General features: G+C 42.8%; 8 protein-coding genes and 6 pseudogenes across 16 annotated transcripts; 9 read left to right on the top strand and 5 right to left on the bottom strand.

Annotated features, from left to right (window-relative positions):
- The first annotated feature begins 17394 nt into the window (after positions 1–17394).
- LOC146606811 (uncharacterized) lies at positions 17395–29337 on the top strand. The gene is made up of 14 exons (XM_085349382.1): positions 17395–17498; positions 17596–17706; positions 17836–17961; positions 19322–19536; positions 19674–19767; positions 20083–20682; positions 20784–20835; positions 24078–24252; positions 24346–24569; positions 24665–24736; positions 26579–26784; positions 26895–27020; positions 27743–27850; positions 29263–29337. The coding sequence occupies exons 1-14, from the start codon at positions 17430–17432 to the stop codon at positions 29335–29337; spliced, it is 2253 nt and encodes a 750-aa protein (XP_085205508.1). The 5' UTR covers positions 17395–17429.
- Positions 29338–29915: 578 nt separating this feature from the next.
- On the top strand, positions 29916–34737 carry LOC146606810 (uncharacterized; annotated as a pseudogene).
- Positions 34738–52172: 17435 nt separating this feature from the next.
- On the top strand, positions 52173–59207 carry LOC146606809 (uncharacterized). Its single transcript, XM_085349388.1, has 10 exons — positions 52173–52247; positions 52377–52502; positions 53004–53218; positions 53367–53460; positions 53819–54526; positions 54627–54678; positions 58050–58202; positions 58357–58455; positions 58544–58645; positions 58829–59207. The coding sequence occupies exons 2-10, from the start codon at positions 52377–52379 to the stop codon at positions 59149–59151; spliced, it is 1872 nt and encodes a 623-aa protein (XP_085205514.1). The 5' UTR covers positions 52173–52247; the 3' UTR covers positions 59152–59207.
- Positions 59208–70563: 11356 nt separating this feature from the next.
- LOC146606806 (uncharacterized) lies at positions 70564–88484 on the bottom strand. 3 transcript variants are annotated; one of them, XM_085349395.1, is made up of 5 exons: positions 88283–88484; positions 88004–88156; positions 80316–80419; positions 79404–79570; positions 70564–72336 (listed from the first exon to the last, which is right to left on the bottom strand). In XM_085349395.1, the coding sequence occupies exons 1-4, from the start codon at positions 88296–88298 to the stop codon at positions 79406–79408; spliced, it is 438 nt and encodes a 145-aa protein (XP_085205521.1). In that variant the 5' UTR covers positions 88299–88484; the 3' UTR covers positions 70564–72336; positions 79404–79405. The 3 variants fall into 3 exon arrangements, with proteins under 3 accessions (XP_085205521.1, XP_085205520.1, XP_085205522.1); XM_085349394.1 differs by lacking the exon at positions 70564–72336 and having other exon boundaries at positions 78337–79570; XM_085349396.1 differs by lacking the exon at positions 70564–72336 and having other exon boundaries at positions 78337–79570; positions 88004–88153.
- LOC146606808 (uncharacterized) lies at positions 80558–82926 on the top strand. The gene is made up of 2 exons (XM_085349375.1): positions 80558–80606; positions 81683–82926. The coding sequence occupies exons 1-2, from the start codon at positions 80558–80560 to the stop codon at positions 82924–82926; spliced, it is 1293 nt and encodes a 430-aa protein (XP_085205501.1).
- Positions 84574–86637, top strand: LOC146606807 (uncharacterized; annotated as a pseudogene).
- Positions 88485–89287: 803 nt separating the features above from the next.
- LOC146606805 (EOLA-like protein) lies at positions 89288–90771 on the top strand (annotated as a pseudogene).
- A 1662-nt stretch (positions 90772–92433) lies between these two features.
- On the bottom strand, positions 92434–98109 carry LOC146606804 (uncharacterized). Of its 4 annotated transcripts, none has more exons than XM_085349390.1 (9): positions 98063–98109; positions 96523–96591; positions 96315–96425; positions 95600–95753; positions 95469–95524; positions 95243–95311; positions 93854–93971; positions 93474–93581; positions 92434–93026 (listed from the first exon to the last, which is right to left on the bottom strand). In XM_085349390.1, the coding sequence occupies exons 1-9, from the start codon at positions 98066–98068 to the stop codon at positions 92677–92679; spliced, it is 1041 nt and encodes a 346-aa protein (XP_085205516.1). In that variant the 5' UTR covers positions 98069–98109; the 3' UTR covers positions 92434–92676. The 4 variants fall into 4 exon arrangements, with proteins under 4 accessions (XP_085205516.1, XP_085205515.1, XP_085205517.1 ...); XM_085349389.1 differs by having other exon boundaries at positions 97974–98091; XM_085349391.1 differs by lacking the exons at positions 96315–96425; positions 96523–96591 and having other exon boundaries at positions 97974–98091.
- A 167-nt stretch (positions 98110–98276) lies between these two features.
- Positions 98277–110901, top strand: LOC146606803 (uncharacterized; annotated as a pseudogene).
- A 7647-nt stretch (positions 110902–118548) lies between these two features.
- LOC146606802 (UDP-sugar transporter protein SLC35A5-like) lies at positions 118549–136694 on the top strand. Of its 2 annotated transcripts, XM_085349398.1 has the most exons (4): positions 118549–118658; positions 118812–134894; positions 134979–135247; positions 135871–136694. In XM_085349398.1, the coding sequence occupies exons 3-4, from the start codon at positions 135026–135028 to the stop codon at positions 135937–135939; spliced, it is 291 nt and encodes a 96-aa protein (XP_085205524.1). In that variant the 5' UTR covers positions 118549–118658; positions 118812–134894; positions 134979–135025; the 3' UTR covers positions 135940–136694. The 2 variants fall into 2 exon arrangements, with proteins under 2 accessions (XP_085205524.1, XP_085205523.1); XM_085349397.1 differs by having other exon boundaries at positions 118812–135247.
- Positions 136695–142606: 5912 nt separating this feature from the next.
- LOC146606801 (piwi-like protein 1) lies at positions 142607–152321 on the bottom strand. 2 transcript variants are annotated; one of them, XM_085349383.1, is made up of 12 exons: positions 152288–152321; positions 149012–149129; positions 148531–148645; positions 148264–148451; positions 148031–148103; positions 147591–147791; positions 147136–147239; positions 146847–146917; positions 146609–146762; positions 146196–146321; positions 145924–146071; positions 142607–143541 (listed from the first exon to the last, which is right to left on the bottom strand). In XM_085349383.1, the coding sequence occupies exons 2-12, from the start codon at positions 149113–149115 to the stop codon at positions 143425–143427; spliced, it is 1401 nt and encodes a 466-aa protein (XP_085205509.1). In that variant the 5' UTR covers positions 149116–149129; positions 152288–152321; the 3' UTR covers positions 142607–143424. The 2 variants fall into 2 exon arrangements, with proteins under 2 accessions (XP_085205509.1, XP_085205510.1); XM_085349384.1 differs by lacking the exon at positions 152288–152321 and adding an exon at positions 151622–151671 and having other exon boundaries at positions 149012–149132.
- Positions 152322–155202: 2881 nt separating this feature from the next.
- Positions 155203–157266, bottom strand: LOC146606800 (uncharacterized; annotated as a pseudogene).
- An 8822-nt stretch (positions 157267–166088) lies between these two features.
- Positions 166089–207618, top strand: LOC146606799 (UDP-N-acetylglucosamine transferase subunit ALG13-like; annotated as a pseudogene). The gene is made up of 22 exons (XR_014905387.1): positions 166089–166118; positions 166261–166306; positions 169263–169331; positions 169447–169557; positions 169687–169812; positions 195080–195197; positions 195332–195396; positions 196487–196587; positions 196670–196755; positions 196855–197125; positions 197345–197452; positions 197694–197841; positions 198339–198510; positions 198709–198744; positions 198820–198875; positions 199033–199101; positions 204562–204682; positions 204907–205026; positions 205137–205177; positions 205683–205800; positions 206073–206180; positions 206628–207618. The product of XR_014905387.1 is annotated as a UDP-N-acetylglucosamine transferase subunit ALG13-like (transcript).
- A 41589-nt stretch (positions 207619–249207) lies between these two features.
- On the bottom strand, positions 249208–250563 carry LOC146606798 (gap junction gamma-1 protein-like). The gene has a single exon (XM_085349401.1). It carries the CDS (start codon positions 250561–250563, stop codon positions 249208–249210), a length of 1356 nt encoding a protein of 451 aa, XP_085205527.1.
- Positions 250564–288358: the final 37795 nt, after the last annotated feature.

Here is a 288358-nt window from a genome sequence, read left to right as displayed (position 1 = left end):
GAGTCTGCTCAACCCACTGCCATCTCAGCAGTTTTATTGAAACAAAACAGCTGCTTCTGTTCCCTAGTTTGGTAAATGGCCGGCACTGTGGACTAGGGCTGCCACGATTAGTCGACTAGTCACGATTACGTCGACTATCAAAATCGTCGACGACAAATTTAATAGTCGACACGTCGTTTGAAGGTTTGTAAGATCGCAAAACACGCAGGAATAAGTAGGATTTAAGAGTGTAATAACGGACTGAAACAGAAGATGGCAGCACTGCATGTACAAGGATGCCAGCTGCCGTTAAACCCCGAAGAAGAAGAAGCTGTGTCCCAGAATTCATAGCGCAGCCCAGCTCAGTCTCCAACAATGGTGGCAGCTAGTTAGTTTTAATATTACTCTTATTATTCTTTCTGGGTCACAAAATAAACGTTTAACATATTTCTAGGCGAGAATGTAGCTGTGTAACCCTCAAATATCTGCTCAGTTTATCAAGACGCATATTTTCAAAAGCGCTCCGACGTTTTCGGAGATGTCTGTTGCCCACTAGCTCGATAGCTAGCTGGGTTGCAAGGCTCGGTAGAGCCGTGAGAACACCGGACTCCCGGCAAATCGTTTTCAAACCCACCGCCGTCTTTCGCTACTCAGGTTAAACATATATATAAGTCACTTAGATAACTTAAACATGTTATTGTTTGGCTTTCAGTATTTTATTTGTTCCTGAGTAAATCGGTTTGGCTGAGATTAAAGTTATAGTTTTTACACAGCTGAATAAACGTCAAGCAGACAGCTGATTATCAGAAGTGTGAGATGCTGGAGAATTTACTCCGGTGTCCTGTTATATTTTAGATAGCAAGGAGTTTATTAAACTTCACCGAAACAATCTGCAAATTTCATTAAAATTTAATAAACTATCATCTTGTCTTTATTTTTAGTTAGCACAGACCTTAAACACTTAAAGCTGTAAGCTAATGATAGTTATATAAGAGCAGATGCTGCTGGTGCAATAAGCTGTACGTTTTACGTCCAATGGATGATGACATGATTAGTTGACTAATCGCAAAAATAATCGGTGACTAGTCGACTATCAAAATAATCGTTTGTGGCAGCCCTACTGTGGACCTTTTTAGATGATCTGGACCACAGCAGTCTTTAATGGCTGCGTCTTCAGAATTAGTATGCACATATGTAAAATTAGTTAAGTCATCTGTCTGGGCTCAGTTAGAGAGGTAAACAAAACGCACATGCCTGGTGTGTAACATGGACAGAACCATGGGTTTTCCATGCGTGGAACGTGCACGCAGCTACAGATCCTGTTTGGATCCGTGCAAGTCGGCAGAGCAAAGAGCTGCGGCTCTGTAGAAACTGTTTTCTTCTAAGCTGACATGCTTGACGATTTGTGTGGTGCATGCACCTGTGTGGGGAGCCTGCCATGAATATTTAAATATGAGTTAAGGAGAGGGTCACTTGCTGTGGGGGGATAGAACTGTGCACCTACAGGATAACTGCTTACAACAACACAGCTGTGGATTTAGGGAGAGAACATACATGTAAATAGAAACTGTTAAAAAAAACCCAGTTTAATCAACTCAGTAAAGTTTATTATTGCTGAGAACTTGTGCTTTTTCAGAAATACAGTATGTATGGCTTTTACTGTGATACCTCTGCATGCATGTATATTTAATGTAATTTTCTCATGTCTAACTGGTACACTATCCAGATTCAAAAAACGTTTGGATCACCTGAGGGATCATCATGAAAAGTGCTCAGAGAAGTACACTAAGTACATCAATGCCCAACAGGTAATGTAAATCTGCTCATGCAACTGTTTTTTGGATGCATTATATTGTGAGCCAAAGACCACATGACCGGTTAGTGTTCTGAATCAACAGAAAATTCGCTTGATCAGTATGTCGTTATTTTTGTGCCACTATTCTGATCGCATGTAAAAACAATTTGAGTGCACGTAAACATTTTTTGCAAGTACAAGTGTTGCATTTTGAGGAGAAATTTTTTGTGAGCAAAGAAAAGCTAAACCAGAGAGAGTAATATTTCAAACTCTGCCACTTTGCGTTCCTCCGCCACTGCCTCATTTGGGTTTTGTTTGCTCGAATTTAGCTTTTCTTCACTCAAAATAAATTTCTCCTCAAAATGCAACACTTGGACTTGCAAGGGTATTTTTATTTTTTATTTTTTTAAATTTCGTGCGCTCAAAATAGTGGCACAAAAATAACGCCATAGATCAGTTGTAGGTTTAGCTTCATGTTTCCTGAGAAAGTGATACAAGCTTATTTTGCACCAGTCTAGTGTAAGTGTAGCTGCAGTTTACATTATTTTATCTTTTGTTCTGTTTGGAGCGGTGCTTGCTGGATTTAAAGCTGATCTCAATCCAGAGGCCTGCATTCTGTTAAGTGAGGCTTTAACATGTGTTCATGTGTGAAGAAAATGCTTTTTTTTTTTTTAATTTTTATTTAAAGCTGCGTACAGTTTTGCATGGCCCTCGCCTCTTTCCCATATTTCCATACACAACTGCTAATTTGCTGCCCAGTGCAGGTCATCAGAGCAGTAGCATGTTTTTGCTCAGGTAGAAGGACATGTAGGTTGTGAGTCAAAGTGTGGGTTTTTAACAAAGTGTTGGTCTCCTGGGCCCTGTTTCAGGAAGCTGGTTTGGAAAACTCAGAGTGAAAAACGATACGCAGGGTTGAGTAACCCCGAACTGTCCAACCCGGAATATTCGGTTTCAGAAAGGCTGATAACAAGTAGTTCAATCAACGCGGAGTTGCTTTAACCCCAAGTCAAGCGCGCGGACGAGGATACATAAAGCCCTGATAAGCGGAGCACAGATTAAGCGAGTCACCATGGAGATGGAGGGAAAGAAGGCGCGGTCAATGTATTTCACAGCGCGTGAGGCCGAAATTCTGATGGCAGCATATGCCGATAACATGCAAATTACGCGGAAAAAAGTAACACAGCCACAGCTGCAAAAGACAGGGAGCATGCATGGCAAAACATAGCCGACAGAGTCAATGCGTGAGTGTTAATTTAAACATTGATCTAGTGATTTCCACCCATTTAACACGTTATTTTATCATATGTTATTTTATTTGTTATTTCATACATTCTATTTTGTGAAGTGATGTGAGCGCAGGTGCAACCCAACAGGCCCCAAACGTGCCTGGCAGCAAGTAAAAATGAAATATAAAAATATAGTCCAAACAGGTAAGGTGTAATTGTATTATGAGCCATAGTGCTTGGTCTGTTTGTCCCATGTAAATCAATTGCAGTTAGAGGCTACATTAATTTCCTTTCTGTAAGCACTTATTGAAATTATCTGAGCACATTACAAGTACATATTTGCTTACTCTGTATGCTCAAATGTGGCCCGTTATAGCCAACAGAAAAAAAGCGGAGGCCCGAAAAACAGGTGGGGGTCCTCCACCACCACCACTCACAGAGGCTGAGCAGTTGGCCCTCAGCCAAAACAGTGGGCGCCCTGTGGCCGAAGGCATCTCTGCGGGGACATCCTCTGAGTCAATAACCCCGCAAGACACAAGTGCCTACATAGGGGGTAAATTCTAAATAATACATGATGTGCATACATCCTTTCTTCACAGTCACCTTCGCAGTGCTACTCATTCATTTGATAAACTCTTTACCATAATGGATTATTTTGTAGTGAAGTTATTTTCCTACTGATTTTGCCTTCCCTCAGTCTTGGTTGTCTTTGAGAGCATAATGACAATGAAGTGTAAGGTGATTGGTATGTTTGTTAATTGCCATTTGGTCCCTTGTAAGTTATAAGTGACCTGTATGAACCTCATATTCTATCAGTTGATGGTGGTGGTGTACTGCATCTGGTGCAGCCTCCTGTTGAGCCAGACCAACATGCAGTTGTGAGTAATACTCCACAGATTATATGAGTTTACAGTAGAACAGCAATGTTGTTTATTTCTTTACTACAGGAAAATAATGAAGAAACATTGACAGCTGTTACAGAGGAGGAAGCAACAGAGACACTTTATGAGGTTTACATCTTTTAATACTTTGTGTACAGGAAATACAGGCGACCAATAAAGCCAGTTGAACAAAAAATCTGTTTATTCTTCTTTCAACATGTTGAGGTGATGGGTCAAAAGAAATGATTGTGACATATGGTGTCTCTGACTGCGCTTCCATCTTGTATGTCCGTGGGAGGGTCAGGATGTTCATGGTTTGGATCACTGCTGATGTTTGGTACAGAAGGACAGTGTTCTCCTCTAATTGTGGCAATGTTGTGAAGAATCACACATGCCACAATAATGTCACATGCCCTTTCTGGGGTGACCCTGAGTCTTTGCAGGCACTGGAACCGGGCCTTAAGCATTCCGATAGTCATTTCAATTCTGGCTCTTGTCCTGCAATGAGCCAGATTATATCGCTGCTGTGGGCCCGGTTCAGGGTCAGGGTAAGGGGTAAGCAAGTAGCCAGTGAACTCTCCTAAGACAGAAGGATACACACTTCAGTTCAAATGTCCCTGAAGCAATTGGTCTTTATATATTTTAAAGTATTCTCAACTCACCATGTCCAAATTTTGTGCTCAGTGTACATTCACGGAATATTTGTGAGTCATGGACAGAGCCTGGCCACTTGGCTTCCACATTTGTGTTAATATATGATCTTCACAGTGCAGAGAACACAAATTAGCATCCATTACTATGATGACATAATTTGTTAGTTTGAAATGCTACAGGGAACTATGTACCTGTACATTAATGCTGTGGAAAGACTTCCTGTTCACATAGTCTCCTTCATTTACTAAAGAAGCAATGATTGGAATGTGTACAGCCAATCACGCCTGGGAACCCTGAATATAAATGTAAAATTTAAGTAGTAGTTCAAGTATCACCACATCATAAATTAAGTTTTGGTCATCCTGCTACCTGCAATTTTGTGGCATCCCTCTTTGATGAATCTTGTGGGTCTGTGACCGGGGAACACCACAAACGTGTACAGGAGACGTTTCAGTGCAACTGTAACATTCCTGACTGCCCGACAGACGGTAGCCTTGGAAACGTGCTCAGCGTCACCAATATTATACAGAAAGCTCCCGTTTGCAAAAAACCGAAGTGCAATACAAATAATATGTAATGAACTGAGAGCATGTCCGCGATGTGTCACATGCGTAATATATGGCCTGAGGATGTTATCCAAATAACTTATAGATTGTGCTGAAAAACGGTAACGTTCGCACAGAAGATCATCAGGAAATGATAAAATGTCCAAACGCGCTCTGATCACTCTCTCCCGGCGGAGAGCTCTGCGGAGAATTTGGGCTTCACGATCTACTGGCTCTTCAAGGAAGAGGCACCCCATGTCCGACACTTCCTACTGTCAGGTTTCCGACAAAGGGGCGGAGACAGTCAGGGTTAGTTGTAGTAAACCTGCTAGGGGGCAGGTTAGCTTCACGGCGTGTGTCGTCATAGTGACTCACTCAGGCTTCAGCTGAACTCGCTTTGTGAAACCGAAAAACCAGAGTTTTCGTTAACTCAGGGTATACTTACTCAGTTTTTCCACTAAACCGGCTTCCTGAAACAGGGCCCTGGCCCTGAGTTAACGAAAACTCTGGGTTTTCGGTTTCACAAAGCGAGTTCAGATGAAGCCTCAGTGAGTCACTATGACGACACACGCCGTGAAGCTAACCTGCCCCTAGCAGGTTTACTACAACCAACCCTGACTGTCTCCGCCCCTTTGTCGGAAACCTGACAGTAGGAAGTGTCGGACATGGCGTGCCTCTTCCTTGAAGAACCAGTAGATCGTGAAGCCCAAATTCTCCGCAGAGCTCTCCGCCGGGAGAGAGTGATCAGAGCGCGTTTGGACATTTTATCATTTCCTGATGATTTTCTGTGTGAACGTTACCGTTTCTCAGCACAATCTATAAGTTATTTGGATAACATCCTCAGGCCATATATTACGCATGTGACACATCGCGGACATGCTCTCAGTTCATTACATATTATTTGTATTGCACTTCGGTTTTTTTCAAATGGGAGCTTTCTGTATAATATTGGTGACGCTGAGCACGTTTCCAAGGCTACCGTCTGTCGGGCAGTCAGGAATGTTACAGTTGCACTGAAACGTTTCCTGTACTCGTCTGTGGTGTTCCCCGGTCACAGACCCACAAGATTTATCAAAGAGGGATTCCACAAAATTGCAGGTATCAGGATGAACAAAACTTAATTCATGATGTGGTGATACTTGAACCACTACTTAAATTTTACATTTATTTTCAGGGTTCCCAGGCGTGATTGGCTGTATAGATGGCACTCACATTCCAATCATTGCTCCTTCAGTAAATGAAGGAGACTATGTGAACAGGAAGTCTTTCCACAGCATTAATGTACAGGTACATAGTTCCCTGTAGCATTTCAAACTAACAAATTATTTCATCATAGTAATGGATGCTAATTTGTGTTCTCTGCACTGTGAAGATCATATATGATGCTGCCAACATTATCACAAATGTGGAAGCCAAGTGGCCAGGCTCTGTCCATGACTCACAAATATTCCGTGAATGTACACTGAACACAAAATTTGGACATGGTGAGTTGAAAATACTTTAAAATATATAAAGACCAATTGCTTCAGGGACATTTGAACTGAAGTGTATCCTTCTGTCTTAGGAGAGTTCACTGGCTACTTGCTTGGTGATAGGGGGTATCAATGTTTACCCTATTTGCTTACCCCTTACCCTGACCCTGAACCGGGCCCACAGCAGCGATATAATCTGGCTAATTGCAGGACAAGAGCCAGAATTGAAATGACTATCGGAATGCTTAAGGCCCGGTTCCAGTGCCTGCAAAGACTCAGGGTCACCCCAGAAAGGGCATGTGACATTATTGTGTGATTCTTCACAACATTGCCACAATTAGAGGAGAACACTGTCCTTCTGAACCAAACATCAGCAGTGATCCAAACCATGAACATCCTGACCCTCCCACGGACATACAAGATGGAAGCGCAGTCAGAGACACCATATGTCACAATCATTTCTTTTGACCCATCACCTCAACATGTTGAAAGAAGAATAAACAGATTTTTTGTTCAACTGGCTTTATTGGTCGCCTGTGTTTCCTGTACACAAAGTATTAAAAGATGTAAACCTCATAAAGTGTCTCTGTTGCTTCCTCCTCTGTAACAGCTGTCAATGTTTCTTCATTATTTTCCTGTAGTAAAGAAATAAACAACATTGCTGTTCTACTGTACACTCATATAATCTGTGGAGTATTACTCACAACTGCATGTTGGTCTGGCTCAACAGGAGGCTGCACCAGATGCAGTACACCACCACCATCAACTGATAGAATATGAGGTTCATACAGGTCACTTATAACTTACAAGGGACCAAATGGCAATTAACAAACATACCAATCACCTTACACTTCATTGTCATTATGCTCTCAAAGACAACCAAGACTGAGGGAAGGCAAAATCAGTAGGAAAATAACTTCACTACAAAATAATCCATTATGGTAAAGAGTTTATGAGTAGCACTGCGAAGGTGACTGTGAAGAAAGGATGTATGCACATCATGTATTATTTAGAATTTACCCCCTATGTAGGCACTTGTGTCTTGCGGGGTTATTGACTCAGAGGATGTCCCCGCAGAGATGCCTTCGGCCACAGGGCGCCCACTGTTTTGGCTGAGGGCCAACTGCTCAGCCTCTGTGAGTGGTGGTGGTGGAGGACCCCCACCTGTTTTTCGGGCCTCTGCTTTTTTTCTGTTGGCTATAACGGGGTCACATTTGAGCATACAGAGTGAGCAAATATGTACTTGTAATGTGCTCAGATAATTTCAATAAGTGCTTACAGAAAGAAAATTAATGTAGCCTCTAACTGCAATTGATTTACATGGGACAAACAGACCAAGCACTATGGCTCATAATACAATTACACCTTACCTGTTTGGACTATATTTTTATATTTCATTTTTACTTGCTGCCAGGCACGTTTGGGGCCTGTTGGGTTGCACCTGCGCTCACATCACATCACAAAATAAAATGTATAAAATAACAAATAAAATAACATATGATAAAATAACGTGTTAAATGGGTGGAAATCCCTCGATCAATGTTTATATTAACACTCACGCATTGACTCTGTCGGCTATGTTTTGCCATGCATGCTCCCTGTCTTTTGCAGCTGAGGCTGTGTTACTTTTTTCCGCGGAATTTGCATGTTATCGGCATATGCTGCCATCAGAATTTTGGCCTCAAGCGCTGTAAAATACATTGACCGCGCCTTCTTTCCCTCTGTCTCCATGGTGACTCGCTTAATCTGTGCTCCGCTTATCAGGGCTTTATGTATCCTCGTCCGCGCGCTTGACTTGGGGTTAAAGCAACTCCGCGTTGATTGAACTACTTGTTATCAGCCTTTCTGAAACCGAATATTCCGAGTTGGACAGTTCGGGGTTACTCAACCCTGCGTATCGTTTTTCACTCTGAGTTTTCTAAACCGGCTTCCTGAAATAGGGCCCAGGTCTTTCTTTTTTATTATTATTATTAAAGCTCACAAGCATCCATTTCTGTGAATGTTTTAATTAAAAATGGTATGCATTTCCAAATTATGCTTGGTTATGGGATTGCAAAGTTAAAGAGTTAAATCCTCTGCAAATGTGGAGATCTGGGGTCATGTTCACAATTATCCATGGGAGAACCATTACAGTAATTCACATCTGATAGTCTGTAAGCTGTGTTTGACTGTAGATGTCAAACTTGAGTCTAGAAATGGTAGAAGCAACAAATATGATGTTGCACTTAAACTCAACTTGTTAAGTAATGCTAGATTAGGGTCTACTCCCCACTTGGATGGTTGTAATTTATGCCTCCTTGCCTTCATGCTGCTGTACCCTTTTTTTTATTTTTTAAGCAGTTTTTCACATTTCACAAGAAGGCATTAAGTGGCATGGGGTTTCATTCATTTTTAGAAGAAGAAAAGTTTTTCTTCTTCAGCTTTCTTGAAACTTAACTCCAGAGAGGAAGCCCTTGATAGATTATAAGGAACCGTTTGCCATAGTTTGAGTTTCAGACAAGACACACTGCGTATTAGTTTTGTGATCAAAGACTTCAAGATATTTGACATGGGTCCACCTTTAGTGCCATTTACCATCACTGTTTTTAACTAATGGTTCGCTGGAAAATAACAATGCAGTAGCTTTCAAGAACAAGGGTTGGACAACACTGTGTAAAGTAAATGTCTTAGAAATAAAACATTTTTTTTACTTGAGTCATTTTTAAACACATTTGATTCAAAAACTTAATTTGTATGGCAGATAAATGAAGTAAGGTTTTGATTATAAATGTAATTGTTAACAAAAAAGAATTGGTCTTTGGTTTTTGTTGTCTCTAAATGAGAAATAACAAAAGAATCAAACACTGGATCTAATCAAAACTGTTACAGAGCCTTAATATTGCAAATCAAACAGTAAGACTGTAGCAGACTTTAAGTAGAAAGTACATTTTTTTTTTCCAACAATATCTTTATTGCGTTTCAAAATTACATACAGAAATTGGAGTACTTCCACAGCAGAGGAGACATCCAGGGCAGCTAAATTATTGTACAACAGTCACTCGCCCTCCCTTGCAAATCAGACACTTATAAGATGTTAGAGAGCAACAGTTAAGTGGAAGTACAAACTATATGACCTGTAAATAATAACTTAGTCAAACAAAGGAAAAAGAAAACACAACCCCCCCCCACCCAAAAAAAAAACAAACACAAAAAAAACCAAAAAAAAAAACCATATAATAATGACAATAATAATAATAATAAGCTTCTCTATTTCCAAGGGTTGCTCAACACCAACTCGGTTACACTATTGTGCATGGTTCAAAGTTACAAACTCAAATGTATAAGTCACACAGCATTAAAGATCAAGTATAAAAGAGATTAATTTAGGAAACTGCAGAGGACCACCAACATTTACACCCCATCTTCCCCATCCACCATACTGCCAAGATCCATATTTCCCATATATTGCATAAAGGGACCCCAGATGTTTTGAAAAAGTGGTAGTTTCCCCTTGATAATGTAAGTAATTTTTTCCATAGGTAAAGTTGTGGACAATTCCTTAATCCAGTTAATGTATTTTGGCTTACTGGTCTTCCTCCATGAGAGTGCTATGACTCTTTTTGCCAGCAGTAGACATAGGTCCAGGGCGGTAATTACCTTTCTAGACATAAGATGTCCATCAGGATACAACCCTAAAATAAAAAGTTTAGGGTCAAGAGCTAGTTGTGTACCCAATATAATATCCAGAGCTTGTTTAATCTCTTTCCAAAACCGTTGTACTTTATTGCATTCCCAGACACAGTGGAAAAACGTCCCTTTCTCCTCACCGCACCTGAAACACAAGTCTGGGATATCACCATTATACTTATTAAGCTTTTCTGGAGTCACATACGTCCTCATTAGCCAATTATATTGCAATACTTTGAGACGAGTACTGGTAGTTTGTGTTTGTGCTTCAGCACATGCCTCCTCCCAGTCTTCGGAGGATAAGTCCTCCCGTAAATCTTCCCTCCAGGCATTAAGTTTTCCTAAAGAAGATTCAGGGGAACCTTCTACTAACATATTATATAATTTGGAGATTATTCCCTTTCCAAAGCAATCTCTTTTCATTTCTGTTTCCAAAGTGGAAAACGGAGGGATTGACAAACACTGATTTTGAGACGATCTAATAAAGTTTCTCACTTGTAGATATTTAAATCTATGTTTGCATGGGATATCATACTTGGAAATCAACTCCTCAAATGACATCAAAGTCTCACCCTCTGATCCCGCGAGATCCCCTATTGTCTTTAAGCCTTTGTCAGCCCACTTCCTAAAACCAGGGTCTGCTCTGCCTGGAGGGAAAAATTGATTACCCCATATTGGGCTAAAGCGTGCGAAGGATGTGGGTTCACCCAGGTATTTTTTAACCTGATACCACATCATAATCATATTTCTGACTATAGGATTTTTTCTTTTTTTTCAACATTTTGACTTTCGCTGAGTATAGGTACTGGGGAAGGGGAAGAGGTACTGAACTGTTTTCCATATTTGTCCAAGGCGGGGGGGATTTATCTGTAAAATAATACATCATAGTCCTCAATTAGGCTGCCCAATAGTACCAAAGTGGATTGGGACATTTGAGGCCTCCTCTGTCATACGGTAAGTACAAGAGTGATAAACGGAGCCTTGGTCGTCTATCATTCCACAAAAAACGAACGAAAATTGTCTTCAGGTGTGAAAATAAGTTAGCAGGGGGTGACAATGGGATGTTCTGGAACAGGTACAAAAGTCTGGGCATTATGTTTAATTTGAGAACATTAATTCTCGCTATAAGTGACAAGGGCAAGGGCTTCCATCTATCTAGGGATGAGGTGATTGAGTCTACCATAGGGGTGTAGTTAACTCCAGCAATATCTCTCAAACATGGCACTATCTTAATCCCCAGATAAGTAAAACAGTCCACCATTTTGAATTGGAAAGGATTTCCAGCACCCTCTCTCTCTCCTGAGTTAAGTATCATTAGTGAAGATTTTTCTTTGTTCACTTTATATCCTGATATCTGTCCAAATATGTGTAGTAGATCCAACAAGGCTGGGATAGACTCCTTCAGCTTTTCCAAGAAGAGAATAACATCATCTGCAAACAAAGCAATTCTGTGTTCCTGTTGGTTTACCGATAGACCAGTTATGCTCTTATGGGACCGCACCGCAATGGCAAACGGTTCAATTGCTAAAATAAACAATAAAGGGGACAAAGGGCACCCTTGCCTACAGCCCCGTTTAATTTCAAACGGTTTAGATATAATTCCATTTGTCAGTATTTCAGCATTTGGCTCATTATATAAAAGTCTAATCCACCGACAGAAATTATCCCCACAGCCAAATCTTTTTAATATTTCAAATAAATAGGGCCACTCAACTCTATCAAAGGCCTTTTCGGCATCTAATGATAGTAGAGCAGTGTCCGGTTTTCCTTCCTGACTATGAAGAATATCCAACACTCTCCTCACATTATGAAATCCCTGTCTGCCTGCAATAAACCCATTCTGATCACAGGTAATTAGGTCAGGTAAAGATTTCTCCAGTCTTCGAGCCAAAATTTTGCAAAGTATCTTTAGATCCACATTAAGTGTGCGTGTGTGTGTGTGGGGGGAGGGGGGGATATGTGTGTATTCACATCATTTATGTTAATGAGAGTGCGGGGAGTGAGTTGGAGGGTGGGGTGGGCTGCTTTTAACTATGTAAAGCACTTTGTGCTACATTTTTTTTGTATGAAAAGTGCTTTATAAATAAAGACTGATTGATTGATTGATTGATTGATATAACGAGCGGTCACGGTCATGTGGCTTTCCGTTGCCCTGGAGGTCCACCCATTTGTAGTTAGAGCAACAGAAGATGCCTGGGACAGTTCAGCCATAACTTTAAACTTTTCCTGCTCATACATGCTTGGAACGATCTTGTCACTGAAGTGGATGCGCAACGAGATATCATAGCGTGGATCAAGCACGTTCATCACAGTTTAAACCCCTTGTTTTGCACAACTGAATACGGCCTCCCGTCTGCAGCTAAACACCCCAGTAGCTTTTGTAATAGCTTTAGCCCGGTCGGACTGGGCAGCAAAAGGCTGCTTAAATGCCGCAAACTCCTCTGCTCCGCTACTTGGACCGCTAGCACTGACCATAACTACCGCTTGACACCACTGTTTGTTTGTGGATATACAACTGAATGACTGAATTATCCATGACTGAATTATCCATGAAATCATCACATTCTCTGTAAGATTATGGTCAACTATATATATATTTAGAAGTAGAGGCTCTAAAGCAGGGGTGTCAAACGTACGGCCCACGGGCTGGATCAGGCCCGCAAACGGGTTTAATCCGGCCCGTGAGATGATTTTGTAAAGTATAAAAATGAGCAGCAATTCTTCAATAAAGAAACTGCTGTTCCAATTGTGTCCCTTGGATGGCGCAATAGCAATTGTGAGCTACTTTGTTTTGCCCACGAAATTTAAACCTGATGTGCTTTGGCACCCTCATTGCCCCAATATGTCTCTGTCAAAAAAGAGAAAAGTGGATGCAGAGTGTTCCAAGAAAAATGGTCATCCTCCTATTTGTTCACGGAAGTGAATGGGAAAGCTGTATGTTTGGTGTGTTCCCAGCATGTTGCAGTGCTAGAATATAGAATATATTATATATATATTATAAGAATATAACCTCCGTTGCCACTATGTGAATCTTCATGCCGACAAATATGACAACTTTCAAGGACAGCGGAGAAGAGAGAAGGTGAATGAACTGTTGGCGGGTCTGAAGAAACCGCAGTCTGTTTACTCACAGCCGAGACATCAGTGACGCTGCAGTGAAAGCTAGCTACCTCGTTGCTAACGACATTGCACTAGCTTCAAAACCATTTAGTGAGGGTGAATTTGTAAAAACATGTATGATGAAGGCATCGGAGATTGTGTGCCCTGAAAAGCGCCAGGCCTTTGCAAATATCAGCCTGACAAGAAACACAGTTGCAGACAGGGTTTCTGATCTTTCAGCGGAATTTGGACAGCCAGTTGAAGCAAAAAGTAAAGTTATTTATTATGTTTTCAGTTGCAATTGATGAAGGCACGGACATTACAGATGTTGCACAACTGGCAATTTTTATTGATGACACATTGACCGTCACCGAGGAGTTCGTGGAGTTGGTACCGATGATAGATACAACGACCGCAGCTGTCGGCGCGCTGGACAGGGTCGGAGTGGACTGGTCCCGTGCTGTCAGCCTGGCTACAGATGGTACACCCTCAATGATCGGGAAGAAAGCAGGCGTTGTAAAAAAGTTCAGAGAAAAGGTGCAATCTGCAAATGGAGGACGTGATTTTTGGACTTTTCACTGTATTTTGCACCAGGAGGCTTTGTGTTGCAAGTCACTGAAAATGGATAACGTCATGAAGGTGGTCATCCAAAATGTTAATTTCATCCAATCCAGAAGCCTCAATCACCGTCAGTTTGACAGTCTTCTCAGAGAGAAAGACCACATCTATGGCCTGCCATACCACACTGAGGTAAGATGGTTGAGCCGAGGTGCTGTGCTGAGGCGTTTCTTTGATTTACGAGGAAGAAATTGAACAGTTTATGGAAGAAAAGGGCAAACCAGTGTTAGAATTTCATTCTGCAGAATGGATGCAGGACCTTGCATTTATGGTGGATGTTACAGAGCACCTGAATAACTTGAACAAACAGCTGCAAGGACGCAACAAAGTTGTCACGCAGTATTATGACAGCATACGTTCTTTCAAGTTGAAGCTGTTATTTGTCGTGTCCAAATTCATGAGCTGCATCCTCCTGAGGCCGCATTTGTAGACCGATTACGTCACAGCGACGCGCCGAAGGCTGTCCAAATTCATATACTGCTCCGAATGCAGCCGACAAACGAGTCCTCCTTTTCCCCGAATTTGAAGGATGGGTCGGGTGTATCCTTCGTGGCCTACCATATCCCAGAATTCATAGCGCGGCCCAGCCAAACTCCAGTTTCCAACAATGGCGGCCGCTACTAAGTTTTAAAATTACTCCTACTAATCTTTCTGGGTCAGAAAATAAACTTTTAACATATTTTCAGGCGAGAAAGTAGTTGTGTAAACATCAAATATCAGCTCGGTTTATCAAGATATCGCATATTTGCAAAAGTGCTTCGACGTTTTCGGAGACGTCTGCTACCCACCAGCTCGACAGCCAGCCGGGAGCTCGAGGTTACTGATGCGGCCGAGAACGGCACAACTCCCGGCACATCATTTTCAGATCACCGCGGACTTTCACTACTCGGGTTAAACGTAAGATATAAGTCACTTAGACAACCTAAAAATGTTATTGTTTGGCTTTTTTCAGTGTTTTGTTTGTTCGTGAGTAAATCGGTTTGGCTGAGATTAAAGTTATTAGATTAGATTAGATAAAATAAAACTTTATTAATCCCCCGGGTGGGTTCCTCCTTGGTTTTTACACAGCTGACTAAACGTCAAACAGAAAACTGATTAAACAGAAGTGTGAGACAGTCGAGAATTTATGCCAGTGTCCTGTTATATTTTAGATAGCAAGGAGCAGACGGCTGAGTTTAATAAACTCCACCGAGACAGCGGTGACGCTAATCAGAAGGCTAGACTGTCCAATTTCACGGCCGTTTACTTCCGGCCTACTCGAACTTCTGAGGACCCGGCCCACGTAGACCGCGAAGGCCAGGTCCTCAGGAGGATGCAGCCCATGAATTTGGACACGACCACTGTGGGAGACGCAGCTCGCTGGTGGTGATCAGTGTTGGGTAAGTTACTTTAAAATAGTAACTTAGTTACATTACTAGTTACTTCTCTCAAAAGTAACTCAGTTACTTCAAGTTACTCGTTACTTTCAAAGTAACTAGTTACTAGGGAAAGTAACTTTGGTTTTACTCAGAATTCTCTTGTTAATGTGTTGCTTCCATAACTTTGCCAGTCTTCTAGCTTGCTTACTTGCCACAAGTGCACTGTGCCACCTACCAATAGAAAGGAAAAGATAATGTGCATATTTCCACGAGAGAAATCCCACGCCAGGACCGTCATTGACTGCTGCCATGATTCTAGCCTACGTCACAGCGTCATGTGCGCCTTTTACATCCAACACAAAAACTGCAGTCGTGGTGCTTTCGATTGTACTCAGAACTCGGAAATTCTGCCTCCTGAATAGGAAGATGTTGGTAACACCAGACTGCAGATGAGCTGCATACAGGGCTGGACTGGGACAGAAAATTGGCCCGGACATTTTGACTAGGAAAAATTATAAAGCCTTTGAATGAAAACAAACGCTGTTGTGACAGTGATGTACACTGTTTTGATGGTATATATGCATCAATCTATCAATCGTTTGTTGTAAGATTCAGATAATTATTTTTTAAAAGCTAGACATTTTAAATGAGAATAAGAAAGAAAAGTATTTCTTTGTGCCCACCTCTCCCTGTTAATGCCCTACCTGGCCCCCCTGGCAAAACTTTGCTAGATCCGCACCTGCACAGTTACCAGCTGTCAGCTACCTAAAAAAGGATCCTGGGGTTATTTGTCTCTCAGAAACAGTTCATAACTTCCCTTCAACTCATTCATGTCACCTAAAGGGTAAACCTGTTTCTCCATCACCTGTTCAGCTCTGATGATCCAGTAAGGACATCTCCTGGTTTCATCTTCATGTTTCCCTCTCACCAGATAACCAAACCGACCAGCAGCTTTTTTGCAGCTGTGGCTCCAGCAAACATCAGCTGATACTAGAAATTAATATTAAATTCTAACAACAGCTGATCAAGCTTAAACGTGCTGCTGTTGTTTAGCGCGACATCTGCTGGTTTCCTCTTTCGGCGCAAAGTGGGCGATAAACAAACAAGAGAGCCGATCAGCTGATCATTGATCAGTTTTCATGATTGAAGTAGAAACGGGAGAGGGAGGGGGGAGAATGAGAGAAGAAGAGGCAGCTGTGCAGCAAAGACACAGAATAACTCCAGCTTTGTGTCTTTTTCATTGTAGCTGAATTACGGGACAAACTGTTCCCTTTCACCTCAATAAGAAACGCGTAATATTTTCTCTGAATACCAGACGGGACGGTTGACAACTCTAATAACTTATGAACAAAATAAAGTTCAACATCATTAACTTCATAGCACCCACCCAGCTGTATAGAAACTCCGTCATGCTAGCTAGACTATTTTTCTAAATCATAGTGTTTCTGTAATGTTCAAGTATTTTTGGCTAAATATATTCTTTTTGTTATCTTATACTATTTCTCCTAAATATCATGATCAGCAAAATTATCCACACCCACCGCCGCGCTATGAATTGTGGGATATATGGGAACACGAAGCGTGCACCGGACCACGCTTGATATTTGGGGAAATCGACGGCGCATTTGAAGTACACTTCGAGTTGGGACAGTTGTCACGTGGCGGTGACGTAATCGCACTCAAAATGCGTACTTCAAGCGTGCGGTCTCTGAATTGGGACACAGCCCCAGTCTCCATTTCAACTTGTGTTGAAAGTGCGGACTTCAAATGATATTCTCTTAATTGTGTTAATAGGCCACGTAAAACCAGAGTTATGATTCGAAACAGTACAAACGGTGTTTTCTGAGGACAGCGCTACCAAACACTCTCCGTTGGCGACCAAAATTTTAAAAACAAAATTAAAAAAAAAAAAAAAAAAAGGATGCATGTCTGCCATTACCTGCCAAAACCGGAAGTAACATAATATTTTGTGGGAAACGTAGTTTTTCCCCTCAGGGCCTTGATGAACCTATACTGGTGGTTTTAAGTTATGTCTGACATATGTCTGTGCAGTTTCTGGGATGCTTAGATCTCAAAATGCACTGTTGGAAATTATTTTATTTTCTATGTTTTGTTTTGTTACTTTTCTAAAAACAGATGGTGATCTTTTCTAAAAGCGATAGGACAGGTGTGGAGGAGAGTGAAGCAAGAGAATGGGTTCCTAAGGTGGGCAAGAAAAATCCAGCTAAGTTTCTGTAAATATGTTGTTTTCACACATCCATGGAAAATGAGCAAAATATATATTTTTCTGCTCTAATAACAGTCTGTGAGCTCATCTGAAGATGATGGGACAGATGACTGGAAACCCACACAGGATGAATCTGAAGGCTATTCAGAAGAGGAGGAAGAACAAGAACGTAAAAGGATTCCTAAGGTAGCCATGAAAAACAAAACTGGGTGTCCTATGCCACAAAGAGATGTGAAATTCATCCTCAGTTTCAGTGCTTCCACAATCTATCTATCAAAAATTAGCCAAACATATTGTTGTCTTCTCTGAAAACAGATGGCGGCAGCATCTGAAGAGGATGGGACACATGATAGCAGACCCACACAGGATGAATCTAAAGATGATTCAAAGGATGAAGCAGAACATTTGGGACAAATGATTCACAAGGTGGCCATGGAAAAGGTAAAATTTGTTCTCAGTTTCAATGCATTCAACAAAATATGTCTTTGTATTCTTCTGCGTCAGATGGTCAGCTCATATGAAATATGCAAGGAGTAAAGGTATTGAAGGTACATGAGTTTAAATAGCTGGAGTCAAGCATCCAAAGCAACAAGCAGTGCAAAAGGCCAGGCAGGGGATGGCAGGGCTCAAGATGCTAAGATTTTGTTTGGGAGTGACCAGAATGGAGAAGATTAGAAATGAGTGCATTAGAGAGACAGCTCATGTTGAGCGGTTTGGACACAAAGTTAGAGAGGCAAAGCTGACATGATTTGGACATATGTAGAAGAGGCATAGTGAATATATTGTTCCATATGGAGCTGCCAGGCAGGAGAGAAAGAGCAAGCCCTTAGAAGAAGTTCGTGGATGTAGTGATGGAGGATATAGATAGGGTTGGTTTGATGGAGGAGGCGGCTATGGATAGAATAAGATGGAGGCAGATGATCCACTGTAGTGACCCCTAAAGGGAGGAGCCAGAAGAAGAAGAAGAACTCAGCTCATTTGAAGAGGATGGAATAGATGATGGGAAACCTCCACCAGATAAATTCAAAGACAATTCAGAAAAGATGAGTTTAAGGAAGAAGTGAGTTAGCTCCAGTCCATTTTTTCAGAATCAGAATACTTTATTGATGCCTGGTGGAAATTATTTTTTTGTTCCAGTACATGAGTCACTTATTAATAAATAGCTGAAAAAGAAACATGTGTAGTTGTAGCAGTAACCAGTGTGTTAAGTGGATGCGTTGTACAGGGAGATGGCCACAGGCAGGAAAGATTTCCTGTGTCGTTCAGTGGTGCTTTTCGGTACTCTCAGTCTCTCACTGAATGTGCTCCTGTGACTGAGCAGCATGTCATGGAGTGGGTGGGAGGTGTTATCCAACATTGTCTTTATTTTGGACAACATCCGCCTCTCCGACACCACCTTGAGAGAGTCCAGCTCCATCCCCACAACATTACTGGCCTTACGGATCAGTTTATCAAGTCTGTTGGCCTCTGCTACCCTCAGCCTGCTCCCCCAGCATGCAACAGCATAGAGGATCGCACTGGCCACAACAGACTCGTATAAAATCCAGAGCATTTTCTGGCAGATGTTGAAGATGTTGTTTAGTGAGGTCATGAGGAGGAGTAGTAGTGGGAAACGTACTCATGATGAATTCAAAGACAGTATATATATTCAAAGAAATATAAAGGTCAAATCAAAAGTAGTCAGAATTACTAACAGTACTGCAGATAATTTATTTTCATTGGCATTTGTAAATATTAAGTAAGAGTAAGACAAAAAATAAAACTTTTTTAGTAGTTGTATGCGTCTTCTTTTTGTGTACAGGGGGCGTTCGTGAGCAGTGAGTTGCCACAGAGGACAGAGGAACGGCAACAGGTTGCTGTCGCCTCAAAGTCTCAAAGGCATCACTATGTCAGAAATGGACACAAGTGTCCCATATGTGGACATGTATATGCTGATATTGTTCAGCACCTAAGAGTCACAGAGAAGGTGGTAAATGAAATTGAGCTGCTTCTTTTGAGCCAATTTTCTCATCGGCAGTAAGTGTCTTAATAAATTCTGAAAGAGACTAAATTTACATGTTTTCGAATCACTGCATTTATTTAATTGCTAACTTTTATATACACCCAATTTCTATTTCATCCTACTCAGCATTTTATTTTGACTATTTTTACAGCTTTTCTACAAATCTGGACTGTCCAGTCCGCTTATGTCAGTCAAAACATCTTAATCGGCTTGATAAGCACCTGGAAAAGGTCCACAAATTACAGGTATGTTATTGACTTTGTGGTGTCTCTGTGTGGTTTTTGTGTGTTGGTGAGGCAGCCCTTGATCTCTGGAATCAGATGTTTATGTTAAAGGGACTTACATTTAGCACCTTGCATTTTACATATTTGTTACTCTGGTGAAATGAAAGTCTTCCAGTTTCCATAGAAGAATACGGTGGTTCTTTCTTTGTCCGTATGCTGTATTTATATAATGTTCCTCGAGCTCTAGAAAGCATGTTGTGTGCATAGATAAAAACATGAAGGATGCCCAATTAATTAAAATCTAATCTTAATCCTTTCTAATGCTAACTTTTTCAGAAACCTATGATTAAACTTTACATGCAAAAGGCCAAGGACAGATGCGTTGCTAAGGAACTTGCACTTCTGAGGGTATCAAATCCCACACCGCAAATGGTCTCACATGTGGGTGAAGTGGATTATACAGTGATTGAGGAGGGCATCTTTAGGGCACTGGAGGCAAGGTCCAAGGTTGCATCCCCTATAGCCTCTTCCAGCAAGGCTCCCAGTGACCATGCTATACTGAACCATCGGCCTGCTCCTCCCTCTGACAGCAAGGCTCTGGGTGACTCTACCAGACCAAACCTACAGCCTCCTCTCTCTGCCAGTGACACTCTCAGTGACCACACCATCCCAATTATGCAGCCTCCTTCTATCTCCAGCAGCAAGGTTACTTGTCATTCAACAGGGGTATCTCCTGATGTTTTAATCCCAAGCAGTGCACCTTACTATGCAGTACAGCAATGGAGGGGACGTCCTCTCCCGAGGACACCTGCTCCTGGTTGCAAAAACTGTCAGATACTGTTCACTGAGCTACAGGTGGTGAAGCAGTTGCTAGAGTGTGAAATTGAAAGGAATCATGAGCTCAAGCAGATACACTCTTCAACCAAGCGTGCAAATGTGAGTATTGTTTACCTCCTGTGATTGTACACCTCATTGTGAAACATTCTTTCATTTACTATTGATAAACAAATCTGGTTAATGATTTTTTTTTATTTCAGGTTAAATATAGCAGACGGAAACGGTTTTCACTCAGCAAAGCCCCTCACTATGGTAAATAATATATCTTATCAAACTTACTACTGTAAATTAGGGGTGGGCGATTGAAACAATATAAATTTGGCCAACGATAGAGATTTTGACTATTCCGCTCTACCGCGATAGTGCATGTTGATGATGTCATAAAGCTGCGCCTGTTTTGGTCGAAAGCATCGTAGCTACAACCATTATCATCTGCAAATTATGCCAGGTAACAGTCATAGCAAAGAGATGAAGCACTTTTGAAATATGGGGAAAGCCAAAAACTGCGCTTCCTCCACTTGCGTAACATTGATTCATTAATGTTGAATTCTCTCGCAGCTGGTCTATTCCCATCTTGTTGCAGTATACAGGGAGTGCAGAATTATTAGGCAAATGAGTATTTTGTCCACATCATCCTCTTCATGCATGTTGTCTTACTCCAAGCTGTATAGGCTCGAAAGCCTACTACCAACTAAGCATATTAGGTGATGTGCATCTCTGTAATGAGAAGGGGATGCAGAGGGATGCAGCAGTCTCAAAATTGCAAAGCTTCTGAAGCGTGATCATCGAACAATCAAGCGTTTCATTCAAAATAATCAACAGGGTCGCAAGAAGCGTGTGGAAAAATAAGCGAGGTCAAGCGTGCAGCTGCCAAGATGCCACTTGCCACCAGTTTGGCCATATTTCAGAGCTGCAACATTACTGGAGTGCCCAAAAGCACAAGGTGTGCAATACTCAGAGACATAGCCAAGGTAAGAAAGGCTGAAAGACGACCACCACTGAACAAGACACACAAGCTGAAACGTCAAGACTGGGCCAAGAAATATCTCAAGACTGATTTTTCTAAGGTTTTATGGACTGATGAAATGAGAGTGAGTCTTGATGGGCCAGATGGATGGGCCCGTGGCTGGATTGGTAAAGGGCAGAGAGCTCCAGTCCGACTCAGACGCCAGCAAGGTGGAGGTGGAGTACTGGTTTGGGCTGGTATCATCAAAGATGAGCTCGTGGGGCCTTTTCGGGTTGAGGATGGAGTCAAGCTCAACTCCCAGTCCTACTGCCAGTTTCTGGAAGACACCTTCTTCAAGCAGTGGTACAGGAAGAAGTCTGCATCCTTCAAGAAAAACATGATTTTCATGCAGGACAATGCTCCATCACACGCGTCCAAGTACTCCACAGCGTGGCTGGCAAGAAAGGGTATAAAAGAAGAAAAACTAATGACATGGCCTCCTTGTTCACCTGATCTGAACCCCATTGAGAACCTGTGGTCCATCATCAAATGTGAGATTTACAAGGAGGGAAAACAGTACACCTCTCTGAACAGTGTCTGGGAGGCTGTGGTTTCTGCTGCACGCAATGTTGATGGTGAACAGATCAAAACACTGACAGAATCCATGGATGGCAGGCTTTTGAGTGTCCTTGCAAAGAAAGGTGGCTATATTGGTCGCTGATTTGTTTTTGTTTTGTTTTTGAATGTCAGAAATGTATATTTGTGAATGTGGAGATGTTATATTGGTTTCACTGGTAAACATAAATAATTGAAATGGGTATATATTTGTTTTTGTTAAGTTGCCTAATAATTATGCACAGTAATAGTCACCTGCACACACAGATATCCCCCTAAAATAGCTAAAACTAAAAACAAACTAAAAACTACTTCCAAAAACATTCAGCTTTGATATTAATGAGTTTTTTGGGTTCATTGAGAACATGGTTGTTGTTCAATAATAAAATTATTCCTCAAAAATACAACTTGCCTAATAATTCTGCACTCCCTGTACTAATAACTAACCTTGTATTGTGGAATAATCTCAGTTGTTCTCTTGACTGAAGTTTGGCCCGTGTATAGCATCTTGCTATGCGATTGCATTTGTCCCTGACCACCAGAATCCCTCACGTTAACTTTTATTGAGTGGAAACAAAAGCTGGTGTTCATCCTCCAGCTTCACTGTGCTAATGTTATGCTAACATTGCTGTGTCGCTGGCAATCACGTAGCACAACATTATATACCAGGTAGTCCAACTTCAGTAACCCTGCAAACGCCACTGCTGTTTAGTTTTCTGTCTTCAGAACGGAGCCCAGCAGGGGACATGGGAGAAAAAAATTAAGACTGACTTTTGTGAGATCTCGCAAAACTAACTCAGGATCTCGCAAAAGTTGAATTCCAACAATGGCGGCAGCTACTTAGTTGTAATGTTACTCTTTCTGGGTCACAAAATACACTTTTAAGATATTTTGAAGCGTGAATGTAGTTGTGTAAACGTCAGATACCTGCTCGGTTTACAAGACATCATATATTTGCAAATGTGCTCAGACGTTTTCGGAGATCTGACACCCACCATCTCGAAGCTAACAGGAGGTCGAGACCTACTACAGCCGGGAGGAACACCGCTCTCCCGGCACATCGTGCCTCGACCTCCCGGTCGGCTTCGAGCTGGCAGCCTTCGAAGAATGCAGCTAAAACTTTTGCGAGATCCCGAGTTTGTTTTGCGAGATCTCGCAAAAGTCAATCTTAATTTTTTTTCTCCCATGTCCCTTGCGGGGCTCCGTAGGAAGTGGTAGCAGAGCTGTACATTTTAATTAGTTTCAAAAATCTCCCAGAACATGGTATGTCATTTTTAGGTGAAAGAATTTAGACCGTTTTTAACTCTGTGTTCGTTTGACTTTGGGACCTGAAACAGACAGAGTTTTGGACCCAGATTACTCCGCGAAGCTCCTCACTACGGCAGCCGTAATGCTCCGACAATCCATCAAGCAGTGCGGCTTACCAAAGTTGTACTAAAACATTTTTTAACAGATTTCTGCACGCCCAAATCGGTTCGAGGTCAGTAAGCACAACCAGAATTCATACATAAGGCACACTCTGGATTTTTGAGAAATTTAAAGGATTTTAAGTGTGCCTTATAGTGTGGAAAATACGTTATACAGAAGAAAATAATATATCGCGATATATATCGTTACCGCATGTGCTTCAAATTATACCCCAATATGGATTTTAGGCCATATCGCCCAGCCCTATGTAAAATGTATTAACTGGAGAGAATCTTACATAGTATGACTGACCATCCTGGAATAGGAATTCTTACTCAGTTAATTTGTGAAGAGTGAGTTCTTCTAGGCTAAGAATTGTTCTTCATTGAGGTTTTCTTTATGCATTGAGAAGCTTGAAAAAATATTTGTTTTGTCAACAAAATCCCCCTGATGTAAAAGACCTGAGGTCTAAATATGAGTGCTATACAAATGTACTTTGATATGATGTCTATTCTTGCCTCATCAGTAAGACTGGTGGAAGAATTTAGGGTCCATGCAGAAGGTGTGAACCCTAGCAGAAAAATATGTGACAATGCAAAGCAGCGGGCCACCCATGTCATCCATTTTCTGGAATTCATGGCAGACCCAGCGATTCCAAACGTTGACCTTCTGTTTCTGAGGAACCATGGAAAAGTCCGTGAGTAAGTGTTAAATTTGAATGATTATTAGTTTCTATATACATGTGTGCATATACAGTTTAACACATGAACTAATTTGTATTTTTGACTTTGGAGTTTTCTAGCACACCTGCAAGCAAAAGGGTTTAAACCAACAACTCAGAGAGCTTATCTCATGGATGCTATTGCTTTCATGAAATATATATTAAACATGTCACCACCACAAGTCAGACTTGGAAAAAAAAGGTTCAACGCCCTTTTGGTCGAACTGAGGGCACGTTACAGAGATGTTGGCCGTGAAGTAGTCGTGCACCAGCTGAATGTGTGGAGATCTAAGTCTAGTACGTCTATAATACATATCTCCACCTCTTTTATTAACATTATGTCATTAAAGTAGGTAAACTGTCTAAGGGATTGTGCTTACATTTGTTTTCAGACAGACTTGTCCAAGCAGAAAAACATGCTTTGTTAATTGAAGAGGCTCCCCAGAAGATTGCTGCCGCACTGGGTATGGATCACTGCAACGCTTAAATCTGTAAATAGATTGTATAATCCCTCTTAAGTAAAATTAACAGACTCCATGTCTGGGTTAAGACATAGCACCTACAGATCTTTACATCACTGTGATCCACACATTGAAATGGATTTCATGTCTTTTCTGTCTGATGACTACGTTTCTCTGATGTCCAGTTTAAATTGAAGAATAATGTGGAGCTTGGTTAAAAACACATCACCATTGCAGTGAAATATGTGCAGCTCTGGATTAAGATGGAGCCCTGCACATTTTGATCTTGTTATTTCTGGAATGATTGGAAAGATTATTTTCAATATTATGGCTAGAGTAAAGTGTAAGAGCTATTTGCACTTATAAAGAATAATACTAAGACTTTTACCTTTATTGTTTCATAAAAGGTGTCCACAATTTAGAGGTTAAGGGCAGGCACATAAGAGGAAAAAAAAAAATCCCAAAAAATAATCAGATTACTTAAACTCTACTTATCCAACTAGGCTGCTCTGAGGTAATGTTGAGTTTGTTCTTTTCTTTGGTGAAGAGAGGTTGGAGGAAGGATGAGCAATCAGCTGGGCATCTACTGGAATTATGATGTAAATTAAAATCCTTCTAAATTAACCCCCTAACACAGCAACAATGAGCAGACGAAAAGGAATGAATTCACAGGTTGGACAGGTTTTCAACTGTGAACCCCTTCGATCCAATCTTTTGGGCTGCTCATCTTGCAGAAGACAAAAATCTTTTCTTTACCTCACTTTTTCACCTTCTCACCCTTTCTCCCCCCTCTCCTACTGGACGTCACATCTTCTCACACCTTATCTATCAATGTATATCTATCTGACAAGATTTGACAAACAGTTAAAAATGTTTAAACTTGTAAAACGCTTCATTACATTTTCATTGTTATTCTTAACATAAAGAATTCACATTGAATCACATCTGGATGTAATCCCCTACATTTCATTCAGTTTATGTGATTCTACTTCAGTTAGATTTGTCTTTAGGACATTTTCACATGAACATTCATTGTAACATAATCCAATTTTCAATTCAAATGCTTTTTAGAATTCAGTTAATTGCCATTTATTTCTTTACTTTTTATCCAACTTGTTTTATGAAAACATACATTTTGTTTGCCAGATATTCTTTGAGATTAGTAGCTCCACTGTGTCACATTATACATCACACACCAAGGTCAGACACTCTGAGGCCTGTTATTAGAATCACTGTTATTCTATTCTCTCATTACACACACACACACACACACACACACACACACACACAAAGAACTCAGTCATTATAACAGCCATTTGTACTACTCAAACACTTTTGCATTTGTTATCAATATATTGATCAGATTTACATTGTGATTTCTCTTAGATTAAGAATAAAACTACTTTATAATTAGGAAAAGAGAGAAAAGCTCTGTTTTAGCACTCTGATCATTTTTTATTACATATGTTTTATATTTTAAGACCTTTGAACCATTGAACTCATCCAAGTGACTTCTTCAGTCTCAGCTGACTGCAGGTTTCCCCAATCTTTTATAAACAGTACATTTGCATAATGACTGAAACCAGCCCACTGAAGGAACAATGGGCTGGGAGGTCAGTTCCTTAATATTAATTATGCAAATTCTCATGACCATTGATTAACAACCACTGACCAAAACTCACTGATCAATGGCCATAAGTAACATTTAGAGTGGCAACATTTATGTGCCATGATGCCATCACAGCCAACAGATTTTACCAAGGTTATTTAAAAAAGCGAAAGTCAAGTTATACATTTATCTATACACTTACATTTACTAATATTTAGTAATATTGCTTTGCACAGCTGAGGACCCTGCAGAGGACACACTCCAGAGCCGAGCACTGACAACAAATGCAATTCCAACATGTGCAGCAAAGAAAAGGAAAAGGAGAGAGGACAGAGGATCTGTGCAGGACGAGGACAGTGAAGGATCTGAAAAGGAAGAGCAGCAGTCATCAGGAACAGAGGAGCTTTTAGACAGAACGCTCTTCCAGTGTAGCAGTAACAAGGTATGTGTGCCCTGATTCCCTTGGTAAGAGTTTTGATTGGTTGCACTTCTTTCATATATAATCATTTACTCCATCATGAACAAAACATATTTAATTTGTACCATAAACAGATGGTGAGCCCAGGTCAGGGTGAGGTTGCCTGTAGTGCTGGAACCACAATAAACGAAACTAAACAGGATTTGAAAGAGGAGGTGGAGCATCTACAAAAAGTGACATACCAGTTGCGCAAGAGAAAAGTATGTAATGTATGTTCTTGTACTTGTTTTAGTGTTTTTTTTGGGTCTGTGTTTCCACAAGCCCCGCTAGTTTAGAGACTTATTCCTCATAAAGAAGACAAGACATAACAGAACATCTTCAACTCGCTAGCTAGGGTCTTTGGTCAAGAACCAGCTCTTGGAGCTCACGCTCCTAGCCTGTGTCCAGCCCAAAGTCCTTCAAAGAGCAGCTCGCTGGCAGCTATTTATTGACAAACTGTTACAATATACATCACAGCAAAAGCACCTCCCTTTGTAAAACCTCCCAATGGTTCTAAGACAAGGCACTATGTGTGTGTATGTGTAAACATCTGTATGCATGTGCAAGAATGTGTGTCTGTATGTATGACTTCCAACTGTTTCTAACAACATCATTAGTCATAAAATTGTAATCTCCCCCACACCCAATATATGGTTCAATTCCTGTATTGGTTCACCATGCACAAAACTGTGAAGCCATACAAAGGGCAGGAAGCTTACCAAACATCAAACAGAATCTTCACAAGGGACGTGTCTACAATAATCCTCCCCCAGCACAGAGTGGCTGGAGAGGTGGGCAGAGACAAAGGAATGTCCTGATCCTATAGATTGAACTCAGACCTTACAAATTTAAGAAACACAATGACAACATCCAACAATTAGACTTAACAGTTTTCACTGATTACTAATCTTTTACCTTTTTATTTTTACTTTTCTAAAATCAGATGGTCATCTTTTACAAAAATGATAGGACAGGTGTGGGGAAACTCACACAGGAAGACAATCCAGAAGAGGAGGAGGAAGAGGATGAAGCGAGAGAATGGGTTCATAAGGTGGGCAAGAAAAATCCAGCAGTTTCTGTTTCCACACATCCATGGAAAATGAGCAAAATATACACAGGGTGGGCCATTTATATGGATACACCGTAATAACATGGAAATGGTTGGTGATATTAAAGTCCTATTTGTGGCACATTAGTATATGTGAGGGGGCAAACTCCTGAAGATGGGTGGTGACCATGGTGGCCATTTAGAAGTCGGCCATCTTGGATACAACTTTTGTTTTGTCAATAGGAAGAGGGCCATGTGACACATTAAACTTATTGGTAATGTCACAAGAAAAACAATGGTGTGCTTGGTTTCAACGTAACTTTATTCTTTCACGAGTTATTTACACGTTTCTCTTTGTTCACAGCCATTGACTTGTCGAATGGCTGGCCTAGCAAAAAAAGTAGTGATGGAGGATATAGATAGGGTTGGTATGACCAAGGAGGTGGCTATGGATAGGATAAGACTGAGGCAGATGATCCACTGTAGTGACCCCTAAAGGGAGGAGCTAGATCAGGGGTGCCCAATCCCGGTCCTCGAGAGCTACCGTCCTGCAGCTTTTAGATGCATCCTTGTTCCCACACACCTGAATCAAATGAATGGCTTGTTATCAGGCCTTTGCCAAACATGATGGCATGCTGAAGAGATCAAACCATTTGATTCAGCTGTGTTGGAGTAGGGATGCATCTAAAAGCTGCAGGATAGTAGCTCTCGAGGACCGGGATTGGGCAGGCCTGAGCTAGATGAAGAAGAACTCAGCTCATTTGAAGAGGATGGAACAGGTGATGGGAAACATACACAAGATCAATTCAAAGACAATTTAGAAAAGATGTGTTTGAGGAAGAGGTGAGTTAGCTGCAGTCCATTTTTAGTGAGGTCATGAGGAGGAGTAGAAAGCTGCAGTAATGATCGTACTGGTGTATGTATAACACCAGCAGTGAGTTCTAAGTACTTGGAATGTCCTAAAAGTATTTGCTAGGAAATCAGCACTTGTAACTTTTACCAAATGCTTTTACTCACAAATAGGGGGCTGAAGTCCATTCCTGGCAGTTTGATTTGTTTCTAAAACCATAAATACCAACATGAAGATGGTTTATAATTTTTTTCTTCTTGCATTTCTGTGTGTTATATGTACAGGACAGGGAAACAGCGATGAGCTCATTACCATTACAACACCAAATACCAGTTGTTATTCTGAATTCAGTCACTCTCAAGACACCCATGGTAAGAACAATTGATAACAAATGTCAACAAAACTGTAAATCACACCTGATGACATTTTCTTTTACAATAAAGATATGTATGTTTTGAAATAAGATCTTTGCCTTTGTGTGAAACTGATTACATTTCAAGTTTTCTTGTACTGAGGTGTGTGATCTCAAAATTGCTTTAACAATTGTTTGACCATTTCTCCACAGATGGACAAGGTCGCAGTGGAGGTCCCTCCTGGTGTAAGAGCACTACAGCATAACAAATCTGAACATTACATCTAGATGAGCTAAAGTAACCTTGTTTTTCTTTGTCAATCATAATTTTTCAGATGCAGCAGGTCTATGTAAGCCAAGACACAGCAATGACTGTGACTCAGAGTTCAGAAAAAAGTGTGATTCACCAAACCAGTTACTTGAAGAGGCTAACTTTTCATCAGTCAACTCTCTTTGACGACACCATACCCAGATCTGGTAACTGGAAACCAGCAGCTGTAGTAAAAATACACAAGTTCAAAGAACTTTAAGGTGGAGTGGTATTTATTTATTTCTCATATGGTCTTAGATAACAACAAGAAAGACCAAAGTGGAATGTCATCTGCAGCAATAATAACCTCAGGTAAATATTAACATTATATTGCACAATATGAACAATGTTAAGTTAATCAGTAAGTAAATGATTATTTTCTTAAAATAAAGAACAACTGGAGGAGAAAGAGATACAAGAAGAGTCTCTGGAGAAGATGAAGAGTGAAGGCAAAGAAGGGAAGAGAAAAGAAAATGTACAGCAGGAGCCTCTGGAGAAGATGAGCGGCAAAAAGAAAAGGAAGGAAGAAAAGATACAGGCAGAGCCTCTGGAGAAGATGAGCGGCAAAAGGCAAAGGAAGGAAGAAAAGATAAAGGCAGAGCCTCAGGAGAAGATGAGCGGCAAAAGGAAAAGGAAGGAAGAAAAGATACAGGCAGAGCCTCTGGAGAAGATGAGCGGCAAAAGGAAAAGGAAGGAAGAAAAGATACAGGCAGAGCCTCAGGAGATGATGAGCGGCAAAAGGCAAAGGAAGGAAGAAAAGATACAGGCAGAGCCTCAGGAGAAGATGAGCGGCAAAAGGAAAAGGAAGGAAGAAAAGATACAGGCAGAGCCTCTGGAGAAGATGAAGAGTGAAGACAAAGTAGGAAAGAGAAAAGAAAAAGTACAACAGGAGCCTCAGGAGAAGATGGGCGGCAAAAAGAAAAGGAAGGAAGAAAAGATACAGGCAGAGCCTCTGGAGAAGATGAGCGGCAAAAGGCAAAGGAAGGAAGAAAAGATACAGGCAGAGCCTCTGGAGAAGATGAAGAGTGAAGCCAAAGTAGGAAAGAGAAAAGAAAAAGTACAGCAGGAGCCTCTGGAGAAGATGAGCGGCAAAAGGCAAAGGAAGGAAGAAAAGATACAGGCAGAGCCTCTGGAGAAGATGAAGAGTCAAGCCAAAGTAGGAAAGAGAAAAGAAAAAGTACAGCAGGAGCCTCTGGAGAAGATGAAGCGTGAAGACAAAGTAGAAAAGAGAAAAAAAAAGTACAGCAGGAGCCTCTGGAGAAGATGAGTGAAGGGGGAAAGGACTCTGAAAATAAGGTGCAATTTATTCCATTGCTCCCAGTAAGCCCAAGAAATGCCTTATTTGAGGGCTTTTGCATTGTATTTGTTTTTGAAGATTCCACTTTTTTATTACATAAAAGAGTTGTTAATAAAAAGTGATCATCTAATACTGTGTCCAATGAGTTACTGTCACGTTTATTTTCTGGAATCACTGGTGCTCTCAGACTTGACATTATATAATTCCACCATATGTGAGATCAGTCAAATTAAGAAAGGAGACATGCTTCTTGAAGAAGTAAAAGTCAAAGCTTAAGATATAATGTCAGTATGTAAATGTTGAAGTTTTGGGGTATGTTGTACTATACAGTCAAACCATTTGATGCCATTTGGTCCTATATCTACACAAGTTTCAGTTGTAAAATCATAAGGCTAATAAGTTCACATAAACTTCATAACTTAATCAGAATGTACATAGAGGTCCTACCACTGGGGGAAAGACCAAGCACCACAATCTACCACATTTTCTGAACCACTTGCTCTCATCCACATAGGGAGCCGCATTGAACTTGTTAATCTAATAAAAGAAAAAGTGACCTCAATTTTGCAGCGGTTTGTTCTCCCCCCTGCCTGACTTTAAATGGTAAATGGCCTGCATTTGTATAGCGCTTTTCTAGTCCTTAAGGACCCCAAAGTGCTTTACACTACATTCAGTCATTCACACACTGGCGATAGCAAGCTACATTGTAGCCACAGCTGCCCTGGGGCGCACTGACAGAAGCGAGGCTGCCGGCCACAGGCGCTACCGGGCCCTCTGACCACCACCAGTAGGCAAACATGGGGTTAGTATCTTGCCTAAGGATATTTGGCATGCAGCCAGGAGGAAGCCTGGGATCGAACCACCGACCTTCTGATTAGTGGCTGACCTGCTCTGCCACCTGAGCTACAGCCACCCCAGAAACTTACTTTGCTTATAGAGTGGTGGTGGTCAGAGGGCCCGGTGGCGCCTGTGTCCGGCAGCCTCGCCTCTGTCAGTGCGCCCCAGGGCAGCTGTGGCTACAATGTAGCTTCCTATCGCCAGTGTGTGAATGGGTGAATGACTGGGGTCCTATGGACTAGAAAAGCGCTATACAAATGCAGGCCATTTACCATTTATAGAGCGCTATTTTGAAACACAGCCTGGGGTGATAATGCACTCATAGCCTGACTCGAGCACAACAGGCAAATTGTTCAGAAGAAAATGGGCAAAATGTTGAAACTGGGAGTGATAGAAGAGTAACACATTGTGTAGTGTTTCCTCATAATTCTTGTAGGGAACAAAGATGCGTCTATATAATCTATAATTGTTAATCAGTTCTTGATAATCCCCTTTCCGAAACACAGACTAATCAGTGATTACTACCACCTGGACTATTGAGTCTTGTACTAAATTAATCTGGATTAAGTTAAAACCACTAGTGCTAGGGTGACTTAACCAAAGTGAGATTGCCTGTAAAACATGGGGTGGAATCAAATTAGCTATACCAATGGCTGCAGAAAAGTGACAGTGGTCAAACAACATCATTGAGCATGACAAAACACTTTTGAAGACAGCAGTCTCCAGATACCTCATCATTGAAGACAAACGACACACATCTATTGTGGAGAAAATTCGGTTCAAATCAATTTTATTTATATAGCGGCAAATCACCACAACATTCGCCTCAAGGCACTTTATATTGTAAGGTAGACCCTACAATAATACATACAGATGTAAACCCAACAATCATATGACCCCCTATGAGCAAGCACTGTGGCGAAAGTGGGAAGGAAAAACTCTTTTGACAGGAAGAAACCTCTGGCTGAACCAGGCTCAGGGAGGGGCGGGGCCATCTTCTGCGACCGGTTGGGCTGAGAGAAGGAAGACAGGATAAAGACAGAAGAGAGAAAGAGATTAATAACAGATATGATTCAATGCAGAGAGGTCTATTAATACATAGTGAGTGAGAAAGGTGACTGAAGAAGAAATGCTCAATGCCTCATTGGAATCCCTCAGCAGCCTACACCTACAGCAGCATGACTAAGGGAGGATTCAGGGTCACCTGATCCAGCCTTAACTATATGCTTTAGCAAAAAGGAAAGTTTTGAGCCTAAACTTTAAAGTAGAGATAGTGTCTGTCTCCAAAATCCAAACTGGTTCCACAGAAGAGGGGCCTGAAAAGTGATGGCTCTTCCATTCTACTTGTAAAATACTCTAGGAGCAACAAGTAAGCCTGCAGTGCGAGAGCAAAGTGCTCTAATAGGGTGATATGGTACTACAAGGTCATTAAGATAAGATGTGGGGATGATTATTTAAGACCTTGTATGTGAGGAGCAGGATTTTGAATTCAATTCTGGATTTAACAGGGAGTCGATGAAGAGAAGTCAGTACTGGAGAAATCTGCTCTCTCTTTCTAGTCCCCGTCAGTACTCTTGCTGCAGCATTTTGGATTAAATGAAGGCTTTTCAGGCAGTTTTTAGAACATCCTGATAATAATGAATTACAGTAGACCAGCCTAGATGTAATGAATTCATGAACTAGGTGCAAGATTTGCATGACAAATTGAGGTATTCAGTACAGTTTCTATTACAACATTTTATTGAGATTGATGCCATATATAGGTTGTTCCCCCAAGGATCGATATAGTCTGTGTAGTTGGAATTACTGGGTGGTCCCATCATGCTGTGTCCACATCAGTCAAATATCTGTTGCAGTCAGCTGGACCACAATTAAATAATTCTGAGCAGCACTTGGCAGACTGCAGCAGCCTGCATGTGTGTGTTCCATGAAAATCAAAAGTAACAAAAACCCTGCCATTCCTCAAGCCTGAATCATTTCAGTCACATTTTCTCCTGGAGATGTCTAAAGACAGGCTGTCTTTTGTTGCCATAGAGACCTGAATCCCCCCCGAACACAGTGTAGAGATCTGGCAGGTTTTTGACCATAATTGCGGGTTGTCACCCTCTGGCAGTAATAGGGGGAATATGTAGCACACAAGCACAAACTCCTTGTCTTGGTACAGAGCTCTCACTGCGGGACCATCAACATCCAGCCATATCCAAACTCCTCCAGGGCACTTTTGGCCACATTTCCAGGTCTGACCACATCAGGAAGGTGGCACGAAAAGTCATGCTGGCATCTGGGGTCATGTCCAGTTATTCCATAATGAATGAAAACTGGCTGATTGTTTCATGGGTCATGGTTCAGTCTGACACAGAAAGGTCCTTGGAGCCCATGTACCAGGGAATGGCCAAGAGGTACAGTGATGCAGGAGTGGAAAAGGCCGGCTACCACTGGGTGGACAGGTAAAAACCGTAATCATCGTTGTCATTCAAACTGCTAATCTGTCTGGAAAAACTGAGTTTTTCTTTTTCAGATCAATTTGATGCACACACATAATATTCCATATACTTACATGTATTTGTATTTCTTACATTTAGGGATTGCTGTGCTCCATTTAAGATCCCAGACTGCATCCCTGTCGAAAATCTATCGTGGGATGCCTGAAAAACCACTCCTGCTGTTGTTGCTGCGGCCACATCTGGACCAGTGGCAAACAGCTGTGCCTCTCGAACCCACTACAACAAGAACATTATTGTAAAACTGGACCTGTTCCACTGCCTGAGGCGATTTTTGCGGGAGTGTACCTCTGAGCATCTTCCTCTGTTCAGCACTTTCTGCCAGCTTCTCTCTGCGGCATTCTCAGTGGTTGATCAGGCAGACCTGAAGAGGCTCCAGGATGCTTATAAGTTCTGTGGCATCCATCCTGCTAATCCCACAAAGCAACACATAAGGGAGCACTGCAGGATCCAAATACCACAACCCACTGAGCTGCTGAACAGAGTGGAAAAGGTCCTGAACCATTTTCACCTGGCCACAGACCCCAACAACGTCCCACTCTTCAAGCCATCCATGCTGAAGACGTGACGCAGTGCACATTCTGCGTGGCTGCCTAAGTGACCCTGAACTCTCAGAGGGTGTAATGTTTAGGTACGGTGGGACTCTTCAGCTTAACCATGTCCCTGGTGAAGGTGCCAAGGTCCCCATCTGGATTCCTGTCCGAGGCACTTCACAGCAGGAGGGTTATCATTTCCGTCTTTAACCCGCCTCCTCCTGCCCTGTCTACACCACTGACACAAGTCTCAATAGAGAAGATTGTGGAGGGCATCTTAGAAAGGCAACAGCAGCAGCAGCCACAGCAGCCACTTGGCAGCTTATTTCTAAATCACTTCATGTAATGATAACAAGCCATCCGTTCTCTAGTGGGGTCTCACAGCTTTTATCTTCATAATCTTTCTGGTTGATTTGTAATATTAGAAACATGACTGCTGTCTTTTATCTGTGTGACTGTACAGCCTGTTTCAGACATGACAACCAGACAGTGTCTGAAGTTATCTTTAATACATGCAACGCAGCTGGAGATAGTCCAGACACTTTCTCACTTCTGATGATAATATTTTTGGTTTAGGTGTTGTTGCTTTCTGGCTTGAAGCTTATCTACAAAAGCAGTTCAATAAGGAGAGATCATGTGGAAAAACTGAGCATGATTTATTGAGGTACAGAAATAAATGTAACTGTTAGGCAGTTAAACTCCAATGACCCATCATAGCAGAAGAAATCTCAGCAGTGACAGGATTTTGCACAAGCCACACCCCAGAGTCAAAATGCTGGTAGTGATGAAGATGGAGGCTGGGACAGGGTTCTGAGTGACCACGGTGAGGAGGAGAAAGGAGAGGAGGCGGGCTGCATAGCTGAGGATCTGAAACGCAGAATGGCAGAAGCAGAAGAGCAACAGATTTAAAGCATGCAGAGTGGAGGCTGGCATGCTCGGTGAAGGCAGGCAAGAGCATAACTGGAATAAAGTAATGATGTCAGTGCTGAGTTTGTGCTGGAAAATGAATAGATATAAACTGGCAGCCACCGGGAAGCAGACAAATGACTTATTACACATCTTCCTTATTGAAATTATGCATAAGCTTCATTTTCTATGCCAACAGAATGTATCTGAATTATAGTTTAAACTTTAATCTTTGTATTAAAAGTTGGATGTCTGGTTTGTGATGATACAGTTTATTCTGAGTTATGTACTTATGTACTGCAGTTGTTGTGAAAGTTTTCCATTAAATAAAGCCAACAGAGCCTTGGGTATAAACACCTCCTACAGAACCAAAAGGCAGTACACAGCTGTTTTCACACCTTTGGTCTTCCCCCAGAGAAAAGTTCACACTCCCTTGCTTCCTCTTACAGTGGAGAAGACAAAAGATGAACTTTTCCCGTGTGAATGCCTGCTTCCAGCTTCCTGAGATACCTTCCGTTAGCAACATGAATGTGTGAGACATTGAGGCATGCTAAAAGCCCGTGGCACCAAAGCATTGTACAATAAAATAATGTGAATAATACATAAATATAAATAAAAGATATTCCTTAACACAGTATAGGTACATAATACTCCACAGGCCAAAACACTATGATATAAATAGAATGATAATCAAATAATAAGAAAAAGCAAAGTGAAAAATACATTTTATCCACATTAACTAAATTAAAAATGGTGTTTATCTTTTGATAATGTAACACAGGCTTTGTCCCAACCAGGACTCGAACCTGCGCTCAGACGGTTCAGTGGAAAAAAAAAAATCATCTTTTACACTGGCTGAAAAGCTGCGATTTGATTGGCTGTTTCTCCGTTACACCGCGATGGGCCAGTCTGTGATTGGCTGGTTTTGTGGGACAAATATAACGGCGTAGAGAAAGAGAGAAAGAGTTGAGCACGCATGGGCAGAAATGTTGAGAGCACGAGCGACACATTGCGAGCGAGCGCAAATGCAAAAACTGAGCGAGAGGGGCTGCCATTGTGTGTGTGTGTGTGTGTGTATGGATAATAGCAAACACTGAAATACATTTTTTGCATGCAGGAATGAGTTTTGTTCGCTCAAAATAAATTTCTCCTCAAAATACATCATTTGCACCTGCAAACTTTTTTACGTGCGCTCAAATTTTTTTTTGCGTGCGCTCAGAATAGTGGCACAAAAATAAGGCCATATATTTTGACCTATTTTGACCCCGAAAATGGCGCATCAGGCCAAAATCCTTTCCACGCCCACCCCCGTGACATCACGCTCCAATGCCCTATGGTAACTAATGTTATAAAAATGTTCCGCCCCTAATGAGCATTTGAGCAGCCAATCAGAATCATCTATGTCATGTGATCATGAGTACAGCAGCGGATTGTTCTAGTGAGAGTTTCGAAGCACCATGGATGATGAATTTGAAGGTAAATGCACCTTTCAATTGTTTGCCAACCGCCAATACGACTGTCAGAAAGAAAGAAAGAAGAAAGAGTTTGAAGGTACCAGCTCTCAGGTATGAAGCTAACTTTCAAAAGTTATATGAGTACAAACAGGTACCTTGTCGGGTTTTTTTCGTTTGCTTGTTTTTGGTTGGGTTTTTTTTTTTTTTTAACCCTGTCCTGTCTGGCTGTTTTTGTGGCACAAATATAACGGTGTAGAGAAAGAGTTGAGCGCGCACGGGCAGAAATGTTGAGAGCGCCAGCAACACGTTGTTAGCGAGCGCAAATGCAAAAACCGAGCGAGAGGGGCTGCTGTTGTGTGTGTGTGTTAGTGATGGGTCGTTCGCGAACGAAATGGCTCTTAGAGCCGTCTCTTTGACGTGAACGACGCGAGCCGGCTCCTTATCGCGAGCCGTCACGTGGGTTTTTTTTCTTTTTCTTTCTCTCACTCTCTCTCTCTCTCGCACGTTTTTTCCGCTTCACTCTGCACGTGGGCAGAGGGGGGGGAGGGGCGGTAGTTACTCTCAGTAGCACAGGAACAGCCAGAGGGAGAGAGAGAGAAAGAGAGCCAGGGATAGAAAGGTATAGTAATCATCCACAACTATTTTCGGTTGCAGATGATAAAGGATTCAGAAAGTTTATTCATGCGGGCCCATATGACAGAGAATATACATGTTCTTTTTGTTTTCATATTATAATTTATATTTAATTGTGTTGTGGTTTGCAGTGTTTTGTGTTGTTTTCACTTTAAATTTGTAAAAGGAAAAAGATGAAAATTTAAATAGTTAAAAGTTGAAATGTGAATAGTTGATTTTTGTATTATATGATTTATTTATTACATTTTATGTGGATTTTGCAGCAAAATTATCCACACCCACCGCCGCGCTATGAATTGTGGGATATATGGGACCACGAAGCGTGCACCGGACCACGCTTGATATTTGGGGAAATCGACGGCGCATTTGAAGTACACTTCGAGTTGGGACAGTCGTCACGTGGCGGTGACGTAATCGCACTCAAAATGCATACTTCAAGTGTGCGGTCTCTGAATTGGGACACAGCCCCAGTCTCCATTTCAACTTGTGTTGAAAGTGCGGACTTCAAATGATATTCTCTTAATTGTGTTAATAGGCCACGTAAAACCAGAGTTATGATTCGAAACAGTACAAACGGTGTTTTCTGAGGACAGCGCTACCAAACACTCTCCGTTGGCGACCAAAATTTTAAAAACAAAATTAAAAAAAAAAAAAAAAAGGATGCATGTCTGCCATTACCTGCCAAAACCGGAAGTAACATAATATTTTGTGGGAAACGTAGTTTTTCCCCTCAGGGCCTTGATGAACCTATACTGGTGGTTTTAAGTTATGTCTGACATATGTCTGTGCAGTTTCTGGGATGCTTAGATCTCAAAATGCACTGTTGGAAATTATTTTATTTTCTATGTTTTGTTTTGTTACTTTTCTAAAAACAGATGGTGATCTTTTCTAAAAGCGATAGGACAGGTGTGGAGGAGAGTGAAGCAAGAGAATGGGTTCCTAAGGTGGGCAAGAAAAATCCAGCTAAGTTTCTTCTCCTGTAGTTAACGATGTAAATATGTTGTTTTCACACATCCATGGAAAATGAGCAAAATATATATTTTTCTGCTCTAATAACAGTCTGTGAGCTCATCTGAAGATGATGGGACAGATGACTGGAAACCCACACGGGATGAATCTGAAGGCTATTCAGAAGAGGAGGAAGAACAAGAACGTAAAAGGATTCCTAAGGTAGCCATGAAAAACAAAACTGGGTGTCCTATGCCACAAAGAGATGTGAAATTCATCCTCAGTTTCACTGCTTCCACAATCTATATATCAAAAATGAGCCAAACATATTGTTGTCTTCTCTTAAAACAGATGGTGGCAGCATCTGAAGAGGATGGGACACATGATAACAGACCCACACAGGATGATTCAAAAGATGAAGCAGAACATTTGGGTCAAATGATTCACAAAGTGGCCATGGAAAAGGTAAAATTTGTTCTCAGTTTCAATGCATTCAACAAAATATGTCTTTGTATTCTTCTACGTCACATGGTCAGCTCATATGTATGGAACACCAGGACTGCCATAATGAATTAATTAAATACACCATTAAATAATTAATTAAATGTGGCAATAATTAATTAAAGAGAAGATTTAGAAGAAGATTAGAAATGAGTGATGATGGGAAACCTCCACCAGATAAATTTAAAGACAATTGAGAAAAGATGAGTTTAAGGAAGAGGTGAGTTAGCTCCAGTCCATTTTTAGTGAGGTCATGAGGAGTGGTGGTAGTGGGTTTCGTACACAAGATGAATTCAAAGACAGTATATATATTCAAAGAAATATAAAGGTCAAATCAAAAGTAGTCAGAATTACTAACAGTACTGCAGATAATTTATTTTCATTGGCATTTGTAAATATTAAGTAAGAGTAAGACAAAAAATAAAACTTTTTTAGTAGTTGCATGCGTCTTCTTTTTGTGTACAGGGGGCGTTCGTGAGCAGTGAGTTGCCACAGAGGACAGAGGAACGGCAACAGGTTGCTGTCGCCTCAAAGTCTCAAAGGCATCACTATGTCAGAAATGGACACAAGTGTCCCATATGTGGACATGTATATGCTGATATTGTTCAGCACCTAAGAGTCACAGAGCAGGTTGTAAATAAAACTGAGCTGACTCTTTTGAGCCAATTTTCTCATCGGCAGTAAGTGTCTTAATAAATTCTGAAAGATAAATTTATATTTACTGTCCCTACACATTTTTTCTAAGCACTGCATTTATTTGATACAATTATCTTACACATCCAATTTCTATTTCATCCTACTCAGCATTTTTTTTTTTACTATTTTTACAGCTTTTCTACAAATCTGGACTGTCCAGTCCGCTTATGTCAGTCAAAACATCTTAATCGGCTTGACAAGCACCTGGAAAAGGTCCACAAATTACAGGTATGTTATTGACTTTGTGGTGTCTCTGTGTGGTTTTTGTGTGTTGGTGAGGCAGCCCTTGATCTCTGGAATCAGATGTTTATGTTAAAGGGACTTACATTTAGCACCTTGCATTTTACATATTTGTTACTCTGGTGAAATGAAAGTCTTCCAGTTTCCATAGAAGAATACGGTGGTTCTTTCTTTGTCCGTATGCTGCATTTATATAATGTTCCTCGAGCTCTAGAAAGCATGTTGTGTGCATAGATAAAAACATGAAGGATGCCCAAATAAGTAAAATACTGACAGTTTTGATATACGGTTACTAGGGGTGCAACGATACACAAAATTCACGGTTCGGTTCGATACTTTGGTGTCACGGTTTGATATTTTTTCGATACAAAAAAATGTTCATGCCTTTTTAATTTGTCATTTATTAAAATTATAAAGTTTTACAGTTTTTAGATTTTATGTTGCTGAAACAAAAAAGTAATAAAAAAAATATATCTCAGGGCTCGCAAAATTTCAAAATCCCTGGTAGCCCTTTGGGCAGGGACTCTTCAGTTTTTGGTAGCCCAAAACAAAATTTAAGTAGCCCGAATAAAAAAGAGAGCAATTTTTGATTTATGTTTTGTTTCCTGTTTTGTTTCCTTTACAATATTATACATTAAAGTATAATATTGTATAATTATATAATATTAACTTCTTTTCTTGTGCGCGTTTCTTATTTTGACAGCGAATGCGCACCTGCGGACCACTTATGTGTAGCCCTGGTTATTTAGCTCATCATATCGCAGCCACAGAAATTATTTTGTCCATGAAACCATAAAGCTGCACTTTCTTTTTGCCTTATAGTCTGATTTGTCATAACTTTTCCGTTTTGTGGTAAGCTTTTCTTTGGCTGTCACTTCTTCACCCTGACCTGTCTTATTTGGCTCAGCAGAACTAAAAATATATCCTGCTGCTTTTACACACGCGCACACACACACACACACACACACACATAACGCTCAGCGATTCTCTGCGCGATCAACCTCTCACATGTTTAAGCTTGCTGCGGGAGATTTCACTTGTCATGTTTGCATAGTAAGCTAACGATTGATAAGACGATGTCAGAGGAATTGGTGCGCAAATTATCGTCACTCACCAATCAGTGCTGTCGCTCTCTATACACAGTTCGTGCGATTGCAAAGTGAAAGCAAAAAACAAGGGCAAATTCAAACGCGATTTCAATATGTCACATATTGACAGTGGCTCACCGATGCCAATGACATACTTACCCAGCTACATTTCCGAAAGAATGCAAAAGCATTGACATATATTTTTCCTTCCTACGATAGCCCGTCGGGCAGGGCAGAGATAGATTTTGGTAGCCCGACTGGAAAAATCGCTAGCCCCGGGACGTCGGGCTAGCGATTTTGTGAGCCCTGTATCTGATTGAGGAATCACTCATCTTTGGAAAAGAGAGTTTATTACAGAGAAATGTCTCTTTCCAAAATAAAAGCTATACAATATGCTTCTTCTGGGCTATATTCTCAGCAGCATATTAAACATATCAGGTCCCCATAAGAAGAATCATGTGCTAACGGCTGTCTAAATGACTCGGGTAAAGTTTGTAGCATGCATGCTTGCTGTTTTTGTCTGCTTCCACTTGTCTTTTGCACTAGGATGATGTCGGAGTAAATGTGCAGTCATATTTGTTGAGTTCCCACTAGTGCTGTCAGCGTTAATCTCGTTGAAATGACCTTAACGCCACAACACGGCAAATCTCCGTTAACGAGCTACCGCGGATCGCCCCGTGCCTGGGGCTGGACGGCCAACACGTTAACGAGCTAACTGCGCTAACACACTAGTTCCCACCCCATGTAATTGAGCATTGTGTGGCACATCCAACATACTGTTTTACTTTAGTCCGTGACGCGCTTACCTTCAGGGTCATACGTCACATGAAAACCAAAAGAGTTCCAAACGCCAGATCTGAATGAGGGTGGGGGAGGTTCAATTTGCCATGTTGCAAGGAGAGCTTAACTTCTGTCTGGCTAGCTTGCCCTGCGCTCAGTGAATCTGCAATCGACTACTCCACCTAGGCTGCACTGTCGAGCGCAGATCCACTGAGCGCTCAACACAGACAGCATCGTCAGAAGGAAAGTTGATAAAATAAATTAAAAATTTTGTATTGTTCGATACATATGCGTACCGAACCGAAAGCACTGTATCGAACGGTTCAATATTGATACGAGTATCGTTGCACCCCTAACGGTTACACAGAAAACTGTTTAAATTTAACCCTAATCACATGTAATACTAACTTTTTCAGAAACCTATGATTAAACTTTACATGCAAAAGGCCAAGGACAGACACATTGCTAAAGAACTGGCACTTCTGAGGGCATCAAATCCCACACCACAAATGGTCTCACACATGGATGAAGTGGATGATGCTGTAATTGAGGAGGGCATCTTTAGGGCACTGGAGGAAGGGTCAAAGGTTGCTTCTGCTATAGCCTCTTCCAGCAAGGCTCACAGTGACCATGCTACACTGATCCACTGGCCTGCTCCTCCCTCTGACAGCGAGGCTCCCAGTGACCATGCTACATTGAACCATCGGCCTGCTCCTCCCTCTGACAGCGAGGCTCACAGTGACCATGCTACATTGAACCATCGGCCTGCTCCTCCCTCTGACAGCGAGGCTCCCAGTGACCATGATACACTGAACCATCGGCCTGCTCCTCCCTCTGACAGCGAGGCTCACAGTGACCATAGTACACTGATCCACCGGCCTGCTTGAGACGATTCCGTTGACTCTGACAGCGAGGCTCACAGTGACCATGCTACATTGAACCATCGGCCTGCTCCTCCCTCTGACAGCGAGGCTCTGGGTGACTCTACCAGACCAAACCTACAGCCTCTCTCTGCCAGTGACACTCTCAGTGACCACACCATCCCAATTATGCAGCCTTCTATCTCCAGCAGCAAGGTTACTTGTCATTCAACAGGGGTATCTCCTGATGTTTTAATCCCAAGCAGTGCACCTTACTATGCAGCAAAGCAAAGGAGGGGACGTCCTCTCCCGAGGACACCTGCTCCTGGTTGCAAACACTGTCAGATACTGTTCACTGAGCTACAGGTGGTGAAGCAGTTGCTAGAGTGTGAACTTGAAAGTAATCATGAGCTCAAGCAGATACACTCTTCAACCAAGCGTGCAAATGTGAGTATTGTTTACCTCCTGTGATTGTACACCTCATTGTGAAACATTCTTTCATTTGCTTTTGATAAACAAATCTGCTTAATGACCCTTTTTATTTCAGGTTAAATATAGCAGACGTAAACGGTTTTCACCCAGCAAAGCCCCTCACTACGGTAAATAATATATCTTATCAAACTTACTACTGTAAAATTTCAAGTTTCATGTTTTATTGTCATGTACAGATAAACATTGTAGCCACCGCTTTACATGAACATATAGAAGTGAGCAGTTATATTAAAGAAGAAAATTTATTTATTAATAATAATAATAAATAATAAATAACAAAATACTAAAGTATTAATATTAAGAGAATTTGTTTGGAATTTACAGTTTCTCATTTACAGTTGTGCAAAAACTTATGCAGTAAGGATTTAAATTGGTTTATAGTGACAGTTTGTAGAGTCCAGTAGTTGTAGTGAGTGTGTAATGGTGTGTGCCGAATGTCTGCAGTTCAGAAGTCTGATAGCTTGTGGGTAGAAACTAGAGCTGGGCGATATATCGAGTTTTTAAAAAATATCGATATATTTTTATACAAGATATAAGATGTGACAATATCCTTTATATCGATATAGTCTATGTTACGTTATAATTATACTTGTGGAGCCGCAGGTTTGCCTCTCTTTCGTCCACTTTCGTCTTTACGCAATGTTACTCGGCCTCGCCTCTCCTTCACTGAACACAACTCCTCGTCCCCCATCGCTTCACCTGCAGGAAGCGACAAGATGGACACGGCAAATCTCCGTTAACGAGTTACTGCGCATCGCCCTGTGCGTGGGGCTGGACGGCGTCAACGTGTTAGCTAGCTAACCACGCTAACGAGCTAACCACGCTAACGCCATGCAGCCCAGAGGGGCTGCACGGACTAAAATCCTTTCATTTTCTCAAAAGTTGACAGCGCGCCTTATGTATGAATTCTGGTTGTGCTTGATGGCTGCGAACCGATTTTATGTGGTACACAGCGCTCAGCAATCTGTCAAAAAATGTTTTAGTACGACTTTAGTAAGCTACGGAGCTGCACCGCTTGATGGATTGTCGGAGCATTACGGCTGAGCCTCGCGGAGTGATACGTACTGTACTTCAACGTAATATTACCCTACTGTGTATAAGGACTATAAATGGCACCTGTTAAGAGACGCGGTTGCGAAGCGGATTTCAAACTCCAGGTTGTCAGTCACGCAGTACAAGTTGGGAACAGAGCAGCTGTGAAATCTGTCTTTGTTATTGTGCTCAGCGTCTTTTAGTTTACATTTTGACTGCACAATTGTGAGCTTTTTGTTATGCACAAAAACAACATTGTTTTCTTTTATTTATGGAGCATTATTATTTAATAAATGCTCATAATTTATTTTTGAGTAAATTTTATGTACATCTGCTCTATGTTAATAAAAGTGCCTGTGTGACATCTGGGACACAGCTTTGACTAAGAACTCTCTTTTTGTTCTTACTTTATGGCTTTAAAAAAAATATATCGAGATATATATCTTATATCGCCATCCAGCTAAAAAATATCGAGATATGAATTTTGGGTCATATCGCCCAGCCCTAGTAGAAACTATCCCTGAATGTTCCTGAACCACCTGCCGGTCTGTGGCTGGGGTGGCTGTGATCAGAGAGGATCTGCTGCATCTTCCTCCTGCATGGCTGGCAGTTCAGTCCTGTTGATGCGCTGTACTTGAGAGAATCTTGCATCGTATGACTGACCATCCTGGGATAGCGATCCCTACTCGGTTCATTTATGAAGAGTCAGTTCCTCTAGGCTAGGGGTAGGCAACCTTTCTGATGACAAGTGCCGTCTAAAATTTCCTCAGAAGTCAATGTGCCATATGATTGCATTAGCAAAAAATTTAATAATGCTCTATGTTAACAGTTACACACTATATAGAGCAACTTTATAGAATTATATTTATTCTCAGATGTTGGCAGCTATCAGTGAATAGTTATCAGCTATTTTGAAACAAAAAAAGACACTTTTTATCCATAACAGCAAATGAACTGTACAACAGAAAATACAAATGCTATTTATGGTCTCCTCACAACAATGATAAGAAAAATAAACTGGGCCAATATGGCATGTTTGTTAATAAAGAGATACACATGCTCACACAGATATGTAGAGACAAATACTGGCAATAAGGCCCCTGCAATGTTCTGAAGAAAGTTAAACTTGTCAGGTAGTGATGTCCAGCAGGTGAAAATGCAGCTCCATGAACACGCACAGCTATGGATTCCAGCTGCTTCGATGTTAACTGGCATTAACTCAGCCAGATAATGCGAGACAAATCTAGCTGCTCATTAAAGTGTTCTGGTTTGATCAGAAAATAAAACATTGGTCCATACACCTGAAAGTCCCAAAAACGCATTGTGAATTCTGTCTCGAGTCTACGGATGTATCCGTGTATTTCCGTGGTGCTGATGCTGCGCTGAGCAAAAAGCTCCTGAAGCTTTTGAAGTGTCGGAATGTGGAAAGCTTAACAACGTCCCTCTCACCGGTAGGGACGTTATTTTTAGCCAATTACAAGTTGAATCTGGTAGTTGAGTTGTTAGCTAAGATACCGTCATTAAGAAGCGGCACAACTAATGTGTCTATGCGAGCTAATTTTTTGATGTGCACCTCTGGCCCGGCCATTTATTTTTTAATGCACCTTCTCAGATTAATTCACTGCGTGTTGTGCCCAGGGCTGGACTGGGACAAAAAATCGGCTCGAGCTGCTGTTGTTTAGCGCGACATCTGCTGGTTTCCTCTTTCTGGCGCAAAGTGAGTGATAAACAAACGAGAGAAAAGCTGATCAACTGATCATTGATCAGTTTCATGATTGAAGTAGCAACAAGAGAGGAAGGGGGAGAGAATGAGAGAAGAAGAGGCAGCTGTGCAGCGTAACGACAGAATAACTCCAGCTTTGTGTCTTTTTCCATTCTAGCTGAAGTCCGGGACAAACTGTTTTCCTTTTCAGCTCAATACGAAACACGTAATATCTTCTCTCAATACGAGACGATTCTGTTTTTTACGGGACGATTGCCAACTCTACTAACTAACCTTATGAATAAAATAAAGTTCACTGTCAGTAACGTCATAGCACCCACCTAGCTGTATAGAAACTCCGTCGTGCTAGCTAGTACGGAGTACGAGTTATTGTAACTGACTGTAAAAAGTCAGCACAATGAAAATAAACTCCACATAAAATTGGTTCATATCTGACCCAGACAGACTGCAGGTCATAACTTCTTACCTGGAGTTCAGTTCACCTGACACTCGGACCAGCGGCCACCTCGGGTCTCTCCTCTTGCCTACCCTTTCCCTCATCCACCTGCTGGCCTCCACCACTTGTTAATGTTACTGAATCTGGGGAAGCTCCGCCATAGCCACCACCGGCCAGCATCTGGCCAATCCACCACCTTTCATTGTTTATACCATTACCAAACAAAAACAAAAAAATCATCGGCCCACCGAGCAAATGCCCAATGGCCAGTCCAGCTATGGTCGTGCCATCAGTTAACCAATACAAATGTACTGATATGATTTGTGTTCTTGCCTCATCAGTAAGACTGGTGGAAGAATTTAGGGCCCATGCAGAAGGTGTGAACCCTAGCAGAAAAATACGTGACAATGCAAAGCAGCGAGCCACCCATGTCATCCATTTTCTGGAATTCATGGCAGACCCAGCGATTCCAAACGTTGACCTTCTGTTTCTGAGGAACCATGGAAAAGTCCGTGAGTAAGTGTTAAATTTGAAGGATTATTAGTTTCTATATACATGTGTGCATATACAGTTTAACACATGAACTAATTTGTATTTTTGACTTTGGAGTTTTCTAGCACACCTGCAAGCAAAAGGGTTTAAACCAACAACTCAGAGAGCTTATCTCATGGATGCTATTGCTTTCATGAAATATATATTAAACATGTCACCACCACAAGTCAGACTTGGAAAAAAAAGGTTCAACGCCCTTTTGGTCGAACTGAGGGCACGTAACAGAGATGTTGGCCGTGAAGTAGTCGTGCACCAGCTGAATGTGCGGAGATCTAAGTCTAGTACGTATATAATACACATCTATACCTCTACCTACTTTAATGACATGATGTTAATAATAAAGTGTCTAAGGGATTGTGCTTAAATTCTTTTTTTAGAAAGACTTGTCAAAGCAGAAAAACATGCTTTGTTCATTGATGAGGCTCCCCAGAAGATTGCTGCCGCACTGGGTATGGATCACTGCAATGATCACAATGACACTGAATGTTCATTTTACTTAAGAGTGATTATACAGACTTCAGATCTGGGTTAAGACAAAGCCCCTACAGATCTTTACATCACAGTGACCCCACACACTGAAACTGAGCTTATGTCTTTTCTGTCTAATGTCCATTTTAAATTGAAGAATAATGTGCAGCTTGGTCAATGTAATGCACATGAAGCCAGAGCTAAAACACATCACCGTTGCAGTGAAATATGTGCAGCTCTGGTTTAAGATGGAGCCCTGCACATTTTGATCTTGTTATTTCTGGGATGATTGTAAAGGTTATTTTCATTATTGTGGCTAGAATAAAGTGTAAGAGGTATTTGCACTTACAAAGAATAAGACTTTTACTTTTATTGTTTAAAAAAGGTGTCCACAATTTAAACTTTAATTGCAGGAAATTTAATTAAATGAGAATAAGGAAAATAAAATAATCACAAAACAATAATCAGATTACTTAAACTCTACTTATCTAACTAAGATGCTCTAAGCTAATGCTGAGTGTGTTCTTTTCTTTGGTGAGGAGAGGTTGGAGGAAGGATGTAAATCAAAATCCTTCTAAATTAACCGCCTAACACAGCAACAATGAGCAGACAAAAAGGAATGAATTCACAGGTTGGACAGGTTTTCAACTGAACCTCTTCGATCCAATCTTTTGGGCTGCTCATCTTGCAGAAGACAAAAAAGAAAAACACAAAATCTCTTCTTCACCTCACCTTTTCACCTGTTCAGCCCCCCCCCCCCCCCCCCCCTCTCCTACTGGACGTCATATCTTCCCACACCTTATCTATCAATGTGTAGCTTTTAAAATTGTGAATGCTTCATTACATTTTCATTGTTATTCTTAACATAGAGAATTCATATTCAATCACATCTGGATGTAAATACCTTCATGTTTCATTCAGTTTATGTGATTCTACTTCAGTTAGATTTGTCTTTAGGACATTTTCACAAGAACATCCATTGTAACTTAATCCCTTTCCAATTCGAATGCTTTAAAACTCAGTTAATTACCATTTATTTCTCTAGTTATTTTATGATTTTATGAAAACATACATTTTGTTTGTCAGATATTCTTTGAGATTATTAGCTCCACTGTGTCACATTATACACAACACACAGAAACACACACACACCAAGGTCAGACACTCTGTGAGGCCTGTTATTAGAATCACTGTTATTCTACAGGGAGTGCAGAATTATTAGGCAAATGAGTATTTTGTCCACATCATCCTCTTCATGCATGTTGTCTTACTCCAAGCTGTATAGGCTCGAAAGCCTACTACCAATTAAGCATATTAGGTGATGTGCATCTCTGTAATGAGAAGGGGTGTGGTCTAATGACATCAACACCCTATATCAGGTGTGCATAATTATTAGGCAACGTCCTTTCCTTTGGCAAAATGGGTCAAAAGAAGGACTTGACAGGCTCAGAAAAGTCAAAAATAGTGAGATATCTTGCAGAGGGATGCAGCAGTCTCAAAATTGCAAAGCTTCTGAAGCGTGATCATCGAACAATCAAGCGTTTCATTCAAAATAGTCAACAGGGTTGCAAGAAGCGTGTGGAAAAACCAAGACGCAACGTAACTGCCCATGAACTGAGAAAAGTCAAGCGTGCAGCTGCCAAGATGCCACTTGCCACCAGTTTGGCCATATTTCAGAGCTGCAACATCACTGGAGTGCCCAAAAGCACAAGGTGTGCAATACTCAGAGACATGGCCAAGGTAAGAAAGGCTGAAAGACGACCACCACTGAACAAGACACACAAGCTGAAACGTCAAGACTGGGCCAAGAAATATCTCAAGACTGATTTTTCTAAGGTTTTATGGACTGATGACATGAGAGTGAGTCTTGATGGGCCAGATGGATGGGCCCGTGGCTGGATTGGTAAAGGGCAGAGAGCTCCAGTCCGACTCAGACGCCAGCAAGGTGGAGGTGGAGTACTGGTTTGGGCTGGTATCATCAAAGATGAGCTTGTGGGGCCTTTTCGGGTTGAGGATGGAGTCAAGCTCAACTCCCAGTCCTACTGCCAGTTTCTGGAAGACACCTTCTTCAAGCAGTGGTACAGGAAGAAGTCTGCATCCTTCAAGAAAAACATGATTGTCATGCAGGACAATGCTCCATCACACGCGTCCAAGTACTCCACAGCGTGGCTGGCAAGAAAGGGTATAAAAGAAGAAAAACTTATGACATTGCCTCCTTGTTCACCTGATCTGAACCCCATTGAGAACCTGTGGTCCATCATCAAATGTGAGATTTACAAGGAGGGAAAACAGTACACCTCTCTGAACAATGTCTGGGAGGCTGTGGTTGCTGCTGCACGCAATGTTGATGGTGAACAGATCAAAACACTGACAGAATCCATGGATGGCAGGCTTTTGAGTGTCCTTGCAAAGAAAGGTGGCTATATTGGTCGCTGATTTGTTTTTGTTTTGTTTTTGAAGGTCAGAAATGTATATTTGCGAATGTGGAGATGTTATATTGGTTTCACTGGTAAAAATAAATAATTGAAATGGGTATATATTTGTTTTTTGTTAAGTTGCCTAATAATTATGCACAGTAATAGTCACCTGCACACACAGATATCCCCCTAAAATAGCTAAAACTAAAAACTACTTCCAAAAACATTCAGCTTTGATATTAATGAGTTTTTTTGGGTTCATTGAGAACATGGTTGTTGTTCAATAATAAAATTATTCCTCAAAAATACAACTTGCCTAATAATTCTGCACTCCCTGTATTCTCAGATTCATTACACTGGTTAACATACACATTTTTTTTCCTTTGTTTCATTTATTTTCAACATGCCAGAAACTGAGCATGACTAACCCTCAGTAAAACAAGTTACAAGTTATGGTATCTGGAACAGATTTACATTCAATATTTAGAGTTATATTTTGGACGCACAGACGCGCACACACACACACACTCAGCCATTATAACAGCCATTTCTACTACTCAAACACGTTTGCATTTGTTATCTATTTGTAGAGGCGGCAAGGGGCGTGAGACTTTTATCTCTTTCTATATTCTATCTTAAGACACATTACAGGGTTTTGTAATTGGAAACTGGGTTTTTTGTATGGTTGGTCTGGAAAATTTGTTTGATACTTTGTGGTGCTTGCATGGTCCTTGAGACATGGTGCTTGTAAAGTTCCTCTATAATCTGCACAAGGGACTGGGCATGTAAATGCAGTGTATGTGTTAGCATAGCATATTAATACATGTAGTGTTCTCTTTGTGTTTTTACAGATGACCTCGAGAAGCAACCCCAGAGCAGAACAATATTGAAATTGTTTTTTGGACTGTTGGGCGGATATATTATTGCCATAACTGGTCACCGAAAGGGAGTGATCATCAACATGACTACTGAGGAGGTTGAAATGGCAGAAAAAACTAAGCAGGGTGCTCGCATCATCCGTGTATGTACTAAAACTATATAAATCTAAGTATACATAAACATTTTTTTTTATTCAGCTGAATAAAAATGTATTTTCATGTATTAGGTTAAACAGCACAAAACTCAAAGATATCATGGGCAAGCAGCTGTCCCCCTGTACAAGAATGAGTATACCTGGTTGCAGCGTTACAATCATATCAGAGAGTATGTTGAAGGCGGTTCGGAGGCACCGACTTTTTTCCACAGTTCTAGTGGAGGTGTTCTTCATAGACTACCGGTATTTTTCAAGGCAGCCTGGGAGATGATGAATCTGGGGATTGCCCCCACCTTCAACATGCTACGTTCCTCCTGTAGCACTTACGTGAGAAAACCTTTCATTTTTATTTTTTGACACACAATGAAGTAGGTTGAAGTGTCATGGGTTTTATTCATGTGGTTTCTTTTTAAAACATTATTCTTTCAGGCCAAGCGACAGTTGGGACGTAAATCTTACGACAGAGTGGCAACATTTATGTGCCATGATGCCATCACAGCCAAAAGATTTTATCAAGGTTATTTAAATAAGCTAAAGTGAAGTCATATATTTATCTATACACTTACATTTATTCATATTTAGTAATATTGCTTTGCACAGCTGAGGACCCTGCAGAGGACACACTCCAGAGCCGAGCACTGACCACCAATGCAATTGCAACATATGCAGCAAATAAAAGGAAAAGGAGAGAGGACAGAGGATCTGTGCAGGACGAGGACAGTGAAGGATCTGAAAAGGAAGAGCAGCAGTCATCAGGAACAGAGGAGCTTTTAGACAGAACGCTGTTCCAGTGTAGCAGTAACAAGGTATGTGTGCCCTGATTCCCTTGGTAAGAGTTTTGATTGGTTGCACTTCTTTCATATATAATCATTTACTCCATCATGAACAAAACATATTTAATTTGTACCATAAACAGATGGTGAGCCCAGGTCAGGGTGAGGGTGCCGGTAGTGCCGGAGCCACAATAAGAGAAACTAAACAGGATTTGAAAAAGGGGGTGGAGCATCTACAAAAAGTGACATACCAGTTGCGCAAGAGAAAAGTATGTAATGTATGTTCTTGTGCTTGTTTTTAGTGTTTTCACTGATTACTAATCTTTTACCTTTTTACTTTTACTTTTCTAAAATCAGATGGTCATCTTTTACAAAAATGATAGGACAGATGTGGGGAAACTCACACAAGAAGACAATCCAGAAGAGGAGGAGGAGGATGAAGCGAGGGAATGGGTTCCTAAGGTGGGCAGGAAAAATCCAGCAGGGTTTCTTCTCCTGCAGTTAAAGATGTAAGTGTTTTGTTTCCAAACATCCATGAAAAATGAGTAAAATATATATTTTTCTGCTCTAAAAGCAGTCTGTTAGCTCATCTGACGATGATGGGACAGATGACTGGAAACCCACACAGGATGAATCTGAAGGCTATTCAGAAGAGGAGGAAGAACAAGAACGTAAAAGGATTCCTAAGGTAGCCATGAAAAACAAAACTGGGTGTCCTATGCCACAAAGAGATGTGAAATTCATCCTCAGTTTCACTGCTTCCACAATCTATATATCAAAAATGAGCCAAACATATTGTTGTCTTCTCTTAAAACAGATGGTGGCAGCATCTGAAGAGGATGGGACACATGATAGCAGACCCACACAGGATGAATCTAAAGACGATTCAAAGGATGAAGCAGAACATTTGGGACAAATGATTCACAAAGTGGCCATGGAAAAGGTAAAATTTGTTCTCAGTTTCAATGCATTCAACAAAATATGTCTTTGTATTCTTCTACGTCACATGGTCAGCTCATATGTATGGAACACCAGGACTGCCATAATGAATTAATTAAATACACCATTAAATAATTAATTAAATGTGGCAATAATTAATTAAAGAGAAGATTTAGAAGAAGATTAGAAATGAGTGATGATGGGAAACCTCCACCAGATAAATTTAAAGACAATTGAGAAAAGATGAGTTTAAGGAAGAGGTGAGTTAGCTCCAGTCCATTTTTAGTGAGGTCATGAGGAGGAGTAGTAGTGGGTTTCGTACACAAGATGAATTCAAAGACAGTATATATATTCAAAGAAATATAAAGGTCAAATCAAAAGTAGTCAGAATTACTAACAGTACTGCAGATAATTTATTTTCATTGGCATTTGTAAATATTAAGTAAGAGTAAGACAAAAAATAAAACTTTTTTAGTAGTTGTATGCATCTTCTTTTTGTGTACAGGGGGCGTTCGTGAGCAGTGAGTTGCCGCAGAGGACAGAGGAACGGCAACAGGTTGCTGTCGCCTCAAAGTCTCAAAGGCATCACTGTGTCAGAAATGGACACAAGTGTCCCATATGTGGACATGTATATGCTGATATTGTTCAGCACCTAAGAGTCACAGAGCAGGTTGTAAATAAAACTGAGCTGACTCTTTTGAGCCAATTTTCTCATCGGCAGTAAGTGTCTTAATAAATTCTGAAAGATAAATTTATATTTACTGTCCCTACACATTTTTTCTAAGCACTGCATTTATTTGATACAATTATCTTACACATCCAATTTCTATTTCATCCTACTCAGCATTTTTTTTTACTATTTTTACAGCTTTTCTACAAATCTGGACTGTCCAGTCCGCTTATGTCAGTCAAAACATCTTAAACGGCTTGACAAGCACCTGGAAAAGGTCCACAAATTACAGGTATGTTATTGACTTTGTGGTGTCTCTGTGTGGTTTTTGTGTGTTGGTGAGGCAGCCCTTGATCTCTGGAATCAGATGTTTATGTTAAAGGGACTTACATTTAGGACCTTGCATTTTACATATTTGTTACTCTGGTGAAATGAAAGTCTTCCAGTTTCTATAGAAGAATACGGTGGTTCTTTCTTTGTCCGTATGCTGTATTTATATAATGTTCCTCGAGCTCTAGAAAGCATGTTGTGTGCATAGATAAAAACGTGAAGGATGCCCAAATAAGTAAAATACTGACAGTTTTGATATATGGTTACACAGAAAACTGTTTAAATTTAACCCTAATCACATCTAATACCAATTTTTTCAGACACCTATGATTAAACTTTACATGCAAAAGGCCAAGGACAGACACGTTGCTAAAGAACTGGCACTTCTGAGGGCATCAAATCCCACACCACAAATGGTCTCACACATGGATGAAGTGGATGATGCTGTAATTGAGGAGGGCATCTTTAGGGCACTGGAGGAAGGGTCAAAGGTTGCTTCTGCTATAGCCTCTTCCAGCAAGGCTCACAGTGACCATGCTACACTGATCCACTGGCCTGCTCCTCCCTCTGACAGCGAGGCTCCCAGTGACCATGCTACATTGAACCATCGGCCTGCTCCTCCCTCTGACAGCGAGGCTCACAGTGACCATGCTACATTGAACCATCGGCCTGCTCCTCCCTCTGACAGCGAGGCTCTGGGTGACTCTACCAGACCAAACCTACAGCCTCTCTCTGCCAGTGACACTCTCAGTGACCACACCATCCCAATTATGCAGCCTTCTATCTCCAGCAGCAAGGTTACTTGTCATTCAACAGGGGTATCTCCTGATGTTTTAATCCCAAGCAGTGCACCTTACTATGCAGCAAAGCAAAGGAGGGGACGTCCTCTCCCGAGGACACCTGCTCCTGGTTGCAAACACTGTCAGATACTGTTCACTGAGCTACAGGTGGTGAAGCAGTTGCTAGAGTGTGAACTTGAAAGTAATCATGAGCTCAAGCAGATACACTCTTCAACCAAGCGTGCAAATGTGAGTATTGTTTACCTCCTGTGATTGTACACCTCATTGTGAAACATTCTTTCATTTGCTTTTGATAAACAAATCTGCTTAATGTTCCTTTTTATTTCAGGTTAAATATAGCAGACGTAAACGGTTTTCACCCAGCAAAGCCCCTCACTACGGTAAATAATATATCTTATCAAACTTACTACTGTAAAATTTCAAGTTTCATGTTTTATTGTCATGTACAGATAAACATTGTAGCCACAGCTTTACATGAACATATAGAAGTGAGCAGTTATATTAAAGAAGAAAATTTATTTATTAATAATAATAATAAATAACAAAATACTAAAGTATTAATATTAAGAGAATTTGTTTGGAATTTACAGTTGTGCAAAAACTTGTGCAGTAAGGATTTAAATTGGTTTATAGTGACAGTTTGTAGAGTCCAGTAGTTGTAGTGAGTGTGTGCCGAATGTCTGCAGTTCAGAAGTCTGATAGCTTGTGGGTAGAAACTATCCCTGAATGTTCCTGAACCACCTGCCGGTCTGTGGCTGGGGTGGCTGTGATCAGAGAGGATCTGCTGCATCTTCCTCCTGCATGGCTGGCAGTTCAGTCCTGTTGATGCGCTGTGCTTGAGAGAATCTTGCATCGTATGACTGACCATCCTGGGATAGCGATCCCTACTCGATTCATTTATGAAGAGTCAGTTCCTCTAGGCTAGGGGTAGGCAACCTTTCTGATGACGAGTGCCGTCTAAAATTTCCTCAGAAGTCAATGTGCCATATGATTGCATTAGCAAAAAATTTAATAATGCTCTATGTTAACAGTTACACACTATATAGAGCAACTTTATAGAATTATATTTATTCTCAGATGTTGGCAGCTATCAGTGAATAGTTATCAGCTATTTTGAAACAAAAAAAGACACTTTTTATCCATAACAGCAAATGAACTGTACAACAGAAAATACAAATGCTATTTATGGTCTCCTCACAACAATGATAAGAAAAATAAACTGGGCCAATATGGCATGTTTGTTAATAAAGAGATACACATGCTCACACAGATATGTAGAGACAAATACTGGCAATAAGGCCCCTGCAATGTTCTGAAGAAAGTTAAACTTGTCAGGTAGTGATGTCCAGCAGGTGAAAATGCAGCTCCATGAACACGCACAGCTATGGATTCCAGCTGCTTCGATGTTAACTGGCATTAACTCAGCCAGATAATGCGAGACAAATCTAGCTGCTCATTAAAGTGTTCTGGTTTGATCAGAAAATAAAACATTGGTCCATACACCTGAAAGTCCCAAAAACGCATTGTGAATTCTGTCTCGAGTCTACGGATGTATCCGTGTATTTCCGTGGTGCTGATGCTGCACTGAGCAAAAAGCTCCTGAAGCTTTTGAAGTGTGAAAAATCAGGGTGAAAAAATGCAGCAAAGACCTGACACAGGACCTGAGAGATGCATCTGGGCTTGCAGTTGATCCATATACTGCTTACTGAAGCCACATCAGAAATGGTGTCAGTGTGAGGGTGGCTGTCAAAAAATTACTCTTAAGGAAGAGAAATTGGAAGAAAATGTTATGGTATGCCAAATGACACAATAACCAGACTGAAAATCCCTGTGAGCCCTGTTGCAACAGTGCTTATTGAGTCATAGTTTGACAGAGAATAAACAAAAACAGCCAACATCCACATAAAACTCTTGGATTACTTAAAGAATTGACCTGAAAGCTTGCCTGATACATAGATTTCTTGGAATATAAAGGTCATCTTACTGAATATTGATATACAAGATAAGGGGTATATAGTCTCAATGACACGGTCATCTTTGTATTGCATTATACTGAGTTGTTTCTCCTCATAAGCTGTTTCACAGATGAGCCATTAATGGAAAAGCCACCACATATCTCGAAACGGCTCACACAGCATAATTAGAATGATATTCTTTTAACCAAATTAACCCGCAGTGTTGTTTTTAGTGTCTTGTATTTGATCATTATTTCTGCAAGTTTTAGTTCACACTTACATCCTGTCAATGTCAAAACTTTTCAATGTATACATAAATGATATTTTTGATGTTTCTCAAGTACTTAAACTCATACTGTTCGCAGATGACACCAACATATTTTTCAGTAGCGATAATTATACTGATCTTGTAATGACCGTAAACAGGGAGCTAAAATTAATAAAAAAAAAATGGATGGACATAAATAAATTATCATTAAATATAAATAAAACTAAAGCAATGTTTTTTGGTAATTTAAAATATAATATAGAATTACCAATTATCATTGAAGGTGTACCAATTGATAATGTGAGTGAAAACAAATTTTTGGGAGTCGTAATTGATAATAAAATTTCATGGAAACCCCACGTCAGACACATAAAAACCAAAATTTCTAGAAGCCTCGCAGTTTTGAACAAAGTGAAACAATTCCTTGATAAAGATGCACTTCGTACTCTGTACTGTACCCTGGTTCTTCCATATCTTACATATTGTGTGGAAGTGTGGGGAAATACATATAAAAATACAACTAATCCATTAGTCGCAGTACAGAAACGAGCACTGCGTATTATTCACAAGGCTGGTTATCTAGATCATACTCACAAATTCTTTCTTCAGGCAAAGTTACTTAAATTCCAGGATCTGGTTAATTACAATACATCCATAATTTTGTATAAAGCTTTTACTAAACTTTTACCGGCAAATTTACAAACTAGATTTGAAATTCAAGAAAAGGTTTATAATGTGAGAGGCTTTGGAGAATTCAAATTACCCAGAACTCGAACAACCCATAAAGGCTTTTGTGTGTCTGTATGTGGTGTGAAAATCTGGAACAGTCTGAGTTTACAATTGAAACAATGCAAAAATATTCATAGATTTAAATTTCTCTACAAACAGTTGGTCTGGTCACAGTATACTCAATGATGGGTTTTAGTGTGCTCTGTAATGTCTGTCCTCTTACCATTGCTGGTATGGATTCCAAAAAATAAAAATAAAAAAGTGTGCATATGTATGTACATATATGTACTTGTGTGTGTAGATATATATATGTATGTATATGTATGTGTGTTTGTTACTTGTAGTTATTACTGCCTGTTACCTGTGGTAATGCAATTTATAATTTATATATTCTGTATTCAGTTATGAAGGCTCTAATTGTTGTTTGCGAGCTGCCGCTTAGATGCTTGTATGTGCCCGGGGCTGTTGATGGGTCTGTATGCAATGATGGGCGTAGCTGCGGGAAGTTTATTGTTTGTTTGTTTTTTGTTGATGAGTGAGTATAGGGGTGGGATTTAATAAGTTTTCTTCGTCCCACTCCTTTTTCAGGCAATTTTTGTTTTTTGTTTTGTGTATTTTATGTTCAATATAGGTATTTGTTGTGCCTGAAAATGAACAAATGAATGAATGAATGTTGTCTTTTTAAAACCTTTCTGAGACACACACAACACTTTTAAAAAATTCTTTGGCAGTATAATAATCATAATGTAAAGGGGAAGTCTGATAAACATGTGTGCGTGCATGTTTGTATGTATTCCAGCAGGTTTGGCTGGATCCATTTCCAGTCGCAGCCATGTGCCCTTGTGCCCCAGGCTGTGCTCCGGCTCATCAGCCTACATTCTTGCTCTCGGGCTAGGCTTTGTAACACTGGGGACCAGCCGCATCCTACTTCTGAAAATGTCTGCCAGTGCCGGTGATTACCTGACAGTAAACACATGCACACAACTTTTTTTTTCCACATCTGGATAAAAAGATTTAAAAAACAGTGTTAATTTTTCTGGCGTGCATTACAGTGATGTGTTGGCAGCTTGCTCAGTACGTGTCTTCACATTTTGTTCTGTTTGCAGAAAACAAGTATGACTTCCTCCCAGCATCTGTAAATCTGCTTGCTGAGGCTCTTAAACTGCACTTTTGTCTGGTCATGTCAGTCAGGGTCATAGTCCAAGGTAAACTTTGATAGCATACTGCTGTTCTCATTTGAAGTCATGCTGTTGTCTAAAAATTGTTTGCCTCATTCTGTCTTTTCAAAAAAAGGTTGCCATGGTTACACAGGCCTGAGGTACATCGCCATTCTGAAGCTGGTTGGCACAGAGTTGCCAGATATGGGCGGAGTCTTGGAGCTCTATCCTATCAATGGTAAGAATTTTTAATACAAAATAGTGAACAGATATATTTTCTGAAAGCTAAGGTCTCTACTTTTTTGGTATCTGAGTTCAGTGTGATAAGTTTAGAGGAAGAGGAAAATGTCGATGTGCTACATCTATTGTGAAATTCACTCTTTAATAGGTTGTTCCTAACCTGATCCTCTGGTCCATCCAGGGAGTGCTACCGTGGAGCGTGAAGGGCTCTCAGCTACCCTCGTGAAGGACATGAGAAACTACTTCCAAATCAGCCCAGAATACTTCTCCATGCTGCTGGTGGGGAAGGACGGCAATGTTAAGTGCTGGTACCCCTCACCCATGTGGTCCATGGCCATTATCTATGACCTGGTAGACTCTATGCAGCTCCGCAGACAGGAGATGGCCATCCAGCAGTGCCTTGGCATGCGCTGCCCTGAAGACGAATATGGTGGCTATGGTTACCATCATCATGGATACGAACACGGTTATCAGGATGGCTATCACCAGGGGTATGGTTACTAACAGGTGTGTGCTTTCCAATGATGCACACTGGCCTGCAGCTGGTCCTTGGTGCTTCCTTTGGCCCAAAACCTTTTTGTGTCTTTCCCATCACTTAGTGAAGGGAAGAAAAATGCTTTCAGAAATGGATTGCATACTTTAGTTTTTGCTGTTTTTTTTTGTTTGGTTTTTTTTGTTTGTTTCAACTTAAAACATTATTGCATCGTCTGTCATCTCTAACTGGCTTTTTTAGGTCAGACTTGCATAGTTTCAGCACACACGTTGATTTTGTAGATAATAGAACATATTTATTGGACATCTGTTGCATTTGAAGTGCAGTTACCAATAATATTATTAAAAGCATCACATTATTTCTCTTTTGTAAAGTTTCTGTTGCTATACATTGTTTCTATTTATTCTTTGTTTCTATATGGCTATATGAAAATAAACATTTGTTTACTACCAGGTCCTTTAAATTATTTGTCTCACTTGCAACACCTCCCCCTAGTGGCAAAACTGGAAAAATATTTCCAAGTATATTTTAGTGGTCATGTAATGATTGAAACAACCTGCCGTACTTGTAATATCTACAGTAGTTTCAGACCTTCTCAACTTACTGTCCCCTCAATGCAATCACAGTTGTAAAAACACTTTGCGAGTAAGAAGGGCTGGAATCCACCTACCCATTTTCTTCCACTTATCCAATTAAGGGCATGGGGAGGCTGGAGCATCTCTCAGCTGCCATAGAGCAAGAGACAGAGTTTGTATTAAACATGGCCAAAGTGTATGTACAAGTGAGTCTTGTTCATTTAAAGCTTAGACCTCAGACTGCGTTACAGTCTCCTTTCTCTTGGATCTGTATAATGTTAGTGGGTGTGGAACACTGTTATTCAGCAGGTGGGTAAAATATCTAAGAGTTGGCTTAAAGGAACTGATAGGGAGCTAAAACAGCTATCAAGCATGTGCAAAGTAATAGAAGAAAAACATGGAGTTAGAGCAGCTAGTACACTTTAGGTCTTCCTCCAGAAAACCTCAGTATTTAAATAAATGCACAAATTTATGACAAGACATCAGCGATTGTATTAAATTGCATTACTTGCACAGAAGTAAAACAACTTGCCATTTATTTTACAAGAAAATGCATTCACACGTGAGGATTTTAATGGCACAAACAACAATCTTTAGACAATGTTATTTTACAGTTTAACAAGAAAATATTCAAGCCCCAAGTAAGAGAGGCAGGGAGTTTGTGGTGCTGACAGAAAGTCAGGCATTAGTGGCAATTATGTCAATACCACTTATTCTGGCTCAGAAAATAAACAAATAAAAAAATAAACTGCCTCTTCCACAGTACAATACAAACTGAATTCATCATAGTGTGGATAAAGATTCAAAATCACCACAATTTCAAACAAATCTATTATCAAAACAATCCTGAAACTGCAGTTTCTGGTCCTTAGACGTCCAGCACCAGCAAGCAGTCAAATAGCAGCATGTACAACAGGAATCATGTAAAGAAATACACTGTCCATAAAAGGAATCCATAATGAATCCAAAAGTATCACTTATTTTCCAACAAACAGCGTTGCTGGTACTTTCCCCCATATGAATGACAGCAGTCATCCACAGACAGGCACGTTTCCAAAATATACACATTTCGCTAATTCTGTTATTAAACACTTTGTTTTTAATACTAGGAGTCTATCATATAATCTATCAACAGTATCTTTCACCGTTTACCTGCTTATCACTGTTCAAATAAATGCTTTCACAGACAATCTATTCAATTCAATTCAATTCAATTTTATTTATATAGCACCAAATCACAACAAAAGTCGCCTCAAGGCGCTTCATAGATACAGAGAAAAACCCAACAATCATATGACCCCCTATGAGCAAGCACTTTGGCGACAGTGGGAAGGAAAAACTCCCTTTTAACAGGAAGAAACCTCCGGCAGAACCAGGCTCAGGGAGGGGCGGCCATCTGCTGCGACCGGTTGGGGTGAGAGAAGGAAGACAGGATAAAGACATGCTGTGGAAGAGAGACAGAGGTTAATAACAGATATGATTCAATGCAGAGAGGTCTATTAATACATAGTGAGTGAGAAAGGTGACTGGAAAGGAAAAACTCAATGCATCATGGGAATCCCCCGGCAGCCTACATCTATTGCAGCATAACAAAGGGAGGATTCAGGGTCACCTGGTCCAGCCCTAACTATATGCTTTAGAAAAAAGGAAAGTTTTAAGCCTAATCTTAAAAGTAGAGATAGTGTCTGTCTCCCGAATCCAAACTGGAAGCTGGTTCCACAGAAGAGGGGCCTGAAAACTGAAGGCTCTCCCTCCCATTCTACTTTTAAATACTCTAGGAACAACAAGTAGGCCTGCAGAGCGAGAGCGGAGCGCTCTAATAGGGTGATATGGTACTACAAGGTCATTAAGATAAGATGGGGCCTGATTATTTAAGACCTTGTATGTGAGGAGCAGGATTTTGAATTCAATTCTGGATTTAACAGGAAGCCAATGAAGGGAAGCCAAAACAGGAGAAATATGCTCTCTCTTTCTAGTCCCTGTCAGGACTCTTGCTGCAGCATTTTGGATTAGCTGAAGGCTTTTCAGTGAGTTTTTTGGACATCCTGATAATAATGAATTACAGTAGTCCAGCCTGGAAGTAATAAATGCATGAACTAGTTTTTCAGCGTCACTCTGAGACAGGATATTTCTAATTTTAGAGATGTTGCGCAAATGGAAGAAAGCAGTCTTACATATTTGTTTAATATGTGCGTTGAAGGACATGTCCTGGTCAAAAATGACTCCAAGGTTCCTCACCGCGTTACTGGAGGCCAAGGTAATGCCATCCAGAGTAAGAATCTGATTAGATACCATATTTCTAAGATTTTCAGGGCCGAGTACAATAACCTCAGTTTTATCTGAATTAAGAAGCAGAAAGTTAGCGGCCATCCAGGTCTTTATGTCTTTAAGACATTCCTGCAGTTTAACTAATTGGTGTGTGTTATCTGGCTTCATGGACAGATAGAGCTGGGTGTCATCTGCATAGCAGTGAAAATGTATGCTATGTCTTCTAATGATACTGCCTAAGGGAAGCATGTATAATGTAAACAGAATTGGTCCTAGCACTGAACCCTGTGGAACTCCATAATTAACCTCAGTGTGTGAAGAGGACTCTCCATTTACATGCACGAATTGGAGTCTATTAGATAGATATGATACAAACCACTGCAGCGCAGTACTTGTAATACCTACAGCATGTTCTAATCGCTCTAATAGGATATTATGATCAACAGTATCGAACGCTGCACTGAGGTCTAGCAGGACAAGCACAGAGATGAGTCCACTGTCAGAGGCCATAAGAAGATCATTTGTAACCTTCACTAAAGCTGTTTCTGTGCTGTGCTGAGCTCTGAAACCTGACTGAAACTCTGTGACCATGTTCCATCCAGTCAATTGTCCAGTTCGATATCAGCAGCAGGAAAGATGCAGAGTATCCTCTGGATACTTGGGAGTGAGCTCTGTCATTACTACAAGGACTCTTCATCAGAAACACTGTCTGCATTTACCTTTGTCAGGAGCTCGAGCTCCTCACTGTCCTGCAACACAAAAAAGAGACAAGGCATCAGAATGAATGAACAAGTGATCAAATCCAGTGGACAAATCTGCAGACATTGAGGCACTGTGCACATCTTTTTTCTGTTTTCAGAAAGTGGAGGGCAGTATTTACTCCCCGAAAAACACCGGGGAAGTACCGTGCATTTTAAAGCCACGGCTGCCAATGGAGAGGGTATTTTTGTTAGTGCTCTAGCAAAGAAACAAACACCTGAAACCTGGCATTTCACCTGATTTACAGGGTTTCTTCAATACAGAACAGGACGCTGGGGATGAAAAGAATTCCAGGATAGTATCCCCACAGACTACTGTATTGTTAAATAGCTTCTTCCATCAAAAAACACTTGACTACTAAAGGAATTCTATGACGTAAGGCTCCAGCATGAGCCTGGATGCTATTTTCATAGCTGGGAATCAGGTTTCCTCTTGCACTCAAGAAATGACATTACAGAGAAACAAGAGCCAAGTTTCCTGCAGAGCACTTGGTATGTGGGCGGGAGTAGAGGAAGTGGATATACATCGGGGTTAGGTGAGCGAAGTTGTGTGAGGAAAAGGAGTGTGTGGGCTTGTGTGCGTGACTACTGAGGATTTGTGGTTTGTCTCCTACCCCTCTTGACCTCTCAAACACCTCCCCGTTGATGACCCGTAGTTTCTCCCGCTGCAGGCTATATTCCAGGTCCTTGGGCCAGCTGGCATTGTAGATAAAGATGGCCAGCAGGACCGTGGGTGCCTGGAGGAAGAAGTCCAGCGAAGGGTGGAAGTCAAAGAGGAAGAGGGAGAGGCCTGTGACCAGAACAGTAGTGAACTGGCCAGTCAGCACATGGAACATGTTGTCTCTGAATTTTAAGATGAAGGCCACGGATAAGCCCAGGGCAGCTAGGGAGAACACAGAAGATTATGAGTTCTTCAAATGCATACTAGAGATAGATAAATGAACTAGTCCGGTTAATAACAAATTACACCCAGCAGCTGGATTAGTGTAACTTAGCACTGATGCCAGAAGCAGGACCAAATACCCACCAGGCTCTGTTCAAAGGCATAAAACAACTCAAGTACCAGCAGCTTACAAGATCACAAGTTAAGATGATTTTGTCTGTAGACGACAGAAATTGTACAAAGTAGTGGTTTTGCATGCTACAGTCTTTTGGAGCCCCCACCCCAACCCCTCCTCTATTTACGCCAGCTTTCATCTGATTGGCTGCCCCTACATCTGAGCTTCTACAAACAGAACCAGGTGCTGCACCACTTCCTCTGCTTATCAATTTGACAGACTTCCTTCAACCCAGCCATGCCTTCCAGCTCATCCTGGAGGACACAGTATTCCCCAAGCCCGCTGAGACCTCCTCCCAGTAGGACATGGCCAAAAACATCTCACCTACCAAGGAGTCCAGGAGGAATCCTGGTTAGATGCCCCGAGTACCTCAACTGTCTTCTTTTGATGAACATATTTTCTCTTCCTCAAGAAACTTATATAATCCACATGGACATGTTTGCATATAATTCAAAGCAGCAAACTAATTAAATTAAATTAAATTAGAGTGGACATCTCCAGCAACAGAAATGACAGTAGGAGATCTCAGTTCAATCAACATCACACTTATGCCTGCTTGATATTCATCTTCCAGTCATATGCTGTATAAAACAGTATTCAAATGTCCCTCTGATGTGAGAATGATGCACTACAGTGCTGACTGAAGTTATCAATCTTGTGATAGGCAGAAACACCAAAAGTTAAAAATGGAACAGTCAGGTCACTAAACTGCTGAGACTGGAGTGGGGCTGGTGGAAACTGTGGCAGACCAGGGCACTGAAACATAGACAGACGGTTCTTTTGCAATGAAAACCATAAACACCCATGCTCCCGGTAGGTTTCCCCTGTGTCAGCTGTTTACATTATAGGTGCTTATACAGTAACCATGGTAACCACGGACTCTGAGCGGCTGGCTCGACGAAGGTCAGACAACAATTTTACATATATGATCTTCAAACAGGACACAGCCATTATCCGTCCTGGCCTCATATCAAATGTGAACGCAGACTGAGTCTATGTTTGACGTTTGCTTTATATCTAATCTTCCTCTCAAACATTTAAACAGCAGCGAGTCTGCAGCTGAGGGAACACAAACTCAAATTGTCGGAACAGGTTTGCTCGTTTCTTGCGTGTATTCATTTGGTGATTTATTAAATGTGTAACTGTTATTCTAATCTGCTGCTGAGTCTCTTACGCTGATGAAAATGCAGAAAACACAGATCACGAACACCTGTTCAACCAATCACTTTCATTCCACTTTGATCTGCGACAAACTGACGGTTCATCTCTGTTACAGTGTTGCGTTAGACTGCTATATTTTTTTGTTCTTTATGCTGTAGATTTTCACGTCTCTGGAATAGTTGGCAGTAATAAGGATGATCTTCTGTAAAATCATATTGATATGACCCGTGACATATTCGTAGATGTCAGTTAGACTAGTCAGCTGGGAAACTGTTAACTCAGAGCTGAAGATATCGTGGATATGCTGACCTCGCTCCGTGGTGTACAGGTCCGTTTACCCTCATGATTACTATTCACAATAAAAATATTAGCCGAACATCATGAAGTCTGTATGTGTTTCATAGTGTCGAACAACCTTTGTACAGTTAAAGCCAGCAGTTACTACATGACGGAAACACCAACATTATCTCATTTATACGTTTATACGCAGGTCACGCTGATTACTGAACAAAAACCCAAAGATCAGCTGTTAATCAAATTTATTTGCTCTCTCTCCTCCTTAAACATGTTTTTAATGTTAGTTATAATTCAGAATTGGCGACTGAACATCAGGAAATAAAACCCCGATAAATATAACCTCAGTAAAAGAAGTCAGTGTCAGCGGGGGTTATTACAGCTGTGTACCGGGGCCTGCGCTTTGTCAGTGGTAATAACAACTTGATTGCTTGCGAGGCAAACGGGTCTATCCTGGGCAGACATCTCCAAAATCATCGAAGCACTTTTGCAAAGAGGCTGTATCTTGACAAACCGACCAGACATATGAAGATTAAATCACTACATTCTCGCTAAAAAAAATATTAAAACGGTATTTGGTGGCACACAAACAGGGTTTTTCAAAGTTCAGTTCTGTGAGTTTCCACATGCTGGTTGTTGTTGTTAGGTGTGGCTGTGTGCAGACAGGAATAGGACCCAAGGTGCAGACTGTCACAGGCTGGGTCTCTGACCCAGCGCTCTGAGTTCATGTTTGTATTTGTCTCATTTTGTTATGTGATTTAGTTTGTGTTATTTCCTATCTGCCTTTAGTTTAGGCAGTTATTGTTCCTGGGTTTTCTATGTTTTGGGGTTTTGTATTTATTCATCACATATTAGGTCTGTTAAGTTGTGTTGTCATGTTTTAGTTTTAGTATTTCCTGTTTTATTCTGACAATGTCATGTGTTCTTTGTTTATTGTATTTAGCTTTCCTCTCCTGGTCCTGTCATTAGGTTCATGTCTGTCAGCTGTTTCCCCCATGTGTCTCCACTTCCCCTGATCACCTCATGTATGTATTTAAGCCCTTTGTTTTCTGCATGCCAGGGTCAGGTCGTCTGCTCATCCATGTCTCAGCTCCAGGTACCCATGTCAGTTCACTATGGTTAAGGTTTTTCATGTTTTGTTATTAGTTCACCCAGTTTAGGTTATTGTTTAGTTTTTACCGATGCCCTGTTATTTTGTACCCTCATTTCTAGTCTCAATAAACGGCTTGTTTTGTTAATCCACACCACGTTTTGGTCTGTGTTTGAGTCCTCCTCTGCAACACATACGGTCTGCCCCAGCCAGACCGTGACACAGACTCCGGAGACAGAACTTAAACAAAAACAGCTTTAATGCTGAACGCAAACATGGCATAACTGGAAAATGTCAAAAATAAACTAACACCGGTGGACAGGCAAAACACACAGCAAAATAAACGGTAGATTGCGACACGGACACAGAGAAACACAGGGCTTAAATACACAGAGGGAGCAATCAGGAAATGAGTAACAGGAGGGAAACACAGCTGGGGCAAATCAGAACTGACGAGACCAAAGAAGCGTAAACTGAACACACTGAGATAAGACACAGACCTTCAAAGTAAAACAGGAAACGCATAACACAGACTGAACAAAGAGACAGGCTCATAAGCAGGCACTACAAAGGGAACAGAGACGTGGGAACAGGGCAGACACAAACACTGACTGAACACGGGGATATAGGAACTTAAGATACACATAGACGCGAACTAGACAAGGCGATGCAGGTGATAGGGGAGACAGAGCAACTAAAGAAGACAGAGACATAAGCCATAAGACAGAACTCAAAGAAACCAAAAACTAGAAAGTATACATAATATTATAAACTCAAAAACCCTGGGTCGACGACCCAGGCATCCTAACAGTTGTGTGCTAAAAACAATGGCCACCAGGCCAAAGCAATGGTTTTGACTCGATCAGTGTTAACCCCGCCTCCTGAGTTTGATGGGTGAGGTTGACAGATAAAATTATTTCATGGTGAGACCTGAAGGAGTCAACTGTGCCAAAATGAATTAATTAAATACACAATTAAATAATTATTTAAATGTGGCAATAATTAATTAAAATGTGAAATAAATAAATAAATAATTAAATGTGTCAATAATTAATTAATTAATTACATTTGTTGTAAATATTTATGTAATTAATTATTTCCGATAATTAATTAATTTGTGCATGTAAATGGTGAGTCCTCTTCACACACTGAGGTTAATTATGGAGTTCCACAGGGTTCAGTGCTAGGACCAATTCTGTTTACATTATACATGCTTCCCTTAGGCAGCATCATTAGAAGACATAGCATAAATTTTCACTGCTATGCAGATGACACCCAGCTCTATCTGTCCATGAAGCCAGATAATACACACCAAACTGCAGGAATGTCTTAAAGACATAAAGACCTGGATGGCCGCTAACTTTCTGCTTCTTATTTCAGATAAAACTGAGGTTACTTTCTAGGAAGTTATATTTCATGAGAGCTTTATAAGCTAGGACAAATGATAGATAATCTGTTAATGCTTCACAGATCAACAGTAAGCTAAAAATATTTTTTATCATTACAAGGTTGTAAAAATTTGCTTTGGCTTAAATATAAACCCCTATTTAATGCCCCTGTGTACACACAGTGTATGTGTGTTTGAAGGTGAAACAGGCATGAAACATTCAAAAAGAGAGGGCAGGCAGGGAGGGGCCGTGCTAACACCTGCTGCTCTCTGGCAGCAGCACCATGCTCTCCCTTGTTTTAAATGCACTTTAGAACAACACGCAGCAACACTACACATGAGCGGGAGGAGGGAGGTATGGGGTCTTCACACATCCCCGTTCTCTGCTAACCATCGGGGCGGGGGGGCTGGGAGGAGATGTTGGCTGTCCGATTGGCCTCCCTACTGCTGCGGAGCCTGGGACGATCTGCTTGCCTCCACCCCGGGGGGAAGGGTAACATCTCTTGGGTCTGGGTTCTGTTTCCCCCTCTGGGGGCGAGGGTACCTGGACCCGGGGTATAGAGTATGTTTGGGGAGTGTGATTGTGTGTACATGTCCATTTATGTCAATCCTTACGTTGGGTGAGTGCTGAGTGTTTGTATATGTGTGCATGAGGGTGGGAATGCATGTTTGTGTCTGTGTGTGCCTGTTTGTCTGTGTCTATATGTCAGGTCGGGTCTTAGACTCCACCTCTCTGGGAACTCCCAGGTCCTCCAAGGCCTATCTCCCCTCACCACACTCCCTGTCGGTGACTGATGCCCTCAGGGGTCGGTGCATTGGTGGTTCTTGGTGTCCGGGGCTGGGCGCTCAGGTATGTACCGGCTCACTCCCGGTGGCTACCTGGCGGGGCCTGGCGCCTGTTGCTTGGTCAGGCCTCCTCCGGGGTGCGGGGGGCCCTCGGGCCTCCGGCCTCTGGGCCTGCAGCTCAGTTCACTCTGGCACAGCTGGCTGCTGGCAGAGCCGGCGGGCACGCCGGTGCAGCCCCCTCTAGCTTCTGCTCGGTGGCTACTGGGTGACGCTTCGTCTGGGGATCCTCAGCCCTTCCCATGAGTGTGGCACGGATGCCCCTCCAGTGGTCCTCCTTGGGCTCTCGCACTCTGGGGCCTCTGGATGTCTGGGGCCTGGATCTCCTCCATGCCTGCTTCATGCCCTGGGGGACTGGGCTATGGCTCTCTACATCCTCTTGCAGACCATTACATGTGGAAACCATTTGAATACAAGCGCGCTGATCCACACAGGTGTGCACACGGGTGTTCACTGCTCGTAGACTTAAATTACACCTTTCTTGGCTGCTACTTCAAAGCACATTGTGCGCTGTCTGTCCTGCGTGCTGCACAACAACATTGAATAAATAGTATTTACTGCTGTTTACACTTAGCTAGATTATTGCGATGGTGTTGTGTTTAGTATGTTGCTTTGGTTTTTTTTGCTTGTTTTCTATTCTTTTTCTCTCAACAGGTGATCCAGGAGATTTTTTTCTCCCCCCCCCCTTTCTCACTGTCCCTCTCCCCTTTTGTTTTTCTTTTCCTTCCTCTTTCTTTCTCCCTTTCCTATCCCTCACTCATGTCTGTCCCGTCTGTAACAACTGAAAATAAAATAAAATAAATAATAAAAACAAAGGTCGATCAAATGGACCAATACGGCAATGCCACAATGATCCTTTTGGCAAAATAAATCCATTGGGTATCCTTGTTGGTCTTCAGACAACAATTCTGATGGCTAAAGAAACAAATGGGACAGGCAAAAAAGAAAAAAGAAAAAAAGTGAAAGGTTACTTGTCGGTCAGAAACTGATATAATGTAATTGTAGATTTATTGGCTGATTGTTACCAATAAAACATCTGACTCAAGGTCAAGCTCATACGCGTGAAAGACCATTTAGTGTTTTTTACAGACTATGTTAACCTGTATGAATATGCAGAAGCAACAAAAGTCTGAAGGGAGCCAGGAAGAAATGTCCAAAATCTTCAGCTTGTGCAAACAAAACAAAAACGTGAGGTTTATCTTGGGCAGAAAGTCCTGCTGACAGCAGTTATTTGGTTTCACAGAGAAGGAAAGTTCACCGTGGGCTATTTAAAGTTTACATGTATCTTCCACAAACCTGTCAAACATGTCAGGTTGTTGAGATTTGCAAAGTTGAGACAAATGCCTCTTTTTGAGATGTGCGATAATAACTTTCAAGTTACTGTGGAAAAGTTGACTAACTGGCCGGCTGAAAAGTCTCCTGCCAGGGGAGGAAAAGAACAACAGTTCAGATTTTTGCCAGTTCCGTCATCTGGGATCCTTCTCCACATCCGCTGGTGAACATGCATTAACTCACACATAGTGCTCATGTGCATAAACACAGGCTGATAATGTCTGGAAAGTTGCAGTAAACAAAAAAACATTACTTGTTCATTTGATTTCATTGCTTCTTCATTTGATTAACATATTCATGAATATTCTGACTAACATTTTGGCAAGCAGGGACATGACACAGGCCCGTGTGAAGTGAAGGAATAAACATGTCATCAAAGGGAAGTTTCATAAAGAGTTCTGCTCTTTTAGCTATCTCTTCCCAGTAAATGAATCTTTGTACTTTCGGACTTGCAGAAACAGAAGATTGTTATGGGCGGCTGTGCATCTTCCACTAATCGGAAGGTCAGTTGTTCAATCTCTTACAACATTTCTTATAGGGTACAGAGTACAGTGAACAGGCACATCATGACCGTTTACGATTGTCAGTAGTTTGTTGACATTATATACTAAGAAGGAATACAAGACAGTCAGAGAGTTTTCAAAGAACTACGTGCACGGGTGAGAGAGAATGGATACTCACACCGAAGTGCTGCAGTCAGGCTTTATTTATACACAGAAGCAGTTTCATGACATTTCCTCTTTTTCAGACTTGAGTATATCTAAAGATAGTAAAGATGTATGTGTGAATGTATGTGTGTGTGTAGTCGCTCTCTTTCAGAGAAGACGGTTTTTTCCTGTTACCAAGGAGCCTTTTCCTCTATTCAGCAGTTAAAGCAGAGTTCATGTGTCTATGCACACGTGTCAAAGGCATAAAAATATGTGAACACTATGTGCTCCTTTAAGCTTTGCATTACATGAGTAAATAAACAGATAATACAGTAAAACAATAGAAATAAGCAAAATAGTAAAATCTCATAACATTCCCTGCTGTTGTTCATATATGTTTATGTACTTCAACTACTAGTCACTTGCGTGTGCATTTTCAACTAGTGTATCATTTTGTAAAAACATACATGATCAGCTTTATTAGGTATACATAGTTAATGATTAGAAGTCATCTTCTTCAAATTGCATTTCTTCTTGTTGTTTGCTTTGGGATAATGCGACATAAGCTTGCATTCTTACAGTGAACATTCTGCTTATCATGTTTCGGATACAGGGTAGCACACATGTTGAGAATAAGCAAAGGAGTATGAGAAGTACTCCAATGAGCATTAGTCCTTTAATAAGCAATGTCTTCCATGACCTGCTAAGTAGCCAGGTCAGCCAATCTTCTGTTGAAGCATTCAGAAACAGTCCAAAACGGTAGTCGAGTGTCTCTATCCTGAGCATGTTTTTGGCATTACCTTACTCCTCCATAGGTTGCGTTGCAGTTGCTGGTATGGCCCAGGGGGTGGCGTCCTTGCCCTGCCGCTTGGTAGAAGCATAGAGGATGCCACTTCTCTGGGAGTGAAGCTTTCATGCTGATTGCAAAGTGTTGTCTTCCAATGCTGGCAAAACTTGCTGCACATTCACTTTGCCAGTGACTGTTCATCATGCGACCATAGATGGTGGGGTAGACTGAAATTGAAGGCATGTGAGAACAGACATAACATTCTTTTTCCTCCACTCTGTTGTGTATGTATCGATACCAGGCGTTATTCATCCAAGGGTGAACATGGTCTTGAGTCATCTCAGAGAGGTGGGAATTGTCGTGGGTCCACCTCTTAGGTCGGGGAATAGTTGGTTCTGTCCTGTGGGTACCGCTGGGCATCAACCAAAAGAGCGCCGTCATCAGGAGGACGGCCATCAGACAGAATATGCGGCACATGAGTTGCTTTCCTTTGATGTCACAAGCGCCCAAACACAGCTTTGGGGCTGGAGCTGGTGCTGGCATTGATCCTGGGGCTGGTTCTTCTTCTGGATTTATCAGATTGTTTTCCTCAGTCATCTTGTTGAGATTTTATTCAGGCGTCCCTGGTGTTATTATTGGTTCTGCTCTTCGGTGGGATAGGTCAGTCTTTATTAGTGTCTGTTCTTCAGTGATGACCTGGAACCCCTAAAACTTCTGGTGAGTAGACCCCGTGCGAAGCGAAGAGGCGGGATATACCCAATCAGCCCTTCCTCCACCGGCAGATCACTCAGAAGCCAGGGGAACCGGCGTCTTATTGTGGTGCAAACACTTTCTTCACGTGGGTTTGATGTATCCACGAAGGTCGTTCGGCTATCTTACAAGCTGTGGGTGTGGTAAGTAACACCTGGAAGGGACCTTCCCACTTCGGAGCACTCCAGTTTTTCCGCTGGAGGACTTTAATCAGAATCCAATCACCGGGGTTCAACCTGCAAGAGACTGGAGAGAGATCACTCGGCAGTTGATTGCTTAGTCTCACTTCTTTATTCTCAAATAGTTTTATCATCCATTCTGCCATTGTTGTTTCTGCTGCAGCTTTATTAATTGGTTCACTGGTAATGGGCAGTGGGAATGCCCTGCCATGTATAATTTCAAATGGGGTCAGACCTCTTGCTCCTTGAGTTATTCTCATCCATAGTTTAACTAAACTCAAACATTCAGGCCATGGTCTTTTAGTTTCTTCCATACATTTTCTTAATCTCTGTTTAATTGTGCCATTAGTTCTCTCGACTAATCCTGCACTGCTTGGGTGATAGGCACAATGGTGTTTTATGCTAAAACCTAAAGCTTCAGAGACTTTGCTTATTACTTCATTTACAAAATGTGTGCCATTGTCAGATCGTATTAAACTTGGAATGCCATACGTGGGTATAAAATGGTTACACAAACATTTTGCTACTGAAATTGCATCTGCTTTTTTCACTGGGTATATTTCTGGCCATTTAGAAAATACATCTATTATCACAAGTGCATATTTGGAGGATTGTGATTCATTTAATTCTATGAAATCCATGTGGATAGTGTGAAATGGATGTGGTGGTTTAGGGAAATGCCCTCGCTTTGGTCGTAAATTTCCCTGTGCGTTGTGTCTTTGGCAAACCATACATGTTCTGATAAATTCTTTTGCTGAACTTTCAAAATTTTTTGTGTAGAATTGTTTAATTTGTATAAGTAGCCTCCCCGCTGTTGACACGTGGGTTTTCCCACGGGTCACCAACGCTGCCGCTTTGTGCAAAGATTTAGGTCATGTCATGATATCGTCTTGTAATATTGCTCCGTCTTTTAACCAGGAGGATTTTTCATTTTGTGATGCTGCTTTTTGTTCGTCTTTCAAAACATCTATTGATATCAGAGGGCAGGGGGTTAATGTAAAAGCGTCTGCTTCTTTTCCTGCTGCCTCTTTTGCTGCCTTATCTTGCAAAGTCATTTCCTTTAGTGATGTCTGAGTCATCTTTCTGATGTGCAGCACATTTACATAAGGCTAAATGTCTGGGCAATGTGATGACTTCCAGCAGTCTTTTCAAAAGACCACCGTGTTGTACTGGTGCGCCAGTTGATGTTATCATACCTCTGTTCTGCCATATCTTCGCAAAATGGTGTACTGCAGCGTAGACGTACTGGCTGTCTGTGTGTATGTTTATATCTTTGTCTTTGTATAATTCACAGGCTCTGATGACTGCTGTTAACTCTGCACTTTGGCCTGAGTGTGAAGAGGTTAATGGCCGTGCTTCAATAACTGTATCTATTGTGGTCACAGCATAACCAACACAGTTTCGTCCAGTTTTGTCCTTGCTTGCGGAACCATCTACAAAGATGTCTACAAAGGATATTTGTGGTGTGCTATATATGTCAGGTCGCGGTTTCGTTTCCTCATCTAGCTTGTGCAAACAGCTATGTGCATCACCATCTGTTTCCACAGGAAGCAGAGTACTCGGATTTAGCTGGTTACACTTCTCTATAGTATTATGTGTGACTGTGAAAGCAGGATGCCTACATATGATAGCTGTCTTGCATGTGTTAGATATGAGAGGTTCGCTTGCAGCAGTATCGAGGTAACAGCGTGTGGCACTTTAACAATTAAAGGGTGTCCTAAAATGATATCAGCTGACTTTTTAACTGCCTCTGCTGCAGCCGCACAGGCCTGCACGCAGGTAGGAAGGCCAGCAACCACAGAATCAAGTTTACATGAATAAAATGCCAATGGCCGCTGTCTATCCCCAAAAGCTTGTGTCAGTACGGCTTTCATGTATCCAGAGCTGCCATCCACGTGCAAGTAAAATGGCTTGTCATAGTCTGGTAATGCTAGGACAGTGCTAGTTTGCAGAGCTGATTTTAAATTCTGAAATGACTGTTCTGCTTCAGGCGTCCATGTCAACTTATCTCTCAAAGCTAGATTTTTTCCATAAATTAAGTCTTGCAGGGGTTGGACCCTGAGGGCATATTCTGGAATCCAACTTCTGCAAAAGTTGCAGAGACCAAGGAAGCTCATCATTTGTTGTTTTGTTAATGGTTTTGGAGCATCTTGTACAGCTGCTTTCCGGCTGTCTAGCAATTTCTTGCCCTGTCCTGTCAACTCATGACCTAGATATATGACCTTTGATTGCCACAATTGCAGCTTGTGTTGTGACACTTTGTGACCCTGCTGTGCTAGGTGTAGCAACACAGTTAGGGTGTTTTCCTTGCGGTCTGCCTGCGTGTTTCCGGTTACCAGAATGTCATCTACGTAGAGCAGGAACTGTCCTGGAGCGGGCAGACTGCAAGTGGACATTGAGTGCTTAAGCGCTTCTGCATATAGTGTTGGACTATTTTGAAAACCTTGTGGTAAGCGTGTGTATGTGTATTTCTGGTTATCAAACGTGAAGCCAAACAGTTTCTGTGACTCTGGGTGCAGAGGCACAGAGAAAAAAGCATTAGATAAATCAATTACTGAAAACCACTGTTCTCTGGGTGACACTTGGTTCAATATTGTGTGTGGGTTTGCCACAACAGGAGGGATTTGTTCTGTAATGTCATTAATTGCTCTCAAATCATGTACAAGTCTATATTTTCCTGTGCTTGCTTTCTTTACTGGAAATATAGGCGTGTTACATGTTGTTTTTGTTGTTTTTATCAGAATCCCTGCTTTTTCCATGTCTGCTATGACCAGTGTTGGGTAAGTTACTTTAAAATAGTAACTTAGTTACATTACTAGTTACTTCTCTCAAAAGTAACTCAGTTACTTCAAGTTACTCGTTACTTTCAAAGTAACTAGTTACTAGGGAAAGTAACTTTGGTTTTACTCAGAATTCTCTTGTTAATGTGTTTCTTCCATAACTTTGCCAGTCTTCTAGCTTGCTTACTTGCCACAAGTGCACTGTGCCACCTACCAATAGAAAGGATATGATAACGTGCATATTTCCACGAGAGAAATCCCACGCCTGGACCGTCATTGACTGCTGCCATGATTCTAGCCTACGTCACAGAGTCATGTGCGCCTTTTACATCCAACACAAAAACTGCAGTCGTAGTGCTTTCGATTGTACTCAGAACTCAGAAATTCTGCCTTCTGAATAGGAAGATGTAGGTAACACCAGACTGCAGATGAGCTGCATACAGGGCTGGACTGGGACAGAAAATTGGCCCGGGCATTTTGACTAGAAACTGGCCCACCATTATAGGAAAAATCATAAAGCCTTTGAATGAAAACAAACACTGTTGTGACAGTGATGTTCACTGTTTTGATGGTATATATGCATCAATCTATCAATCGTTTGTTGTAAGATTCAGATAATTATTTTTTAAAAGCTAGACATTTTAAATGAGAATAAGAAAGAAAAGTATTTCTTTGTGCCCCCCATTCCCTGTTAATGCCCTACATGCCCCCTTGGCCACACTTTGCTAGATCCGCACCTGCACAGTTACCAGCTGTCAGCTACCTAAAAAAGGATCCTGGGGTTATTTGTCTCTCAGAAACAGTTCATAACTTCCCTTCAACTCATTCATGTCATCTAAAAGGTAAACCTGTTTCTCCATCACCTGCTCAGCTCTGATGATCCAGTAAGGACATCTCCTGGTTTCATCTTCATGTTTCCCTCTCACCAGATAACCAAACCATATCATGACCAGCAGCTTTTTTTTTTACAGCTGTGGCTCCAGCAAACATCAGCTGATACTAGAAATTAATATTAAATAAATTCTAACAACAGCTGATCAAGCTTAAACGTGCTGCTGTTGTTTAGCGCGACATCCGCTGGTTTCCTCTTTCGGCGCAAAGTGGGCGATAAACAAACAAGAGAGCCGATCAGCTGATCATTGATCAGTTTCATGATTGAAGTAGAAACGGGAGAGGGAGGGGGGAGAATGAGAGAAGAAGAGGCAGCTGTGCAGCGTAAAGACACAGAATAACTCCAGCTTTGTGCCTTTTTCATTGTAGCTGAATTACGGGACAAACTGTTCCTTTTCACCTCAATAAGAAACGCGTAATATTTTCTCTGAATACCAGACGGGACGGTTGGCAACTCTAATAACTTATGAACAAATTAAGGTTCAACATCATTAACTTCATAGCACCACCCAGCTGTGTAGAAACTCCGTCATGCTAGCTAGCACGCAGTACGGAAAAAGTCAGAATAACGAAAATAAACTCCACCTAAGCTTGGTTTATATCTGACCCAGAGAGACTGCAGGTCATAACTTCTTACCTGAAGTTCAGTTCACACTTGGACCGGCGGCCGCCTCGGGTCTCTTTTCCTTCTGCGTCCCTTTTCCCTCATCCACCTGCTGCCTCCACCACTTGCTAATGTTACTGAATCTGTGGAAACTCCGCGATGCCACCACACGAAGTAACGAGTAACGACCCTATCTAAATCCCAGTAACGAGTAACGCGTTCCTGATTTTGGCATAATAACTAGTTACCGTGCTCGTTACCACAATAATAACGTAGTTACTGTAACGCGTTACTTAATAACGCGTTAGTCCCAACACTGGCTATGACCGGGCGAATCCCGTCTCTTGCTTCTGCAGATAGTGGGTATTGTGGCTTCATTGGTCTGCGGTCAGAGGTTACTTTTACTTTTATTGGATCAACGTGTTTTATTAATCCTACATCGGTTGGCCCATTTGACCACAAAGATTTTGGCAAGGCCTCAATCTCTGTGTCATGTACAGTGGTTAACATCAGTCACTTTTCTTTCTCAGTTACAAGGCATGAGGTTGGAGAGGTGGTTAAATGAGTGCTGGGTTTGACATTTATGTACACAGTTACTTCTGATTTGTGTTCAGAGCCTAAAAGCAACTGGTGGATGTTGAAAATTTCACCCTCGCACTCTAGCTGTTCGTGTGGGGTGTTTGGGCTAGGGCCTAGTCACATTTCATCTTCACTGTCCCTATTGTCTCTGCCCTGGCAAAATGTCCTTCTTTATCACAATTATAACACCTTCTATGTCGTTCTTTATCATCTCTATTCTGTTTCTTGCCTTTCCCTTTTTGTGGATTTCTGCCTGTGTATGCAACGATACCTCCTTCAGTGGTTACTACAAAAACTCCACTTTGGGCTGCTTTATTCTTTTGGACTTTCACTGCATGTTCTGCATACTGCAAAGCATCGGGTAGGTTCCCAGTATTTTGGGTGACCCAATGTTTATCTACATGAGCTCTAACTTTTGGGAGGAGGCCCTTCAAAAATGCATTTTTTAGCTGTTGTTGGTAGGGTGTCTCCGGGCCTTCAGTATATTCTAAACCTGAATTTTGTCGGAAGACTGGGCGCAGTCTATCCAGAAAATCAGAGGCTGTCTCATTTTATTTCTGTTTAGTCTCTCCTATTTTTGCATAATCAGGTCTTGGGGCTAGTATGGTTCTAATTCTCTCATACACTGGTTGTAGCGCTGCTTGTATTGAGTCAGGACACAAAAAGACAAAGAAAAATGCTGTCAGAAACAAAGCAGAAGTGTCAGGGGAAAACTGAGCTCACAGACAGCTGCATGTGTGGGCTTTTAATAGCATGCAGCCTCTGATCTAAAAAATAATAAAATAAATAAAGATAAAAGAAAATGTGTAACATGCTCATCAACTTAGCGGTGTCCACATATTTAATTCAGCTTCTCAATCCTGTAGGTTTAGTTATTATCTACAGGGTTTGGCTTATTAGTTGTTATTATAAACGTGCTCCACATCTCAGTAATATTTTATCTAGGATAAATTACAGGTTTTCAAACAGGTTAAGTGCCTCTATGTACCTAATTGGTTTAGATATTGCCTTTATTTTCTTCATCTCATATGTCATTATACTGAGTTTGAGCAAACCTTAAGCTTGATGCAGACGACTTCATAACAGTTGTCCATCTCACATCATACTGACTAGGATACTTCCTGTTATTAATTTTATACCATTATTAATATTATTAATAGTTAGGATCATCTTACTCAGCAAACAGATGATTTAGAATTCATCCAATCTGTACAAATTTCCTTTTTCCTATTTTTAGACTGGTCTTCTGTTTGCCTCATCTCAGATCCAACCTTCATTCACATTCATTCTCTCTGTTGCATGTCGAACCAAGTAGTTTATTATTATATTTTATTTTGTATCCATCAAGGACTGTGGGAGAGCTGCAGTTCTCACCCATTTCCAAGCTGGAGACATTTATCTTTTCACACACTTTCCTCAGCTGAACAATGACACAGCCATAATCTACCTTATGCATCTCTCTTTTTATAGAAAAGGTTTTCATGTGAATGATTTCCTTTTATTTATTTTATACAATCTGGGCATGATCGTCATGCCAAGTATATTACATTATTTAGTTCTGTTTGGAGGGTCTCCACGTAGGACAATTTAGTTTCTTTGGATTTCTCCACCTATTTGCGCTTATTTTGGCCGGCACCTGGATGGATTTTCTCCATCCACTGCTCATCAGCGGTTAATTCAGGTCTTGTGGGTTCATTTCCCATTTTAATTTATTTGTTTTATGTTTATTTTATTAATACTGCCAACACATACACTATGAAGTTTGGTGGATACAAAGGTCGGAGGAGGTTATTGAGGCAGCCTTCTACCCTGAGCTAAACTCAGGGCGGCCCCAATTTTATGCGATGAAGCGCAACCTTTCTCTTTCCCACCACACAATACCTCACAGGAAAACAGAAGAGTAGCACAGAGACCTAGAGTCTCTATTCAAAGGCGTACTTACTCTTTACACATATACATTGCGCGCTTAAAAAAAACCTGCTTTTACTCGACACTCCTTCCCTTGTTAAAGTTTTTAGCGGGTGCGATCCACACAGGAAGTGCAATCCCGTCTTATAGGTTACTTTCTAACCTTCCCTTGTTAAAGTTTTTAGCGGGTGCGATCCACACAGGAAGTGCAATCCCGTCTTATAGGTTACTTTCGAACCTTCGGTTCACACAGGACCTCTCTTAGTGTCCACACAGGACTCTTATTATCCACACAGGATTCTACAGGTATGAGTGTCGTTGTAAAGTCGATTTATTTCAAACGCATGATGTTTATGACTGTGTTATATTCACCTTCAAAGTAGCGCTGTGTTCTTATCCGGTGTTATCGAGTCCTGTCGCCGTGAAGCCTGAGTAAACACCGGCCAGCAGACGAATTTACGACTGTGGTCTTTCCTCATCTTCCTGGAAGCGAGCGTTTCAGTGCAGGCGGTCACGACGTCAGGATCCGAAGACTCCGTCTGTGGACAGTTGGACTAATAATATCAGTCAACTATCCGGCTCGAAGGACCAATTAAATGTCAGTAGTTTGTTGACATTATATACTAAGAAGGAATACAAGACAGTCAGAGAGTTTTCAAAGAACTACGTGCACGGGTGAGAGAGAATGGATACTCACACCGAAGTGCTGCAGTCAGGCTTTATTTATACACAGAAGCAGTTTCATGACATTTCCTCTTTTTCAGACTTGAGTATATCTAAAGATAGTAAAGATGTATGTGTGAATGTATGTGTGTGTGTAGTCGCTCTCTTTCAGAGAAGACGGTTTTTTCCTGTTACCAAGGAGCCTCTTCCTCTATTCAGCAGTTAAAGCAGAGTTCATGTGTCTATGCACACGTGTCAAAGGCATAAAAATATGTGAACACTATGTGCTCCTTTAAGCTTTGCATTACATGAGTAAATAAACAGATAATACAGTAAAACAATAGAAATAAGCAAAATAGTAAAATCTTATAACAACGATAAATTAGACTAAGAAGTGTTAATCACACTAACAATCGGTTCATTGAGCCTGCAACTGTGTTTCTTATAGATTTGTTTTTTGGTTGCAGCAGGCAGCAGATTTTGGAGAAAAAAACCTACATCACCTAAACAGCACCTAGCAGCAGAGAGACACAATTAGAGCTTGGGTGGCGAGCATATTTGAGCTTTTAGCAACTGAAGTGACCTCTGAAAAGTGAAACTGGTTGACTTCTGGTGACTCACCCAGATTGCAGGCTTGGCTGTTGAGGGCGTAAGGCTGCTGCTGATAGGCCCACTCCTCGTCGTTGGGAGCGGAGATGATGAACAGGCGATGTCTCCATCGGAACCTGCAATCACAGAAAATTTGAGTCTGGATTTAAGTGGCACTTTGGTCCCGCAGTGAGAGCTCTGTACCAAGACAAGGAGTTTGTGCTTGTGTGCTACATATTCCCCCTATTACTGCCAGAGGGTGACAACCCGGAATTATGGTCAAAAACCTGCCAGATCTCTACACTGTGTTCGGGGGGGATTCAGGTCTCTATGGCAACAAAAGACAGCCTGTCTTTAGACATCTCCAGGAGAAAATGTGACTGAAATGATTCAGGCTTGAGGAATGGCAGGGTTTTTGTTACTTTTGATTTTCATGGAACACACACATGCAGGCTGCTGCAGTCTGCCAAGTGCTGCTCAGAATTATTTAATTGTGGTCCAGCTGACTGCAACAGATATTTGACTGATGTGGACACAGCATGATGGGACCACCCAGTAATTCCAACTACACAGACTATATCGATCCTTGGGGGAACAACCTATATATGGCATCAATCTCAATAAAATGTTGTAATAGAAACTGTACTGAATACCTCAATTTGTCATGCAAATCTTGCACCTATGGAATGGTTTGTGCGTGCTATTTTTAAGCTACAAGTTAATGCTACATCAGCATGGGTGCTCTTATCCAGTGTTAATTTCACTGACCAATTATTTTTGTCATAATTTTTGTCAGTTACCTTTGTTTTCATGATGAAAGGGAGACAATAACTAACTAAAAACTAGTGCACGAGAAAAAAAAGTGCAATGGAATATATTGATACTTTGGTCTAAAAAAAAATAAAAAATGTGAGATCCAATCAGAAATATTTAAGCTGTGTACAAAGGCCCCAGGGCAGACCCAGGACACGCTGGAAAGATTATATCTCTCGGCTGGCCTGGGAACGCCTTGGTGTTCCCCCGGATAAGCTGGAGGAGGTGGCTGGGGAGCAGTGATGCCGGTAACGCGTTGCTTAGTAACGCGTTACTCCAAATATGACCACTTTTTCAGTAACGACTAATCTAACGCGTTACTATTTCCATAACAGTAGTCAGATTAAAGTTACTTGTTCAAACCACTGTGCGTTACTATTTTTTAAGCAAAAAGATTTGGTTTCTTCTTTTCGTCTCAGCGGATGACAAACGCATACGTGTCGTGAAACGTCACATAAGCGACAGGTCACGTTTCCCGCTCACAAGCAGCCAGCGACGTAAAAAAGTGTAAACAACAATGGAGGGAGAGTGATGTTCGTTCTTTAGCTGGAAATATAGTCACTATTTTGAGTTTCTGTCAACTAAAGATTTAAATATTAAGGTTCGTTGTACACTCTGTGTTGGCGAAAAAGTGTTATCTACCTTCAAAAACACTACGTCAAACTTAAAGAAACATTTGGAGTCGCAGCACAGCTCAGTCAAACTCACAGAGAGAGTCCCACCAAGTGGTCCGAAGCAGAGAGCCGTGACTTCCGCAGAAGGTCCTACACCCCCCAAACAACAAAAGTTGGACTTTGGTGCAAAACCAGTAAGTGATGAAGAATTGAAGAAGTTGGTCGCGCAGTATATTGTAGAAGAAATGCTACCTATAAACACTGTTGACTCGCCCTCGTTTCGTGCCATAATAAAAAAGATCCCTACTTCTGTTAATGCCGAGCTGCCTCACCGAACGACTTTTACTTCTTACTTGGAGAAGGAGTTTACAGAAATGGAGAGAAATTTGAAGGCCACACTGAAAGAGATTGACTTTGTTTCAACTACCGTGGATATTTGGACTGCTAACAACAGAAGCTATATGGGAGTAACGCTCCACTGGATCAGTAGAACCACATTAGAGCGCCACAAGGTTGCATTAGCATGTAGGCGAATTCGTGGTAGACACACGTATGATGTCATTGGTACAGAAATCGAAAACATCCACTCCTCTTATGGATTACTCAACAAAGTAGTTGCAACAGTTACTGATAATGGATCCAACTTTGTTAAGGCGTTTCAAGTTTATCATCCTGTCACGGAGTCCGATGATGAGATGGAGGAGGAAGAGTCCAGCCCCAAAGACGACGATGTCACTTTTTCTGATCTGTCAGAAATCCTCTCGGCTGAGAATGAAAGTGATGGTCAGCTGTCTCTTCCCCCGCACCGCAGGTGTGCTTCGCACACCATCAACATAATTTGCACACGTGATGTGGAGAAACATTTAACAACTAATGCAGAGAGCAGGGCTGTGTATAGGAGCAGCACAGCAAAATGCACAGCTCTTTGGACCAAATCGAGTAGATCTACACTTGCATCAGAAACAGTGGAAGAAATCAGCAAAAGAAAGCTCCTAATACCAACATCCACAAGGTGGAATTCCTTTTTTGATGCTGTAAAGAGAATTGCAGAAATCCCCATGGGTGAGCTGAATACTCTGTGCACAAAGCTAGGACTGAAGTGCTTCAAAGATCAAGAATACCAGTTCCTGCATGAGTACTGCATGTCCATGAAACCTCTGACTGCAGCACTGGACATTTTACAAGGCGACTGTCCATACTTTACTACCAACACTTGAAGTTCTGATGCAGAAGACCCAGGCTGTGAAAGATGACTTCTCCAGGATGACTGCAGGCCTTCCAGATGCCATTGTACAGGTACGCTCTATCTTGAAATTAGTCAGATTTTTTGCTTCATACAATTCACAAACATGGAACAGAATATTAATTATCATTGAAAAATAAGATTAAAACAATTAAAATGTTTACAAGTAACCTAAAACAAAATAAATCCATAATACTGATCTCATATTAGGCATGGTTTGCAAATAATTCAATAACATAATAAATTGTAGGCATAAAAAATATCAATTATGTTTTTTAGGCTATTCAGACTCATTTCGCCGGTGTGCTGGACGACAAAGATGCCCTTCTTGCAGCTGCCAGTTGTCCAAAATTCAAACTCCGATGGCTGAGAGATGCAGGAAGGAGGGAGCGAGTAAAACAGCTTCTGACAGCAGAGTGTTGCACCACTGTTCCTCTGGCAAAAAACCCTGCCAGTGTGCCCAGTGCTACTACATCTAGCAGCCAAGGTGAGATGGACTTTTTCACTTTTGAGGCAGAGCCAGAGGAGGAGACCTATTCTGCAGAAAAAGAAGTCATGGACTACCTGATGTCAGGCTACGACCTTCAGATTCTGCATAAATTTTCAAGCATAAAGACAATTTTTTTAAAGTATAACACTCCAACCCCATCAAGTGCTCCTGTGGAGCGGCTTTTTAGTCTGGGAGGTTTGGTGCTCACGCCTAAAAGACATCGACTTTCTGACAAAAGGTTTGAGAAGCTTCTGTTAATGAGGTACAACCACTGGTTTACTCGCTCCACTCTACTGTTTCCCCCATAACATGCGATGACAACATATACTGAAAAAACAGAGAATGGGGAATCCAATTTAAATAACTATTTACAAGTAATTAAATTAAGTTTATCAAAGTCACTTAATAAACTTATTAAAGTTTTCAAGTTGATTAACTTAAATCAATTACCTGCAAGGAAGTAAGGCAATTTAAGTTGGACCTGCAGTCTCTTTTTTTTTTCATAAGATTAGTCCAAAGTTACAAAAGCGGACAATAGTGTTTACATGTGGATGGTATAAAAAGTATCTTAAGGGAAGTCAAGAAAGACTCTTTGTTTGTTTTTGTTTTTTTATAAAAAGTATTTATGTTAAGTGAAGTAACAAGACTGTCTTTATTTTCATACAAACAAGTATTTCTGTCAGGAAAAAAGTTTTAAGTTCAACTTCAAATGTCAGGAGATATATTGTTGACATTACTGTTAAAATACACTTCCAATAAAGTGAGTATTGGCAAAATTGGTTGATGTTTTTATGTTGAGGCAGTGGGGAGTGTTATTGGCTGCTTCTGAAAGTAACTAATAAAGTAACTAGTAATCTAACTTAGTTACTTTAAAAATAAACTAATCAGTAAAGTAACTAAGTTACTTTTGGAAGGAGTAATCAGTAGTCCGTAATATATTACTTTTTCAAAGTAACTGTGGCAACACTGCTGGGGAGAGGGAGGTCTGGGCTTCTCTGCTTAGGCTGCTGCCCCCGCGACCTGGCCTCGGATAAAGCGGATGAAGATGATGATGATGACAAAGGCAGGACGAGTTTGGAAGTGACCCAATCAGATGTAATCGCCCTGTGCATAAAATGTAAAATGAAACCTGAGAGTGCTATCATGGTCAGGTTAAGAAACAATTATATCTTGCCATGTCTCCATGGTTGCTTTCGTTCACAAGTGGTCTCTGCTGGTGTGGGCAGGCCACGTGTAATTGTTGGCACCAGTGGTCAGTATTACATCCTGTCTTCACGACTCTGCTGCAGGGCTTGTCGCAGGAACTGGTTTGCTGACAATCCACGATGGCTGGAGAAACTGCCCAAAGGTTTACCAACCTTCTCCCTGCTTTTCTTACAAACAAAAAGGCCATCTGCAAGTCTGTTATGGATGAGCTCAGGAGGACTGGCAAATCTCCAACAGACATGGCAAACCAAATAAATGAACTCATGCACCTCAAGTACGAGCGAGCTCACCTGACGTACCTCCATGCCACAGGATCGGTCTGGGATTCTGAGGCAGGAGCTCATGCACAGAGGACCATTGGGCAGTTCCTGAGGAAGGAAAATAAGCCACAGGAGTTCAGGTCTTATGAAGACCCACATGCCTGGTGTGGCGTCTCTGTGTCCAGCCATTACCTGACTGACTGCCTGCTCGACGAATTCCGACGTCAACATCCAGCCATATCCAAACTCCTCCAGGGCACTTTTGGCCACATTTCCAGGTCTGACCACATCAGGAAGGTGGCACGAAAAGTCATGCTGGCATCTGGGGTCATGTCCAGTTATTCCATAATGAATGAAAACTGGCTGATTGTTTCGTGGGTCATGGTTCAGTCTGACACAGAAAGGTCCTTGGAGCCCATGTACCAGGGAATGGCCAAGAGGTACAGTGATGCAGGAGTGGAAAAGGCCGGCTACCACTGGGTGGACAGGTAAAAACCGTAATCATCGTTGTCATTCAAACTGCTAATCTGTCTGGAAAAACTGAGTTTTTCTTTTTCAGATCAATTTGATGCACACACATAATATTCCATATACTTACATGTATTTGTATTTCTTACATTTAGGGATTGCTGTGCTCCATTTAAGATCCCAGACTGCATCCCTGTCGAAAATCTATCGTGGGATGCCTGAAAAACCACTCCTGCTGTTGTTGCTGCGGCCACATCTGGACCAGTGGCAAACAGCTGTGCCTCTCGAACCCACTACAACAAGAACATTATTGTAAAACTGGACCTGTTCCACTGCCTGAGGCGATTTTTGTGGGAGTGTACCTCTGAGCATCTTCCTCTGTTCAGCACTTTCTGCCAGCTTCTCTCTGCGGCATTCTCAGTGGTTGATCAGGCAGACCTGAAGAGGCTCCAGGATGCTTATAAGTTCTGTGGCATCCATCCTGCTAATCCCACAAAGCAACACATAAGGGAGCACTGCAGGATCCAAATACCACAACCCACTGAGCTGCTGAACAGAGTGGAAAAGGTCCTGAACCATTTTCACCTGGCCACAGACCCCAACAACGTCCCACTCTTCAAGCCATCCATGCTGAAGACGTGACGCAGTGCACATTCTGCGTGGCTGCCTAAGTGACCCTGAACTCTCAGAGGGTGTAATGTTTAGGTACGGTGGGACTCTTCAGCTTAACCATGTCCCTGGTGAAGGTGCCAAGGTCCCCATCTGGATTCCTGTCCGAGGCACTTCACAGCAGGAGGGTTATCATTTCCACCAGGCCCAGTGGATCACCGGGACTCACGTTTCCACTGAACTATTCCAGGCCCAGGGCATCACAGGGGTGGCACGATGGAACTACCAACGACTGGTGGAGCTTAAGCAGCCAGGTGTCATGCTACCTTGTGTTTTTGATCCAGCTCTAGTGGTGGAGTTTAATGCAGCCTCCAGAAGAGTGACTGGTCAGGAGAAGTACACTGCACTTCACCTCTCTGACAGAGACACTGGAGAGCAATTTGGGCTTGAATACAGAGAGCCAGGCTGCCGTCCAGTCCCTCTGAACTGGGACAAACACAAAACTCTGAGAAAAGATGAACCAGCTGCCCTTCAGCCCCCACCCTCTGTTCCAAAACCTGTGGCTGCCCAGCAGCTGCTGTGGCAGTCTTTAACTGAAGGCAGTGAAACAACTAGTGTCCCTGTAGTCAGCATAGAGCCCTGCCGTCTTTAACCCGCCTCCTCCTGCCCTGTCTACACCACTGACACAAGTCTCAATAGAGAAGATTGTGGAGGGCATCTTAGAAAGGCAACAGCAGCAGCAGCAGCCACAGCAGCCACTTGGCAGCTTATTTCTAAATCACTTCATGTAATGATAACAAGCCATCCGTTCTCTAGTGGGGTCTCACAGCTTTTATCTTCATAATCTTTCTGGTTGATTTGTAATATTAGAAACATGACTGCTGTCTTTTATCTGTGTGACTGTACAGCCTGTTTCAGACATGACAACCAGACAGTGTCTGAAGTTATCTTTAATACATGCAACGCAGCTGGAGATAGTCCAGACACTTTCTCACTTCTGATGATAATATTTTTGGTTTAGGTGTTGTTGCTTTCTGGCTTGAAGCTTATCTACAAAAGCAGTTCAATAAGGAGAGATCATGTGGAAAAACTGAGCATGATTTATTGAGGTACAGAAATAAATGTAACTGTTAGGCAGTTAAACTCCAATGACCCATCATAGCAGAAGAAATCTCAGCAGTGACAGGATGTGAGTAACACTTAAATCACTTACAAAATAACCAAAATGCTGTTATCAAACAATAAACTGCAATAAAGTTACAGAAAATGCCTTCAGTTTCAGTATTTTAGCTCTGAGACTTTGAATGGGGAGTTTTTAGACCTTGTGTCACTTTGAGGCAAATTGTGAAAAACCTGTAACTCGCACGATAATTATAGTGACACTGTCTTTTCAGCTCCTCCCGTAAATGAAGCAAGCCTCGATACGCGCATCGCGGAAACGCCCCCTCAATTACTCGACACAAGCTTTGAAGCCTCGACACAGAACGTCACATCACTAGTTCCTGGTACTGCTTTAGTACCTGCTCGGACGGGTTCCAAGCGATCCGAGCAGGTATTAAACTATTACGTCATCGGACAGCATGCCACTGATTGGCTGGTCAGTGGCATCACTCGATAGGTCATGAGAACATCTACTTCACAAAAAAATGAGAGAAATGTGTTCTGGGAATCCATGCGACCTCACAAACCATCCTACCTGTTGTTTCTGCGCATGTGCACAACACAAAATTAAGTGGCAACCCGCCCTATCTACTTAAATTTCTGCTGGAATTATTGTGTGACCGCAGGAATGTACACTAGGACGGTTTGCTCCAAGAAACAACGCCATGCTCCCGGAATCTGACAAACAGCCCCCGCATTCATGTCACATTTTAATTAAGATTACACGTTGCTATAACAACGAGCACCCATATTAGATGGTATTGGTTATAGTGGAAACCCAGTGTAGTCGAGTTGTGGCGAGTCGAGCAGGCACTAATGCAAAAGGGGCTAAAAAAAACCCTGAAAATGTTTCATACCTCTGAAAAGTGCGTCCTGTTTGGGTGCGCTTGTTTTGCAGACATGGCGGTGCAGGTGCCGTGCCTGTTGTTCCGGTGTTCCAGATCTACTGGCGTTTAGATCAACTGGCGTTGGTCGAACAGATGTGTGGCAGTCTTGCGTTTCAGGAGCTGCTACCGACAAACCAGCAAAAAAACGCCAAATGTGTCATCTGTGACACTTGTGAGGTTGTCTCAAACACACTCCGTCAGTCTTGATGCTGTTGAACAACAAAATGTTTAAAAATGTGGCGAGTTTACCTGGTGATATCCTCATGCGTGACGCGATCGCGAAAACAGCAAACAAGTAACACCACGCCGTTGTTGTTCACAGGACAGCAAGAGTAAACGATCGGGAGACTCTTGTCGTCGTTATCGTTCCCCTCGCACGGTTTATTTCTCCGAATTCAGCGTTTTTGCTTCACAACTACAGCGTGCAGTTTACTTTGTGCACTAACATGGAGTCGAGTCAACCAGCGCCACCTCTGGCCAAGTGCCACAGCCTACAGCCAGATCAACCTGTGACACACATCTGCACCACGTTTGAATTCGTGTCATGCACATTTGTACCTTTCAATTGTGTCTGTTTGTGCGTCATGCAAATAAACCTTTGAAATGAATGAAATGATATCATGTATTTATTATCAGCCTACATTTGTACAAAATGCCAAATGACATACACATAAGAATCACCATCCTGATATCAATACTTTTGCCCATACGAAAAATGTCGTGAACACACTAATATTTCACCAGTGTTGTAACATCACATGTCGTTAGCGTAGTCTGTCTGTGTCTGCCCTCTGCAAACAAACATGTTAGAGTTGGTTGTGATATACAGTCTGCATAAGTGTGGTCAATCTAATAAACATTTATAAGGAGATGGCAGTTACTGTGAATGTACAGCAGTTACACAGTGATTAGTAATAAACAGTCAGACAATGACCCTGACAATCTCATTCAATCTTGCAGATTGCACCTTCTGTGGAAAGTGGTACCACACGGTGTGTGTGGACTTCCCCTGTGCAGAAGGCGACTACAAATGTTGTGGGTGCTAAATAAACAGAAACAAATGATCCCTGTTGTCTTTGCTTACTGATTGTTTTCAGTGTTGACAATCCACATTGCTGGCATTGCATCTTTCAACATGTTTGTGGGTAGATTTGGATGTACCAGGGGTAAGTGCAGCCACTCAGCCTCTACTCAATGTGATCATAGCAGCAGGTGCAGATGTGTCACAAGTTAATCTAGTAGTGGCCTATGGTCATGTGTTAGTGGTGGGAACAGTCATATCCACTCACTCTCACTGGCTGTTTATTACTAATCACTGTGTAACTGCTGTGAATTCACAGTAACTGCCGTCTCCTTACAAATCTTCATTAGATTAACCACACTTATACAGACTGTATATAACTCCAGCCATGTTGATGAATTGCCTATATTGGCTGGAAATATTCATTTTCAGGGAAAAGACACAGACAGACGATGCTTACAGGATGTGATGTGACAACACTAATGAAATATTGATGTGTCATATTTGTCCAAGGTGTATTTCATTGTTATGGAAAAAGAGAATATTAAAATCATGATGACCAATTGGAGTGGTGATTTCTATGACTTTGTGTATATAATTTGGAATTTTGTACAAATGTAGGCCAATAAGGAATATATGATATCATTTCATTCTTTCCAAAGGTTTATTTGCATGACGCACAAACAGACACAATTGAAAGGTACAAATGTGCATGACACGAATTCAAACGTGGTGCAGATGTGTGTCACAGGTTGATCTGGCTGTAGGCTGTGGCACTTGGCCAGAGGTGGCGCTGGTTGACTCGACTCCATGTTAGTGCACAAAGTAAACTGCACGCTGTAGTTGTGAAGCAAAAACGCTGAATTCGGAGAAATAAACCGTGCGAGGGGAACGATAACGACGACAAGAGTCTCCCGATCGTTTACTCTTGCTGTCCCGTGAACAACAACGGCATGGTGTTAATTGTTTGCTGTTTTCGCGATCGCGTGGCGCACGAGGATATCACCAGGTAAACTCGCCACATTTTTAAACATTTTGTTGTTCAACAGCATCAAGACTGACGGAGTGTGTTTGAGACAACCTCACAAGTGTCACAGATGACACATTTGGCTTTTTTTTGCTGGTTTGTCGGTAGGAGCTACTGAAACGCAAGACTGCCACACATCTGTTCGACCAACGCCAGTTGATCTAAACGCCAGTAGATCTGGAACACCGGCAGCCGTATGCCGGCCTGGTTCTGGACGGGGTAAAGACGGTGGAGAGCCGCTGGAGGCCGCTGCTCGCTCCACTGGAGAACCAGACGCTGGCGGTCCACGTGGCTCAGCGTGACTGGGAGGGGTTGGAGTGGTGGGCGGTGCTAAGCGGCCTGCTGGGGATGGACAGATTGAGGCACTTCTGGAGTCCGGGGAGCGGTTCGGCCGCGGCGTGGTGGCAGGTTAGAATCACTATTTACTCTGCCACATTTACACATCCCTGAACGAACCCTGTGGTCTCTTTTAGGATTGGTGGATGTGGGCCAGACCTGGCTTTGCCCCGCCTCCCTCCAGGGGAAGGACCTACAGTGCCTGGAGCAGTCGGCCGTGCTGATTGGTCTGCAGGAGAAGCACCTGACTAACCTGTCCAACCCTCGCTGGCTGAAGGCCCCACTGAGAGCTCTGGGAGGTCGCGACCTCTGGACCATAGAGATCCCAGCAAAACTGTTCCCGTGACAACACATACGTAACCTACCCGGGCACTGAGGCCGATGCTGGAGCTACTTCTCTGTCATAGTACTTTGGTTTTTACAGCTGATCATTGATCTGTGATCAGAGCGGTGGCGCTGACCTCAGATCAGGTCACTGTGATGTCATCAGCACACCTGATTTTTGGGGTCGAGCGAGGTCTTCCATCTCTGAGGGTGGGGTGGGGGTCAGACCAATGATCTGAGCTCCTGGGGCCGTCATCCCGGAGCACCAGAGGCTTCACAGCAGCTCGATAAAAGTCCAACCTGTCCAGTTCTTTGTTTCTTTGAAATGATGGAACCCGTCTAATCCCAGATTTTTCGCAGCAAAATAAGTGAATGCATTTCACTCCTTAGACTTGTCCTACTGACTGTATGTTTAATTTTGTTGATGTGTGGGGGTTAAAACGGCAACTGTTGCCGGTGGGTTAATAAGGGCACCTTCCAAACGTCCAGTGTTTGTGTAAATAACCTACCTGTGGTGCTGTTATCAGGCGGCTGTATGTTACACTGAAATTAAAAGGTAATATTTTGCTATGCTTGCTGTTCTGCTCATTGTTCTCTCGCTGTTTTAGAAAACAGTCTGTGCAGAATTGTTGTAATTCAGTCACACTGGAGGGTTTTAGAGCATGAAGCCGTCAGGACTTTGACTAAACCAGAGGATGGTAAACTGCAGAATTCATGGTTCCATCAACAAAACAAATGGATAAGCACACAAACCGACCTCTAATCCAGGTAACTGCACGTAACTCAGGCTTTTCTGAAGGTGCTTCCTATCAAAAGTTACCATGGTAACTTATCAGCAGGTATGAAACCAGCACCCGTTAACCAATCAGATCTATAAAAACCCACAGTGATCAATACACATACAGTATAATTTAAACATGTATCAGGCTGAGTCAACACGCCATCTGCAGATTTTCATACAACCTGTGGCGCTTTTCTCTATGAAACAAGCGGCGGTGGATGGAGCAGCTACATCCACGTGAGCTCATCCCGAATGATGATGTCACCATAAGCAAATCCAGATAAAGAGTTCCTGGGCTGAGGGACGTCCCTCCATCACCGCGTTTCTATTCTTGGCTGTGACGCCACTTCCTGTGTCAATAAAGGTTTAAAAATGACAACAGGCGACTCAGTGGGGGTGGGGGGAGTCGTCTCAGGCTTCGCTGCTCATCACAGGTCTGGACAAAGTAGTCGTTCAAACATCCATCAACCTTTGTCTCAGTGTAATCAGATTACTTACTGAACTTCAGTGTCACAGCAGCTGTAATGGAAAAAAATGCCTTTATTGATTTTAGTTTCCATGGAAACTAAGAAAATCAGAGTCAGCCTCCAAAGCTCTCAAATTTTCTGCTGCTATGAATCACACTCACCCCTAACCTGCACAGGTGAGAGTTTTCTACCTGAGAGCTCAAACTGACACACTGAGGCGCTGCCCCCTCGCCAGAGATGACGACCTATCACCTGTAACTCCCCTCTGATCCCCATCTCTCACGTCCTGTGGAGAATCGCACCTTTCTGGCTTTATTATTTTACTTCCTGTTTGCTCAAAGCATAAAAAACAGGAAGTTGATGTTTGGGACTGTTAGCTGGACAATAGTCATGTGATGAAGCAAAAACGCCATCTGCTGGTGAAACAAACTTTATTCACCCAAAACCCAAAAAACAAAACATCAACACAAAGATCCCTCCACAAATAGGGACTGGTCACACCCACCACCTCATATTGGCTGTCACAACATGAATTTTAACCAACAGCAACATCCATTAACATCCAGCCAATATTTACCTTTAAATCCTAACTTTAATTTTGAAAGTCTTGCTGCAGGAAAAGTGTTCATAATAATGTTACCACTAATTCAAAACAAAAGGGGTTTTAGCCTTGAGCTAATATGCACGTTACATAGTGGGTGGGATGTAGAGTGTGTCTGTGTGGTGAGGGGGCGGGGCAGCAATGTATCCAACAACATGAGAAGGGTTGGGGGCAGGGCAGTAGAGTCGTGGGGCGTGGCCTCCAGTCGATATTGGCCTGTATGGGTGGTAGGAAGAGTGGTGAGGGTGGTGGGCGGGATGTGGAAGAGGAGGTGCAGGGGCTGTAGTCAGGTAGGTGCTTGGGGGTGGAGCTTCATATGGCAGGTGGAGCAGTGGGAGAGGAGGGAGGGGCGACTGATCTGGGTAGAGGAGAGCAGAGGAGGGGGCGGAGCCTGGAGGAGTAGGACTGATGGAGGAGGAGCTTTCCATGGAGACACCTGAGGAGACAAACCACATGCCTTTATTTTCAAAGTAAATTCGTTTATAATGCAGAAAATTTGGGTTTTAATGTGGAGGCACACTAATCATGTGACCTGACCAATGACTAACAGCGCCTGCAATTGGCCCATTGTGCTTCTGCCTTCATCTGACTCCAGAATTACTGCACCGCACTTCCTGTCTGTTGCCACGCCTGTTTGCTATGTTCATCCGGTCAAATTTCACCTTAATAACAATACAGTAGTCATTGGGTACAGGAATGTGACAGCTGGATGGTGTAGGGTTTGCCCCACCCTTCCCTCCTCATTGCGCCACTCTCACCATTATGCAGCTGTAAAGCTTCACCAACAGACCTGCTGACCTCCGGCACTTCTACACTGTTTTATTGACAAACACTTCCTGTTTTGGCAGCGTGTGCACTCCAAAGGTAAAGGTAAAGTACTGACCGCCGTTGCGTCCCTCTGTCTGTCCATCTGCAGACCTGGAGGATTCTGGGTAGGAGCTGGCGGGCTGATGGGAGATCCGCCCAGTCTCAGAGAACGGCTGGGAGGCAGCTGGGGACGGAAGATGGGACAGATCAAGTCACAGTAAAGGGGGTGGAGCTTAAATTAAAACACCTGAGGGACCATCCATGCTGTAATGACATCACTGCACACATCTTCCTGTTAGTCATGTGTTCCCCACAGTTGCCTCCTACCTGATCGCACTGTTTTATTGTGAAAGGCTTCGCTACGGAAGTGAAGGCTCAGCTAAAAGATGAAACTTGCATCTTTTGTATACAGGTGGAGGAAGTGCAGCACCACCTGCTGGAACCGATCACTCTTACCGTGCAGAGGGGGCTCCTGGCCCAGGTAGGGCGTGTAGGGCTGGTAGGGGTAGGCAGTCTCAGGTGAGGAGGCGGGATACAGCTGCTGCTGTTGCTTCCAGCAGCTCTGATGGTACCACTGAGGAGACAGATGGTCACATGACGGTCACATGACAAATTCACAGCATCATGTCATCACCTGAACCTGAAACACCTGCAGAATCATCTATAAACATTCAAAGAACCTGAAGGAAACGTGTGTCTCTTTGAAACGGCAGCCACAGGTTAAAGGAGAGGAACACCAGTCACATGACCTCCACAGGACCCAGGTGATCAGAGTGCCCTTGGAAGATGTTTACCACACCTGCAAGTGACTCAGGTGCACTCAGACTTCTGCTGCTAAAACAGATCTGCCAGTGGAGGAGCTGAGCTAGTTTCAGTCATTATGTCCCGTTTATAGGTCGGAAACCTGCAGTCAGCTGAGACTGAAGGATCACCTGGATGATAACGAAAGGTTTCTCCCACTGAAAACGTCCAGAACAGAATCAACATTCTGTGATGCTCCGTGAGTTCATTCAGGCGTCTCACCTTCACCTGTCAGCGCCGCTTCAAAGACTGCTGTTTACTGTTCAGGTGTCTCTTACCTGGATGCCCAAATTGAAGTAATACTGGAGGACTCTGCAGTCTACACATACTGCTCAACACACTGATCAGATAGTAGTGTGGGGTTAAAACGCCAACTCCTGTCTGTTCTAGGTAAGTCAGGCATAGCCAGTCAGAATTAAAGGGGCGTGGTCTGATATAACTATGGCACGGTATTCACAGGCACATGCAATACTAGTCAAGTAGTCTATCCTAGAAAAAGTGTGATGGACATAAGAGAAAAAGGAATACTCCTTTCAGTCAGATGCAGATATCCCTGTTCCCGTATGAAGAAAGGAATGAATGCGTTTATGTTTTTGAACAGAAACAGGAAATACACACTCAGACTTTGTCCCGACTGCCGTTAGACCAAAACCAAGAGAAGAAGAGAGCTCGGCGCGTCACAGGAACAGGAAGTGCTCAAAGTCCAAGCACCATTACCTTCAGAGGTTGCGACCTCTGGAGGATGACGTTGGACAGGCGCTTTAGGCCTGCTGTACAGGTTTTTGATTGGACGAACAATGTTTAGAGCTGTTCTCTGTCCAGCTTATCGCCGCCCACCGAGACGAGGCGGAGCAGAGATGGCAGCTGCAGTCTGTGGCGCGGTCGCAACAATATTCTCCTGAAGTCTGAAGCAGGAAGTTGAACTTCCCCGGGTCTGAAACGAGACGCTCAGACTGTGAGGCAGCAGCGCCAACCACTGAGCTACCCTGGCACCGCTGTCACACACGCGATGATGTCACCTTCAAGCTACGCTGCGGGACGTACCTGCTGGCTGTAGCTGAAGTTCACGTCTGATCTCGTGGGAGAGTCAGCCACGCCTCCTTCCTGCTCATCCTTTCAAAATAAAATAGAAACAGACTGATTACAGCTTCATGGGGTCACTGATCACATGACCTCTTCACACGTGCAAATTTCAAACCAATTTTCATGTGCAACATTATGCTGACCTGCATCACACTAACAGGAGACAGAGGCAGAGGTCAGCTCTTACCTGATTGGTGGAGGTCTCAGTGGCGCTGTAAACTCCGGAGGTCTGGAAACTCTGATCTGAAATAATGTGAGACAGAGTCACCAACATGGCTGCTGCAGGGAGGCGTGTCACAGCGGGATCACGTTACTCACCCTGTGAACTGTAGATGAAGTCAGCATATACACGTCCACATATGGGACACTTGTGTCCATTTCTGACATAGTGATGCCTTTGAGACTTTGAGGCGACAGCAACCTGTTGCCGTTCCTCTGTCCTCTGCGGCAACTCACTGCTCACGAACGCCCCCTGTACACAAAAAGAAGACGCATACAACTACTAAAAAAGTTTTATTTTTTGTCTTACTCTTACTTAATATTTACAAATGCCAATGAAAATAAATTATCTGCAGTACTGTTAGTAATTCTGACTACTTTTGATTTGACCTTTATATTTCTTTGAATATATATACTGTCTTTGAATTCATCTTGTGTACGAAACCCACTACTACTCCTCCTCATGACCTCACTAAAAATGGACTGGAGCTAACTCACCTCTTCCTTAAACTCATCTTTTCTCAGTTGTCTTTAAATTTATCTGGTGGAGGTTTCCCATCATCACTCATTTCTAATCTTCTTCTAAATCTTCTCTTTAATTAATTATTGCCACATTTAATTAATTATCTAATGGTGTATTTAATTAATTCATTATGGCAGTCCTGGTGTTCCATACATATGAGCTGACCATGTGACGTAGAAGAATACAAAGACATATTTTGTTGAATGTATAGATTGTGGAAGCAGTGAAACTGAGGATGAATTTCACATCTCTTTGTGGCATAGGACACCCAGTTTTGTTTTTCATGGCTACCTTAGGAATCCTTTTACGTTCTTGTTCTTCCTCCTCTTCTGAATAGCCTTCAGATTCATCCTGTGTGGGTTTCCAGTCATCTGTCCCATCATCTTCAGATGAGCTCACAGACTGTTATTAGAGCAGAAAAATATATATTTTGCTCATTTTCCATGGATGTGTGAAAACAACATATTTACAGAAACTTAGCTGGATTTTTCTTGCCCACCTTAGGAACCCATTCTCTTGCTTCACTCTCCTCCACACCTGTCCTATCGCTTTTAGAAAAGATCACCATCTGTTTTTAGAAAAGTAACAGAACAAAACATAGAAAATAAAATAATTTCCAACAGTGCATTTTGAGGTCTAAGCATCCCAGAAACTGCACAGACATATGTCAGACATAACTTAAAACCACCAGTATAGGTTCATCAAGGCCCTGAGGGGAAAAACTACGTTTCCCACAAAATATTATGTTACTTCCGGTTTTGGCAGGTAATGGCAGACATGCATCCTTTTTTTTTTTTTTTAATTTTGTTTTTAAAATTTTGGTCGCCAACGGAGAGTGTTTGGTAGCGCTGTCCTCAGAAAACACCGTTTGTACTGTTTCGAATCATAACTCTGGTTTTACGTGGCCTATTAACACAATTAAGAGAATATCATTTGAAGTCCGCACTTTCAACACAAGTTGAAATGGAGACTGGGGCTGTGTCCCAATTCAGAGACCGCACGCTTGAAGTACGCATTCTGAGTGCGATTACGTCACCGCCACGTGACGACTGTCCCAACTCGAAGCGTACTTCAAATGCGCCGTCGATTTCCCCAAATATCAAGCGTGGTCCGGTGCACGCTTCGTGGTCCCATATATCCCACAATTCATAGCGCGGCGGTGGGTGTGGATAATTTTGCTGCAAAATCCACATAAAATGTAATAAATAAATCATATAATACAAAAATCAACTATTCACATTTCAACTTTTAACTATTTAAATTTTCATCTTTTTCCTTTTACAAATTTAAAGTGAAAACAACACAAAACACTGCAAACCACAACACAATTAAATATAAATTATAATATGAAAACAAAAAGAACATGTATATTCTCTGTCATATGGGCCCGCATGAATAAACTTTCTGAATCCTTTATCATCTGCAACCGAAAATAGTTGTGGATGATTACTATACCTTTCTATCCCTGGCTCTCTTTCTCTCTCTCTCCCTCTGGCTGTTCCTGTGCTACTGAGAGTAACTACCGCCCCTCCCCCCCTCTGCCCACGTGCAGAGTGAAGCGGAAAAACGTGCGAGAGAGAGAGCGAGAGAGAGAGAGAGAGAAAAAAAACCACGTGACGGCTCGCGATAAGGAGCCGGCTCCCGTCGTTCACGTCAAAGAGACGGCTCTAAGAGCCATTTCGTTCGCGAACGACCCATCACTAACACACACACAACAGCAGCCCCTCTCGCTCGGTTTTTGCATTTGCGCTCGCTAACAACGTGTTGCTGGCGCTCTCAACATTTCTGCCCGTGCGCGCTCAACTCTTTCTCTACACCGTTATATTTGTGCCACAAAAACAGCCAGACAGGACAGGGTTAAAAAAAAAACCAACCAAAAACAAGCAAACGAAAAAAACCCGACAAGGTACCTGTTTGTACTCATGTAACTTTTGAAAGTTAGCTTCATACCTGAGAGCTGGTACCTTCAAACTCTTTCTTCTTTCTTTCTTTCTGACAGTCGTATTGGCGGTTGGCAAACAATTGAAAGGTGCATTTACCTTCATCCATGGTGCTTCGAAACTCTCACTAGAACAATCTGCTGCTGTACTCATGATCACATGACATAGATGATTCTGATTGGCTGCTCAAATGCTCATTAGGGGCGGAACATTTTTATAACATTAGTTACCATAGGGCATTGGAGCGTGATGTCACGGGGGTGGGCGTGGAAAGGATTTTGGCCTGATGCGCCATATTATTTTGACCCCGAAAATGGCGCATCAGGCCAAAATCCTTTCCACGCCCACCCCCGTGACATCACGCTCCAATGCCCTATGGTAACTAATGTTATAAAAATGTTCCGCCCCTAATGAGCATTTGAGCAGCCAATCAGAATCATCTATGTCATGTGATCATGAGTACAGCAGCAGATTGTTCTAGTGAGAGTTTAGAAGCACCATGGATGATGAATTTGAAGGTAAATGCACCTTTCAATTGTTTGCCAACCGCCAATACGACTGTCAGAAAGAAAGAAAGAAAGAAGAAAGAGTTTGAAGGTACCAGCTCTCAGGTATGAAGCTAACTTTCAAAAGTTACATGAGTACAAACAGGTACCTTGTCGGGTTTTTTTCGTTTGCTTGTTTATGGTTGGGTTTTTTTTTTAACCCTGTCCTGTCTGGCTGTTTTTGTGGCACAAATATAACGGTGTAGAGAAAGAGTTGAGCGCGCACGGGCAGAAATGTTGAGAGCGCCAGCAACACGTTGTTAGCGAGCGCAAATGCAAAAACCAAGCGAGAGGGGCTGCTGTTGTGTGTGTGTGTTAGTGATGGGTCGTTCGCGAACGAAATGGCTCTTAGAGCCGTCTCTTTGACGTGAACGACGGGAGCCGGCTCCTTATCGCGAGCCGTCACGCGGGTTTTTTTCTCTTTCTCTCTCTCTCTCTCTCGCTCTCTTTCTCTCTCTCTCCCGCACGTTTTTTCCGCTTCACTCTGCACGTGGGCAGAGGGGGGGAGGGGCGGTAGTTACTCTCAGTAGCACAGGAACAGCCAGAGGGAGAGAGAGAGAAAGAGAGCCAGGGATAGAAACTGCGGTCAAGTGAGCCCTCACTTACGAAGTCGCAGTCAAGCTAGCCGCCCCGCCAGCCGCACCTAAAATGTTGTTGCACTACTCTTACGCATATTACGGTATAGGTGCCGACTGGCTTAGAAACGCAGTGTTTTCTGTCCTGACACTATTTTACTTCACAATCCACTCCCAGTTTTGGTTAATCTCCACTTTCACCCCTGTGATCCACAGCCCAAATTACTGTATGATTCAGAGAAAATTAACAATAAAATTTACCCAATTTACTCAACTATACTTTTAATGTCCTCATCTTTGAGCTCAGATTACAGGAAAACTGAAAGAGGTGACGCAGATATCTCACTGGATTCTGACTCTGGGTGACCCCCACTCTGCACCCTGTGATCCACAGCCCAAATTACTGTACGGATTTTTAGAAAATTGATAGTAAACTTTGCACAATTTACTGTACTATACTCTATATATTCTTATCTTTGAGCTCAGATTACAGGAAAACTGTAAGAGGTGACGCAGATATTTCACTGGATTATGAATCTAGGCTGTCGCCACTCTGCACCCTGTGATCCACAGCCAAAATTACTGTACGGATTTTGAGAAAATTGATAGTAAACTTTGCACAATTTACTGTACTGTACTTTATATATTGACATCTTTGAGCTCAGATTACAGGAAAACTGTAAGAGGTGACGCAGATATTTCACTGGATTCTGACTCTAGGCTGTCTCCACTCTGCACCCTGTGATCCACAGCCAAAATTACTGTACGGATTTTGAGAAAATTGATAGTAAACTTTGCACAATTTACTGTACTGTACTTTATATATTGACATCTTTGAGCTCAGATTACAGGAAAACTGTAAGAGGTGACGCAGATATCTCACTGGATTATGACTCTAGGCTGTCGCCACTCTTCACCCTGTGATCCACAGAAAAAATTACTGTACGGTTTTTGAGAAAATTGATAGTAAACTTTGCACAATTTACTCTACTGTACTTTTAATATTCTCATCTTTGACCTCAGATTACAGGAAAACTATAAGAGGTGACGCAGATATCTCACTGGATTATGACTCTGGGTGACCCCCACTCTGCACCCTGTGATCCACAGCCAAAATTACTGTACGGATTTCTGATAAAATTAAATCCTATTCCATTACCAAACAAAATGAGTTCATTGAAGTATTTGCTTAACTACAAGAAATGTCTTTCCACACACAATTTAAATTTTTCAAAATGTCATTCACACACCACCTCAAGTATCAACTTCAGTTTTAGACATTATTTATTCAGTGCTTAATCACAACAATAGTCAACTTAAGGCACTTACATAATAAGTTAAACCTTACAATAATACATACAGAGAAAAACCCAACAATCATATGACCCCCTATGAGCAACAGTGGGAAGGAAAAACTCCCTTTTAACAGGAAGAAACCTCTGGCAGAACCAGGCTCAGGGAGGGGCGGCCATCTGCCTCAACCGGTCAGGGTGAGAAATTACATTTCTCAGATTACTGATTTCTCATATTACTACTACACAGTTTAGATACACTCAACAAAAATATAAACGCAACACCTTTGTTACTGCTCCCATTCCCCATGGGATGGACGTAGAGACCGAAAATTCATTCCAGATACACAATATAACCATCCCTCCCAAACAGTGGTCACAAATCAGTCCAAATGTGTGGTAGTGGGCACATCTGCCATATTGAGATAATCCATCCCACCTCACAGGTGTGCCACATCAGGATGCTGATCTGACATCATGAGTAGTGCACAGGTGTACCTCAGACTGCCCACAACAAAAGGCCACCCTGGAATGTGCAGTTTTGTCTCACAGCAAAATGCCACAGATGCCACAAGCAATGAGGGAGCGTGCAATTGGCATGCTGACAGCAGGAATGTCAACCAGATCTGTCACCCGTGCATTGAATGTTCATTTCTCAACCATAAGCCGTCTCCACAGGCGTTTCAGAGAATATGGCAGCACATCCAACCGGCCTCACAACCGCAGACCTCGTGTAACCACACCAGCCCAGGACCTCCACATCCAGCAGGTTCACCTCCAAGATCGTCTGAGACCAGCCACCCAGACAGCTGCTGGAACAATTGGTTTGCACAACCAAACAATTTCTGCACAAACTGTCAGAAACCGTCTCAGGGAAGCTCAACTGCATGCCCGTCGTCCTCATCGGGGTCTTGACCTGACTCCAGCTCGTCGCCGTAACAGACTTGTGTGGGCAAATGCTCACATTCGATGGCGTCTGGCACGTTGGAGAGGTGTGCGCTTCACGGATGAATCATGGTTCACATTGTTCAGGGCAGATGGCAGCTGAGAATGTCCCAGTTCTTGCATGGCCAGCATACTCACCGGACATGTCACCCATTGAGCATGTTCGGGATGTGCTTGACCGGCGTATACGACAGCGTGTACCAGTTCCCACGAATATCCAACAACCTCGCACAACCATTGAAGTGGAGTGGACCAACATTCCACAGGCCACAATTGACAATCTGATAGACTCCATGCGACGATGTGTTGCACTGCATGAGGCAAATGGTGGTCACACCAGATACTGACCGGTTCTGGGTCCCCAGACCCCCAATAGCGCAAAAAACTGCACATTCCAGGGTGGCCTTTTGTTGTGGGCAGTCTGAGGTACACCTGTGCACTACTCATGATGTCAGATCAGCATCCTGATGTGGCACACCTGTGAGGTGGGATGGATTATCTCAATATGGCAGATGTGCCCACTACCACACATTTGGACTGATTTGTGACCACTGTTTGGGAGGGATGGTTATATTGTGTATCTGGAATGAATTTTCGGTCTCTACGTCCATCCCATGGGGAATGGGAGCAGTAACAAAGGTGTTGCGTTTATATTTTTGTTGAGTGTATCTAAACTGTGTAGTAGTAATATGAGAAATCAGTAATCTGAGAAATGTAATTTCTCACCCTGACCGGTTGAGGCAGATGGCCGCCCCTCCCTGAGCCTGGTTCTGCCAGAGGTTTCTTCCTGTTAAAAGGGAGTTTTTCCTTCCCACTGTTGCTCATAGGGGGTCATATGATTGTTGGGTTTTTCTCTGTATGTATTATTGTAAGGTTTAACTTATTATGTAAGTGCCTTAAGTTGACTATTGTTGTGATTAAGCACTGAATAAATAATGTCTAAAACTGAAGTTGATACTTGAGGTGGTGTGTGAATGACATTTTGAAAAATTTAAATTGTGTGTGGAAAGACATTTCTTGTAGTTAAGCAAATACTTCAATGAACTCATTTTGTTTGGTAATGGAATAGGATTTAATTTTATCAGAAATCCGTACAGTAATTTTGGCTGTGGATCACAGGGTGCAGAGTGGGGGTCACCCAGAGTCATAATCCAGTGAGATATCTGCGTCACCTCTTATAGTTTTCCTGTAATCTGAGGTCAAAGATGAGAATATTAAAAGTACAGTAGAGTAAATTGTGAAAGGTTTACTATCAATTTTCTCAAAAACTGTACAGTAATTTTTTCTGTGGATCACAGGGTGAAGAGTGGCGACAGCCTAGAGTCATAATCCAGTGAGATATCTGCGTCACCTCTTACAGTTTTCCTGTAATCTGAGCTCAAAGATGTCAATATATAAAGTACAGTACAGTAAATTGTGCAAAGTTTACTATCAATTTTCTCAAAATCCGTACAGTAATTTTGGCTGTGGATCACAGGGTGCAGAGTGGAGACAGCCTAGAGTCAGAATCCAGTGAAATATCTGCGTCACCTCTTACAGTTTTCCTGTAATCTGAGCTCAAAGATGTCAATATATAAAGTACAGTACAGTAAATTGTGCAAAGTTTACTATCAATTTTCTCAAAATCCGTACAGTAATTTTGGCTGTGGATCACAGGGTGCAGAGTGGGGGTCCCCCAGAGTCAGAATCCAGTGAAATATCTGTGTCACCTCTTACAGTTTTCCTGTAATCAGAGCTCAAAGATGTCAATATGTGGAGTACAGTAAAGCATAATGGGAAGATTTTGCTATGAATTTTCTCAAAATCCATACAGTAATTTTGGCTGTGGATCACAGGGTGCAGAGTGGGGGTCACCCAGAGTCATAATCCAGTGAAATATCTGCGTCACCTCTTATAGTTTTCCTGTAATCTGAGCTCAAAGATGAGGACATTAAAAGTATAGTTGAGTAAATTGGGTAAATTTTATTGTTAATTTTCTCTGAATCATACAGTAATTTGGGCTGTGGATCACAGGGGGGAAAGTGGAGATACACTAAAAATGGGAGTGGATTGTGAAGTAAAATAGTGTCAGGACACAAAACACTGCGTTTCTAAGCCGGTCTTCACCCATACCGTAATATACGTAAGAGTAGTGCAACCACATTTTCGGTGCGGCTGGCGGGGCGGCTAGCTTGACTGCGACTTCGTAAGTGAGGGCTCACTTGACCGCAGTGGATAGAAAGGTATAGTAATCATCCACAACTATTTTCGGTTGCAGATGATAAAGGATTCAGAAAGTTTATTCATGCGGGCCCATATGACAGAGAATATACATGTTCTTTTTGTTTTCATATTATAATTTATATTTAATTGTGTTGTGGTTTGCAGTGTTTTGTGTTGTTTTCACTTTAAATTTGTAAAAGGAAAAAGCTGAAAATTTAAATAGTTAAAAGTTGAAATGTGAATAGTTGATTTTTGTATTATATGATTTATTTATTACATTTTATGTGGATTTTGCAGCAAAATTATCCACACCCACCGCCGCGCTATGAATTGTGGGATATATGGGACCACGAAGCGTGCACCGGACCACGCTTGATATTTGGGGAAATCGACGGCGCATTTGAAGTACGCTTCGAGTTGGGACAGTCGTCACGTGGCGGTGACGTAATCGCACTCAAAATGCGTACTTCAAGCGTGCGGTCTCTGAATTGGGACACAGCCCCAGTCTCCATTTCAACTTGTGTTGAAAGTGCGGACTTCAAATGATATTCTCTTAATTGTGTTAATAGGCCACGTAAAACCAGAGTTATGATTCGAAACAGTACAAACGGTGTTTTCTGAGGACAGCGCTACCAAACACTCTCCGTTGGCGACCAAAATTTTAAAAACAAAATTAAAAAAAAAAAAAAAAAGGATGCATGTCTGCCATTACCTGCCAAAACCGGAAGTAACATAATATTTTGTGGGAAACGTAGTTTTTCCCCTCAGGGCCTTGATGAACCTATACTGGTGGTTTTAAGTTATGTCTGACATATGTCTGTGCAGTTTCTGGGATGCTTAGATCTCAAAATGCACTGTTGGAAATTATTTTATTTTCTATGTTTTGTTTTGTTACTTTTCTAAAAACAGATGGTGATCTTTTCTAAAAGCGATAGGACAGGTGTGGAGGAGAGTGAAGCAAGAGAATGGGTTCCTAAGGTGGGCAAGAAAAATCCAGCTAAGTTTCTGTAAATATGTTGTTTTCACACATCCATGGAAAATGAGCAAAATATATATTTTTCTGCTCTAATAACAGTCTGTGAGCTCATCTGAAGATGATGGGACAGATGACTGGAAACCCACACAGGATGAATCTGAAGGCTATTCAGAAGAGGAGGAAGAACAAGAACGTAAAAGGATTCCTAAGGTAGCCATGAAAAACAAAACTGGGTGTCCTATGCCACAAAGAGAGGTGAAATTCATCCTCAGTTTCACTGCTTCCACAATCAATCCATCAAAAATTAGCCAAACATATTGTTGTCTTCTCTTAAAACAGATGGTGGCAGCATCTGAAGAGGATGGGACACATGATAGCAGACCCACACAAGATGAATCTAAAGATGATTCAAAGGATGAAGCAGAACATTTGGGACAAATGATTCACAAAGTGGCCATGGAAAAGGTAAAATTTGTCCTCTGTTTCAATGCATTCAACAAAATATGTCTTTGTATTCTTCTACGTCAGATGGTCAGCTCATATGAAATATGCAAGGAGTAAAGGTATTGAAGGTACATGAGTTTAAATACCTGGAGTCAAGCATCCAAAGCAACAAGCAGTGCAAGGCCAGGCAGGGGATGGCAGGGCTCAAGATGCTAAGATTTTGTTTGGGAGTGACCAGAATGGAGAAGATTAGAAATGAGTGCATCAGAGAGACAGCTCATGTTGGGTGGTTTGGAGACAAAGTTAGAGAGGCAAAGCTGACATGATTTGGACATATGTAGAAGAGGCATAGTGAATATATTGTTCCATATGGAGCTGCCAGGCAGGAGGGAAAGAGCAAGCCCTTAGAAGAAGTTTGTGGATGTAGTGATGGAGGATATAGATAGGGTTGGTATGAACGAGGAGGCGGCTATGGATAGAATAAGATGGAGGCAGATGATCCACTGTAGTGACCTCTAAAGGGAGGAGCCAGAAGAAGAAGAAGAACTCAGCTTATTCGAAGAGGATGGAACATGATGGGAAACCTCCACCAGATAAATTCAAAGACAATTCAGAAAAGATGTGTTTGAGGAAGAGGTGAGTTAGCTGCAGTCCATTTTTAGTGAGGTCATGAGGAGGAGTAGAAAGCTGCAGTAAATCTAATGATCGTGCTGGTGTATGTATAATACCAGCAGTGAGTTCTGAGGACTTGGACGGTCCAAAAACTATTTGCTAACAAATCAGCACAGGCACTTATAGTGGTGCACTATTACAAAATGCTTTTACTCACAAATAGTGGGCTAAAGTTCATTCCTTCCCGTTTGATTTGTTTCTAAAACCATAAATACCAACATGAAACTGGTTTATAATTTTTTTCTTCTTCTTGCATTTCTGTGTGTTATATGTACAGGACAGGGAAACGGCGATGAGCTCATTACGATTACAACACCAAATTCCAGTTGTTACATAACAAATCTGAACATTACATCTAGATGAGCTAAAGTAACCTTGTTTTTCTTTGTCGATCATCATTTTTCAGATGCAGCAGGCCTATGTAAGCCAAGACAAAGCAATGACTGTGAATAAGAGTTCAGAAAAAAGGGTGATTCACCAAACCAGATGCTTGAAGAGGCTCACTTTTCATCAGTCAACTCTCTTTGAAGACACGATACCAAGATCTGGTAACTGGAAACCAGCAGCTGTAGTAAAAATACACAAATTCAAAGAACTTTAAGGTGGAGTGGTATTTATTTATTTCTCATATGGTCTTAGATAACAACAAGAAAGACCAAAGTGGAATGTCATCTGCAGCAATAATAACCTCAGGTAAATATTAACATTATATTGCACAATATGAACAATGTTAAGTTAATCAGTAAGTAAATGATTATTTTCTTAAAATAAAGAACAACTGGAGGAGAAAGAGATACAAGAAGAGTCTCTGGAGAAGATGAAGAGTGAAGACAAAGAAGGGAAGAGAAAAGAAAAAGTACAGCAGGAGCCTCTGGAGAAGATGAGCGGCAAAAGGCAAAGGAAGGAAGAAAAGATACAGGCAGAGCCTCTGGAGAAGATGAGCGGCAAAAGGCAAAGGAAGGAAGAAAAGATACAGGCAGAGCCTCTGGAGAAGATGAGCGGCAAAAGGCAAAGGAAGGAAGAAAAGATACAGGCAGAGCCTCTGGAGAAGATGAGCGGCAAAAGGCAAAGGAAGGAAGAAAAGATACAGGCAGAGCCTCTGGAGAAGATGAAGAGTGAAGCCAAAGTAGGAAAGAGAAAAGAAAAAGTACAGCAGGAGCCTCTGGAGAAGATGAGTGAAGGGGGAAAGGACTCTGAAAATAAGGTGCAATTTATTCCATTGCTCCCAGTAAGCCCAAGAAATGCCTTATTTGAGGGCTTTTGCATTGTATTTGTTTTTGAAGATCCCACTTTTTTTATTACATAAAAGAGTTGTTAATAAAAAGTGATCATCTAATACTGTGTCCAATGAGTTACTGTCACGTTTATTTTCTGGAATCACTGGTGCTCTCAGACTTGACATTATATAATTCCACCATATGTGAGATCAGTCAAATTAAGAAAGGAGACAAGCTTCTTGAAGAAGTAAAAGTCAAAGCTTAAGATATAATGTCAGTATGTAAATGTTGAAGTTTTGGGGTATGTTGTACTATACAGTCAAACCATTTGATGCCATTTGGTCCTATATCTACACAAGTTTCAGTTGTAAAATCATAAGGCTAATAAGTTCACATAAACTTCATAACTTAATCAGAATGTACATAGAGGTCCTACCACTGGGGGAAAGACCAAGCACCACAATCTACCACATTTTCTGAACCACTTGCTCTCATCCACATAGGGAGCCGCATTGAACTTGTTAATCTAATAAAAGAAAAAGTGACCTCAATTTTGCAGCGGTTTGTTCTCCCCCCTGCCTGACTTTAAATGGTAAATGGCCTGCATTTGTATAGCGCTTTTCTAGTCCTTAAGGACCCCAAAGTGCTTTACACTACATTCAGTCATTCACACACTGGCGATAGCAAGCTACATTGTAGCCACAGCTGCCCTGGGGCGCACTGACAGAAGCGAGGCTGCCGGCCACAGGCGCTACCGGGCCCTCTGACCACCACCAGTAGGCAAACATGGGGTTAGTATCTTGCCTAAGGATATTTGGCATGCAGCCAGGAGGAAGCCTGGGATCGAACCACCGACCTTCTGATTAGTGGCTGACCTGCTCTGCCACCTGAGCTACAGCCACCCCAGAAACTTACTTTGCTTATAGAGTGGTGGTGGTCAGAGGGCCCGGTGGCGCCTGTGTCCGGCAGCCTCGCCTCTGTCAGTGCGCCCCAGGGCAGCTGTGGCTACAATGTAGCTTCCTATCGCCAGTGTGTGAATGGGTGAATGACTGGGGTCCTATGGACTAGAAAAGCGCTATACAAATGCAGGCCATTTACCATTTATAGAGCGCTATTTTGAAACACAGCCTGGGGTGATAATGCACTCATAGCCTGACTCGAGCACAACAGGCAAATTGTTCAGAAGAAAATGGGCAAAATGTTGAAACTGGGAGTGATAGAAGAGTAACACATTGTGTAGTGTTTCCTCATAATTCTTGTAGGGAACAAAGATGCGTCTATATAATCTATAATTGTTAATCAGTTCTTGATAATCCCCTTTCCGAAACACAGACTAATCAGTGATTACTACCACCTGGACTATTGAGTCTTGTACTAAATTAATCTGGATTAAGTTAAAACCACTAGTGCTAGGGTGACTTAACCAAAGTGAGATTGCCTGTAAAACATGGGGTGGAATCAAATTAGCTATACCAATGGCTGCAGAAAAGTGACAGTGGTCAAACAACATCATTGAGCATGACAAAACACTTTTGAAGACAGCAGTCTCCAGATACCTCATCATTGAAGACAAACGACACACATCTATTGTGGAGAAAATTCGGTTCAAATCAATTTTATTTATATAGCGGCAAATCACCACAACATTCGCCTCAAGGCACTTTATATTGTAAGGTAGACCCTACAATAATACATACAGATGTAAACCCAACAATCATATGACCCCCTATGAGCAAGCACTGTGGCGAAAGTGGGAAGGAAAAACTCTTTTGACAGGAAGAAACCTCTGGCTGAACCAGGCTCAGGGAGGGGCGGGGCCATCTTCTGCGACCGGTTGGGCTGAGAGAAGGAAGACAGGATAAAGACAGAAGAGAGAAAGAGATTAATAACAGATATGATTCAATGCAGAGAGGTCTATTAATACATAGTGAGTGAGAAAGGTGACTGAAGAAGAAATGCTCAATGCCTCATTGGAATCCCTCAGCAGCCTACACCTACAGCAGCATGACTAAGGGAGGATTCAGGGTCACCTGATCCAGCCTTAACTATATGCTTTAGCAAAAAGGAAAGTTTTGAGCCTAAACTTTAAAGTAGAGATAGTGTCTGTCTCCAAAATCCAAACTGGTTCCACAGAAGAGGGGCCTGAAAAGTGATGGCTCTTCCATTCTACTTGTAAAATACTCTAGGAGCAACAAGTAAGCCTGCAGTGCGAGAGCAAAGTGCTCTAATAGGGTGATATGGTACTACAAGGTCATTAAGATAAGATGTGGGGATGATTATTTAAGACCTTGTATGTGAGGAGCAGGATTTTGAATTCAATTCTGGATTTAACAGGGAGTCGATGAAGAGAAGTCAGTACTGGAGAAATCTGCTCTCTCTTTCTAGTCCCCGTCAGTACTCTTGCTGCAGCATTTTGGATTAAATGAAGGCTTTTCAGGCAGTTTTTAGAACATCCTGATAATAATGAATTACAGTAGACCAGCCTAGATGTAATGAATTCATGAACTAGGTGCAAGATTTGCATGACAAATTGAGGTATTCAGTACAGTTTCTATTACAACATTTTATTGAGATTGATGCCATATATAGGTTGTTCCCCCAAGGATCGATATAGTCTGTGTAGTTGGAATTACTGGGTGGTCCCATCATGCTGTGTCCACATCAGTCAAATATCTGTTGCAGTCAGCTGGACCACAATTAAATAATTCTGAGCAGCACTTGGCAGACTGCAGCAGCCTGCATGTGTGTGTTCCATGAAAATCAAAAGTAACAAAAACCCTGCCATTCCTCAAGCCTGAATCATTTCAGTCACATTTTCTCCTGGAGATGTCTAAAGACAGGCTGTCTTTTGTTGCCATAGAGACCTGAATCCCCCCCGAACACAGTGTAGAGATCTGGCAGGTTTTTGACCATAATTGCGGGTTGTCACCCTCTGGCAGTAATAGGGGGAATATGTAGCACACAAGCACAAACTCCTTGTCTTGGTACAGAGCTCTCACTGCGGGACCATCAACATCCAGCCATATCCAAACTCCTCCAGGGCACTTTTGGCCACATTTCCAGGTCTGACCACATCAGGAAGGTGGCACGAAAAGTCATGCTGGCATCTGGGGTCATGTCCAGTTATTCCATAATGAATGAAAACTGGCTGATTGTTTCATGGGTCATGGTTCAGTCTGACACAGAAAGGTCCTTGGAGCCCATGTACCAGGGAATGGCCAAGAGGTACAGTGATGCAGGAGTGGAAAAGGCCGGCTACCACTGGGTGGACAGGTAAAAACCGTAATCATCGTTGTCATTCAAACTGCTAATCTGTCTGGAAAAACTGAGTTTTTCTTTTTCAGATCAATTTGATGCACACACATAATATTCCATATACTTACATGTATTTGTATTTCTTACATTTAGGGATTGCTGTGCTCCATTTAAGATCCCAGACTGCATCCCTGTCGAAAATCTATCGTGGGATGCCTGAAAAACCACTCCTGCTGTTGTTGCTGCGGCCACATCTGGACCAGTGGCAAACAGCTGTGCCTCTCGAACCCACTACAACAAGAACATTATTGTAAAACTGGACCTGTTCCACTGCCTGAGGCGATTTTTGCGGGAGTGTACCTCTGAGCATCTTCCTCTGTTCAGCACTTTCTGCCAGCTTCTCTCTGCGGCATTCTCAGTGGTTGATCAGGCAGACCTGAAGAGGCTCCAGGATGCTTATAAGTTCTGTGGCATCCATCCTGCTAATCCCACAAAGCAACACATAAGGGAGCACTGCAGGATCCAAATACCACAACCCACTGAGCTGCTGAACAGAGTGGAAAAGGTCCTGAACCATTTTCACCTGGCCACAGACCCCAACAACGTCCCACTCTTCAAGCCATCCATGCTGAAGACGTGACGCAGTGCACATTCTGCGTGGCTGCCTAAGTGACCCTGAACTCTCAGAGGGTGTAATGTTTAGGTACGGTGGGACTCTTCAGCTTAACCATGTCCCTGGTGAAGGTGCCAAGGTCCCCATCTGGATTCCTGTCCGAGGCACTTCACAGCAGGAGGGTTATCATTTCCGTCTTTAACCCGCCTCCTCCTGCCCTGTCTACACCACTGACACAAGTCTCAATAGAGAAGATTGTGGAGGGCATCTTAGAAAGGCAACAGCAGCAGCAGCCACAGCAGCCACTTGGCAGCTTATTTCTAAATCACTTCATGTAATGATAACAAGCCATCCGTTCTCTAGTGGGGTCTCACAGCTTTTATCTTCATAATCTTTCTGGTTGATTTGTAATATTAGAAACATGACTGCTGTCTTTTATCTGTGTGACTGTACAGCCTGTTTCAGACATGACAACCAGACAGTGTCTGAAGTTATCTTTAATACATGCAACGCAGCTGGAGATAGTCCAGACACTTTCTCACTTCTGATGATAATATTTTTGGTTTAGGTGTTGTTGCTTTCTGGCTTGAAGCTTATCTACAAAAGCAGTTCAATAAGGAGAGATCATGTGGAAAAACTGAGCATGATTTATTGAGGTACAGAAATAAATGTAACTGTTAGGCAGTTAAACTCCAATGACCCATCATAGCAGAAGAAATCTCAGCAGTGACAGGATTTTGCACAAGCCACACCCCAGAGTCAAAATGCTGGTAGTGATGAAGATGGAGGCTGGGACAGGGTTCTGAGTGACCACGGTGAGGAGGAGAAAGGAGAGGAGGCGGGCTGCATAGCTGAGGATCTGAAACGCAGAATGGCAGAAGCAGAAGAGCAACAGATTTAAAGCATGCAGAGTGGAGGCTGGCATGCTCGGTGAAGGCAGGCAAGAGCATAACTGGAATAAAGTAATGATGTCAGTGCTGAGTTTGTGCTGGAAAATGAATAGATATAAACTGGCAGCCACCGGGAAGCAGACAAATGACTTATTACACATCTTCCTTATTGAAATTATGCATAAGCTTCATTTTCTATGCCAACAGAATGTATCTGAATTATAGTTTAAACTTTAATCTTTGTATTAAAAGTTGGATGTCTGGTTTGTGATGATACAGTTTATTCTGAGTTATGTACTTATGTACTGCAGTTGTTGTGAAAGTTTTCCATTAAATAAAGCCAACAGAGCCTTGGGTATAAACACCTCCTACAGAACCAAAAGGCAGTACACAGCTGTTTTCACACCTTTGGTCTTCCCCCAGAGAAAAGTTCACACTCCCTTGCTTCCTCTTACAGTGGAGAAGACAAAAGATGAACTTTTCCCGTGTGAATGCCTGCTTCCAGCTTCCTGAGATACCTTCCGTTAGCAACATGAATGTGTGAGACATTGAGGCATGCTAAAAGCCCGTGGCACCAAAGCATTGTACAATAAAATAATGTGAATAATACATAAATATAAATAAAAGATATTCCTTAACACAGTATAGGTACATAATACTCCACAGGCCAAAACACTATGATATAAATAGAATGATAATCAAATAATATATGTATTTGTTTTTGAAGATTCCACTTTTTTATTACATAAAAGAGTTGTTAATAAAAAGTGATCATCTAATACTGTGTCCAATGAGTTACTGTCACGTTTATTTTCTGGAATCACTGGTGCTCTCAGACTTGACATTATATAATTCCACCATATGTGAGATCAGTCAAATTAAGAAAGGAGACATGCTTCTTGAAGAAGTAAAAGTCAAAGCCTAAGATATAATGTCAGTATGTAAATGTTGAAGTTTTGGGGTATGTTGTACTATACAGTCAAACCATTTGATGCCATTTGGTCCTATATCTACACAAGTTTCAGTTGTAAAATCATAAGGCTAATAAGTTCACATAAACTTCTTAACTTAATCAGAATGTACATAGAGGTCCTACCACTGGGGGAAAGACCAAGCACCACAATCTACCACATTTTCTGAACCACTTGCTCTCATCCACATAGGGAGCCGCATTGAACTTGTTAATCTAACAAAAGAAAAAGTGACCTCAATTTTGCAGCGGTTTGCAGATTTGTTCTCCCCCCTGCCTGACTTTAAATGGTAAATGGCCTGCATTTGTATAGCGCTTTTCTAGTCCTTAAGGACCCCAAAGTGCTTTACACTACATTCAGTCATTCACACACTGGCGATAGCAAGTTACATTGTAGCCACAGCTGCCCTGGGGCGCACTGACAGAGGCGAGGCTGCTGGCCACAGGCGCTACCGGGCCCTCTGACCACCACCAGTAGGCAAACATGGGGTTAGTATCTTGCCCAAGGATATTTGGCATGCAGCCAGGAGGCAGCCTGGGATCGAACCACCGAGCAGGATTAGTGGCTGACCTGCTCTCCACCTGAGCTACAGCCACCCCAGAAACTTACTTTGCTTATAGAGCGCTATTTTGAAACACAGCCTGGGGTGATAATGCACTCATAGCCTGACTCGAGCACAACAGGCAAATTGTTCAGAAGAAAATGGGCAAAATGTTGAAACTGGGAGTGATAGAAGAGTAACACATTGTGTAGTGTTTCCTCATAATTCTTGTAGGGAACAAAGATGCGTCTATACGGTGGGGCAAAAAAGTATTTAGTCAGCCACCGATTGTGCAAGTTCCCCCACTTAAAATGATGACAGAGGTCAGTAATTTGCACCAGAGGTACACTTCAACTGTGAGAGCCAGAATGTGAAAAAAAAAATCCATGAATTCACTTGGTAGGATTTGTAAAGAATTTATTCGTAAATTAGGGTGGAAAATAAGTATTTGGTCACCTCAAACATGGAAAATCTCTGGCTCTCACAGACCTGTAACGTCTTCTGTAAGACGCTTTTCTGTCCCCCACTCGTTACCTGTATGAATGGCACCTGTTTGAACTCATCATCTGTATAAAAGACACCTGTCCACAGCCTCAAACAGTCAGACTCCAAACTCCGCCATGGCCAAGACCAAAGAGCTTTCGAAGGACACCAGGAAAAGTATTGTAGACCTGCACCAGACTGTGAAGAGTGAATCTACAATAGGCAAGCAGCTTGGTGTGAAAAAATCAACTGTGGGAGCAATCATCAGAAAATGGAAGACATACAAGACCACTGATAATCTCCCACGATCTGGGGCTCCACGCAAGATCTCATCCCGTGGGGTCAAAATGATCATGAGAACGGTGAGCAAAGATCCCAGAACCACACGGGGGGACCTGGTGAATGACCTGCAGAGAGCTGGGACCAAAGTAACAAAGGTCACCATCAGTAACACACTACAACGGCAGGGAATCAAATCCCGCAGTGCCAGACGTGTTCCGCTGCTGAAGCCAGTGCATGTCCAGACCCGTCTGAAGTTTGCCAGAGAGCACATGGATGATACAGCAGAGGATTGGGAGAATGTCATGTGGTCAGATGAAACCAAAGTAGAACTTTTTGGTATAAACTCAACTCGTCGTGTTTGGAGGACGAAGAATACTGAGTTGCATCCCAAGAACACCATACCTACTGTGAAGCATGGGGGTGGAAACATCATGCAATGGGGCTGTTTTTCTGCCAAGGGGACAGGACGACTGATCCGTGTTAAGGACAGAATGAATGGGGCCATGTATCGTGAGATTTTGAGCCAAAACCTCCTTCCATCAGTGAGAACTTTGAAGATGAAACGAGGCTGGGTCTTCCAACATGACAATGATCCAAAACACACCGCCCGGGCAACAAAGGAGTGGCTCCGTAAGAAGCATTTGAAAGTCCTGGAGTGGCCTAGCCAGTCTCCAGACCTCAACCCCATAGAAAATCTGTGGCGGGAGTTGAAAGTCCGTGTTGCTCGGCGACAGCCCCAAAACATCACTGCTCTCGAGAAGATCTGCATGGAGGAATGGGCCAAAATACCAGCTACTGTGTTTGCAAACCTGGTAAAGACCTATAGTAAACTTGATGCCATGCTTGTGTCATGTTGTATAAAGCGCTTTGAGTACTCTGGGAGAGTAGAAAAGCGCTATGTAAGAATCAGTCCATGTAACATTTACTATTAAACTGGCCCTTCTCAGTGTCATCAGAGTACTCTGGAAGTCTTACATGAATTTAGAACTTAATACCAGAGGGTGTGACATAACAGCATTGTATGTCACATAACTAGCAGACCTGTAATGTCCTGAAGTTATAAAAAGAAATAATCCACGTACCTTGGTTATGGCTTCTTTCTGATACCTGTAGATACAAATCGGCTACAGTGTCTATTATCGTGACAAAAGTATAACACACTCTATACTCCAATGTGATGTGGTGGAGGAATACAAATACCTGGACACCCATATACACAACAGAGTGAACTAGTGTAGTATTCAGCTCATTCACCAACATTACTCATAAACCAAAATAGGACAGAAGTAACAACGCAGGCTTTGGTAAATTTACCTCTCGGAAAAAAGAAGTCTTGATAAGGCAAGACATTCCATTGTTTTCCCAACGGTCATATAAGTGAATTCTGCATGGATTCATTTAAAAAAAACAAAAACAAAGCCTTGTCAAGATTTCAAGGTTGGCAGTGTAGTGGACATTAGCAAAACTGTATTTTTATAAAAGTTAAGGTCTCCAAAGCATTCTGTCGCTTGTTTGCTTGATTATGCTTTAAAGACATCAAAATGCATAGTGGGATTAGTATACAAGTAAAAACTGTGACAAGGATTGGCACAGAACAGATAAACATAAGAAATCACTTGGCAGCAAGGTGATGAATTAGGGTGGTCTGCACTTCTTCTTTGACTTTGTGACAGGAGTTGAAAATAATTGGATGAGCGAGCCATGGGAGGGCCCTGCAACCTTCTGCATTTTAAACGGCGTCATAGCTGGCACTGAGTACTGAGAAAAAAAAACATTTTTTCTGTCCCCGAGGGTCCTGAAGCGAATGGCACTGTTTCTGAGCCATGGCACGGGCACCAGGGCAGGAGTGCTGGGAGTGAGTGCAGCCAGGACACCTGAAGTGGGAGTGTCTGCTGATTGAGGTGTGACAGGTGTTCCGCATCACTGGGGCTCCGGCACCCTCCCCGGTCCCTGAGGGACATACAGCATCCTCGTAAGGAGTCAAGTCTTTATTGAGTGAGTTGTGACACTTGCACAGGGGAGTGTCTTTGCGTCCACTGCCATAAATGGAGGTCCCGTTTGAGCCTGTTGGCATGGATCTGGCCATTTCACTGGATGCAGTTATCATTTTGTCTTAGTTCTAGTGGTTTATGCAACGTGATACCCAGAAGTAGTGCCACTGTGCACTGCAAAGAGAGTGGTGCAGGTGCTGCTGTTTCAGGTCATTTCAGTCTGTAAAATCCATGATTTGTAAGTTCATTTATGAGAATGAACATAGTTGGGATCGCTGGTTAGACCCTCTGATTGTGGGCCTCCATGGAATTTTCTCCCTTCAAGTTACTGTTCTGCAGAAAGCTACAGGGCTGCTCAACCTAATCAAATAAAACTGGGAGGAAGGTCTGAGTCCCGCTAAAAATGAGATTCAGTATGTCCTGGACTTGTGAGCAAAGCTGCATACTTTGGGGTGATCATTTTGAGAGAATTTGCACCAGGCCCAGGAGCGGCAGCATTTTCATCACCAATAGTGGTTGTCAAGAAGAAAAATGGAGACATTTGACTATGTATTGAGTACCGCAAACTCAACCTGCAAACGATTAAGGATGCGTACGCATTGCCCAACTTGGAGGAATCGTTTACAGCACTCACTGGATCGAAATGGTTCTCTGTGCTTGATCTCAAATCTGGTTATTATCAGATAGAGATGGATGAAGCTGATAAAGCCAAAACCGCTTTTGTAACACCAATCGGGTTTGGGGAGTTCAACCGAATGCCTCAAGGAGTTACTAACGCACCTTCAACGTTCCAAAGACTCATGGAGAAGTGCATGGGAGACTTGCACTTGAAAGAGGTCCTGGTGTTTTTGGATGATTTGATCATATTCTCCAACACTCTTGAGGAGCACGAAGACCGTTTGCTGAGAGTGTTGAATCGCTTGAAAGAATTTGGGTTAAAACTTTCTCCAGAAAAATGCTAATTCTTTCAGACATCTGTCCGATACTTGGGCCACATTGTTTCAGAAAATGGTGTTGAGACAGACCCAGAAAAGGTTGCCACCTTGAAATCCTGGCCAATTCCAACCAACTTGAAGACCTTGAAATCTTTTCTGGGATTCGCTGGCGTTTTATTAAGCCTCAGAAGGAGTGACAAAACTCTCACCTGTGCAGGTTAGGGGTGAGTGTGATTCATAGCAGCAGAAAATTTGAGAGCTTTGGAGGCTGACTCTGATTTTCTTAGTTTCCATGGAAACTAAAATCAATGAAGGCATTTTTTTTTTCCCATTACAGCTGCTGTGTCTACCTGAGAGCTCAAACTGACACACTGAGGCGCTGCCCCCTCGCTAGAGATGACGACCTATCACCTGTAACTGATCCTCCCCGCTTTCCTCAGGCAGCGCTTCCTGTAGATGTCTTGGAGGGAGGGAAGCTCACCTCCAATTATCTGTTCAGAGCACCGCACTACTCGCTGGAGCGCTTTGCAGTTGTAGGCGGTGCTGTTGCCATACCAGGTGGTGATGCATCCAGTGAGGATGCTCTCAATCCAGTGAGGATGCTCTCAATAGTTACAGAACAGTAACCAAACAGTTACAGAATGCTGTGTTGGTCAGTCTTTCACATATAGATGATGACATATTGAAAGATTTGCAATTTTACACAGAGGAACATTATTCTGGAATTGTTTCATAATTGAAAACAGATTTTTGCACAAGGTGACACTCTGTCTCTAAGATGCTCTGATTACACACAGTCATGTTACCAACCTGTGGCCAACTATTCAAATTAAGTGCAAAATGTTCCTCCAGCTGTTCTTTTCTTTTCTTTTCTTTTTAGTAATAATTGCTTTTCCAGCCTTTACATAGTAAAATGTCTCAGCTTAAACATCTGATATGCTTTCTGTGTTCGGGTCTGTAAAATTTGCAGATATTCCTATTTTTTTTTAATATTTTACACAGTGGCTCAACTTTTTAAGAACTTGGACTGTATAAATTATGTTTCCTTGGTTGTTATGGAGTTGAATGTTTTACCAGTGTTGGTAGCTGCGTCGGAATACACCACATCTGGGTGTAATGTCACATGGCAATATCTGGAATAGAACATGGGGTCCTGCTGGCTGTGCAGTGACTGAAAAGCTGCACTCACCTGAGTGTGCAGGTTTATCATGTCGGCCTCCATCTCTGAGTTGGACTCATTCAGCTCGTTGATTTCCTTATTGAGCTGCTTGATATCTTCATCATCGTCCAGCACTGAGCAAGATCAGAAATTCACTATTAGCAAAATGAATGTGAAGACAACTAATAGTCCTGCGTTGGTAGCCTGTTATTTGGATTACACTCAGCATTTAAACTATCTAATTGTAATCTGATTGTTGGGGTTTTCTCTCTGTTATAGTAGTGGTTTTACAATATAAAGTACCTTGGGGCAACTGTTGTTTTGCTTTAGTGCTATATAAATAAAATGTAACTCTCATTGGGAAGTATAGGAGGAAAAACAAATGTAACACAGGCATAATTTTGAGCAGAGAGGAAACATCAGTGTTATGCCCTTGAGTCAAAGGTCAGCGGTTGGTGTGTGTGCTGATTGAGCCACATAAGCAGAGTGATAAATAAGCTCAGAGTGAGACATCATTTCCACAAGAGATCTTTGTATCCTATGTGCGGAAATGGAGCGAGGGAGCGTCCTGTTCACTAACCTATCTTTGATGTACCCTTTCGTTTATGATGTCGTGAAAAGTGCTCCGGCAGTTATTAAATAGGGACTAGTTCATGTTCACACTAAGAGTGCTCTACACGTTCGCACCTCGGAAAACGTTCGTCTTTGTGAGTATTGACATGTGTAGAGACAGTCGTTATATGTGTTTACATGGAGCGAACTGTATGCTGATGTAATGTACATGTTAAGCTAGGCTAATCGGCAAGTTGTTATTAAGATGTGTATTAGCTAGCAACTTATTTTTATTTTCTGTGTTTCAGTTACAAATAAGAAATAGCAAGGAGAAGCCTTGAGAGACATAAGGCTTTAAAAGGATCTTCAATAAAAACAAGAAAGTCAAGCCTTGTGTGGAAGACCTCTTCTATTTGTTCGCTAGCTGTCTAACCTCACAGGGTCACGTGTCGTGAGGGCAGCATAATCAGGGTTTCTTACCATCACTGGCTCTGAACTTTGCAGTGATATACTCATCTCCAGGGAACTTGGCTCTTTTCTTGTTGGCTGATGCTCTGGGACAACCTGACAGACTGAGAGAAGCAGCTGATGAGGATCAAGAGCTCTTACATTCTCACACAAGGCTGAAATAGTGGACATGGATGAGAAGGGAGACACACACACACACACACCTTGAGCAACCCCTCACTTTTTCAGATTTTGCCAGGGAAATGGAAAATAGGTTTTTATTTAAATGTACAAACATACATGAAAATACAGCAAAAATAGAATTTGTACATTTCAAATGAGCTTTATTGTAAATATTTTGCATGGCCACCTTTATTATTTGTCAAAGAACAATTCAAAAAACCCTCATGGAACTGAGTTCTTGGGGCTGGTTAACCTTAAATTGTGGCCCACCATTGGATCCAGCCCTGGGTCCATGGGGCCTGTTCGGGCACAGCACACAAAAATAACATAGTTTTGCCACCCTGTGGATCCACCACCCATGGGTGCAAGCACTGTGGTTGGGTGCAATGTTTCTCTATAGAGACTTCAGTGCCCACAATGTTATTGGAAATCTGTGCAGTGAGTGAGTGAGTGAGTGAGTCCCATCCCAGGGGAGGGTGGGGTAAATAAAGTCATAATGGGCCATGTTCAGGACCAATTCGGAGGAATCCAGCTCATCTGTACCTGTCACGGCAGTGGGACCAGGGGTGTTGTGAAGCAGTAGAGCAGTATCAGAGCACCAAAAGGGCTGTGGCTTTGGCAATTGTAGAATCATGGGTGTGAGCACCATGTTTGGATGAGATTCACCCTCGCATCTCAACATTGACACTGACATTGTGGGGCTGTCAAATTTAACAAAATTCAAAATACTGTCTTTACTTTTTAACATTTGAAATGATACAGAAGCTTGAAAAGTAACACAAAATTAGCTGTGTTTCCAGAAAAAACACAAAAACTTTTCAGAAGTACTTAAGGTTTTGTGAGGGCACAAAACCCTGTTTAAGCTTCTAGACTTCTGATTGGCCAACATTTCTATACGGTTAGGATTTGCCATGTTCTTGACAGCGTTTGACTTTATTTTTTGCGTTTACATGTAGATGGAGATATTTTTCAAAACTGCATGTGTGGATGGGATTTAAAGTAAAAAAAAAAAGAAAACTGAAAATATCTGTTTCAAAAATACGCGCGTAGGTGTGGACGTAGCCCCAGAAGAGCAGTGGGGACAGTACATCTTGGTATTTTCAATTGAATTAAATTTTAATCATACAGTGCTAAATCATAACAACCGTTACCTCAAGATTCTTTGTATTATCGCGAGTGATGGGAGAAGGGAGCCGGAGATCGACAGACGGATTGGGGCTGCAGTAATGCAGACGCTGCACCGGTTCGTCGTGGTGAAGAGGGAGCTGAGTGTAAAAGCGAAGCTCTCAATTTACCGGTCGATCTACGTCCCTACCCTCACCTATGGCCACGAGCTGTGGGTAGTGACCCAAAGAATGAGATCGCGGATACAAGCGGCAGAAATGAGCTTCCTCCGAAGGGTGGCTGGCCTCTCCCTTAGAGATCGGGTGAGAGGTTCGGCCATCCGGGAGGGGCTCAGAGTAGAGCAGCTACTGCTCCACATCGAAAGGAGCCAGCTGAGGTGGTTCGGGCATCTGACAAGGATGCCCCTGGGCGCCTCCTGGGTGAGGTGTTCCAGGCATGTCCCACCGGGAGGAGGCCCCGGGGCAGACCCAGGACACGCTGGAGAGATTATATCTCTTGGCTGGCCTGGGAACGCCTTGGTGTTCCCCTGGATAAGCTGGAGGAGGTGGCTGGGGAGAGGGAGGTCTGGGCCTCTTTGCTTAGGCTGCTGCCCCCACGACCCGGCCTCGGATAAAGCGGATGAAGATGGATGGATTGTCCTCTTCACAGGGTCAGTGTGCTGTCCTGTGACAGCCCTGAAGGTGGTGTAAGAACTAAAACTCCATCATTCATCTGAATCATCATAATTCATCTTCTGATACTTAATATCTATGATACATTTCTTTTGAGCCAAAGTAAACCAAATTATAATCTGGCAAACACACACCCAGTGCTAATGAGCTATTGTTGCCAACCTGAGCAGCTCAGAATCTTCTTTGTCATCCTTGGTAGGAGTTGATTTGACTCCACTTTTCTTGGCTCGGGGGCATCCAGACAAACTGGCACAGAGGAAGAAAGTGGACCACACAGAAAAGACAAAGCTTTGCTTAAACATGGGCTAAATAAAATTCTTTAAAAGAATGATCTCAAAAAGTAAAAAAGTCATTTGTATATTTTGAAACATGTAAGCTAATATGGGTGAGGCTGATTCTGTTTAATGTGCATTTTAACAGTTTACAAGGACTCAGTACATTTACAGTGAGTTTATGTGAACATTATATTCTGTTAGCTTAATGTTTGTCACTCAATGTCAGCTTCTGTCTTAGTGAGACTGGTGGACTGTGTAAGCAGTAGGGACCAAGGAAATAAGTCTACACACAGACTTTTTTTTTTTTATTATTGCCAAAGTGTGACATAAATACACTGAGTAACTGATGTAGTCTGTAACGAATATGTGATTAGAGAGGCAAACTCTCACCTGCGATGTGAAGCATAGTTTCCAGTGATGTGGCCTGATCCATCACAACCTGGAGTTGGACACCTGAGACAAACACACCCACACCTATCTGTGTGTGCGTATGTGTGGTCGATTTTCATGGTGGAGTTGGTCAAAGACCTCCCAGGCAATGAAGCATGTGGTGCAATCCAATTAGGCTGTCAGTAGTACTTCAGGTCTCCCAGCCCTTTGCCACACCTTTTGCCAGACAGGAGGAGACACCAGGTGTTGCTGTGGATAACAATATCATCCAAGTAAGCAGCAGCAAAGTCAGAGCAGTCATGTAATACCTGATCCATCAGCCGTTGGAAATTTGCTGGAGCTCCATGTAGTCCAAATGGTAAGACTGTAAATTGGAAAAGCCCCCATGGTGTTCTGAATGCTGTGAACTCTCTGGACCGTTGAGTGAGTGGGACCTGCCAGTAACCCTTACACAGATCTATTGTGGTCAGGTACCTTGCTTTTCCCAGACGTTCAAGTAGATCATCAATTCTTGGTGTCGGGTAGGAGTCAAACATGGATATGGAGTTCAGGTACCTGAAATCAATGCAGAACCTCATACTCTCATCCTTTTTGGGTACCAAGACCACAGGGTTGCACCATTCACTCTTAGATCTTTCGATGATCCCTAGGGATAACATCAAATCAATTTCCTTCTTCAATGAAGGCAGCAGACGTTCCGGGATCCTGTAACTTAGTCTCACAGAGGCACCTTCTCGTACCACAATATCATGTTCGACAATGTCAGTTCTCCCTGGATTCTCTTGAAAGACTGCTGATTTACACATTTCTCTCACCTGCTGCTGCTTGTCCTCTGGGAGATGGCTGAGATCATAATCCAGAGAGCCAGCAGGTGGTAGATATTGCTCATCTGCTTCATCTTCTTCAGGCACTCGCCGTATGAGCATTGCATCTGCCTTGTGTTCAATACGCTCCACCCACTCCTTCAGAAGGTTTATATGCAAGACCTTGCTTGAGCGCAACTGCCCTGGGGTGGACACCTCATATGTGGTGGGTCCCAGCTTCCTCATGACTTCAAATGGCCCCTGCCACTTTGCCAACAATTTGTTGTTGTCACTGGGGAGGAGCACGAGCACCTTTTGTCCTGGCTCAAACGCACGCTGACGAGCAGATTTATCATACCAAGACTTCTGCTGCTGCTGGGCCTCCACCATATGTGATTGAGCAAGTTCACTCATTTTCTCCAACCGTTCTCTCATCTGAATGACATAAGACAAAATGTTCTTGGGTCCCTCCTCCGCCTTGTCTCCCTCCCAGATCTCCTTTAACAGAGTTAGAGGGCCGCAAACCTCATAACCATACAACAGCTCAAAAGGTGAAAAACCTGTGGAGGCTTGGGGGACTTCTCTATAAGCAAAGAGTAGATATGGCAGCCATTGATCCCAATCGTTACCACTGTCGTTGACAAACTTCCTGAGCATCTGTTTCAATGTCTGGTTAAACCGTTCTGTCAGCCCATCAGTTTGAGGGTGGTATGGTGAAGTTCTCAGACTCCAGATACCCAACAACTGATAAACTTGCTTTAACAAAGTAGACATGAAGTTAGTGCCTTGATCAGTTAGTATTTCTCGTGCAAAGAACTGCACTAAACAAAATGCAATGGGCTTGGCCTTTATAGATTTTAAAGGGAACACCTCAGGATATTTTGTGGCATAATCTGTTACAACAAGCATGTAACGATTTCCTGCTTTGCTCCTCTCAACAGGCCCTATTCATCCATTCCAAGACGCTCAAAAGGAGTGCCGATGACAGGGAGAGGTTGGAGTGGAGCTCTATGGGGGATTTTAGCAGATGTTATCTGACACTGTGGGCAACTTTTACAAAACTGAGCCACATCTTTGCTAAGACCAGGGGCCCGTTCTTCGTACGTCGCTTACTACATCCAAGATCAAATGACACATCCAAGATCAAATCATCGCGCTAACCGTGAGCTCGCTAATCCGGTTCTCCGAACACACCTGCTGTTGACGATTAGTACAGCTGGATGAAGTAATGTGACATCACTGGGTGTCGTAAAAGGGGCTACGCATCGATAGTAGAAACATTGATCGGCGACCCTCTGATTGGTCGGCGAAAATGTCGAAGGAGAGCGATCGGTATTTTTCGGCAGCAGAGCAAGAACTCCTGAGTGAGGGATTTCAGGAGTTTAATCAGAACGCAAGGGAACACTGCAAAGGCTGCAAAAGCAAGGAGAGAGGGCTGGCAGAAAGTTACTGACAAATCAAACTCGTAAGTAATTTAATAATAACAATAATAATGGAGTGGATTGATATAGCGCTTTTCAAGGCACCCAAAGCGCATGACAATACCACTATTCATTCACTCTCACATTCACACACTGGTGGAGGCAGTTACAGTTGTAGCCACAGCTGCCCTGGGACAGACTGACAGAAGCCAGGCTGCCATATCGCGCCATCGGCCCCTCTGGCCAACACCAGTAGGCGGCAGGGTAGATTTATTATATTACACTATATTATATTATATTATATCCCCTTTCACATTAGAGCCACAACAGGACCCACTAGAACATGGGTACAAGTAAAAGTGAAATATAAGAATATTCTACAGAACGGTAATGTTTATCACTTATATTGCTTTTCGTCTCTTGACCCTGAAATAATCTGTTTGTTTGTTCATAACAGCAACCAAGAAAAGGGCAGAGCAACAAAAGACAGGTGGTGGTCCTGCACCCCCTCGTCAACAAGTTGGTTAAATAATACCCTCACGGGAAAATTGATATCTCTCAATGAGCACACTGTCGCGCTGAGCTAAAGGATCCTGTCTGTCCCGCAATATGCGCTGGATACTGAGGACTCTCCTTATTAATTTGCACCTTCCGCAATGGGTGGCTCGCGTAAACAGACAGGACATGGCTGCGACAGGCTTCCCAAATCCACCTTCGCTTTTATAGCCGTGGTCTCTCATCTTGATTACACGAAGTAATTTACAATTACTACTCTGAAATATGAATTACATCTGTAATAATCACATACATGTAATAGAATGTTAATAGTACATTTCCCTTTTGTAGGAAATGACCTGTATGTATCTGTGTGACATCAATACAAGGATCAAGTGCTGCATTATCTTTAGTTACATTGATGTTATTTATTTATGGTGAAACAGTGGTGGAATATCGCTGTTGCTTTCGTATACATGAAGCGGACATACCCGAGTGGCCGCGATCTAATCCTGTTTACATAAAGTAAACCTGCTCCCGAGCAGGTTTACGCTTACGGCTCTGTTGCTATGACAGCAAGTCCCGGATGAGCTTCAGGGAACCGAACGATCCAAGATCACGCGAAATCGTCAACAATCAAATCCAGCTAACTTACTTAGCGAGGTACGAAGAACGGGCCCCTGGCCAGTAGAAATGATGTTTGATGCGAGCTGTGGTCTTGTGTTTACCAAGGTGGCCAGCCCACGGAATAGAATGCCCTAAGGTGAGAATGGCGTTTCTAACCTTCTGGGGAACCACCAGCTGCAGCACAGACCCCTGCTGACGATAGAGAATGTCATTTTGCAAGATGTACTCACTGTTAAGAACCTGCTCCACTCCAGCTTCCGTTTCTTTGGCCTTCCGGAAAAGAGATATTAAAGATTGATCAGATTTTTGGAGTTCAGCAATTTCAGTTGGAATATTAAACCCTAGGGGTGACGGTGTTGGCTCGGCGTCTGTTAGTGTATCCACAGGTGAAAATTTGAATTTCTCCTGCCTTCTTTGTCTGCGGGTCTTCCGTGGCTTCACCACAGTTGTCTCAAACTCCTCATTAAAAAAAAGGCAGGGCACTCAGGATCTCAGAGTGGGTACTGACTTGCTTAGCCTGAGCTCTGGTAACAGCTACATTACACTCCTCAGTCTGCTCAGACTCCAACAAATCAAAAAGCACAGGAAGGTCACGCCCTAACACGACAGAGTAAGGCAAACTGTTCACAACACCCACATTCAGCAGATACATCTGGTCCTGAACTTTAATGTAGATGTCAGCTGTCGGATATCTTTTCTCATCTCCATGGACAAAACAGATTGAAATTGTATCACTGGTGCGAACAATATTAGGTGGGGCAAAATCTGAGTGAATAAGAGACCGAGAACTGCCAGAGTCAAGAAGGGCATTGAGTAGAACCCCATTCACTTCAATCTGACTCATTTTGATGGATTTGTCACTCTCCTGCTCAGGATCAGCATTAGAACGAGGGGCAAAGCACATTTGCACCATTTTAGCAGAATTTCTTGGGCACATAGGTTTTGTATGGCCCTCTAATCCACAAAGATAACAAATGAGCTTCTTACCAGAGGCCTTTGGTGGTCTAGTGATAGACTGAGAGGTCTTACTGGTGCTTGTATTTGCTGAATCCAGATGGTTTTGCTGAGATATGTCCCTCGATGCCTTCCATGCATTATGGCTCCATGCTTGCCCCTTCTTTCTGGCAGCAACAAAAACATCAGCTAACCGAGCCGCTTCCATTGCTGAACCAGGGTTGTGTTCTCTGATCCAAACCTGAAGCTCAGGAGATAACATTCTGAGAAACTGCTCCAAGATTATAGTTTCACCAATGTCATGAATAGTTTTACCCTTTGGCTGGATCCATTTCCCATAAAGCTCCTTCAGTCTCGCATATAGCTCACGAGGGCTTTCATCTGGTTGAACGTCCAGGGATCTGAATCTTTGCCTATATGTTTCAGGGTTAATGTCATATTTTGGCAGAATAGCTGATTTCACTTTATCATAGTCTAATGAATCATCAATGTCCATGTGAACATAGGCACCTCTAGCTTTACCAGTAAGCAAGGGTATCAAATGAAAAACCCAATCTGATTTCTGCCATCGATAAGCTGTAGCCATACGTTCAAATGTGATCAGGAAATGTTCAATATCATCAGCTTCAGTTAATCTTTCCAATCTGCCCTCTATTTGTAGGGGAAACTGAAATGCTGGTGAAATGGCTGGATTGGAATTAGTCATAACTGGTTCAGCCTGGGCCTGCTGAGCAGAGGAAGAAGGATGAATATCAAACTCTAATGATTCAGAGCGAGCTTCTGCAGAATCTGATGGTGATGTTCTGACTTGGATTTCTGACTGCAGAAGTCTAAACTGATGTTGAAAGGCTTTAAATCGCTGTTCTTGTCGTGCATTTAACTCACTCTGTTTTGCATCCCGGACATCCTGTTGTTCCATGTGAGCATGTAGCATATTGACTAGATCAGACAAAGTAGGCTCCTTTTCCACTCTCTCCACAACTTCAGTGACTCCTGAGGCTCCATTTTCCTCCTCTTCGCAGGTTTGCTGAGCAGATCCCTTTTTCTTTTCATTCTTGCCACCACGATGCATTCTTCTTCCTCATGGGGAAAACAGAAGAAAGAAAAAAAAAAAAGACCTGTGTCCAATACTGGATGATCCCACTGCTGCCACCAATTGTCAGGGACCAAGCAGTAAAGCATAAAGGACACAGGTGGTTTTAATTCAAAAAATGGGTTTTATTGACCCAAAAATATGAAAATATATATTTAACAAAGCCAAAACTTAAACAGGCAGACCAATAAAAGAGGTCAGCTCAATAAACTCAAGATAATAATTAACAGAACCTCAAACAAACATATGACAAACTGACCTGCTGAAATGACACACAGGGGGACTTAAATACTGGTTTAGCTAAACCAAATGACACACACGGGGGAAAATAAGATGGCTGCCATATAACCAACTAATACAAAACATTTAAACAAACATGAAACACCCCCCAGGCAATGAAGCATGTGGTGCAATCCAATTAGGCTGTCAGTAGTACTTGAGGTCTCCCAGCCCTTTGCCACACCTTTTGCCAGACAGGAGGAGACACCAACCCCCAGGTAACTCAAACAAAGAAAGATGTATTAATATAACATAAAACAGAACTTTGACCTTGCAAGGTTAATATGTGTGCACGCCATATAAACATTGGAAGGTGTGATGGAAAAATGAATACATTTAATAAAGAAACGATATTGAACAATAAGTAGAATATTTTAAAGTAGTGACTGTAAATTAAACTAAAGTGAACAGCGGGTGGTGAGGTGTGGAGCTTACCATGTGTGGCATGCCATCACAAAGTGACACTGTACAATAAATTGTACAGAGGTGCTTACCTGTTTGTTGACTAGTTTAAAATTAATCAACAATAAATTATTTGTCCTGATGTGAGTCTTTAGAACATTTCAGTACTCTGTCTTGGAAAACAAAGTCTTTCCTTATTGGAGCCGCACCAACTTTAGGTCACTTCCTTCTGCTCCACACTGCCAGCTGCTCAGTGATTCAGAATGGTGTAATGCTCAACTTCCCAACTCGAAACCTATCCAGTTGATCAAAATTTGAAGTCCAGAAAAAAAAGCACTAATTTCATGTTTGACTAATGAGTTTGGCAGGCACGTCTGTTGGATCACTGATGGCTGTGTCTTTTAATTTCTCTTATAGCTGCATTCATTACTGTAGTGCTGATGTCTTTCTTTAAAGAAACTGTTTGAGATTTTAGGGAATTTTGCTTATTTGCTTCCTTGCTGCAAGTAGGATGAAGAGATTGATCCCATTCTCGAGTTTGTTTGGGAAATATATTAAGTTACAGCTATTGGCCAGTTAGCTTAGCATAAAGCTGGCTGATAGTTGTATTTGACAGAAAACTCAGTTAATTACTGAGGAGATATTTAGATTATTACAGAAAGGAGGCAACATCAATTAATTACTGAGGTAATGCTAAATCAGAAATTAAATCACATATCATGCTTCATCTGTTGGAGCCATTTTTTGGCTGGGTGCAGAGAAGTCCATGCTATCTGCTTATCAGGAAGTGGCTGTGTTTGAAATATAATAGGCTAATAAGCAACTGTTCCAGATGCCCATAGTCTGACATTTGAATTCATCTGTATTTTGGCAAGAAATCAAATAAGCACTTTGGCCAAAATGTTAAACCTGTCCTCACACTTAGCGATGGTGCTCTGAGTACTGACATTTCCCTCTGGCCAAAGCTCGAAGCCTGGAGTTTTGCCAGGTGAAAGAGCCTCTTATGAACTGTCAATATTATGTCATGCTATTACGTCTCACCAGCAGCCGCCTCCTGTTTTCAAAGTAATCCAGAAAGGAGGCAAGGGCACCCTTTGGTGGTGGCGTTGGCTTTTTAGTGGGCTTTGGATAGTCCACTTTGACGCCTTCTTTCCATTTTTCTTTCCCCCAATCTTTCCCTCCTTTCCTGGCTTTCCTCTTCTGTCGGCTTTCTTGGCACCCTTGTCATTCGGTTTCTTCTTCTTGTCATGCTTATCGTGCTTTCCCTTCCTGGTAGGAGTGATAACAGTGATGACTTCTGACTCCTCTGGATTGCTTGCTGTTGGCTTGCTAGGCTCATACTTGTCTTCATACTCGTTAGTCAACACCAGCGCACAAAAGCAGATATTATTTTTCATTTTCTTCACTGATTCAAACATTGTGAGAATGATTTGGTCTTGAGCTGGTGTCGTGGTAAACTTTTCTTTGTACACACAAAAAATGATGGTGAAATGAGTTATGTTGGCTGCTAAACAGCTATTTCATTTGAAAAGCTCCAATGAAAAGTGCGGTTATCTCCGGGTTTTCGGTGGGTACCGTTCCCTCTCTGCGGTTGTAGTAGTATGGATCAGCGGCCTTTTTGTGGTGGGTTTTCTGGTTGTCGTTGTAGTTGCTCTGGTTGTTGTAGTAGTCGCAGTGGTGGTCGTGGGCTGGGTTGAAACCCAAGTTAGTAAAAATAAAACAAGCCATTAGTAGGATCAAGAAATTGAAAGCCAAAATTGTGTTTCTACAAGAAACTCATATGCTAGGCAGTGAGACAAATAGAATCAAACACAGATGGCCAGGTCAAATTTTATCACCTCCTTACTCCTCCAATTCTAGGGGCGTTATGATAATGATACACAAATCCATACCTTTTCATGTTGAGCATGTGCGTCAAGATTCTAATGGACGTTTTGTTTTTAATACTACAAGGTAACCTACTATCTACTAGACTCAATTTAATTAATACTTATGGCCCAAATGAAGATAATCCACATTTTTATAGCAATTTATTTCTTAAAATTTCAGATTTACAAGGTAAATGTATAATTGCTGGGGATTGCAATTTGCTTTGAACCCACAGAAGGATAAATCGTCAGGCATGGATAACACTTACAATAGAACACTAAAGGTGATCAAACAATTTATGAAGGAGTTCAATATAACCGACATATGGCGCGATCAAAATCCAACCAAATTACAATATTCTTGCTGGTCAGGTACACACAAAGTGTATTCCAGAATAGACTACTTTTTGGCATCAACTGAGCTGGCTCCTTATACAAAAGATATAGTATACAGTATAAGGAAATAATAATATCTGACCATGCAGCCGTTACTTTGACTTTCATAGAGTCAAAACTGATTAAAACTCGAATTGAATGGAGGTTTCAATTGAAGTGGATGCAAGACAAACAGTTTCTTGAGTTTTAGGCAAGCAAATTAATGAATACTTTGAGCACAATTCAAATCAAACATCGGCAAGTGTGAGATGGGACGCCTTCAAGGCATACTTAAGAGGGCAAATTATAAGCTATACTAGTAAGAAAACAAGAGAACGAAACCAAAAGATAAAATATCTGGAATAAAAAAATAAAAATGTTAGAAGAGACCAGCTTTCAATCAGGCCAGAATAAGGAGGACAATGTCAAAGAATTATTACTATTGAGAACGCAATATAACGAAATGACAAGCGAAAAAGCAGCTGTACATTTATTGAGATTAAAGTAACAATCCTATGACCAAGGTGAAAAACCCAGCAAACTCCTGGCTTAGCGTATAAAACAGCAGCAATCTGAAAGGGCAATTACCAAACTTGAAACTTCAAATGGAAATATCATAATAGACCCAATCGAGATAAACAATGCATTTAAAGTTTTTTATGAAACGCTATATAATTCAGAATGCAACAATGAGGGTGCCCGCAGGATTCACCATTATCTCCACTTTTATTCCCTTTAGCTATTGAACCTCTGGCAATAGCGGTTAGAACCAGTGGACAAATACAAGGTGTTAAGATTGGTAGAAAGGAGCATAGAATTGCGTTATTTGCTGATGATGTCATATTATTTTTAAAGCAACTAAAAACTTCTGTGTCTGCTGTAAAGGATTTAATAGACCAGTTTGGGGCCTTCTCAGGGTATAAAGTAAATGTAACAAAATCATCATTAATGTTACTTAAACAAGGGCTTTACTGTTAATTCTGAATTCACTCATCTAGGCATTAAAATAAAAGATGTGGTGGTACTTAAATATAATACAATTCTACAGAAAATTTCCAAAGATCTGGAGCGTTGGATAAGTTTACCACTATCTATAAGTGTTCTTAAAATAAATGTATTACCTAAACTCTTGTATATGTTTCAGAATGTCCCACTGGCTCCTCCTGCTGGATTGTTTACCAAACTAGCGTCATTAATCAGAGAGTTTATTTGGAACAAGAAGCATCCCCGCATTTGTTTGTCTTTGTTGTATCTTGCCTTTGATACAGGGGGGTTGAAATGCCCCAACTTTTACTGGTACTATCTGGCTATTCATCTAAGGACAATAATGTTTTATTTTTCATGGAAGCAAATTCTCTTAAAATGCCATTAAACTTGTACTTATACTCTGCACAGCCAAAACAATTAAAGAAAGAAACAAATAATCCTATAGTCCGAAATATGATTGAAGTTTGGTTTACAATAAAAGAAATTTTGAATATTAAGAATAATCTCTCTCATTTTAGTCCTATTTGGGGAAAATGCCTTATTTGCACCAGGAAATGTGGCAGATAAAGGTGTTAGGAAAGTGGGTGATCTTTTTTGTGATGGAATAATGGTTCCATTTGAGGATTTAGCCTCAAAATTTCAAATCCTCCAAAAACACTTCTTTAAGCATTTACAGATTTGAAGCTTCATTTCTTCCATGCAAAATCAGTCTCCCAACCTTCCCCAGTTAACTAATTTAGAGGAGTTAATGGTGGAGGGGAAAAAAGTGGTAACAAAGGCTTAATTTCAACATTCTATAACTGGATTGTCTCTGCCTCCCCAGAAACATCAGTTTCTAAGTTATAATCTTGGAGAAATGACCTAAATATTAATATTTCTGAGGAGACATGGAAGTCAATTTGCTTAAAATGACCCCAGGTATTTAAACTCATTTACCTTTAATACCTTTACTCCTTGCATATTTCAGATGAGCTGACCATCTGATGTAAAAGAATACATATTTTGGTCAAGGCATTGAAACCGAGGACAATTTTGACCTTTTCCGTGGCCAGTGGTCAGTGAAAACACTAAAAACAAGTGCAAGAACATACATTACATACTTTTCTCTTGCGCAACTGGTATGTCACTTTTTGTAGATGCTCCACCTCCTTTTTCAAATCCTGTTTAGTTTCTCTTATTGTGGCTCCGGCACTACCGGCACCCTCACCCTGACCTGGGCTCACCATCTGTTTATGGTACAAATTAAATATGTTTTGTTCATGATGGAGTAAATGATTATATATGAAAGAAGTCCAAACAATCAAAACTCTTACCAAGGGAATCAGGGCACACATTGTTACTGCTACACTGGAAGAGCGTTCTGTCTAAAAGCTCCTCTGTTCCTGATGACTGCTGCTCTTGCTGGGAAGCATGTATAATGTAAACAGAATTGGTCCTAGCACTGAACCCTGTGGAACTCCATAATTAAGCTCAGTGTGTGAAGAGGACTCTCCATTTACATGCACAAATTAATTAATTATCGGAAATAATTAATTACATAAATATTTACAACAAATGTAATTAATTAATTATTGACACATTTAATTATTTATTTATTTATTTATTTATTTCACATTTTAATTAATTATTGCCACATTTAAATAATTATTTAATTGTGTATTTAATTAATTCATTTTGGCACAGTTGACTCCTTCAGGTCTCACCATGAAATAATTTTATCTGTCAACCTCACCCATCAAACTCAGGAGGCGGGGTTAACACTGATCGAGTCAAAACCATTGCTTTGGCCTGGTGGCCATTGTTTTTAGCACACAACAACCAGCATGTGGAAACTCACAGAACTGAACTTTGAAAAACCCTGTTTGTGTGCCACCAAATACCGTTTTAATATTTTTTTTAGCGAGAATGTAGTGATTTAATCTTCATATGTCTGGTCGGTTTGTCAAGATACAGCCTCTTTGCAAAAGTGCTTCGATGATTTTGGAGATGTCTGCCCAGGATAGACCCGTTTGCCTCGCAAGCAATCAAGTTGTTATTACCACTGACAAAGCGCAGGCCCCGGTACACAGCTGTAATAACCCCCGCTGACACTGACTTCTTTTACTGAGGTTATATTTATCGGGGTTTTATTTCCTGATGTTCAGTCGCCAATTCTGAATTATAACTAACATTAAAAACATGTTTAAGGAGGAGAGAGAGCAAATAAATTTGATTAAGAGCTGATCTTTGGGTTTTTGTTCAGTAATCAGCGTGACCTGCGTATAAACGTATAAATGAGATAATGTTGGTGTTTCCGTCATGTAGTAACTGCTGGCTTTAACTGTACAAAGGTTGTTCGACACTATGAAACACATACAGACTTCATGATGTTCGGCTAATATTTTTATTGTGAATAGTAATCATGAGGGTAAACGGACCTGTACACCACGGAGCGAGGTCAGCATATCCACGATATCTTCAGCTCTATGAGTTAACAGTTTCCCAGCTGACTAGTCTAACTGACATCTACGAATATGTCACGGGTCATATCAATATGATTTTACAGAAGATCATCCTTATTACTGCCAACTATTCCAGAGACGTGAAAATCTACAGCATAAAGAACAAAAAAAATATAGCAGTCTAACGCAACACTGTAACAGAGATGAACCGTCAGTTTGTCGCAGATCAAAGTGGAATGAAAGTGATTGGTTGAACAGGTGTTCGTGATCTGTGTTTTCTGCATTTTCATCAGTGTAAGAGACTCAGCAGCAGATTAGAATAACAGTTACACATTTAATAAATCACCAAATGAATACACGCAAGAAACGAGCAAACCTGTTCCGACAATTTGAGTTTGTGTTCCCTCAGCTGCAGACTCGCTACTGTTTAAATGTTTGAGAGGAAGATTAGATATAAAGCAAACGTCAAACATAGACTCAGTCTGCGTTCACATTTGATATGAGGCCAGGACGGATAATGGCTGTGTCCTGTTTGAAGATCATATATGTAAAATTGTTGTCTGACCTCCGTCGATCCAGCCGCTCAGAGTCCGTGGTTACCATGGTTACTGCATAAGCACCTATAATGTAAACAGCTGACACAGCGGAAACCTACCGGGAGCATGGGTGTTTATGGTTTTCATTGCAAAAGAACCGTCTGTCTATGTTTCAGTGCCCTGGTCTGCCACAGTTTCCACCAGCCCCACTCCAGTCTCAGCAGTTTAGTGACCTGACTGTTCCATTTTTAACTTTTGGTGTTTCTGCCTATCACAAGATTGATAACTTCAGTCAGCACTGTAGTGCATCATTCTCACATCAGAGGGACATTTGAATACTGTTTTATACAGCATATGACTGGAAGATGAATATCAAGCAGGCATAAGTGTGATGTTGATTGAACTGAGATCTCCTACTGTCATTTCTGTTGCTGGAGATGTCCACTCTAATTTAATTTAATTTAATTTAATTAGTTTGCTGCTTTGAATTATATGCAAACATGTCCATGTGGATTATATAAGTTGCTTGAGGAAGAGAAAATATGTTCATCAAAAGAAGACAGTTGAGGTATCTAACCAGGATTCCTCCTGGACTCCTTGGTAGGTGAGATGTTTTTGGCCATGTCCTACTGGGAGGAGGTCTCAGCGGGCTTGGGGAATACTGTGTCCTCCAGGATGAGCTGGAAGGCATGGCTGGGTTGAAGGAAGTCTGTCAAATTGATAAGCAGAGGAAGTGGTGCAGCACCTGGTTCTGTTTGTAGAAGCTCAGATGTAGGGGCAGCCAATCAGATGAAAGCTGGCGTAAATAGAGGAGGGGTTGGGGTGGGGGCTCCAAAAGACTGTAGCATGCAAAACCACTACTTTGTACAATTTCTGTCGTCTACAGACAAAATCATCTTAACTTGTGATCTTGTAAGCTGCTGGTACTTGAGTTGTTTTATGCCTTTGAACAGAGCCTGGTGGGTATTTGGTCCTGCTTCTGGCATCAGTGCTAAGTTACACTAATCCAGCTGCTGGGTGTAAGTTGTTATTAACTGGACTAGTTCATTTATCTATCTCTAGTATGCATTTGAAGAACTCATAATCTTCTGTGTTCTCCCTAGCTGCCCTGGGCTTATCCGTGGCCTTCATCTTAAAATTCAGAGACAACATGTTCCATGTGCTGACTGGCCAGTTCACTACTGTTCTGGTCACAGGCCTCTCCCTCTTCCTCTTTGACTTCCACCCTTCGCTGGACTTCTTCCTCCAGGCACCCACGGTCCTGCTGGCCATCTTTATCTACAATGCCAGCTGGCCCAAGGACCTGGAATATAGCCTGCAGCGGGAGAAACTACGGGTCATCAACGGGGAGGTGTTTGAGAGGTCAAGAGGGGTAGGAGACAAACCACAAATCCTCAGTAGTCACGCACACAAGCCCACACACTCCTTTTCCTCACACAACTTCGCTCACCTAACCCCGATGTATATCCACTTCCTCTACTCCCGCCCACATACCAAGTGCTCTGCAGGAAACTTGGCTCTTGTTTCTCTGTAATGTCATTTCTTGAGTGCAAGAGGAAACCTGATTCCCAGCTATGAAAATAGCATCCAGGCTCATGCTGGAGCCTTACGTCATAGAATTCCTTTAGTAGTCAAGTGTTTTTTGATGGAAGAAGCTATTTAACAATACAGTAGTCTGTGGGGATACTATCCTGGAATTCTTTTCATCCCCAGCGTCCTGTTCTGTATTGAAGAAACCCTGTAATTCAGGTGAAATGCCAGGTTTCAGGTGTTTGTTTCTTTGCGAGAGCACTAACAAAAATACCCTCTCCATTGGCAGCCGTGGCTTTAAAATGCACGGTACTTCCCCGGTGTTTTTCGGGGAGTAAATACTGCCCTCCACTTTCTGAAAACAGAAAAAAGATGTGCACAGTGCCTCAATGTCTGCAGATTTGTCCACTGGATTTGATCACTTGTTCATTCATTCTGATGCCTTGTCTCTTTTTTGTGTTGCAGGACAGTGAGGAGCTCGATCTCCTGACAAAGGTAAATGCAGACAGTGTTTCTGATGAAGAGTCCTTGTAGTAATGACAGAGCTCACTCCCAAGTATCCAGAGGATACTCTGCATCTTTCCTGCTGCTGATATCGAACTGGACAATTGACTGGATGGAACATGGTCACAGATTGTCTGTGAAAGCATTTATTTGAACAGTGATAAGCAGGTAAACGGTGAAAGATACTGTTGATAGATTATATGATAGACTCCTAGAATTAAAAACAAAGTGTTTAATAACAGAATTAGCGAAATGTGTATATTTTGGAAACGTGCCTGTCTGTGGATGACTGCTGTCATTCATATGGGGGAAAGTACCAGCAACGCTGTTTGTTGGAAAATAAGTGATACTTTTGGATTCATTATGGATTCCTTTTATGGACAGTGTATTTCTTTACATGATTCCTGTTGTACATGCTGCTATTTGACTGCTTGCTGGTGCTGGACGTCTAAGGACCAGAAACTGCAGTTTCAGGATTGTTTTGATAATAGATTTGTTTGAAATTGTGGTGATTTTGAATCTTTATCCACACTATGATGAATTCAGTTTGTATTGTACTGTGGAAGAGGCAGTTTATTTTTTTTATTTGTTTATTTTCTGAGCCAGAATAAGTGGTATTGACATAATTGCCACTAATGCCTGACTTTCTGTCAGCACCACAAACTCCCTGCCTCTCTTACTTGGGGCTTGAATATTTTCTTGTTAAACTGTAAAATAACATTGTCTAAAGATTGTTGTTTGTGCCATTAAAATCCTCACGTGTAAATGCATTTTCTTGTAAAATAAATGGCAAGTTGTTTTACTTCTGTGCAAGTAATGCAATTTAATACAATCGCTGATGTCTTGTCATAAATTTGTGCATTTATTTAAATACTGAGGTTTTCTGGAGGAAGACCTAAAGGGTACTAGCTGCTCTAACTCCATGTTTTTCTTCTATTACTTTGCACATGCTTGATAGCTGTTTTAGCTCCCTATCAGTTCCTTTAAGCCAACTCTTAGATATTTTACCCACCTGCTGAATAACAGTGTTCCACACCCACTAACATTATACAGATCCAAGAGAAAAGAGACTGTAACGCAGTCTGATGTCTAAGCTTTAACCCTTGTGTGGTGTTCATATTTTTGTTACTCAGCCAGTGTTCATGGCTAGAGTTTTGGCTTTCCAAATTAACACTATCAAACAATTTTATGTTAAATTACTCAACAGATGTTTACTTCATCCCAATTACAAGCCATATGAACAGCAAAGATGGTTAATTTTTTTCCCTTTCCCTTTGTTAGATCACATTTATGAATTAATGTGCTTCTCGTTTTTTTTTTGTTTTTTTTATAAAATGTTATAAAAAAAATAAATCAGTTATAATCAAGTGGAGTGAGTGGAAAGACACAACACATTTACACGTGAAGCAATATGTTTCACAACTAAATGGGATCAGCTGCTCATCAATGGTGACATTAGGCCCAGGGTTGTAAAACAGGGGGAGGTGGTGCACACACTTATCCCACACTGTCCTGATGGCAGCTAGCTTGTCTCTCTGCCGTCGAGCTGGTCTGTCGTCTCGGTTATCAAAACGGATAATCCTGGAAATTTTGTGGAAGTTTTCCAGAGACATTGATGCACGGAAAGGTTCTTGCCAGTTTCTGCATCCCACAGGGGTTCTGTGGATTCCCCTTCGGACCTGAAAACTCCTGCAAGGATAAGAACCCCAAAGTAGGCCTTTGGGGTTCTTAGATGAATTTGTTCCATCTCCTTCCACCTCTCTCCAAAAACACACCTTCCTTCTAGATTACTGCAATCCAGAATAATTTTCTGGATGGAATCTGGGATGAAAAGCTCAAATGAAGACTTGATGTCCTGCACATGAGTAACTGTCAGCCGTGTTGGCCCTGGCCAGTAGCAGCTCTGCAGGGTGGCTCATTTCTTGGGCAAGAAGACCATTCAATTTCACCAGTTATTGACATCCATATTTCTTCACTTGCTGTCTGGTGGGCTTGTTCTGGTCCTGGAGCTGGCAGCAGATGGGGTGCTCGTCTTCGTTTTGTTACTAAATGGTGCTCAACCTCATCCTCTTCTTCAAAGTCCCTGTCAGACTCTGAATTTTCAGAAATGTGAAATATTCTGAAACCTCTTTGTCAACATCATCATCCGAAGCCCCTCTCTTTTCCAAAATCAATTGGATGGCCCTCACAGCAGATAATCTTTTGCCATCTTGATCAGTTGTGATAAAGAACCACACTGGCAAAGTCTTATTTATAGTATTATGCCCCTAATTTGCAGGTAATTTGCAGACAATCTGCTACGCAGCAAAAAGCAAGACACAAGGCTCTGGTTTACTCATGCATGAGGGAGATCTGCCTGGAGCCAAGTGTCGTCCCACCACTTGACCTCTGTCAGACTCTCAGCCAGGCTCCCCATAGCACTCCTTTTATTGTGGTTACATGAATATGCATAGGGTCATTAACATATAGCATCTTACATAGGTATACATGTGAACAAAGAATACTGTGTGTGTGTGTGTGTGTGTGGTCAAAAGGGTCATATAACATAAAAGCACGAAGGCAAACATCCCATCCTTGGTCAGGAAGAGGGTAGACTAGACTAGACTAGGGCCAAAATACCAGCTACTGTGTGTGCAAACCTGGTAAAGACCTATAGTAAACGTTTGACCTCTGTTATTGCCAACAAAGGTTATGTTACAAAGTACTGAGTTGTATTTTTGTTATTGACCAAATACTTATTATCCACCCTGATTTACGAATAAATTCTTTACAAATCCTACCATGTGAATTCATGGATTTTTTTTTCACATTCTGTCTCTCACAGTTGAAGTGTACCTCTGGTGCAAATTACTGACCTCTGTCATCATTTTAGGTGGGGGAACTTGCACAATCGGTGGCTGACTAAATACTTTTTTGCCCCACTGTATATTTATATGGCTCTTTGAGAGGATATTGATTGACAGTAATGCATTCCCAAGTCCCTCCAACAGGACTTGAAATTGGTGTGAAATATAAGAGCTGCCCAAAAACATGTAACGTTTAAGAATTTCATCACAGCGTGAAACCACAGTTCTCAAAAAAGCTCACCACACCACCTTCTTCCTTGACAACGTCACATTCAGTGAGTATATGTTTATAACTCTTCTTTTCAAAACAAAAATGTGAGTGTGTGTGAATCTCCAATCATCTCCTGGATGATTGAGAATGCATCAAGACGTGAGTGTGTGTGGTTCATTTAGGGGACATCTTTACATTTTAGAGTGAAAAAACAGCTTGACTTACATGCTTTCCAAATTCACACCGCATTAATTTAAGTATTCAACAAGTTAATTGATCTACACAGCACGGCCATTCTGTTATGGGGCTGCCCATCACATACTAGCTACTTTTGGCTGCCCCTTTATTATCAATTTTACATGCCTTGATGTGACTGTGGTCTGGCCCTATTTACCTAAACCTGAATTAAATTATTCACAAGTCACTACAACAGGTATACTTGTGTTTAATTTGGCGTATTTGATGCTCTTCCCGACACAGCTGTCAAGGGATTTTTTTTTCCTCCTCCTGGTACTTAAATGGGGATCTTTCACTGTTAGGCAAATGTGCAAACCACTACACTATAGAGCCACAGCCTTCACATAATCCTCCTATACTGCTTAGAAAGAGTAAGTCTCTACCTTGACTCTCATGTCAGTGTCTGTGAGGACCATGTAGAACTCCTCGTAGGTCATGCCAAACTCTTTCCTCAGCTCTGTGATCAGATGCTGGTTCACCAAGTCTTCCTGACGAAAGCCCTTCATAGGCTTGTCATTCCCTGGAGAAATAAAGGCACATTAGAATGATTCAATATCTACTTTCCTACTTTAAAGGGGGTACTAATTTCCCCTTTAAAGAATATCAATTAACTGTTAAAATCAAAGGAACATAACATTTATTGTATTTGGAATCTTAGTGAAATGGTCCAAAAGTCAAATGTAAATCTAATATATTGCCCGGAATATCAGATTGGGAAAATTGGGGAAAGAAGGAAAACTGCACACTATTGGTTAATCTGTCTTCTGTCATGTCTCCCTCCCCTCACTGCCAGTCGGTTGCGGCAGATGGCTGCCTCTCACTGAACCTGAGGTTTCTTCCTGTTCAAAAGGAGTTTTTTTTTCCCTTCTTCTCACTGTCACCAAGTGATTGCTTGGTGACAGTGAGTCTTCTGAATGTTGGGGTTTTTTTTGGTTTTTTTTCCTGACAATTATTCAAATGGTTATGGCTTCAAAAGGCTAGAAAAGTACAGGGCAGATACAAAAACAGCTTAAGACATATTACAGTCGTATTTCTTAACGTAAAATGAAGAGCAATTGTTTCCCAGTTAATATGCTTACTCCTCTTTTAGTTTAGTTATCTATGCTGATTTCAAAAAACTGCTCCTTTAACAAATTTGTCTGAGAAGTTTAAGAATTAGACTCTTGAGTGAAGAGCAGAACTGAAGCATGCAGGACAAACTGGACAGACAGCAGCTGAGATCTAAAAGGGTTGGATGTCTCAGAAGTCTAATGGAGCTGGTGTTTATGCAGACCAAAGCCTTTAATCATAGCTCCTTCCGTGTGTGTGTGTATGACATACAGACCACAGAACAGTGTGTTCTTGGTAGAGATGGTACGATACCACTTTTTTATGTCCAATACCGATATCATAAATTTGGATATCTGCCGATACCGATATGAATCCGATATAGTGTTTTTTAATCAACAAAACTGTTTTTTAAAATATCTTGCTGCATTTTGCAAGTCTGCAAGTTCATACTCAAGTTTAAAACAACAACTACACTAAAGCTATTCTGTTATACCTGTATGCAAAAAAAAATAATTCATAGTTCAGCAATACTGATCAATCTAATAAACTTAAACCTACACCATCCTCCCTATTCTGGTATTTTAAAGAGTACTTAGCGTAAATATTAAGCAACCTAACTAATAGGGTTCCAACTCCCAGCAACAACATAAATAAATAAAAAATAGGGAACCTCCATCACGCTCCACCTCATGATGCTTAATCGACGTAATCAACCTTAATTTGATGCAGTGTGAAAAAAAATGCACAGAAATCAATTATTTTTCAAGAAATATTAAATAGATTCAACATCTTTCTTCAACAAAATTGCAGACTGCACAGATGGTACCTTCCCAAAGTAAAAAGTACTATAGCTTACTAGGGTATTGGTATATATATTAGACTTAATAGTCACTATATACAGTAATTGACTTCTATTCATTTTACATCAAATTAAAACTTTGGGTGTCAGATAATTATTTATTAAAAGCTCGACATTTTAAATGAGAATAAGAAAGAAAAGTATGTCTTTGTGCCCCCTTTTCCCAGTTAATGCCCTATCGGCCCCCCTGGCTAAACTTTTTATTTACTAAATTTTCTATTTTCTATGAGTCTGTTGTGGCCAGTGCGATCCTCTATGCTGTTGCATGCTGGGGGAGCAGGCTGAGGGTCGCAGATGCCAACAGACTTAATAAACTAATCCGTAAGGCCAGCAATGTTGTGGGGATGGAGCTGGACTCCCTCAAGGTGGTGTCGGAGAGGCGGATGCTGTCCAAGATAAAGACAATGTTGGATAACACCTCCCACCCACTCCATGACATGCTGGTCAGTCACAGGAGCACGTTCAGTGAGAGACTGAGATTACCGAAAAGCACCACTGAACGACACAGGAAATCATTCCTGCCTGTGGCCATCTCCCTGTACAACGCATCCACTTAACACACTGTTTGCTGCTACAGCTACACGTTTCTTTTCCAACTATTTATTTATGAGTGACTTATGTATGTATGTATGTATATATATGTATATATTGTACTATTCTTAGTTAGTGTATTGTCTGTCTTGTCTTAATGTTGGTTTAAAATGGAGCACTGTAACAAAAAATAATTTCCCCCAGGGATCAATAAAGTATTCTGATTCTGATTTGCTAGATCTGCCCCTGCACAGTTACCAGCGTCAGCTACGTAGAAAAAGATCCTGGTGTAGAAAGTAATATTAAATAAATTCTAACAACAGCTTATCAAGCTTAAACGTGCTGCTGTTGTTCAGCCGCTGGTTTCCTCTTTCTGGTGCAAAGTGGGCCAAAAACAAACGAGAGATGGACTCGCGACAGAAAAGCAGATCAGCTGATCATTGAGCAATTTCACGATTGAAGTAGCAGCCGGAGAGCGAGAGGCAGTCGCTTGTTAAGCTTAACGCAGGAATGCTTTACAAACATTCAGAGATGGACTTACACACTTGCTTTACTTCTCTCGGGGATAACTTTGTCGGAGATGAAATGCCAGGTTGCTAGTGAAGCTCCACATGCTATCCAGACCACCGACAGGTCCCGCATGCCACAGCCGCTCTATCACGTGATGCATACTGCTCCGACGTGCTAACGTTCTGAGGTGAGTTACGGCGTGTTGCAAGTTTTGTGAGGTGCTTTCGTGATATTTAATGGATCGGATTACATTTTTTATTTTTCTCCGATCCAGTAATTTAGGTCAGTATCGGACCGATACCGATATGTAATATCGGATCGGTCCATCTCTAGTTCTTGGTGGCTGGTTTGCCCACTCTCTGCTGTGTAATGTGTATGAGCAATCACGTCAGGAAACCCCCAGTACATGTAGGTGGCAGAAGACAGACTGCACACACAGATATGTACAGCAAACATTCTTTAATATGGTCTATATGCAAACATACACTTGGCCAACCAGGCTACAACCCAAAGATGAAGTCACTGTAACCAGAGGAGGGGCAATGCTGAAAGGACCAGCTGTTTGTACATGATCACCCACAGTGCGTTTCTCTCACTTCCAAGGACTCTTATGTTGACTTCCATTTACTTTCTTGAGATTCATTTACATACTGTTGCTTACCTTAACCTAAACTTAAATCAAGCCTTCAGTATGGACAGCACTCACACAACAACATTTCCCTGAAAAATGGTATTTTAAGGCAAATCACATCTACTGTATTCCTAAAAACATTCAAACTTACTTACATTTATGACAGAATGCCTGAGTCTGTTTATTTCAGTACTAAGTAGAGAGCAAGCTTGAGTAGACAAAGTGTTAAAGTCAAACTCTCTTGTATTGCAGGGTCTTTAGTATATAAAACAACTTGGGATGGCTGTTGTTGTAAATCAGGGCAATAAAAAAAAACCTGGACTAACTGCTTTGTTGTTCTGTGTTTCTAGTTAACTTGTTTTTTTTGTGTGGTGCACAGAAGTTCCCACTGTTGTGTTACTGGTTTAATATTGTTTTCCTCATACTACATGTGAGTATTCTGTGTTTTCACAAAGTAGAACAGAAAAGCAGCAGCTCTTAAAATGACAGGAAAAGCATTTAGTTGGATCTACGATGACTCTGTCATCCTAAGGAAGATTTACTGACAGCGGAAACATGATTTTGATTTAGAATTACAGCCTTTTGCGGTCATCTTTGTACCGAGTTGTTTCTCCTCATAAGCTGTTTCACAGATGAGCCATTAAAGGTAGAAAAGCTGGTCATCCAGTTTCATATTGGGCTCTTTGTGGATGCTCTGACCAACAAGGAAAGCCAACTTGTGGGCGTACTGGCAGGGAGCAGGCACTCTGATGATCCCCTAAAGCACAAAGAAAAACAATCAGGCATGACCAACACAATGCCAAAGTCAGTGACATTTACACAGTCGGGGAAAATTATTTGATCCCTGCTGAATTTATACGTTTGCTCACTTACACAGAAATGAAGTCTAATTTTTAATGGCAGTTTTATTTTAACAAATACAGAAAAAAACCCATTATATCAGAGTTATGAATGGATTCACATGTCACTGAGTGAAACAAGTATTTGATACACAAGTAAAACACAAGTGGGTACTTTGTGAAGGAACTCTTGGCCAGTACAGCCGTATAGTCTGTCACCAGGTTTGCACACATCTCTGGAGTGATTTTGGCCCGGTCCTTTTTACAGAAACTAAGTCCTTTAGGTTTCTCAGTTGCCACTTGGGAACTCAAAGCTTAAGCTCCCTCCACAGGTTTTCTATACAATTGAGGTCTGGAAACTGACTAGACCACTCAATGACCTTAATGTACTACTTCTTTGGCCGGTATGTTTTAGGTCATCATCATGCTGGAAGACTGATTCGGACTAGGGCTGCCACGATTAGTCGACTATCAAAATCGTCGACGACTAATTTAATAGTTGATGTGTCGTTTGAAGCTTTGTAAGATCCCAAAAGACGCAGGAATAAGTAATAGTATTTAAGGGTGTAATAACGGACTGAAGCAGAAGATGGCAGCACTGCATGTACAAGGATGCCAGCTGCCGTTAAACCTTGAAGAAGAGGAAGCCTTGTCCCAGAATTCGTAGCGCAGCCCTACTCAGTTTCCAACAATGGCGGCAGCTAGTTAGTTTTAATGTTACTCTTATTATTCTTTCTGGGTCACAAAATAAACGTTTAACATATTTTCAGGCGAGAATGTAGCTGTGTAAACTTCAAATATCTGCTCAGTTTATCAAGACACCACGTATTTTCAAAAGCGCTCCGACGTTTTCGGAGAAGTCTGTTACCCACCAGCTCGATAGCGAGCCGGGGTTCAAGGCTCACCAGAGCCGGTGAGAACACCGGACTCCCGGCAAATCGTTTTCAAACCCAATGCCGTCTTTCACTACTCAGGTTAAACATATATAAATCAGTTAGATAACTTAAAAATGTTATCGTTTAGCTTTTTGTTTTAGTATTTTATTTGTTCCTGAGTAAATCGGTTTGGCTGAGATTAAAGTTATAGTTTTTACACAGCTGAATAAACATCAAGCAGACAGCTGATTATCAGGAGTGTGAGATGCTCGAGAATATACTCCGGTGTCCTGTTATATTTTAGATAGCAAGGAGCAACGGCTGAGTTTATTATACTCCACCGAAACAATCTGCAGATTTCATTAAACTTTAATAAACTATCATCTAGTCTTTATTTTTAGTTAGCACATACCATAAACACTTAAAGCTGTAAACTAATGATAGTTATATAAGAGCAGATGCTGCTGGTGCAATAAGCGGTACGTTTTACGTCCAATGGATGCATGATCTGATTAGTCGACTAATCGCAAAAATAATCGGTGACTAGTCGACTATCAAAATAATTGTTTGTGGCAGCCCTAATTCGGACCCACCTTTAGTCTTCTGTGCTCTTATCGGAAAAACACCTCCAAAGTACAAAGTTTCCACCTTCATGTTTGACTGCAGAGATCATGTTCTTTGGCAATACTCTGCATTTCTTGTCCTACAAATACAGCGGGTTGAGCTGATGCCAAAGAGCTCAATTTTGGTTTCATCTGACCGCAGCACTTTCCAAGCCTTCTCTAAATCATTTAGTTGTTCACTGGCGAACTTAAGATGGGTGTGTCATGTGCCTTCCTGGTGTCCGTAGTCCCAGCTGCCTTCAGATCTCTAACACGCTCCTGGCATGTAGTTTTGTGCTGATGACCACCTTTCTTGTGCACCCCATGAGCAAAGATCGTATGTGGAGCTCCAAACCGAGGGCAACTGATGGTCATTTTATATTTCCAGATAATTGCACCAGTAATTGTCACCTTCTTACATCCCATTCCCCGTTTGTCCTTTGACAGCTCTTTTTCAATTACTGAAAAATATAATTAATTGAAGAAATTGATTCTGTAGACAGGTGTGCTTTATAATTAGACACTCTTCAACTCATTGATTGTAATTTGCCAATTTGAGTCAGAATTCTGGCTGGGTTGTAGGGGATCAAATAATTATATCACTCATTGATTTTTGACTGATATTCTCCCTCCATTAAAATTAAATTGTATTGCTTTGTAAATTTTTAAATTAGAGTCGATCATTCAAAAACGTCATCATTCAATGAAAACTCCTTAAAAACACTGAGGAGAAAGACGCCTGATTATGACCGGTTTAGATGAAGACAACATTTTCAGTGTAGAAAGATTTCTACTCAAAAAGGTCACTCTGATGCCAGCCTACCTGCCAGTTGTAGTACATGTGGCAGAGCTTGTAGGTGAGCCGCTGCATGTGATCTGGCTTGAGTCCACTGGTGTCATACACGACATTGTAGTGGGTTGGTGAGACACTCCCACTGCGAACAGCCTGGCTCACAATATAGAAGTCATACCTAGAAAACAAACGTGCAACAGTACTGTCACAATACAACTGCTCCTATGTAAATATCAAAAGACCGTTAACAGCTAAAAACAAAAAACCAACAAAAACCCCGTCCCCCTCAAAACAAGACGTACCACTCTGGCCGGGTGACCTCTGCGTCAATGATGGTGCCAGGAGGAGGATTGGACACCTTGCCATTTATGTGGGCGAAAAACCTGCTGCTTATGCGCTTCCTCACCACCACCACACTCAGCTTTGGGCTACAACAAAAAGACAGAGGCTCTGGGAAAACCTGACACTTCTACTAAATAATCTCAACTTTGTTCTTTAGATGCTCAGGAATAAATACTAACAGCACTACAAAAACGTCCATGTTCCAACCAGTCATTTTACTTTACTGTCCTTACAATTCTCAAATCAAAGGAAGGAATCATGTATGACCATTTGTATTATCAATAACCCCACAGTGCAAATTTAACTGCCTCTGAGGGCAACGGTTTTTAGAGATTTAAAAAACACCATAACTGTTGGAGATGTAAAAACTCACTTGTAGTCTTGCCCCATTGACTTGATGGAGTCCATGATCTGCTGAACCTCATAGTTCACCACACTGTGCAACTGCCCATCCCCCACTCCGTCTCGGTAAACGATGATGCGTGAAGGCAGACAGCCATTGAACCTCAAATACTCTTTCAGGGCAGCTGGAAAACAAAGTGTTAAGACAGTTTCTGAGATCCTCTGTGTATTTAAAAGTAAAAGTTTTTGAAATGACAAAAGAAACTTGCCACTCAAAGTCTTCTTCAGCTCATCCATGATCTCCTGACCTTTGTGTTGCAGCACACACTTTGAGAACCACCTTGAAAAACATTTGAATCATTAACTGTACTATTGCATTTAAAGGCTGGGAAACCACACACACACACACACACACACACACACACACACACACACACACACACACACACACACACACACACAAAACGCCAAGTGAGGCCTTGTTTGCACATGTTGAACATAACCGAGAGCATTGCACTGCTCCCAGTGTGAATTCCCACCTCAGTTACAGAAACCAACCTGCTCATGCTTTGGTTGAGACTGGCCACTAGAGCACCAATAGACCTTTTCCCAGCAGCGGTGTCATGGTAGCAGTCGATGCCCACGATCATCAGCTGTTTGAGCTGCACAAACATGACAATATCACAAGGGGTTGCCACAGCAGGTAGCTCCGGATGTATGACTTAGCAGATTTTCTTTCTTTTTCTTAATGTTGGACAGCTACAGAACCATAGATGATTTCTGCACCTCCAGAGATCAAACTGGGGATCTATTTTTAAGAAGTCATCCCAAGGACAGTCAGAGGCATTGTGAACCCAATCAAACCAGTTTTGGATGAAAGGAGAAAAAAAAATACATTCTCATCTAAAGCACCAGAAAGTTTAATCAATTCAAAAGTTACTACTCTTTGCTTTCCAAAACACCTTAAACTTTAATCTCTGACATCTGAAGTATTTAGTTTGTGCGGGACTTACAGGGATTTCCACACTCCAGAGTTCCCCTCCCATCTTGCAAGCCATCTGCAGAGCAATCTTTGTAGCTATAGTCATGAGTGCCTGAGGTCGGCTGAGGGTACGGGCCACCACACACTGGCTGGGAGTGGGGCGGTCCACACAAAGGAACTTCTTAACGCTGTCATACCTATCCTTCCTGTTGTTGGGGAGGACTACCACCACCTAACAAACAGAAACACCCTGAGGTCTGGTACCGCTTTGGGAAACGTCGAAATTAAGATCCCTGATGACAAAAATGCATTGTGACATAACTACAATACACTGACCTGCAGTTTCTGTCAGTTATAAAAAAAATGGCTACAATTCGAGCATTTAAATGCAAATGTGGTTCATAAAAAACATTTTAGACCTGAAAACTGAAAAGTAAATGTACAAGTGTGTGCACTTCACACATCACCAACCATCTCTATCTGGGGTCCGACACTGTGCCGCAGGGCTGCGAGGAGAGACTCCTGATGATCTTCATACTGTATCCTACAGAAAAACAAGGATGCACGATAACGTTTGTGAATTAAAAGACAAGAAAAAAAAAACCTACAAGTGTTACAGTCAAAAATTTCACTTTACATACATGACAGTCCATTGTGATAAAAAAAAAATGTGTTGCAGAAATACTTAAAAATGCTAAACTCACATGACAGGTTTTCCCATGGTGATTCCCAGTGGGCCTGAGACTCTGCTGAGGTTCTGTAGAAGAGAACTGGCTTCATTGCTGTTACGACGGGTGTGAAAGAGGAGCCAGTTGTTCAAGGGAGGAGCGCTTATCACAGCTAATCCACGCATCTCTTTGGCCCAGTCAGCGGCCCAGGGGTTGTAGTCATACTATGTGATAATTATATTAAACATATTAAACGAGCCCTTAAATGTATCTGTTTAATTAACTGAGAAGAAGAAATTATACCGATCTTGACCGTTGGTAAATCCTCTCCACAGGGAGGACTCTGCCAGCCAGATTTAGAAGTTGGTTATCAAAGCTGAGTCCCCACTTATCCAACTCGGCTTGCGCATCAGCGTTCCTGTGAAATAATTTAAGCTGTAAATCAAAGCCAGGAATCTTACAGACAGAACATAATGACGAAGAAATTTGCAGTCAACTTTTGAGTATATTATCAGAACACCCAAAGTGTGTCTGAGATGAAGACAACTTCTAGGGGAAAAAAAAAAAAAAAATCAGAGCTTTAATTGTCATAATCAATTGAAAATATATGCCTCAAAAATCACCTCTCCTCTTAAGCACAGTATAGATGTGACAAGTCCAGTGTTAACACTAAATCATTGTTTTATATATTATTGCCTAGCTATTAAAGACCACCTAGGCAATAACTCAAAACAATCCGTTTATTTCTATTCTGATTGTGATTATACTAGTGACTGTCACCTACCTCTGTATATTAGTGATAAATCTGTTGAGGCGTCCCTCCCTCTGCTCTGGGGTCAGTCTGGTGTGGGTACTCAAGTCCTTCATGATGCTGAAATCAGCCCGCATCTTATCAGTCAAGCCTGTTAAACACAACCAATCAAAATGTAAAATATCAAATTCCTATAAAAAGTTAGTTATAATAAAACAACTTCCTTGTAAAACACATCTGAGGCCAATGTTTCAGGTATCAGAATAAACAAACTAAATACCTTCTTGTGGATTACTATTAGTGAATCTAACTGCTAACATTTCTGACTTGTACCTTGTTGAAAGTGGTACATACATGTTTGTAAGATTAGCATTGTAACTTTAATGCAGACGGACTGAGGTCCTTAGACGTGACGCTGGAAAGTGGCCGGGGCCCCGAACAGGCCAAACGGAAGTGTCACGAACTGGTACAAACCGTACGGAGTGGAGAAGGCCGTTTTCTCCCTGGCCTCGGCAGACAAGGGAATCTGCCAATAGCCCTTGGTTAAGTCCAGTGTCGTGAAAAAGCGGGCCGTGCCTAACCGGTCCAGGAGCTCGTCGACCCAAGGCATGGGGTAGGCATCAAAGCGTGACACTTCGTTCACCCTGCGATAGTCGACACAGAACCGTATAGACCCATCCTTTGTCGCCACCAGAACGATGGGGCTACACCAGGCGCTGTGCGACTCTTCTATTACTCCCATCCTCAGCATTTCCGCCAATTCCCTCTGCACGATTTTTCGCTTATGCTCCGGGAGCCTGTAGGGCCGTGAACGCACCGTCACGCCGGGCTGCGTCACGAAATGGTGCTCGATGAGGGACGTCCGGCCGGGCAGGGGAGAGAACACGTCCGCAAAACGCTGTTGCAACGCGACAACATCCGCTCTCTGGGCCTGTGTGAGATGGTCATCACAAGGGAGGGAGGTGGGAATGATAGAATTTGGCACCTCAGGCCCCAACTCATCTCTCTCCTTCACCAAGCTCACCAGAGAAGCGGTTTCAACCTCTCGCCACAGTTTGAGGAGATTGAGGTGATAAATCTGCGTGGCTCCTCCCCTGTCCGACCGAGCGACCTCATAGTCCACGTCCCCGACTCGCCGTGTGACCACAAAGGGTCCTTGCCACTTGGCGAGCAACTTTGAGCTGGAAGTAGGGAGTAATACAAGCACTTTATCTCCCGGTGAAAATTGCCTGAACCTAGCCCCTCTGTCATACAGGCATTGCTGACGCTGCTGAGCCTGGAGCAAATTCTCCCGTGACAACCTCCCCAAAGTGTGGAGTTTTGCTCTCAGGTCCAACACGTACTGAATCTCATTTTTGGCGGGGCTCGGACCGTCCTCCCAGCTTTCGTTAATCAGGTCGAGCACCCCACGTGGCCTCCTGCCGAACAGCAGTTCAAAGGGAGAAAATCCCGTGGAGACCTGGGGCACCTCCCGCACTGCGAATAACAGAGGGTCTAGCCAGTGATCCCAATTGTGTTCATCCTCGTTAATGAACTTCCGAATCATGGACTTTAAAGTCTTATTCAGCCGCTCCACCAGCCCGTCAGTCTGAGGGTGGTAGACGCTGGTCCGAATAGATTTAATGCCCAGTAATTCGTACAGTTCCCGCAGTGTACGAGACATAAACGACGTGCCCTGGTCAGTCAGTATCTCTTTCGGGATTCCGACTCGGGAGATGACCTGAAACAGTGTCTGCGCCACACTCTTTGCAGAGATGGTGCGCAGCGGAACTGCTTCCGGGTACCGCGTTGCGTAATCCACCAGGACTAACACAAAGCGGTAGCTGCGTGCACTCCGGTGAAACGGCCCGATGAGGTCCATGCCGATGCGCTCAAACGGGACCTCAATGAGGGGGAGAGGGCGCAGCGGCGCCTTCGGTATGGCCGGCTGGTTAACAAGTTGGCAGTCCGGGCAGGACGCGCACCAGCGGCGCACATCCGCTCGGATGCCCGGCCAATAAAATCGGGCCGTTATTCGCTCCAGAGTTTTCTCATAGCCCATATGCCCTGCCATGGGGTTATAGTGGGCCGCCTGGAAAAGCGTTTCCCGGCGGCCCTGCGGCACCAACAACTGGGTGTGTGTTTCCTCTGTCTGAGTGTCACGACTCACTCGATATAATCGGTCATTTAATAAGACGAAACGTAGGTCTGCGCGGCCTCAGGGCGCACCACGTGACCATCAATAGCCATCACTTGGTCAAAGGCTGAGTGTAGGGTGCCGTCACGAGACTGCTCCAGTGGGAAATCACCCATGGGGGACACTTCCGGGGCCGGCGGGACGTCCCGTGAGGGACCCGCCGGCTCCTCCCCCCCGGAGTCGGTGTCGGACGACCCCGCGTCACCGCTGCATGCCGCGCACACGCTACACCCCGCTTCCGGTCGTGATCGCACCCCCGCGTACTGCCCCAGTAGCCGATGAAACCCCGGCCAATTGGTACCCAGAATCAGGGGGTGCGACAGGCGCGGGCTAACCGCCGCCGTTACTCTATGTGTTTTGCCCTTATACTTTAATAACAGCGGCACTCTGGGATACCTGTGAACATCACCATGCACATGTAACACACCCCAAGCAAGAGGGCGGCTGACAGATTATGTCTGGTTCTGAAAAAAACAGATAAATTATGAGATGGACGACAGGTAGTGTGTTTCCTCTCTCGCTTCTGCCAGATCTTTATTTAAACACATTCATGTGTTCACAACAGGTTGCAAAAACTTCTTAACATCTCTGTCTCACATTCCCAAAGCCCAAAATCAGAATAAACTAAAATAGTATAATAATAGTATAAACAAAAATCTAAACAGTCATCTCTGTTGTTTGTTACTAAGAGCTATAAATCACACTTTTTTTCACACATCGTTTGATAAAGCAAACATTCCAGTATTGTACCATATACTAATGGCGTATCTGTGTAGTGGAAATCTCCACATCAACATTGCAGAGCGATCAGAATTATTATAGGTTATTACACTAACTTTAGACAATAACAGTGACAACATATCAAACTGTCTCTGCGAACACATTAACTCAAATATACAGGAGCCGTGGTGTACTTTTGTTACAAGAGGGTGCCTTAAGTTTAGAAAACAACAAAGCTAACAGCTACTCTAGGATGTGGCGAGCTAAGCTAGCTCCTACTCTCGATCGTAACACATTTCAATGAGCAAAACAGACGAATACAGATCCCAGCAAAACAAACTGCTGGTCAGGTTTTACCCTTATTTGGCATGTAAATTATGTGGACCACATGTGTGGCCTTATTACTTACTAACCTGAAAAAAACAGATAAATTATGAGATGGACGACAGGTAGTGTGTTTCCTCTCTCGCTTCTGCCAGATCTGAAGACGAGCAGTAGCGTCACACTAAACCATCTCACTGGGGCGGAAGTGCCCCCTTGTGGCGTAACTAGGGATCACACCACATGTTGGATCTCCAACAAAAATCACAAGATTAAGGCCCTTCCTTAACAAAACTACACCTAAAAGCTTAAATCACATAATGTGACCACACATTACAGTGTGTCACACACACACCTCACCTCCACCCATTCTGCCTCCAGCAATGCCCCGGGGCGAACCAAGCTTTGGTGTACGAGGGTCTGCGTGCAGCCCGTGTCCACCAACGCCTGGTCCCCTCGAGTCCTTACCGGAATACTGTATGTCCCTCCTGGACCGGGGGAGGGTGCTGGGGCGCCAGCAACGCGAAACACCTGCCCCACTTCCATAAGCGGACAATCCCTCCTCAGGTGCCCCGGCTGCCCGCACTTCCAACACTCCGGCCCCGGCGTCTGTGCTGCTCTCCGTGGCTCGGGGGCGGCTCCACTTGGCTCGGCTGCCCTGGACGGCACCAACGCCGCGAAAGGGTTAGTGGGGCTCAGCGCCGGCAGCCGCTCTGCCTGCCCTGGTGCCGGCACACGGCGCCTCGGGGCCGGCACTGGGGCCTGTTTGTTCGGCCTCCGTCCGGCGTCCCCGGGTTCCCCTGCTCCAGCGGCAAGGTGGTCCTCCGCCAGCGTCACCGCTACCTCCAAGCTTGCGGGCCGGTGGCACCGGACCCATCTCGCCGTCTCCGCTGGCAATCCCTCCGTGAACTGCTCCAGCACCACCTTGTCCACCAGCTTCGTCTCCCCCTCCGATGTTCCCGGTTGCAGCCAGCGCACCGCCGCGTCGCGCAGCTGCCGGGCCCAGGCGAATGGTCGGTCCGTTGTAGCCAGCCGACAGGCCCGGAACCGCCGGCGATGGTCTTCGGCGGTGAGCCCCAGCCTGTCCATCACCGCCCGGCTCACGTCCGTGAAGCTGCTCCTCGACGCCGGAGGCAGACTCAGGGCCACTGTTTGTGCCTCCCCGGACAGCAGGGGGAGCAGCCGCGGAGCCCACTCCTCCCGCGGCCATTGGCAAGCCTCCGCCGTGGCACGGAAGGTCTCCAAAAAAACCTGTGGGTCGTCCCCGTCCCCCATCCGGGGCTCCGCCACCGACAGTGGCGAGGGCTTCGGCGTGGCAGCGGCCCCGAACTCCAGAACTTGCGTCTGTCGGTCCGTCTGCTCCCGCAGCGCGGCCAGGTGGGCACGCTGGTCGGCCGCCTGATCCCGGCTCATCGTCGCCATCTCCGCCAGCATCTGCGCCAAGAATTGCAGAGGCTGGGCGGGTGGCGCGGCCTGTGGGTCGGACATTTCCCCACCGGCACTTTCCTGGGTTTCGGCACCACTTGTGGAATACACCAGGCACAGACGCACACACAGGTAGGTACAGCCAACTTCCACATTTATTGAAGTGATGTTGTTTTGACAGCTGACTCAGTCACACAGTCTGACAGCTCACGAGCCCAGCTGATCTCTCTCTGGCCGCTCCTCCTCGTCTCACTATAAACACAGCGGAGGGAGACCATCATCAGTGCATAAACAACATCAGCTGTTCTTACCGGCCTCGCAGCGCCGCCCTGTTGAGCCTTCCGCTCCACTCCTCCCCTGCAGCTGCGCCCGGGGCCACTCCTCCGCCACAGTGACATGAATGCGGGGGCTGTTTGTCAGATTCCGGGAGCATGGCGTTGTTTCTTGGAGCAAACCGTCATAGTGTACATTCCTGCGGTCACACAATAATTCCAGCAGAAATTTAAGTAGATAGGGCGGGTTGCCACTTAATTTTGTGTTGTGCACATGCGCAGAAACAACAGGTAGGATGGTTTGTGAGGTCGCATGGATTCCCAGAACACATTTCTCTCATTTTTTTGTGAAGTAGATGTTCTCATGACCTATCGAGTGATGCCACTGACCAGCCAATCAGTGGCATGCTGTCCGATGACGTAATAGTTTAATACCTGCTCGGATCGCTTGGAACCCGTCCGAGCAGGTACTAAAGCAGTACCAGGAACTAGTGATGTGACGTTCTGTGTCGAGGCTTCAAAGCTTGTGTCGAGTAATTGAGGGGGCTTGCTTCATTTACGGGAGGAGCTGAAAAGACAGTGTCACTATAATTATCGTGCGAGTTACAGGTTTTTCACAATTTGCCTCAAAGTGACACAAGGTCTAAAAACTCCCCATTCAAAGTCTCAGAGCTAAAATACTGAAACTGAAGGCATTTTCTGTAACTTTATTGCAGTTTATTGTTTGATAACAGCATTTTGGTTATTTTGTAAGTGATTTAAGTGTTACTCACATCCTGTCACTGCTGAGATTTCTTCTGCTATGATGGGTCATTGGAGTTTAACTGCCTAACAGTTACATTTATTTCTGTACCTCAATAAATCATGCTCAGTTTTTCCACATGATCTCTCCTTATTGAACTGCTTTTGTAGATAAGCTTCAAGCCAGAAAGCAACAACACCTAAACCAAAAATATTATCATCAGAAGTGAGAAAGTGTCTGGACTATCTCCAGCTGCGTTGCATGTATTAAAGATAACTTCAGACACTGTCTGGTTGTCATGTCTGAAACAGGCTGTACAGTCACACAGATAAAAGACAGCAGTCATGTTTCTAATATTACAAATCAACCAGAAAGATTATGAAGATAAAAGCTGTGAGACCCCACTAGAGAACGGATGGCTTGTTATCATTACATGAAGTGATTTAGAAATAAGCTGCCAAGTGGCTGCTGTGGCTGCTGCTGCTGCTGTTGCCTTTCTAAGATGCCCTCCACAATCTTCTCTATTGAGACTTGTGTCAGTGGTGTAGACAGGGCAGGAGGAGGCGGGTTAAAGACGGCAGGGCTCTATGGTGACTACAGGGACACTAGTTGTTTCACTGCCTTCAGTTAAAGACTGCCACAGCAGCTGCTGGGCAGCCACAGGTTTTGGAACAGAGGGTGGGGGCTGAAGGGCAGCTGGTTCATCTTTTCTCAGAGTTTTGTGTTTGTCCCAGTTCAGAGGGACTGGACGGCAGCCTGGCTCTCTGTATTCAAGCCCAAATTGCTCTCCAGTGTCTCTGTCAGAGAGGTGAAGTGCAGTGTACTTCTCCTGACCAGTCACTCTTCTGGAGGCTGCATTAAACTCCACCACTAGAGCTGGATCAAAAACACAAGGTAGCATGACACCTGGCTGCTTAAGCTCCACCAGTCGTTGGTAGTTCCATCGTGCCACCCCTGTGATGCCCTGGGCCTGGAATAGTTCAGTGGAAACGTGAGTCCCGGTGATCCACTGGGCCTGGTGGAAATGATAACCCTCCTGCTGTGAAGTGCCTCGGACAGGAATCCAGATGGGGACCTTGGCACCTTCACCAGGGACATGGTTAAGCTGAAGAGTCCCACCGTACCTAAACATTACACCCTCTGAGAGTTCAGGGTCACTTAGGCAGCCACGCAGAATGTGCACTGCGTCACGTCTTCAGCATGGATGGCTTGAAGAGTGGGACGTTGTTGGGGTCTGTGGCCAGGTGAAAATGGTTCAGGACCTTTTCCACTCTGTTCAGCAGCTCAGTGGGTTGTGGTATTTGGATCCTGCAGTGCTCCCTTATGTGTTGCTTTGTGGGATTAGCAGGATGGATGCCACAGAACTTATAAGCATCCTGGAGCCTCTTCAGGTCTGCCTGATCAACCACTGAGAATGCCGCAGAGAGAAGCTGGCAGAAAGTGCTGAACAGAGGAAGATGCTCAGAGGTACACTCCCACAAAAATCGCCTCAGGCAGTGGAACAGGTCCAGTTTTACAATAATGTTCTTGTTGTAGTGGGTTCGAGAGGCACAGCTGTTTGCCACTGGTCCAGATGTGGCCGCAGCAACAACAGCAGGAGTGGTTTTTCAGGCATCCCACGATAGATTTTCGACAGGGATGCAGTCTGGGATCTTAAATGGAGCACAGCAATCCCTAAATGTAAGAAATACAAATACATGTAAGTATATGGAATATTATGTGTGTGCATCAAATTGATCTGAAAAAGAAAAACTCAGTTTTTCCAGACAGATTAGCAGTTTGAATGACAACGATGATTACGGTTTTTACCTGTCCACCCAGTGGTAGCCGGCCTTTTCCACTCCTGCATCACTGTACCTCTTGGCCATTCCCTGGTACATGGGCTCCAAGGACCTTTCTGTGTCAGACTGAACCATGACCCACGAAACAATCAGCCAGTTTTCATTCATTATGGAATAACTGGACATGACCCCAGATGCCAGCATGACTTTTCGTGCCACCTTCCTGATGTGGTCAGACCTGGAAATGTGGCCAAAAGTGCCCTGGAGGAGTTTGGATATGGCTGGATGTTGACGTCGGAATTCGTCGAGCAGGCAGTCAGTCAGGTAATGGCTGGACACAGAGACGCCACACCAGGCATGTGGGTCTTCATAAGACCTGAACTCCTGTGGCTTATTTTCCTTCCTCAGGAACTGCCCAATGGTCCTCTGTGCATGAGCTCCTGCCTCAGAATCCCAGACCGATCCTGTGGCATGGAGGTACGTCAGGTGAGCTCGCTCGTACTTGAGGTGCATGAGTTCATTTATTTGGTTTGCCATGTCTGTTGGAGATTTGCCAGTCCTCCTGAGCTCATCCATAACAGACTTGCAGATGGCCTTTTTGTTTGTAAGAAAAGCAGGGAGAAGGTTGGTAAACCTTTGGGCAGTTTCTCCAGCCATCGTGGATTGTCAGCAAACCAGTTCCTGCGACAAGCCCTGCAGCAGAGTCGTGAAGACAGGATGTAATACTGACCACTGGTGCCAACAATTACACGTGGCCTGCCCACACCAGCAGAGACCACTTGTGAACGAAAGCAACCATGGAGACATGGCAAGATATAATTGTTTCTTAACCTGACCATGATAGCACTCTCAGGTTTCATTTTACATTTTATGCACAGGGCGATTACATCTGATTGGGTCACTTCCAAACTCGTCCTGCCTTTGTCATCATCATCATCATCATCATCATCATCATCATCTTCTTCATCCGCTTTATCCGAGGCCAGGTTGCGGGGGCAGCAGCCTAAGCAGAGAGGCCCAGACCCTTATCCGGGGGAACACCAAGGCGTTTCCAGGCCAGCCGAGAGATATAATCTTTCCAGCGTGTCCTGGGTCTGCCCTGGGGCCTTTGTACACAGCTTAAATATTTCTGATTGGATCTCACATTTTTTATTTTTTTTTAGACCAAAGTATCAATATATTCCATTGCACTTTTTTGTCTCGTGCACTAGTTTTTAGTTAGTTATTGTCTCCCTTTCATCATGAAAACAAAGGTAACTGACAAAAATTATGACAAAAATAATTGGTCAGTGAAATTAACACTGGATAAGAGCACCCATGCTGATGTAGCATTAACTTGTAGCTTAAAAATAGCACGCACAAACCATTCCATAGGTGCAAGATTTGCATGACAAATTGAGGTATTCAGTACAGTTTCTATTACAACATTTTATTGAGATTGATGCCATATATAGGTTGTTCCCCCAAGGATCAATATAGTCTGTGTAGTTGGAATTACTGGGTGGTCCCATCATGCTGTGTCCACATCAGTCAAATATCTGTTGCAGTCAGCTGGACCACAATTAAATAATTCTGAGCAGCACTTGGCAGACTGCAGCAGCCTGCATGTGTGTGTTCCATGAAAATCAAAAGTAACAAAAACCCTGCCATTCCTCAAGCCTGAATCATTTCAGTCACATTTTCGCCTGGAGATGTCTAAAGACAGGCTGTCTTTTGTTGCCATAGAGACCTGAATCCCCCCCCCCCCCCCGAACACAGTGTAGAGATCTGGGCCTGCAAAGTATGTTTTTGAATTTTGTTAATTTTGGACTTTTTGAGGGTTAAAATAAAGAAAATAAAAAGTATTTCTGGCTTACATCTATCTTCCACAAACCTGTCAAACATGTCAGGTTGTTGAGATTCGCAAAGTTGAGACAAATGCCTCTTTTTGAGATGTGCGATAATAACTTTCAAGTTACTGTGGAAAAGTTGACTAACTGGCCGGCTGAAAAGTCTCCTGCCAGGGGAGGAAAAGAACAACAGTTCAGATTTTGGCCAGTTCCGTCATCTGGGATCCTTCTCCACATCCGCTGGTGAACATGCATTAACTCACACATAGTGCTCATGTGCATAAACACAGGCTGATAATGTCTGGAAAGTTGCAGTAAACAAAAAAACATTACTTGTTCATTTGATTTCATTGCTTCTTCATTTGATTAACATATTCATGAATATTCTGACTAACATTTTGGCAAGCAGGGACATGACACAGGCCCGTGTGAAGTGAAGGAATAAACATGTCATCAAAGGGAAGTTTCATAAAGAGTTCTGCTCTTTTAGCTATCTCTTCCCAGGAAATAAATCTTTGTACTTTCGGACTTGCAGAAACAGAAGATTGTTATGGGCGGCTGTGCATCTTCCACTAATCGGAAGGTCAGTTGTTCAATCTCTTACAACATTTCTTATAGGGTACAGAGTACAGTGAACAGGCACATCATGACCGTTTACGATAGTGATGGCCAAATGAAGCTTTCCGAAGCACTGAAGCTTGTATTGAAAAACGGTTCATTACTCGAAGCTTTTCAACACAGTCCTCTCCGGTGACATCTGGTGGTGAAAATTTTGAAGAGCAGCTTGAATCTGCAAAATAAAACGGACTGCTCAATCATCACTGCTCACTCAAGAGTGGCGTTCTCTCCGATATTGGGCCACCGTTCCATTGCTTTGAACATGTAATTGGTTTTGTTTTCTCGATTGGGGGGCTGAAAAAAATGTAATGCGTATTTGCGTAATACATTTTGATCAATAAACTTTCCCTATTTAAACATGCACTATGGTGTGGCCTTTCTTTGCTCATAACTCCTTGATGTTGGTAAATACAATAAGTGAGCAATATATATAATATACATATGATAACGCACAGCACATTATGGAGTATGCCCCTGCTGTGGAGTCCTGCCTCCATCTACTTGTCATTTAATCACAGCTGGACAGGTTCATACAAAATATTAGATGAGGCCAATTGTCCTATACATATGTGGAGAAGGGAAATTATTTTACTGCTATTGTTAAATAATAAATATAATCTGCAGCATGGATATTGCATTCAGAGGTTTAAACAGTGTGTCTTTCAGAAAGGCTAAAAGTCACAGGCTGACAGGAAACAGGCTTGCAGAGAGTTTGCAGAAGTGAAAGCAGAAAGTTATTTTGAGCAGCAGGCTAAGACGATCATGGCTGTAACAATGTAACAGATGGCTTTAAGAAGGCCTTAAGATGTTAACTTTGTATTTTTTATACACAATGCATATCTGTGCTTATTAAAGAGTTGGAGCTCGGTCAATTAATTGGAGGTTGTAAGCTTTGTTCGGCGCGATGTCCGGACAATCTATTGTGTAAGTGACTTGGAGCTATAGAAGGTTAAAACTGCGTACATGCTTACAAAACACTTATATCAGGTCATTTTATATTAAGGTTTTAGTAGAGGTTCTTGGTTAAAACATTTATTTAGTAGATGACATATACATAGTCTCAGTTAGGTTGTAACACATAAGGATGAGCCTCTGTTCTGGTAAAAGGTCAGAAGTGCAACAGGTGAATTGAGAAAGAGCATTTGAGGACGAGACACAGACAGTTAGTAGGTGAAGAGGTGACACAAAGAGCATGTGAGGTCAACACACACACACACATGAGTTAGATTTATTTAGAGGAGAGGTTAGTCATGTCTGGCTGGAACTGCGAAAGTGTCTCGGTAAAAGAGGAACAAGACAAGAACTGAAAGGTAGACAGGAAGTGCCAGCCATGAAAATAGAAGATGATGTTCTTTCGAATGGTGGTAAAAGTCATTGTAGTTTTGATATTGACGTATGTCTATATCCTGTCTGTGACGCATGAAGGGGCGTCAGTAAATCAAACCCTGATGCTATAAAAATCTGTGTATGCTTTGATTAAGTCGAAGACCAGTTCCTGTCTGCGAACAGAGCTGTTCTTCCCACACATGTGTATTCATTAAAAATCATTGTTTGACCAAGATCTTCTGGACCAATGGTGGTTTGTACTCTCCTTCCTCAATATTTGAACCTTAACATTTTGGGGGCTTCGTCCGGTGGTTGAGGAGGGAGAATTGGAGGTGTAGATGGAGAAATTTGGTTTTAGGTGGTCTGACGGGCAGACATGAATTCCAGTGGTCGAAGTGAATGGGCATAAGCCGGCTTATCCAAAGGTAAGGCACTACCTGTTGAATTATTTCCAAAGTGTGCCAAATTGGACATGATAAAATTTAAGTCTACTCACTGAAATTACTGGTGGATGTCTGTTTTGATTTTGATGAGAATCTCATGACAGTACTGAGGATTTAAAAGCAGTTGGACTGCTGAAAATGATTGAATACGGTTGGACCGTAAAAAGCAGTTGGACTGCTGGTAATGATTGAATGCGGTTGGACCGCTAAAAGGATTTAATACGGTTGGACTGTGGAAAGCAGTTGGACTGCTCAATGATTTTAGTATGTTAGGGAATTTGGTTATTTTTTGGTTATAAGGTTGGACCTGCTTCAGTCATACACTTGTTTTGGGTGTTGATTGTTGTTTCAAAGTATTATAAATTATCTTAGAACGGAACCGTGGGGGTTCTAGGAAGCGCAGTGCTCAGAGGTAACGCTTGCCAATGCCAGGGACGCTTAGGCATTGTCCTCTAAGAGGGATAGTCAGTTGGTCACTGTGGAGCTTGGGGCACTCCAGAATAACTAGTGGTTGGACCACTTTACCGTTTGGAACGGTAATCTGCGCTTTTTTGGGCAGCAAAGGTTGGACCTTGGGTGTTGGACACTTTTAAATTGAGTTAGGGACTTTAGAGATGAGGCCAGAAACTGTTGGACAGATACTGGTTAATTGATTACAAAAAAGTTGGACTTTTATCGGTTGGACCGTTAACTTAAATTTGTCGAAATTGGTTAGGCGCTAAAGCTGACAGATCTGACAGTAATTGTAAATATAAGACGTCTTTGTAATATAAGGGATCTCTGTGTGAAAGGAGTCTGAGGCAATGCTGGAGCTATTTTTAGACGGAGTGTGTGTGAGTGTGAAAATGCAAATTAGTAAGCAGTGAACTGTTTAAACCACAGTTGGTTTTACAAATACTGCTGCAAACATTGTTGAGTGTGAGTTTCAAATGCCATTTATGTTCATTAGAGGACTATAAATAAAGTATTGAGTTGCCGTAGTGGATGTATAGTAATTGACTAAGTTTGGATGTAGATATATAAATATATTGAGTGCACTATATATACTTAAAACTAACATACTACTTCTCTCCAGCAGTAGTTGCTGGTGTGATTTATTTTTTAATTTCTTGTGTGTGCGGTGAGAATTAATAGAGGTATTCAATCGTTTTTTCTTTGTTTTTGTTTACTTGCTCTTTCTGATTATGACAAGCATGTCTAAAATACTCTTAGGAAAGTGTGTTTTGAGTTATATTCCTCAACTCTGGTCACAGTTTAAGTGTGTGAAGGCGGTGACTAGAAGGTTTTGAATGATGAATAAAGGTGTGAGAGGTATTTCTTTGGTGATGTAAAGTAGGATGTTTTAAAGTTTGAAAGTGTTTTTAATTTAAGAGATGCATGAGTGATGTTATAAGAGTTTGAGTTTCTTTTCTTTCAGTTTAAAAACACATACGTACATACACTTGGTACACCCGTTTACTCTTTGACTTTATTAAAACAGACGGTGTATTTCAGTTTGAATTTCAGTAATTGTATGTTGATATGGTAATTTAGTTTATGTTAGGTGAAGGAGATGTCCATCTCCGCGTCTGGTACTGAGTGAAAGTGAGCACGTTGAAGGCTGTGATGTGAATGCTGACAAATGCAAAGAGTTTAGTTTATTTAAAAAGGTGTGTGTGTGAGAGGATTATGAAATCATTGTGTGAATGATGCTACATTTTAGATCAAAAGTTAGTAGAATTACAGAGGGTTTGTAGATTGTAAATACAAAATAAGTTTGATTAGCCTGGAGAAACAGAAAAGCAGCTTGAGCTGCTCTGAGAAACTGCGTCCTGTGTGTGTGTGACAGGAAGTTACATGCCCATAAAAGGAAGTCTGAGAGAGAAGTGTGTGCGTAGGCAAACTGCAGAGTGTGTGCGTGAAATAAGGGTGTTGTTTTTACATCAGGATTTAGTAGAACTAAAGTAGAACGTTATAAACAAACAGATAAAAAAGTAAAATGAAGAGAGAAAATAACTGATAATTACATTAATGAATAGAAAACACACATACACAAAGTGCCATATGTGAAATTATTCTAGGAAAGAATCAGAAGTGAGATAGTTTAATATAAGATGCAATGAAGGAAGCAGCTTACACTCCAGAGCCAGTGTGTTCCCTCCCCTCATACCCCTGCCCACTTGGCCCCCGTATCAGGCGAGTATGGAAGGCTGGATAGCCCATGACGGGTAAGATCCCACCTCGAAACCCTGGGACAACCTAAGGCAGGCACAGTCACGATTACTCGGCGTCACTCAGTCCCGGTGAGCTCAGACTAACGGGTGAGATGAAGTGAAGAAGATGGGACCCCAAGGGTAAAGCCGCTGGGCTAAGGCAGAGGTGGAAAGTGGCAAGTGGAGCCCTAACTTCTGGCTGAGGACAAGGAATGCTGCTATTTAAGGTGGGAAATCAGAATTTGGGTTAGCAATCACAGGGTGCAGAGTGGGGGTCACCCAGAGTCATAATCCAGTGAGATATCTGTGTCACCTCTTATAGTTTTCCTGTAATCTGAGCTCAAAGATGAGAATATATAGAGTACAGTAGAGTAAATTGTGCAAAGTTTACTATCAATTTTCTCAAAAACCGTACAGTAATTTTGGCTGTGGATCACAGGGTGAAGAGTGGCGACAGCCTAGAGTCAGAATCCAGTGAAATATCTGCGTCACCTCTTACAGTTTTCCTGTAATCGGAACTCAAAGATGTCAATATGTAGAGTACAGTAAAGCAAAATGGGAAGATTTTACTATCAATTTTCTCAAAAACTGTACAGTAATTTTGGCTGTGGATCACAGGGTGCAGAGTGGAGACAGCCTAGAGTCAGAATCCAGTGAAATATCTGCGTCACCTCTTACAGTTTTCCTGTAATCGGAACTCAAAGATGTCAATATGTAGAGTACAGTGAAGCAAAATGGGAAGATTTTACTATCAATTTTCTCAAAATCCATACAGTAATTTTTGCTGTGGATCACAGGGTGCAGAGTGGAGACAGCCTAGATTCATAATCCAGTGAAATATCTGCGTCACCTCTTATGGTTTTCCTGTAATCTAATCTCAAAGATGAGAATATATAGAGTATAGTACAGTAAATTGTGCAAAGTTTACTATCAATTTTCTCAAAATCCGTACAGTAATTTTTGCTGTGGATCACAGGGTGCAGAGTGGGGGTCACCCAGAGTCATAATCCAGTGAAATATCTGCGTCACCTCTTACAGTTTTCCTGTAATCTGAGGTTAAAGACGAGGATATTAAAAGTACAGTAGAGTAAATTGTGCAAAGTTTACTATCAATTTTCTCAAAAACCGTACAGTAATTTTGGCTGTGGATCACAGGGTGAAGAGTGGGGGTCACCCAGAGTCATAATCCAGTGAGATATCTGCGTCACCTCTTACAGTTTTCCTGTAATCTAAGCTCAAAGATGAGAATATATAGAGTACAGTAGAGTAAATTGTGCAAAGTTTACTATCAATTTTCTCAAAATCCGTACAGTAATTTTGGCTGTGGATTACAGGGTGAAGAGTGGAGATGGCCTAGATTCATAATCCAGTGAAATATCTGCGTCACCTCTTATAGTTTTCCTGTAATCGGAGCTCAAAGATGTCAATATGTAGAGTACAGTAAAGCAAAATGGGAAGATTTTACCATGAATTTTCTCAAAAACTGTACAGTAATTTTGGCTGTGGATGACAGGGTGAAGAGTGGCGACAGCCTAGATTCAGAATCCAGTGAAATATCTGCGTCACCTCTTATAGTTTTCCTGTAATCTGAGCTCAAAGATGTCAATATGTAGAGTACAGTAAAGCAAAATGGGAAGATTTTACTATCAATTTTCTCAAAAACTGTACAGTAATTTTTGCTGTGGATCACAGGGTGCAGAGTGGGGGTCACCCAGAGTCATAATCCAGTGAGATATCTGCGTCACCTCTTACAGTTTTCCTGTAATCTAAGCTCAAAGATGAGAATATATAGAGTACAGTAGAGTAAATTGTGCAAAGTTTACTATCAATTTTCTCAAAAACCGTACAGTAATTTTGGCTGTGGATCACAGGGTGCAGAGTGGAGACAGCCTAGATTCATAATCCAGTGAAATATCTGCGTCACCTCTTACAGTTTTCCTGTAATCGGAGATCAAAGATGTCAATATGTAGAGTACAGTAAAGCAAAATGGGAAGATTTTACTATCAATTTTCTCAAAAACTGTACAGTAATTTTGGCTGTGGATCACAGCATGCAGAGTGGGGGTCACCCAGAGTCAGAATCCAGTGAGATATCTGCGTCACCTCTTTCAGTTTTCCTGTAATCTAAGCTCAAAGATGAGAATATATAGAGTACAGTAGAGTAAATTGTGCAAAGTTTACTATCAATTTTCTCAAAATCCGTACAGTAATTTTGGCTGTGGATCACAGGGTGAAGAGTGGAGATGGCCTAGATTCATAATCCAGTGAAATATCTGCGTCACCTCTTATAGTTTTCCTGTAATCGGAGCTCAAAGATGTCAATATGTAGAGTACAGTAAAGCAAAATGGGAAGATTTTACCATGAATTTTCTCAAAAACTGTACAGTAATTTTGGCTGTGGATGACAGGGTGAAGAGTGGCGACAGCCTAGATTCAGAATCCAGTGAAATATCTGCGTCACCTCTTATAGTTTTCCTGTAATCTGAGCTCAAAGATGTCAATATGTAGAGTACAGTAAAGCAAAATGGGAAGATTTTACTATCAATTTTCTCAAAAACTGTACAGTAATTTTTGCTGTGGATCACAGGGTGCAGAGTGGGGGTCACCCAGAGTCATAATCCAGTGAGATATCTGCGTCACCTCTTACAGTTTTCCTGTAATCTAAGCTCAAAGATGAGAATATATAGAGTACAGTAGAGTAAATTGTGCAAAGTTTACTATCAATTTTCTCAAAAACCGTACAGTAATTTTGGCTGTGGATCACAGGGTGCAGAGTGGAGACAGCCTAGATTCATAATCCAGTGAAATATCTGCGTCACCTCTTACAGTTTTCCTGTAATCGGAGATCAAAGATGTCAATATGTAGAGTACAGTAAAGCAAAATGGGAAGATTTTACTATCAATTTTCTCAAAAACTGTACAGTAATTTTGGCTGTGGATCACAGCATGCAGAGTGGGGGTCACCCAGAGTCAGAATCCAGTGAGATATCTGTGTCACCTCTTTCAGTTTTCCTGTAATCTGAGCTCAAAGATGAGGACATTAAAAGTATAGTTGAGTAAATTGGGTAAATTTTATTGTTAATTTTCTCTGAATCATACAGTAATTTGGGCTGTGGATCACAGGGGTGAAAGTGGAGATTAACCAAAACTGGGAGTGGATTGTGAAGTAAAATAGTGTCAGGACAGAAAACACTGCGTTTCTAAGCCAGTCGGCACCTATACCGTAATATGCGTAAGAGTAGTGCAACAACATTTTAGGTGCGGCTGGCGGGGCGGCTAGCTTGACTGCGACTTCGTAAGTGAGGGCTCACTTGACCGCAGTTTGCAGTTTCTGTTCAGTGTCTAGTCTGTATCTGTCTCGTGTCTCCATCTTTGTTTAGTGGTTTCTTGTTTCCTGTCTTATTTTGAAAGTCTTTGCCTTATGCGGATTGTTTTAGTGATAGAAGCACCATGGAGGACGAGTTTGAAGGTACCAGCTCTCAGGTATGAAGCTAACTTTCAAAAGTTACATGAGTACAAACAGGTATCTTGTCGGGTTTTTTTCGTTTGCTTGTTTTTGGTTGGTTTTTTTTTTAACCCTGTCCTGTCTGGCTGTTTTTGTGGCACAAATATAACGGTGTAGAGAAAGAGTTGAGCGCGCACGGGCAGAAATATTGAGAGCGCCAGCAACACGTTGTTAGCGAGCGCAAATGCAAAAACCGAGCGAGAGGGGCTGCTGTTGTGTGTGTTTGTATGGAAAATAGCAAACACTGAAAACATGTTTTGCACGCATGAATGAATTTTGTTCACTAAAATTCAGCTTTTGTTCGCTCAAAATAAATTTCTCCTCAAAATGCAACACTTGTACCTGCAAACTTTTTTTATGTGCTCTCAATTTTTACGTGCGCTCAGAATAGTGGCACAAAAATAACGCCATACCAGGCTGTGTCCCAATTCAGGGTCTGCACGGTTGAGTGCGCGTACTACGTACTATAAGTACGAGAAGTGCGGAAGTGAGAGGCTTGTGAAATGGGACGGTCTAGCCTTCGTCGTGCTGTTCAGGTTGCCTAACAACCATGATACTAACCGCGAGAAACGTTTCATCCAGCTTTGTTTGACAGAAATGAAGGAGAAAAAATGTTTTGTTGGTCATTTATTTTTGTCATGACATCACTTTGATTAGTTGAGTATCTGAGGCTGAGACCAGAGGACTGTAAAACATGATTGTTGGGCTTCATTTCTGTACTGAACAGTCATTTTAAGATTAGTTAGTAAATAACAATTAGCTAATGTTGTTCATGAGACTAAAATCATCTCACTGTGGTAATGTAAATATAATATGGCCAATAATATATGTATTGTCAGATTATTATGATATATATATTTATATACATATTACAGCAGTGAGCTTGAACTCTGGGTCAAAGATTCAAGTTGCAGTTATTTATATTTCCTATCACCTTAAATCTTCACTCAAAGACAAGTATCTTTGACAGTATTATACATAAGAGACAAATATTGTTCGTTTAATATGTTGGCATTATTACATTTGGCTCAATGCTTACTTTTATGTGTAAAAAGAAAATGTACGAGCTGTGATAACTGTTTCTGATAGAATGAAGAGTAGACTGATATATGAAATATTCCTTTATTGGGTGAGAAACTCAGACCATGTCATAACTGCTTTAAGTCATACAAAATAGATATCAGAGCCTTAAACAGGCTGACTTCTGCTAAATGGGTCAAACTGGGCAGAAAGTATACAAACACAGAACATCCTTATAGAATATGATGTAACACTATAGATCAACTTACCTCAGAATATATAAAGCATATAAACAATTACAGCAAAATGATGCAACAAACACTACTAATCCAAAATACTCAAAGCTTCATAGAACTGAAACAAACATTTATTTTTAGGTCCATTCTGCTGCTGATACATACTTTAGGTTTCTGAATGTTAAACTTGTTGCTGCCTTTTATAGTGTGTAACTTGAAGGCCCTGAGTACTTTCTCCCACAAATTATTATAAAATTATTTTAACATTACCTAATAAGACTGATTCAGGACAGACGGTTAGTTATTGTAAACTTTTCTAGCAGTCAACCACAAACAGGGAACAGGCTGTCTATTCTCTCCATCTGTCAGCTGCTGCTGGCTCTTCCTCCTCCTCCTCTACAAGTGTAACTTATAAATACATGTTCAGACTTTTATTACACAATCAGAGAGAGAGAGTGCAGGACAGACAGACAGGTGACAGTCTCAGGCGTACATACTGCTACAAAACAGCACCAGAAAAGGAGGATTTAGTCTTTGTGTTATTACGAGTGCTAAACAAGAAGAGTTCCCAGATGGTACAGTGGACACATGTGTGATTCCTGTGATTAAAGCATCTTTCTTTCAGCTTAACGAGTGAACCGTCAGCTCGTTCAAACACACGTTAAAGTCCGTTTGGCTCGACACCACCGAACAGAGGCAGCAATATAACATAGCTAACATTAACAGTGCAGTGAATCCTGCTTGTGCCGTGATATTCAGGACTGCAAACCGAGCAGCATCACTGACTTTCAGCTTGTTGTGTTTGTGGATATACGACTGATTTTAATTATCTATCAAATCATCACATTCTCTGTAAGATTAAGGTCAACTATATATATATTTAGAAGTAGAGGCTTTAAAACCAAGTTAACGCTGAAAGTACAAACATCACTAATGTCACACAACTTTGCCGACATGCGGCCAACAGTAATGTTTTCATGTTCTTCATTATTAAACATTCGCACATAAAAAAAGTGGCATAGTATTCAGTACTTACTTTTGACAGTTTACTCTTCGGCCGCTGCCTTCTGCCGTATTTTGCAGCAAAATTATCCACACCCACCGCCGCGCTATGAATTGTGGGATATATGGGACCACGAAGCGTGCACCGGACCACGCTTGATATTTGGGGAAATCGACGGCGCATTTGAAGTACACTTCGAGTTGGGACAGTCGTCACGTGGCGGTGACGTAATCGCACTCAAAATGCGTACTTCAAGCGTGCGGTCTCTGAATTGGGACACATCCCCAGTCTCCATTTCAACTTGTGTTGAAAGTGCGGACTTCAAATGATATTCTCTTAATTGTGTTAATAGGCCACGTAAAACCAGAGTTATGATTCGAAACAGTACAAACGGTGTTTTCTGAGGACAGCGCTACCAAACACTCTCCGTTGGCGACCAAAATTTTAAAAACAAAATTAAAAAAAAAAAAAAAAGGATGCATGTCTGCCATTAAGTAACATAATATTTTGTGGGAAACGTAGTTTTTCCCCTCGGGCCTTGATAAACCTATACTGGTGGTTTTAAGTTATGTCTGACATATGTCTGTGCAGTTTCTGGGATGCTTAGATCTCAAAATGCACTGTTGGAAATTATTTTATTTTCTATGTTTTGTTTTGTTACTTTTCTAAAAACAGATGGTGATCTTTTCTAAAAGCGATAGGACAGGTGTGGAGGAGAGTGAAGCAAGAGAATGGGTTCCTAAGGTGGGCAAGAAAAATCCAGCTAAGTTTCTTCTCCTGTAGTTAACGATGTAAATATGTTGTTTTCACACATCCATGGAAAATGAGCAAAATATATATTTTTCTGCTCTAATAACAGTCTGTTAGCTCATCTGACGATGATGGGACAGATGACTGGAAACCCACACAGGATGAATCTGAAGGCTATTCAGAAGAGGAGGAAGAACAAGAACGTAAAAGGATTCCTAAGGTAGCCATGAAAAACAAAACTGGGTGTCCTATGCCACAAAGAGATGTGAAATTCATCCTCAGTTTCACTGCTTCCACAATCTATCTATCAAAAATGAGCCAAACATATTGTTGTCTTCTCTTAAAACAGATGGCGGCAGCATCTGAAAAGGATGGGACACATGATAGCAGACCCACACAGGATGAATCTAAAGATGATTCAAAGGATGAAGCAGAACATTTGGGACAAATGATTCACAAAGTGGCCATGGAAAAGGTAAAATTTGTTCTCAGTTTCAATGCATTCAACAAAATATGTCTTTGTATTCTTCTACGTCACATGGTCAGCTCATATGTATGGAACACCAGGACTGCCATAATGAATTAATTAAATACACCATTAAATAATTAATTAAATGTGGCAATAATTAATTAAAATCGGAAATAATTACCGTATTTTCTGGACTACAAAGCGCACCTGAATATTAGCCGCGCAAGCTAAAATCAGGGCAAAATCTTGTTTTGTACATACATTAGCCGCACCTGACTAAAAGCCGCAGGTGTTTCAATGTTGACTTATCATATGTAAGAGAATATGCACAAAGGGAATTGTCAGGAAAGAGATGGCTGTTTGGAGACACACCCCTTTTATTAATATTTTGAAAACAAGTTAGGAGTACATATTTGCATAACTTTTTAGGCATATGTACAAGTAGCGGTAATTACAAGTACGAAACATGTACTGTGCTTCATAAATGAGTAACAAATGTAGTACATAACAATAACCTACCTACAGCACACCAAAAAAAATAGATTCAGACTACCTTTTAGGCTCAGGTGCAGTGACACGGCTTTAACAAGAAGAAAAGTCAGTCATTCACCACCATCTTTCTCTTCTTCCTGCGCACTAAAACCACCAAAGTCCTCTTCTCCAGTGTCGGAAACGAACAGGCTCAGGGTGGCTTCGTCATCCACTCTCCGCTTCTTTCCTTCGTTGTCACTTTCAAAACCAAAGAAATCCTCGTTGTCAGAGTCGAACACCCTCAGAAGGGCCGTGGCGGTGTCCTCCTTTCCATCATGCAGCAGGTCAGCCCTTCGAAATCCGTTGGTGATCGTGGATGTTTTCACACTTTTCCACGCTGTCAGAATCCACTGGTGGAGTTGAGCATAACTTGCTTTTCGCAAGTTTATCACCGCTCGTGATGCACGCCTCCCGCTGAACGTGTAGCGCTACTTTGAAGTTTGTTTTTCGCGCTACTTTGTACGGCACTACGTTGCCTGGCGGACGGACATGTGACCAACATACCACTCTTGAACCCCGATACTGTGTGTCTGATCACATGCCCTTCCGCCAGGCAACGTAGTGCCGTACAACAGCGGAACAAACAAAACAAATCCTCTTACAATATCACAAAAATCATGGACAATCCTTAGAGAACCCACACCTGACTAAAAGCCGCAGGGTTCAAAGCTTGTGCAAAAAGTAGCGGCTTATAGCCCGACAATTACGGTAATTACGGTACATAAATATTTACGACACATGTAATTAAATAATTATTGACACATTTAATTAATTATTTATTTATTTCACATTTTAATTAATTATTGACACATTTAAGTAATTATTTAATTTATTCATTTTGGCACAGTTGACTCCTTCAGGTCTCACCATGAAATAATTTTATCTGTCAACCTCACCCATCAAACTCAGTGGGCAGGGTTAACACTGATCGAGTCAAAACCATTGCTTTGGCCTGGTGGCCATTGTTTCTAGCACTTTGCTCTTTGCAAAAGTGCTTCGATGATTTCGGAGATGTCTGCCCAGTCTCACGGCAAAGCGTGGGATAGACCCGCTCGTCTCGCAAGCAATCGAGCTGTTATTATCACTGACAAAGCGCAGGCCCCGGTACACAGCTGTAATAACCCCCGCTGACACTGACTTCTTTTACTGAGGTTATATTTATCGGGTTTTTTTTCCTGATGTTCTTATGTGTCCTACGTGTTTCAGTCGCCAATTCGGAATTATGACTAACATTAAAAACATGTTTAAGGAGGAGAGAGAGCAAATAAATTCGATTAACAGCTGATCTTTGGGTTTTTGTTCAGTAATCAGCTTGACCTGCGTATAAACGTATAAATGAGATAATGTTGGTGTTTCCGTCATGTAGTAACTGCTGGCTTTAACTGTACAAAGGTTGTTCGACACTATGAAACACATACAGACTTCATGATGTTCGGCTAATATTTTTATTGTGAATAGTAATCATGAGGGTAAACGGACCTGTACACCACGGAGCGAGGTCAGCATATCCACGATATCTTCAGCTCTATGAGTTAACACAGTTTCCCAGCTGACTAGTCTAACTGACATGTACGAATATGTCACGGGTCATATCAATATGATTTTACAGAAGATCATCCTTATTACTGCCAACTATTCCAGAGACGTGAAAATCTACAGCATAAAGAACAAAAAAATATAGCAGTCTAACGCAACACTGTAACAGAGATGAACCGTCAGTTTGTCGCAGATCAAAGTGGAATGAAAGTGATTGGTTGAACAGGTGTTCGTGATCTGTGTTTTCTGCATTTTCATCAGCGTAAGAGACTCAGCAGCAGATTAGAATAACAGTTACACATTTAATAAATCACCAAATGAATACACGCAAGAAACGAGCAAACCTGTTCCGACAATTTGAGTTTGTGTTCCCTCAGCTGCAGACTCGCTGCTGTTTAAATGTTTGAGAGGAAGATTAGATATAAAGCAAATGTCAAACATAGACTCAGTCTGCGTTCACATTTGATATGAGGCCAGGACGGATAATGGCTGTGTCCTGTTTGAAGATCATATATGTAAAATTGTTGTCTGACCTCTGTCGATCCAGCCGCTCAGAGTCCGTGGTTACCATGGTTACTGCATAAGCACCTATAATGTAAACAGCTGACACAGCGGAAACCTACCAGGAGCATGGGTGTTTATGGTTTTCATTGCAAAAGAACTGTCTGAATGGTTAACTGAAGTTAACTTGGATAAATTATAGTTAAGGAGTATCACAGATAACGCCCACGTGAGCTGTGTGACTGTTCACCACTACACTGAAATAAGTAGGCTATTACTGAAATACACGTGCTATATCATAAACTATGATATAAATAGGGAGGTCCTATTAACATGTTTAGTTTTAAAGGACACCTTCCTGCCTTTAGTCTCATTCATGAGCAGTATTAGTTTTCTTCTAACATCCAGAAGTCTGCACCATGTGTTTCATAGTTTGTAACAAGCCTTTGACAGTTAAACATCATGTGACCGAAAAAGAAAAAAAAGAAAAGAAAAAAAATCACACAAATTGTATGTTAACCTCGTTTATTTTTAGTTAAGTAAACTCTAAAAATTCTAACAGATTGCTGGTGCTTAGAATACAGTTGAATAACTATTAAAAAACAGATGATATAATATTTCTGTCCAGGTTGCAGTCTTGATGATGAACATGCTGTTGCAAACTCTGCTCCTCTCAGTGGAAATGCGCCTTCTCTTTTTAAAAGTCAGTTCAATCTTAAAATTCACTGTTAAATCCAAAACACACCAGATAAAGAAAAGCGAATGGTTCAGTCTAACACATGTGCCAGTGAACCATCAAACATCTCTAAAACTGTGCAGTTATGAAACGTAACTTTAACCTCAGCCAAACCAATTTGCTCAGTTGTGAATAAAACAGCGAAGTAAACGTGACCCGACAAACAAAACCTGAGTGAATTAAGTCCAGCGTTTAACCACTGAGAGCTCAAATTCAGGTGAGGTTTCAAAGCTGTGCCGGTGATTGGACATCAGCCGCTGATAAAGTAGGTTTGCCTATAAAGTGCTCTGTTGGGAAACAAGCTCCAGCAGCTCTGCATTCGGGAAAAAAACTATATTTACTTATCTTGTGCAGAAAAATGCGCTGACATTGCTTTATATCGAGCACCGGCTGCCCAGTTAAATTGTGACTATCACCAGGTAGAGTTGGATGTCTCGAGACCGGTCTTGTCTCGAGACCACTTTTACGTGGTCTTGGTCTCGTCTTGGTCTCGACGGACTTTTGTCTTGGTCTCGGTCTTGGTCTCGCTGTTTCGGTCTTGCGTTCTCAAATCGACATAGTGTTCGGAAGATTTGGAGTTAACCATCAGCGGAGCGGGGGGGTGGCTTACTGGGCTTAAGCCCGGGTCATTTTTTCAGAAGCATGGGGTCTTTTGGAGTGTAATTTTTTAGTTAGATGCCTGACTGACAACTGTATAAAACAAAAACAACACACGAAGCACAGAGTGCACCGTCGTAAATTCCCCCTAATTTTGGTATGATCCGAGCTCAGGCACTGGGCGACTGAGCACAGCACCCATGTGAGCGAGGGGGGAGAAGCTGCTGCCTGCGAGTTTGCTGCAGACAGAGGAGAGCTTAAGTTTGACCAGGCACCAAAGCAAATCATTCGTACTGAACTAATAATGTAAATATGACGGTGTATCACAAAAGATTGATATCAAACTGATCACTTGGTTGCGTTACTTGCTCTTCGAGTGAATCAACAAATGGATAAATAAAAAGCCGAACAGCAATGCTGATTTTTTTAGAGAGTCTTAGCTTACATTTCATATTTTCAGTTGTTACCCTCCACGCAGAGGCGGAGCCAGACATTTGAAACACCCGGGGCTTAGCCCAAAAGGGTAGTATGCATGTGGGATTTTTTTTTTTCCCTTGGGGGGGGGGTAGAAATGACTGAAAGATTAATAGGCTCTGTTTTGAGTTTTGTTCAAAAAAGAATGACTTCATATAGGGAAAAATATATATCACATATACAGGACACCTTAAACTAGTTTTTTAATTAAGCAGCAAGGCAGAACAAAATCAGGGCTGTATCAAGACACAGGGACTAAACCCCAATTCAACCAGACCCAGAACTGATCCAGAATTAAAACAGGACTACAACAGTTCAAAATCAGGACTACTTGGGACTTAACCAAGACAGAATCAGAACTAGATGATAGTAGCACTAAAAATCATCATAGACTTGCACTACATTTATTTTTTAATTTTACCAAAGTACAATATTTAGATTGAGAAAAGTTTATATAATTATTTAGCCTTGTTGTGCAAACAAGCCTGCATAACTTAATAAATATAGAATTTGAAAAATAACAAACCTAAAAAGAAACACTAGGTACGAGATACATGAGGACCTATGATACAGTGATACTTTTGGTAAACAACCATTTGACTAACATGTGTGTCTCACCTGGGGCCCGTTCTTCGTACCTCGCTAGGTAAGTTAGCTGGATTAGATTGTTGACGATTTCGCGTGATCTTGGATCGTTCGGTTCCCCGAAGCTCATCCGGGACTTGCTGTCATAGCAACAGAGCCGTAAGCGTAAACCTGCTCGGGAGCAGGTTTACTTTATGTAAACAGGATTAGATCGCGGCCACGCAGGTATGTCCGCTTCATTTATACGAAAGCAACAGCGATATTCCACCACTGTTTCAACATAAATAAATAACATCAATGTAACTAAAGATAATGCAGCACTTGATCCTTTTATTGATTTCACACAGATACATACAGGTCATATCCTAAAAACGGGAAATGTACTATTAACATTCTATTACATGTATGTGATTATTACAGATGTAATTCATATTTCAGAGTAGTAATTGTAAATTACTTCGTGTAATCAAGATGAGAGACCACGGCTATAAAAGCGAAGGTGGATTTGGGAAGTCTGTCGCAGCCATGTCCTGTCCGTTTACGCGAGCCACCCATTGAGGAAGGTGCAAGATTGATAAGGAGAGTCCTCAGAATCCAGCGTATATTGCGGGACAGACAGGATCCTTTAGCTCAGCGCGACAGTGTGCTCATAGAGAGATATCGATATTCCCGTGAGGGTATTATTCACTTAACCAACTTGTTGACGAGGGGGTGCAGGACCACCACCTGTCTTTTTTTGCTCCGCCCTTTTCTTGGTTGCTGTTATGAACAAACAAACAGATTATTTCAGGGTCTCTTTCCAAGAGACGAAAAGCAATATAAGCGATAAATATTACCATTCTGTAGGATATTCTTATATTCCACTTTTACTTGTTCCCATGTTCTAGTGGGTCCTGTTGTGGCTCTAATGTGAAAGGGGATATAATATAACAATATAATATAATGTAATATAATATTGGATAATATAGTGTAATATAATAAATCTATGACTAAATAATAAAGTGACTGAATAGTGGTATTGTCATGCGCTTTGGGTGCCTTGAAAAGCGCTATATCAATCCACTCCATTATTATTGTTATGATTAAATTACTTACGAGTTTAATTTGTCAGCAACTTTCTGCCAGCCCTCACTCCTTGCTTTTGCAGCCTTTGCAGTGTTCCCTTGCGTTTTAATTAAACTCTGAAACTCCTGAAATCCCTCAATCAAGAGTTCTTGCTCTGCTGCCGGAAAATACCGAGCGCGCCCCTTCGACATTTTCGCCGACCAATCAGCGGGTTGCCGATCAATGTTTCTACTATCGATGCGTAGCCCCTTTTACGACACCCAGTGATGTCACATTACTGCGTCCAGCAGTACTAATCGTCGACAACAGGTGTGTTCGGGGAACCGGATTAGCGAGCTCACGGTTAGCGCGATGGTTTGATCTTGGATGTAGTGAGCGACGTACGAAGAACGGGCCCCAGCTCTTGTTCCATCTCTGTTCTGTCCTCATTCTCCTCTCTCTCCCTCTCTGTTCCTCTCTCTCTCTTTGTGCTGACAATCATCAAATATACAGATATTTACAAACTCTTCAGATAAAAACACAAACACTTTTTTAATTGTAACATCAAATCAGACTAAATGTTTATTTTTTTTAAAAAAAACATATTTGTTAACTTTAAGAGTAAAGAGAGAAACTATCTGTATTTCTTAATTGCAAATGGCACCAAATTGTATTCAAAACTGAGCCACACTTATGGAGCTCCACAGATCTTTTCCTGGTGTTTTGATTGACATCTCTTGATGTTCCCATGTCACAGAAACAGGCTCTGTGTTTTGCCTTATATGCATCCACAGGTGTGCCACCAATTTACTCACATGGACTCTACGAACCTATCAGAAGCTTCTTCAGCTCAGAATTGAATCGTCTGGAGTTTCTTATTAATTAACAATAAACTTAGTGTATATGTACTCCTAAATTTGATGAAAGTGATTAAAATAGACAGTTCCCTCTTTTTATTCTGACATTTAACTAATTCAAAAGATATTTCAACATTTATTTATCTAAAACAAAAGTTTACTCTAAATTGATGTTTAACAGTAAAAAAAAGTTTTTATGTTTTCTCCATAAAGTGTATGTAAATATCTGGTTTCAAGTGTGAATATACTGCTGTGTATTGAAAATCCTCTTGTTTTGCATAGATATACTAAACAACATCCAAAGCATAATATATAAAATAACATCTACCTGAGTTTTTTCTTTGAAAGAAGCTCCTTATGTCCATTGTTGTGTTCATCAGTACACAATTGAAACCGATTTAGAGAGTTTGTTTAGCCGTGGAGGCAGGGGCGGAGCGTGGGGGTGGCTTACTGGGCTTAAGCCCGGGTTGTTTTGTCAGAAGAATATCTGGTTTCAAATGTGAATATCCTGCTGTGTACTGAAATCCCTCTTGTTTTGCATATAAATATACTGAACAACATACAAAGCATAATATATAAAATAACATTTACCTGAGTTTTTTCTTTGAAAGAACCCTCGAATGTCCATTCTTATGTTTCAGTACATAACTGAAACCGATTTTGTCGGGGAGGGTAAGAACTGAAAATATGAAATAAACACACGTAAGCTAAGACTCTCTAAAAAAAATAGCATTTGTTCGGCTTTTCATTTCGCCATTTGTTGATTCACTTGAAGAGCAAGTAACGTAATATTGGTCAAGTGATCAGTTTGATATCAATCTTTCGTGATGCACCGTCATATATACATTATTTGTACAGTACGAATGATTTTCTTTGGTACCTGGTCAAACTTAAGCTCTCCTTAGTATGGCTGGCTCCGTCTCTCCAACACCGCACTCACGGGCAGCAGCTGCCCCGCCCCCTCGCTCAGTCGCTTAGTGCCTGAGCTTGGATCATACCAATATCAGGGGGGGATTCACGCACAGTCGTAAATTCCCACAGTGTGCACTATGTGCTTCGAATATTGTGTGTACTTTTTGTTTTATACAGTTGTCAGCCAGGTATCTAACTATGAAAAAATTACACTCCAAAATACCCCGGGCTTCTGACAAAACAACCCGGGCTTAAGCCCAGTAAGCCACCCCCACGCTCCGCCCCTGCCTCCACGGCTAAACAAACTCTCTAAATCGGTTTCAATTGTGTACTGATGAACACAACAATGGACATAAGGAGCTTCTTTCAAAGAAAAAACTCAGGTAGATGTTATTTTATATATTATGCTTTGGATGTTGTTTAGTATATCTATGCAAAACAAGAGGATTTTCAATACACAGCAGTATATTCACACTTGAAACCAGATATTTACATACACTTTATGGAGAAAACATAAAAACTTTTTTTTACTGTTAAACATCAATTTAGAGTAAACTTTTGTTTTAGATAAATAAATGTTGAAATATCTTTTGAATTAGTTAAATGTCAGAATAAAAAGAGGGAACTGTCTATTTTAATCACTTTCATCAAATTTAGGAGTACATATACACTAAGTTTATTGTTAATTAATAAGAAAACTCCAGACGATTCCATTCTGAGCTGAAGAAGCTTCTGATAGGTTAGTAGAGTCCATGTGAGTAAATTGGTGGCACACCTGTGGATGCATATAAGGCAAAACACAGAGCCTGTTTCTGTGACATGGGAAAAATAAAGAGATGTCAACCAAAACATCAGGAAAAGAATTGTCGAGCTCCATAAGTGTGGCTCAATTTTGAATACAATTTGGTGCCATTTGCAATTAAGAAATACAGATAGTTTCTCTCTTTACTCTTAAAGTTAACAAATGTGTTTTTTTTTAAAAAAAAATAAACATTTAGTCTGATTTGATGTTACAATTAAAAAAGTGTTTGTGTTTTTATCTGAAGAGTACATAAATATCTGGTTTCAACTGTATATTTGATGATGTTGGTGTTTGGCTTGATTGTCAGCACAAAGAGGGAGAGAGAGAAACAGAGAGGGAGAGAGAGAGAATGAGGACAGAACAGAGATGAAAAAGAGCAGGTGAGACACACATGTTAGTCAAATGGTTGTTTGCCAAAACTCATCAGAACATGTATCTCGTACCTAGTGTTTCTTTTTAGATACCATTTGTTACTTTTCAAATTCTATATTTATTAAGTTATGCAGGCTTGTTTGCACAACAAGGCTAAATAATTATATAAACTTTTCTCAATCTAAATATTGTACTTTGGTAGAATTAAAAAATAAGTGTAGTGCAGGTCTATGATGATTTTTTAGTGCTACTATCATCTAGTTCTGATTCTGGTTCTGTCTTGGTTAAGTCCTCAGTAGTCCTGATTTTGAACTGTTGTAGTCCTGTTTTAATTCCGGATCAGTTCTGGGTCTGGTTGAATTGGGGTTTAGTCCCTGTGTCTTGATACAGGCCCGACTTTGTTCTACCTTGCTGCTTAAATAAAAAACTAGTTTAAGGTGTCCTGCATAGAATAGCATCTGGCTGCAGTTTAAAGACTTTTTTTGTCTCGGTCTCGGTCTTGGTCTTGGTCTCGTCTTGACTCGGTCTTGGTCTTGTCTCAACTTGGTCTTGGTCTTGTCTTGGTCTCGATACCCTCTGGTCTTGGTCTTGTCTTGGTCTCGATACCCTCTGGTCTTGGTCTTGTCTTGGTCTCGGATTAGGTGGTCTTGACTACAAGTCTATCACCAGGTAACGTGGGCGTGTTTCTTGAATTAGCAGCAGGTGTTAAACAACCGCTGACAGGTGAGTAGGAGGATGCATGCAGGTAATCTGAGGGCCTGCTGAGCTGATTGCTGGTGTTGTGAGAAAAATGTCAGCTCGTTCTTTATGTTACAGAAGCACAGAGACAGAAGACCAGGCGGAAAGAGACGATTGTTCAGTGAAAATGAGAATCTGCGAATGCAACATGTGGAACACGGACAGTGTTGGGGAGTAACGGAATACATGTACCGCCGTTACGTATTTAAAATACAAAATATGAGTAACTGTATTCCGTTACAGTTACCGTTTAAAAAGGTGGTATTCAGAATACAGTTACTTTGTTGAAATAAATGGATTACACTGCGGTACTTTCCTGTTTCATATTGTTGTGTTTTCCTCCGAAAACAATAAGTTCCGTTGGAGCAGCCTTTCAACGCCCTTTTATTCGCACGTGTGAAGAGGTCATGTGATCAGTGACCCCATGAAGCTGTAATCAGTCTGTTTTTATTTTATTTTGAAAGGATGAGCAGGAAGGAGGCGTGGCTGACTCTCCCACGAGATCAGACGTGAACTTCAGCTACAGCCAGCAGGTACGTCCCGCAGCGTAGCTTGAAGGTGACATCATCGCGTGTGTGACAGCGGTGCCAGGGTAGCTCAGTGGTTGGCGCTGCTGCCTCGCAGTCTGAGCGTCTCGTTTCAGACCCGGGGAAGATCAACTTCCTGCTTCAGACTTCAGGAGAATATTATTGCGACCGCGCCACAGACTGCAGCTGCCATCTCTGCTCCGCCTTGTCTCGGTGGGCGGCGACAAGCTGGACAGAGAACAGCTCTAAACATTGTTCGTCCAATCAAAAACCTGTACAGCAGGCCTAAAGCGCCTGTCCAACGTCATCCTCCAGAGATCGCAACCTCTGAAGGTGGTGGTGCTTGGACTTTGAGCACTTCCTGTTCCTGTGACGCGCCGAGCTCTCTTCTTCTCTTGGTTTTGGTCTAACGGCAGTCGGGACAAAGGTCGTGTCCAAATTCATGGGCTGCACCCTCCTGAGGCCGCATTTGTAGACCGATTACGTCACAGCGACGCGCCGAAGGCTGTCCAAATTCGTAGACTCCTCCGAATGCAGCCAACAAATGCGTCCTCCTTTTCCCCGAATTTGAAGGATGGGTCGGGTGTATCCTTCGTGGCTTACCATATCCCAGAATTCATAGCGCGGCCCAGCCAAACTCCAGTTTCCAACAATGGCGGCCGCTACTAAGTTTTAAAATTACTCATACTAATCTTTCTGGGTCACAAAATAAACTTTTAACGTATTTTCAGGCGAGAAAGTAGCTCTGTAAACATCAAATATCTGCTCGGTTTATCAAGATATCGCATATTTGCATAAGTGCTTCGCCGTTTTCGGAGACGTCTGCTACCCACCAGCTCGAAAGCTAGCCGGGAGCTCGAGGGTTACTGATGCAGCCGAGAACGGCACAACGCCCGGCACATCATTTTCAGATCACCGCGGACTTTCGCTGCTCGGGTTAAACGTAATATATAAGTCACTTAGACAACCTAAAAATGTTATTGTTGGGCTTTTTTCAGTGTTTTGTTTGTTCGTGAGTAAATCGGTTTGGCTGAGATTAAAGTTATTAGATTAGATAAAATAAAACTTTATTAATCCCCTGGGTGGGTTCCTCCTTGATTTTTACACAGCTGACTAAACGTCAAACAGAAAACTGATTAAACAGAAGTATGAGACAGTTGAGAATTTACGCCAGTGTCCTGTTATACTTTAGATAGCAAGGATCAGACGGCTGAGTTTATTAAACTCCACCGAGACAGCGGTGACGCTAATCAGAAGGCTAGACCGTCCAATTTCACGGCCGTTTATGTTGGGTCTGTGTTTCCACAAACCCCGCTAATTCTAGAGACTTATTCATCATGAAGAAAACAAGACAGTCGATCGATCCATTATTTGCACAAGGGAGGCCTCATCTGTGTCCAGCACGACAAAGAACCCCAAATGGTGGCCTCCTCTCGCTGCCTTTTATTGACAAACTTCAAACAATAGTTTACAAAGCACCTCCCCTTGCAACCCCCCTTTGGTTACAAGACAAGGACTGTATGTAAGTGTGTGTGTGTGTGTTATGTGAGAATGTGTGTGTGTGTGTGTGTTATGTGAGAATGTGTGTGTGTATGTGTGTGTGTGTGTGTGTGTTATGTGAGAATGTGTGTGTGTGTGTGTGTGTGTGTGTGTGTGTGTGTGTGTGTGTGTGTGTTAGACCTCCTGCTGACCAAAAGGGTCATAAACCCAGGAAGCCTACATCAAAAGAAACAGATCTTTCAGTTAGGATGTATCTACAATAAAACCTCCCCCAGCACAGAGTGGCTGGAGAGGTGGTCAGGATCAAAGGAATGGCTTGATCCTACTGCTTAAACTAAGACTATACAAATTTAAGAAACACAATGGCAACATTCAACAATTAGACTTAACATTTCCCTCCTTTTTGTCATTGTATACTTAAATTTCAACTTATGCACCCTTTGTTTAGACAGTGTCAGTGTAGCTTTCATTCATACACAGGCTTCTGTCATGTCAGTAATTTCAGTCATTTCATATTGCTGTAAGAGTACATAATTAACAAATGTATCAGAAATCATTTTAGTTAGCAATGATCTTATACACGGTAAAATGCATCCTATACATAAGCAAATCAATATCAACAGTTCAAAAACAGGAATTAATATTTTCAAAAGAAGATGCCACCAAGGACCAGACAGTAACCAAGCTATCCAGTCTTGTGGCGGATCTACTCCTGTCGTGCAATTCATCATGTATTTCTTCAAGTACACAACTGAATGTCAAAGGTCAAACAAGAAGAATCATCATTCTCAAAAATCATATGTCACTACAATCCAACTGTATACAGACATAGGTATTTAAACGCATCAGTTGACTTTAATGTTTGTCCATATGGCTCTCAGCTAACTTCAAAGCTGCAGCCTAGCCAACACCCTTCTTTATGACTCCTATCAACCTCCCAAATCTTCTCACTGTAGGCATCCTGTGGGGGTTAGAGTCAACTTGTGAATTATCTGCATTTACAACTCTTCTCCTGTCCTGTTGTCACCACAGAAAAAGCTTTGTAAAGGAAATTGGATCAAGCTGTTTTGATCTTCTTGGCTCAAAACCTCAAGTGTTCATGATGTAAATGTAGACAAAAGGCTTCTCTGTTTACATCCTTCTTGCAAAAGACAAAAGAATAAGTGATGTTGCCATGTTCCATGGTTAATCTCCAACTTGGGCTAATCCATTGTCCTTCGTACACATAGGCAATTGGCCTGTTTCCAGTTCGTTTAACTGTATAATGTCCTGCAACAAGTCATATTCTTTGAGTCAGACGAGCAGGTCTGTCTCACCAGAGCAGTTCACCTTCCCAGCTACTGGTGAATCAACCTTCCATTCAGGTTCAGAGGAATTGAAAAGTTGGCAGTGTTCCTGGATGTGTTGCCAAAGCAACCAAACAAACTGTCTCGCTCTCAGTGATGCTATAGGGCCACAGTCCAGAAGAATGTGTAGCCAGTGGCATCACAAGCATAACCATTGGTCTCGTTCTTTATGTGAGCGGTTGTGTTCTTAAACTGCCACCAGTAGTTGTTGAAAACCCATGCGGGTACTGGGTGTGGTTTGCTCTGTTCCAGTGCGCTCCCTGTCATCCCACTCAGGGTCCACAGGCACAAGAAGACGCACAGCACATTCCCAGCCATTCTGATGAGTACCTGTGGCTCAGTTGGTTTCTTCACCGGATTGAGACGAGGGGCCCTGGAGGCTTTCCCCCCCCCTTTGTTCCCGGTCTTCCTGCCACTTACTCCGAGCTGGCCTGGACGTGTGTCACCTTCTTGCAGTGCGCTTGATATATCCAAGTGTTCCTTCCAGCAATCTTCACTGCTGTAGTCGTCGTCAGCAGCATCCGATATGGACCTTCCCATCGTGGACTGGACCAGCACTTCCTCTCCATGGCCTTATCATCATCCAATCTCCAGACTTCAGGCTCTGCTCCTGCGAAGAAACAGAATCATCTGGCAGATCATTTGTTCTCATGACTACTTTACTTTTAAACATTTTCAAGCATCTAATCTGCTAATATGCTCTCTCTTCTGCTTTTCTATCATCACTACAGAAGACTGGAACTCTAAATGCTCTAACATGTGTAATCTCAAAGAGTCAGACCGTTCTCTGTTGGAGTAATCCTCATGTACTTATTCTATACAGTCTAACCATGTCCTGCCTGTCTTCCTAAATCTTAACTTTACTGTTCCATTAGTTCTCTCTGCAAAAAAGTTTTTTTTTAAAGTATTTAATAATCCTAGAGTGAGTATAACGACTGCTCATCTCCCTCCTGTTTGAGACATGGCATAGCCAATGGCTCAATATAGCAGCAGTCTTATACAAATTATAGACAGTACTGGTGTATCACACAGATAAAAAATCATCCTGCAAGCTTGCTCCCTCTGTAAGTCACAACTGTTTTCCTGCTGTAGGTGAGTGGGCCTGCATGTCTGCTGATGCTGTACTGATAAAAGGTTAACACCATGTTTAACTACAGCTGCCTCTTTTGTGATCTTATCTGCAAAAACTTTCCCTAATGCAACTGGATCTTTCCCTCACATGTGTGCTGCACATTTACAAACGGCAATTCCACTGGTTAACAACGCTGCCTCCAGCAGAATTTGCAAAAGTTTGGTGTGTTCTGCAGGTTTCCCTGTAGAGGTTGTCACACCGCGTCTCACTCACTGCACTACAGAAAAATGTACAGTAGCAAATGTCTACTGCCTATCAGTGTATATTGTCTCTCTACAGCTTTACACGCTTCCGTTAAGGCTAGCATCTCTGCTGCTCAAGCAAATATGACACATGCTAGTTGTCCTACATAGATAACTCTCTCTCACTGTCTGCTACAGTAAAACGTGTTCTAGTCTGTCCCTCTGCTATTGTAAAACTCAAATCATCAGCAAACCAAACCTTTCCCTCAACGAGTGGCACATCTATTAAGTCATTCCTCAGCTTACACGTCTTCTCCTCGCGCTCTCTACACTCATGAGAAGTGCCCTTCCTCCGTTGGCAAAAAGGGTTGGACAGATTCAGAATTCTGCACCACTTTATGGTAATATGTGTGGTTGTGAGAGTAACAGTAACATTAAAGACAAGTGTCTTGTAGGTGACAGAAATGTAAGTTTAGTCTGCGATAGTAAACATCTACCTCGTGTGGAACTAACAATGTCAAAAGGTGAAATAAACCATTGAAACATTGTACAGCTTAAGCTGCTGCACATACTGATCTCACGCATGGAGGTAAAGCACGAGCAACTAGAGCTAATCTTTTAGGATAGTAAGTTACTGGCTTCACTTGTGGAAAAAGTGCTGTTAGTTATTTTACAGTCACCTTGTATTTGTGCTGTTCACAGAACCACAAGTCCATCGCTGGACCTCCTCTGCGCTGTCACTTTTTGGAGCTTGGCACGCTCCCTCAAGTTCCATTTTGTGGGCGATCCTCTCAGTCACTCCTTCTCGTCATGGCACCTCACGACATCTACAAATTGAAAAAATGACACTCCTCTCGCCACACGGCTTTCGCCACGTGTCAACTCCCCAATGAGACATGTAAAAGAGTGTCGCACAGTCTCCCTAAAACAATCTCCAGGGTTTGTCCCTTGGAGCAGCTTCACTCCAAGCTGTAACCCTGTGTAAAACATTAGTCAGCACTTAAATGTTCAACTTGTTTAACTCCCAGCTCCTGTATCACAGAAGACAAAGTCTTAAAATTTAAAACAACTTCACATTTGCAACCAACTATAGATCATGAAAGTAATAAAGTATTCAGCATCACAGAGACAAGTATCATTGCAGGTTTATTCTAAACCCATTAAACTCCTACTTTTTCCCATAATTTATTCCAAATTATTTAACATCTCAATGTTATTCCACATTGTAATCAGTGAACTTCACTTATAGGCCATCAAAGCCTCATCTGAACAAGGATGCACCACTTGCATAGGTTTAATACTTGTAAATAAACAGCTAATCACACAAATCACTGCAACAATAATAGAAAACATTGCCTGCATATACAAAATCTGGAAATAAAATCAACCTTCACACGTATAAACAATTATATCAAAAAAGTAATAAGCATTCGGCACGGGCGAGACAAGTGTCATGTGCAGGTTTTCTCAAATCATTAAATCACTATCATTACCATAACTCGCCTCAGACATGGATCATCCCATGTGCTCAGTTAACATTAATGTAATCGGTGACTTCTCTTAAGCAAAGTCACTCCACTCATATATTATTATTATTATGGGTTCAAAAGTGGCCAGCAAATGAGCCCATAATAAACTATTCCATAAATATCGTAATCTCTTATTTGTTTTACTCATGTCACTTGTCCACTTCTGCTGAATGCTACATGCACTCTTAAAGAAAACAAAACCTGTAATAAAGAAACAAACATCCACCAGTTGTTCTGCTAAAAACCACATCATCAAATCACATGAAAAACTGCAATGCTGTAAGAAAAAATGCAAATATTAGCGCTGCGCAGGTGTGTGCATACTTTCTCACAGTAACTTCTGTGAGTACCACAAGTTAGTCAATGACACACACATGGTAAATTCACAGACATAGAATTTAAACTAAAAAGGTTACATTTTCAGAGTTCACATAGTCATGTGACCCACAGGAGGAATCCTGTGGTCTCCTTCTGCTCCTGCAACAGAGAACCACACAGAGATACATCCACACCTTTGTCAGGTGGGGGTTGACTTCACACAATGGTGTTAAGTCAGTCAGTCAGTTCCCCATTTATTTTAAAATTCTTACTCATTCACTCAGTGATTCCTTCTTTTGCTAATTGTGGAAATTATCGTCGCATTCGTTTCCACGCTCAGCAAAACAACGTCATTTCAAAAAGAAAAATAATTTAGACTGGATTTCCTCGTTGAATTTTTTTGGACAGGAACTTGTTTCCTGATTGTCCCAAATAAGAGCCCATTTTAATTTTGGAGAAGCTCACTTTGCAACAGTTTTCTCGACGATGCTTCGATTCTAATCGTGCAGATCTGCTCAAACAGAGATCATCAAACAAAACTTTCAGTGCACCATGAAAGTAACAAAATAAAAGAAAGAAAATAAAAGAAATCAAAGAAAATAAAGGAAAGCAAGGCCTTGTTTAAGTCATGACACGTGTTCTTCATGCCAGGGGGATAAATCGTCACAACCCAATTGGCAGGTTCAACTTTAGTAATAAAAGACAAATTAACAGCCAGTTTAATCTCAAACATTCATCCAATCAGCCATACACACAACATACAGCATAACCCTGTTGTCTTAGCACATAATAATTTTAGTTCTCATGTAACTAAATGTGTGCCATGGTAAAACTTCTTCACACACCAGATGTGTATATGCATGTGGGGTTAGTATGGTTAATGCATTTTCAGTATGTTTTTGTGTTCATCTCTCATCACACTTCCATTATTCTCATCACTGCTTAAAACAACACACATCTCTCTCTGTTTTTCTTCTTTAACTGTACTTTTCTCCAAAACAGAAAATAGCATTACAGCTGTTTCAGACCCAGAAACACCAAGCACTCTTCATGCTATCATTCATCCACACAACTATTTTATTTCTTTTTGGCCACTGGGCAGGTGACTTGCAGAATCACGTCTGCCCAGCTGGATACCTTTCACACACACCATGACGTCAGACACGCTCACACTCGCGGAATTGATCAGGAGAAAAACTTTCTTCATCTTCACACTCTGTTACAGAAACACCATATGTTGTTTTTTTGTGTTGTGTCAGGGATGGATATGTAGTTGTAACGTTTGTGTTCACTAACTTTACTTTCTGTTTCCTCACTTGCCTAGTCTGTCTTGGACTCAATGCTGCTCCTAATATGCCTTTAATCTCTCCTCCACTTCTGCCTCTGCTCTCTCACCCTCTTCTCTGACTCTACTTTTCTGCTAACATTCTTGCTCTTTCTAATGCTTTTCTACGGTGTTGTTCTAGAGTAGTTGCAGTGGATTAAGCTGTAGTTTCATCCTCAGGTTTCACAACTACTTCTTGCAATATTGCTCTTTTAACATTCTTGCTTCTCTCCTCTTCTGAGCCTGCTCCAGCCACAACTTAGCAACTGCTAACTGCAATTCCTTCCTCTGCTTCGCTTTACCTGTTTTACCTGCTACACTTACAGCTATTCTTTCTACCAGCATTTTACACTGAACTTCCACTAATGTCCCTTCAAATCCACATTTCTTACACCAACAACCTACATACTGCGTGCTGCCTGGTAAAACTTTCTGCATAAATTTTACATCTCCTTCTAAGGCAGACTTACACATTTTATTCTCCATTACAAGACAACAATCAGCCACACTCACGCAGACCACGTCTGGCCCGCACACACACAACATAGGCCTATCGCTTGCGTCTGCACGCACAGCCTGCGCTCTCTGTTGAAAACTCTCAAACGCCCCATATGGCGGAGACTTCAACCTTCGGACACTCTCCAACGCCCCAAATGGCGGAGATTCCGGACTCTGAACCTAGGTTCTCTCCACGCCCCAAATGGCGGAGAACTCTCTACGCCCCAAATGGCGGAGAAGCCTGCGTCTCTCTCACGCGGCTAGCGCGCTCCCGGACTCACGTTTAACTAGAGCTGGGCGATATGAGATTTTTTCATATCACGATATGTTTTTTTCATTTCAGACGATTACGATATCTATCACAATATAAGCCAAATAACTATATTTGTAAGATTTAAATGTGCCGTTGCTCACAAGTAAAATGTGAAATAATCAGCAGCTTGTTTTTATTTAAATATTTATTTCCCATAATAAGTTCAACAGGGTAGATGTACTTCAGGAACATGAGACTTTTTCAGATAAATAAAGGCAAATATTGCAAACTACACAAAAGGCAGCCGCTAAAGCGTTTAAGTTTCAAAATAGAACAAACGAAACAGACTAAATTGTCAATTCCACTTAGAAACAAAATATTAATTCTAAAAAATAAATCTTAGTTTGTTTTACAGAAGAACAGACAAAACTGACTAACTTTTGTCAATATCAAATAAACTGAGAACTAAAAGGAAATTCTCAATCTCTCCTTGTTGTATAGCTTAGCTTTTCAAACAGTTTTAACAGTTACTTTAGTCTAACAAAAGCCGAATGACGAATTAGCGCTTCCAGTCAGAGACTGAGGCTACGTCCACACGTACACGGGTGTTTTTGAAAACGGAGATTTTCCGTTTTCGTTTTAAAAAATAATCCCGTCCACACATAAAGGCAGAAATGAAGGAAAACGCTGCTATGAACATGCCAAAGCAGCAGGTGGAGCTAGATTCCTAACCGTGCAGAAATGTTGGCCAATCAGAAGTCTAGAAGCCTCGGTGGGAAAAAGTAAACAAAGCTGCGGCATAGAAGCAGAACCGAGTCGTATGTGTGGACGGACAGTAACTGTGTGTATGTAAGCATTTAAACACTGCAGAGAGTAACAGTATTGTAGAAATTCATTTCACCGAAACAATAACGTGGCGCACAGTGTGACGCATGCACCAGTTTATTGTATTTCCAGACTTGCTTTCGGCACAATTTACAGTGCACGCTACTCTGTTTTTGTCAGACTTGAAATAGCCGAAATACCTTCACACTACGGAACTTCTATGGCTCTTCCGTTCGACAATCTCTCCGGCATTGGAACCATCATCTGGTTTTTCTTCGGTCACGCTCGGTTGAATTTTCTATTCGGCACACTCATTTCCTCCATTACGCGCTGGCTCCATTACCCGCTGGCTGCTTCCCAAACAAACACACGTGCGGCTTGGCACTTGTGCTGTACATAACAAGTCACGTGACGTGACGCTGCGGCTGTGATTGGTTCGGCTCTGCGCTACTTAATTTGGATTGGCTGACCTTTTTTTTTTTTTTTTTTTTTAAAGAAGACAAGAGCGGCGAGGTCTATCGCGATAGCTTAATTTCTCTATCGAGTAAAAGTTATATCGCGATACATATCGTTATCGTTCTATCGCCCAGCTCTACGTTTAACGCACAGCCCGTAGCCGCTCTCTAAGGCCTTCTGTACTCACTGTTTGTTTACATTCATGGGAAGAGTCTCTGGATCCCGTCAATCGTCATCCATCCCGAGGGGAGGTCAGGCGCAAACTTCCCGGCCTGGTGGCAAGCCAAAAACACCAGGGCTTTACGTCAATCATCCCAGACGTTGCGGTGGCGTCCTCTCCCTCTCCTCGGTTGATGCAATGTGTTAGGCTCCGGCTCCGAAGGACCAAATAAATGTTGGGTCTGTGTTTCCACAAACCCCGCTAATTCTAGAGACTTATTCATCATGAAGAAAACAAGACAGTCGATCGATCCATTATTTGCACAAGGGAGGCCTCATCTGTGTCCAGCACGACAAAGAACCCCAAATGGTGGCCTCCTCTCGCTGCCTTTTATTGACAAACTTCAAACAATAGTTTACAAAGCACCTCCCCTTGCAACCCCCCTTTGGTTACAAGACAAGGACTGTATGTAAGTGTGTGTGTGTGTGTTATATAGCATCTACTTACATCATGGTAATGTTCAATTATTCAGTACAAAGGGAGTACACAACCCATTTTTCCCAGAGCTTCTTGAATTTCTCAAGCTCGAGTCTAAGGACAAAGGTAAGTCTTTCCATTCCAAAAATTTCTTCCACTATCCCACGCCATTGGGCCCGAGTTGGAGGGTCTGCCTTTAGCCATCTTCGGGTTATGGCCTTCCTGCAGCCAGCCAAAAGTATTTTCAATAAATAATTATCATTATGTGGGAGTGCCGTAGGCAATTTGCCAAGATACAACGTATCAAATGAATAGTCTATTCTAATCCCAATTATTTTGTTTATCTCAAGGGCCACCTCCCCCCAATATGGCTGGATCCCTGGGCAGGCCCAGAAGACATAAAAATGGTTTGCCATGGGGGTTCCACAACCTCTCCAACATAGGCCCTGGCTCTGTGAGCCTGTTTGCCGAGCTGTGAGTTTAGGAGTGTTAAAGAATCTCACTACATTCTTCCAACCAAACTCTCTTAAGGACCTTGAATTTGCAGTGGTAGCCTGAGACTCACATATTCCCCACCAGCTGTCCTCTGAAATTTGTGAGCCTGATTCCCTCTCCCATTTTTGCTTAATGTACAACGTAGAGTGATTTTTAGAGGCTTGTATACTACCGTATATTTTAGAGACCATCTTTTTAGAGTCCTTTCTCTTGTATGCCTCTTGAAAGATATGAATTAGGTTGTATTCGTTTTCATCTCTGAATAGTAACGTCTTGTTGTAATAGTCTCTAACCTGCAAGTATCTAAAGAAGTCATGCTTTGCCAGTCCGTATGTATCTGAGATGGTTTTATAGCTTTGGATTCCCCCATTTGTTGCTAGTGAACAAAAAGAAGTAATTCCTCTCAGAGTCCACTGTTTAAAGGTCCCATCCAGCCTGGCAGGCACAAACTCCGGGTCATAAGCTATCCAATTCAAGGTCCTAGCCTGTTTTTCTATTTGTAGTTTCCCCACTACCCTGAACCATAGTTTCAGGGTGAACCGGGTGAAATGGTTCAAATCTTTGTAAAATTTTTCAGCTTGGTTCTTATTTCCTAAAAGAGACTGTAATGGGAAGTCTAATTGTGTAATTTCCATATTTTTCCATTTAGCTTCATAGTTTGGGGAGCACCAGTTTACCAGGGGCTTCAGTTGTGCGGTGTAGTAGTAATCTTGTAAGCACGGCAAAGCTCGTACTGGACCCTTGGTCTTCTGCCGTTTCAGATGAACCGTGAGATCCATCTGTCCCACTCGTCAAATTGTTTTTGGGTTATCTCCAGGGGTAGTGACTGGAAGAGATAGAGAATTCGAGGCAGAACGTTCATTTTAATTATTTCTGTTCTATTACTCATATCCAAAGGGAGGAGAGACCACCGAGTTAGGTCAGATTTGATCTCTTTGTTGAGGGGGCAATAATTAATTTCATAGAGTCTAGACATGTCTTTCGTTAGGTTTACTCCCAAGTATTTTATTGTGGGAGAGTCCCATTTGAAGTTAAATTTCTTTACAGTTTCCGGTCGAGGTGTATAATTGAACGTAAGGGATTGAGTCTTTTGAATATTTAGTTTATAGCCAGAGTAGTGATTGTAGGCTTTTAGTAAGGTCATCAATTGGGACAAACTAGATTCAGGATTTGTAATAAAAAGAAGAACATCATCCGCAAACATACAAGTCTTGTGTTCTTCACCCCTGATCATTATTCCTTGTATTTCAGAGTTTTCTCTAATAGCCTGAGCCAGAGGCTCAATGTACAAGGCGAACAGGGACGGGCTCAAGGGACAGCCCTGGCGTGTCCCTCGCTTCAGAGTAATATTTTGAGACAGGTGTCCATTAATCCTGATCCTGGCTGTTGGGGAGTAATACAGTGCTTTGATACATTTAATGAAGCCATCTTTGAATCCGAATCTTGCTAGTACCCTAAATAGATATTCCCAACCCACCGAGTCGAATGCCTTTTCGGCATCTAGGCTGACCAACATTGCACTAATATTTCCTGATGTTATATGATCCATCACTTGTAGCGTTCTCCTCAGGTTGTCCTGAGTCTGTCTATTTGAAACAAAGCCTGTCTGATCTAAGTCTATCAGCTCCGGGATAATTGATTCCAGTCTCTTAGCTAGTATTGAAGCAAATAATTTATAGTCCACGTTAAGGATAGAAATTGGCCTATACGAGCTGCATTCTTTTTTATCTTTGCCGTCTTTTGGGATAATTGAGATAACTGCTTCTCTCCAAGATTGTGGGGCTACTCCTGTTCTTAGTGTATGATTAAAGCAATTAAGCAGCACTGGTGTTACTTGTGTCCTAAATGCTTTATACCATTCGGACGGATAACCGTCTGTACCTGGTGCCTTATTCGCCTTCAGTCTGGAAATGGCTTTATGCAGCTCTTCAGCAGTTATCTCTGCCATGAGTTTTTTATTTTGCAATTCTCCTATAGATGGTAGGTCTAATGAGTTTAGAAAGGCTTCCATCATTGTATTCTCTACTAGGGGAGGTTGGGTATATAGGTCTTTGTAATACTGTTCAAATGCCCGTTGGATATCCTCCAGTTTACTGCAAATAATTTGTGACTCAGGGTTCCTGATTTTATGAATTCTGTTCTTTTCCTGTTGTTTTCGCAGTCTCCACGACAGAAGCTTCAGCGCCCTAGGTCCCGTCTCATAATACTTTTGTTTTGTAAATTTGAGCTTTTTTTCGATTTCCTCGTCGTAAATGCTGTTTAAATCTTGTTTAATTTTGTTCATCCTCCACTCTGTTCTATCTGAAGCATTCACACAAGGCAAACTGCCAACCTCCTGGTACGACGCTTCCATAACTTTAATTGCAAAAAAGGGGAACGACAACTGAGTGTGCATCATACCGGCCGATTTCACTTCTGAACCTTGACTTTAAGATCCTAGCTAAAGCGCTGGCCCACAGGTTGGAAAGGGTCAATATCAGGGGTAATATTAATAATTGTTAATAACCTGCACACGCCGTCCAAGGACACTCCAGAATGTGTTCTTTCCCTCGATGCAGAAAAAGCATTTGACCGTGTAGAGTAGAACTATTTATTTGCTGTGCTGGAAAGATTTGGGTTCGGTCCCAACTTCATCTCATGGATCAAGTGCCCATACTTGTCCCCTGTTGCGTCTGTTTGCACTAATAGCCAGAAATCAAAACCATTCCCACTCAAACGTGGCACACGTCAGGACCGGCCCCTTAGCCCGTTGTTATTTGATCTAGCTACTGAACCTTTAGCAATGCTTTTTCGAAGCAGTAAACTTGTCCAGGGCATACAAAGAGGTCAAACTGAACAGTCTCTCTCTATGCTGACGATTTATTGCTTTTTATCTCAAATGCACATGCTTCCCTAACGTCTATATTGTCTCTACTCACGCGTTTCAGTCAAGTCTGTGGTTATAAATTAAATCTGTCCAAGAGCGAACTTTGTCTATCAAATGAAGAAGCATTTCCAATAGATTTGTCGGGTTTCCCCTTTAAAGTGGTCAAGGAGCAGTTCACCTACCTGGTATTACAATTACAAGAAAGTATAAACAACTTCTCAAAGCCGACTTTTTTACACTATTGAAGAATGTCAAACAAAGCCTTCAACAGTGGTCACCCCTGAACACAACTGTGGTCGGACGAATTAATTCAATTAAAATGAATATCCTTCCTAAATTCTTACACATCAAATCAAAATGTATTTATATAGCACATATTAAAACAACAGTGTTGACCATAGTGCTTCACAGTCAGTGAAAACACGAGACAATTAAAACAAACAATAAAACAGGACAACAAACAATAGGTAACAACACAATAAGCTAAAACAGCCAACGAGTTAGAATCAAAGGCCAAAGTAAAAAAAATACGTTTTAAGACGTGATTTAAACGACTGGATCGACTCGGCAGTACGAATATGAACAGGGAGGTTATTCCAGAGTCTGGGTGCCACGGTTGCAAAGGCCCGGTCACCTCTCGACTTCATTTGAGTCCTAGGTTGTGCAAGGAGCCTGTGATTGGACGATCTAAGTGCTCTGTTGGGATTGTGTAAGTGGAGGAGTTCAGAGAGATAGCTGGGCGCTAAATTATTCTGAATTTTAAAAGTGAACTAAAGAATTTTAAAATCTATGCGATATTTGACAGGGAGCCAATGTAATTTGGCTAAAATTGGGAGTTATGCGTTCATAGATTCTCGTACCTGTTAAAAGACGCGCAGCTGCATTTTGAATTAACTGAAGCCGGTAAAGAGAAGAGTGTTGGAGGCCCGAGTAGAGGGAGTTACAGTAGTCCAGTCTGGATGTGATAAATGCGTGGATAAGCTTTTCAAGGTCCTTTAAAGGAAGGAACGGCTTTGCTTTGGATATCTGACGCAACTGGCAAAAGCTGTTTTTACCACAGTGGAGACGTGTTTCTGAAGTTTAAAAGAGAGCCATCCAGGAACACTCAGAGGTTTCTTACAGTGAGCGAGAGATGGCTGGCGAGAGGGCCAAGGGCATCAGCTAACCGGTCTAGCAGAGTGTGACTACCAAAGACTATGATTTCGGTCTTATTTTCGCTCAATGTAAGAAAATTATGTGATAACCAGAACATTCAGAGGAGCCACCAGGGTCTTTAGAAACACGCTCTACTTCCTGCTTCACGCCTGAGGCTCTGCAGTGACGACCTCTGTTCTGCAGCTTTTAATGTCTAGTTTCAGCCTGAGTTTGTTCAGAGTCGTAGGACGCCATCAGCAGGAGCTGGAACACGTGAACTCGTCATTGGTGAAGTAAGAAAGGTAAAAATGCAAAGAGCCAAATGATGCCAGAAGAATCCGTGACGTGCAAGTCAGTGGCATCCAATCATAACTGTTGAATTTCACTCATTAAACTGGAGCTCCGCCTTCTTGGATGATCTGTTGGTACGGTAACCTCACAGCAGCCATATTATTGGTCAGGTGAAGCTAGCAGACAGCAAACATGGAAGTTTATGGGACTGACTCACTGCTGCCTCTGCTGGACATCAGAGGAACTGCAGCTGATGTAATGTTTTTGTTGTTCAGCCTCCTGCAGAAGCTCTGCCCCCCTCCAGACTGTCTCTGCCCTACAAAGTGATGAAGTCTTTGGACGGGGACATTTACAGAAACCTGGAGTTCGATGTGTGGCAGGACACCTGCAAAGGTAACGCAGGTTTAACTAATCCAGACCAGCGTCAGGATAAAGTAATGCTGGTGAACTGAAGCTGGACACTGTACAACTGACGGCTGTGTAATCTGATTACTTCCTGTGACGGTCTAATCTGATCACTGTGATAGAGATGCAGAAGACGGACTACATGGTGTTTGCAGGGAGGCGGTACTTCCTGGGAGACAAGTGTCAGGTAAGAAGACTGTATTGGGGCGATCGTGGCTCAAGAGTTGGGAGTTCGCCTTGTAATCGGAAGGTTGCTGGTTCGAGCCCTGGCTTGGACAGTCTCGGTCGTTGTGTCCTTGGGCGAGACACTTCACCCGTTGCCTACTGGTGATGGTCAGAGGGCCCGGTGGCGCCAGTGTCCGGCAGCCTCGCCTCTGTCAGTGCGCCCCAGGGTGGCTGTGGCTACATGTAGCTTGCCATCACCAGTGTGTGAATGTATGCGTGAATGGGTGGATGACTGGATATGTAAAGCGCTTTGGGGTCCTTAGGGACTAGGCCATTTACCATTTATTACTGAAAACTTTATAATGCGGATGTGAACAAGGTTCAGACACAGAGGTCAGAGTTCATTCACACCAAACCGCCTCAGGCTCTGACCTCACAGCCGGCAGGTTATCTAGATGCTACAGGATACAAAGGGAGAGTGCCCAGTGATGCTTAATAAGGCTGGCGCTGTTTATGACATGGTGAATTATTTTTTTTATTCTGATTTATGTTGATGTGCAGAGACGGACGTCCTCGTCAAAGCTCTGTCAACATTTTACATGACGAGAAAAAAAGGAACCGCTCTCTGACCTTTGACCTCACCTGCAATAAAATAATCCACCAGTGCATCTAGGCTCACTCTCCTTTACAAACTCTTGACACTTCCTGTATTCCTTTCAAATTAAAAGCTCTCAGCATTTCACTACACTGAACTTCACTTCTTAAAGAGGCTTTTATGCTGAAACATTTGGAGGAAGTAGTTTTGGAGAATGTAATTATCAAGCACGTAAACATCAAGGGGACTCTGGGTAGCGTGACCTCTGAGGCGTCTCGGTATGCGTGTTGTGAGTTTTTGGTGAGGTCACTACAGCGAGGGGTCAGAGGTCAAACTTTAATCAGCTGTTCAGACACTGAAAGCACTGAAAAACAGTTACTGTCTGTGGTTACTGTCTGTAACTCTTATGAATGAAGCTCCAAAAACATTTGTGGTACTATAAGATAGGTGGCATTTTGTTTTTGGCTCCACCCCCTAGCCACCATGTTTGTGACATCAGGAATGAAACTTGTTTCAGGTGCGTCTGGAGCCGAAGGGCAAGTACTACAACGCCTTCATCCAGGAAGTGGGAACGCACTCATCCGCCATCACGGTGTTCATCGAGAAACTGGGCAAGAAGTAACACACACACACGCACACACACGGCAGGATCACGTCCATCAGTGCCGCTGTGACATCACTCATGTGTCTTTCCTCACAGACACCTGGTCCCTCTGACGGACCTCAAACCCGTGAATCCGGTTCCCGTCTGGAATGTGGCTGCCCCCTCCAGGAAAGGAGACCTCGGTGCTTTTTTTTTTTCCCATCCACTCCCTGTTTTGTATTATCCTTTTCCTGTGTTACTCACCTGACTTCCTGTACGGTCTCTTCCTGTCTCTCCCTCAGACCCGGACTCTCGTGGTCAGCGGCGTCAGCGGCATCACCGCCATCGCTACTTCAGGAAATCTCGTGGGATGAAGGGAACAGAGCTGCTAATCCCACCTCCTCCTTCCTATGGAGGCCCCGCCCCCTCGAGTCTGCCACCTCGCTTCCAACCGGCGGGCCACCCCCGCCCACCCCCTCCTCCATCACCTGGAGCTATGACCTATAACCCCTATGCCCCCCCTCGCCATCACCATCCCCCCCCAGCCCGAACACCACGCTACGGAGCCTTAAGGTGAGACTTTACCTGAGATGCACCTGTGCAGTTTGACTCCATCACAGACACAAATGTTTTAAATGCACTTTTCTGAAGGTGGGACCCGCCCCCTTAGTTACCTGATCGATGTCAGTGGCTCTGACCATCAGTGAAAAATATCATGTTAATGAGGAGTGTGTGTGTGTGTGTATGTGTGTGTGTGTGTGTGTGTGCACGCGCGCAAATGTTTCTGGTCAGAAGCTCCACCCATTTCCTGAACCGTCACCTGATTGGTACTCAGCTGACCTATTACCATCCTGGTCGCAGGTATTATCAGGACTACGAGAGCTTCACCTTCAGGTCCCGGTAAACGCACGACACGCCAACACGCATGACACGGCAACACGCACGACACGCCAACATGCACGACACTGATGTAACCACCAGGAATGACCGGTCAGCTGATCTCTGAAGCAGCTCCTGTTTTTAAAATGAATCGAGTCATGTGACATGAGGTGCCGTAATCGCAGACAAAGTCACTCTGGCCTGAAAGAGGATGTGATGTCAGTCGGTGGGTTTTTATTTTCTCCTCCGTGGTTTTTTTCAGGCGCAGTCGGCGTCAGCTGGCGGCGGCTCTGAACAAAGAGTGTCAGTTTGGTTTTCCCGAGGCGGTGGAGGAGCCGGCCGATCTGGACGCAGCCATCTCGTACTACCAGCTCGATGGCGCCAGCGACGGTGTCTTCCCTCCGCTGCCAGTGAGTATGTACTTGGAAAAATCCTCCGATGATGCGGCGCGTGTGTGCACAGAGCGCTGAGGCAGGTGGGAGGGGCCGTGTGCTTCACGTGGTTTATGGTAAACACGTTTAAATGATGGTTACTCAAAAACCAGATTCTACATTACTGAGGACAGGTGAGGTAAGCAGCGACATCACATCTTTAAGAGTGTCCCAGATATTTGTCCTCTGAGACGTCAGACTCCATTTTATTGTGTGTGAGCTGAGATGAGTAACTGAGGTTTTTTCCACTTCCACGTGACCATAGCTATCGCCCCCTCTAGGCCATTAACAAGAATGCAGTTTTAAACTCCTACAAACATGTCTATCTTTTATATACAGTCTTTTCTTGGTTGTTGCTGGCAGCCAATAGAAAGGGCCCTTGAGTGAGGCGGCTGATGATTGGTCACAGACTTGTTGTCGAAGAAGAAGAGTCAGGTGTAACATTTTCAGGTCACATTTTACCGTTTCCTATGCAGGGCCCCACTGTGGCTCCTCCCCCCTCCATTGGTGCCCCAGCCCCTCCCTCTGGCTCCTCCTATAGAGTTCAGAGAGGCTCTGGGCCCCTCTCCCCTGCCCCCCCACCCAGAAACACTCCCGTGTGCTCGTCAGAGGAGGAGCAGGAGGACATAAGCACAGTGGAGGACCAGGGTGAGGACGCCACTGCTCACTTCAGATTTTCACTTCCTTCCCCTTAGTAACCTTTCACAGTAAAGGTCTGAGAGGTTTTTACTGTGAAAACTCATCAGAAACTGACTTTAATTGTGTGTGTGTGTGTGTGTGTGTGTGTGTGTGCGTGCGTGCGTGCGTGCGTGTGTGTGTGTGCGCGCGCGTGGCTCCCGCATGCAGCCGAGTACACGGAGGACTTCATCTACAGTTCACAGGGTGAGTAACGTGATCCCGCTGTGACACGCCTCCCTGCAGCAGCCGTATTGGTGACTCTGTCTCACATTATTTCAGATCAGAGTTTCCAGACCTCCGGAGTTTACAGCGCCACTGAGACCTCCACCAATCAGGTAAGAGCTGACCTCTGCCTCTGTCTCCTGTTAGTGTGATGCAGGTCAGCATAATGTTGCACATGAAAACTGGTTTGAAATTCGCACGTGTGAAGAGGTCATGTGATCAGTGACCCCATGAAGCTGTAATCAGTCTGTTTTTATTTTATTTTGAAAGGATGAGCAGGAAGGAGGCGTGGCTGACTCTCCCACGAGATCAGACGTGAACTTCAGCTACAGCCAGCAGGTACGTCCCGCAGCGTAGCTTGAAGGTGACATCATCGCGTGTGTGACAGCGGTGCCAGGGTAGCTCAGTGGTTGGCGCTGCTTCCTCGCAGTCTGAGCGTCTTGTTTCAGACCCGGGGAAGTTCAACTTCCTGCTTCAGACTTCAGGAGAATATTATTGCGACCGCGCCACAGACTGCAGCTGCCATCTCTGCTCCGCCTCGTCTCAGTGGGCGGCGACAAGCTGGACAGAGAACAGCTCTAAACATTGTTCGTCCAATCAAAAACCTGTACAGCAGGCCTAAAGCGCCTGTCCAACGTCATCCTCCAGAGGTCGCAACCTCTGAAGGTAATGGTGCTTGGACTTTGAGCACTTCCTGTTCCTGTGACGCGCCGAGCTCTCTTCTTCTCTTGGTTTTGGTCTAACGGCAGTCGGGACAAAGTCTGAGTGTGTATTTCCTGTTTCTGTTCAAAAACATAAACGCATTCATTCCTTTCTTCATACGGGAACAGGGATATCTGCATCTGACTGAAAGGAGTATTCCTTTTTCTCTTATGTCCATCACACTTTTTCTAGGATAGACTACTTGACTAGTAAATGGTAAATGGCCTGCATTTGTATTGTCTAGTCCATAGGACCCCAAAGCGCTTTACACTACATTCAGTCATTCACCCATTCACACACTGGCAATGGCAAGCTACATTGTAGCCACAGCTGCCCTGGGGTGCACTGACAGAGGCGAGGCTGCCGGACACAGGCGCCACCGGGCCCTCTGACCACCACCAGTAGACAAACATGGGGTTAGTATCTTGCCCAAGGATATTTGGCATGCAGCCAGGAGGCAGCCTGGGATCGAACCACCGACCTTCTGATTAGTGGCTGACCTGCTCTGCCACCTGAGCTACAGCCACCCCACATTGCATGTGCCTGTGAATACCGTGCCATAGTTATATCAGACCACGCCCCTTTAATTCTGACTGGCTATGCCTGACTTACCTAGAACAGACAGGAGTTGGCATTTTAACCCCACACTACTATCTGATAATACCTTTCTGGAATTTATAAATAACCAAATTAAGCTCTTTTTAGACTCCAATCTTTCCCCAAATATTTCTAGCCTTTTAGTTTGGGACTCAATGAAGGTCCTATCCCGAGGGCAGATCATTTCATATACAGCTAATATAAAGAGGGTAAACTTCAAAGAAAGGCAAGAATTAGCCGATAAAATAAAACACTTGGACCATCACTATGCATACAATAAGGACTCTGAGGTTTACAAGAAACATATTGAACTCCAAACCAAATTTGAACTTCTTTCAACTCATGCCGTGGAGAGGCAACTCTTAAAGAGGAGTACACTCTTTGTGCATGGAGAGAAATCGGGCAAACTCCTAGCTGACTAAATAAGGGGTGTAAAGCCACGTCAGTGTATAAACACCATTAAGTCAGATGGTGGGCTTGTTATTGATCATGCCAAAATCAATGACGCATTCAGGGAATATTATCTGAAGCTTTACTCCTCTGAATCTCCCACCGACCGCTCACTGATCACAAATTTTCTTAAAAGCTTGGACTTTCCTGAGCTGGAAGACACCCACAGAGAGATCTTGGATGCGCCATTTTCCAAAGAAGACATTGGCGCTGCAATTTTCTCTCTACAGTCAGGGAAGTCCCCTGGCCCGCACGGCTTTTCGGTAGAATTTTTCAAATCATTTGCCCCCAGCTCGTACCTCTACTCCACTCTGTTCTATCTGAAGCATCCACACAAGGCAAACTGCCAACCTCCTGGTACGACGCTTCCATAACTTTAATTGCAAAAAAGGGGAACGACAACTGAGTGTGCATCATACCGGCCGATTTCACTTCTGAACCTTGACTTTAAGATCCTAGCTAAAGCGCTGGCCCACAGGTTGGAAAGGGTCAATATCAACACAACAACACAATAAGCTAAAACAGCCAACGAGTTAGAATCAAAGGCCAAAGTAAAAAAATACGTTTTAAGACGTGATTTAAATGACTGGATCGACTCGGCAGTACGAATATGAACAGGGAGGTTATTCCAGAGTCTGGGTGCCACGGTTGCAAAGGCCCGGTCACCTCTCGACTTCATTTGAGTCCTAGGTTGTGCAAGGAGCCTGTGATTGGACGATCTAAGTGCTCTGTTGGGATTGTGTAAGTGGAGGAGTTCAGAGAGATAGCTGGGCGCTAAATTATTCTGAATTTTAAAAGTGAACTAAAGAATTTTAAAATCTATGTGATATTTGACAGGGAGCCAATGTAATTTGGCTAAAATTGGGAGTTATGCGTTCATAGATTCTCGTACCTGTTAAAAGACGCGCAGCTGCATTTTGAATTAACTGAAGCCGGTAAAGAGAAGAGTGTTGGAGGCCCGAGTAGAGGGAGTTACAGTAGTCCAGTCTGGATGTGATAAATGCGTGGATAAGCTTTTCAAGGTCCTTTAAAGGAAGGAACGGCTTTGCTTTGGATATCTGACGCAACTGGCAAAAGCTGTTTTTACCACAGTGGAGACGTGTTTCTGAAGTTTAAAAGAGAGCCATCCAGGAACACTCAGAGGTTTCTTACAGTGAGCGAGAGATGGCTGGCGAGAGGGCCAAGGGCATCAGCTAACCGGTCTAGCAGAGTGTGACTACCAAAGACTATGATTTCGGTCTTATTTTCGCTCAATGTAAGAAAATTATGTGATAACCAGAACATTCAGAGGAGCCACCAGGGTCTTTAGAAACACGCTCTACTTCCTGCTTCACGCCTGAGGCTCTGCAGTGACGACCTCTGTTCTGCAGCTTTTAATGTCTAGTTTCAGCCTGAGTTTGTTCAGAGTCGTAGGACGCCATCAGCAGGAGCTGGAACACGTGAACTCGTCATTGGTGAAGTAAGAAAGGTAAAAATGCAAAGAGCCAAATGATGCCAGAAGAATCCGTGACGTGCAAGTCAGTGGCATCCAATCATAACTGTTGAATTTCACTCATTAAACTGGAGCTCCGCCTTCTTGGATGATCTGTTGGTACGGTAACCTCACAGCAGCCATATTATTGGTCAGGTGAAGCTAGCAGACAGCAAACATGGAAGTTTATGGGACTGACTCACTGCTGCCTCTGCTGGACATCAGAGGAACTGCAGCTGATGTAATGTTTTTGTTGTTCAGCCTCCTGCAGAAGCTCTGCCCCCCTCCAGACTGTCTCTGCCCTACAAAGTGATGAAGTCTCTGGACGGGGACGTTTACAGAAACCTGGAGTTCGATGTGTGGCAGAGTGTGACTACCAAAGACTATGATTTCGGTCTTATTTTCGCTCAATGTAAGAAAATTATGTGATAACCAAATTTTAACTTCATGCAAACAGTTGAACAGAGGTTGCAAAGAAGCAGACACATCGGATTTCAGAGGTGAATAAATCTGGATATCATTGGCATAACGGTGAAAGGAGATGTTGTATTTTCTAAAAATTAATCCCAACATGTACAAAGAGAAAAGAGCAGGACCGAGCACGGACCCTCGAGGCACACCACAGTAAATAGGAGCAGAAGCCAAGGAGTGTTGCCCCATAGCAACAGAGAACGGCCTCTCTGAGAGGTAGGATTTAAACCAAGTTAAACCGTACCTTTGAGACCTACTTATTTCAATCTTTACCAGTCTTCATCCCCAAGTCTTTCTTTACAACTCTAGACTCTCCTGGAATCTCCTCTTATATTTGGAAGGGTAAACGACCTGGAGTAGTTAAGGTGCATTTACAGAAACCTAAGATTGAAGGGGGTCTGGCACTCCCCAACTTCCGTTTTTACTATTGGGCTGCCAACATTCGGTCCCTGACCTACTGGTTCCAGTCTGGGGAGGGTGTGGGCCCCACCAGCTGGCTGGCAATGGAATCAGGCTCAACTCAGGGAATTTCTCTTGCCTCCTTTCTGGGTTCTTCTCTTCCTTCATTCATTGACAACTTTACATCTAATCCAATAATTCGGCACTCCCTCAGGGTTTGGGCGCAGTTAAGGAGACATTTCAATCTTAATTATTTTTCACTTCAAAGCCCCATCCTTTCAAACCACCTATTCCTCCCCCAGCTTTGGACAACTTGTTCCAGGTCTGGTTTAGAGCAGGTATTATTTACTTTAAAGGTCTCTTTATATACAATAAACTATCATCATTCGATCAGCTGGCAGGAAAATACATCTTCCCAAAACTCACTTTTTTAGATATTTACAAAGCAGACATTTTTTGCAATCCCACCTCTCAAATTTTCCAGAAGCTCCAGCTGCCAACTTACTGGTCGAGCTCCTTAATTTGCAACTATCACGCAAAGCTGTAATGTCTCGCATCTATAATAAACTGTGCAGTGTAACCCCAGCTCCCATTCTCAAGTCCACATGGGAGAAGGAGTTGGGTGTATCTATGTCAGATGCCGTCTGGGACTCACTCCGTCTGGGACTCACTCCGTCTGGGACTCACTCCGTCTGGGACTCACTCTGCGCCCATCATTCCCTGTTACAATTCAAAGTAGTCCACAGAGCCCACTTATCTAAATCCAAACTAGCTAAGCTTTATCCCAGTTTAGACCCTCACTGTAACAGGTGCGGGTCTGATGATGCCAATCTAACCCACATGTTTTGGACCTGCCCTGGCAAATTTTTGGGAGGAGGTTTTCTGCACTTCGAACAAGGCTACCGGCCTGAAACTAGCTCTCAACCCCCTACATGAGAGGATGATTAGTATATTCCCAGAGCAAAGCGCAGGCTGCTGTCCTTTGGCTCCCTCTTGGCTAGGCGTGCCATTTTGATGAGGTGGAAGGCCGCTGCCCCGCCCTCCCATGTTCGGTGGCTTGCTGATCTCATGTCATGTCTCAGTCTGGAAAAGATCCACTGCTCCATCCAGAACCAAAAGGGCACATTCGATAAAATTTGGGGTCTCTTTCTGGAAAACGTCTCTAAACTTCAACTTACGGATGTTCCAGCTGACTAACGGATTTGCTTCTCCATAGTGGTCTGATGTCTGTCTGTGTTAACGGGAATGTGAAGCTCAGTGATGTTGCAGCTAACTTCTGTGTGGTTCTTGTGGACAGGGTTAGTTAATATCATAATCCCTCTGGCTTTGGTTATCTTGTTGTTTTTTTCTTTTCGTTGCTTGTTTGGTAAATAATAAGAGGAAAACAATGTTCTAACATGAGAAGTTCTGTTTTGTATTCATTATAAACAGTTTGTTGTCCGTCTTTTCTTTCTTTGTAAACTTTATCCATAAATACTCTATAAAAATATTTTGTATTAAAAAAGGGGGGAAAAAGAAAACGCTTGGCGGGTTCTGTCTGTACGAGCAGAATCGCTGTGACTGAAAACAAATTGAGATCTTTTGATCACAGAATCCTGATGTGCTGCCCCCTGTGGCTGCCTGCAGAGCTGCAGGTGTTCGCTCACTGCTGTGTGTGTGTGTGTGTGTGTGTGTGTGTGTGTGTGTGTGTGTGTGTGTGTGTGTGTCAGGTAGTGAAGCCGCTGTCAGTCATCTGCTCGTCTCCATCTTCCTCCTCACCCTCCTCTTCCTCATCACGGCTACCAGCAGCTGCTCACCTGCTGTCAGCCACACACGCGCAGACACGCTCAGGTAAGCAAACACTGCCCACCTCAGTTACTTCTCTCAGAGCTCTGCCCTGTTTAAGGCCTGAACCCGCTTTAATTGGCTCTGATTGGCTGCACCTCTAAAACAGGAAGTCTGAATATCAGGGGGAGGGACTTCTGTCACCTCTGAGAGCTTTAGCTGACACGAAGTCTGACAGTCTCATTGGTTCTCAGTAGGTTGCCATACACTAACACGTTTTCTGGTTCCAGTTGCCATGGCGATGCCAGCTGCTTCTTCCTGGTCGGTTAATGAGTTGGGTGAGCCGCTCTGCACTGTGGTAGCCCCGCCCCCTTATTCATATGACCCTAATGGAAGGGATTTACCAAGAGGTCAGAGGTCAAAAGCTTGTGTCTACAGTTTGTATCCATATGGATCAGTTTGATTTATGTGTGTGTGTGTGTGTGTGTGTGTGTGTGTGTGTGTGTGTGTGTGTGTGTAGACTGCAGAGTCCTCCAGTATTACTTCAATTTGGGCATCCAGGTAAGAGACACCTGAACAATAAACAGCAGTATTTGAAGCGGCGCTGACAGGTGAAGGTGAGACGCCTGAATGAACTCACGGAGCATCACAGAATGTTGATTCTGTTCTGGACGTTTTCAGTGGGAGAAACCTTTCGTTATCATCCAGGTGATCCTTCAGTCTCAGCTGACTGCAGGTTTCCGACCTATAAACAGGACATAATGACTGAAACTAGCTCAGCTCCTCCACTGGCAGATCTGTTTTAGCAGCAGAAGTCTGAGTGCACCTGAGTCACTTGCAGGTGTGGTAAACATCTTCCAAGGGCACTCTGATCACCTGGGTCCTGTGGAGGTCATGTGACTGGTGTTCCTCTCCTTTAACCTGTGGCTGCCGTTTCAAAGAGACACACGTTTCCTTCAGGTTCTTTGAATGTTTATAGATGATTCTGCAGGTGTTTCAGGTTCAGGTGATGACATGATGCTGTGAATTTGTCATGTGACCGTCATGTGACCATCTGTCTCCTCAGTGGTACCATCAGAGCTGCTGGAAGCAACAGCAGCAGCTGTATCCCGCCTCCTCACCTGAGACTGCCTACCCCTACCAGCCCTACACGCCCTACCTGGGCCAGGAGCCCCCTCTGCACGGTAAGAGTGATCGGTTCCAGCAGGTGGTGCTGCACTTCCTCCACCTGTATACAAAAGATGCAAGTTTCATCTTTTAGCTGAGCCTTCACTTCCGTAGCGAAGCCTTTCACAATAAAACAGTGCGATCAGGTAGGAGGCAACTGTGGGGAACACATGACTAACAGGAAGATGTGTGCAGTGATGTCATTACAGCATGGATGGTCCCTCAGGTGTTTTAATTTAAGCTCCACCCCCTTTACTGTGACTTGATCTGTCCCATCTTCCGTCCCCAGCTGCCTCCCAGCCATTCTCTGAGACTGGGCGGATCTCCCATCAGCCCGCCATCTCCTACCCAGAATCCTCCAGGTCTGCAGATGGACAGACAGAGGGACGCAACGGCGGTCAGTACTTTACCTTTACCTTTGGAGTGCACACGCTGCCAAAACAGGAAGTGTTTGTCAATAAGACAGTGTAGAAGTGCCGGAGGTCAGCAGGTCTGTTGGTGAAGCTTTACAGCTGCATAATGGTGAGAGTGGCGCAATGAGGAGGGAAGGGTGGGGTAAACCCTACACCATCCAGCTGTCACATTCCTGTACCCAATGACTACTGTATTGTTATTAAGGTGAAATTTGACCAGATGAACATAGCAAACAGGCGTGGCAACAGACAGGAAGTGCGGTGCAGTAATTCTGGAGTCAGATGAAGGCGGAAGCACAATGGGCCAATTGCAGGCGCTGTTAGTCATTGGTCAGGTCACATGATTAGTGTGCCTCCACATTAAAACCCAAATTTTCTGCATTATAAACGAATTTACTTTGAAAATAAAGGCATGTGGTTTGTCTCCTCAGGTGTCTCCATGGAAAGCTCCTCCTCCATCAGTCCTACTCCTCCAGGCTCCGCCCCCTCCTCTGCTCTCCTCTACCCAGATCAGTCGCCCCTCCCTCCTCTCCCACTGCTCCACCTGCCATATGAAGCTCCATCCCCAAGCACCTACCTGACTACAGCCCCTGCACCTCCTCTTCCACATCCCGCCCACCACCCTCACCACTCTTCCTACCACCCGTCCTCTGTCTACTGGGGGCCAATATCGACTGGAGGCCACGCCCCATGACTCTACTGCCTTGCCCCCAACCCTTCTCATGTTGTTGGATACATTGCTGCCCCGCCCCCTCACCACACAGACACACTCTACATCCCACCCACTATGTAACGTGCATATTAGCTCAAGGCTAAAACCCCTTTTGTTTTGAATTAGTGGTAACATTATTATGAACACTTTTCCTGCAGCAAGACTTTCAAAATTAAAGTTAGGATTTAAAGGTAAATATTGGCTGGATGTTAATGGATGTTGCTGTTGGTTAAAATTCATGTTGTGACAGCCAATATGAGGTGGTGGGTGTGACCAGTCCCTATTTGTGGAGGGATCTTTGTGTTGATGTTTTGTTTTTTGGGTTTTGGGTGAATAAAGTTTGTTTCACCAGCAGATGGCGTTTTTGCGTCATCACATGACTATTGTCCAGCTAACAGTCCCAAACATTAACTTCCTGTTTTTTATGCTTTGAGCAAACAGGAAGTAAAATAATAAAGCCAGAAAGGTGCGATTCTCCACAGGGCGTGAGAGACGGGGATCAGAGGGGAGTTACAGGTGATAGGTCGTCATCTCTGGCGAGGGGGCAGCGCCTCAGTGTGTCAGTTTGAGCTCTCAGGTAGAAAACTCTCACCTGTGCAGGTTAGGGGTGAGTGTGATTCATAGCAGCAGAAAATTTGAGAGCTTTGGAGGCTGACTCTGATTTTCTTAGTTTCCATGGAAACTAAAATCAATAAAGGCATTTTTTTCCATTACAGCTGCTGTGACACTGAAGTTCAGTAAGTAATCTGATTACACTGAGACAAAGGTTGATGGATGTTTGAACGACTACTTTGTCCAGACCTGTGATGAGCAGCGAAGCCTGAGACGACTCCCCCCACCCCCCCCACTGAGTCGCCTGTCGTCATTTTTAAACCTTTATTGACACAGGAAGTGGCGTCACAGCCAAGAATAGAAACGCGGTGATGGAGGGACGTCCCTCAGCCCAGGAACTCTTTATCTGGATTTGCTTATGGTGACATCATCATTCGGGATGAGCTCACGTGGATGTAGCTGCTCCATCCACCGCCGCTTGTTTCATAGAGAAAAGCGCCACAGGTTGTATGAAAATCTGCAGATGGCGTGTTGACTCAGCCTGATACATGTTTAAATTATACTGTATGTGTATTGATCACTGTGGTTTTTATAGATCTGATTGGTTAACGGGTGCTGGTTTCATACCTGCTGATAAGTTACCATGGTAACTTTTGATAGGAAGCACCTTCAGAAAAGCCTGAGTTACGTGCAGTTACCTGGATTAGAGGTCGGTTTGTGTGCTTAACCATTTGTTTTGTTGATGGAACCATGAATTCTGCAGTTTACCATCCTCTGGTTTAGTCAAAGTCCTGACGGCTTCATGCTCTAAAACCCTCCAGTGTGACTGAATTACAACAATTCTGCACAGACTGTTTTCTAAAACAGCGAGAGAACAATGGCCAGAACAGCAAGCATAGCAAAATATTACCTTTTAATTTCAGTGTAACATACAGCCGCCTGATAACAGCACCACAGGTAGGTTATTTACACAAACACTGGACGTTTGGAAGGTGCCCTTATTAACCCACCGGCAACAGTTGCCGTTTTAACCCCCACACATCAACAAAATTAAACATACAGTCAGTAGGACAAGTGCCACCGCTCTGATCACAGATCAATGATCAGCTGTAAAAACCAAAGTACTATGACAGAGAAGTCGCTCCAGCATCGGCCTCAGTGCCCGGGTAGGTTACGTATGTGTTGTCATGGTAACAGTTTTGCTGGGATCTCTATGGTCTAGAGGTCGCGACCTCCCGGAGCTCTCAGTGGGGCCTTCAGCCAGCGAGGGTTGGACAGGTTAGTCAGGTGCTTCTCCTGCAGACCAATCAGCACGGCCGACTGCTCCAGGCACTGTAGGTCCTTCCCCTGGAGGGAGGCGGGGCAAAGCCAGGTCCGGCCCACATCCACCAATCCTAAAAGAGACCACAGGGTTCGTTCAGGGATGTGTAAATGTGGCAGAGTAAATAGTGATTCTAACCTGCCACCACGCCGTGGCCGAACTGCTCCCTGGACTCCAGAAGTGCCTCAATCTGAGCGCTGTCCATCCCCAGCAGGCCGCTTAGCACCGCCCTCCACTCCGACCCCTCCCAGTCACGCTGAGCCACTTTATCATCATTTTCTTTAATTAATATGTGTTTTATTATTTTCAAATCAAGCATCTAGGAAGACTGCTTTGGACCAGGCAGTCCTGAATTTTATTATAAAGGACTGCCAACCCCGTAGTATTGTGGAGAGAGAGTGTAATGTACTGAGGGAATAGGAAGACATCTTATCAGAACCTTATCCACCTGGCTTTACAGCTTTTGTGTAACCCAGCTTCATCTGTTCCTGTGATTTTTCCAAAGCTGGAAAAATGATGTAAAAAAAAAATAAAATAAAAAGACAAAAAACGCAATAGACTGAATGCAAAAACATTGGATAAACCTATTTTTCTGAATAGAAATTTATAATGAACTGTGAGTCAAATGGGTAATATTACATTCACAATACTTTCATTTTAATTTTCACTTAATGTCATTCATAATATATTTTAAAGATGTCTACAATATTTGTAATATAGAAGATATAAAATGATTCCATGGAAAGTACAATGCCTTACAGTGTGTACAAGTATGACTAGGTCATTGAATCAGTGTCTGTTGTGAATCTCAAGTAAGTTGCCTGCAATGGTATTTAAGGTCCAGCAGGTGTCAGTATGGAGCAAAACTGTGTCGACACAGTTTGGGGAATGTGCTGAAACGCTTCACGAGGAGAAACCAAACAAAAAACAAGGAGCACAAGGGTCCAAAAATGAAGGAAAACACATCAAAAACGAAACTAGAGTTCAACAAGAGTCCATGAAAAGTTCAGGGGATTGACCCAGAGGTCGACAGCACAAGAGCCAAAACAGTTCAGGGGGCCGGCCGTGCGGACAGCAACGGCGGCGACGGGCAAACAGTTCTGGAGGCCGACCGTGCACACAGCAACGGCGGCGGCGCAGGCTGAAGACAATTAGGCTGGACCAGGCATGGATGAAGACACAGAGGCGGGACCAGGCGTAGATGAAGACGTGGCGGCGGGACGGCAGCGGAACCTGGCGGCGATGATGCTGCAGGCGATGATGCTGCAGGCGATGATGTAGAAGTCGCGGGGGATGATTCAGCAGGTGACGGCTGAACAGATTTCCCCGGACCATCAGCAGATGTTAGGATGTGCTGGCTGGGTCCTCCAGGACCCTCAGCTAACGAGGCGTGGTGCTGGGTGGGCTCCTCGGACCCTCCAGCAGACGACACTTGAGGCTGGACGGGCGACTCGGGCCCTCCAGCTGACGACACATGAGGCTGGAAGGGCTCCTCGGGCCCTCCAGCTGACGAAACTTGAGGCTGGACCGGCGACTCGAGCCCTCCAGCTGGAGCAGATGCAGGACCAGAGGCAATTGGAACCCATGGCTGAGGGTGAAAATGAGTGGCTGACTGAACAGATGACAACACTAATGATTCCTCCACTAACTGAGCTACTGACTGGGTCATGGACTGTAACAAAGCTTGCAGAAAATCCGATTGTGGTAGCGACTGAGCTATAGATAGCGGGGGTGAAGACTGAGATATGGGTGACTGAACTTGAGATGAAAGTGGTGGGGGTGGAGTTGGTGACTGGGCTACAGGCGGCTGCTGAGCAGGAAACACTGGACACTGAGCTACAGGCGGCTGCTGAGCAGAAAACACAGGACACTGAGCAACAGGTGGCTGATGAGCAGCTAGCTGAACTGAAGGTGGTTGCTGGTCAGCTAAATGAGCTGAAGGTGGCTGCTGATCAGCTGACTGAGCTGAAGGTGGCTGCTGATCAGCTGACAGATGTGTTGAGTTGAGGATGAACAGCGGTCTCTACATGCTTGACAGGTTTCGAAGCATGACAATCATCCAGAACATTCCTTGCCGGCTGTTCAGACAAAATCCCAGACTCCTGCTGGGACTGTGAATGCTGGCGGCACATCCGCCGCTTCCCAGTTGAAATGGGATCAGGGCTGGCAAAAGGTGACATAGAGAAACGCTGCTGCGGAGTGGAAATGAAAACTGCACCAGTCCGTACTACAGGAGAAAAGTGAAGTGTGGTTGGGTGGTGACGGCTAGGGTTGCATTTCTTCTTCAAGGATGGATCAAACGATTTGGCGATAAACCTTGGCAAAAACTGCCGCTGACGTCGAGAACATCACGTGGTGAGGGCCTCCAGGAGGGTAGCTGAATCATCCTTTCCTGGACCGCCCATGCCAAACAGTTCGAAGGCTAGCCTCGCTCTTAGAGCTGTTATTATTTGCTTAAGTCCATTTATGTTTAGAAAACTGACGGTGGAGGCAGTGGACGACAAAAAATGATCAAAAAACACTACCTCCAGCTGCCTCTTGTAGGGGCTCGCAGCGTGGATTATCCTCCAACAGTAGGTGCATAGGTGCGCAAGATTCTCTCCCTCAGAGGTGAAAAGTGAGTCTGCTGGATCCATACTGGTCGCGTCATTCTGTCAGGGCTCTGTGTGCGGGCAGGTGGAGATGTGGATCCAAGTGCAGGACTCTGAGACGGAAATATACTGAAAACTAGTGATGTGACGTTCTGTATCGAGGCTTCGAAGCTTGTGTCGAGTAATGGAGGGGGCGTTTCCGCGATGCGCGTATCGAGGCTTGCTTCATTTATGGGAGGAGCTGAAAATGATGACGTCCGAAGTCTCGCTGCCCGGCTGTACCACGTGACTGTTTCATGAAGTGGTTTGAACTTTGCCGCGAGCTATGACAGCGATATAAACCCCTCAGACTTCATTCAAAATGTACGTGTTTGATGGAGAGTTGCGGTTAGTGAGAGTTTGGAGACAGTTTGGAGGTTTATGAGAGTGAGGAGAGAAAGTCAGGAGAGAATGGAGCCAGCTAAGAAGAGGCGGATGTCCTCCCCTGTGTGGGAACATTGTGATTTTATTCCTCCCAACAAGGTATGTAAATTTCTACAGAAGATGTATTTTCATAATACTGATGGTGCAATACAATTTATGTTAAGCGGCTTTGCTTTTGTACAAGGTGAAGTGTTTGCTATGTGCCAGGGAGCTGGGATATAACAACAACACCTCATCCATGCTTAGGCACTACAGAGCTTTGCATGAGAATAAAAGGAACACCGATTGTGGAGCAAGACCAGGTGAGCCATCAAATGCAATGATAATATAGCATGCAGTAATGTTACTAAATGATATAACAATATTATACAACTGTAATAAGTTACGTGTGTGATATTTATATTTGTGCTTTGTCTTTATTGTCTTTCCTCAGGAGAAGAATCTCAAATAGATGAAGACCTGGTTAGCATGGTGATTGAGGACTCCCAGCCATTTAGCATTGTGGAGGACAAAGATTTGTTAAATCATTAAATCCTAGCTATGTTCTCCCCACTAAAGGTTATAAAAGCAGTGAAAATTTAGTTTTTACTGAATAAAATGTGAACAGGCAGGACTGAGGCCTCAGTGTGTAGCTGTCCATACCTCAGCGTTACAAAAGCACAACCACTGTCCACACCCCAACCACAGCTCACCTCACAGTAAATGATCATTTCCATTTTAAGCATTTCCAAATGATCATTTTCCATACTGCCAGTATAAATATACAAAGTATACTGCCATCACTAAAATATATATGTTTTACACACTCCTTTTGTTGTTGACATTTACAGGCTGTGTGCAAAAGGCCACACTCTTCAAATTCATGCCAACTAATATTTTTACGTCCAGTAGGTGTCCTGCTAGAGCAAATGAAGCTTCAAGACGCTTTGCGCTGGGATGAACCAATTGGATGAAAAGCTTCAGTGCTTCATGAAGCTTCATCTGCCCATCACTACTGAAAACCACAGCTTTATTGCTGGCACCAACAAAACAGAAACCAAACATGAAGACACTAACTGGAACACAGGCAGGATCTGAGGGTACGACGCAACACCAAGCACGGGAAAACACAGGGCTTGTATACACAGGGTAGTAATGAGGGAAATGGCAACAGCAGGGAGACACAGCTTGGGGAGATCAGGGCTAACGAGACAGGGGGAACAAACCTGCACACACTAACCTTATGCTGGGCTTACACTGTACGATTTTTGGCCCATTTTGAGCCGATTTTTGAGTCGTGCGACCGTTTTGGCGATCGGCCCGATTTTGGCCTTCATCGTGCGTCATGCATCGTATACAGGGAGTGCAGAATTATTAGGCAAGTTGTATTTTTGAGGAATAATTTTATTATTGAACAACAACCATGTTCTCAATGAACCCAAAAAACTCATTAATATCAAAGCTGAATGTTGTTGGAAGTAATTTTTAGTTTTAGCTATTTTAGGGGGATATCTGTGTGTGCAGGTGACTATTACTGTGCATAATTATTAGGCAACTTAACAAAAAACAAATATATACCCATTTCAATTATTTATTTTTACCAGTGACACCAATATAACATCTCCACATTCACAAATATACATTTCTGACATTCAAAAACAAAACAAAAACAAATCAGCGACCAATATAGCCACCTTTCTTTGCAAGGACACTCAAAAGCCTGCCATCCATGGATTCTGTCAGTGTTTTGATCTGTTCACCATCAACATTGCGTGCAGCAGCAACCACAGCCTCCCAGACACTGTTCAGAGAGGTGTACTGTTTTCCCTCCTTGTAAATCTCACATTTGATGATGGACCACAGGTTCTCAATGGGGTTCAGATCAGGTGAACAAGGTGGCCATGTCATTAGTTTTTCTTCTTTTATACCCTTTCTTGCCAGCCACGCTGTGGAGTACTTGGACGCGTGTGATGGAGCATTGTCCTGCATGAAAATCATGTTTTTCTTGAAGGATGCAGACTTCTTCCTGTACCACTGCTTGAAGAAGGTGTCTTCCAGAAACTGGCAGTAGGACTGGGAGTTGAGCTTGACTCCATCCTCAACCCGAAAAGGCCCCACAAGCTCATCTTTGATGATACCAGCCCAAACCAGTACTCCACCTCCACCTTGCTGGCGTCTGAGTCGGACTGGAGCTCTCTGCCCTTTACCAATCCAGCCACGGGCCCATCCATCTGGCCCATCAAGACTCACTCTCATTTCATCAGTCCATAAAACCTTAGAAAAATCAGTCTTGAGATATTTCTTGGCCCAGTCTTGACATTTCAGCTTGTGTGTCTTGTTCAGTGGTGGTCGTCTTTCAGCCTTTCTTACCTTGGCCATGTCTCTGAGTATTGCACACCTTGTGCTTTTGGGCACTCCAGTGATGTTGCAGCTCTAAAATATGGCCAAACTGGTGGCAAGTGGCATCTTGGCAGCTGCACGCTTGACTTTTCTCAGTTCATGGGCAGTTATTTTGCGCCTTGGTTTTTCCACACGCTTCTTGCGACCCTGTTGACTATTTTGAATGAAACGCTTGATTGTTCGATGATCACGCTTCAGAAGCTTTGCAATTTGAGACTGCTGCATCCCTCTGCAAGATATCTCACTATTTTTGACTTTTCTGAGCCTGCCAAGTCCTTCTTTTGACCCATTTTGCCAAAGGAAAGGACGTTGCCTAATAATTATGCACACCTGATATAGGGTGTTGATGTCATTAGACCACACCCCTTCTCATTACAGAGATGTACATCACCTAATATGCTTAATTGGTAGTAGGCTTTCGAGCCTATACAGCTTGGAGTAAGACAACATGCATGAAGAGGATGATGTGGACAAAATACTCATTTGCCTAATAATTCTGCACTCCCTGTAGTATACGTGGGGTAACGAGACGCGATTAACACCTCACGACCAGCTCCCGATCATCAATCGCTTGGTCGTGAGGGTGTCACCGCAGTTTGTCACACTGCGCACGCACAAACACAAATGTCAGCGAAAAAGACGGCGCAGCACGGCAGTGCAGTGTGTGATCTGGACACAAGCGATGGAGGCACAACTTGTAGAACTTTGGAAAGCTCATCCGAGCCTTTTCGATGTGGCCTCACAAAATTATCACGATCACAACAACCGTGAAAGTAGTTGGATTTACACTGCTGCTCAATCACAGCTGCCTGATTAATGTTTTTCATTAGTAATTTAGCAAAGTTGATGGTGGTGGTGTGCGTGTCTGTGTGAGTGAAAGACAGAGAGGGAGAGCGAGCGACAGAATTCTGTTATAACCTTCATTTTATGTACGCACAGTGTGAGCACTCAGGTCGCATCAGAGCATCGGGCCGTATAGTGTGAGACCCTGCATCGTGACCTATGAACTTCTAACCCCTGCGAGTCAACCGTACAGTTTGAGCAGGAGCTGAATCGCGCAACTGAAAAAAATCACACAGTGTCTGCCCAGCATAAGACAAAGACTTTCACAATAAAACAGGAAACACTACTCAAAGACACAGACTCAACACAGAGGGGCGGACAGAAAATAATACATGAAACTCAAACAATACATGAAACCACAATTCCTAAAACATGGATAAACAGAAACATGAAACTCTAATAATAAACATCATCATCATCACAATGAGAATGAGAAAACAATCCAAAACACCAAGATAATTGAAACACAAAGTACCAGAGAAACATAAAGAATAATCCATGATGCAAAAGTAACCAAAACATAATAAACTCAAATTACTGGGTCCAACGGACCCAGAACCGTGACAGATCTAAATCTAGAATAATAATCAAAACAGCACAACTAAAGAACCAGAACATAAATCATAATACAGAAATATACCAAAATATAAGAAACTGAAAAAGCTGGGTCAAAATGACCCAGAACCATGACAGCTGACATGTGGCCAACAGTAATGTTTTGTCCTTCGTTATTAAACATTTGCACATAAATAAGTGACAGTACTTACTTTTACAATTTTACTCTTTGGCCTCCACGCTTCCGCCGTTTTTCTTTCTGCAAAATTATCCACACCCACCACCACGCTATGGATTCTGGGATATGTTGGGCCACGAAGTCTACACCACCACATCCTTAAAATTCAGGTAAATGAGGGCCGCATTTGAAGGCCGCATTTCGAGCAGCCTTTGAATTGGGACAGCCTTTGTCGCGTCACTGTGATGTAATCGGCCTTAAAATGCGGCCTTTAAGGCTGCAGACCCTTAATTGGGATACAGCCTATGTCTTTGTGTTTCCCTATTTCCCTCTATCTTTCTTGAAATGATTCCCAAATACCAAGTACTGAAAATAAATCCACTAATCTGGTACACTGTAAAAAAAACAAACAAACAAAAAACTATGAAAAATGGGGTTTTTTTATTGAACAAAAACTACATTTATCTGAAACCTCAGGCTTAATGACAGACACAAAAGTATTAAGTGCAATAATACTTTGTAAAATTAATCACTATAAATCACCAGTGTTCTTAGTCAGTGGAGATTAAAACTAACTTTAAAACAATCTCTACTAGGTGTACTATTTTTTTACCTCTTAACCTTTTGTTTAGAGCCTTAAAGCAACTCTTATACAATACCTTCCCATTCACCAAATGCATAGCTGTTCATATATATGTATCATGCTCCAAAAAGTTCCAGACAATTTAAAGACTAATTCAGTGTGTTGTTATTGTTTTATCTTGAAGGGTCTAAATCGTGGATATTTGATGTTTTATTATTTACATAGTGAGAAAGTAGTTTTAAGCAATTGCTTACTTTTTGGAGGTCCAAGAATGAAAATATGCTGACACCTGCTTTAACGTAGCTATATATAGCTATGTAATATAATTTAGCTTGAGTTTTGAGTATATAGGACTTTGATATTGAAAGAAATCACCATCCCGTCAATCAACGCTCCAACTTCACCCATCCCCCACCCTCCTCTCACGTATCATGTGACAAAGTCATGGACCAGCCTGTCTTCTGATTGGCTGTAGTTGATAGCTTATTAAGGTCTTGATGTTTCTGGCCATCCACTTCAAATTACCGTCTTCACCACCTGGCATTTCATCTCCTGGTAAGAGTTAAAAACAGTTTATTTTTGTTTTATTTGTGTTTATTTATTTGTTTTTGCTTAAGTACTGTTTGATAGCTTTATTTTAGCTCACCCATTTGTTCAGTGAACCCAAAATCCACATTTTCCTTTAAAGGAGCCTGAAAGTCAAATCGTGTTTTATCAAACAAAATGTATTATTGTAATGGCATCTCCGTATAATGGTGTTTTATCTTGATTATAACATTAAAAAGAAATAATAAATGCAATTTGTCATGCCTCATGAAAGTAAATGCATCTAAGTATTTCTTTCTTATGGAAATATCTCATTTGAAATTGAGGGGAAAAAAGATCTTGTTTCAACTGTGATATATTTATTAATACGTATATGTGTATATATGTGTGTGTTTATATGTGTGTGTGTATGTATGTGTGTATATATGTGTATATGTATGTGTGTATATATGTGTGTGTTTGTATATGTGTATAAAATACTAATATCAATTTAAACGAGCTGGCCCCAGTGTTTTCTGGCATTTTCAACTCCTCACTGCAGGCATGTCATGTGCCTGCCTGCTTCAAGTCCTCTACCATAATCCCTGTCCCCAAGAAACCTAGGATCACTGGACTAAATGACTACAGACCCGTGGCTCTGACATCTGTGGTCATGAAGTCATTTGAGCGCCTGGTTCTCTCCTATCTCAAGACCCTCACGGCCCCCCTCCTGGATCCCCTGCAGTTTGCATATAGAGCCAACAGGTCTGTAGACGACGCCATCAACATGGCCCTACACTTCATCCTGCAGCATCTGGACTCCCCAGGAACCTACGCCAGAATCCTGTTTGTGGACTTCAGCTCTGCCTTCAACACCATCCTTCCAGACCATCTCCGAGGCAAGCTTTCCCAGATGAATGTGCCTGATCCCACCTGCCGGTGGATCACTGACTTCCTGACGGACAGGAAGCAGCATGTGAGGCTGGGAAAGAATGTCTCGGACTCCCGGACCATCAGCACCGGCTCCCCTCAGGGCTGTGTTCTTTCTCCTCTGCTCTTCTCCCTGTACACCAACTGCTGAACCTCCACCCACCAGTCTGTCAAGCTAATCAAGTTTGCAGATGACACCACCGTTATTGGGCTCATCTCTGACGGGGACGAGTCTGCCTACAGGAGGGAGGTTGAACGTCTGGTGTCCTGGTGCAGCCACAACAACCTGGTGCTGAATGCCCAGAAGACAGTGGAGATTATTGTGGACTTCAGGAAGCACACAGCCCCACTCCCCCCCATCATCCTGACTGACACCCCCATCACCTCTGTGGACTCATTCCGCTTCCTGGGTACCACCATCACCCAGGACCTGAAGTGGGAGCCCTCCATCACCTCCGTCATCAAGAAAGCCCAGCAGAGGATGTACTTCCTGAGGCAGCTGAAGAAATTCAACCTGCCAACACGGACGATGATGCAGTTCTACACTGCAATCATCGAGTCCATCCTCACCTCCTCCATCACCGTGTGGTACGCTGGAGCCACTATCAGGGACAAACAGAGACTGCAGCGTGTTGTGCGCTCTGCTGAGAAGGTGATTGGCTGCAGACTCCCATCTCTGCAGGACCTGTACACCTCCAGGACATTGCGGCGTGCAGCTCGGATCTCAGCTGACCCTTCTCACCCTGCACACAGTCTGTTTGACCTGCTCCCCTCAGGCAGGAGGCTCCGGTCCATTCGCACCAGAACCTCTCGCCATAAGAACAGTTTCTTCCCCTCTGCTGTTGGACACATGAACAATAACCATATGACTGTTCCCGCCACTAACACATGACCCTACGCTGTGTCACTGCATCATTCCATGTTTGGCACTGATCACCACCTGCACTCATGCATATATCTTTCTACGTAGCACTTTTAATTCTTATTCTTACTTTTATTTTTTCATGTCTATTTAAGCGCAATTTATGACACTTTGTTTGCACTGAAGCACCGCAGCAATTTCCTAATGTTGTAAACCTGCTCAACATTTGGCAATAAACCCCTTTCTGATTCTGATTCTGATTATACTCTGAAATCACTTAGTTTGATGTGAACACATTGTGATACAAATTCCAATTTTACATGCCTAACCATTTCAGTTCATACTACACCCCAGAGAGTGGTTGAAGTGCTGTCATGAGTCGTGGTACGATTACCCATGGTGGACAGAGGTGGGTCTGTGGGGAAAGTAAGTCAGAAGATAGTGGATTGGGTGAGAAGGGTGTAAAGACCCAGGGTGAAGAAGAGGTGAGTGTTACAGTGTTGTATAGATTAATTGCAGTTACACATTAACTCAAATTATCAATTTCTCTTTGTAGCTTCTTAGTACGCAGAATTGACTGATAAAAAAAGCTCATGTTGTCACGGTCTGGAGGGCAGACCGTGGGGGATGTAGGAGAAAGGACCCAAACGCTGGACTTAGTGGAATGAACAGTGGGTTTATTTACAGTGAGGTAAATGTACACCACACATTAAATCTCCAAAAGTGCTCCCTCGACTCCCGTGACGTGTCTTCTCCCAAGTGCTGGTATCCCGTGCTCTCTGCCCCTGTGCCTTCACACACCCCGTGTGTCTTGCAGTCCTGTGTCCCGCTGTCCTCCTGAGGAAAAACACAGACACAGCCGTTATGGCACCAACTCCAGCAGGCATACACTGACCAGCACTATAAACACTGACATGGAGTCTAACTCAACGATCCTGCGCCGGAGGAAGCTCCATCGCTCTGTTAAGTAGTTCCCCCGACGATCCTGATCAGAAGCAGGTGTGTGGGAAGCTAGGTGTGACCAGCAGCTGGCAGGGCCACACCCATCAGGCCTGCAGGTGGCTGTCCTTCATCCTCCAGCCACACACACACACACACACACACACACGGAACACAAGAGCACAGTGCAGCAAACATACATCCAATACACTAATAACAATAAAGGTCCACACTGTTCACGAACCCCGAGTCCCTGGAACCGGGTCCGTGACACATGTAATCAATCAGTTGGCAAAGTATTGAGAATTCTAACCTCTTACATTCTGTTTCTGTGGAGAAAGACACTCCAGTGATTTACTTTATATTTCATCATTTAGTGGCCCAAATATTTTGAACATGGTGATAGAGAAAACCCGTGCTATTTTGCCATTTTTAGTAAGAAGAAAAAGCCACTCCATTTATCCATCTATCCATCCATCCGTCCATCTTCTTCCACTTATCCGGGGCCTGGTCGCGAGGGCAGGACCCCAAGCAGAGAAGCCCCAACCTCCCTCTCCCCAGCCACCTCTCCCTCTCCCCAGCCACCTTCTCCAGCATGTCCAGGGGAACACTGAGGCATTCCCAGGCCAGCTGAGAGATATAAGCTTGGCCTCCTCCTGGTGGGACATGCCCGGAACACCTCACCCAGGAGGCGCCCAGGAGGCATCCTTGTCAGATGCCCGAACCACCTCAACTGACTCCTTTTGATGTGGAGGAGCAGCGGCTCTACTCTGAGCCCGTCTCAGATGGCCAAACTTCGTACCCTATCTCATTTCCACCACTTGTATCCGCGATCTCGTTCTCTCAGTCACTACCCACAGCTCGTGACCATAGGTGAGGGTAGGGACGTAGATCGACCAGTAAATTAAGAGCTTTTACACTCAGCTCTCTCTTCACTACATCAGACCGGGACAACGTCCACATCAGACACCCCATACTCCTGGAGCCCCCCCACAGGACACCCCAAGGTACATGGTTGAATGCCTACTCCAGGTGCACAAAACACATGTAGAGTGGTTCATCAAACTCCCATGCACCCTCAAGTGTCCTCGAGAGTATGAAGAGCTGATTCAGTTTTCCATGACCAGGTGCGTTGAAGATCTCGTGGACCGGGGCCTCTGCTAGGCATTCCCAGCACACCCTCACTATAGGGCTTTGGAGTTGACGTCACGCCGCAATGCATTGTGGGAGCGCAGCGCCATTTTCGGGGTCTACGAATCAAAAAAACACACTGTGTTGGAACGACGACTACAAGAAAGATGCTTAAAAGCAGCTCAAAAGAGAATGAACTGTATAGAGACCGATTGCGTCCAGAGGCAAAGCAGCGGTACTTGCAGAAAATAGCGTGCATTGGAAATGTGGACCCATATGAAATACGGCCGTGGAGTAGAAACCCCGAACACCTAGCGCTACTGACGTAGCCTGACATATTTTCGTACCTTGTCTGTGGAGTCAGCGTGTACAAGTCGTCATTCAAACAAAGGTAAGTCAGCTCGAGTACTGCGTGTGAAATGCGTTTGATTTCCCTGCAAACATTCACATTAGTGCAGCATAAATTCATTCATGAGGGGAAATTACAGTGAGAACATGTGGAGGCTGTTAGAGGGATAACATAGTGAGTTCAGTGCATTGATGTGACATTGTCCTGAAGGATTTAGTTATTCTTTATGGTTAAAGAAATTGCACTAATTTATTCATATTTATTATAAATAATCCTAATTATACATCTTGCTTCCATGTTTGTATCCTGTGTCACTAAAAATACATTTTATTTTAGTTTTATACGTTGATTAATGACCTGCATAATCTCCTTATCATATTAAGTGATTCATAATTGTCACTTTATGCTTTCTCCATCTCTAAAGTGATGACATCCTTGCATTACATACTTTAGGTTCATTCTCTGCAGGCAGGTTTCTGACAGAGAACAGGCAGATTTACTCTATAACATGCAGCGTTCTATAGATGGACACATAAAGAAATGAAAAATTACATGTATGTGCTAACTTTCTAAACACTTTGTTACATTTATGATAAAGTAGATAAAACACATTTGTGTCGGCCTTGGCTCATAGTTCTTGTCTTTAAATGAACTTTGTCTGTGTGTGTTTCAGGTCCTGCACTCTCAAAGACTGAATGAACCAGCATTGCAGCCATGGGTCACTGTGAGCATCACAGGGAAGGTTGAAGCCGCCCACTGCAGCTGTATGGCCGGAGTCGCAGAGACCTGCAGCCATGTCGCTGCTCTTCTGTTTAATTTCGAAGCAACAGTGTTGATCCGTGGCACAAGGACTGTTACAGATGAACCTGCATACTGGGTTTTGCTGGGTAATATGACCAAGATACAGCCAGAGGTTGGCCATAAGATGGACTTCTCCTCTTCAGCTGCCCAAAAAAAGGCTCTGTTCAAAACATAAACAGACCATCTGTATTGAAAGGTAAAAGGAGCCGTCCTCAAAAAAGAAAAATCCCACCTGCTACTTTGGAGGAGTTGTCACCGCTATTGGATACTGTGCTGGTACACAGTAAAGCTGTAGGTTGTGGGAATGACCCATAATGTTTCATCTAGGGGTCTATATTTATGCCTGTAGTGCACTGCCGTGTAAATAATTTGCATTTACTGAATATCTACTGACTGAGTCCCACTGTTCAAAAGCTGAATAAAGAAACAAACTAATTTTTGCCTCTTTTTTTATTAAAACCACTTTATAGAACATCACATCAGTTACAATGTAGAATCCATGTCATTTATAGTTTACAAATGACAAAATGTTTACACAATATCATGAGTGTTTACATGATATCACCCACTACTAACATTACTTTATTTACTGTATCTTTTGAAAAAATACAGCAATTTTAACAGCACAAGACTTAAGAACATTTAACAGGAGCAGGTTTCATTTTCCCTGGTTTTATTATCACACTGTTCACCAAACGCAGCAAACCTTCACCATCTTATCCAGAAGGGTCACCTCTTCACCCTCACTTGGAAGAAGTAATCTGATTGGCATGGTGGTATGTTTGAAGCAGGTCCCTCGTGTAGCGCTGGAACCCAGTCATGATGTGTTTCACCCATTTCATCGGCTGGTTTGCTGCAATAATGTCAAATAATTAGCAACTCTATAAATAGAAGGTAGTTCTGCAAAATCACTCAGTAGGATGTTTGTTCTAATTTGCTACGACCTCAGAGCGCATAGAAAATAAAACTAATAGGTTATAAAGAGTGATATGAACATATTTAGAACTTACCGGAATAAAAATGTCTAGAGCACCAACAGATATCTGGAGATGGAAGAGAACTGCACGTCAGCTTGTCTCACAGCTGCTATCCAGGCTAGACGCCTTCGTTTGGTAACATCGATACACGAGCTGCTCATGTTGCTTCCAGGTTGGGAAAGAATGAAAAGATAAACCATTTTCAAGCTTATTATCTTGCCGGTCGTGTGATCGAACATTGCAGCCGACCACACAGCAAATACGAACCATGGATGTTGTGTGTGCCTTCGCTCCCTTTTCACTTGCGCTAGACCCCCAAAATGGCGGATCGGGCCAAAATCCTTTCCACGCCCACCCCCGTGACATCACGCTCCAAAGCCCTATACTTTTAGGCACACCAGGTCTGTCCAGTATCCTCCCCCGCCACCTGATCCAACTTACCACCACGTGGTGATCAGTTGACAGCTCAGCCCCTCTCTTTATCCGAGTGTCCAGAACATATGGCCTCAGGTCTGGTGATACGATTATAAAATCGATCATTGACCTGCAGCCCAGAGTATGGTGCCACGTGCACTGATGGACACTCTTATGTTCGAACTTGGTGCTCGTTATGGCCAAACTATGGTTTACATAGAATTCCAACAACAAAATAGCGCTCAGGTGCATGATCCGGGAAGATGTTCCTCCCAATCATGCACCTTCAGGTCCTGCTGTCAATGCCCACATGAGCACTGACGTCTCCAAGGAGGACAACAGAATCACCAGGCAGAGCACCCTCCAGTACCCCACCCAGGGACTCCAAGAAGGCTGGATGCTCTAAACCGCCACTCGGTGCATAAGTGCAGACGACGATCAGGTGCCATTCCCCGACCTGGAGGCACAGAGGAAAAAACCCTCTCCTCCACTGGCAGAAACCCTAACATACAGCCAGCAAGCCAAGGGGATACCATGTTCCCTCAATGGTCTTGTCATAGGGGTCTTATATGCCACTTGAATTTTAAAATTGTATTTTGCTCTTTAGGATGTGACTTACTTGCAAAAACGGAAGTCATGGGATTGTGGATTGGGTGAGAAGAGTGTGGAGACCCACCATAAAGAAGAGGTTAGTGGGACTAAACTACTTTAAATGTGGTAAAGATTAATTGGAGTTGCACGTGAGCTAACACATAATTACACAATGAAAGGTAAAATCATCAAGAAAACTTTATATTTCATAATTTAGTGGTCCAAAAAGCAAAGTCAGAGGATAGTGGATCAGTTGAGAGGGGATCGTTGCACACAGAGGTAAGTTGGAGTAAACTGGTTTTAATTGTGCATATATGAGTTAGACAAGTCGATGGCTTGTATAACTTTAACTTGCAAGATGTACTAGTGATGTACTAAGTGTACTGGGGTTAATGTTTAATTTAATTCCATGATGTATCTTTTTAAGCAGGAACCCACAGTGACTTCTCTCTGAGGCCCAAAAAAGATGGTGAGAGTGCTGTCAGTCTGGTCATTGTGTTGTAGTTGTTCTGAATCCAAGTTTTCTGGGTGCATCATGGGCTATTGCAGATGTTTTCTTTAGCCTTGTAGGACCTGGCTTCCACATATGTGGACGTCACATTTTAGGTTGTCTAGACAAAAATACAAAATTTTGCTCTACGAGGGTCTCAATTCCACTTACGAGAACATTATACTGCCTCTGTTCTATCAAAATGTAAAACAAATGTCCTCATAAGTGGGTCTCATTTTTCTCAGAAACAAAAATCTGGTAAATTCTTTGTTTTTACACTCATCAGGTCCCAATCAGCCCAAATAGCAAAGAGAAATTAAAAATGTATGCCATGAAAGAGATCGCGTCTTAGCACATTAAGCTAGGATTTAGCTTACCAGGATAAAGAAATCCGATGCAAGTAATCAACTGTCAGATTATTAAGTAGTGGAGACTATGAATTGCTGTTGGTGTGCATCAAGACATTGATGAATACACAGACTCAGTCTGTGGATTTATCAGGAAATGCGTGGAAGATGTCGTCCCATCCAGAACAGTTAAATCCTTCCCAAATCAAAAACCCTGGATTAACAGAGATGTTCGCGCGGCACTGGCGGCACGGAACACCGCCTTTGCCTCCGCGAACACATCGGACTACAAACACGCACATTACCAACTCCGGAAGACGATCAAAGCAGCCAAACGTGAGTACAGGGACAGGGTGGAGCAACAGTTTGACAACCCTCGGCGTATGTGGCAGGGACTAAACACGATCACAGACTTTAGAGGGAAAACCAGCACACCGCAGACCACGGCCTCTCTGTGTGAGGATCTAAACGTATTCTACGCTAGATTCGACACAGCGAACACCATGAGACCGGACAGTGTGCGCACCGCGGATGACGTCAGCGCGCACACTGTGTCTGAGGAGGATGTGCGGAGGTGCTTCAGGAAGGTGAACGCGCGCAAAGCTACTGGTCCGGACGGGATTCCCGGCCGCGTCCTCAAGTCATGCGCGGCTCAGCTGGCTGGAGTGTTCACACACATCTTCAACCTTTCCCTCTCTCTGTCTGTAGTCCCAGCCTGCTTCAAAATGGCCACCATCGTCCCTGTACCCAAATCCTCCACCATCTCCTCATTGAACGACTGGCGACCTGTAGCCCTGACCCCCATCGTGAGCAAATGCTTCGAGAAGCTGGTCAGGGACTTCATCCGCTCTGCACTACCCGACTCACTAGACCCTCTACAGTTTGCATACCGCCACAACAGGTCCACTGATGATGCCATAGCCCTGACACTACATACTGCCCTGTCACACCTGGAGAAGAGAGACACGTATGTGAGAATGCTGTTTGTAGATTACAGCTCAGCATTCAATACCATCGTTCCCTCGAAGCTGGACAGGAAACTGCAGGATCTAGGACTGAGCAGCTCCCTCTGCAGCTGGATCCTTAGCTTCCTGTCTGACAGACGCCAAGTGGTCAGACTGGGCAGCATCACCTCATCCCCCATCACACTGAACACTGGTGCTCCACAGGGGTCTGTACTGAGCCCTCTCCTGTACTCACTCTACACCTACGACTGCACAGCCACTAACAACTCCAACATCATTGTGAAGTTTGCGGACGACACTACAGTGGTGGGTCTTATCACCAACGGTGATGAGACGGCTTACAGGGAGGAGGTCAGCGCCCTGACCCACTGGTGTCAAGACAACCATCTCACCCTCAACGTCGCAAAGACAAAGGAGTTGATAGTGGACTTCCGGAGGTGCAGAGAAGTACACACCCCCATCACCATCAACGGCGCTGCTGTGGAGAGAGTGAGCAGCTTCCGTTTCCTTGGAGTACATCTGGCTGAGGATCTTACATGGTCAGTACACACAAACAAAACAGTGAAGAAGGCGCAGCAGCGCCTCTTCTTTCTCAGGAGACTGAAAAGATTCGGCATGAGCCCCCGCATCCTCAGGACCTTCTATCACTGTGCCATTGAGAGCATCCTCACTGGATGCATCACCACCTGGTATGGCAACAGCACCGCCTACAACTGCAAAGCTCTCCAGCGAGTAGTGCGGTGCTCTGAACGGATAATTGGAGGTGAGCTTCCCTCCCTCCAAGACATCTACAGGAAGCGCTGCCTGAGGAAAGCGGGGAGGATCATCAAGGACTCCAGTCACCCCAGCCATAAACTGTTCAGACTGCTTCCATCAGGAAGGAGGTTCTGCAGCATCCGGTCCCGTACCAGCAGACTGAGAGACAGCTTCTTCCACCAGGCCATCAGACTGCTGAACACGTCATAGACACCTCAGCTTCACTACGGGAACTTCAACACTATGCACTCCACACTGTACAGTAATGCCGCTGTTTTGCACATATTCAACTCTGTATATTTTTACATTTTATTTATTATTATTATTATTATTATTTTTTACTATTTAATTTGTAAAATGTGTATACACACACACACACACACACACACACACGTAGGATAATATTTAGTATACACATCCAGAAATGCACACACTATTATATATTGTACATATATTTATTAGTTTCAGATTAGCCATTCTTGTATTTGCTGGTTTGTGTTGTTGTGTTTGCACATCTCTGTTGCTTGTGGGGCTCGCACACAAGAATTTCACTCGCATGTGCTGTGCCAGTGTGCCTGCACATGCGATGTGACAATAAAAGTGATTTGATTTGATTTGATTTGATTTGTTGCTTAACTCACACCAAATTAAAACATAAAACTTAAAATCTTAAATTAATGAAACCACTATTGGAAATTGTCGTGGTTCGTTCGTTTTGGATCAGAGAAGAAACGCAGGCTGCATCCAGTTTAAGGTGTCAAAAATAGTGATCTTTATTACATACTTCCAAAAGAAGCACGGGAAGACAAAACATACAGCAAACACAGCAAACAACCATCTTCCTCGGGCGGAAGCCCCATCCTGCTTTTATATTATCTGATGACGTCACACAGTCAGACCTTACTGGAAATGATAACAGTTTGGGCCTGTTCAGAGAGTTTACCTAATATGGACATCAGCTGCTAGTTTTTAGAGAAAAACAAGTGTGTATTACATTTGTGCCTTTTGTGAAAGTATATCTATCAGAAAACTGTCCTCAGACGACCCTCCTATTCTTACTAAGTGTGTGTGTAAACGTGCGTCTTACATAAAGTGTTGTGCAAGTTCTCTAATGGCCTGCGTACGTGCAGAACTGAACATAGACCTAGGCAGGGTCCAGCAGGACCCACAGGCTTCTAAGTGGTTACAGAACTGTGAAACAGCTTTAAACAAATGTTGAGTATAATACAGAACAACAATGGACTGATTAAAGTACTGATAATCTGTGTAGATTAATAATCTAGTCAGAGTAACCTATATGTGGTTCAAACATTATTCTGTCAACTGGTTCAACAATGGTAAATGATTAATCAATGATGGTTATGATTATAAACTGTCATCATAAGAATACAAAATAAAATATCTCTTTTCCACAAAATGTATCAGGAATCATTAAGCAAAGGAAGTCTTCCTAAAACAGGATCACTAATCATTTTGTTACCTAAACCAGGAAAACCGAGTAATAAATGTGAAAATTTGAGGCCGATAAGCTTACTTAATTCTGATTTTAAGGTGTTGGGTAAAATATTAGCAACACGTCTGCAAGATACTCTCCCCTCAGTAATTCATAGAGATCAAAACGGTTTTATATTGGGGCGCCAAGGTCTACATAATGTGAGAAGAGTCTTTAACATTATAGACGGACTAAACAATTCTTCAGAGAGGGCCTTTCTCTCACTGGATGCTGAAAAAGCATTCGATAGGGTCGAGTGGCCTTATCTTTTTGATGTTCTGACTAGATTTGGTTATGGAGATGTGTTTCGAAGATGGATACAATTATTACACTCAAATCCAACTGCTGAAATCTTGACAAACAAAAATATCTCTAAACCAATAAGGGTGAAACGGGGATGTCCACAAGGCTCGCCGATAAGCCCACTGTTGTTTATATTAGCTATGGAACCCTTTGCTATAGCCGTACGTTCGAGTTTATCATTGACAGGAATTATGGTAAATGAAGTAGAACATAGGATTTCGTTGTACGCAGACGATGTAATAGTATATCTCTCTAAAATAACAGAATCTATACCTGCTCTGCTTAGATTGATAGGGGAGTTTGGTCAAATATCAGGGTATGTCATTAACAAATCTAAATCATCAATTTTATTACTAAATGAAGAAGAAAGGAAAAACCCACCCATAGTAACATCTCATTTTAAGACAGTAAAGGACTTTATGTACTTAGGAATAATGATTTCGCCCAAATTAAGTGAGATCGTGGAAAATAACTATGAAAGACTTTGTAAAGAAATAACAGAGATAGTGGACAGATGCATGTCTCTACCAATTTCTTTAATTGGTCGGATTAATATACAAAATGAGTATACTGCCAAAGGTGCTTTATGCGTATCAGAACATCCCCCTGCCGCCTCCTGTTGATTGGTTTAGCAGGATCAAAAAGCTTGTTCTCGGTTTTCTATGGAAAAATGGGAGACCAAGGATAAGATTATCATTGTTGCATCTACCATACAACGAGGGTGGTGTCATGTGTCCAAATATTGAGTGGTATTACTGGGCATGTCAAATCAGGTCTATAAGATACTATTTTGACTTAAATAACGCCCCGCAATGGTCAGAGATGGAAAGTATTAATTTGAATCCACCTTTGCCTTTATATTTTTTCTCAGACACAGCAATAAACTTGATTAAAAAGGCAAAAAATCCGATGGTAAAGAACATGGTCAAAGTGTTGTATGATGTAAAAAGATATATGAGGGAACCTGTTGTACTGTCACAGTTTACACCAATGTGGGGAAACCAGGACTTCAGACCTGGAAGAGAGGATGAAGTTTTTAGACAACGGTCAATTAAAGGACTCCAAAAAATCCAAGATTTGTATGCAACAGATTCTCAAGATATGATGTCCTTTGATATGCTTAGACATAAATATAATATAGATAGAAAACAATTTTTCAAATATCTCCAAATTAGAAGTTACATTCGAGCGAATCAAAAGAATACCTGCACCAAACCACCAAAATCAGAATTGGAAGACATAATTAGCAAAAGCAGATCAAAAAAAGGGGCAATATCAGAAATATATAAATTGATTAGGTCCAAAACATCTGACAATTCTTTGGGAAGGTTGAACGCCTGGAAAAATGATTTAAAGAAAGACATATCCGTGGAACAATGGGCATTGGTTTGTGCAAAAGCTCATAAACAAACTATCAATTCTAGACTAAGGTTGTTGCAATACAAATGGTTAATGCGAACATATGTTACTCCCGAAAAATTAAATAAGTACAACTCTAATATTCCAGACACTTGTAATAAATGTAATGAAGATAAAGGTAACTTTTTGGCATTGTATTTGGGATTGCAGGAAGATAGGCTCTTTTTGGGTTGCAGTAACACAAACTATGAAACAAATATTATCCAAAGAGATTGTTTTGGATCCTGGCTTCCTTATTCTGGGATTGTACCCAGAAAACATGAGGTACACAAAAAGTGACAGAATGTTTATAGATATGGGTTTGTTACAAGCAAAAAGATTAATCGCACTAAAATGGAAAAGAACAAGGGAACCAAGTATCACTCAGTGGATAAAACAAATGATGGTGGCTTTGCCATTGGAGCGGATAACATAAGAAAGAAAGTGTACTTTATTGGTCCCCGTGGGGGAAATCCCTCTCTGCATTTAACCCATTCACTCAGTGAAGCAGTGGGCAGCCACTGGGCGCCCGGGGAGCAGTGTGTAGGGACGGTACCTTGCTCAGGGGTACCTCAGGGTAGCTGTTCAGGGGAATCAAACCCCCGACCTTCCGATCATGGGGCCACCACTCTACCTACTGAGCTATCCCTGCCCTACATGTATACTGAAAAGGAAATTGGATGTTTTTGAGAAGGTGTGGAGACCATTTGTGAATTTTGTAGAAGGATTTGTATTATCTGAGGAGGACGAGGACTGAGGGCAATAACATTTGATTTGGGATAATGCAACACGTTCTCACTCCCAACTCGTCAAACGTGTGACGCATGGTCAGGCTCCCTCTGCTGCACTTATGGACGCGCAGGGTACCCCCCTCGCGTCAGCAACTGACGTGAAGGGTCCTCCGATTGAAGAGATTGCCGCGGAAGAGCCTTTTGTCCGTATATTTATATATTTCCGAAATCACATTGTAGTGACGTATACTGAACACAATAAATTATATAATGTAAACAACTACCTGAGAAACAGGTAGAACGATACTTTTGTATGGTTTATTGCATTTATGGAGGGAGTGATGTATGCTGGGTAATGGCACAGCTAGCTACTGGGTGACTTTATTCACCCGCTTTGGCTGTTATCAGTCCAAACAATGGACGTTATTAGCACAAATCTGTCCCATAGATATCGGCCATGTCCTGCTAGATTGTTCAGAAGGTTGTTCTCATCCATCCAGATGGAGGATCACTAACAGGAGCGTGGGAGACTCCAGAATCCACTCTGGCTGGAATCCGGTGGATATGCAGTGTGTACAGGTAAGACCATTTAAACGGACAGCATTTATAGAATGACTATTAAAAGTCAGCGAGTGTCAGTAATGTTAATGTGGTTATGTTAGTAATACACCGAGTGCTAATATAACAGCTTTAAGATGCATTTGTAGATATTATTACGTGTTTTACCGTCTTTATGGTGCTAGCTTAAAGTTACGGTGTAAACGTTAGCTTATATTGGAGGAAAGCTGTTACTGTTAAACGATGTTAGCACAGAAATATTAGCTTCTGTCATGACTGATGAAGTTACTAGTTAATAAAGTTTCCAGTAAAGTGTTTAATCGCAGCCACAGACTGACAGCAAATATCTCGATTAGCTTCAGTGCATCTGTAATAAATATGTGCAAGTTTCAGTGCTTCGTTTAAACTGTATGATACTTATACTGACCCAGGGTCAGTGTAAAATACAATCCTAGCTGTGTGAACAAAGCCTGGCTCCTTTAATCCTGCATGACAAACCTCAGGATGCAGGTTATTATTACTCTTTCCTGCTGGCACACCTGTCACACCTGAGAGTCAGCTAGAAACTTACAGTGACGTGGACACCATGCAAAGACTGCCAGACTCTGTAATACTGCAAATGATCAGTGACTCAGGTTATCACTAAACTTTAAACGGCACCTCTGTGTCTCTGTGTGCTGAACATTTAGGATTGAGTCAGGCTGCATTGACTGTGGGACTTTAATGTGTTAAAAGCAGGTTGAAGACTGCTCAGAAACATTTGAAGATTAAAATTTAGCATTATGGCTGCTGGTGGTTTGTAAAGCCTCTACTCAGCTGTATTTTTGTTACTAATTTATGTTTGTTGTTGTTTAACACAGATTTCAGAAGAGCAAATATGCTTAATAGTTTAACTAGATTTCATTTGTCAGTGTGGGACTGCTGAGTCACCTGAAGAACTCATTTCATTCATTCTCCACATGATGTTCATTTACAGAAATGTTTCACAGGAACTGATTCCTCCCAAAGGTTGAACTAGTGTGTTTCCATAGATTACCTCTGTATGAATGTACTTCTTAAATGAAGGCAAGTGTTTGTCCTTTTTTGTTCCTCAGGTACAGTACGTGATATCAAGGGCAGGCAGTCAACACTGGGGGTAGACAAGAAGCAGACGTACTTCCAAGAGGGAGCTGCAGTGAGGTCAGAGGTCAGAATTTAACAGCTCAGGTTTATATTTTAGAGGTTATAAAAAATCAAAATGTATTCATGAAGAAACCTTTAAATAATAGTCATAATTATGATTATTATAAGAAATATCAAACATTTAAGTGGATTTTCTGTTACACATATTGTGTTAGCCCTGCGATAAACTGGCAGCCTGTCTCTGTCCTGTATCAGCTGGGATAGGCTTCATCCTCCCGCAGCCCTGAATTGGATACATTGTATTCCAATTATGTAATCTGATCATTTACAAACTCAAGGTTTCTAATCAAAATGTAAGTAATAATTATAAAATGGGAAAGCAGAAATAAGTGTGACATAAATGTAAATGTGTTAGCTGACATAGAGGACAGCTACATGCAGTCTGAAAAACCTTTGTTGTCAAGTTTGCAGGTATATCAGCACGAGACATTCTTACATAGAAGAGACATTAAAGTCTCTGACTCAGTGAAGCATTATTGGTCCCGTCTGTTTGGATAAATATAGTAAGTTGATGTTTGTCCATTTACTGACACATTTCTTAAGTGCTTATCCAGTTCAGGATCACAGTGGAGCTGCAGCTGGATATGTTCACTAAATAAACCTTACAAAAGTTAACAATAAACCTGCATCCATGTACATTGTTGTCCACAGGATGAGAAAATCAAACTGGAAGACTGTGGAACATGTTAATAAATGTTTGTGTGTTTATGCCTGTGTCTTTCACAGGAGGCGCTGGAAGGTTTCCCTAATAGTTCCTGGTGAATCAAAGCAGAACCATAAAGGTTGCTGGACTGCATGATGGCCTTACCCCTGAGCAGCCATCCTGTTAAAGGAGGAACCAGTTAGAAGCTGTTTTCAAAGTAGCTGAGCAGATTTCTTCTCAAGTAAGCAATTAACTGTTTGTTCGTCTGTTCTGCCACTTAAAGAGCATTTAAGGACGTCTTTCGAGTGTCCAGTTGAATTAATTCTACTGGCTCTCATGGTCATTTGTTATTATAGACATATTTTTCATGTTCATCCAGCTATTTAGTAAATTCTGTCTATTTAGTAATATCCGTCAGCTATAAAATGTAATATAAATATAAAAATATCTAAATATCTCCTGCACTTTATATTTTAATGATGTAAGTCTGTTATCGTGTTACATTAGCATTCCTCACATATCAATGAGATGCTGTACAGTACAATCCTACTGACGCAGCAGAGGGATAACGACGGCTATTCAACATCGTTACACGACACATTCGAGCTGCATGATGCAGACAAAGCGACTAAATCATCTTTTTTGTGGTTTATTGTCTTCAAACCAGCAGACAAAGCCGATTGCAGAAGATGTCGGAGAAGAACTTCAGGCCGTGGACTGAAAAGGTATTTTTTTCTTGTTATCAAAAGACATTTTGGAGTGGCAGCTTCTACAACTGGTTGCGCTGAAGTAAAGCTTACAGTCTAAGAAACCACAGTGTTGATATTCAGCACAAAGAGAAAAGCTCACTTGTTTGAATTTATTTACAATCATAGTTTTATAAATTCTGACTGTAAACAGCTTTTACAGCTTTGATATTGTTTGACACTAGATATCAGGTTTAATTTAAAGGTTTCTGTGTCCCAATGAGCCATTTACACTGACCAGTGTTTCACTTTAACTGTAACACATTCATTATTTAGATTCAACAAAGAAATAACTGAATGTAAAAATGACAGCCCTCAGGCAGGTTTATAGAGATATATGCATGCATTATGAAATTTATGTATCCCAGATAATTGTTATTCTTCTAGTCATGGCAGACCTACCCCTCCTCCCCAGTTAACTGCAACCCAAAAGAACTAGTGGGGCTATTTACACACTCACAACCAGTGTGGGGTAAAAAGAGCCACCAAAAAGCTGTCAGCCACAGATGTGCTAGAAGAGTTAGAAACTCTACTTATGGAGAAACTTTCTAAGTCTAACAGAGGACAGGAACTCCTGCCCAAATAACATGATATAACCCCACATACAGCCCAGCCATAAAGTGAACCAAGTCATTTAGTTAAAGACAGCATGGGACCAAATGCATGTAACCAGCCTGCACCAACCTGACATTTCTTCCTCCTGAATTAAATGAATGGATGGATGAAAGTTAAATGACTACAAACCTAAAGCCACTAGTTCCCACACTGGAGCTCCCTGACACTGTGTGTTAACCGTATTTAGCTTGTATCAACAGTTGTAACAGGCTAAGCCACCCGAGACACTGCATTGAACGATTGTTTCTATCTTAATGATTTCAGCTGACTGGTTTCAGCTCAGATGTTCTGCTTTTTCCTTTCAGTAGATCAAAGCAGCTCGTGCTCCTTCTGCTTCCAATTTAGAAGAAGAAGAAGAAGGCGAAGGCTTCAGCGAAGTGGCGTTCATGGTCTCAGTGAACAGTCACGGTCACACACTGCATGTGGTTTTAAAAGCAACATGTCTGTTCACCACAACAATGGAGATGTGTAATATTAGTGCAGCTGTGGTTTGTCCTTGAACATCAGTTCTGTTTTCTACTTTGATCACTTAGACCAAAAAAGTGTTGTTTTCAGATTCTTTCTTTTACATCTATAAAGCACCTGCTCATTTTTTATTACAATTAGTTTCACATAAATGTTAGTGTTTCCTTTATGATCTTTTAATGCTTACACTACACTGTACACGTCTACATTAGAGACATTTCTGCTTCCTGTTTCTGTTGACTCAGAGTTGTGAAATGTTCTTTTATTTGATACACAATATGAAGTTCATAATTTTCTTACAAATAAAACTCTAATGACAAACATGAACAGCTGTGCTTATTTCTGAGACATGAGTTTTTGAATGTGTTGATATTTAGACAGTTTGCATCTGTATGCTGAAACTGTAATGGTGAACCTGAGGTGATGGTCAACAGAAGGCAAATATATATCAATATAAAACAATATTGAAGTAATGTCTTTACCCCCTGCAGCGTGTGGACGCTGTGCACGCAATCACCTTATTCACTGTAGTAAACATGCACCGCTAGCTCACGTGACTGACTGTCTCCATGGTTACATCGTATATTATTAGCTGTAAACAGCTTCCAAAGATACCGCCATAGCTCTCTGCAGCTGTAACACTTTCACACTTTGCAAATCATTTCATGTTTTTGATAGTTATGAAGACAGAATATGTTTTTAAGGTCATGCTAGGCGGTTGCTATGGTGGTTGCTGTGGACTTGCTGTGGACCTGCTTGCTTACCTAACCTTTTTTACCCACACCCCTCCGCATGCGGGCCAAATACACACCCCTTTACGACATCTACCAACACTTTACAACAACAACAGACTAATAGGATAAAATCTTAGCAGGATTAATTTATGTAGCACAGCATATTACATCATAACATAAAATGATCAAGATTATAATAAAAACTTAAAGATCATGACAAATACTTAAATATGGCATGATGTAACTGAGTGAAATATTGGCCTGGACTTGGCTCCAACAGCACCTAAGCTACGACCTTGGCTCCCTGTTTATCTGCTCCTGCTGAGATGGGGCAGAAAACCTCTCCAGTATGTTCTGTTCTCTTCTAATCAGATAAATAAGGCGATGACTTTCTGCGAACAGTATTTGTTATAACTCAGCAGTATAATGCATCATAAGACAATATCATTCATTCACAATAAATCAGCAGTCTAATGTAATGCAAATCAGTTTAACAAATGCAATAGTTATCAGCTTCTAATTCAGGAGAATAATGCAAACTAAAACTACATAATAATTCACAATCTTTAATTAGGGGTCTAACATGGCATAAAATAATATTATAATCCCACACAATGAAGCTTTTAAATCTTACTTACTCCTTATACTCCTTATATACAGAGAAGGTGGTCTTGTAGAATATCCTTATTATTGGGAAGTTCCAGACAGTTGTACTTGCTTGCTCTCTCCAAAATGGTGGGGCCCAAATACATTTCCTCTTGATGTTGAAATTATATGTTTCCAATTTGAGTGCCTTGTTTTTAGTTTCTTCTTTGTTGTGTTTGTTTGTTTTAAATTAAGGAGTCCAAAGGGTAGTTGTTGGGTCTCCCCTTTGCTTTATACAGAGAAAGTGGTGTTATTCAACACCCTCGTCTTTGTGGTCAAGTTTAGTTCATTTCCTCTTTTGTTAGATGAAAATGGTCTGTGTCTGTGTGGGACAGTCATCCAGAAGGAACTTGAAGTGGACTTTGAAGGGAACTGGTTCAGCAAATGTGGTAGATGTTTGAATGGAGCAGGTATTATTGTCTGCAATGAAGGGTCCCAAAAGTAGATATTGGGTGCTTATTCTTTATATACTCACGAAGGTGGTCTCATAAAATGTGCTTCTTATGCGGGTCGAACATCACATCGTCCCTGTCCAGGATGTGTACATCCCCATCATTGAAAAAGTGCCCATTGGACTGTAGTTGTAAATAGACTGGCCTGACGAGGTAGCTCTACTTCAGGGATGGCCAACCCGCGGCTCTCGAGCCGCACGCGGCTCTTTGCCTGGTTTCATGCGGCTCTTACGTTCATATCAAAGTTTGCGTTTGTGGGTTTTTTTTTTTTTAATGTTGTTGTTTTAAAATGTGCGCGTTCGCTTCGCTTGAGTTCAATACGGTGTTTTCATCAAATGCACATGTGTGTGAGATGAAAATACCGCAAAGTTTCCCAGTAGGAGCAAGTTCGCCCTTAAAATGGCAGGAAAAAAATGCACAGCAAAAAGAAAATATGAAGATGAACACAGGACGTTTTTAACAGAGTGGGAGAGTTTATATTTTTTTGTTGAACGCAATGGTAAGCCATTCTGCCTTATATGTCAGACGTCATTAGCGCATTTCAAAGCTTCAAATCTTCAGCGCCACTTCAGCTCACTCCATGCTAACATCGACCAGGAATTTACAAAAGGGACTGAACTTTGCAAGCACGAGTTGGCCACTTTGAAAAGTCAGGCAGAAAGGCAGATACAGTTTTTCCAAAAATTTACGAAGCGGTCAGAGACCATAACGCTCGCATCCTATCAGCTGGCTTGGAACATTGCACGGGCTAAAAAGCCATACAATGAAGGGGAGTTCATTAAAAAATGCCTCAGTGATGTTGTTGAAATCTTGTCTCCTGAAAATGACAAATTAAAACGCATGGTATCAGACGTCCAACTGTCCCACCACACTGTTGAACACAGAATATCGGACATTAACACGGCTATTGAATCACAGTTGCACTCTGACCTTCAAGCATGTGAGTATTTTAGTGTCGCATTGGATGAGAGTTGTGATATACAAGACAAGCCTCAGTTGGCAATATTTGCACGGTCTGTGTCCAACGATTGTGTGATCAAAGAAGAACTCCTGGATATTGTGCCATTAAAAGACAGAACCCATGGCATAGATGTGAAAGAAACCATGATGGCTGCATTTGAAAAAGCAAATCTGCCCATAACGAAATTAACTGCAATAGCCACGGATGGAGCACCAGCCATGATGGGATCTGTGAACGGGCTTGTGGGGCTGTGCAAAGCTGACCAAACTATTCCTGACTTTTGGAATTTCCACTGCATCATCCACATGGAGCAACTCGTGTCTAAATCATTGAATTTAGATCACGTCATGAAGCCTGTGATGGAAATCGTCAACTATATCCGCACACATGCGCTTAACCACAGGCAATTCAAGAATCTCATCACTGAGCTGGACCAAGGGCTTCCAGGTGACCTGCCGCTGCACTGCACTGTGAGGTGGCTCTCAAAAGGCCAGGTACTCTCTCGCTTCTTTGAGCTTTTGGATGCCATGAAACTGTTTATGGAAAAGAAGGACAAGGACTATCCCGAGCTCTCGGACCTCAAGTGGATTATGGATCTGGCCTTTTGGTCGACATGCTGTGTCACTTGGACAGACTGAACCTGACCCTGCAGGGTAAGTTAAAAATGCTGCCTGACATGGTGCAAAGTGTGTTTGCGTTTGTCAACAAACTGAAGCTGTTCAAGACACATATTCAAAAGGGAGATTTAACGCATTTTCCCACTCTGCTAAAAGCCAGCGGGCAAGTCGCCAGCGCTGCCCTGAGTAAGCAAAGAGCCAGATATGCAACGGTGATTGAAAACTTGCACGAAAGCTTCGTGACCCGGTTCCATGATCTACAATTGAAAAGGCCACAGATTACGTTCCTCGTCGACCCATTTAATGCAGAGACCGGCTGTTTGTAAGTCCCGCTAGTCACAGATGAAGCTGCGGCTGAGTTGGAGATGATCGATCTTTGTGAGGAGGACCAATTGAAACCTGCTTTAAGGGAAGGGACCATTTAGTTCTGGAAAAGTGTGCCAATGGAAAAATACCCCAATGTCAAACGGGCTGCGCTTAAGATACTGTCAATGTTTGGGTCAACATACGTCTGCGAGTCTGTGTTTTCTACCCTAAAACATGTCAAATCAAAGCATCGATCTGTTCTGACTGACACACATGTGAAAGAATTGCTTCGAGTGACAACAACGGAATACAAGCCAGATTTAAAGAGGATTGTTCAAGGCAAGGAATGCCAGAAGTCCCACTAAACAACATGCATTGTAAAAGTAAATGCTATTGTAGATTATTATATTTTTGTTTGTGGACTTGGTTGAACTGAGAGTTTGTGTGTGTGAGACAGTGGACACAATGTTCATTGTTGAAAATGACTGGCCTGTGGTTTTAGTACTGTAGGAGTCCATTTCTGTCATTATCATGTTGGTGTGTGACATTTACAATGAATCTGGCTGAGCAGAGATGTGTGTATTTTGTGTGTGTGTGTGTGTGAGTGTGAGAGAGAGAGAGAGAGAGAGAGAGAGAGAGAGGGGGGGGAAAGGATGGGTGATGTTCATGTGTGCCCATGCGTATGATGTGGCTCTTTGCGGTAACACAGTAAAAAAAAAGTGGCTCTTGGTCTCTGACTGGTTGGCCACCCCTGCTCTACTTTGTTGTGCCATCTGCTTTGCCAGATGTCATTTGGTTTCCCTGATTTATAAATCCTGGCAATCCTCCATGCACTTAACAGTGTACACTATATTACGCTGTTTGTGTTGGGGGACCTGGCCTCTGTGTCTGTGAGGATAGTATCCGCACTATGTTGAAGCATCCTGATGACACCCAGTTTATGATCCAGTGGATAATGAGAGTCAAACCTTAAATACTGATGCGTATGCGTAGGTTTACGGTACACATCAGTTTTTAATTGTCCCCCATTACTGATGGAAATTTCACAGTATGAGAAGGTTAACCTGCCACTCTTATATCCTCCCTGGTGAATTTGATGTGTTGGTCCATCGAGTTAATGTAATCCGTGAATTGTGGTACGTCCTGAGATTTAATTTTCACCCAGGTGTCATCCACCAATGACTTGGTGGTGTTCCAGGGTAGGATAGGAAAGCCCACTTCCTCCATGTACAAATTGGCTATGATGGATTAAACTGGGTAACCCATGGCACACTCATGTTTCTGCCTGTATGTGAATGTGAAACAGGTAGAATTAAGACAAAGTTCTGAAAGCAAGCACACTTGGACGATGCTGAGAGTGGTCCTGTTGCTGAGGTTGGGGTCCTTCTGTAATCTCTTATGAACTACCTCCAATGCTTCCGTGACGGAGATGCAACTGAAGAGAGATGTAACATTGTACGAGATCATGGTTTCAAGGAACTGAGCTCCCATCCCATTGTTCCTTCATTGGTCCTAGTTTCAGTCAATATGCAAATGTACTGTTTATAAGGTTGGGGAAACCTGCAGTCAGTTGAGACTGAAGAAGTCACCTGGATGAGTGATGAAATGTTTCTCACACTGAATACACTACATCCAGATGGACAGAATCAAGTTTCGGGGATTTACTTACCTGAATTTTTGAGCATGCATCAAGACATACACCACTTAAGGTAAAATCATGCTAAAAACTTTCTCTGTATAAGTACTTAGTGTTCAGGACTTAAAAACACTGAGACTGAACTCAAGACATGTAACCTTAACAATTGCGACTGGATGAATGAAACAGAGACAAAGAATTTAAAAAATAAAGAAGATCTATGGACTTGTGTTTATGAAGAGTACATAGCAAAATATAAAAAACAGATTTAACAAAACTTTAATTTCTGTATTTTTGTTCATAATCATTGGTATCTGGAGCAGGTAACTAGTACTTCAAGAAATATGGCCTTCTATGTAAGCATTGGGTCAAAAATAAATCTTCGTATTAAGATGCTTGGTCATTCCAAGCACAATAATGGAATGTTGGGTGTTCTCATTTGACCCAACATTTTTTATTTCTTCAAATCTTTCTGAGCTATTGGTTGTACTAAGTTGTTTGCTTCAACAAACATTCAACTACATTACCCCTTATATTCATAAGTCAGTTCTGTACAGAGATGTTTGGCTTCATATTAGGATAACAGATGCCATGAACCACCAGTACCCTCGAAGATCTGGAAGAGACCTTTGGGGAAATGTTGGGTGTAGGAGGCAGAGAACACAAGTTATGAGAGAAAAAAGGGTGCTACTTGAGGACCCATAATGCACTGCAAAGATAGACTTAGTGGATTTAACCCTTAGATGCACAACCTAACAATACCTACACTCTTCCACGAGTGGCGTCAAAAATAGACCACAAATAGAAACAATGCATTTTGCTATAAACTTGGATGTTATTCTTCAAAATCTTTAAAATGAAGAGTTGCAATATTTTCATATTTGAGGTATTCCTCATAAAACATGTTTGTGACATGAGGCCCTTTGCATTTTTATTTATTTTTTCATTAATTTTAAGAAATTGCAGTTTTTGTATCACTTGTATCACTTTTGTATGCTTGCTCTCCATATACTGCAGAAGCTGGGTCTTCCCTCTGAAAGGCACAAGTTGTTCATCCACTGTAACACAATCACTGAGGATGAATTTCTGCCTGCAGTTGACCAGGAACAGGCCCCATATGTAGCGGAAAGCTGCCATGTGGTTTGTTTTCAGACTGTAGGCTCTGGTCCTGTCATCAAAGTGAAAGAAATATTGAATATCTTTAAATCTTTGAATTGACATAGTGGCCTTGTACAATGGGTTATGCAGAGGACGCCCAAAAAAACACACCAACTGGTACATCCCAGTTCTTCTCACTTCCTGCAAGAATGGTCAATCAAATGAAGGCCACAAGCTTATGTTTGGTTAAATTATTCCACTCTTTCCCCCAGTCTGTGGCTACTCTATATAGTCTGGGTCCTCTGTATCTTACATGTCAGATTCTGAGTCAATGCCTCCAATGGGCTCTTCATCCCATCCGTCCTGGATCATTTGTAGGGCAAGGTCCACAGGGATCCTAGCTGGCCTCATAGCAGCCATGCTACTTTAAATATTGAAAAAAAAAAAAAAAACAATCAGAAAGGACAATGTTTGAAATGCACAGGAAACTATAAACAGGGCTGCACATAAATGGTCCGCAGGTGCACATTTGCTGTCAAAATAAAAGACTCGTACCAGATAAGAAGTTGGAACACTTGTTTGCATACATTAGATATTGTGGAGGAGGACAGACATTTGTTCAGAACTCTTAAAGATGTCGAAGAAGCAAGCTCCGTAAGCAATTACTTTGGTGTTCCTCCACCGTAAAAAAGCGCGTATTCTCTGAATTTCCGGGAATACTTTTATTTTGTTAAAATCAAAAGGTCGTCCCTTTGTTTACCTTTAGTCTCTTAATATTTTCAGCACCCCGCGTCCATCGTTGGCAGCTTCTCTCATCAAAAGCGATAAACTCTTATCACCCAGGAACTGTATTAACTCTGCGTAGGCCTGGGCCTTCTTATCTTTATCATCTTCATCTTCGTCATCACTCTCCAATATTGTGGCTTTTAGACCTTGTAGTCTAAGATGTACCCAAAATTTTGTCTCCCACAGTTCATAATTCTTCTCACTTGTCAAAAATTAACCTCGCCCATCAGCCACTGGGTTTATTTGCACGCTTGACAAATGAGGGAATACGTAATAACTAACTCAACATTAACCCTTTCAATTTATGGACCTGATCATGTTTCCTTACCAATGACTTTTGTCCTTTTAGAAACTGGTTTAGCTCAGCGTGATGAGCAGGTGACCATATGCTGCATGGCTTATTATATAAAAATGAATAAAAGGTTTTGTCCATACACACAAGGGAGTTAAATGGAGATATCAGGTTCAATACTGACATTTAGGTGTGAACCAGCATCTCCATATAGTCAAGCCCTGTGACCCACCATCACAATACAGATCTTATAGACCATGAGAATAAGAGATTTGTAAAGAAATGTTGGGTCTCAAATTGAGATTTTGCGTTTAACCCAACATCTCATCATTGAACCCAATTTCTCAATACAAGACCCTGTTGTTGGGTCATATCCAACATGATTTTGGTGTGTTGTGATCATTCAATTCAATTCAATTCAATTTTATTTATATAGCGCCAAATCACAACAAAAGTCGCCTCAAGGCGCTTCATAGATACAGAGAAAAACCCAACAATCATATGACCCCCTATGAGCAAGCACTTTGGCGACAGTGGGAAGGAAAAACTCCCTTTTAACAGGAAGAAACCTCCGGCAGAACCAGGCTCAGGGAGGGGCGGCCATCTGCTGCGACCGGTTGGGGTGAGAGAAGGAAGACAGGATAAAGACATGCTGTGGAAGAGAGACAGAGGTTAATAACAGATATGATTCAATGCAGAGAGGTCTATTAATACATAGTGAGTGAGAAAGGTGACTGGAAAGGAAAAACTCAATGCATCATGGGAATCCCCCGGCAGCCTACATCTATTGCAGCATAACAAAGGGAGGATTCAGGGTCACCTGGTCCAGCCCTAACTATATGCTTTAGAAAAAAGGAAAGTTTTAAGCCTAATCTTAAAAGTAGAGATAGTGTCTGTCTCCCGAATCCAAACTGGAAGCTGGTTCCACAGAAGAGGGGCCTGAAAACTGAAGGCTCTCCCTCCCATTCTACTTTTAAATACTCTAGGAACAACAAGTAGGCCTGCAGAGCGAGAGCGGAGCGCTCTAATAGGGTGATATGGTACTACAAGGTCATTAAGATAAGATGGGGCCTGATTATTTAAGACCTTGTATGTGAGGAGCAGGATTTTGAATTCAATTCTGGATTTAACAGGAAGCCAATGAAGGGAAGCCAAAACAGGAGAAATATGCTCTCTCTTTCTAGTCCCTGTCAGGACTCTTGCTGCAGCATTTTGGATTAGCTGAAGGCTTTTCAGTGAGTTTTTTGGACATCCTGATAATAATGAATTACAGTAGTCCAGCCTGGAAGTAATAAATGCATGAACTAGTTTTTCAGCGTCACTCTGAGACAGGATATTTCTAATTTTAGAGATGTTGCGCAAATGGAAGAAAGCAGTCTTACATATTTGTTTAATATGTGCGTTGAAGGACATGTCCTGGTCAAAAATGACTCCAAGGTTCCTCACAGCGTTACTGGAGGCCAAGGTAATGCCATCCAGAGTAAGAATCTGATTAGATACCATATTTCTAAGATTTTCAGGGCCGAGTACAATAACCTCAGTTTTATCTGAATTAAGAAGCAGAAAGTTAGCGGCCATCCAGGTCTTTATGTCTTTAAGACATTCCTGCAGTTTAACTAATTGGTGTGTGTTATCTGGCTTCATGGACAGATAGAGCTGGGTGTCATCTGCATAGCAGTGAAAATGTATGCTATGTCTTCTAATGATGCTGCCTAAGGGAAGCATGTATAATGTAAACAGAATTGGTCCTAGCACTGAACCCTGTGGAACTCCATAATTAACCTCAGTGTGTGAAGAGGACTCTCCATTTACATGCACGAATTGGAGTCTATTAGATAGATATGATACAAACCACTGCAGTGCAGTACCTGTAATACCTACAGCATGTTCTAATCGCTCTAATAGGATATTATGATCAACAGTATCGAACGCTGCACTGAGGTCTAGCAGGACAAGCACAGAGATGAGTCCACTGTCAGAGGCCATAAGAAGATCATTTGTAACCTTCACTAAAGCTGTTTCTGTGCTGTGCTGAGCTCTGAAACCTGACTGAAACTCTTCAAATAAACCATTCCTCTGCAGATGATCTGTTAGCTGTTTGACAACTACTCTTTCAAGGATTTTTGATATGAAAGGAAGGTTGGAGATTGGCCTATAATTAGCTAAGACTGCTGGGTCTAGAGATGGCTTTTTGAGTAAAGGTTTAACTACAGCCAGCTTGAAGGCCTGTGGTACATAGCCGATTATTAGAGATAGGTTGATCATATTTAAGATCGAAGAATTAATTAATGGCAGGACTTCTTTGAGCAGTTTTGTAGGAATGGGGTCTAAAAGACACGTTGATGGTTTGGAGGAAGTAATTATTGAAGTTAACTCAGAAAGATCAATTGGAGAAAAAGAGTCTAACTTAATATCAATGGTACTAAGAGTAGCTGTAGATAATATTACATCTGTGGGATGATTATTGGTAATTTTTTCTCTAATGATAAAAATTTTATTTGTGAAGAAGTTCATGAAGTCATTACTAGTTAACGTTAAAGGGATGGTTGGCTCAAAAGAGCTCTGACTTTTTGTCAGCCTGGCTACAGTGCTGAAGAGAAACCTAGGGTTGTTCTTATTTTCTTCAATCAGTGATGAATAGTAAGATGTTCTGGCTTTGCGGAGGGCTTTCTTATAAAGCAGCAAACTATTTCTCCAGGCTAAATGATGATCCTCTAGATTTGTGACACGCCATTTCCTCTCCAGATTACGAGTCATCTGCTTTAGGGTACGTGTTTCAGAATTATACCACGGAGTCAGGTACTTCTGATTTGAGGCCTTAGTTTTCACAGGAGCTACAGTATCCAGAGTCGTACGTAGTGAGGAGGTGAAATTATTAACAAGATAATCGACCTCTGTTGGGGTAGCGTTCAGATAGCTACTCTGCTCTGTGTTGGTACAGGGCATTGAAGATGATAACAGTGGGTGGATTATATTCTTAAACTTAGTTACAGTGCTTTCAGAAAGACATCTACTTTGATAAAGTCTACTCTTCACCGCTGTGTAATCAATTATTGTAAAAGTAAATGTTATCAGGAAATGATCAGACAGCAGAGGGTTTTCAGGAAACACTGTTAAATGTTCCGTTTCTATGCCATATGTTAAAACAAGATCTAGAGTGTGATTAAAGTGGTGGGTGGGTTCTTTTACATTTTGAGAGAAACCAATTGAGTCTAATAACAGATTAAATGCCATGTTGAGGCTGTCATTTTTAGCATCTACATGGATGTTAAAATCACCCACAATAATTATTTTATCTGAGCTCAGAACTAAATTAGATATAAAGTCTGAGAAATCAGACAGAAACTCTGTGTAAGGCCCAGGTGGACGATAGATGATAACAAGTAAGACTGGTTTCTGAGTTTCACAGCTGGGGTGGACAATGTTAAGCATCAGGCTTTCAAATGAATTAAAAGTCTGTCTTGGTCTTTCATTAATTAAAAGTGCAGTAAAGACCCAACATGTCTTTACTGCACTTGGAATGTTGGGTCATTCTATCCATATCCTAAATTCAAATGTTTTTCACCCAATACTTATGTACACTCAACAAAAATATAAACGCAACACCTTTGTTACTGCTCCCATTCCCCATGGGATGGACGTAGAGACCTAAAATTCATTCCAGATACACAATATAATCATCCCTCCCAAACAGTGGTCACAAATCAGTCCAAATGTGTGGTAGTGGGCACATCTGCCATATTGAGATAATCCATCCCACCTCACAGGTGTGCCACATCAGGATGCTGATCTGACATCATGAGTAGTGCACAGGTGTACCTCAGACTGCCCACAACAAAAGGCCACCCTGGAATGTGCAGTTTTGTCTCACAGCAAAATGCCACAGATGCCACAAGCAATGAGGGAGCGTGCAATTGGCATGCTGACAGCAGGAATGTCAACCAGATCTGTCGCCCGTGCATTGAATGTTCATTTCTCAACCATAAGCCGTCTCCACAGGCGTTTCAGAGAATATGGCAGCACATCCAACCGGCCTCACAACCGCAGACCTCGTGTAACCACACCAGCCCAGGACCTCCACATCCAGCAGGTTCACCTCCAAGATCGTCTGAGACCAGCCACCCAGACAGCTGCTGGAACAATTGGTTTGCACAACCAAACAATTTCTGCACAAACTGTCAGAAACCGTCTCAGGGACGCTCAACTGCATGCCCGTCGTCCTCATCGGGGTCTTGACCTGACTCCAGCTCGTCGCCGTAACAGACTTGTGTGGGCAAATGCTCACATTCGATGGCGTCTGGCACGTTGGAGAGGTGTGCGCTTCACGGATGAATCATGGTTCACATTGTTTAGGGCAGATGGCAGCTGAGAATGTCCCAGTTCTTGCATGGCCAGCATACTCACCGGACATGTCACCCATTGAGCATGTTCGGGATGTGCTTGACCGGCGTATACGACAGCGTGTACCAGTTCCCACGAATATCCAACAACCTCGCACAGCCATTGAAGTGGAGTGGACCAACATTCCACAGGCCACAATTGACAATCTGATAGACTCCATGCGACGATGTGTTGCACTGCATGAGGCAAATGGTGGTCACACCAGATACTGACCGGTTCTGGGTCCCCAGACCCCCAATAGCGCAAAAAACTGCACATTCCAGGGTGGCCTTTTTTTGTGGGCAGTCTGAGGTACACCTGTGCACTACTCATGGTGTCAGATCAGCATCCTGATGTGGCACACCTGTGAGGTGGGATGGATTATCTCAATATGGCAGATGTGCCCACTACCACACATTTGGACTGATTTGTGACCACTGTTTGGGAGGGATGGTTATATTGTGTATCTGGAATGCATTTTAGGTCTCTACGTCCATCCGATGGGGAATGGGAGCAGTAACAAAGGTGTTGCGTTTATATTTTTGTTGAGTGTATTTCCTAAAGAACTAGTTACGGTATGTATTTCTTACATTCACTGGAATTATTTCCAATATTTCCTGTGCTGGAGAGAAGCGGAAAAAAAAACCTGCTATCGCTTCGTCAACAAGCCGGCGAAGCTGTTGTTGTCACTACCTGGAGGACGTGTGGACATGAAGACGGCATAACATCTGGTCTGACGCTGCCTTCAGGTGCTTTTCAAACAGTGTGAAATCAAAAGTTGAAACGCCTTCCCATTTTAATTTAGCTCTGACGTCAAAAAAAGAAAAGACTGTTTGCTCCTGACGCTGCCCTCCACATAACCTTAAATACTTTCCTTAAATAAGTTCCCCCAGGGATCAATAAAGTATTCTGATTCTGATTCTGATAACCTGTTGTCTGAAATGTGAGCCCTGGCTTTCATTTTCAAATACACCTTTTAATATATATGAAATCTATTATGAGTTAATGGTAAGGTTCTTACAGTCACTGGTACAGTATCCTGATCCTAACACAAAAGCACCCCGGTTATCAATTTTGGCCTTTGAAAAGGAAAATGAGATAAATAACTTATAAAATTCAAGAAAACAAACAATAACAATTCATGAAAAGCAACTTAGCTGTTTAGTTGATGCTTTATCTGACACGTATTGCAACTGATTATCAGCATATCAGCGGGTCAAACACAATGACTACAGAAAACTACAATCACTGATCAAACACATTTCCAGAGAAAATCCCCAAGATTCATTTTTGACTATGTTAAATTCTACTTGCCATGTTAGTTTAAAGGAGCCATAAACTAAATATTCCACCACAAAATATATTATATTTCTCAGTGATGAGCTTTTCTTTCAATAAAACTTCCAATATATGACAGATTTAAAATATAGACACAGAAAATTTTTGGTAAGTTTTATCTACAGGGATCCCACTGAAAGAGACATAGAACTATTATATTATTCCCTCTTTGTGCCCAGCAGAGGACAATGCAAGCTTAAGCTGACTACCAGTGCAAATTACCCACATGCTCAAATATTCAGCATTAAATTAATAATATAGTTTTCATTCTAGACTGACAATCAAATCATTGAAAACAAGACAAAGATTATGAGACAAATAGAAACTCTTTATTCAAAACATGAACTTTTTGTTCCAAAAAATATATTTTAACAAAACCAAACACAGTAACAACCAATGACAAATGGCCTCAGACTGAAAATATGGAAATCAAAGTAAAAGATTGATAAAAGAAAGAAACAAATGAAGCATATATAAAGCTTGATACACTCGTTCTTTTTAATGTACACTACTGGATGAATGGTTGAAAAAGTAAAGTATGTTAAAAAAAGGTAATACCTGTACTATAATATATGACTTTTTTTAAGCTTGCTTCTCGAAACAATAATGAAAATTTCTCTTTTCTTTCTCAAAAAAAAGTGGAAATGCTTTTAAATTACCAAAAGGAAAATATGGTGAAATTAACAGCTGAAACATACTGTCTCTTATTTTTTGTCAGCTGTTTTCAAACACAACTTCTAAAAAAATCATCAGAATTAGACCAGGACATTGTTGTTTTAACTTACATAAAACAGACAGCAGGACATTCCAGTCAGCTGCATTTAGACTACCGGACAAACTCCCTGTGGTCGTGAGGAGGGCACTGCCTGACTATAGTGTGCAGGAGGCAGGAAACAGGATGATCACTCATTAACTGAACTCAGCAGAATATTCACTTCTCTATTCTTGATTTTTCACAATTAAACATCATGCATTTTTTACGAGAGAACTGGCATGTTAAAGACAATATCTAATGATTCATACGGTTTAGGGCTGCAGTACATAGGTGAAAAGAGCCTTTTTGTTGCTTGTGGGAAAACGATCTACACTAAAAAGAAACTGAAGAACAATTTTGAATATTCATGAGCAAAATTATTCAAATCTTTAACTGTGGATGGCAATGAAAAAAAACTTAAATTCTGTAACATAAAGGGTTGCTCAGTTTGAATGAAGCTGCTTTTAGATGGTTTAAGTAAGGCACTTTCAATTGCAGCATTAAAGTCTCTTAAACAAGGTAAACAGAAACAGGGTACCAAAATCTTAGCGCAAAAGGTATTCAAGATATTATTTCTGATACTTTCCCGCGCTCTATTTTCTTGCTATACAAAGCTTATTTACTGAACTGAGCTAAATAGCTAAGCTGTTTTAGATATTCGTGTTTCAAATCCACTCTGAACCCTTTTTGACTCCATATTTGCTGCTACTGCTGGTGCCGCTGCTACCTCTGTCTGTATATGCCCTGCTGGAGGCATGTCTGTTGGTCTGCTGGTGTTTACGTTCACGGTGGGGCGTGCTGCGGTTGTTAGTGTGGCTCTGCAGCTGGATGTAGGTCTGATTATCACCCTCCAGGATTTTCTGAGGTCTACCACTGTCCTTATGAACAGCCCTGGGTGCATTTCCCTTCCCAGCTCTGCACTGGTTTTCATCATTAATGCCGTTCTGTTGACGCTCCTCTTGGGGAATGTTCACGTGATTCTGCTGACATGCCAGCTTGGCATTAGTTAGATCAGTGATGGGTAGTGGTTGGTTGTGGTTCCCTTTACCTACCAGAGGAGGTTTGATGGCGATGTTGTACCCAGGTGGAGGCGCTGGTGCATTCCAAGAAAATGGGTCACTCAATCTCACCTTGTTAAGACGGCCTTGTCCTCTTGCCAGCCCGTAGAGCTCCTCATTGGGGAGCTTCGTCGAGTGTATTATCTTACACATGGTACCTATGCCCAGGTGAAGCATCTCCCATATATTGAGTGTTAGACAGAGCAGGGAGACTGTGTACATGATGAGGAGAAAGATTGTCTTCTCAGTTGGTCGCGACACAAAGCAGTCCACCTTATAAGGACAGGGCTGCTCTTCGCATACGTAGATGGCAGGAACGGACCAGCCATAGAGGGTGTACTGACCATAGAGGAAAGCAACCTCCAGCAAGGAGCGCAACAGGAGTTGGAAGATGTAAAGGCGCATCAATCCATCCTCTTTGATACGATGACGCCCATCATGGCGTACTTTGGCTTTTACTTTTCTATCACAGCTGCCTCCCTTTTCTGCTTCACAATCGTCGTTCTCCACCTCTGCCACTTCATAGATCATCGGGTCTTCCTCGTCGTCATCCTCAGCCTCTTCAATGCCCCTGTGCTGCTTTCTGCCTGCAAGATAGTGCTTCTTGGGTTTCTTCTGGGAAAATCCATTCACTCCCCCACTTTCTGCCTTCTCCTCTGCCTGAGCAATTTTGTTGACAGCGTAGCCCAGGTACATAACTGAAGGGGTGGCCACCAGGATAATTTGAAAGACCCAGAAGCGGACGTGTGAGAGTGGAGCGAAGGCGTCGTAGCATACGTTCTCACAGCCTGGCTGGGCTGTGTTGCAGACAAAATTGCTTCGTTCATCGTGGTAGATTGACTCTCCTCCTACGGCTGTTAGCACAATGCGGAAAACAATGAGAGCAGTGAGCCAGATCTTGCCCACAAATGTAAAATGGTTGTGGATTTCTTCCAGCAGGTGAGTCAGAAAACTCCAGCTCATGGTAGTGGTGGAGAAACTACAGCAAGAGGCAACATACCCATCCTCTTACTCCCTGTGGAGAGAACAGAAAGCTTTGGGTCATGCATGCAAACTTAAAAGGCAAATATCTACATTGATTTATTGAACACTGAGGTGGTTATGTCATCTCTTTTCGAGCTGCCAAGGGTAACAAATGAAGTCAGAGACAAAATAAGAAACTAAAGGTTTACTCCCTCCAGGATTCGCTGCTTCTACCATAACCGAGTATGGCTGCCCCCATTCCCCTGCTGGCCTGTGCTCCAGTTTGTCTCTTTTGCTCCCTTTTTAATCCTTCTCCCTGTCTTTTCTATGTCCTAAACTAAAAAGGAACATCATTACTTCTACTTCTATCAAACATGGTTTAGGGAGTGATGGCACACTGTCTTCTCACATGTCAGATTTATCGGTTGGTTAACATGGCATTTTTCATTAGTGCTACAGGTCACATGAAAAGCCATTACAGGGATCTTCTAAAGGGAGGTGGAATTGCTCAGAAAATTAAACATTGTGCATGCTATATATATATATATTACACTTTGGCCTGAATAAGACCGCAAAGGTTCATTACACATTCCTTATAACCTTTACTGCAATTTAGCTTATTGTTCTATTTGAAAACATAGAGTCAACCATGGTGCTGCTGACATAATACAACCAAAATATGTGCATTAAAGATATAATGAGCTTCCTGAAACAAAAATAGCGAACAAAAAAGTTCCAAAACTTTGTATAATGCAAGCAAATTTGTTTAACTCATTGATGTACATCCACCCGAAGGACAAATGGATACTCTGAGAAACGGGACTTGACACATATGTTCTTGACATGCCCTCTAGGATTACAAATGTACATATTATTTTCAACTTGAAGATTCTTCTTGCCAGAATCTGATAATACAGAGTAGGGCTGGGCTATATCATACCGTTCACGGTAATACCGGTGTAATGTTGGGCAACGATAAGAAAATGAAATATCGCGATAGAATATGTGTAAAACGCGCATGCGCAGTGCCTTTGTTTACATACGCTCATGGTGGCAACGCAGAATGAGAAGAGCGAAAGTGGATCATTGAATAAAACAGATGAACCAGAACTGGTTTGTAAAAATGCTGGAATTTCAGTGGTGTGGAACTGGTTTAGCTTTCGTCCGTCAGATACACAACAAAGCACTATTTTTGGTAGAGCATGCTAGCAGGCTGTCGTTATTACTGTGTTGTTTGGGAAATACGGCACACTTAAAATCAATCCTTTGATTTTTCTGAAATTCGACAGAGCCCCTTATAATCCCATGTGCCTTATGTATGAATTCTGGTTACTGACCTCGAAACGATTTTATGTACACGGCGCTCGAAAATCTGTCAAATGTTTCAGTACGACTTTGCTAAGCTACGAAGCCGCACCGCTTGATGGATTTTCGGAGCATTACGGCTATCGTAGGCAGGAGCCTGGCGGAGTGATACGTACTGTGCTTCAACATAATGTTACCGTATTGTGTGTGTATAACCTGTTTTTAAGTTTTGTGGATATTATACATGGTTATGCTGAGGATATGTCGGCCAGTTTCCACTGGAAATGCCTTTTGGTTAAACTGTCAGCAAAGAATTTGCACTGTTAAACTTTTATGTAACTTTAATGCACATTAAAAACAGCTGCTTGTTTAAGTGAAAATACATTGATGGTGTTTTTTTGCACTAATAAAGTTGAAGAGTTGTAAAGTATTTTGTCTAGTGTCAGTTATATTGTCAGTTATATCATTATCGCAAATTTTCAAATGTATATCGTGATAAATAGTTTTGGTCATATCGCCCTGCTCTAATGCCGAGTAGGAAAAAACATGATTTCTTACTCTTTCCATTTTTGTATATCTCTCAATTTTTCTCTTTTTCCTGACACACAGAATGAATAGCTCATCTTTTATTTTACATATAAAGACGCCACACACTCTTCTACTGTACTCACTCTGTGTTTTGTTTAGCGCCATTTGTTTGCACAGATGGGTATGAGCACTTAGCTCTTCTGCAGAATGCACACCTACCTCCTGATTCGAAATAAATCACAGGCAAGTACTTTGTCTTTCCTATACATGGTAATCAAATAGTGTATTTCTTCACAATAACAACACTTTCATCCTTCAATGATAGCTGTGCCTTGTAGCTCATGTCCAAACACATCCTCAGTATTAGTACACAAAGGGAAGAGTAATGAAGGAGATGGAACGCCAAAGTGTAATTGCCATCGTAATTTAAATTACACCTTAAAAATTAAAAGCCATTCAACGTTGATTTGTTAATTTACAACAATATACAATATATTTATTTGCCTATTATGGTAATGGATGCACTCTGCATTAAAGTCTGATTGATATATTGGCCATCTGATATTACTAGCTGCATGAAATATATAACACAATGCAGAAAAAGATGCATATAAAAATGCTGTTCTCACACAGAAAACTGTCATTCACCTGTTTGCTATTTAAGGTAGGACCTGACCTTCAGAATTCACCTGAGTGTTATCTAACTGTGGTATTCTTCATCTTGTCTCTTTGTAAGGCTCTGTGAACTGGCCGAAGACCTCTAATGTGCTTCTTTATGTGCTTAGGATGTCCCAGCGGAGTTCCGAGAGTGTTTGTTACCTTACCTTAGGAGATTCTGTTCGGGGATTTTGATTCACATATTGTACATATTGGACTCTTAAACCGAGCACTTCAAAAAGACTTTGTATATAGCACTATCTACACCAGCACTGTAAATAAACTCACCGCACTTTCATTCCTGAGTCCTGCATTTGACTCCGGCCAGACAAATCATGACAGCAGTGTGTGGATTACAGAGCAGTAAGTGCTGCTTAGTCAAGCAGGCATTCAAAGTAAGCAAAGTAGTTTTTTAAGTATGTGTTAGAAATGGGTAAAAACAGTCACTTATCATTTTCTTAAATCTAATTGCTACAAATTAATGTTGGCGTAAGTGCCGAGAATCAAGTATATGTGCATTAACCTTTTATCCCTAATCCAATGATAATTTACATTTAAGTTTAGCTGAAGTAAAGCCATTCATTGATGTTCAATAATGGCACCATTTTATCATATTAATGTAAGCTGTTGAAACCCAAATGTACTAAGCAGTACATATCAGCATGATATTGCAATTAAAAAAAATGTTTTGATGGGTGCAGAAAAAGAACACAGTCAGTTCATTTCAATGGTGATCAACAATTGGCCGAGAGTAGAACAAATTAATGAGCCAAAAACAGGCAGACCTGTTGCATGGGATTTTTGTAAGTCTGTGCTCACGGTAACTTGGTCACTTGTAACCCGGCTGCCTATGAAGATGAGAGTTATATCCCCGTACGCATCTTTTATAGAAATTTTTCTTGTCCCTCCATCCAATACTCCACGTCAAGTTCAGTTCAGTTCAGTTCTGCTACATTAATATACCAGTATTACTGAAGACCAGTGTGGCGGAGGAGTGGTGCAGTGAGCTCAACGGGGCGGTGCTGGTAAGAACAGCTGATGGCGATTTTGGACTGATGGTGGTTTTCCTTCCCTTTATATAGTGAGGCGGAGAGGAGCGGAGGAGAGGGAGCTGGGGAAACCGACCGCTGTCAAACGGTATTCAGCTGTCATTCTGTGGACACTCACAATAAACGTGCATCCAATGTTAACGACGTGTGTGTGGGTGTATCTGTGCCTAGCGTGTGTCACAAGTGGTGCCGAAACCCAGGAGCCTGCCGGTGTGGGGATGTCCGACCCGCAGGCTGCGCCGCCCGCCCAGCCTTTGCAGTTTCTGGCGCAGATGCTGGCGGAGATGGCGAAAATGAACCACGACCATGCGGCGGCCCAGCGGGCTCACCTGGCTGCGCTGCAGGAGCAGACGGACCGGCAGACTCAGGTTCTGGAGCGGCTGGTTGGCGCCGCTGCCCCGCCGAAGCCCCCACCGCTGTCGGTGGCGGTGCCCCGGATGGGGGACAGGGACGACCCCCAGGTTTTTCTGGAGACTTTTCGTGCCACGGCGGAGGCCTGCCAGTGGCCGCAGGTGGAGTGGGCTTCGCGTTTGCTTCCTCTGCTGTCGGGGGAGGCTCGGACGGCGGCCCTGAGTCTGCCGCCGGCTTCGAGGGGCAGCTTCCAGGACGTGAGCCGGGCGGTGGTGGACCGGTTGGGACTCACCGCTGAATATCATCGCCGGCAGTTCCGGGCCTGTCGGCTGGCCGTGGCGGATTGGCCGTTTGCTTGGGCCCGGAAGCTGCATGACGAGGCCGTATGCTGGCTGCAGCCGGGATCGTCAGAGGGCATAGTGCCCATAGTGCCGCTGTTATTAAAGTATAAGGGCAAAACGCATAGAGTAACGGCTGCGGTTAGCCCGCGCCTGTCGCATCCCCTAATTCTGGGTACGAATTGGCCGGGGTTTCATCATCTGTTGGGACAGTACGCGGGGGTGCGATCACGACCGCTAGTAGCATGTAATGTCTGATCGGCGCTCAGTGGTGACGCGGGGTCGTCCGACACTGACTCTGGGGAGGGGGAGACGGCGGGTCCTTCACAGGAAGCCCTGCTGGCTCCGGAAGTTCCCCCCACGGGTGATTTCCCACTGGAGCAGTCTCGTGACGACACCCTACGCTCAGCCTTTGACCAAGTGATTGAGATTGATGGTCACGTGGTGCGCCCTGAAGCCGTGCGGACCTACCCACACTTCATTGTAATGAAAGATAGGTTATATTGAGTGAGTCGTGACACTCGCACGGAGGTGACACACACCCAGCTGTTGGTGCCGCAGGGCCGCCGGGAAACGATTTTCCAGGCGGCTCATTATAACCCCATGGCAGGGCATATGAGATACGAAAAGACTCTGGAGCGAATAACGGCCCGATTTTATTGGCCGGGCATCCGAGCGGATGTGCGCCGCTGGTGCCCGTCCTGCCCGGACTGCCAACTTGTTAATCAGCCGGCCATACCAAAAGCTCCTTTGCGTCCGCTTCCACTCATAGAGGTCCCGTTCGAGCGCATTGGCATGGACCTCATCGGGCCGTTTCACCGGAGTGCACGTGGCTACCGCTTTGTGTTAGTCCTGGTGGATTATGCAACGCGGTACCTGGAAGCAGTCCCGCTGCGCACCATCTCTGCAAAGAGTGTAGCGCAGGCACTGTTTCAGGTCATCTCCCGAGTCGGAATCCCGAAAGAGATACTGACTGACCAGGGCACGTCGTTTATGTCTCGTACACTGCGGGAACTGTACGAATTACTGGGCATTAAATCTATTCGGACCAGCGTCTACCACCCTCAGACTGACGGGCTGGTGGAGCGGCTGAATAAGACTTTAAAGTCCATGATTCGGAAGTTCATTAACGAGGATGAACGCAATTGAGATCACTGGCTAGACCCTCTGTTATTCGCAGTGCGGGAGGTGCCCCAGGCCTCCACGGGATTTTCTCCCTTTGAACTGCTGTTCGGCAGGAGGCCACGTGGGGTGCTCGACCTGATTAAAGAAAGCTGGGAGGACGGTCCGAGCCCCGCCAAAAATGAGATTCAGTACGTGTTGGACCTGAGAGCAAAACTCCACACTTTGGGGAGGTTGTCACGGGAGAATTTGCTCCAGGCTCAGCAGCGTCAGCAACGCCTGTATGACAGAGGGGCTAGACTCAGGCAATTTTCACCGGGAGACAAAGTGCTTGTATTACTCCCTTCTTCCAGCTCAAAGTTGCTCGCCAAGTGGCAAGGACCCTTTGTGATCCCACGGCGAGCCGGGGACGTTGACTATGAGGTCACTCGGTCGGACAGGGGAGGGGCCACGCAGATCTATCACCTCAATCTCCTTAAAGCGTGGAGAGAGGTTGAAACCACTTCTCTGGTGAGCCTGGTTAAGGAGAGAGATGAGTTGGGGCTGGAGGTGCCAAATTCCATCATTCCCGCCTCCCTCCCTTGTGATGACCATCTCACACAGGCCCAGAGAGCGGACGTTGTCGCGTTACAACAGCGTTTTGCTGACGTGTTCTCCGGCCGGACGTCTCTCATTGAGCATCATTTTGTAACGCAGCCTGGCGTGACGGTGCGTTCACGGCCCTACAGGCTTCCTGAGCATAAACGCCAAATCGTGCAGAGGGAATTGGCTGACATGCTGAGGATGGGAGTGATAGAAGAGTCGCACAGCGCCTGGTGTAGCCCCATCGTTCTGGTGGTGAAGAAGGATGGGTCTATACGGTTCTGTGTCGACTATCGCAAGGTGAATGAAGTGTCACGTTTTGATGCTTATCCCATGCCCCGGGTCGACGAGCTCCTGGATCGGCTGGGCACGGCCCATTTTTTCATGACACTGGATTTAACCAAGGGCTACTGGCAGATTCCCTTGTCTGCTGAGTCCAGGGAGAAAACGGCCTTCTCCACTCCGTACGGTTTGTACCAATTCGTTACGCTTCCGTTCGGCTTGTTCGGGACCCCTGCCACCTTCCAATGTCTCATGGACCGGGTGCTGCGCCCGCACGCTGCGTGTGCTGCTGCCTACTTGGATGACGTGATCATCCACAGCGACACCTGGGCGGAGCATGTGCAGCGGGTGGCCGCGGTCCTGGGGTCCCTGAGGGAGGCGGGGCTCACGGCCAACCCGAAGAAGTGTGCAGTTGGACGGAGGGAGGTGCAGTATCTGGGGTACCACTTGGGGGGCGGGCAGGTGCGTCCACAGGTGGAGAAGACGGCGGCTATCGCATCCTGCCCGCGCCCTAAGACCAAAAAGGAGGTGAGACTGTTTTTGGGGCTGGCGGGTTACTATCGCCGGTTCGTGCCAGGGTTTGCACAGCTGACCAGCCCCTTAACCGATCTTACCCGGAAGGGTGCTCCAGATCTGGTTCAGTGGACGGGGCCGTGCCAGGCGGCGTTTGTGCAGGTGAAAAAGGCTCTCTGTGGGGAGCCGCTGCTTCACACTCCTGACTTTTCCCTCCCTTTTGTTCTGCAGACCGACGCCTCGAACAGAGGGCTGGGGGCCGTTTTGTCCCAGCAGGTGAGGGGGGCCGACCGTCCCGTTCTTTACATCAGCCGGAAGCTGGCGGAGCGCGAAAGACGTTACAGCACCGTGGAGAAGGAGTGCTTGGCTATCCGGTGGGCGGTCGACTCCCTTCGCTATTACCTCCTGGGGCGCTCATTCACCCTCTGCTTGGACCACGCCCCGCTACAGTGGCTTCATCGCATGAAGGATGCCAACGCCCGGATCACTCGGTGGTATCTGGCTTTGCAGCCTTTTAAGTTCAAGGTGGTCCATAGGCCGGGGGCGCAGATGGCGGTGGCCGATTTCCTCTCTCGCTCGCGAGGGGGGGGAGTAGGTTCGGCCGGTGGGCTTCCCGGCCTCAGTCGGGCGGTGGGGGTGTGTGGCGGAGGTGTGGTCCAGGGCGCGGCTGCAGGGGAGGAGTGGTGCAGTGAGCGCAACGGGGCGGTGCTGGTGGTTTTCCTTCCCTTTATATAGTGAGGCGGAGAGGAGCGGAGGAGAGGGAGCTGGGGAAACCGACCGCTGTCAAACGGTGTTCAGCTGTCATTCTGTGGACACTCACAATAAACGTGCATCCAATGTTAACGACGTGTGTGTGGGTGTATCTGTGCCTAGCGTGTGTCACAACCAGAAATATGTGGGATTCGGCTCCAAACTCAGCGAAGAGCTACAGGAGAGAGCCAAAATTTTGGCGCCGTGCTCACAGCTTTGAGTCATCTACAACCTTAGTAAATCCTGTTTGTGTGAGTCATTTAAACATTTTCCTCCTAAAATTTAATAAATATAAAATTTTATTTTCAATTAAATTAATTTGTTTTGTGTATATAGTGACAGCAATACAAACTTTGTCTTAAAGTGGTTTCTATCGTAAAGTAAAGAGCCTACAATATTAGAGAGAAAACACAATAGATCAGACAATCCTCTGTAAGGAAGAGATGTCTGGTTAAACCAGGCTCAGGGACGCCATCTAACTCCAGGACATGTGGGTAAAGAGAAGAAAAGGAGAAGAACACTTTTTTTCACTTGTGCAATACTCTACCTAACCCCAAAAAACCTCTAAGCCGAAGACACCCATCTGCTCAAATCTAGGGCTGCAGACGTCTAAAGTAAGTAAAGTTTTAAAGATCTAGACTTTTGTGGGGCAATCTTTGCATGTGATGTGCCTGACTTTAGAGGCTTCCTAAGAAGAGTTTGTATTCAAACAATCTAGCTCCCGCACTACTACTTGTAACTGTACATGACAAGAGGGACAGAGACATGACACGGGAACATGACTGAGGTTGTGCTGGAACTGCTGATATATGGAATAATTTATTTTGCCACGGTGAATAGAGCATTCATCAAAAAAGCAATTCTTTAAAGCAGGGGTCACCAACACGGTGCCCGCGGGCACCAGGTCGCCCGCAAGGACCACATGAGTCGCCCGCGTGCCTGTTCTAAAAATAGCTCACCATAACAACTTACCAGTAAGCTGCATCTATTTTCATTTTTTCTTGCTATTTTTTTTAATCACAATTGCATTGGTGTTAATTTGTTAGAGATAATATATATATATAAAAAATGTTTATTATTAAATATTAGATCATGATCTAATATTTAGTGCTAGCTGGTCTCCACGGAAACAGTTGCCGTGAAGACCAGCAAAGGCAAAGGTGAGGAGATGAGGAAAACATGGCTGAAAAAAGGAAGAAAACATATAATTTTCACAGTGAATGGGAGGAAGAGTTCTTTTTTACCACTGTGAAAGTTTCATGCGTGTGTCTCATTTGAGGGGCAACTGTGGCAACGGCAAAGCGGCACAACGTGGAGAGACATTTCCGAACGTGTCACACAAGCTACCATGCTAACTACCCAAAGGGCAGCACACTGCAAGCGGAAAAGGCCCGCGAATTAAAGGCAGGTTTGAGCAAACAGCAGTCTTTTTTCACGAGACCGGTGAAAAACTCTCAAAAAGCAACCGAAGCCTCATTTAGAGCTTCACATTTCATGATTAAGAAAAAGAAGGCATTTTTAGACGGGGAGGTTTTCAAAGAAGCAATGATGATAATTGCAAAAACTGTGCTTAAAGACGAGAAATATGGAAACGATGTAATCTCCACTCTCTCTGATGTCCAGCTGGGGGCAACTACAATTGTTAGAAGAGTGTCGGCTATGTCTGGGAACTTGGCCGATCAGTTGGATCAGGATCTGGCAAAGTGCAGTTGGTTTAGCATCCAGTGTGACGAGTCCGTCGACAGCAGCAGTACAGCACAGCTGATGGTCTTTATCCGGATGGTATTTGATGGTTTCTCCACAAAAGAAGAACTTCTGACACTACTGCCGCTAAAGACAACTACGAAGGGAGTTGACATCTATAACGCGGTGAAGGAGTTTTTCGCGAAGAAAAAGGTACCGTTGGAAAAGCTGGTATCAGTGACTACCGACGGGGCTCCTGCTATGATGGGCCGACATACGGGATTCATCGCTCACTGTAAAGGTGACACAGAGTTCCCAAACTTCATGCATTACCACTGCATCATTCACCAGCAGGCGTTATGTGCAAAGATGATCGGCTTCGAGCACGTCATGACTCCCGTCGTGAAAATCATAAACAGCATCCGCTCCAGAGCTAAACAGCACAGAACATTCAAGGTGCTATTGGAGGAGCTGTCAGCTGAATATGGTGACCTGCTACTACATACGGAAATCCGATGGCTCAGCAGGGGACGGATTTTGCTTCGTTTTTTGTCACTTTTGGGTGAAATCAAGGAGTTCATGCACATCTCTGCTGGAGGACACTGAGTGGACACTTGACCTTGCGTTTTTAACAGACATTACTAGGAAACTGAACCATTTGAACTGTGAGCTGCAAGGCAAAGGTAAGACTGTTGCTGACATGATAAGTGCTTTAAATGGATTTAAAGCCCAGATGAACATTTTCTCTGTGCATTTACAGAGAAAAAAGGTGCTGCACTTTCCCTCTGTGCAGATGGTGCTGAAAGACAATGCTTCTGCATCTGAGACTTTTGACAAAGTTGCAGAAAAGTACACTCAAGTCATAAACCGACTTGGTCAAGAGTTTGAGAACAGGTTTAGTGACCTTGATCAGCTTGAGCCATGTGTCTCATTTGTTTCCAATCCTTTCATGAATGTGGACACAACATGCATTGCTGAGCAACTAAGTTCAATGTTCAGCTTGGATGCTGGACAGGTGGAAATCGAAATTGTAACATTGCAAAATGACGTCCACCTCATAGCCTATCTGGGCGCACCAAACTTTTGGTGCCTTGTTGACACAGAAAAGTACAGTGGTGTGTGCACAGCAGCTATGAAGGTTGCCAGCCTGTTTGGTTCAACCTATCTTTGTGAATCAGCCTTTTCTGACATGAACTTCATCAAGAACAAACACAGAACACGCCTCTCTGATGCACATCTGCAAGACTCACTCAGAGTTGCAGTGTCAAGTTATACCCCAGATTACAACACACTGGTGAACAGCCTGCAATGCCAGGTTTCCCACTAACAGACAAAGAAAGCCATATTAGATGTTCTCAGTGGCAACATTACAGTGTCATGTCAAAGTTGAATTTAATTATTGAAAAACAAATGTGTTTGTTAAGTGTAACATGTGACAATTTGCTTTAAAATGCTGCCAATTTGGTGAAAAGTTCTGTAAAATTTGAAAGTTGATTTTTTGTATGTTACATACATACAAAAATAATGTATGTAACAGTGCATGATTTGTTAAAATTTGTTAGTGGTAAGTGAAGATGTTGTAGAAGTGATCACTTCAAAATGTAAATACTTGCAGAGATATATAGAAATAAAGCGTTGCATATTGATATTTATGTTTCCTACCTTGTTTCCTACTTGCATTCTTTATAATTATGGTGAAAAATAATTAACATAATTAGTGTCCGTACATAAATGAATATCATTAATTATTAATGATAACACATAATTAAGTTAAACTGAGGAAATTTGTTATTTGAGAAGTGTGTGTCAAACTGGTAGCCCTTCACATTAATCGGTACCCAAGAAGTAGCTCTCACTTTCAAAAAGGTTGGTGACCCCTGCTTTAAAGCTTTCTTTACTTGGTTCATTTATGTCACAAGAAAATAAATTACAAAAAAATAAATAAATCAAAAGACAAATCAAATGGGTTAAGGCACTATATCTTTCATCTGTAATCTTCCGGACACCACGGTGCAAGTGACCCAGTAGCACAGTATCAACACTACCCAAACACGAACCTTACTGACGGCCTGAAACTGGGACAATCCTTCACGTTGCTCATTTTTTAACTCATGATCAGCCAGGACACGCATGCAGTGTACAGCAAATTTAAACATAAAAACAACAATCTAATGTAATTAATGTGGGCACACGGTAGTTTTAACTGATCTTCTTGACTCAAAGCAAAGAATGAAGCAAAAATAACTCAAAATATTCTGAATATTTTAAGCTTGAGAGTTCCGTTTTGATGAGAAGTTCCCAATATTATTTGCATTTTGCATCAAATCCATGTGTTTTTCTGCACTAAATCAAACACTCAAGGACAATAGACATTTCAGTATATTACATGATCAAAATCACAAGGAAAACTGTAGATTCTTGTCAAACAGAGTAATATGGACTCAGTGCCGCTTCAACACAGACTCATTATGCTTACTTGTATCACAGCCCTAATCTGAACAGAGAACCTGGGTCTTTATATTTAAGCTTTATTCCCACGGGTCTTGATAAAAAGTTCATCAGCAAAAGATTTTTAAGGAGCAGGGAGATAGTGAAGCACGTTATCCACTGCTGGATAAGCATCCACGGTCCACCACGCAGACTATTCAGTGACAATGGCGGTGAATTTAATAATGAAGAAATAAGAAGCATGGCGGAGAAATTTAACATTGAGGTTAAAACCACTACAGGGTATAGTCCATGGAGCAATGGCTTGCTTGAAAGGCACAATCAAATCCTTACTGAAATGTTACTGAAGGTAAAGAGAGACAATGAGTGTGACTGGAAAACTGCTCCGGACTGGGCTTTGATGGCAAAGAACTGTATACACAATGTACATGGCTACAGTCCCTATCAACTTGTCTTTGGACAAAATCCAAATCTTCAGTCCTTACTGACAGACCCCCAGCTTTGGAAACTGAAGTGCAGGGCTGTGCAGAGAGGTTTAAAGGGGCGGGTGCTCAAAGTTAAAAAGGGGCACATTGAGCCAGGCTGAATAACAACAACACACATTCATCAAGAATCTAATATGGGCAACAAGGCAAAGCAAATGTAGCTGATGCTTTACCTGATGGGTACAATGTTGCTGTTGAGGGGTTGCTGTGGATAGTGCTGGAGGGCAGGGCTGTGTTGATCTGAGACTGTAGACAGTAAAAAGTCCACAGGAGAGATGGTAGCTGATTAAACAAGTGTCATGAGATAATAACAAAATGCAAAGATTGGTGACAGCGCTTGGAACCATAAGGCAGTAAAAAACTGTGAGAAATAATTTAGGCTCTGCCTGTGAATCAGTCTTTGCTTCTCTTCTTCCTTCCATCCCATCATTTCATATATCACTCTCCACTTGCTGTCCATCTGAGAACAAGGCACAACTTGCTATTGCAATAAACTATAATTTAATTATCCACACCTAACTACTCTTGCACTTAATCTAAATGATGACAGAAAAATGTTATAGCCCTGCCTTTAGTAGCCTCACACAGCTCCTACTGTTTCCTCCTCATGTCCTTACCAGGCATGTCTGGACAATGTTATATCATGAGTAATATTTTTTTTTAAAAATCCATCTAAATAAAACACACACATGCACACACAGTGACATTTTAGACCTTCTTCAGAATACTGTATATACTATGGGCATCATGGTGCTGATCCAGAATCCTTACATTATTATTTATTACTAGAGCTACAATAATAAAGCAAAGAGGAGGGGGAAGTAATAAATATGAAATAATGTATTTATGATGATTCCATTTGTTTCACTATCCACTCTGTGCAGGGGCAAAGCTTATTACATTTTTAAACTGTAGAGATACAATCATTTTACTGCTGTAAAATCCAAATTTTGTCTTATTTAAAATATAAATCTAATATAACCTGCTTCTTAATGTATGTTCTTTAAAATACAGCGTGTGTTTTTTAAAATATTATTATAATGCATAATTATGTGGACATGCATATTAGATAGTTTTTAGTGAAATATAATCCCTCCAGAAAGGCAGGAAAAGCCCTGTAACTTACTTTAAAACTAAATATGTTCCCTAAAACGGTGGACAGAGCTACAGACCCATGACAGCCTTACACAGGTAGCCAGCAGCTGTGACCAGCACTACTTGTGCAGTTAATAAAAGGACAGGTAATGTTTGTCACGCTGTTGCACACACAGCACGCTCGTTTGTTTCAGTTCGTCAGTTGCAACAAGACAGCTTACCAACGTGTACGTAATAAGCTAATACTCCTGGGTGCTACACACTACAGTGTGCGCTGTACACCTACTTACTGGTTTTGTCGCATCAGTCTGTGTCTCTGAGTTAACTTGTGTTTGCGATCATTGGTTAATAGTGATCATGTGACTGATGCAAGCCAGATCCTTTTATTTAGCAAAACTGTGATTAATAGTTAAATATTATTGTTGAGGGGCACAGACGGGACTCCGCACGCACACACACATTAAAAAAAATATATATATTTTTTTTTAAAAAGTTGCCTCAACAAAATGGCACCTTGGGCACCCATCAGGAAAGGGGCGGGTGCTCAAGCCCCTCTAGCCCCCCCCTCTGCACGTGCCTGCTGAAGTGAGTACATGGATAGCCCAGCACATTACAACGTTGCATGCCATGAGATGGTAAATTTATTATTTAGTATTTATATAGCGCTTTACTAGTCCCTAAGGACCCCAAAGCGCTTTACATATCCAGTCATCCACCCATTCACGCACACATTCACACACATTCACACACTGGTGATGGCAGCTACATTGTAGCCACACCAACAGAGGCGAGGCTGCCAAACACTGACGCCACCGGGCCCTCTGACCACCACCAGTAGGCAACGGATGAAGTGTCTTGCCCAAGGACCCAACGAGATGAGCTTTTACAGAAGCTGAATGCTCTGAGAGGATACGAAGGGCCCTTCGCAAACAGCTGCGATCCATTAATGACAAATATGAAATGGGGGACAAAGTCTATTACAAAAGGACGGACTGTCATGAGTGGAAAGGTCCAGGGGTGGTCATTGGCCAAGATGGTGTAATAATATTTGTCAGGCATGGAGGAACCTATGTCAGAGTACACCAGTCTAGGCTCAGAAAAGTGGATGAACCACAATTGAACATGGAAGAAACTGAAGAGGAAAATCAGAGTAAAACAGATGAAAATCTTTTAAAGACCCCAGCAGCAGTACTTGGTGAGGAACACGATTTTGAAAATGAAAATGGGGAGATGGCACCAACTAACGATGAACCACTTGGCAGTACAGAAAATGAACTGCTCGGTACTGCAGAAAACAGCGAGTCCTCTGATCCAATACAACCTGGAGAAAAAGATCCCACACTGTCTCACTCAATCACAGATATAGAAGGATCAAAACTTAAAGTTGGACAAATAATTAAATACACAGACAAAGAAACAGGTCAAACATATGCTGGAAAAATAATCAGTCGAGCAGGAAAAGCCACTGGGAAAAACAGAAAGTGGTACAACATGGAGTACAGTGAGCCAGAGGAAATTGCTGGATCCATGGGTTCCATTAATGTGGAGCAAGTAAACAACCTTCATGTGACACTATCTAAGGATGCCAAGTCATGCACAGATAAAAACAGAGATGAAATATTAGTGGTGAAGGAAGACATCTATGGGCAGAAATCTGTGCCATCAGAAACTGAATTTGAATAAGTTAAATTTGAATTTGAATTGCTCGGATTGAATCGGAATTGTAACTTGAATAAATGCTTTTGAAAACTGAATTTGAATTAGTCTAATTTGAAATTGAATTTATGGTTTGAAAATGATCATCACTAAATTGAAATTGAATTTTAATTTGAAATTGAATTTATGGTTTGAAAATGATCATCACTAAATTGAAATTGAATTTTATATTTTGAAAATGAATTGATTTGCTTTGAAACTGCATTTTATCCTTTAAAAATTCAGCTCTCGAATAATTTCAGATTCACTTCTCACCATTCAGTTTCAGTTCTACAATTCAATTTCAGTTCCAAAATTCAGTTTTTTGGAACTTACATCCGGTTCCGGTTCAGACCTGACATCATGTGTGACATTTCCATCCTGGCATCAAGCACAAAACATGCTACCATTCAGACAATGCACTGCACAAACAAACTGATCAGAAAACTTAAATCAGAGGAGGTTACCCTGCGGTTTCAGTTCTTGGGTGAAAGCAAATCCCTCAAATTAGTGGTGTTTAGTGATTCCTCCATGGGCAACCTCTCAGACGGAGGCACACAAGGTGGACATTTTATCATGTTGATGGGAGAAGTAGGAAAGTTTTCGCCCATATGTTGGCAGTCAAAACGGATCAGCAGGGTGGCACGGAGTACACTAGCAGGAGAGACTTTGGCCCTTGTAGATGGGATCAACAGTGCTGTTTTTCTGGCTGCACTCTATTCTGAGCTCACCACTGGTGATGGTACACACAACATCTTGCCAATTGTCTGTGTAACAGACAACCATTCCCTTCTTGATGCTATCAAGTCCACAAAATCTGTAACTGAGAAGAGGCTTCGGCTCGACATCAGTAGCATCAAAGAACTTATGCACACAGGGACTATTCAGCACATCATATGGACATCTACTAAAGAGCAGCTTGCTAACTGCCTGACAAAAGTGGGAACATCAGCACTTGGACTGCTAAGAGCCCTGAGAGAAGGGGAATGGCAGCTAGAAAGCTGAAAGGACAAATGACAAAAAATAAAAATTAACACTCATAAAAATGTTTCTTTTAAACACTAGTTTGGAGTGTTATATTATGTTTAGCTGTTATATTGTTCAAAAAGAAAAAAAGGAAATTGTTCTAATCTGTTTTCCTTTAAAGAATGGTAAATGGCCTGCATTTGTATAGCACTTTACTCAGTCCCTAAGGACCCCAAAGCGCTTTACACTACATTCAGTCATTCACACACACATTCACACACTGGTGATGGCAAGCTACTTTGTAGCCACAGCTGCCCAACTGACAGAGGCGAGGCTGCCGGACACTGGCGCCACCGGGCCCTCTGACCACCACCAGTAGGCAAACATGGGGTTTGCCTACTGTACCTGTTAGCATCTTGCCCAAGGATATTTGGCATGCAGCCAGGAGGCAGCCTGGGATCGAACCACCAACCTTCTGATTAGTGGCTGACCTGCTCTGCCACCTGAGCTACAGCCACCCAGTGGGAAAAGGGGATATTGTTAAGATGTATCTGTCCCACTGTGCAAGTGTACAGTGAAGGGGGGCATGGCTACGTGTAGGCGGGAAGGGGACATAGAGGTTTCTGGGATGGGCAGTTCTTTTCCTCTTGTGTGTATGAATGAAAGAAGGTGACGATTAAAGTTGGAATTATCATACCAGTTGTGTGATTATTGGACTAACAACACAGACCCTCAGTCTTAAATACATGCTGAACATTTGTGGTTATATCCACATTCGCCTATTCACATAATTAACTGTGAGGGGACAACGTAGGGTTGTATATTTTCAAAAAAGATAAAGAATAAAATTATATTGCTTCTATTGATATTGTGTAACATTGCATACATAATCAATTTCATTCATAAACTCATGCTTGTGTACCTGCAGTGCTCAAAATCCTGGCCACATTCACTCAGATGTTACATTAAGGTTACAACTGCATATGTGGCATTAGTTTATGTGAACAGATGATTAAGAAATTCCTGAAGCAACAGCAGCTGCCCTTTTGCACATTTTGTTATGAGTCTGAGTAAAAAACAGCTTGAACAGTAAAACTGTTTTAATTTTAAAAGACGAAAAAACCTCTAAAATGTTTTGTTAGTTTCTTAAAAACTAAAATTCCTCTAAGCTGAGAAACGATTTGGATCAGTCGGTTTAGAAAAATAAAATAAAATAAAAAAGCTTGTAGTGTCTCAAATGTTTGCTTCGACTTATGAATGATCTTTATGTCATATCACTCAGCCATCATATCATCCAAACTATGATCTAGGATTTTAGTATTTTACTTGGTTGAGTAATTTAAACAGCCTTAGAGCACAGGATCAAATTAATTTAAAAAGCCATTCTCGGTATTGTGATGAATCTTATTACCCCCTTGCTTTGTGCTTTGATTCCTTTCGATCCTTCCTGTTATCCCAACCAGAACTCAGAGAGACTTCAAATCCCATGTGCCTGTAAAATAAATAGAAATATATATTTTTAGAACTATGTAGTTAAAGGTTTTTAGTCTTTTTAAAAAATATTTTCACATATCTGTGTTTATGTTTTTAGCTCCTATAACTGTGCCTTGCCTAGCCAGAGAACCAAACTGTCTTTCATTAAACAAACGAATTTAAATTAAAATAGTAATATTTAGACCCACACAGCATGCTCATCCAACTACTAATTTGGTTCTTAGTTGCTGAAGAAGATCCACATGTTAGAAAAAAAGAGTTATTCAGGAAAACGAAAATATTTCTGCTGCATACAGACTAAAATAAAATTTTCCTAACAGGAGTGTAAGGGATTTATGCTAACTTTATGCTAATGCTAAAATAAGATATTAAAGTTTAAGATAGGGTTTTCTTTTTTTGGGGGGTGGGGGGGGGGGGGTCACCAAATATATTGTACACACTTTTTAAATATTTGAATTATTAAAAACAACATTTGTGAAATTACAGCAGTGTAATATCCTGCAAAATAATCGGCTAACTAAATCTGCAACCAGGTAACCGAACTTGCTAGCAAACCTGAGTAACTTGCTAAACATTATAGCTTATTAATCAAAACACAACAAAATTGTAAGAAAAAACAGGAGAAAGTCAATTCTTGTAGTCTTTCTAGTGTCCTAATGATTCATTCCAATCTTTTAGTAATATTTCCCTCAAAACAATTTTCAGAGTTACTCATCACTTATTGTAGCCACCTCACCTTTTCTGGCCGACTTTTGCTGGATCAGCGTTTGAATCATTAACTAGCAAGATGTGGTACTCCCTGTATGCAGAGAAATACAGTCTTCACCACAAAATTACACCACAGTGGTTAATAATAATCTCCATTCACATAAAAGCTGAGGGTGAGTTTAGCTCTTACTGTTTTAAATGTAAAAGTAGCTCCAGTCAGCTGAACCAAAGATGGAGGCAGTGTTGCCAACTCCTCAGTAAGGAAAATCGCTATTGGTTGTCCTAAAAGTCGCTAGAAGTCAAATGACGTCATTGTCTAATTTGCATAATTGGTCATGCTAATCTAATTGTAACCTATGTTGTTGGAGAGAGAAATAACATCATGGAAGAGACATAATGTGAGTAAAAAATGTCCTATGCATTTAGAGTTTATTTAGAACTACAACTTAAATTTCTTTTAGCAATTATTGTTTTTTTTAATGTCACAATTCCAACCCTGCTCCTTTACCCGGGCTTGGACCGGCAAAAGTGACCCGAAATAGGCACTGTGGTGATCACACCCACAAACTACACCCTTTTTGGCTCCTACCTCAAAGCACACTGTGTTCTGTTGATCTTATGTGCTGCACTAAATATTTAGTAGGCCTATTTACTGTTATATTCCCATATATCATTGTGATGTTGTTTATTCTATTACTCTTGTTCTCTTCTGCTTGTTTTCCTTTTTCTTTCTCAACAGGTGATCCAGGTGATCGATATATGCATTTTCTTTTTCTTTTCTTTTTTTTTCTGCCCATTCTGTTGGTTTTTGTTTTTTTCCCTTCTCCCCCGTTCCTCTTCTCAGCTGTTTCTCTTTCCCTCTTTCTTTCTCCCCTTCTTTCCCCCAGTCAAGTCTGTCCCGTATTCAGCAAGTGAAAATAAAATAAACAATAAAAGGTGAATCAAATAGACCATTATGGCAAGGCTGGGATGGTCAATTTGGTAAAGTAAATCCGTTGGGCATCTTTCTTTGCCTTTAGACAATAATTCTGATGGCAAAAGAGCCAAATGGGACAGGCAAAAAAAAAAAAAAAACTGACTAGGTTACTTTTAAACATATAACACTGTCAAAAGTGTTAATTTAACACTCAGAGGTGTGGACCCATATAGACACTCTCTAGTGTTAATTTAACACTGGAGATTTTGCTGTAAACCTTGTGATCCACAAAACAGCATAAGAGTAAAAGAGTAAAAGAAGAACTTACAGCACCCGCTGCTTGTTAAGAGTAAAAGCAATACGCGCTTTCACGTCTTTTTTTAGCGACTTTTTTTTTTAAAAAGGGGTCTGAAAACTCGCTAAATATAGTGACAAAGTCGCTAAGTTCGCAACACTGGAAGGAGGGAACTTGGTTGGAGCAGAGGAAGGCAAACTGGCTAAAGCAGGAAGGAGGGGTTTCTGGTAGTGATGTGCGGATTGATCCTGAAATATCGATTCCTCCGATACCAGTCATTTATGTTCTAGAATCGATTCTCACATTAAAATATTGATATTTTTAGTAATTAAGGGTTAATTTGTAGTTTATCATTTACAGCAACACAGTGGAAAGAAACTATAACATTCGGATTGTCTACATTCAAAGAAACTACTTCCTCTTCCGCCTTTCATAATCATGTGCGAAATACGGCTGTATAAATGTCTCGCAGCCCCTTGGTGCGCGCACTCACAACAATGGCTGAGCGTAATTGTGCGGACGTATTTTACCTTCACAAACAGCTGAGACATGGTTTGCGATACATGTGGCAAAAAAGTGCTCCAAGAGTGAGGTGTTGTGGCTATACTTTCCCAACCTTGAGACCTCAGAATTAGGGAGACATTCAAAAGGGCTGTTGGGGGGGGGGGGGGGGTGATAAATACATTTTACAGGGTTTATTTATCGGATAAAATACGTTAAATGTCACCGTTATTATTGGCCGGCCCGGAAACAGCGGGGGTGTGCAAATTCAGAGGCTGCTTCCACTTGAGGACCCGCACTTCGCGGTCTAAAGAAAGCCGGGTAGTATGTCATGAGCTCCCTCGGTGGAGTGAAAATATAACCGGGCACTGACGTAAACTCTCGACCGTCTCACACTTTCTTTAATTAGTTTTCTGTTTGATGTTTATTCAGCTGTGTGAAAACCCCAGAGGAACCCTCCGGAGGGATTAATAAAGTTAAATTTAATTTAATCTAGTCGAATAACTTTAGTCTCAGCCAAACCGATTTACTCACGAACAAATAAAACACTGATAAAGCCAAACAATAACATTTTTAAGTTATCAAAGTGACTTATATATCATCTTTAACCCGAATAGGGAAAGACCGGGGGGGGGGGGGGGGGGGGTGAAAACGATGTGTCGATGGGATCAGATATTTGAAGTTTATACAGCTACATTCTCACCTCAAAATATTGTAACGATGTTTAAGTGTTATTGGACAGTGACATGTTGGTTATCCCTGCACACTGTTGTTGTTCCTTTAAGATTCATGTTTGGTTGTGCTGCAGGAAGTAGTGAGGGGGGTGTACAGGAAGAGGTGGGGGGACCTGGTTGTTCTGTGTGTGTGCCAGACTGAAGAGAGGTGTAGTACGAGGGCGCTCTCCCCTGAGTTAGCAACCCGCTTGCTTATGTGCCGAATAAACGGACAAACTGAGACCCAACCGTCTGGTTCTTGTGAATGTTACATTGGTGTCAGAAGTGAAGAAAGAAAAAAGAACCCCAGAACGCCCGACGCCCTGTTGCTGGCGACACTTGCCGTTACGAGACGAGGATGTTGCCGGGCAGGATTAAGAAGGAGACGGAGGAGAGGGAGGTTCGTCCGCGCTCGCCCGCCCATGGAGTGAGGGAAACGGCGCTGCGGCTGTCTGCCGAGGCTGGATTTTCTCCAGGTTCGACTAGGCTCGGAAACTGTTCGCACAGCGGCCGCGATTCCGGCGGGAAGGAGTCGACCTCGCTTGGCGCGCCGTCACGTGATGTAAACAAACATGACGGCGCCCAGCAAGCTGCAGCGAATATAAAAACGCCTAAGTTCAGCGGCAAGACGCCATGGGAAGTGTTTATCGCACAGTTCGAGCTGTTAGCTGTTGCAGCTGGCTGGTCTGAGGAACATAAAGCTCTCCAATTGGCTTTGTGCCTGTGTGAGGATGCAGCTGCATGCCTGCTGCTGCTGACCGAGGAGCAGAGGGGAGATTATAATGCTCTGGTCGGAGCACTTCAGAGGCGCTTCGGGAAGTATAACCAACCTGTGCTGCTGAGGTCAGAGTTCCACAACAGACGCAGATTGCCAGGTGAGCCCCTCCACATTTTGGCCCATGAAGTCGAGTGCCTTTGCTCCGTATGCAAACTCAGCTTGCTCGGCCGGCCACACTCTGAAGAGCTAGCGTTGGAGAGGGAGATGCTTGCAGGATCCTCTGGGGGCGCTGATGACGCACACGTGGTGAGGGCTGTGTCAGCACCTGTGGAACAGATGAAGACGCCAGTGGGCCTGTGCAGTTTGGTACAGGCAGCTTCGCTGCAGTCGCCTCCCCCTCGGGCTGGCCTACACCGCCGACCTCAGAGCTGCTGGGGATATGGACAAGTCGGACACATCATCAGGCAGTGCCCCAAGCTTGCAGCGGTTCAGGGAAACGCCCACGGGCCCGTGTAGGCGGGAGTACACGGGCCTGGGAGAACGACATCCCCGCACCACCGCCACCTCCACCCGGTGCGGCCATCACTGTGGGCTGGACCCAGGTTGGCGGCTTTTGCCATGTTCCAGTGACGATTGCGGGGGTGTCCTGTACGGCCCTGCTGGACACGGGGTCCAATGCAACGCTAGTCCGACCCGATGTTGTCCCAACCGGAGCTGCTGTGCAACCGACTAATGTGCAACTTAAGACTGTGACCGGTGACCTGGCCCCAATGAGAGGGAGGGGGGTGTTCCAGTTCAAGGTGGGGGACCTCGGTGTGTCTTATGCTGCCTGGGTGGCTAACGTGCAGGACGCCTGCATCCTTGGGCTGGATTTTTTACGAGCCATTGGTGGTGTACTGGACTTAAGCAAAGGCTTCCTCGTACTCCCTGATGGGAAGAAGGTGCCGCTTATTCCTCCCCCGGCCTGCACAGCATCTGCCGCGGCGTCCACCTCCACCCCTGCAGACCTGCCAGCAGAACAGCGAGCGGAGGAGGAGGAGGAGGAGAGGCTCTCAGCATTGAGGAGTATCTGGTCAAAGAACTGTGAGGGGCTGACTCCACAGCAGCAAGAGAGTCTATGGCAGGTACTAAAAGAGTTTAGTGACATTTTTGCCCTGAAAGAAAGTGATGTTGGCTTGACACACTTGGTAGAGCACGTCATTGAGACCGGGGATGCCCAGCCTATTAAAGTGCGCCCCCGCCGCCTGCCCCTGGCTCATCAGGAGGCTGCAGACAGAGAGCTGTGTGAAATGATGAAGGCGGGCATCATAGAGCCATCTGATAGCCCGTGGGCCTCCGCGGTGGTGATGGTGCCTAAGAAAAAAAGTCCTAGGATGCGTTTCTGTGTGGACTACAGACCACTCAACAAAGTGACGAAGAAAGACTCTTACCCCCTTCCCAGGATTGATGAGTCTCTCGACTTAGTAGCCGGGTCCTCCTGGTTTTCCACCCTGGACCTGCGGAGTGGCTACTGGCAGGTGCCACTGTCCCCGGAATCCAGACCGAAGACAGCCTTCTGCACTAACAGGGGACTATGGCAGTTCAAAGTCCTGAGCTTTGGCCTTTGCAGCGCTCCTGCGACCTTCGAGAGGCTTATGGACAGTGTACTGGCCGGCGTCCCACGGCAACGGTGTCTGGTTTACCTGGATGATCTTCTAGTGCACGGGAGCTCCTTTGATGCTGCCCTGGATGCCCTGAGACAAGTGTTGGAGAGGGTGGCGGCTGCAGGCTTGAAGCTGCATCCCGACAAGTGCCACTTCATGAGGAGGGAGGTGGAGTTTCTGGGCCACAAGCTGGGTCGTGAGGGCATCAGCACTTATGAGGAAAAAATTCACACCATTACCGAGTGGCCCACACCAGCAGACCAGAAACAGCTCAAAAGCTTCCTAGGATTGGCGTCTTATTACAGGAGGTTTGTGAAGGGCTTTTCCTCCATAGCCACACCACTCTTCCACCTGCTGCAGAAGGACCGTGACTTCATCTGGACCCAGGACTGTCAGCAGGCGTTCGACACCCTCCGGAGATCGCTGACAGAGTCCCCAGTCCTTGCCCCCCCTGACCCCGCCCTGCCTTTTTTCCTGGACACTGACGCAAGTAATGTGGGGCTGGGAGCGGTGTTGTCGCAGGTTGGGCCAGAAGGGGAGAAGGTGGTGGCGTACTTCAGCTGGGTCCTGAACAGGAGTGAGCGGCGCTACTGTGTCACACGACGAGAGCTGTTGGCTGTGGTGGCGGGGGTGAGACACTTTAAGTACTACCTGTGCGGCACAGCATTTGTTATCAGAACTGATCATGCTGCCCTTCAGTGGCTGATGTCTTTCAGGGAGCCAGAGGGACAGGTGGCTCGCTGGCTGGAGGAGCTTCAAGCCTTCAATTTTACTGTGGAGCACAGAGCAGGGATGCACCATTCTAACGCAGATGCCCTCTCTCGCCGCCCATGTGCTGCAGCTGGCTGCCGTTACTGTGAGAAGCGAGAGGAAATAGAGCGGGAACTCACGACAATAGACGGAGCAGCACAGCTCGCCTGCAGGGCTCTTCTGGTGGTGGATGCAGCGGAGTGGAGGGCACGGCAGGAACAAGACACGGACCTGCTGCCGGTCCTGCAGTGGCTGGAGAAGGGGGAGCAACCCCTTTGGGATGAGGTCACTGGGTTTTGCATCTGTACCAGGGGCTGTGGGCCAAGTTTGCAGCTCTCAGGCTGAAGGAGGGGGTGTTGGAGCGTGCCTGGAAGGATCCTGCCACGGGGGAGGAGAGGTGGCAGGTTGTGGTGCCAAGGTCGCTGAGGTCAGCTGTGCTGGAAGCCTGCCATGGGAGCACTGGCTCCGGCCACTTTGGGGTCTCCAAGACTCTCCGCCGCCTACGCCAGGGCTATTACTGGGGTCAAAAGCGAAGGGATGTGGAGGACTTTTGCCGCAGCTGTGATGCATGTTCCTCACACAAAGGGCCACAGGACCAGTCCTGGGCTCAGCTTCAGCAGCAACCAGCAGGAGCCCCAACACTGGGATTGCCAGGCTTCTACCGTTCTACCTTTAAAAGCCGGAGAGCAGTCAAATGCTGGAAGTGGAAGCTAAATTGGCTAGTCATTCATATGTATATTAGGTTGTTAACTAGGAATTCTGGAGGGAGGGGAGTGGGGGTGTGTGATTGAAGGGGTGGGGGAGTGGAGTGTTTCAGTTTGCCATCTTAGGGAGAAATCAACACACATGGGTGTAGGTCCTTTGTTGCTGACATTTATTGATAAAAACAGTACAAAAAACCAACCATTTGTACACATATGTACAAATAATAATAAAAAGTGAGTGAGTACATTTCAACATTTTCAGCAATCACTCACAATCCTGGCACTGCCTCTTCCTCTGTATCCTCTGCATTTTCTTTCCTTGGAGAGGGGGTCCGTACACCACAGAATTCTTCAGGGCAATGAAGGATTAGGCTAAGTGCAGTGAGCTTGTATCATATATATACCCTTGATCACAATTGATCAGACATTATTCTGATACAGAGGAGGAGATACTGGAATTATAATTAGTATCTATGCATGCATTTGTGATTTTGCATGCATAGATACCTTCCCATTGCTCACAATTTGAATTTGTTGGAAATAACAATTTATCTTATTTCTTAGGTGTTTCAACCTCTGCTGCATTTACCACATGTGTATCTGTAGCAGTGAACACATTGCACAGTGGCCTGATTTTTCTTGCATATGTGTTTGACCTGACACGTGGCTCTTTTTCCAGGGCAACCCGTCACACCCCGCTTAGCGACACTGCAAGCGATGCCACAATGGACCACTGATCAAAGACCACTGATCAATTGTGATCAAGGGTATATATATGATACAATCTCACTGCACTTAGCCTAATCCTTCATTGCCCTGAATAATTGTGTGTAAAAGGGCTATGGAAATAACAATTTATCTTATTTCTTAGGTGTTTTCAACCTCTGCTGCCACGCTGACGGCGTATGCGGCCAAACGGAAGAAGACAGTCTATATTCTTAGCAGCATGCACAGCGTGGTTCAGACTGATAACACTACCAAAAGGAAGCCAAACACTGTCACCCTTTACAACAAAACAAAGTGTGGCGTGGATGTGATGGACCAGATGGTTCGGGAGTACACTGTCCGCAAAGGAACACGGCGCTGGCCAGTTGCCGTGTTTTATAACATGATTGACATGGCAGCACTGAATGCACATGTACTGTATCAAGCATGCACCGGGACGAAGGAAAGACGGGTGGACTTCCTGGTGGCGCTTGCAACAGAGTTGGCTCGCTCTCATGTACCTGCGAAGAAGGCAAGAAAAGAACAGTTGCTTTGGACACAACCCTCCACACCCTGGAAAAAGAGCCACGTGTCAGGTCAAACACAAATGCAAGAACAATCAGGCCACTGTGCGATGTGTTCACTGCTACAGATACACATGTGGTAAATGCAGACTACAGATACCATGGCAGTGCCAGGATTGTGAGTGATTGCTGAAAATGTTGAAATGTACTCACTCACTTTTTATTATTATTTGTACATATGTGTACAAATGGTTGGTTTTTTGTACTGTTTTTATCAATAAATGTCAGCAATAGGGGTGCAACGATACACAAAATTCACGGTTCGGTTCGGTTCGATACTTTGGTGTCACGGTTCGATATTTTTTCGATACAAAAAAAATGTTCATGCCTTTTTAATTTGTCATTTATTAAAATTATAAATATATATTTTAACTCAAAAGTACAGTTTTTAAATTTAACCCTAACCCTTGTACGTGTTTTTTATTTTGACAGCGAATGTGCACCACTTATGTGCACCCCTGGTTATTTAGCACAGCTTAACTTTCTGTCTCGCTAGCTTGCCCTGCGCTCTTCCTTCTGATGATGCTGTCTGTGTTGAGCGCTCAGTGGATCTGCGCTGGACAGTGCAGCCTAGGCGGAGTAGTTGAACGCAGATTCACTGAGCGCTCAACACAGACAGCATCGTCAGAAGGAAAGTTGATAAAAAAAATTACAAATTTTGTATTGTTCTTTTTTTTTTTCTCCCCTTTGGTTTTCTTTCTTTCTCTCCCCTCTTTCTTTCATTCTTTCCCTCTGTCCTATCCCACAGTCATGTCTGTCCCGTTTGCAACTGAAAATAAAATAAATTCATAATTATAATAAAGGTCAATCAAATGGACCAATATGATGATCCACTTGGTAAAATAAATCCGCTTGGCATCTTTCTTGGCCTCAAGACAACAATTCTGATGGCTATAGATCCAAACGGGACAAAAAAAAAAAAAAAAAATTTTTTAAAAATTGTATTGTTCGAGGGGGTTCCGGTGAATATGGTAGGCTAGAAGACGTGCTTTCACTGTGCTCCCGCTCCCACCTGTACTTATCACAGTGTAATGCGCACTACTGTCTATATTTTTACCTAAACTAGTGACTGAGAGCTTTGGGAATACTCAGCAGTCCTAAATACGCTTTTTGGAAGTTAAATAATGTCGAAGCAGACGAAGATACAATCTCGAAAGACCACGGCCGTCGTGATGAACAATGCTAGCCAAACTGACATGCTAGTAGCAATGGGCGACCAGCCCTCGCCCCCGGTGGACACCGCAACTCTCGTCCGCGAGGTGACCGATAGCATCAGTGAGGTAATTGACCAAAAACTGTCTGCACTGTCGGGGACACTGGAGAAAATTTCGTCCTCGCTGGAAAACGTCTCCAAACGCGTCACGGAGGCAGAGCAGAGAATCTCAGATATGGAAGATGGGGTGACTGACCTCGCGGGGAGGCTGGCTGAAGCGGAGGGGAGGATTAAGGTTATGGCAAAAGGTTTGGACGACTTAGAGAACCGCAGCAGGCGCGACAATATTCGCATCATTAACCTGAAAGAAGGTGCGGAGGGTGAGAGCCCTACTCAGTTTTTTGAGGCTTGGCTGCCTGCCACACTCGGGCTGGGACACAGCTCCGCGGGTAAAGCCCGCATTAAAATTGACCGCGCACACCGGGGCCTCGGCCCGCGGGGTGCTCACCCCAGGCCGGTGATCATCAAGCTCCACAACTCCGGAGATAAACAGCGGATTATGGCTGCAGTGAAAGCGGCCCCCGAACTCCACCACGACGGGCAGCGGATCTTCATACATCAGGATTTCTCCTACGCGATCCGTGAGAAACGACGGGGATTTAATGCTTCTTGCCGTGCCTTAATCGACAAGGGCATCCGCTTTAGGATGCGCTATCCAGCGACGCTTGTGCTGACTTACAATGGCAATGAGCACAAGTTTGAATCGCCTAAAGATGCACAAAGTTTCATCAATGCGCTGGATTAATAGATGCTTGCCCCGTACAAACTGTGGCACTGCCGGACTTAACTGGGACCGTGTCATTGGACGCCTGAGTCCGCAGCGTTTAACGCAGTTTGAGGAGGCAGAGACGGTTTAACGGGGAAAATAGCCTAATTGTTTACTCAGTCTCTAATTTTGATTCACAACTGACAGTAACCCGATTCCATTCAGGTTTGGGGAGCGGGGGCGGGGTTTTGCTTTGTTTTTTTTTTCTCTTTTTCTTGTCTTCTCTCTCCTTCTCTCCCGTGGAGTGAAACTTCTTTTGGCTGCACTGGGCTTGTGACACCACCCGGTGGGTGGCATTTTCATTTTTATTGTTTCTTGTTTGTCTGTTTTTAGTCCGTGATACCTTGACGTTTATCTTAACTCTGTTATTGTATGCAATTTGTTGTGTGGGTGAAGGTTCCTTTGCCATCTTTTTGTGATGGTTTTGTTCATGTCAGCACGGCCGGTTCAGGCCATGGGTTAAGTCTTTCACATGTCTTTTATTATGATGGCTCTTTCTGTTTGCCTTGGGTTGACGATTCTTGTCCAGTGACCGATTACTTTTGCAATGAGTAACACTAAAATTATTACTCTTAATGTCAAGGGAATTAACCACGTCATTAAGAGGCGCAAGATAATTTCCTTACTCAAAAAAGATAGAGTGCAGATTGCATTACTGCAAGAGACTCACCTCACAGATTCCGAACACCTAAAACTCAAACGTGATTGGGTGGGACAAATTTATTATTCCTCCTTTAACTCTAAAAGTAGAGGCGTCGCAATATTGGTCCATAAAAATCTACCATTCACGCTACATACTATTGTAAGGGATACGGACGGACGATTTATTTTGATTACTGGGCTTCTATATGGGGAATTAATTCTATTGGGAAGTGTTTATGCACCAAATACTTTTGATAGATCGTTCTATTCAAATTTTCTGGCAAAAGCCTCCCCTGTGTGTCCGAACCACGTAATAATTGGTGGGGATTTTAACTGTGGCTTGAATCCTGAAACTGATTATAATCCACCAAAATCTCAACCATCTTCAAAAATGGCAAAGGCTACAACGGACCTCTGTTCAGATCTTGGTCTCTTTGATGCTTGGAGAGTTTGTAATCCACATGTGAAGGACTTCACATTTTTCTCACGCCCCCATTTTTCCTTTTCCAGAATTGACTACATGTTTGTTTCTGGATCTGTCCTTGACAGAACCCGGGGCTGTTTGATCCACACATGTGCGCTTTCGGACCACTCATCAGTTTCAATGGAGCTATCACCACCTTATTATGACCCTTCGTCTAGACATTGGCGGCTAAACCCAGCTCTCCTTAGTGACCCTAAATTTGTAAAGTATTTAGAAGATCAGTGGGAACTCTATCTTTCTACAAATGACTTACCGGGGGTTAGTGCTTCTACTCTATGGGAGGCGGGTAAGGCATTTCTCAGGGGCTCCGTTATCTCTTTTACCTCGGCAAAAAAGAAGAGCAACTTAGCCAAACAATTAGTGCTTGAACGCGATATCACTGACTTGGAGAGGGAGTTTAAGAAATCCTCGTCCATTTCTGTGCTTCGGAAGTTGGATGCAGCTAGATCGGCCCTGGACCAACTGTTAACTCAGAAAGCGGAAACTGCAATATTCTATGCGAAGCATAGATTATTTGAATCAGGCAACAAACCTGGACGCTTGCTCGCCCGACTTGCCCAAGGGAAACGGGGCTCTTATGCAATACCCTCTCTAAAAGATAAGGCAGGTGTCTTACAGTTTGAGGCTAAACTTATCAGAAAAATAATGAAAGAGTTCTATCAAGACTTATATTCCCCTGAGTGTCAAAATACTGTAGACGCCAGGAAACTGTTTCTTGACACTGTTAACCTCCCTATACTGTCAGAGGAAAGTCGATTGGATCTATGCAGCCCTATCAGGGTGCAGGAGGTCTTGGATGCAATTAAATCCTTACAGAGTGGGAAGGCTCCGGGCCCTGATGGGTTTGGGCCAGAGTTTTATAAAAAAATGGCCAAACATGTGGCGGGTCCTTTGTTGGGAATGTATACAGAATCTCTTGAGAGGGGCGTGCTTCCACCCACCCTAAACCTTGCCCATATATCCCTGATCTTAAAGAAGGATAAACCCGCGGATCTGTGTACATCCTACAGACCTATAAGTCTACTTAGTGTGGATTGTAAGATTCTGTCCAAAATTTTATCCAGACGTTTGGAGGAGGTTCTGCCGGTTCTGATAAAGCCTGACCAGACGGGATTCGTCAAGAATAGATACTCCCGCTCCAATGTCCACCGACTCATAAATGTTGCGCAGTTCTCTCAGAACACCAATTATAGGGCTCTTGCGATCTCTTTGGATGCTGAGAAAGCATTTGATCGGGTGGAGTGGGAGTATCTATTTGATGTTTTGGACAGGTTTGGTTTGGGATCTGAATTTGTCAAGTGGGTCAAACTGCTGTATGGGGCCCCAGCTGCAAGGGTCTTGGTTAATGGCTCGGTCTCGGATGTCTTCCCACTGGGTAGGGGAACGCGGCAAGGATGCCCCCTCTCTCCCCTGTTGTTTGCACTTGCTTTGGAGCCACTGGCAGAGGCTATAAGAACTGATCCTGAGATCTGTGGGGTGACCTTGTCGAATACTGAATACAGGATTTCCCTTTATGCAGATGACGTGTTGCTCTTTCTCACTAAGCCAGAAACTTCTATTCCTGCACTGACACATATCATCAACCAATTTGGCCTCTTCTCAGGGTATAAGATAAATTATGATAAATCTGAAGCTTTGCCACTGGGTGACGGGGGGAGGTGGGACGCTCCTCCTAATTTCCCTTTCAGGTGGTCGACCACAGGTTTCACATATTTAGGTATCAGGGTGTCCGCAGACACAGCGGAGTTGTACAAGTTGAACTTCAAGCCGATTGTGGCCTCAATCAAGAATGACCTCAATAGGTGGTTTGACCTCCCCCTGTCTTGGACGGGTAGAATAAGTTTAATCAAGATGAATGTGCTACCCAGAATATTATACCCCATTCAAATGTTGCCTCTCAGGATCAACAGAAAAACATTCATAGAGATTGAGGGATGTCTTTCTAAATTCATATGGCGTGGGAAGAAATCTAGACTAAAGATACAGATTTTACAACTGCCCACGGATGAGGGGGGTCAGGCACTGCCTAACTTTTTATATTACTACTGGGCTTGCCATGCACAAATAATCTCAGGGTGGTTACATTCCTTCCTTCACCGGGGCGAACCATCGGTAGATGCCTGGTGCTGTGACCCTCTCTCACCTCTTAGTCTCTTATCCACTGACCTGGCGGACCTCCCTCTTGGTGTCAGAACTAATTCCGTCTTGATGCCCACTTTAAAGGTTTGGCGTAATATTACTGCCCACGTCGGAAGAAGAGGTTTCTCTAGTGCACTGCAGCCTCTAACTAGGAATAAAGCTTTCCCCCCGGGTATTGGCATTAATATATTTGATGATTGGTATTCTAAAGGTATAAGATTTATTTGTGATCTGTTCGAAAGGGGTAGTTTTATGGCCTTTAATCAAGTTCAAGTTAAGTATAATTTACCACAGAAACACTTCTTTGGATTCCTGCAAGTAAGGCATTATGTGAACTCCCTTAAATTTCCAGCCAATCAACCAGTTTTGAACCCTGTTGAAAGCTTTCTTCTCAAAGTTAACGAGGAAATGACTACAAAAAAGAAATTTATTTCTCTTTGTTATGGGAAATTGTTGTCTTTGAACTTTATAACCACTGATAAGGCCAGGGTTCGGTGGGAAACCGACCTCGAAGCTCAGGTTGGTGCGGAAGCATGGTCCAAAACTTTCAGATCTGCCATGAAATTGTTTCCCTGTAACAGACTAAAGGAAAGCCAGTACAGAATCTTACATAGACTACAGCGTACGCCGGAGTTCCTAAATAAAATTCACCCTCAGATTTCTGCTCTTTGTGTGAAGTGCAATACGGCTGTAGGGACCTATTACCACTGCATATGGCAATGTCCTTTAATTACTAGATTTTGGAAGAATATTGCTATAGAGCTTTGCTCTATTTTCCACCGAACGATCCCACTGAACCCTATGCTGTTCGTTCTGGGTCTATCTATAGAAGGGCTCTCTCTGTCTTCTGTACAGATGCTTTTGTTAAGTAAACTTTTACATTTGGCGAGGCGATGTGTACTGTTTCAATGGATTCAGAGACGGCCCCCTACTGTTACACAGTGGTACAGAGAACTGCTCAGGGTGCTGCCGATGGAGCGCCTCAGTGCCATCATAAAGGGCAATTGTAATGCATTCTGTAGCATATGGCAGCCTCTGCTTGATCACCTACCTCATGACCTTACTGTGCTATTACATAAAGGGGACTCGCAGTTTGTTTTTAAACACACTGATTAATGTCTGTGTTTTCCCCCCCTTTTTTTTTTTTTTTTTTTTTTTTTATTGTTTCCCTTGACTTCGAATGTGAAACGCTTTACATATTTTGTCCCAGGCGTGTGTACTGGTAACTCATATACCTGCATTTGCTTTGTTTTTTTTTTTTTTTGTGCTTGGCTGTGCTGACTTGTTGCTGTTCGTGTTGTTCTGACAAAATCAATAAATCATCGTTTCAAAAAAAAAAAAAAAAATTGTATTGTTCGATACATATGCGTACTGAACCGAAAGCACTGTATCGAACGGTTCAATATCGATACGAATATCGTTGCACCCCTAGTCAGCAACAAAGGACCTACACCCATGTGTGTTGATTTCTCCCTAAGATGGCAAACTGAAACACTCCACTCCCCCACCCCCTCAATCACACACCCCCACTCCCCTCCCTCCAGAATTCCTAGTTAACAACCTAATATACATATGAATGACTAGCCAATTTAGCTTCCACTTCCAGCATTTGACTGCTCTCCGGCTTTTAAAGGTAGAAACGCAAAATGATGACTCCGCGGGGGTCTAAGTGCCAATGGAGCAAGTAGCTGTGGAAGTCACGGGCCCATTTCCTCGCACAGACAGAGGAAACCGCTATGTTCTTGTGGCCATGGACTATTTTACCAAGTGGCCGGAAGCATACGCCATCCCAGATCAGGAGGCTGAGACTGTCGCTGATGAGTGGAGGGGATGTTCAGCCGCTTTGGAACAGCAGAGACCCTCCACAGTGACCAGGGGCATAACTTTGAGTCCAAGGTATTTGCTGCCATGTGTGAACGCCTTGGGATTAAGAAAACCCGCACCACCCCACTTCACCCCCAAAGCGATGGGCTGGTGGAAAGGTTTAACAGGACGCTGGCCCAGCAGCTAGCCATCCTTACCTCAGAACACCAACGGGACTGGGATTACCATCTTCCCCTTACCCTCATGGCCTACAGGTCGGCAGTGCAGGACTCCACCCAATGTACGCCTGCCCTGCTCATGTTAGGGAGAGAGCTGAGAACTCCTGCAGAGTTGGCTTTTGGGAAACCCCCGGACGCGCCAGAGGCACCACCGGGCCGGGACTATGCAAGGAAGCTGCAGGACCGGCTGGATTCTGCACATTCCTAAGCCCGAGAGCAGCTGGCGAAGGCAGGCCTGCGCCAAAAGAGGAATTACGACATCACCACTAAGGGGAGGCACTTCCGTGCTGGGGAGCTGGTGTGGGTCTACAGCCCAAAGAGGAAGAAGGGACGGTGTCCTAAACTGGATAGCAGCTGGGTGGGGCCTTGCAGCGTCCTAGAGCGAGTGGGGGAGGTTGTTTACAGGGTGCAGTTGCCTCCTAGGGGGAGGATAGTAGCGCTGCACAGAGACCGGATGGCCCCCTACAGAGGACAGTCCCTCCCCTCCTTTCCATGACCCTGCTCAGAGGGGCCCCCGACCGGGGCTGCGTTCCCCTCCCTCGGACTCTTCACTCCAAAGCCCCGAAGCTCCGCGTCCACCTCAGGGGCTCAGGAGGTCAAGGAGGGAACGTAGGCTACCACCCCGCCTCAGAGACTGCGTCGTTCCCTCGGGGACGAGGAACTTATTGCTGGGGGGGCAGTGTAACGATGGTTAAGTGTTATTTGACAGTGACATGTTGGTTATCCCTGCACACTGTTGTTGTTCCTTTAAGATTCATGTTTGGTTGTGCTGCAGGAAGCAGTGAGGGGGGTGTACAGGAAGGGGTGGGGGGACTGTCACTACCCGATCCGTACCGGAAACCCGATCGGTACCCCACATGCGCAAATCTTACGTCACTTTCTCTTTTTGCCAACATTGCGACATTCAATATATTTGAATGATACGGTTAGCGCCCAGTTAGCTCCTAGCATTTCTCAGCAGCTCTGCCTCCTTTTTGACTACCAGGACATTTAAACAATGAATAATCTATATCCGCAACAAATTTTTGCTTTTCTCCTCAACAGAAAGCGTTCCCCGATTGAACAACAGCGCCGTAAAATAAGAAGAATGGTGCCTAATGACAGAGTTAATAATACAGACTTTATAATATGTCATGTTCAGCAGCCAGATGAAGTGTTTACTGGCAATTGACAGTGATAGCGGACATTATCATCACTTTTCCAACAATCCTCTCCACACAGACAAGCATAAACACACTCGATTATCACTAAATCAAATTTAACACACGTTTGTAATGACGCTAATTCAGTTTACAATAGGGTTCATTCGCTAAGTCAGCAGGTGGCGGTATCCTCGTACACTGGGGAGTACACTGCCATTAAACGAACAGAAGAAGAAGAAAACCCCTGCACATGCGCGGTACGGATCGGGTAGACCCGATTTGTACGGTCTGACTTTGCACATGCGCAGTAAGGATCGGGAGTCCCGATCCGTCACTATCTTTTAATTTTTTTTATTTTTGTCTACATTATATTAAATGTTTCATTAGCGGAAACATGTTAAGAGATACTTGTTATTCTTAACATCTTAACAGATACTCTGACCTGTAACTATCGTAAAATGCTTCGACCGGAAGTAGACACCTTTCGCGCATGCGGGGTACCGATCGGGTTTCCGGTACGGATCGGTAGTGACAGGGACCTGGTTGTTCTGTGTGTGTGCCAGACTGAAGAGAGGTGTAGTACGAGGGCGCTCTCCCCTGAGTTAGCAACCCGCTTGCTTATGTGCCGAATAAACGGACAAACTGAGACCCAACCGTCTGGTTCTTGTGAATGTTACAATATGTTAAAAGTTTTTTTTGCGACCCAGAAAGAGAAATAAGAGTAATATTAAAACTAAGTAGCTGCTGCCATTGTTGGAAACTGGAATTGGCTGGGCCGCGCTATGAATTCTGCAATATGGTTTTTCAATTTTGTTGTCCAGGTGGAAATTTGGGAGAATGGCGGCTCCGGGATTCTCCCGGAAAAATTGGGAGGGTTGGCATGTATGGTTGTGGCAACATCACTAACCTTGTCAAACACCTCAGAGTAAATCATATCACAGAATATGAGGAGCGTATGTTGAGGCGAACTGAAGAGGAGGAGAGGGACAGGTGCTGCTGGGGCGAGACAGACGTCTCTCATGGAGTCCTTTAGTGCTGCAGGCAGGCAAGGTGTTCAAATAGCGCACAACTTCAGTTTTTTTTACTTACTATATGATGAACTCTGCATTATTAAGTGATAAGAACAAGTTATCTGATGTCCTGTAATCATTATGACGCTATGATTTGAGAAACAATAAATAAAATACGTTTTTGTATAAAGTATCGGTATCGGATAGGTATCGTCGATACCACCCTGAATAATACTTGGTATTGGATCGGAAAGGAAATCAGTGGTATCGCACATCACTAGTTTCTGGGCATGTGTGTGTGTATGTGTGTGTGTGTGTGTGTAGGAGAGAGAGAGTATGTGATGCATCATGAGCAGTGTTGGGTTTAAATTACTTTTCCACTGAAAAGGTAGAGTAACTAATTACTGTTCATTTTTAGGTATTTTAAATACAGTTACTTACAATGTACTTGGGTTACATTGTAAAATAACTAAACTCGCTGAAAATCATTATTTAATTTCAATAATTTATCTTCTAAAGGTAAAAATAAACTCTGCCGCTTTAACATCGCTGTAGTGCAGATGCACGTCATTTCGTGCCACTTTGCTGCATAGTCGTATTCTACAGCGGAAGATGTCGGACTCGAGGGCGTTCCAAGATGGCCGAGTAAGTACACGCTTACTACCAAGCTTAGCAAATGTAACCCTATAATACGGTAGCAACACTGTGTCAACTCAGACCTTAGAAGCTTTTTCGGTATTTAAGCCAGAAAAGGACTGATTTTGATCAATTAAGAGACAAAATGTCACAGCGTGACAATAAAAGACCCTCGTCTAGCTCCAAGATGAAGCTACTGCTAAAGGCTAATGCTAGCCAAAAAACCGGTGGGGGCCAGAAGCTGACTGTGTGATTATGTTACAGTCTGTTTTGACTGGAAAGGCTCAGGAAGCTTATTCAGCACTCAGTGCAGTTGATTGTCGGAGTTTTGCTACTGTTAAAGATGCAGTTCTGAAGGCGTATGAGATGGTACCACAAGCTTACCGTCAACGTTTCAGATCATGGAGGAAGTCTGATAAGCAGTCGCATATAGAGTTTGCGAGGGATTTAACTAAACACTTCAACAGATGGTGTTCTGCACTGGGAGTGTCAACTTTTCAGGATTTATGTGAGTTAATGGTATTGGAGCAGTGTAAAAATTGTGTTCCTCCTGAGGTTGCCACTTACATTGCTGAAAAGGGAAGTGACAACAGTTTCTGACGCTGCTAAATTGGCAGATGAATATATCTTGGCACATAAGGGGCAGGTTGGTAGAACCTGTTTTTCAGTTGGTGCTCCCGCTAGAGCTTTTGGTCAAACTAAGTTTATGTCATCGGATCCTGCGAAGGCAATTGGTGGTGTGAAGCCCAGTAAGTTTGGTCAAGCATGCAACTACTGCCATGGCGATGGACACTGGAAAGCAGATTGTCCCTTGTTGAAAAGCAAGTTAGCGCGTACAGGCAAACAGGTTAAGCCTGCGGTTCTTACCATTCCTATACTGGAATTGCCTCAAGTGGCAAAGCAGGACGTTTTGCCACTTGAGGGCGTACATGTGATTTTGGGGAATGATTTGGCTGGAAATTGAGTCTGGGCTGACAATTCTTTACCTGTTAAATCTAGAGTTCTGAATGAGTCCCATGAGTGTGAATAGGGTTTTTCTGACTTTGCAGCTTGTGCTGTTACAAGGGCTGCAGCTAAAAGGGATGCAGAGCCTGTAACTCAAGCAGAAGAGTGTAGAGTTGGATGTCTCGAGACTTTTACGTGGTCTTGGTCTCGTCTTGGTCTCGACGGACTTTTGTCTTGGTCTCGGTCTTGGTCTCGACGGACTTTTGTCTTGGTCTTGTCTTGGTCTCGACGGACTTTTGTCTTGGTCTCGGTCTTGGTCTCGCTGTTTCGGTCCTGCGTTCTCAAATCGACATAGTGTTCGGGAGATTTGGAGTCAACCATCAGCGGAGTGGGGGGGTGGCTTACTGGGCTTAAGCCCGGGTCATTTTTTCAGAAGCATGGGGTCTTTTGGAGTGTAATTTGTTAGTTAGATGCCTGACTGACAACTGTATAAAACAAAAACAACACACGAAGCACAGAGCGCACCGTCGTAAATTCCCCCTAATTTTGGTATGATCCGAGCTCAGGCACTAGGCGACTGAGCACAGCACCCATGTGAGCGAGGGGGGGAGAAGCTGCTGCAGACAGAGGAGAGCTTAAGGTTGACCAGTTACTAAAGAAAATCATTCGTACTGAACTAATAATGTAAATATGACGGTGTATCACAAAAGATTGATATCAAACTGATCACTTGTTTGCGTTACTTGCTCTTCGGGTGAATCCACAAATGGATAAATAAAAAGCCGAACGCAATGCTGATTTTTTTAGAGAGTCTTAGCTTACATTTCATATTTTTAGTTGTTACCCTCCACGGCTAAACAAACTCTCTAAATCGGTTTCAGTTGTGTACCGATGAACACAACAATGGACATAAGGAGCTTCTTTCAAAGAAAAAACTCAGGTAGATGTTATTTTATATATTATGCTTTGGATGTTGTTCAGTATATCTATGCAAAACAAGAGGAATTTCAATACACAGCAGTATATTCACACTTGAAACCAGATATTTACATACACTTTATGGAGAAAACATAAAAACTTTTTTTTTTACTTTTTTGTTAAACATCAATTTAGAGTAAACTTTTGTTTTAGGTAAATAAATGTTGAAATATCTTTTGAATTAGTTAAATGTCAGAATAAAAAGAGGGAGCTGTCTA

This window comes from Diplotaxodon limnothrissa, unplaced genomic scaffold (assembly GCF_057381915.1).
Source record: "Diplotaxodon limnothrissa isolate DT_005_m unplaced genomic scaffold, D_limnothrissa_male_GT1.1 unmapped_scaffold_7, whole genome shotgun sequence".
NCBI classification, from domain to species: domain Eukaryota; kingdom Metazoa; phylum Chordata; class Actinopteri; order Cichliformes; family Cichlidae; genus Diplotaxodon; species Diplotaxodon limnothrissa.
This window is presented reverse-complemented; position numbering and strand designations above follow the sequence as displayed.

Excerpts from the sequence above, each read along its gene's own strand:
- LOC146606798 (XM_085349401.1), bottom strand. The coding sequence starts at position 250,563 with ATGAGCTGGAGTTTTCTGACTCACCTGCTGGAAGAAATCCACAACCAT.
- LOC146606804 (XM_085349389.1), bottom strand. The coding sequence starts at position 98,072 with ATGGATGAAGGTAAATGCACCTTTCAATTGTTTGCCAACCGCCAATAC. Across the intron at positions 95,754-96,314 it reads AACGTAAAAGGATTCCTAAG|GGGGCGTTCGTGAGCAGTGA; the intron begins GTAGCCATGAAA and ends TTTTGTGTACAG. Across the intron at positions 95,525-95,599 it reads CTTCATCTACAGTTCACAGG|ATCAGAGTTTCCAGACCTCC; the intron begins GTGAGTAACGTG and ends ACATTATTTCAG.
- LOC146606809 (XM_085349388.1), top strand. The coding sequence starts at position 52,377 with ATGGTGGCAGCATCTGAAGAGGATGGGACACATGATAGCAGACCCACA. Across the intron at positions 52,503-53,003 it reads ACAAAGTGGCCATGGAAAAG|GGGGCGTTCGTGAGCAGTGA; the intron begins GTAAAATTTGTT and ends TTTTGTGTACAG. Across the intron at positions 58,203-58,356 it reads GAAAATGTCTGCCAGTGCCG|AAAACAAGTATGACTTCCTC; the intron begins GTGATTACCTGA and ends TTCTGTTTGCAG.
- LOC146606811 (XM_085349382.1), top strand. The coding sequence starts at position 17,430 with ATGGTGATCTTTTCTAAAAGCGATAGGACAGGTGTGGAGGAGAGTGAA. Across the intron at positions 19,537-19,673 it reads AGCCAATTTTCTCATCGGCA|CTTTTCTACAAATCTGGACT; the intron begins GTAAGTGTCTTA and ends CTATTTTTACAG. Across the intron at positions 20,836-24,077 it reads CAGCAAAGCCCCTCACTATG|TAAGACTGGTGGAAGAATTT; the intron begins GTAAATAATATA and ends TTGCCTCATCAG.
- LOC146606806 (XM_085349395.1), bottom strand. Across the intron at positions 80,420-88,003 it reads ACAGGACGCACTTTTCAGAG|GTTCCGATGGAGACATCGCC; the intron begins GTATGAAACATT and ends CTGTGATTGCAG. Across the intron at positions 79,571-80,315 it reads CAGCCAAGCCTGCAATCTGG|ACGGAGTCTTCGGATCCTGA; the intron begins GTGAGTCACCAG and ends AACTGTCCACAG.
- LOC146606808 (XM_085349375.1), top strand. The coding sequence starts at position 80,558 with ATGGTCAAAAACCTGCCAGATCTCTACACTGTGTTCGGGGGGGATTCA. Across the intron at positions 80,607-81,682 it reads TGTGTTCGGGGGGGATTCAG|ATTTAAATATTAAGGTTCGT; the intron begins GTCTCTATGGCA and ends TGTCAACTAAAG.
- LOC146606802 (XM_085349398.1), top strand. The coding sequence starts at position 135,026 with ATGTTCCATGTGCTGACTGGCCAGTTCACTACTGTTCTGGTCACAGGC. Across the intron at positions 135,248-135,870 it reads TGTTTGAGAGGTCAAGAGGG|GACAGTGAGGAGCTCGATCT; the intron begins GTAGGAGACAAA and ends TTTGTGTTGCAG.
- LOC146606801 (XM_085349383.1), bottom strand. The coding sequence starts at position 149,115 with ATGCGGGCTGATTTCAGCATCATGAAGGACTTGAGTACCCACACCAGA. Across the intron at positions 146,763-146,846 it reads GCTGAAGAAGACTTTGAGTG|CTGCCCTGAAAGAGTATTTG; the intron begins GCAAGTTTCTTT and ends TTTGTTTTCCAG. Across the intron at positions 143,542-145,923 it reads ACATGTACTACAACTGGCAG|GGGATCATCAGAGTGCCTGC; the intron begins GTAGGCTGGCAT and ends TTTGTGCTTTAG.